Here is a 288,358-nt window from a genome sequence, read left to right on the forward strand (position 1 = left end):
ACTGGGCCAGTTATCCTACATTTAACCAGATAATACAGAGCAACAGTACAGTACGGTTGATGTCCTAGAAACAATAGGCTTTTTTTTCTCACAATGTTAGCTCTTTAGTTTGTGTATTTTTTAAATGTTTGTATATTAAAATATCTAATTGCAGTGAAGGTGATATATATAGGCTAGATGGGGAAAATTGTACATGATATTTAGATTGTAATCTAATTTGTAATGTCTTGTTTTAAGGATAAAATGATATGTGAGAGGCTAGATTTCAAAAAATACTAAATAAATAAACAATGGCTTTATACTAGATTACAGAATATCATTATTATTATATGTCTGACAATTTTGCAGTGTTTTTTTTTTTCTTGCAAATTACATGAGTCATATTTGAAAGCTTAATGGCAAAATATTGTACCCTTGAGCATGAGGAAGTTAAACACATGTACACTGTCATGTCCCACGCATATATTAAAGCCTTCTTCCCCAATGCTTCGATCTTCATTGTTTATTTTGGTCGCATTTACATACATTTTAGTCGTTATTATAATCATGAAAGGAGGAAGTACTGAGTCATAGTCTGGGGGTGGAGGAGATGGGGGGGAGATGAGGGACTACTCAGCATGGTGACGCGCAGGGGACCTGCTGCTATTGTGAGTCGGCTCTGCTCCCTCGCCCAGTTTGGACTGGTGGCAGAGATATGAATTCCCCCTTACACTTCTTTATTCACTAACTGATGATCTACAGCAGATATGTCCGCTCAAGGACTGTTAAGCAGTGTTTTCTCATGTTCGCTAAGCCCCAAAACTATTTCCAAGCGGAGGCTGAGGCAGACCAGGAGCTTGGACTCGGCGCTGATGCGACGCTATGAAGTTGAGGAGACGACGTACAAGGTCAGTGACCCGACGGCTTCATACGGGGCAAGTTAAGTTATTGTAGCTGTTGTCAGACTTGATTGCTTTAAATGTCAGACAGCATCCAGAAACCCTGTTTTAAAATATAACTGTATTATTCGCGCTGTTTCTTTCAATATGAGATATTAGATCAGATCAGATGCACTGATAATACTGATGTTGGCGTTAAATTAGTTTTATGATGAATGGCTGAATGGCAATAAGATTTTTCATTAACTGAGGGGGTCCTAAGGGGAGTGTATGTGATCCAGATCTTTTTTTCTCACTTGACTTCTGGATCCCAGTTCTGGTTTGTCATTGCACACATGGAGTATCACTTATACAAGAATAAAAAGTCCACATTGAGCTGGATTTGAGCGCACGGCACAGCGTTGCACAATTACTGTATCCAAATTCCGGAAGAGGCTGGAATTCCCTCAAGGAAGATGTGGCTATGTTCCTTTGATCTTAAATGAACATTAAATCACATTTTTCACCTCCAGTAATTATTCTCTGAAATGAGAGGGAATAAAAAGGAAATCGTTTTGTAAAACTATTGCAACATCACCAAATGTATGACTAATGGGGCTAACACCCTAATATGTCGACCTTTGATATAGTTGTGTAAGTGTTGCTGCGTCACTGGACACTAAAAAGTGATTCAAGACAACATCAACATTTTCATAAATGATGTCAGCAGGAACCTTTGCTTGTACTAACTTGCTGAGGTTTGTTGAAAGAAGTATTCCAGGTTATATGGATGAGATAGATGAGATCATAAACATGGTAAGGGTTGTGGTGTTATGATCTATGTTAAAGAAAACATTCAGTGTAAACAGACTGATTCACCCAGTGATACTCTGGAATGTGTTGGAGTTTCCATCACCCTCTCCTCTGAAATGTCCTTTAATGTAATTGTTCTGTATCAACCACCAACTGAAAAGGATGTGTTCTTTGATTATTTCTCTGATATTCTCAAAAAATGTAATGGCAAAGAAGTGCTCTTAAAAGGGGATTTCAATCTCAACTGGTTAGACAGAATACACACTCAATGGGAAAATACAATAACTGGTAAAAACTGTGAGCAGGCTTGTGATGGTTTAATATATACATTAAAGCATATCTAAATGTACTAAAACAATGCCTCAGAAGCATAATAGAAAACAGACTCAGACACTTCATGCTTAAAAATCTCTAAAATCAGGACTGGAAACTGAACATTTGATATATAAAAGCCTTAGAAATAAAGTTACAGGGCAGCTTAGGAAAGCCAAAGCTAATTTCTTTTTTGAGATAATAAGACAGGCAAAAGGGAAAAGTATTGATCAACTCACAGGAAAAGAGCACCCTGAGAGTCGACCTATAGAGCTCTGGTTAAATGGGATTATACAAGATGACAGTTTAGCTGTGGCAAATACTTTTATTGATTATTTTATTTACTCTGTTTTGGAACTGGGTGGTAATTCTACAGAAATCCAGCTTCCAATGGTTTTAAATAACACTGAACACTGAATTTTAAACATACAGATGAGGCAAAGCTAAATAAAATCCTTTCAGCATGATCTAATTCAAGAGCAAAATATATTTGGGGACTTGATACTGTTTTTCTTAAAAAATATAAAGCTGATTTAACTACCCCTATCACTCATAAACCGGTCACTGAAAGAAAGCATAGTCCCTATAGCACTCTGAAGACTGCCATTGTAACTCCTGTATACAAATCAGGTGAGACAAGAGGTAAGCAACTACAGGTCCATTGTTATACTACCTGCCATTTCAAAAGTAGTTGAAAAGGTTGTAGCTGAACAACTGGTAGGTCATCTAAATAAAGAAAATCTACTCCATCCCGTGCAACTTGGGTTTAGAGCAAACCATTCTACTGGAACTGCATGTTGCTACTTCCTTGAAGTCATTAAGGCTAGCCTCGATAAAGGAGGGGTGGTGGGTGCCATATTTCTTGACCTGCGCAAGGCTTTTGATACAGTTAATCACTCATTACTCCTCTCTAAGTTGTCTAAATTCAAACTAAATTAACTAAACTAACTAAATTAAAACATCATATCTAAGAGCCAGCGTTATGGGAGTGCCGCAAGGTTCTACCTTAAGACTATTGTTGTTCAGTGCCGTTAATGATCTTCCATCTGTGTGTGATGGTGTGGAGACCCTGATATATGCAGACAACACAGTCTTGTATGCACACAGGAAAGACACTGAACAAGTTACTGCCAAATTGTCATTAACAATGGAAAAAGAGCGACTCATTTATTCATGTCTCACTCTGAATACTGAGAAAACAGTGACCATGTATTTTTTGAATAAACAAGAACAAAAGGTTTTTCCAAATATTTATGTAGATAGACATAAAAAAGGACAGATACAAATATTGATGAGTTTAAATACTATTCTAGATTGCAATTCTACATTCAAAAGGCATATTAAAAAGAGGTGCCATGCATTGAAATATAACATAGCTAACCTTATTAGGAATTCAGTAACAGTTGAAGCCTCTAAGACATATTTGAATGCAATGATTTTTTCTTATTTTCGTTACTGCATATCATGTTGGTCTCAGGCAAACAAGATGGTCTTTATAGGTCACTTCATAAACAAGCCCTGAAAGTCCTGCACAGGAAATCACAGCAGTATCATCATTGTGATTGTTAAATATAAATATTAAGCTTTGACAAGTCAATTTTGTATTCAGATGTCTGTTTAGTGCATAAGATAATCCATAATGCTGCTCCTCCACTGTTGAGGAGCTTTGTTCAGCTCCGCTCTGAGCAAATGAACAGACCTTCAAGGTCTGCTTCAAGGAGAGAATGTAGCGTCCCTAAACGAGGGTCTGCCTTTGCTCAATTTGCTTTTTCTGTAAAGCCATTAAAGAATGGAATAAATTCCCTGTCAATCTGAAAACCTGCACAGATTTCCATATTTTCATCCGTGAAGTTAAAAAATGGATTTTAAGTAACCAGTCTGGTCAGCGGTATTTTAACATTTTGACAACCTGTTTTTTTTGATATACAGTATGCATGTATTATTTTGACATTTGTACTCTGCTTTGCATTTATTCCTTTGAAATGTGTGTGTGTGTGTGTGTGTGTGTGTGTGTTTGTGTGTGTATGTCTGTGTCTGTGTGTATATATGCCTGTGTGGATGTCAATAGGTTGTTGTTCCATTTGTAGTGGACGTGATAGGTTTTGCTCTGTGTTTTATTGTTTCTGTTCACCTGCCCAGGGACTACAGATGGAAATTAGCTTATAGCAAAATGTGGTACAAAGCATCTTTTCTCTTAGTTTGAGATTAGTGTATTTTGTACATGGTCTTCCTGATATAAACAAATTTAATAAACTAAACTAAACTAAACTGAAAAACTGTCACATTTGGCACCTATTTAGTTGGATGTAACTCAAAAAGATCATTTTTTCACTTCACAAATATTAATGTTATAAGGTCTGAAAAAAGGGGAACTAGTTGTGATGGGTGTGCACTATCAAGCTTCCAACCTGACAATAGTACAAACATGGTAAACAGTCATATGATAAAATGATTCCTTCAAATTTGTGCAATGTGAATCTGTGCATAGTCCTTAGAACAAGATCATTATTATTAAATGACTGCTAATGAGCTCTAAAACCCAAATTTTCGCAAATGTTTTCTCTCCAATTCTGTTTCCATTTAAAGTGAGACTTTTACTTTTTACTTTACTTTGCAAAAAACAAATAAAATCTTGACTTGGCAGCAACTTTAATTTGATTGTCTATGTAGGAATTTCTTTATTAAGTAGCCTTGGAGATGAATGTATGCACACATCTTATAAAGCAGCTGTAGCAGTGCAGTAAAGACAGTTAAAAGCACTGACATTTATGTTACTTAGTAACTTCTACGTAGCAATTAGTAGTTTCTACATTACCAAAGGAAACAAATCAACTAAGTTATTACTGCATATTAGGGCCTATCTCTGTCACATGAAAAAAGATCACTGTCCACGGTGTTCATCTTCATGAGGAGGTATCCTGCTATGTCATCATGAAAGAAAATATCTAAACACATACTTAATTTAAAACCAATTACAAAGACCATTTGTGTCTCTTCTTTATCTGTTTTAGATTCATAATATTTAGTAGGGTCACTTGCCCATAATTTAAGACAATCTATACTGCTGTGCTTAAGTTGGTCCTCATGGTAACACTGTTTGTTTAGTATAATGGAAATGAATTACAGATGTGATATTGTAATAGGCTTATAATGAATACTAGGTATCTGGTCTCTCTTACAGTCATCAACAAGAACTCAAATTCTGCAGCCAGAGCTCGTAGAAATGTAATCACAGTAAATCTGAATGAAACTGATTAATATTGGAGACAACTCTGTGTCGGAGAGGATTTTTAATGTGATTAAAGACTTTGGGGAGTGCTTGCTCGCTTCCTACACCATTATGCTCTTTTTTTTTTGTCAAGGATTGTAAAGTAGGAAAACATTAACCTCACTTCAGACAACAACCCCCAACATATTGCCAGGTATTTGTAGACAGGTGTACTGTCTACAAATACCTTTTGGGGTATTTGTAGACAGTACACCTGTACAATTGTATTTTTCAACAAATCCTTCAAATTGAATGACCAAATACATTGTTTGACCATGTGCACTCCAGAATGACACATAGGAGTGTTTTCTAATCTAGTGCCACTATTGACAGTAATTAGCAGGACAACATCATTTGTCTGTGCCTTCCAAAACTGTTAAAAATCACTATTAAAAAAAAAAGATGTTTTATGATGTAACAACGCTGTGGTTAAGGTCTGGTTAGGTTAGGGAAGGATCATTCTTTCGGGTTAAGATGATCACTTTGTGTTAGTTACTACTTCCTTAAAGCCAGGCGAACTTCATCATCATGGCAACAATAATAACCATGTAAGGTTAGGGGACGATCATAGTTATGGATTTTAAAAAACTTGCGGTTGGAAATATGACACTCTAATTGGAAACAGGAAACAAACAGTGGTCTCCTTTTGCAAAGTCCACTGTTTGCAAGTTTGGGTTAATACATCCACCCAACCCACCTCTGAATGTGGACATTTGTCAATTTATATAGACGTCATCTGAACTGCGCCACTTTTGCAAGTCATAATTACTACGGCCGCTAAATGGCATCTGTCACTCAAACATAACTATATGTCATTTTTGGGCGACTGCCATGACAACCTATTGTGTCGTTGTTGAGAGGACAGTCTGGTATTTTTTGAGCTCCATACTACTGAGCAGAACACAAGCCAGTTGAGCCGAGGTCTGAGTTGTGAGATCCTTCCTGGAGATTCACATGACCATGCTGTCAGCTTACACTGACAGTTAGCAAGAACCTTGCTGTAAACAAAACTCACCTCAGTCAGTAATGAAAGTCACATTTTCTGGGTGAACTAATATCCAACCAGTAGTTCATTCAGGGACAAAAGTATCTAAGAAACTGTTCCAATAACATTGGTGAAGTCAGGTTGACAGTGTTTGCCCTTTGCACCAAACATTGCTGCACCTCCACCCAATAACAGCCCTAGCTCAACAAGACTCTCTTTTATGAGATGTCTTGTAACTCAGGCTGGCCAGGCCTCTAGTAAAACTTTAAAATACCATATTCACTTTCCTGAATGCCATCCAGTGTGTATTTATTGTGCTTAGAAAACAATAAATCACATAGTTAAACATAGGTTTTGTGTAGGACATACCGTGCGCCAAGGCATGCTAATAATGTCTATAATCAATGGGAATCATCATTGCAAAGCATATGGTTTGAGTGTCTAGCCTACTGTATGCTCTGTTATATGTCTCTGATGTATATCTTTCAAATAATCAGCAAGTTATTTGTTGCAGGATTGTGGCATAAAAACACATCATTTACCTTGTTTAAAAATGATTGTCAGTGTGGTATTATTGATCTATGTTATACATGACCTTGCATTTTCCATAGGTTGAATATCACTGTGCTCTATCAAGGGTATACTCACTCAGGGTCTCAGTAGTCTGAGCTGAGATGGAAAGCAGAGACATCTGGTTTACATGAAGAAAGCCTCAACTCTTATTCTCTCACAGTAGAGCAGCATGACCTGATCCCTGGCTACAGTCCCTCAGGCACATATTTCTTCCCACAGGAGACTGTCCATTTGCATGGCATGGAACTTAACCTGTTGGCTTGTGACTGCAGCACCATAGCATCCAGTTTGTGTCTGAGAAAGAGGAAAAATACACAGTGGGTTAGATGTAAACATAACTGTAAAAACATTGTTTCACATTAATTCATTAAAACCTCACTTTCAAGTCACCTTTGTATGGTTACATAAGTGATATTATGATCTGCTTAGTGTAAGTCAAAGGGATTCCCAGCCTTAATAGCTGGAAACCTACACTGAATAACCACATTCAGATCTTTCTGTGGGAATACAGTATATGTCTAGTCAGAAAGTGGCGCCATAACATGATGTAAAAATTATTTTAGTCAGGGTTTTCAAGGTGCAATTTAACCTGATAGAAGAAAGGCATATGAATAGTCTTGGTTTCGGTTATTGTATAGACTCTTAACAGTTGCCCTCTGTGTATCACGCTCAGCAGTGCAACTCAGCAGCAAATAAGATCAATATGTTCACTGGAGAGCATTGTTTTTAGGCTCAAAATCCAATGAACACTCAGAATTGTGGGAGACGAAACATCGAGTTCTCAAAGTTTTATGGGATTAGATCATGAGGAATGTTCGAATAGAATCAGACATTACAAGTTTTAAAGTCTTTTAAGGTAGTGTTAACAATATGTACATTACACTTTTTACTTTTTCTTACATTACACATTTTAAGTATTTAACAACCAGGTAGTGTCCTTGACTTTCTCATGATCCCCTGTGTACATCTGTCCAGCATATTGCAAAACTGTGTAGCTCAAGCCTGGCCTGCACAGTCGCCTACAGAACTGATTTTGAAGTGTTTTGTACAGAATATCATGACTGAAGGCATGACTGCCCAACTGTAAGTCAGTTCCTTTTTAATATGACTATGGTGGATCATTTCTCTGATCCACATAAGTGCCTAGCATTGCAGTCATGTTTTATGTTTATTTAAACTCATTTTGCATTTTCATTTTGGGCTCTTATTGGACTAACCTCTGGGGTATTAAGACCTTGTGAGATATTGGAAAATACTGTATTTTGGTATAACTGCCTTTTTCAATAACCAAACCTAATGTCTGTCATTTGTATTTTAAAACCTGTTTAAATAGTGTCACTATGAAGTATAGTTTGTGGGACATGATGATTTTGAAAAGAGTTCAGCCCCAGGCAGTGTGTGATTTGGTCCTCATTCACTTTGTTCAATGCACAATCCTTTAGCGATGTACCTTTGTAAGTCACTATAAACAGTCAGATCAGATATGCTAGAGTAAAATAGATCTTAATTATCTCAGGTTTGTCTTTGGAAGCTTGTAAACTGCAAGAAATGATAAAGCCTTTAGAGGGAGCCATTCATCATTCTGTCATAGTAACGTTAAGGACCAAATGAGGACATTAATCACTGAGATAAAGATTAAAGGTTGACGGTAGGTAATATGAAAAGATGTGTACCTTCATCTTGTATCATGTGGGTTTAAATTGAAAGTTTTATAAAATGTACACAGTTATCCTGTTACTGCTGTTGTTATTCATACAAGTACTGCACTTTTAACATTGTACATATAGAATATTACTTCATTATTAGGTTTGTTGTATGCTAAAGCAGCACTGCCTTTTGGCCTCATATTTCAAATGCAATTTTAATCTCTCTCTCATCCCCTTTATGTCAAGCTAGATGAGGCTGAATTTAGAGTTCTGTGGTAGATGGTATGATTGTGGTGTATTTTTTACCTGTACCATGACAGCTTTTCTATGGGCATCAGAATCCCTCTGAAATAGAAATATTTGCCATGTTAAATTTAATGTTATGTGTTTTAATGTTAGACATAATTTGAGTGTTATGTCTTAACACACATCTGAATGGCCCATGACTCATTGAGTATATTTGTGGAATAATTTGATGATGCAGAAAAGGAAACGTTGGAGAGTATTGCGCCATCTGATTGTTTGGATGGAATGTCATCTGCATTCCTCTGAGCTTAATGGAGGAGAGATGGCCTGAAGGAGAAAGAGCTTGCTGGAAACTAAAAACTACTCAACTTGGGATGCACCGATCCGACTTTTTCTGTCCTGATACCGATACCTGAGTTTTGGGTACTGGCCGATACCGAGTACTGATCCGATACCAGTGTTTAATTGATAAGCTGTATGCCTCACCATGTGGAAGAGACTGGAATTGTTCTTTTATTTGCAAGGCAAAATCAGGCTTGACTCAAAATTTGCTTTCCTAACTTTGTAAAATAAAATGTACCAAATAAATACATAGATGTAAATGTACTGAATTGTTACTTATTAAAATAATGGTATCTGATACCAGATCAGCCCATCGTCACGATACCCGATCCAGCTATTGGAGTCAGTATCGGACTGATATCAGTATTGGTAACGGTGCATCTTTCTACTTAACACATGGATCTTGTGACTTTATTAAATGCAAGAAAAAAAATTCAATTAAAATTCAGTTTCTTTTCAAACAACTTTTGATTTGGGAAGCGATGTTCCCTTCTAGGGTTGCAACATTATTTTCATTATCGATTAACCTGACCGTCATTTTTTCAATTAAATGACCAATTTTTGAAATGTAAAAAGATGTAAAAAAATGTTATATTATAATGATATAATTTCCCAAAGGTGAGTTAAAGGTGACATCAAAGGTGACACCTTCAAATATCTTGGTTTTCCAAAACCCAAAGATATTAAGTTTACCATCATATCAAAGTATAGCATTAAGTCATCACATTTGAGAAGCTGAAACGATTACATGGTGTTTTTTCTTTAAAAATGACTTAAGTGCTTAAGGCAAATATTGTGCTTTTTACTCCAGCACATGTATCTCATGGCTGTGGTGACTTTAATGTTCAGGTAAAATTTGACATGCAAAACATTTGGCTAATATGATGTATAGAATAGAATAAAAGCACATCACCAAACAACCTAATAACACACATCTATTGTACACAAAGTATAATAGGCCTCTTTGACAGCGGACATTTTGACTTGTCATAGCAGGAAAAGCACAGGTGTTACCAACATTAATGATGGCTCTATTATATTCAAGTGTTCCAGTAAACCATGACAACTGACAACAACAACTTCTGGAACTGAAGCAACTAAATTGAATTCAGCCATGATTAATTGTATTATTGACACCTGTGCTTTTCCTAACTGTCACAAGTCAAAATCCTATTAGCACTTTTCAGTTTGGTGACCTCATGTATTTCCCTGCATAACCTCTATTTCATCCTGAGCAGAAGTCTAAATCAACCCTGTGTGGGTGTGCAGGGCCTGACTATTTTTAGAGCTAGTCCAATACTAGATTTGATAAGGCCAATAAAAAAATCTGATAATGATATCTCATCTGATATTTGTTTTCAACATTAACATAAACAAACATCAATTTTAAAGAATCAAAGAATTGTGACCGAGATAATTAATGAGTAAGACATACAGTTGAAACCCCCCCCCCCCCACATATCTTTGACAGCTCTGTATTGATATTTCTCGTACTTATTGGCCAATGTACTGTATATACATCTATACCGATATATCTGTGATATGCTAATATCGGCTAATATATCCACCAGGCTGATTATCGGTCTAGTTCTAATTCTTTTCAGCTGTTCTGTCTTTATAGTCTCCTAGCTGTGCTCCACTTTGTGCCAAGCCCGTAGAACCATACACAGATATTAAAAACCAAACCACTCTCTCCCAGACTGATAAATATTCATATGATGTTAATAAACAGTTATCTGAATAAAAACAACAGCTGGTTTTCTTTTAAATTATGTTTTTTTAAAGTTACCTGCGACCAATTTGTTTTCACAACAGTCTCAGTATTCAAGTAGGTAACATTAGACACCTAACCAGCTATATAAGGAAGCCACTTCACCTAGAGTAACCAAACAAACAAACAAAAACATATTTTCTCACATACCTAGTTAGTTGTATCTATATGCAGATAAGTCTGGTTTGGAGATATGTCTAAGATTTCTGCCACAGTTATTTGTGATGCTCACAGCACTAAAAAAGTATCATTCAAAACCTCTCTTCCAGAAATGATGCACCAACACTGTTGTTTTCAGAATTATTTGTTCAGTGGAAAGTAGCTCTAAATGCATTACAAAATATTTGATTCTTTGATTTAAAATAAGTCTCAAGGTACATGTCTATGTATATAAACTGCATTAATTAATCTCAAGACACATGTGAGCAAGCCATAAACAATTGCAACAGTGCAGAGCAGATTCGCCAAGATAACTGTCCTGCTCCATAGCAACAGTTGCCAAGGCTCGTGATGTCATGACCTGGCTCAAGGCCACAAGAAAAGGGAAATGCACTGTGCTAAAGCTTCAACAAAGGATATTATGTATTTAAACAAATTAAGCCAAATTAAAGCGATAACAGAATATTTACAGTATGAGGCGTTGAAGTCAGTGGGATCTATGGTGTATGTGCTGCATGGGTGGTGAGTGTGTGTGTGTGTGCGTGTTGAAAGGTGCATAAAAGCAAGGTAAAGAACTAAACCAGCCACAGCAGAGTCAGCCAGAGACAGTGAGCTGTGCTGCTGCAACGACTTTCACCCCGTGTCTAGACAGCAAGCGTATCAGACGCGTTTTTGACGCGCACGTCACACGCAACAGGCTCTCATTGTAATCCATGCAGCTGTCTGCACCGGCTCCGTACCTGAAGCGTTCATTTACGCTTCAAGTCTATTTCCCTCCGTTTTACGCGCGTCACGACAGTCATACACATTGGGTTCTGAGTGCTTCCAACATGCAGGTGACCTACGCTCAATACTGCACCTGAACGCCTCCAGTATAGACACACCGACGGAGCGCTCGCTGCAGCCCTGCTGACGTGCTCCTCACGCTGTCTAGACACGGCGTTAGAATAACCTGGGAACACACCGGGGCCCTCAGGTGTTCCAAGTTAGCTAACGAGCACCCGCAGAGAACAGACAAGACAGGTGACTCACACAGATAACGGGGTCATCACTCAAGAGCGCCCCTCTTCTTACTTACATAAGAAAAAGAAATATTTACATGACTGAACATTATGTATTATGTACCCACATACAGGTAAGAAGCTTTTCTTTGCTTCCTCAGTGGAGTTTCTTTTTTTAACTTAATAGCACTGACCCTTCCCGACACCTCCTGCCCCCTCCCCCGATCCATTTATCAGCGGTAACGTTATTACAGGGCCTGCGTCTCACCCACCGTGATGAAAATCAGTTCCTGAACACGTTGCGAGAGCTGGACTCAGGCTATAGCGAACATGTGGATGTGTTTGTCTTGTTTCGCCTGGAGTTAAATGGCTTCGGGTACCTCGACAGTAACTACCGGTCTAAAAGTTTGAGGGGTGACTTCTTGGCTGCAGCGACCAGAGTGCTTGTAGTGTAATGGGGGAGCCCCATCTGCAGCGAAGCATCACCTATCTTGTGAGTAGCTGCTGCTGTTGTTGGTTTATTTGTTGGCTTTCTGAGGGTTTTCCTGTATCCCAAATATTTTACAAAGGTGGAGGAATAAGTAGGGAGACGCTAGCCAGACTTTAAAAAGAGTTAAACTATCCTAAAAGGCATGGGAACGTGTAACCCCTTACGGTCAAGTATCCATGTGTCATCGCTTTAGTAGCTTATTTATCATTGGTCCCGATGTTTTGTTAATTATAGAGATTTTCTAATTAGTGTATGAGATTATCTTGAAAACAAAGTGAAAATTGCAGATGCATACGCTGGCAAACGTCTGTACTGCATTCCGTTGAACATATTTATTTATTTATTTATTTATTTATTTATTTATAAATAAATAACAGGATGTGAGTCATTGAATGGCTTTTTTGTTTTGGTAATGAGCTTCAAAGTGAAAGTACACTTCAGTGTTATTCTAGTTTTGTCAGCATTGTTACTCAGACATCTTTTTACATGGATATAAAAAAATAAAATGTAAGAAAAATAATGAAAAGTATACAATCTGCATGTCTAATGCAGAGTTAACTAGAAAAAAATGTGAACAGTGTAAAGGGGCCACTTGTGGAAAGCTCTCCTCATAATGCTCCATTGAATGGCTTCCTGAACACTGGGAAATATTCGTCACCTCACTGGATCTGGTTCAAGTGTGGTTGATTAGTGTAATCTGAGTTTTCAATCTCTATATTGTATGAACTACCTTCCTTGTAGGTTTCCTCTCATTGTATTCCAGGGAGCGCTAATAAAAGCTTTGCATTTCAACAAAGCTTAGGTACTGTGCAGCTCAAGAGAAGTGCACCAGTGAATATTCACTGTAATAGGAGCATAAATCATCAATTTATACATTTCATAAAGTGTACGTTATTGTTGGCTTTGTTGCAACAGTTTATAAATGAATGAACAGAAATAGATGAACAAAATAAAGCAAAAGACAAATAAATGAACCGATTAGTGATTAATAATTGTAACAAACATGAGAATAACGGTAACAATGTTATAGCCTTTTTCTTTTTTTTAGCTTGTAATTCAATTGTCCAAAGATTGTTAGGTTTCTTTCTATAAAGTCAGATGGCTCATGATTTTCTGGAGAGGCAGCCAAGACACATCTGGTTTGTAAATCTTTAAATCAATAAACTAGTGCCATCATCAGTGACTACTGTCAGTATGAGCTCAGCTGAGTGTCTTATCACCACAAAGGTGATAAAAAGTGATGAAATAACTGTGAACAGCTGTTATGGTGTAACTTCCTTGCATTGTGACAACATTTAAAAAAATGATGAAAGGTTGCTAGAAAAGCCCTAGAAAAATGATAAAGTAATTGTTTTTTATAGTTTTACTCACTCATCCATCTTTTTGTGATGTTTTCTGACTGGCTGATGCTGAAATATAATCGTGGCTAACTATCTGCCAACACTAGACAACAAAAAAAACATCTGTGATTGGTTATAATACAGGGTTGAAGTTATTAGGCGTGTCAACTAATTATCAGTTATGCAATATTTTAGTGATCTCTCAAGGGAATTTGTATTAACAATTCAGAGTGCATAATGGATACCCCAATTACACCATTAGGAGTATGCCACAGCTAAAAAGTTAAAATCTCACAGTTAAGTCAAAAATAATAAAATACTGACAGTGTGGCAAATGTTTAACAATACCATCTGGATGTGTCATTTTTCAGAATAGTGGTATGAAGAAATGGATAAAAATTGTGCACTCAAATGTCATGTCTGGACATGATACACTCATACTTATTATTATTATTATTATTATTATTATTATTATTATTATTAAAGAGCTAAAGGGGTATTAAAGTAATTGTAATTCCATGAAGTCCATGTAAGTAATTAACTTTTTGTTGAGGGCATCACTTCACTGACGTAGAGAAACCGTGGGAACCCAGCTCACCCTCTCAGATAGGGAGAAAGTTTCCACTCCAATATAGTCACACCAGAGGAATGTCTCAACAAAATGAGTAGATAACAGCAAACACAACTCACTCACTGCATTTGATACTGTGCCATACAAAGAGCACTTACATGTGGTTCTTTCATATGCTTTTGTGTCCCATTCATCTGTTGCCAGGCTTAAATGATGCAACTGAGGCAAAGAAATACATAAATGGGTAACAGAATACATGTGTGAGTGATTTATGCTGTATGTGGGTGCCCTCTCACCCAGTGCCCCATCCACCAGACCTGTGTTGGTTTCTTTCACTGTCTCAGTTTATTAAAGGACACACAAAAGATGGGTGTTCAGAAAACTTTTGTGAAATGCATAAATGTAAAGCTACGGGGACACAAGCTGCAGACCAGAATGCTTAGTGCAGCCAACTTCAATAACAGATAACTGACTAATAACTGGAGCACTATTATGTAGAAAAGTGTAGCACTCTGTCAAAACCCATAGTTTGTTTTTGGCTGGACCACGACATCGGGGCCAGCCCTATGAATGCAAATGTCCGTGACTGACTGAGTGATGAAGGTACACCATTGGTTGGCCAAAGGCCGCCGAAAGGGCAGCCAAGTATCCCAGAATGCATTTCACACCAAGCGGTAGCGATGGCAGAGATTTTGAGCCAGTCTAAAAGCTGTTGTACTTTTCACTGTAGGACTGTTAATATGTCACTGTAAGTTTTAATATTTTTTCAGGCGAGAAAGTAACCATTTAGATTCCCAATACGTGGTCAGCTTATCCACATAACACCTATTTGGAAATTTGCTCCGACCTCTTCAGAGTTGTGTCAGAGCTGCTGGCCGGGTGAGACGAGCCAGTCATCTCAGCCTCTAGCAGCCTGACTCAGCCGGTTGTTTTATTTTATTAAGCTACATAACAGTTTGGATTTTTATTATAGCTACATTACAGACTGAATAACATAATTTACTGCATCTCGCGGTCAATGAGGATATATTTTCTGAGAAAAAAGTGTTAGTGGAGCTGAGTTTAGATTATTTTGTCAAAGTACAGTCAGGTAGTTGTGTTGAAGCTGAGCTGCTGCTGTCAGCAAATACACTGCTGTCCCAATTGCAGAATGATCATACTGCGTCCTCCCATCCTCTGACGTTTGTACTCCCGAGTCGAACTTGCCAAGTCTGAACTTGGTGTACTTGGTTTTGGGAAAGGCGCTATGTCAAATTGGCTTCAGTCAAAGCCTGACGCACTTCCTCTAGCCTTTCATACGTTGTCCAACCATATATGAGGTTTTGACCTAATCTTGTTTAATCACTAGGTGGTACGTGGATATTAGTAGTTAATAATACAAATATATTCTGTATTAATATTAGAATCTGTTGGAGAGCTACATTATAATAGCAATAAAATGATTGCATTTGCTGCCTGTTTTCTACAAACAACTATTCATTAAGTTATCTTGCTTGTGCATTATGTCTTCCTCTGAATACGTTTTCTGTTGCAAATGCAAACTGGTTGGCCTCTGACCATGAGCTAGAGGAAGACTTGTGCAGTATATTTTCTGTACATATGCATGCTGTACTTTGTCATGCTGCATGTGTACTACAAAAAAAAGTACGCTACTGTAGCACAGTCCTAATTCTCATTTAATGGGAGTGAGCCACTTTAGTGTAAGCCTTATCTTGATAATGAGTTACTAAGCCTCTTTGGAACATGGCTCGTATGATTGGCTTGACTGTACTGGATCAAAGCACTGTAATCTCGAGCATGGAGATAGACAAAGGTTGAGGATTTTAGATCAGAGTATTTGACCCGTTGTTAGCGTTAAACCACCAGAATTTATCGTCTGTAGCAATTGTTTACTAGTGAATAACTCCAGTTCATCTTTTGATTTTGCTAATTGCTTTTAAAAATCCCTCACTGGAGAACAGGAGTTCTTACAGATTATTAATCATATCAACAACTCATGATTCTCTCTTCTACAGTCAGAAAAAACAAATATGTTAGATTACATAAACTGCTGCATACCCACATCAAGAGGTTGACACCTTTTTTTTTTTAAAGATTTCTCCTTCGATAAGCATACCAACAACGGAAGACAGTCTCTGTAGTGTAGCTGTCAGCTTTTGTCATGGGAAACAGCAAAAGATTAATGTTGCCATCGTTTTCAGCTGGCAAGTGAAGCAAAGTTACCTGTCAGTGCGTGCCCACTGATGGGCTTTTAGAGAGTGTGACTGGTCATGAACTTAGAAAGTGACAGCAGTGATAGATGTATCTGATGTGTAACGTGTGCGTGTGTGTGTCTGTGTCTGTGTCTGTGTGCGTGCGTGTGTGTGTGTGTGTGTGTGTGTTTGTGTCCTCAGGGTGACTTCACCTGGAACAGTGTTTCAGGACGTCGCGTTGGCCTGAAGCCCGTCCCCCTGCAAAGCCTCTCAGAGTTGGAAAGGGTTCGTCTCCAGGATGTGGCCTTCAGGCGACTGCTTCAGGATCGCGACCTTGGCTGCCACATCACCATCCCTAAATGTATTAGAACACACATTCTCTCTCTCTCTCTCTCTCTCACACACACACACACAAACATTTAGAGTCACCTTATCCCAGGCAAAAGCTTGTCACAGCACGCCTTCTAAAACACATGCAGAACATGTCTCTTTTGTTTTGTTTTACATGCAAACAGTTATTTTGCTTTGATGTAAAAGACTGTAGCGCTCTTAAACTCTTGCTGCATGATTGATTTCATGGTGTGACATTGTCTACTTTTACTGTAACATGCTTCATCGCAGCCTATTTATGAAATTTATGTGTTAGTTTTCTCAATAGACTCCTTATCCTGCTGTCTACACTCATGCTAAACTTCAAGAATCTCATTTTTGGGGGGGATGTGAACAAAGGAAAATAATGTTTGAAACTTCTGTCTTTTGAAAGAGCATTTGTACAGAGGTTATGAATTGAGATTCACACTGCACATCTTTGTTTTGACACTTTATGCAGTTTGCATGCATTTGTTAGCTCTTTGAAATCATGTACTAGTTTAGAAAACAAGACCCAGAATATCAAGTGGAGCAAGCAAGAACAAGAGCATACTAACTAGGGTTTTGTATTTAATTATGACTCCTATGCCTTTTTTTCAGATGGCCACAAGCATAAGAAGTCACTTATGCGGAAGTTGGATTCATTATCTAAAGAGAAGAGTAAAGACAAAGGTAATGAGGGGTTGGATAGCCACATAGACAGCGTATTGAGTCACAGGGCAGTGTTATTCCGATTGTCCTTTATTAACAAGCTTTCATTGCTCTTGCACAGCATGATGTAATAGCAGTATAGTGGGAATTTGAGTGCTCTACATGAAAAAAATATGTTCAGATAAGACTTTCTAACACACACTCAGTGATAATATTATTGTTAGTCCAATCCAGTGAAGATAAACACAGCTCTTTTTTTTTTCTTAGGTTTGTGGGGGCCTATCAGGTTTTCATCCCCCCTCAGTTTCTAGCCTTGTCAGACACTTGAAAAGATACTCTGATCCTTTTTGATGAAGCTCTATTGATTCATTGAAGCAGACATTCTCAGCTGTTCTTACCCACAGAGCACTGAGTGATCAGAATCTCTACCATTGCAGTAAAGAAGTCTCAAAGGGAGCTGAGAACTTCAACCACTGCACTGCCCCGCCCATTGCAACAATCTGGCAGGAAAGTGATGTTCTCTGTTAGACAGGCAGTCAAGGGAAATAACAAAAACAATCTTAAATGGTGGCTCATTCATTATAGCCTGTCCTCCGGCATGGCCAACCCTCTCTTTCCTCTTTTCCCCTTTTGTTTACAAAGGCACTTTAGAAAGTATGTGCTCCTTGACTCTAAATATTGAGTGTGTGCTGCAAAGCACTGTTTGTGGTGTCTCGCTTGTCATAATTATTCTGAGCAGTATTTTTTTTAAAAGTTCAAGAAAAGGATAAAATATATAATACACTGACATGACTGACACATCTGAAGGGTAACTCAACATCACCCAGTTAACTTGTAGACAAGGATATGAAGTTAAGGTCTCCCTGTCTTGCCCTCCCCCCCCTCACACAGAGACTACGCCCCAGGCGTTTGGCATACCTCTGTCGCAGGTCATATCCAACGACCACACACACAAGCAGAGGCATGATCCCCCGCGGGAGGAGCACAGTGACCCCACTGAATTGATGCTATCCTTCCTGCACCTCAATTCCAACTTCAAGAGGGCCAATAAAGAGCAGCTGTCCAGCAGCAACTCGTCCCTGAGCTCCACTTCTGAGACACCTAATGAATCACCTCTGCTCAGCATACCAATCGTAGCCCCACGGACACGCAGGAGGGTAGGCTTTTCTGTCAATAAACCTGGCACACTGGAAGCTGTCTGATTACACATGCACACTAGATGTCTCTGGGAGTGCATGGATATTCATTCAGTGGGTGAATGGTGCAGCCAGTAAAATACCGCAGCACATTTTATCAAAACATTTGATAAGTAGCTTATCCATTCAATGTGGTTTTCATCCATCTGCTTTAAAGGGCGGGGTGTCTGTGGATTGCATCACTGACCTTGATGATAACCAGTCTTGTCTCTTGGAGGCCCTCCAGCTGTCCCTGCCAGCAGAGGCAGCAGGCAACAGGAAGAAGCGCCACGACAAAAAGCTGAGCCTTAACCCTATTTACAGACAGGTGCCCAGGGTTGTGGATGTCTGCTGCCAGCACCTGGAAAAATACGGTATTTAAGACAGAACATAATAGTTTAGATTAGCAATGTGCAGCATATCTCTGGAAACTTGTACACTTTAATGACTTTGACTCTAATTATTATTCATTGCTCTGTTGGCAAAATACATCTTCATCTTTTCTCAGGCCTACAGACGGTTGGAATTTTTCGTGTTGGGAGTTCAAAGAAGAGAGTACGACAGGTAAGATTTCAGCTTGCTAGCTTTATAGCTTTGAAATGCATATGCTTTTGCTGTATTAATTACTGTAATATTTCATCCAGCTTCGTGAGGAGTTTGATCAGGGATGGGAGGTACATTTGGATGAGGAGCACAGTGTCCACGATGTAGCTGCTTTGCTTAAAGAATTCCTCAGAGACATGCCTGACCCACTGCTGACAAGAGAACTCTACACAGCCTTCATCAACACAATGTGTGAGGAACACACACACAAACAAAACATAACAAAAAAGCACCAATGCTTGTGGTTGTGTTATAATTGGTGGACTTCCTTTTCTGCAGTGCTGGATTATTCAGACCAAGAGTGCGCCATCCAGCTCCTGATGTTTTTGCTTCCTCCCTGTAACTGTGACACGCTGCAGCGCCTCCTCTGCCTGTTGTCCACTGTGGCTGCACATGCTGAGGACATCCTGGACAAGGAGGGACATGAGGTGAGGAAACTTTAAAAGAGCACAGGCCTCATTTTCATAGCAGTGCTAACATGGGTTTGAGTGGCATTTGTGATATGCACATGAAGCACACGATGAGGCAAAATGGGGTCTGTCACGATGCATGATGAATAAATGCAATGTCCACCAAGCACAAACAAATATGTTAAGGAAATGAGCAGCTATCACAAGATAATGCTGACTAACAAGAGTAAGGCAGAGAGTAAGTTTATTTGATTATGATAAATCCCTATGCCCAGTGAAAGGCAGTTGGACAGATGAGTGTTACATCTGAAGCCTCTAATTTGAAGAAAATGATGTGCCAACGTGCAGCACCATTATTTATGAAGATTCATTATGGGTATCTTGATTAAATGATGTACAACCAACATCAGCGTGCTGCACAATAGCCACACAAACATTGTGTTTCTGAATACATCTTATTGTTTGGTCATAATTTCTTATTGTCCCAGTTTATATGTTTTAAACAACCATGTTTTAAAACTATGAGGTGCATTGTGTAAGTATAGTTTATCTCAACATCTGCATTTTGCATTTTTTTTTTACTCCATAAAGCCAGTCTGGACTCTCTTCTCCCAATTATTTGTCATCACACTCTCCTTTTTATATTCCATTTCCCAATTCTTTTATGTATAGCACAGTATATACAGCACAGTGTGTATGTACACATACTCACACCTATACCTGAAATCATTGTGATTGTGCACATGGCATAGTGCTATGTACTAATCATCTCGATTCAGCTGTTAAACTTGAGCCCAAAGTGTTGCCCTTGTGTTGTAACAATCATCTTTTTTGTGTTACTTTTATGGCTACTATTTGTCATAATGGAGATGAATGGTTTCCCACGGATATAAACACAGTTAAGTCTTGGCCTCTGTGATAGATCATAGACATGTTAACGGTGAACAGAGGGGCTCTTGGGTCTCTTTGAACAAAGGAGGGCATAGCCAGCCTTATTAATGGCGGTAGGGCTGTGTTAGGTGCACATTCCCAACATTTCCTGGGTGCCAAAGAGGGTTTGTCGACAGCAATAGACTCACATTCTTAATACAATAATTACCCTATGCATGTAAGAGTTTTCAGTCCCTTGTGTAAGCAAGTGTTGGGTAAATGAATAGAAACTCTAAGCTAAGTTATCTCCATTGTTACCTTTTTATATAAATCAGTCTAGAAAACATTTTGTTTTTTTAAAATAGGGGTCAAATCTGGGTAATTATGGATAATAATTTGGTTGTGATCTGAAATGTTTAATAGCAAAGCTGCTGAAAAAGATACATTTTGTTTTAACCTGATGATCATTAGTTAGAAATCGAAGAAATGAGTAGAAGTGCCATGTAGAAGGGTTACTGGGATGCTTACAACATTGCAGCTGCAAGACTGCACCTACCATATGACAGTCTCCAGTGAAAGTGTCAGTGTAGACTGTCCAGACATGCTGTATAAATTCTGTCTTGATTTGTTTAGATGACAGGAAACAAGATGACATCACTAAATTTAGCCACCATCTTTGGACCCAACCTCTTACACAAGCAAAAAAACTCTGACAAAGAGTTTGCCGTTGAGAGTTTTGCCCGTGCAGAGGAGAGTGCAGCCATCATCAGCGTGGTCCAACGGATGATCAATACATATGATACGCTTTTTATGGTAAGCCATCCTTATTGCAAACCAAAAGGCATTTAAACAGTAAAGGACAGATGAGGCGTCTTATCAATCTCCAGGTCTGAGTCAAGTCTTTATTTGGAATTCCTAAGCTTAATAGAGTGGAGCCACCTAATGTAATGTAAACATTAGCTTTATAGGTTTTCACAAGGAATAGGTTTTTACAGTCACTTATAAAACAAAGTAGAAACACAGTAAAACTCAGAAATCCATGCAATATGTTTTTCCACTCCTGAACCTTGTGAAGTTAAGCTCAGTGAATGCTTCTTTCAGTACAAGGCAAATGAGAAGCTTCACTAGAGAGGTTAATAAGTGCCATTCCAGCCTCCGTTTTTTTTTTTTTAAAGTAGATAATGACTCGGCACAAGGGCAAGATCCCCATCTACATTATATTTTCTGCTGTTCTCCAGAAAATTGAGTGGTAATGCACTTAATTGGAATACCCGAAAATGATCTGTTAAGGAAGCGGAAAGGCAAAAAAGCTTGTCATTTGCTTTGCATCATCAGTAATGCTTTTCTAAACTGCTGATAATTTCTTTCTGTGTATACCATACAGTACAAACATCCTCCTGCAATTGCATATTCCATCACAGATACTGTGTAACTACTGGAAATCTACTAATTATTTGTGTAAACGAGCAATTCATTAAATGTGGTAAACTTCTTTAACAAAGATACTGATTAAGTGGTAATGCCAATATTTGCATGCGGCACAGAGACACCAACTAATAGGAACAAGTGTAGACTTAATGTCCTTGTTTAGTATGTTCAGTGAATGTGATTCATGATCACTGTCACCCCTCATTATGAGCTTCAGTGAAACTAAGTTCTTGTTCTTCTCCCAGGTTCCTGCAGACCTGCAGAATGAGGTGCTGATGAGTTTGCTAGACACTGATCCTGATGTTGTGGATTACTTACTGCGGAGGAAGGCCTCTCAGTATTCGTGAGTTTCTGCCTTTTGTCTCACTGAGTGTTTGTGCTGTCCATCTGTCCAAATGTCCAAACGATCAAAATAAGGCATGTTATGTCTCATGATTACCCCCTAGTGAGATGTTTTTTGCATAACTGTCCATATGCCTGGCACTTACATCAGCAGAAAGTTATGTAATATTTAAAGGTTAATAACCCATTTTTTTCTTTTTTGTTTCTGCAGAGATTCAGGCATTCTCAGACCAGATAAGCCCTTCTCTTTGACTGATAGACACTTATCCAATGACTCCATCAAAGCATCTAGTGGGGAGGTGTCTCCCTATGACAATAACTCCCCTGTTCTGTCAGATCGACTGCTGTCCACTGCCGACAGTAGTCCACGCTCAGACGGGATCACCGGACTTTCAGGGCAATACAAATTCAGTGGCCACTCAAAAGAAGGATCTGGCAACACCTCTCCTGTATTGTCTACATATAAAGGTAAATTAAATTTGTTGCAAAATATATTAGTCTAAGGTATTCTGTAATTTAATCTTGATTAGTAGTGTTCTCAAAGAAACAAATATATTTGAAATTACAGCTCCTCTTATGCTTGGTGCACTGGCCACTAAAACAAGTCTCATTTCAACAAAGACTAATGATTTTGTTAGATTTAAATTTATGGGATATGTTGCTGTTTTTTTTCATTTTTCATTGATATAATGATCTATTAAACCAAATTATGTCATCCTCTTGATTCTTTGGTTTCTATTAGAGGGCTCAACTGATAATTTGTGGGATGCCTGGCATGAACTGTTCAACAAGGATTTTACCGGCCATCGCATCACTGGTAATAGAATCCTCTTTATGGGTTGCTCCAGATGGTCTTGAAATATGTGTATTTTTTATTTATCGGGGACAATGCACATGAATCAACATTGACATTTTAACAACATCAGTGTAAACGTGCCAGGGTTAGCTAAACAGCTAATTTGCATCTGTGTCCTGACACAGATAAAAATTGACAAATAGATTAAAAAACTTCAAACATGAAAAATGCATCACAACCCTTTGTCCTAACAAATGTAATGAATGCTGGATGTTAATGAATGGTCTCTCTCAGGCTCCCTTGGAGACATGTCAGAATGTGAGTCGTATGGATCATCTGAGGGGCTGAGCAGTCACCAAGGTAACAACAAGCTGCTCATCAGACCAACGCAAACCTCATTGGGTGGTTTGGAATACATGCCGCACCTCCCGGTGACTCGCAGCAGCAGCGGCCCTCATGACCAGAGAGGACAGAGACAACCAGAATCATCATTACATCAGGGACTGAGCGGCCAATCAGGAGCCCTCAGCTCGGACAACTTAGCAGAAAGGACAGGACACCCAGTTGGTCCGTTCCATAAGGTCAGAAGAGATAGTTTGTCCTCTCTTCACTACTCCGGACCTCTAAGGGAGACTCATATTTCTCATTCCACACCCTCCATCTTCTCGTATCAGCACAACCCCCAAACCACACAACAATCCCAACAGAGCAACACCCCCAAAATTGAAGATACTGCAGATGCCTCTGGACAAGAAAAAGGCTCCAGTACACCGAACTTGCAGACAGAGAGATGGCATATATGGCCGATTCTGTCAAAAGACAATACAGATGCCCTGCCAGAAACCTTGGTGTGATGCACCTTTGGCTCTGTGAGCTACACTGAAGATAACTTTTAGAGAAAGAGGTAGTTCTCCCGTCATACAGTATCATCAGTTGCTGAGATGCTATCTGTTTGTAGTTCTAGTGGATGTATCTAATTGATAAACTGTGTTGATAAACTGTGTTCTGGTGATGGAACTGTTTCTTAGATGTGTTGTCATTGATATTTGGCTGTACCGTAAACTGTTACTATATATATATTATACTTATATTAGTATATATATTATACTACTATATATACATATAATTATTATATTATACTTATATTAGTATATATTATACTACTATATATACATACATGTTGTGTTTGTAAACATAATAAAAATATTATTAGTAATTATTATTAGTGACAATTTATACAATTCTTGTATAAAGTCATTTTTCACATTTGTAGATTATTTCAAAGTGTTGGAGTGTTTTACATAAAGATGTGCAACTCAACCATCAAAAACTTGTATTTACACTTGAATGTCAAAATTAGACCTGAACATTATTAATGTTCAAGTTGAAGCCATGAATGTTTGCTAAATGCTGAATGTAAATTATGAATCTTGTTTACGTTGTAATATTGCTTTAGATGTGTTGTATAATATGTACTCTAGCTAGTTTCATGTAGTTTTGTTACAGGCTCTAATTGTAATCTACTTGCAGTTTGTGTCTACGTTACCACCCATGGCTTGCTTACATTTTCCAGAAAACTAAAACTGGAAACATTACTGTATATTCTATAAAATACAGAAGATAGATTTTAATGGTAGTTTAAAAATGACATCTGTCACATTTCAGCACTTGTTTCCAGCTTGTTAACACTTCTCCTTTTTGTGTTGGACATTGAATTATTGTTATACAACATTTCAAAGAATGTTTCTGTAAATACACCGTATTTTTTTAATTTAATCAGAAAACAATTATAAATGTTTTTCTAGTTTCCATTAAATAAATGGCTGTTTATTTTAATAGAGATGTCAACCAGTTATTAAATGGTTTGATTGTCATTTTTATGCATATCATTCGTTTTAGCCTATTCTGTCTGATACATTTGAATCCACTGGAAACAACATAGCACTCAAAATATTGCTTTCTTTCATCACTGGTATCAGTCTTTGACCAGTCTTTTGGACACGGCTGTAAATGTGAGGCTGCAAGAGTTTGTACTTTCTTGTACACTGTAGACACACCCTGAGTATAATATACTACATAGACAAAGGTAGTATTGGATCAGTTCTATGGTGTGATATGAGACTTACTATATAGAAATGAAACAAAACTGGATATAAACTAAAAACAAAGTGAGTTGAGCTGTTTAAGTTGTACCTCCATGCATAGTGGTATAAGACATGCAGTTATTTGTATCTTTGTTCAGATAAAATTCAGTATCCATCTAAAATTTAGTATGCACCCTCTACTGTACCTTGCATTTAAAACGTGGACTGTGGACAATAGTTGCCCTGGGTGCCATGTCTTTGGCAGGAAGTGAGTGGCACTTGCCAAACCTTACTGAATCTGACATTGTTATAGTATAACATAAAAATACTGTATGTATGCCCATCTACATTACTGTAAAGACAGTTTATATATAAGTATAATTGTGTAGAACCAAGAAACAGAGTCTTTAGGCTTTCTATGTCTCTTTTGTATACCAGTGGATGCTTGAGGCTGGTAGGCTCTGTCTATGCTTTTACTTCTATTACATACAATTGCCATTGCATAAATTACTCTTAAGTACATCAAGATTCATCTTAACAGGGTTTTCTGTTGCTATTACATGTGATTTTTAATAATGATAGTCATAAAATATATTAGCAACAATGTTAGAAAGGACTGAGGATGAATTGAAAAGCCAACAGTGTGCATATTGAACTTCTGTGAGTGTATTCTGGTGTAATATAACAATGGAACCAGACCCTTTAGCTTGAGAATTTGTTCATTAAACAGCATGAAGTCAAAATCAGATGGTTACCTAATTGTGGCAGGCAGTACAGATTGTGCCCCCTAAAACATGTTAATTTGTCACCTGTAGAAAACAATGAAACAGTTACCTGATTCGGCCACAAGGGGGAAGCATAAGATAAGGAAACTGTTGGGCATGTTCTTGCTTCTTCAAACTGCAACCTTCCAACACTGAATAGCTGATAGAAGTCCAATTACTATTTCGTGAATTGTATGGTGGCTGTTTAATATTTTTAAAGATGTATTCTAACAGTCTATTTTGTGTAATATTACCTTGTTTTATCAACATTAATCTTGCTTCATGTAAATAAGAGATCTGAGATGAGCTGAGACAATAATCATACAATATAGTCACATTTAATGATAAATAAACTTTTAAAGTAGTGGAATTGCAAGAAGCACTCACTAAAAGTATGCAATGATGCAGAAAATGACTGCCATTGAAATCTGGTACCAATTACACATAGTTTATAAAACTCTGGGAATGTGTATTTGATGATAGTACAGTATGATTAGTTGCCTTGAAATGGTGGAAATGATTCATATGACTGAAATTGCACAATTTAATAGACTGCATTATAAAATTGAGTTATAAAGTAGCTAGTAAGTTAAATTTTGACAGTAAAATTCCCCGCCTTGAAAATAAACTATTTTCTTGTTAAGTAAAGCTATAGGGATTTTCTTAACACTGAGATTGGTGTTTAAACTTTCTAGGCCATATCTGACTCCACCTCTGTGTGAGCCAACTGACAAGACCAAAGAGACAGAACAGGATGTCTGGATGTGTTTTATAGAGAATCCAGCCTCACTGCCATTTGCTTTTTGTTTCTGCACTGCAAAACAGAGCAGTCTGCCATCACTCTGTCCCATTCAATGTTCTAACCACTAACAGGCCGGCTGTGCCTTTATTCCTTCATTTGTGACCTGTCTCCTTAAAGCAAACGTTCAACATCAAATATTTGATTTCACATCTTATCTTCACAGCACTGATGGATGTAAGTTGATCCTTTGGCAGAGAGCTGCAACTGTTCCCCATAGGGGGTCCATCCTGTCTGAGTCCGCTTACTGACATCAGGAGCAGCTGCAGGGAGGACAGAGGAAGGTCACAACCAAAATGAGGATGAATGTCCAGTAACAAGAGAGCCCCAGCCATGTTGTTTCAAGGTCAAGATTGATACACAAATCTCTGCAGAGCCAAAAGAGAGCTCAGTGGAGCTCATTAAGGTGTTGGTTATGGTACATAACACTTTCAAATCAAATGCTACTCAGCCTCAGTCCATTCAGTAGTTTCAGATACCAACTTGACTACTTAACATGCTGCTGCATACTGAGGTGCCTTTCACACATCTTAAGTGCAGGCTGGCTGATTTTGTTACAGCACCCAAGAGTAAGCCTAAATCACAAACTTACATCTGAGCTAACTGTTCAGAGATTGTACCTTTAAGTCAAATACATGCCTTGCCATCAGTCACTCTTGCATCAATATTAAGTTAATGTGCTGAATTTATTTTCAACTTAAAAAGCTGAGACAAGTAGCTGTTTTGTGCTGATTTATTATTCCATTTGTCTGAAAATGTATTTCAGAAGCCTTTGGTAGGGAGGGACAGTATATGACACTAGCAGTATATGACAATAATTAATGAACACAATGCCCATCATAGTAATACATTAATGAACACAGTGCCCATCATACTAAAAATATGCAGTACAGCAGTCAAGAGCAATGAATGCAAGAGTGACACAGGAACCAAATGTCAATAAGATTGGCTTATAGGAGTCATGGTCATGACTGGGTAATGAAGTGCATTTCAAGAAAAAAAAAGTTCAAGATTAAAGGATTAGCAGTGATTGCATTAAGCCTCTCAGTTAAGTCCAGCTCAACACTTTATGAACAAAATGTGGAGTTTTTAGATACCAAGTTTTACTGATAAAACAACTTTAAGTAATTTGGATTTGGATTCTGAGCAACACTCTCCTCTTATTTAAAGGGGAGTGTTCATAGTCAAGTTTCTTTTTTTAGTTATATTTCTTTAATTTTCAATTTGAGGGCTTTTCAAATTGATTTACTTATATCTGTTTTAAGATTATCAGGCCAGAGAAACATTTTCTCCTCTCTTCTGTTTTCTACAATCTACGTGAAGCAACAGCAGTGCTGTTGGAATGCAGCAAAACACAAAATCTCATTTCATTCACCCCATCTGCTCTGCCTCATGCTCCAAGTGGAAGAGATTTGATTAATATTAGTCTTTTTGAAACACAGACCACATTGTACCCAGAAAAATGGTGGAAAACATGTTGAATTTGTTAATGTTTGTGTTCTGTTGACATGTGAGAGTATAGAATGTGTGTGGGGCACATGCGGTTGTGCTATCCCAAATACAGTACACCATGGCTTTTAGTATGCGTATTGCCAGAAACGTTTCTCTCTCGAGTCCACAGTTGGGATGCAGGCTGTGTATCGGGAGGGACAGGGGATCAAGTTGGGTCAACCTCAATATGTCAGTTCTTTGGCAGGCTGGGCAGTGAATGATTCACTGTTTAAATTGTGTTAGCAGCACACTCCAAGACAGCCACCGGAAGGCAGTTTGCAACAGGCAGTTTTGTTCAGCCTTTAAACTTACGCAACAAACACAGAATTATGTAGCTGAATACCATGCAACATCAGAAATTACAGTATGCATTCCAGATGTTTTCCTCCAGAGCTTGTTGTTATCAAACTTGTTTTATGGGAAAGCTATGATCTCATACTGATTACATCTGATTTCTTATCATTTAGTGATTTAGTTCTGAGTGCACTGTGACATATGTGTACTATGTGTAAGGATAAGATGAGAATATGTGTAAGAGAGAGACATAATTTTTTGATTGTATGTGATTATTACCAGACAATATTCAAGTTGTTTAGGCAAGGTTAGTTAAAATTCCATGTAATTCCTCTATGTACAGTGACTGCAGGAGATACTGCTGCTTAGAGGCTGTAGGAGACACATAGCGTTAAATCAAGCTTCAAACATATAATCATGCTTTTTTATGCATCAAAGAGAATGCACGCAGTTAATAATTAAGCAGAGGATCGACCTGGGTAATTATCACAGAGCGACTTCAAAAACTAAACCATTTCAAGACTTGAAATGCAAACACACGGTAATATGGCTGTGTTACCATGAAAGAAGAAAGGCTTTAATCAGCACCTTTAAGATTTCACACTATTGTCCTGAAGAAGACAGTGAGCAGCAGCTGCAGTAGAAGTTCTCCCCGAACCTTCTCCCTACTGCATCCTCTAATTTCCTCCTGGCAGATTTGTCCTTCTAGCATTTTGGTTTCGTCTTTATTCCCTTTGGTCTAGATATGTATTAAGAACCATGCTGATTTAGCAGGTTCCAATAATATGCTGCCTCAAACTTAAAGCCCCTTTCTACTCAAAAATCAGTTTTTTTTTCTTGTTCCTACAGTTGGATGTTTGAACTCCACTGTGCAGAATGATGGAGGTGCAGAGTTTGACAGCAGAAGGCTGATGGAGGAAAATCTGTTTGTGCTCATTGGAAATCACAACTAGTTTGGAAGCCAGTCATGGTCCAATATTCAACTTACACAAGTGTGATGTGGAAACCTGAAGCCTCCAGTGCACAAACATTGAGAATGGACACAGTGCAAACACATATGATACAAACATACAGTGAACTGGTATGGAGATTACTGAAGAGAAATAGGTCATAAATTATGTAATAATTTGGTAGTTATCTATAGTATAGTGTTTGTGAAAACATTATAGCAATCACCCTGAACACCCTACTGTAGAAAGCACCTACTGTAGCAAAAAGACAAATGAGGAACCACCAATTCCAAGCAGTTTATGATTTTTTACTTTAGTCTTTCTCCCTCTCCTTTATGTTTCCTATTAAGTTTTGTAAAACACACTACCAAATCAAAATGCATACAAAAAATACATAGAATAGTGACAAGTCGCACCAGTTGTAAAAAGGGAAATGAAGAGCAAGCAACAAACAATAGTTGACATTGAAAAACTACTTGACAGAAACAAGCGTTTAAAAACATTTGTGCATAATACCATTCAATTTTAAAATCTTTTGAAGTTAATTCCACATGTAGCAAACAGGATATAAGGTTTATCAAGTGTAACCTGTTATTGAATAACAGTTAATGGGGAATGACATTCCAATGTCACAGAGAGTTCAAGTATGAAGGCAATGTATTAATGAAAAACAGATAGCTCTTCTTACAGAGAAAGCCAAACCTTGGAGCAAAATGGTGAATACTTTGAACACTACACATTATCAAGTGGTTTGTAAAAATAATCAAAAATCGCCTTTTTTGATGAATTGATTTATTGAACAAAAGCATGAAATTAGTTTAATCAGAATTGAGCACATGCTTAAGATTTATAAGTGACTGCTGAATGACACTGTGGCTTTCTGGGATCCTTGTGAAGTTTTCTTTCTGTGTTTTTGTTTCCAGAAGGCCAAAGTGCCAACAATCTCTTCAGCAGCACATTTGTTATGATCTTCTTAGCAAATTATATGAAAATGCTCCATGGTTTGATTGAACTCAGCAGTGACACCCTCAATTCTGAATAATGTCTGCATAAAATAAAATGAAGCAAAATCTCATTTATAAAGTGGAGAGAGATTCAGCCTTATAATAATACTCTTGACTACACACTTTTGGTGCTCTAGGTTTGATCTTGGACATCTATAGTAAATGTTTCAAATCTCTGTAAATCCAAACATGTTCAGTTAATGATCAGATTTCTGCTGAGGTTGATATTGGTGGTTATTGTTGCTGGAAATTTGCTGTCATCAGTCATCAAACTCCATTATGCTCAGAAGAATAATAAAAATGTAATCATCCCACCTTGACAGGATTGTGAAAAGTCCCCCTTAGCCCCATTTTTTTCCAACCTGGCTTCCTGACATGTAGCCAGAGCCCTGAAATCTCCTCTTTGGTAAACCATTTTTATCCGTCAATAATTTAGACTGCATGAATGATCATAGAGTTAGAATAATGGAAGACTTTCAGTCCAGGCGGTCTATGCTAATACACAAATTGATTGTTATTCCTGGAACCAGTAACAAATAAGGATGAAAGTACTCTACTAGTCCTTCAAACCAGATCAGATCAATTCAACGGATGGACTCAATTTAAAATATTTTGTTATTGTTATGAAGCTCCAATGACTACTCCCCAACCTTCAGATTTTCGGGAAAATTGAGCAAGACTCAAATTTGTTTGTCTCAGACTAAAAGTTTGAACTTCAAGAGTTGGACTACAGCCCAGCAACCTTGGCACCTCTCATAACTTCCACTTTCTTACAGGAAGGGTAAGTAATGAGAATCAGGGGATGGCAGCAATGAAAGAAGAGACAGATCAGATTAACAAGCTAAATTTAAATTTAGAGCAAATTTTTGAGGCTCTTGGGGAGAAAACAGTAAATATATCCACATCATTCAGCTCTGCTCATTTTTCAGCTATGTTAACAGGCTGTCTCCATCATTCAGATTAACAGTCTCCATTTTCTTAAGTTAAATAACTCCTGCATTGTGTAAACATATTGTCCATGAGTCATCTTCAACAACTTTTCTTGGCCAACTGCACCTAGTCATCTCTGCTTACTTGCCTACACAACAATCTCAAAAGCACAAAGTCAGAAAAAGATCAATACTGGTATAATCATCATCAGACAGATGATCCAATAGCGAAAACCTAGCTGTCTCACATCTTTCTTTACAGCAAGAATCCAGTGTGAGTGCTATGTCTTCTCTTCAGCCAAACAGTTGCACAGACAAGACAAACCTTTTGTTGGTATTTGAGACTGAGGTAATGTTGAATTAATATGCAGTACCATTTTAGGTTTGGTTTCCTTAATAAACAGTCTTCAGCACATGGGACTAAGCTGCCTTGTACATAGAAGTACTTGCCTCAGTTGCTACCAGGATGGTTTACTCTGCTCTTTCATTCAGTATAGCAAAGTTTAAGGTTTCTCCCATGGTAATACACTAAATCTATGACCACCATCAGATGGCCTATTTTGCTGCAGCTGGTGTGAAGGCAAGAAATACATTAATCTTTCTATGATTGGTGCACCTCATGATGAACTCAAAGGTGTTCCTTTGTATTTACCTTCAACAGCTTTTTTCCTGGCTCCTTTTCCGGACTACATTATTTAATAACTGGCAAGAATCCAGACAATCTCTCAAGTGATGTTCAGGGACACCACAAAAGGAACATGAGAGACTACACTGTGAAGAAAGCACAAGGGCAATTTAAGGTGCTTTACATAACGCATTAAAACATTAAAAAACAAATTAAAATGAATGAATGAAAATGAATAGAAAATCTTAAAAGAAACACATAAAGTAAGAACAGAAACATAAATACAGGATATGTAAAAATGTAAAGGCAAGATGGTTAATGACATACATAACACTGAGTCAAAGGCAGTGGAGAACATAAAAGTTTTTAACCCAGACAAAGTCAGAGCAAGTCCAATATCCTCTGGAAGTTTGTTCCAGCCCAGTGGTGCACAGTAACTAAATGCTGCATTCTCCATGTTTAGGTTCCCTCTATGAATAGTTAGCAGCCTGTACCTGACGACCTGAGAGGCAGAGATTGTTTGTATGGTAAAAGACAGCCAGATATGTATTTTGGTCCTAAGCCACTAAGATATTTATAGATGCACAGCAGTACACTCTCGTACAGCAGTAAACTCTATTCTCTGACACAGTGCAGAGACCTGAGAACTGGTGTGATGTGTTCAGTTTTCTTGGTCTTTGTTAGGACTCCAGCAGCATTCTGAATGAGCTGAAGTTGCCTGAGAGTTTTTTTTGGGAGACCTGAGAAAAGACCATTAGAGTAACCTAACCGGCTGGAAATGAAAGCATGGATTAGCGTGTCTAAGTCCTGTCTGGACAATAATTCTCTGATTCTTGCTATGTTTTAAGATGGTAGAATGCATACTTAATCATTGATTTTATGTGGCTGTTAAAGTTAACTCTGAGTCAAGATTACACCACGTTTTAAGACTTGTTTTTTGGTTTTCAGAAAAAGAGTTACAAGGAGTGCTAACCTTCAATCTACAAGTTTTACATCTAGCCGAAGAAAGTTCAAACTCATCCAATCATTGATTTATTCAAAGCCCTTGCAGAGAGAATCTGTCACTAAATGACTGTAGTCATGGTAAATCTGTGTGTCGTCTGCATAGTTACGATAGTTGATGTTATTTTTTTGTATATTGTGGCCTAACTGAAGCATGAATATGTTCAATAAAAGAGGACCAAGGATTGAGCCTTGGGGAATGCCACACCTCATGTTGTTACGCTTGGATGCATACTTACCAATTGAGACATAATACTTCCCTTCCTGAAGATAGGACTTAACCACAATAGATTGTCTTTGTGGTTCACTAGTTCCATGATTATCCTCTTTTTATCCTGACTATGCTTTCAAAATTAACCAGATTATAGAGGACTGGTTATACAGAGCCATTGAAAATGGCAGCAGTAGAGAGTTTTCCTAAGAGCTGTTGCATGATGCACAAGCCAACTGTACATCATTGCATTTGAGCTGCTGTGTCTCTGATCTAAAATAATCTGTATATGCATAAAGAGCCATAGTGCTCTGCTTTCATTCTAGATGCTTCTCGTTCTATCATTTTCAAATTTCCTTCTTGTTTCTAGTGTGTGGCCCAACTCTTGGCTAGCTGGACCCTGGCCATATAAGTTTTAGCAGTTGTGCCCCACTAGTTATGATTTAAGAATATCAAAGTTGTCTTTCCATTTTCATCCATTCAGCAATTTTCTTTCCAGGACTGTTTCAACATCAAAGCATCTTTTTTGACATGTAATCACTATGAATGTTCATGTGCAGTAATTAAATTTTATTAGGAGTTGAAATGGGGAAAATTCTCAAGGTAAAATTAAGTCTAGCTGAAATTCTTGGTAACCTTGACATTTTTCCACTTGAGGGATGTACACCCAATTCCTCAAATATGATCTCATTATTGCAAGTATGGGATTGTGTTTTTAGACTGACTCATCTATCTCACAGGATGAATACTCATTAGGGTGGAGAAAACCAATTCTCTCATTCTTAATAGCAAGATTTTTCTCTTTGCAGCTTTCTGCCTGCTGGCTGCCGGGGATCCTTAAGCTTGAGCCTTATTTTTCTCTGCTTGGTAACTCAATGGAGCTGCCCATGGCGATGAAGAAATGCCCTTTATCCCTATTATCTGATGGTGACTTACAACATGTCACCACCAGGACCAGCCTTAGACACACATTTTCACACTTTTTTCTCTTCCATCCAAATGTAGTCTTGCGTAAAATGTGGACACCTAGTCATTAATACCATTGCCTGTGCCAGTGATAGTGGACCCAAAAAGTGAGATCCCACAATTTTTGGCTGATTTTCCGGGTAATGTTTTTAGGGATGATGATTATTTTCCTTCAGCATTTTCATTCAGTGCCAGCTCACCAAAGGGTTAAGCATTCATCTCAGGAGCTTTCCATGCTCCTGTGTAAACCTGTAGAGCAGATGAGAGGCAATGTGTGTCAGTGAGGTATGTGTGTGTACACACCCCAATGAAGGGGAGTGTACAGGCAGACAGAAGACCTTCAACCTCCTGTCTCCTGTCTGTTTTACCTCAGGGAAAGTACCAGTCTCATTCAGTATCAGCCTAGTATTCACCGGGGAGAAACATTTACCACCGCAGCCATGGGGAAGCAGGTAAGATCTGATAAAGAAATACTTGTGGTAGTGACAGTGGGTTAAGGGAGGTACTTAGAATTAGTGCTAGGTCTTAAATTTGATCTCTATTAGGCTTTAGAGAGTGGCCAAGTCAATCATCCCAGGCTGATTAGTGGGATGATTGATGGTACAAGTACTAGAGCTTTTGTATTGAGTCAGAAAAAGTGACTGTGATGGCATAAATCCTAATGTATAAACTCAAAATGAAATTTCAATCACAGGAGAAGCCTTCTTTTAAAACACTCTCTGTTTATTACATGCAGTTATTATTATTATTACACTGCAGTGTACACAGCCTACATAAACATTTTAGATGCACATATTCCTGGATGCACAGGAGTGCACAACCAGGCTTGGACTTGCACTTTATGTGTAACACATCAATGAGTGTTTGTGTTTCTTAGTGAGAAAGTTAATTTAGAGGGAGAGCTGGCTATGTTGTCTTTAAAACAAGTTCGGTCTTGCTTGCACATATACATCATATCTGCTGACAGATGAATATGAGATATCAGCCTCCACATAAAACAACTACCTGGCAAATTGCTGAACTGGAAAAAATAAAGCATTTCCTGTGCACAGGGAACAATTTGTTGTTATACTTTCTTTGTCCAAGTTTTTCAGTTTTGTGTATTTTCACAAGATAGTTCATGATTTTCAATGAGCTGTACTGCCGTCCTCCTCATTGTTGTTTTGGTGAGATCTAAGCAAGGCCATGTTGTTCTAAGAGAGAATAGAATTCATTATTGTGCCAAATAACTGCGGAGGGGAAAACTCTGGTGAATTCATTTTGGTTTCTAGTACTTTCTTTCAGCATCTGGTTCCGCTATTGTTCTTAAACGCCCTTCTGCCTTCATTTTAAGACAGAAACTAAAAATATTCTTTCTTGGTTTCAATTTTTTGTGCCTGAATTACATTCATTCAACTATCCTTTTTCAAATTATCAACTGGCCATTGAAGACAGTTTATTTGAATATATTATTATTTCCTTGACTGCTTTAGATGTGATTTTATTACATTCATTCAACTATCCTTTTTCAAATTATCAACTGGCCATTGAAGACAGTTTATTTGAATATATTATTATTTCCTTGACTGCTTTGGATGTGATTTTATTACATTCATTCAACTATCCTTTTTCAAATTATCAACTGGCCATTGAAGACAGTTTATTTGAATATATTATTATTTCCTTGACTGCTTTGGATGTGAATTTATTAACCTATTTTTTCTCGTTCTTACTCATGACATAGCTCTTCCTCAGTCTTGGTTCCAAGTGATAAACAAAACCGTGTCCATCGGGTCAGCAGTGCCAGCTCTATCAGCAGCTGCGAGTTCTCTGGGCCTGGTTGTTGTGACAGGACAAGAGCTGTTGCTGGTTCAGTCTTACTGTCAGAACCAATAACTGTGAATAGAAGTGGGGTGCCTGCATGTGTGTCTATGTGTGTGTGTGTGTGTTTGCGTGCATGCATGTGTAGACTCACCACATTCTGCAGCTGAAGAATATCCTTTTATTAACGATCCCTCTGCGGGAGAAACAAATGTTTAATCCATTTTAAACTCCAGAGAATGTGTTGCTGGGGCCAAGATTGAGGAATGTGTCCTCAAATTTCTTGGAATTTCTTGTCTTGTCAGTGTATGTCAGGATATTTCATTGGGCTAAAGTAAGCCAAGGTTCATAGCAATAGCAGAAAACTTATCTTTTAACCTTCAGGGAATCCGTAACTAGCAGAGACAGGCCTTTTACATATATGTGATTTTTTTACACAAGTGGTTATCAGCACTAACTGCACCAGCAACAACACTGTCAAAAGTGGCTTATCCTGAGCCGATAGTGTTTTGAAAACATCCCTTGGCCCGGATGCAGCCGACCCAGATCCCAACAGCTGGGCTTCTGCCTTTGGCTCTGACAGTCTCCTTGGACACATGAACACAGCACAACACAACAGATGTTCAGACCCTCCTCCAGCAAATCTTGGTGTAGGAGGTTTGAGAGTACTGTGCAGTGCCTCAGTTTCTCTGGCTGCAAAATGGAGAAACAGTATAGGTCCTAAACCTCTGAGTAAAAAGTGAAACTTTTAAAACTTTTGTTTTTTTTCCATTACAATGCTGCTGCTGCTTGTAAAAAAGACTATGTATCTGGGACTGGGTTTTGGACAGAGCATGGAGGAGTGGTCTAGTGCTTCTCTAGCACCATCTCTGATAAGACAAGTTTATTGTTGTGGAAGGAGGATTCTTGATAAAGACGTGACACTAGTTTTCTGCAGCGGATCCTTTAGAAGCTGGAAGCAATTACAGACTTCTCCAAGCAGCAAAGAATGTAGCAGGCGCTCACCGCACCCTTTCAAAAGGATCCCTTTTTTTCAGGAAAAAATAAAAGCCAAGACTTTGAGGCTATGGGGCTGTGGTGTCGACTAAACATGAAAGATTACCTTACTTTTCCAAAACTCTGTCACATGTTTCATTTCAATGAGAAACAGTCAGACAGACACCTAAAAGTATAACTGGTTTTCTTGGTGAATGATGAATGAGTGTTTCCTTCACTTTTTTCTGTCCAGTTCATCTTTTCCTGAAAGCAGATAGCAAACCACTTCTACATCTTTATACAGTAATTTAAACATTACAATGAGTCTTTTATGGTAAATTCAATTGCAGTTAATAGGATCACAGTTTTTATTTGTTTGCTTGAGTGTGTTAGAGAGAAGAACTGGGGTTACAGTTGATTCTGTTGTTGGCAAAACCATGTATACAGCACCAATAAAGCTGCAGCATATACTCTGAGGAAAAGATCGATTCCAGGTCATTGTCCACAGCAGTCCTATATGTTCTGCCTGCTAATCATAAAGCACATTAAATGCATGTAGACACTGGCTGATGTATTGTGTTATTTGTACAATTAAGTTTCTACCCAGGACGACCGTGAAGACTAGCTTTAACAATTAAGAGCGGTCTAGGATACTACCTTAAATTGCATCAAGCAACACCTCTGTTGAAAGTTGAAGAGATAAACTGCAGCAAGTGTTAATTGGCTTGGTCGTAATATGATCATTTATTTGGTTGATGTTTGGATTGATTATGCGTTGCTTAGTTATGGACCGTATGCCTTGGGGAAGAAAGCAATTAAAATCTTGAACCTTTGCCATGATGAGGGCAGGCTAAGCTTTCATCTCATTGTTTATTGCCAAAATAAGGAGTGGCTGCTTTTGACTGTCCTAGTTAGTATTGCTGCTTAGATCAATGTTTGCACTCAAAAAGACAGTCTTGATGGCAAAGCATGTGCTAACTTAATTAGGCATGTGCACTCATACTTTAATTATTGTAGTTTCTGAGGGCTTAATGGCAAACATGTCATGATAAAGATGTTTTTGTTGTGTGTTCCCTTTGCACATGTGTGTGGCCCACAATCTGATGAGTGTTTGGTGAGCAGCAGGATAAAACATTTATTATGAGGATGTATAGAGCTGTGTATTAAATGCGACGATGCAGCAGAGCCCTGGAGACTGATCCCATCTGTTCAGGGCTTGGTTGTGCAGTTGGAAACTCATCAAAATGTGGTCCCCAAGGTTTATGCAGCCCCCCTTTGTCTCTCCATTTGCTACCTCTTTGTCTTATTGCTGAGAGGGTGGGGAGCCAGGGGCAAGAGCACAACCCCGGTAGTGAGGAATGGGCGGGGGGGGGAGAATTGGTGGGCCCGAGTATTAATGGAGACAGTATCCATGAAATGACCCAGTGGAAGTGACGCTTCCTGGGCATGTTTTACGCTTGCATGAGCATATGGCTGGGGCAGGGTGGGGAGCTCTGGAAATGAGAGAGGGAGTGTGGAAAGAGACTAGTCAGGATGCTACTGTATGTTTTGTTTAGTCTCTCATCCATGTGCTTTTGAAATAGACAGCTGAGCCTTCAGTGGGAGTTGCATCTTCTTGACGCATTTTAGAGGATCAGCCTGGACCATAGCACATACAGTAAGTCACGCTAACTGTTTATTTTTTGGCTGCTGAATCTCATGGAAAAGTTTTGATGATTTGCTTTAGTGTGCAGTTCTGGTGAGGTTATTTGATTTTCCCTCTGCTAATCACATGTGTGTGGTTGTCCAGTGAAAATATTTCCTTATACTGTTTGCTCTTCATGATGTAGACATAAATTTCAGGATTTTTTTGTTCAGTGCAAAAGGAGTTTGCACCTGCTAACAGCTAAGCACCAAGGTGAAGCATAACCATGCAACATGATGACGTAGCTTATGAACGTCTGCTAGCTTGATCCCTTTTGACAAATCCTGTTTCTGTTTTACCCACGTGGATCAGAGTTTATGTAACGTCATATTTCACAGCTTATTTTGTTCCAACTTCTCATCAGCTCCTTTAGGAGGGCTTTCCTGGCCCTTTTCAGGTTTTTTTCCAATTAATAGAGCTTGATGTGCCAACTGGTACAGAGAGAATTGCTTCAGGCAGCAAATAGCCTTGTTTAATGGGGATGAATATTAATTTGTTTTGAGTAATTATTTCGACAGTGCTGTTACTTATTGATAAGGGGATATATGTACAGTATAATGCAACGTATTTTCTGGAAGTAATTTTACTAGGATTACACCAAGAACGGCAATGTCTTGATTCCCACTTATACAAATGATTACCACATTTTTTTTATTGTTTTTGTCAACTTCCTAACCTCCAATCAATCCAACCTTCTATCAATTGACTTTAAGGAAACAGGCAATTTCTTCTTTGTCAGAGTCGATACACTTATGTTTACACAGTATATCATATTTATTTTGATTTGGAAGTTAAATTGCTACTGAGGCACAGGAATGCACAAAAATAAATGTTTTCATACATTTTTCGGACTGAGAGCCCCAGAAACTCTGTGTGTTCAAGCATGAGGTTGGGTTTCCAGTAGGTGAGATGGGGACAGTTGCTAAAAAGCGCAGCCCAGACAAGTTCTTTTGAAATGGCTAAAACAGAAACAGACATTTTTCCACTCAATATTTATTACAATTCAGAGAGGGCTGTGACTTTGGATTGACCCCGGAGTAACAAACCTACATTTTCACCTTTAAAAAAGCACTGGCTTCAAATGTTGGCATGACTACACAATCCATGTAAATGTCATGGGTTTTATGGCATTTTATTGCATTGAAATTAGAGTATGAAGTAACAAAGCCATTATTTCACAGACGGATATGGATATTTATGGATATATAGCACTGTATAAAGCCTTGGGCAGTGGCAATAACACTTTCATGTAGATTTCCTTGCTGTTGTAAATTACGGGAGAGCTGGCTTGCATCTGAGAAGTGATGTGAGAATATAGTGTTGCTGTTCTATGTGTGTTTGAGTGCCATATACAGGAAATGGATGTGTTCTTTGCTGTTTACAAATCCATGAACGTGGTGGCAAAGTGTGGAAAGAGTCAGGGAAAGGAATCACGCTGGAAGCCATGCTTAATTCATCTATTGTTTCATCTTACTTGTCGGCCTAAGAGTTTAGTCACGGTCAGTGGGAGCAGAGTGACCCCTCTCAGGTATTGTTGTCCTGCTAAATGTGTCTTTACAAATGTATTTTCCTTACAAAATGCAGCAGACTTCAGATTGGCATGGACTGCTGGAAGGGATTGGAGAGTGACAGACAGCAGTGGGCTTGACTGAGAAACAAACAAGCTGTGAAGAGAAGAGCTGAACGTTTGCCAATGAAAAGATTAGAGTGGCATTTGGTTCAAGTGCCAAGATGCATCGTTGCTCTTGCCACACCGCCATGGCAACGGGAGCTTTATGCTTTCCTTCCTAGTCTCCCCACTGAGTGTCCAGACTATACTAAAAAGTCATTTAAACATTTTGTGATTATTCACACTGACCCTAACATTTACCTATCTAGTCGTGTACACAAATGACATTTGTATAAATTCAGCTGCCTGAAATAGACATTTACCACATCAGCTCACGCATTTCCATGTTTTCATTTCTTCTAAATGACATGTAAATGAGTGAGCTGCATACAAGTCTATTGTAAATGTGCACGTAATCTCAGCTGAGCATCTCTACAGGCCCATCCATCCCAGTGCTCCCATTTGTCATGCTTGGCACCTCTGTTCCTCAGTGACCAATCAGGAGTGCCTCCTTGGCGACTAAAAGCACCCCCTCACCACCTCATCATCAGATGTGATTGACAGCCTCCCACAGGAAGGAGGGGGGTTATTTACCTCATATGTTCTCATGGGACTAAGTTAATGATCCCAGCCAACAAAATAATACAAAGAGGGAAAGGGAAAAAGCCTGAGAAGTCGGTGCCTGGTTGAACCATTTGGAGTAGTGTTGGCTTCCTTTAGAGAGGATTAGAGAAGAAGAGGCTGTGTGAGGAGAATTTCAGAGATAGCGGTGAGACAGACGAAGCAGCAGAGCCCTGGCAGAAAGTAAGAGCTAAAAGGAGGCTTCTGAGGCAAGTCAGTGTTTTCAGTAAAATCTCTTCCTGGGCTTTATTTCTGTATTCATCTGTCACACAGAATATGGACGGTCTTATTGACTGACTAACCGACTGCGAGGTAAGGGATCATTTGTATTTCCAATGGGTGGCACTTTAAAGTCTCTTTTAAGTCTCCTTTAGACTTTTAAGTTTGGCTCTGAGAAAGTTTTGGTGTGCTGAAATAAACATTTTTTGCAGTATTATGCATGCTTTTGTTTGAATTTTAGCAGTGTATTTTCCTGGATTTACAGAAAAGTGAAGATTACAGGGAGAATGAAATACCAATGATGATGTTGCAGTCAGCAGCTCTGGTCTGTTTTTTGCACTGTTCTCCACCATGGAATTAAATTATTTTTTAAGCTTGACTGCATATAGTTTAACACTTAACCTTATGTGCATACTGGAGTTACCATCGGATTAGGTGTCATGCAATTACCAACATGTTAATGTGTTTAGATTTTTTTTTTAATTAATTCTTTTTTTTTTTTTTTTACAAAATACTTACTGAAAATACCTTAGAATTTCAGTTGTTTTCATTGCTGTCATATCTATTTTCATACTTTATTGAACCCTACAGGCTAAACTGAAACACAGGAATCTCTTATGCTGCAGTTTTACCACATAACACAAACATTTATTTTACACAGAGAGACTGTATTGAAAAAACTGACTTTATGTCGCTGACAAGTTTGTCTCAGGTAATGCCTTCCAACTAAATACCCCCAAATCTAATAGTTAAACAATGAGCGTAGGTTAAAATCCACATCTGTGAAACTGATCAAACTTTATCCAATCAGCATCACCGTTTGGATGCCAGTCGTGTCAGCCAGCACATGTTTGTGTTGGGAACATTTTCCACGCAGCCAAAGACTGGTGAACAGATGCCAACAATCTGAGACGACTTTCAGTCAACTGTTTCAACCACAGTAAATTCCTGTGTGCTTCCATTTCAGTGAATGTTTTCACATGGAAAACAAAAGAGGGCTATGAGAATAAGGTTGCTGAATAAAAGCTTTCTACCCAATGAGGCTGATGCGCTCGATCGAGATCTGCACTAATGAACATGTCAACCAACATCAGAATGTGGTTGCGAGTTGTCTGTTCATCCATGTCAGCATTGGGCCATTGACATAGACTAAGCCTGATCAATGATTGCTCCTGCACTATTTTCCAACTATATTCCTACTGCAATAAACTAATAAGGATAAATATATAGCAGTTCAGATTTGGACTGAATACAGTTGATATTAGCTGCACCTGTGAATGTCATTATACCAATTAGGCAAAAAAACAAGAAAGAGTGTGTCATTAATTAATTGCTGTTTCTTGTGGTGTGGGGATGAGATGTTTGGAAGATGTTTTTTTGAGGATGACAAAAACAGCTTTGTTGAAAATCATGGCAACACTCCATGCTCTGATAGCCCAGAGTGATAGATCTACTCTGCAGAAGTCCTGCCCCTTTCATATGATTGGCTATTGCAACAATTTGCAGCCCTCTGTGTCTAAATGGGGTAGGTACAGTTCTCAGTGAGAGCAGAGGAAGGCTGGAAAGTTTCGATCCTGTTGGTTTTCAGTGTAGGCTTAGAGAACAGGCTTAGAGGGTCAGAAACTCACGTAAGACACTAGGAAAGACGAGTCACTACTCAAAGTTCAGACCACCGCAGTGGATCAGCTTTGCAGAGCCCAAATATCCACACTGACTGACCTTAAAGGTGGCTCTTCCCTCTCCTGCCTGTTTATGGATGTAATCATGTGGCGGGTAAGTCTGAGGGTCATTCTAAACTTAAAAGCCTCAATGTGCATGCAGTCTGTACTTTCGGTGACTCTGTGTTTTGCAAAAACATTGAGTCATCATATGTTTCTAAGCCTCCAGGCTCCAGGGCTCTGTTCAAGTGCTGAGGTTGTTTGGCTTTGTTGTGTTCACAGATTCCTTCATGTTTTGAGCTGAATAATACTTGAGGGGTAAGATGACCTACTGGGAAGGCTGAGGGGAATTTTGTGACTAAAAGCGTCAAAGAGAGTGGGAGTAGCCAAAGTAACTTTACAGTGTCAAAGCAGCTGTTCAGAGTTTCCTACAATACACATATACTTCTACATGGACTCTATCTAAAAGAAAATAATATAATTTGCGGTAGCACTCGTTGCAACATTATGCTATTCTTCTCCATTCCATCATAGAAGTTTTTTATTACCTTTACTCAAACTGAGACATCCACCACAGTGCTAGGAGAGATAAACCAGCCTTTCATCCTTAATCTGGTAACCTTTGACCCACAAAATACTCCACTGATAAGATAAAAGATACATACATTTCTTGTCTGCTATGTTCATATATGTAGTGTCAATACATCTGGACACAATTTTAGACAAGCTTAAGTTAAAAGCGTATACTAGTCATTTTACATGAGGCTAATGAAGGGTAAAACTGGGACGTTGCAGTTGGGTCTGAAGTTCCCCTTATTAATTAGTAACTTATCTTGTTCCTGTGAGGAGGAACGTAAGACATCTTCCCACTAGACTGCGCTGCGTTTGATCACCAGTGTGACAAATAGATATCTAGCTGTCACCATGGAAACATATGGAGGTCTTTAAAGAGTACATTGTACCATTAGTTTGTAGAAAATGGTAAGGTTTTTTGCAGATTAGTGAATAATAATGATGATGGCATTATTATTATATATTATTTTATTTATTATTATTATATTATTATGATGTTGTTATTAATTTACTTAAAATTTACTTAAAATTGATTACCAAAAAATACAAAATTATTTTATTTACAGATATTCTGGAGTTGTAAATGTATAATGTCACCAAGCAATCTTGGCCTTTTTCATTGTAGGCCAAGTTTCTTCTGTTTTGGGATAGATGTGTGCTGTATTTTATAAATCAGCCACACGGTGGTGCTCTGTGAGTGTTTCCCACAATACCAAAACATCATTCTTGTTGTTTTGTGATGTCTGCAAATTGCTGGTCTATATATAAAGTACGATGGATAAACACGTAGTGGTTTACCCATTTTGATTTTTAGAAAATGCGTAATGCTTACTTTTAGTTTCGAGCCCGGTGACATATTTCCTGTGTCTGAGTTTCGAGGCAACAGGCTGCAGCAGTCTGCCTGGAAAGTCACATTCTGTAAAAGTTCCTGTGGTTGTGGGAAGGATACAGTGTTTCCCCACTGATGCCACCTGCCAAGCCGCGGAGAGGAAATGAGAGTTTGGTGCAGCTTCTGATGCTGACCAGGGTGACCTGTACAGCACAGACAGTAAGCATGCGGAGAGAGGAAGGAAAAAATAACTTGTTTGACTGACCTTTAGACCTCCATTTCAAGCTCTTGCTCTGTAAGAAACTCATTAGCTTCAGATATTACGTAGTCTACATTATATATTTCAGTGCTATTTCTTCATCTGGAGCTTCATTATAGAACATCCTGTTCAGTCGGGAAGGAAGCTCAAGCCTCTGAGTGGAAAGTTGATCTCTTACTTTCATTACAATTTAATGTCTGTTAACATCAGTTTGCCAGATGTGTGTGCACAACAAAAACATATGAAACTGTTAAACTTCTCCATGTAATCCTGTTTTTGTTTTACTTTTTATTTTTAATAACATTTCAAGTTTAATATGCAAACATATGGGGAAGGGAACATGAGGTCTTGCTTGGTATCAACAAATATCAGAGAGAGGTAGACGGGTACACTTCATTATGCAGGGATTTCAATATGTAGCATTGCTGCTTAATGTACAAGGGACAGAAAAATCAATTAAAAAACCCTAATCAGTATCTGTTTCCTGTAAGTAACAGTCCCATTTCCTTCAGTATTTTTCCCCTGTGTTTTTCTGTAGACGAAGGGTATAAGTCATCTTTTCCATGGAGCGTATATAATTGACAATTCCTGTGAAAAGGTCCACAGCAGGAGGATTTCTCACAGCTTTTATTTCTGACAGCTTTTTTACATGCAACCAAGAAAATCTTCAGAAGGTAGGCATCATCTTTACATAAGCCTTCAGGTGTATCTACAAGATACAGAGAGAAAAATGACACATCCATGTTAAGGCCCAGGATCCTAGACATTATACGTCCCACAAAAAGGTTGAATACATGGACGCAACCAAAATATGTGGGCATGGTCCACTTGCATTGATCCACACTCCCTCCAGCAAGGGTGCTTGGTCCCAGTTAATTTGGATTTCTATTTTGGTGTTATAAAGGACCAAATCAAGCTCTTCCAACAAAAATCCCTCCAGATCAGTGAGTTACTGGTGAAACACTGAGTGTAAATGTGTCATTTCAGTCTTGCTCAGATAGGTCCCACCAAAAAGCCTCGCTTGGCCATATCCTCCACTGCTTCGAAAGCGTTGTTGTACAGTAGGTGACGGTGCTAGAGTTGAGGTGTCTTGGTTAGCAGGGTTTAGAAGCAGCTTTTGTTTTCCTTAAGCATCTGCTTGATTGAAGCGTACTCCTTTCTCTTCTGTTACACCTCCTCAGCATAGTCATGGTTGAAATACACCCTGTCCTGCACATAAATATTCTTCTTCTTCAAGGCAGCATGCAGGACTTTCTCCAAAGTTGTAAACTGCAGGAACCAAACCACAATTGAGTGCGGTGGTATATCAGCTTGTGGTTTGGGGGCCAGTGCTTGATGAGCCCTTTCATTTCTTAGTTCTTTTCCCTGATAAAAGTTCTGTCTTAATTAAGCCCTCGAACAAACATGTGCATGGACGTGTCCACAACATTTTCTGGGACACCATATATACAAATGTTGTTGCTCTGGGAGTGATCTTCCAGGTCCGACAGTTTGTCCTGGTTGTTGGTTGTTGAGTAGTTAGATTAAAGTCTCTTTAACTTCAATGTCTCACTTTTCTGTTTCTGCCATGATGGATGGCTTTCTTGATTTGGCCAGCGGCATCTTGTATTTTCTGGTCGATTTAAGTAGTCAGGTCATCGAGCTGTACTTTCATATCCTGTCAATATTTCTTTTCTCATATATGACTTCAAGTCGCTCATCCCTTTAGCCATGACTTCACTCACCACTTTACAAATCGAGCTGAGTGTAGCTGCTGTGCCCCCTTTGTCTTCAGAGTCACCATTTTCCCCTGAGCAGGCTTTGCTAATGGTCAGTGTTGCCAGATGGGAAATGTTGAAGTATTGTACCAGAGGCTTTAAATTGTTGTACTTTGAGGAAAATTATCGGACGTGAGTCATAACCAAATGTAGAACAAATAGGTGTAAATGTGTAATTTCAGAAAACATGTATTTATTAAGGCGAAGAACTTTTTGACACTGCCTACAAATCTAGCCACATTGTTTTAAAAAATAGAAATAAAAAATTGCTGGTGTAGTTATATGATATGTGGAAGGAGGTAGTCTTTCGGGACTCACTCAAATAAAAGTGTTCCAACATTGAAAACAAAAGCATAGCTGTTCAATAAACTAAGGAACAAAAACATTCCTGTATGTCTGTTGGTAATACTTACTTTTTGGCTGTTCCAACAACAACTCTACCCTCTTCTTCACCTCTCTTTTGTCCTTACAGTCCTCACCTTCTTGTTCAGCACTCATTTTCTTTACTTTTTTTTCACATGGATGCAGCAGTGAGCTATCTCTCACAGGAGAATGACAGCCAGACTTGGCTGGAAAGACATAACATGAGAAGAGATGCGAAAACACAGATGTAGGATCCATGTTTTTACTATCCCGATCGTGTTGGGAAATTAATAAAATGAGATAGCTTAGACTGATTAGTGTGTCACAAAATGATCAAATTATTGTACATTATGGGACTTTTGGCATTATTGATCATTATTGGTTGTTATTGTTATGATTGTTGTTATTCTCTTGCCTATTTTTCTATATTTGTCCCTGTTCATTTTCCTTTCAGTTTGAATCCGGTTTAGAGAACTAAAATACTTGAATTTCGGAGATTTTATTTGGCTGATACCTGAGCTGTATCTTATGATGCCATGCTGTAGCTTGTGCCACCGGAAGCCATCTTGTATATCCATGTACTCCTATTTGATAGATAGCCCAAATGTTTAGATATATAATTAACTTGTCCTCTATAATTATTTAAATAACAGTATTAATGGATATTGGTCAGGACCAGGCTTTCAGTAATGTGTGCAGCTGCAGATCAGGTACATTTGTCAGTCTAATCAGCTGGCTTGTGCTCCTATTGCTGTAAATCACTTTAGGCCAGAGTGGGCTGCTGCTGAGTTGGCTGCTTTAGGGAGCAGCAACAGGCCACATATTGGTCACAGCTATGCTGCGAAGACAGGATTACAGATAAATATGTTAGGTGTCTGCCCCAGGAAAGAAGACAAAGAGCAATCATACTCTTCTAGTCCCTGAATACATGGTTCACAGCCATCGTCAAGGGTGATAAAAGACCAGAACTGAATAGATTAAAGAAAGTGCTTGAGCAAGAAATTGTCTTCCTGTCTTTGAGATTGTTATTGTTTCATCTCCAAATGACCCATTACCTCCTAATCAAATAAAACTCCAAATGTTTAGTTTGTCTTTTGACAAAGACTCACGCAATTGCGATGAGTGCATATGTCTCACACCTGTCACATCTGCTAATACTCAGCATTAAGCACTCTGATTCATAATTCTGCTCTGCCGTAAACTACGGAGCAATTAAATTTATATGAAGTGAGCCCAGAAGAAGGACATTTACTTAGACTTTTCGTTGGTTAGCAGACACCGTACTCTTCCAGCCTTGACTGAATATTGTTGGTCAAACGTGGTTGTACAAGTAATTAGAGCCAGCCAATACATTTAATATTGATCTTGTGATATGACAGAACTTTAGTATTTTTCTTGTCTTTAAGACAGCATTACAATTCTTAGCTCATCTATCTGTTGTAAGTGAGCAACGTCAACTGTGAATCTGTTTGGTCACCACCATATACATATTACTAGACCTGCAATGATTAGTCTATTAATCAATTAGTCGATCAACAGAAAATTAAATGGCAGCTATTTTGATAATCGAATAATCATTTTAGTCTATTTTTAAGCAAAAATACTAAACATTTGCTGATTCTAGCTTCTCAATTGTGAGAATTTATTGCTTTTCTTTTGTCATACGTGATAGTAAACTGAATATATCTGATTTTTGGATGGTTGGTCGGACAAAATAAGACATTTGAAGACGTCACCTTGGGCTGTGGTAAAGTATAATACATTTTTCAGTATTTATAGGGTTTTTATAGACAAAATGATTGGCAGATTAATTGATAATGAAAATGATCTTGCTAATAATGCTTTTCAATCTTAAAAAAATCTTTTGAACCTTGTGAACATATGAGTATTCTTTGAGTAGAAGAGAGGAAGACTAAGATCATAACTGTTTTCAAAAGAACAACTCAAAATCTTTTTTTCTGGTTCTCTTCGAATACTGAGTTCGTCTCACTAATCACATGATACTAAATTCCTTCTCAGTTGGAGACTATATAGAAGAAACCCAGGGAATGCCAGTCACATTCCCATGTGCATCTCCTAAGCGATGTAGCTCACACCCACCGCTTTGTCTGAACTTTAGCACGCCTTTAATATTTACAGTGTGTATCTGTCTATCAGAGGGGATAGTCACTCTGGGGACTCCTTTGAGTGACAGGAGGATTCAAATGGAGCATAGCAGGGGTGTGTCTGGAAATAGAGGCACATGGTAAGCAGATGGTACCTCGGTGATTTCCACATGAGGGCCAACTGGGACAATCTTGGATGTAGCAGATGATGTTGCATAGTGTCTTCATTTGTTGTCTTATCTGTCAGAGAGCAGACTTCACTTTTTGCTTTCTGGAGGTTGATGGAAATGTTCTAAGCTAGTCAGTGTTTAACCTTTCAGCTATTTTGAGGTAAATTGTGTTTGAATTGTAACATTTGTGAGACATATCTAAGTATCTGGAGAAAAAGACAACAGACTGTTTGCTGATTCCACATCACCTTGTTTGTTAGATACTGAGGGAAGCGCATACCACTGTCCCACTTTACAGATGAGTCCTGCTCCCCCTCAGTTATGTTGTATCCTCTCAGCTTTTCTCTTTGAATCCCTGGTGGCAGAGCCAAGAAAAGTTCCAGTCAACAGCATTGTGCTGCTTGGGGCAGAGGGATGGTCACGCACACAAGTAAACCTGAAACTGATCCTGACGCTTTGAATTTCTGAATGGGCTGGGCTGAGAGGACACTAACCTGCCTGTGAGGACATGGGCCGGGACTCTGCACAATCCTGTGCCTCGCTTATTTGCCGATTATGACTCTCTTTCTCTTTCGCTCTCTCTCTCTCTCTCTCTCTCTCTCTCTCTCTCTCACACACACACACACACACACACACACACACACACACTCTCTCTCTCTCTCTCTCTCCCCCCCTCTCTCTCTCTCTCACACACACACACACACACACACACACATACACACACACACACACACACGCACTCTCTCTCTCTCGCTCTCGCTCTTGTCTTCTTCCAGTACTGGCCAGCTCTCCAGCTGTAGGTGGAGCTGGCTTTCCTGGAATTGTCGGGCAACTTTTCCTGTTGTGCTTGCTACCTCTTGCTCAATCTCTTGCCTAATGACAGCTCTGCTGCAAGATTACTGTGCTGTGGAGACTTGTGCCATCTGGATGCCCATCTTTACAGCACGTTGGGGGTTTATGGCTGGTGCATTTGTTGTCATGAACATATTTTCATGATTCAGGTCAGAAGTTTTCCTTCAGCAGAAATGTCTCGGCAGTGCAAAGTGGGGCGAAATCCATCGGTGGGTAAAGTAAACTGTGTATGAATGGAGGAGCTTTCAGGAGTGCGTAATGTACTTTGATGCTGTAACACAGTTTTGCCACGGTGTTCTTTTACAAGCTCTCTTGAACTTCAGGATATTTTATACCGTAGGCAATGACATCACAGGATTAGTGTCTTTTTGCATTGTGTTTGTCATACAAAGCTCTTTGTTCATGTTGTAGTTAGGATAGCCTGCTTGAATTAGGTCTTAACTAAACCTGTTTGACAAGACCTGTGAAAGTACAGTAACAACTATGTTGTAGCTGATAGTTTTGCTAAAAAATGATGTGATGTTGTCTTGAATCTCAAGAAGAACCCTGTCAAACAAATAGATAAAGTTAAGTAGTTTCATGTGCCAGAGTTTTATTTTTTTGTAGAGATGAGTTTGCTTTTATGCTATTTGCAGTATATATATATGCATGAATACGTTAAGGATTATGCAAACATTATTTAAAACTGAAACCAAAATATTGTGTGTAAAATTAACAGTATCTAAAATTTTAGAGAGAATATATTAATGGATAATAGAGGCTCTAATAACAATATAGGTGCCAAAGGCTTGATTTTGCATGTTTATGAGTAGTTTGCATAGTGGAGAGGTTGTCTTTGATCCTCAATAATAACTTGAAGACACCTGAACTTGCTCACTTTGTCTGTAAAGAACAAAATAGCATAGAGACAAAGGCCCACAGATGCATCACTGTCACAAGAGACAAGTGCAACAATTGCCTCTTGTCTGGTACAGTACAGCGGGATGGTTGAATCTGAATAGAATGGAAAGAACAAACCCAGGTCTGTAGCTCAGAGGTAATTGCTGTATCCTCACAACTTCAAAAGGCTACTTGTGCCCGAGTGTCCTAATAATGAGCTTTTGCCTTCTTCACACATAATGAGTGGAGGTAGAGAGTTCACATAGAGAGACGCTGTGAGCACAGTGTGTCCACTCGCAGCTGGGGTGTCTGACCGGCCATGAACAAAGGCTTAGTGTCTGTGATAGCGTGGAGCTCCACTCATCAGCAAGCAGGCCAATAGACTTCTGCTTGGCTGAGCTGTCAGTCCTCGCTGGCCTGCTGGCCTTCGGGCTACAGTATAGAGAGGAACACATTGGGACAGGCTAGACTGCTCCTGTGCCAAATTAAAATGAGCCACTGCCGCATTTTCTAAGTTGTAAGTCCAGCCAAACAGACCATACAGCATTCTGATACATTTCTAATGTGGAGACACATGTTTTTGTTTAAGTATTCTGCTTGTTTATTTTATTTCCCCAATTTGCTTCATTTCCATAATCAGATTTCTTTTACAAATATTTACATAGTATTTATATTCATAATTCACATCTAGTTTGCAAAGGAAATTTAATGAAACTCAAGGCGGAGATGAATCATTTTGATTTTATTATGATAAGCACTTGATAACAAAGAAGGAAAATGCATGATGTCTGTTTTATTCACTTTGTTCCCCCCAAGTAACCTTAATGTCTAAAGCTGGACATGTTGAGGGGACATTACCTCCTATTGAAGAACTTTTTATAGTTGTCCCAGTTTTTTAAATTCATGTCTGTGTCATCTTTGCAGATAGCTGATCAGCTTCCCTGGATTTCGCTGACAACCCCACTTTGTTTTGCCTGAAAATGGAAACATTGGAGTCGGAGCTGACCTGCCCAATCTGTCTGGAGCTCTTCGAGGACCCGCTGCTCTTGCCCTGCGCTCATAGCCTTTGTTTCAACTGTGCCCATCGCATCCTAGTCTCTCACTGCACCCCCAGCGAGCCAATTCAGTCTATCAGCGCCTTTCAGTGCCCAACCTGTCGCTATGTCATCACCCTCAACCAGAGGGGCCTAGAGGGACTCAAACGTAACGTAACTCTGCAGAACATCATCGACCGCTACCAGAAGGCTTCTCTAAGTGGACCTAATTCTCCTAACGAGACTCGGCGTGAGCGAACCATCCCCAACAGCAAAGCCATGACATCTCCCAGCGACAGGGTGCAGTGTCAGTTCTGTGAGCAGGACCCTCCACAGGATGCTGTGAAGACCTGTGTGACCTGTGAGGTGTCATACTGTGAAGAGTGTCTCAAAGCCACCCACCCAAACAAGAAGCCTTTCACGGGCCACCGTCTAATCGAGCCCTTGCTGGATTCCCATCTGCGTGGGCTCATGTGTCTGGAACATGAGGATGAGAAGGTCAACATGTACTGTGTGACAGATGAACAGTTGATCTGTGCCTTGTGCAAGCTGGTTGGCCGACACCGGGACCACCAGGTAGCAGCCCTCAGTGACCGATATGAGAAACTCAAGGTAAGAAATGATCTGTAGTTAGAGGAATGCGTGGAGATCTACAGTATGATGTGCTGAAAAAAAAACAGTTCCTACTCTTTATTTTATCTGCACAGAGCTGATAAAATCTGATTTCTGCATTCTTTCAAAGCCTGTTTTCAGCTTATCCTTGTATGACAGGTGCACAAACAGATATGACCTGATAATATCCATTTTATATATGAAATATGTAATCAAAAGTGACCTTTTCTACTGCTTGGTTTTAGCGATTGAGAGATAACTCGCAGTTCATCAGCATATTTTAAAAAAAGTTGCTCACAGCATAAATTCAATATTATTATTTTGGGGTATTATGTTACTATAACCCAAAATCTCTTCAATTGCTTTAAAACCGTGCAGTTTAGCTGAACCAGTTGTACTATAAGAAGAGTGAAGCTTCTGACATAATTTTGTTAAAAATTTAGTAAGTTAGTATCTTCTGTGAAAGGAAAATTATGTAAATAATGCAAATGATCTGCCACTCAATAAATAAAATGTAATCCTGCTTGCAATTATAAATAAGTAGATGCTGAATAATTTATTGGAAAGTAAGACAATCTGCAGCACAGTATAAACACAATAAACTACCTACTGTATGATGACCAATACAAAATAACAAACTCTACAAACTCTTTCAGTTACATTTGACAGTAATGCGTGTGACGGTAATGGACTCAGAAATTAAGATAAACATTTTCACTAGTAACGCCTTCCAGTTAAATGCATGTGAGGAATATTCATGAAAAAGCCTTGGAGGACTGGGTCTCTCTTGGACAGTTTAAAATGTAATGACAGCCAAAGCAAGAGACTGCTTTCACAGTTTTAGGTTAAGTGGAAATATTCGCTCTCAGCAGATGCATTAACATCAATAAGCCATGACAAGATGCTGTTACTGTAGCTGGAACGTGTAAAAAGGAGGCTCTGCGTTCCTTCCATTGTAGGTGTGAGCGAGAGTTCGATTTTTGGAAGTCATGGGATCATTTCATACTTAACCACAAGGCAAATAGAAAGTTAGCATCACGCCATTTAACACAATTCAAGCAAGGCTCAAAATCAAAATCAAAATATCCACTACTTTAAGGTCTTTCACTCAATGGATTGAGCTGGTTTGAGCTCTTCAGTCCAGCTGAAGTTTGCTATCCTAAAGTATATCCTGAGAACTGCATGGCATACACTGCATGAAACTTAAAATGAGGATCCTCCTTGTTTTCACAAACACTCACAGTGTTTCATGCATGACTCACAAAAAAAAGGGTGGGTGGGGGGGTTTACTGTATCTAAAGTTTCACTCAAAACCCTTTTGTGCCTGCTCCTCTCTTTCACAATGCTTGATCACAGTGGAACTGGGATGCAGCAATCTTTTGCAATATATTTGGCAAGATAGGTCAGAGGACCCGTCTTAACCTGTCTCCTTTGTTTGATCATGCTGTCGTTGTGCAGAAATCTCCTGGCCGCTTTCTCTGTGTGGGGCGTGATCATTCACACCAGGAGGCAGACCAGGTGATCAGCATTATTTCTTTAATTCCACATTCAGGGACAGGTTTATCTTATGAAACCTGAACGTCACTTATCAAGGGCTTCTATTGGTGTTGTTATTCTTTGAAAAACAACAGAATGAGTGAAATGAGAGTGAAACACATTCTGCGCTCATTACACCTGGTCAGCCACATAAAGTAAAGGGAATGTAGTCTCGCTGGTTATTAATGTGCAAGTAATATTCTGCTTTGTGTTTTCATTATTTGATGTAGTAGTTATTGTATTGTTCTTTCTCCTTTAATACGGACATTCTCCAAGACATTTGGATACTGGATGAATCCGAAGGCGAGTCTGCTTTATCTTCTTATAGATTTACAAGCTATGATCTTTTTTCTCTGATTTATATTTTCAATTGCTTGATGCAATTTTATAATGGAATATATTCTGCTATTTGATGTTTTTATTTGCTTTTGTATCTTGCTGACCTTATATTGACAGAAGAAACAAGCAATTCCCATCTTAGAGAAGAGAGTTTTTCTATAAACAGAAAGGAAGAGAAACATTGTTTTCTTTTCTCATGGCAAGCAGGCCAGGACCCAGGTGGCATGCAGCTGAGCCTGTTCATATTTGTTGATTTTTTCCAAACACATGTTTACAGCTACAGTGCCTCACATTTCCCAGACTTTTCCACACAAAGGGATATTGTGATATTGTAAAGGCATAAGTGTGTGCACATGTGTGCATCCAAGTGAAACGCAGTGTAATCTCTTTAGGCAGTTTTTTGCACTTTATAACATGACCCTGGTCAGGTATTCTATCAGTTATTATCTATCCACCACCTATTTTTATGTCAATTTAGTCCTATTCAGGGTCAAAGGAAGGGATCGAGTTTATTCCAACATACCATGAGTGAAAGGGTTAACTGTCACATATAAACAGGCAAAACTCTTCTATCTATGGGCAATTTGAAGTTTCAACTTCATTTGAAACATCAGGAAGAAACTGATGTATACATAGCGAGAACATGCAGAAATTTATGAATGAAACTCAAGGTTAAAGTGCTAACCACTGGTCCATAGTGCTGCCATATCTATTATTAGTAATAGTGGAAAAATGGACAGCTTGGACAAAAACATAATGTTGGTAAAAAAATAATGATATGTAGTTCAGTCTGTGCATGTTTTAAAGAATATTTAAAAGACTGTATTATACAGCATTAATTATCTTAGCAACAGCTCTAAAGACACACATTTTGGATAAACTATACTTTCATATGTCTTTGTATTATTGTATTACTTCATGATTACTGTTCATAAAAACCTTAGAGTAGTACTGGTAGGCAACTGGGCTACAGTACACCATGTTTGCAAAGCACCACTTTACAGTATCTGCTATACCACATTATGAAATTTTAACAGGCCTATGTGAAAAGCTTTTTCTGCTAACCTGTTAGCAATTAACTATAAAATACCATTGCTTTATACATTTCATAGAATATTGTGTCTTCCACTTTATTGAGACACACAGTGTGACACACACACACATGCTATGTATGTGTGCGCTACATATATGTTATTTTTATCAAAGGGTGTGGGCCCAACCATCTATGTTAAAAACAGGCCTGGAACCTGCTTAGTAGGCCTGTTTCACAACAGATATTTTGACTTGTCATAGCAGGAAAAACAGAGCTGTTAAAGTAACATTAACAAAAGTTCTATTAGCTTCAAGTGCTTCAGTGAACCATGACAGTGAGCCCACATGTACAATACCAGTATCCTGAAACTGAAACAGCTAAATGCAATTCAGCCATCATAAGGGCACAAACTGCCCATAACAAAGTAAAACTCACACATGTGTAACAGGAGCTGTAGTGCTCACAGGATAAAGCGACAAACTTTGACAATGGATACAAATCTCACATGTTGACACAGGATAAAATTCCAAGTCCTGACAGTGACCTGTCAGGACTGAGAGAGGAAGGAAGAGAGACTGGCCAAAGCAAAGGTGTGGGACCAGAAGCTTTCACACACAAAAGGAAGCCGCTATTCTTTCCTCGCATCAGGTTTAAATGATTTTAGGAAAGAGAACTCCATTAGAGAGATCTGTCCAAACACAAAAAGGGTATTAATGTTGCAGGAGAAGGAGTATTTTAGGCACATGGAGAAATCCACTACATGAAAAATGGTAGAAGAAACTGTGTCTCTCATGCTTCCTTTCATCATTTTCTTTTTCATTTGCTATCCCTCTCTCTGTATGGCTTTATTTATGTGATACCTATCACATTCAAACTACAAAAACAACTCGGGGAGTTTTAAGCTTATACATTTGGCTATATTCAACATCAATTGAATGAATATGTTATGCCTCTTACGTTCGTTTTGAACTCGGCTCACCTTTACCTAGTACTCAGCATCTGAAATGGCTTTCATCACCTCCTCTTCTATATAAATAAATCATATTTGTGAGAGTGGTAAAATAAAGCCTTGGCTATTTTAGTACACACGACGCACACAACTTATGAAATCACAATGTGAAACGTGTAACCTGAAAGCTCTGAACTTTGGATCTTTGCAGGCCTCCCTCTCTTGCTGTTTGTTCTCTTCTTTGATTATTTGCAGCATTTGTTGATGTTCAAAAATATCTTTTTGACCATCGAAATGTCCCTATAAAATTTTTGAATCAGGAAGTTGTACATTGTGTTTTCAGCATATGGAGATGAATTGAATGTTATATACATCTTGGATTACATACCATTTACAATGTGTAACCATCTCAGACATCAATTCATCAATATATATTTTTCTTAAACCTTGCGTGATGATTCACAGTGTCATTCCCAGGATAGTGCACTTTAAAGGCTTAGTCGGGCTGACCTATTCACATAGGCTATATAATTATATAGATGTAATAATAGATTAAAATAAGCTTTTTTAACTGATTAAATTTAAAACATAGTCCTGCCACCACATAAGAAAAGACTGATAATTTAGATTTAGCCGTTGTTTTGGGGTTGGTTTGTGTATTAAAACACCTGCCAATCAATTTGTGAGTGATATTTAAGTGATGTGAGTGTTTCCATGACAGTAGATTTTGGGAGGACAACTTTTTTTGTCATTTGAATCATATAAAGCACAATTTAATGTTATGTAATAACACATAAATCCTTCATTCAAGAAGAATAATGTTTGATATTGGAATACATTTTGTACAAACACAGTACAGAGTCATCATGCTACCCAATTACAGTAAGAGATTAAGTTTGAAACATAAGCCTTTGATCTGAGTCAGTGATTTACACAGCCGGGGTTTAGTTGGTCCAAATCACTGGCAGATGCTCTGCTAAGCTCCATGGCCTCAGCAGGCAGTATGATGGGATCTTTGGCACACAGGGAGGACTGGGGGCTCCGTACTGATCGGAAACGAAATGTGGCCAGTCATATTTAGTGGCAGCGTTGTCTGTCTTCTCCTGTGCTCGTGCCAGATATGAACCCTATGTTTCCATTCACTTAACTCTCCTCTGAGATTCATTCACCTGTTTATAGCTTGATCAGGGGGGCAGTGTGTAATGAAATATTCTTTTTCAATTTTGTTTTTCAGCAAGCCTTGGATTCCAACCTCAGCAGTCTACTCAAGAGGACCAGTGAGTTGGAAACTCTGATGGGCAAACTTATCCAAACCTGCCAACACGTGGAGGTGAGGTTGTTTATCTGTTCCTGTTCACATGGGGGCTCTTTGCCTCTGTGACATTTCATGGGCAATAACTTCTTAAATTATTAACATAGCGATGAATTGTTGTATCTGAAAAGTGGCTTTTCATCATGTCAACAAGATTAAGCTCCTATTAGCCTGTAAATCAATAGTTTCTATAGTTAATATGCATGTAGTTTGCAACAAGTTGAGCATTAGGTAGGTCAAAGATGAATAACAGAAGGCCAAATATTTATCAATTAACTGGTATATTGTATTTTGTTCATTATATCACCTCACTGTACATTTAGTACTGATCCTTGCTTAACATAGATTTAAAATGGCATGAACTGTACTCTAATATGGTTTTTCTGTCACACGGGGTTTGTGTAAGATTAATTATGCTGTCTGTAATGCATGCTAAAACGATTTCATCAAACGAACCTGAAGCTGTGGAGCAAAACATATTGACAAAGCAAATGACTTCCAAAACACTTCCATTATTGACTGTTACTTACGTCCTGTCTAGGTAAATGCATCAAGACAAGAAAACAAGCTGGTTGAGGAGTGTGACCTGCTGATTAATATCATACAGCAGCGAAGACAAATCATAGCTACCAAGATAAAGGAGGGAAAGGTAATGTCTGTCACCTTTTGTATCTTAATAACCTTGTTAGCTGACAGCTGACAAACAAGCTTACAAGTCTACACCTGAGCACACTGTTCTTATTAAAATGCAGCATTAACAAATCATTGTTGTTGGGTAAAAACCAAATGTCTCCAAAACATTTTTCTTCTTATAAATGAATAAAACACACTCTATTACAGCCATACTTGGTCTGACGGTGGCTAATGTTAGCTAACATTAGACAGATATTCTTGACATTACTGAACCTGTGTCGCTAACGTTATTACTCTTCTCTACTGCTACTGTAATGCTACTGTTACACTACATTTTAGCTCGTCACAGATAAACATTTTAAGAATTTGATTACAAAAGTATAACTCAACTTTATTGATATAAAGAAGAAGTAAAACACAGTGCACTTCACCATGAGACATGTTTTTTGTTTCCTGCTTGGAGTGTTTAATTCGCTCTCAGCCAGATCGCTGAATGATGATGTCTTCAAAGCACCTGAATTTAGAGAATCTAAAGCAAATTAGATTCTTCTGTAGTAATAGTCTCGCTTTAAGAAACTAAAATATCTTTTTTTTTGGATTCGCAAGTTTTTGAATTTGTCTTATTGGTTTTGAATATAAACCCCAATGGTTGTAGATTTTTTTAACGCCGAGAGGAACATGCATAGCCTAAATTTAGGGTTACAAGTTTTTAATCCAACAATGATGTATTGCTAATTGTAGACTGCATTCCGATTAGAAATGTCCTTATATGTGTTGTAGTTATTATTTGCGCAGGGAAGCCTATAGTTGCATGAAAAAACACACAAAGCATCAAACATTCAGAGGAGGCTTTTTGACATTTCTGCTTATTTAAAATCATTATTTCTTCCGCTTCTACAGCTGGCTGATGGCAACATGTCCTCAGATTTGTTTGGATAGAGTCTTTTATTTGGTTTTGTATATTTTTCAAGCTGCTTCCACTAAAATACTCATCTTGTTTTGGGGTACTTCTGGCACAGTGTCCATACATTTAATATAAATGTCCTGTGCCTTTTGTATGATTTCCCTTCATTTCCCCATGTTAGACACATGGCATGCTGTGCCATGTTCAGTGTCAGAGTAAGATGAACCCTGCTTCCTGTGATCGCCCTCTCTGGAGGAGGACTCTTTCCTTCCTCACCGCGTGCCTTCTGTCAGGTTTTGAGGTTGCTATCAGCCACTAAGCCAATGAGGCACAGAGGGGGGACATAGGAGGGTCTGGTTACTATGGCAGCGTTAGAAGAAGAATGATCTTTATTGTCATTTTGCATGACTTTTCCAGTGTAGTTAAAATAAAACAAATAGCAAACATATAACAGCTGTACCAGAAAACAGCAGTGCTAGCATAACATTTAAAAAGTAACGCTTGTGCAAGTACAACTAGGCACTAGTTAAATTAAATTTACACATTAACAAATTTACAGAGGTTGAATGCTACAAATATTAATAAATAGATGCTAAACGTTTGTGTCTATAAATTGTGTCTGTAGTAACAGTCTCTGAGGGTGGAGGTGTGTGTGTGTGTGTCACAGTCCTTGATGAATGTGTGTGTGTGTGTGTCACAGTCCTGGTGTGTCACAAGGGATGCTTCATAAATACACCTCTAATACCAGCTTATTAAACAGGTTGAATCTCACAGCCTTGTGAGTATTACACAACTGAAAAAATTATCAAAGGTGTAAATCAGATTTTTCTCCAGTAGGATTTTCAAATTGGCAGGGAAAAATCTAATCTAGCATCTGGCAGGTTGGTGTCTCCCAGGTTGCACATTGGTTGGTTATTTACCAAGCTATTAATCTATCCAGCATGTCTTTTTTTTCTGTCCAGGCTGTGCGACTGAGGAAACTAGCCCAGCAGATAGCCAGTTGCAAGCAGTGCATTGAGAGATCCTCCTCCCTCATCACTCAGGCTGACCAAACCCTCAAGGAGACAGACCACACTCGCTTCCTTCAGACGGCTAAAAGTATCTGCGAGAGGTGAGGCAACAGTGAACATCAACATTGTCAGCAAAGGATAGATACAGTGTATAAAAGTGACAACACCTCATTATGTACTTCTGTATTACAGAGTCTCTATGGCAACGGCGTCCTCTCAAATCCTGTTACCCGAAATAAACTTAAATGACACCTTTGATACTTTTGCTTTGGACTTCACAAGGGAGAAGAAAATGCTAGAAAGTTTGGATTACCTTACAGGTGAGCGGGGCCTTGCAGGTTAAATACACCATATTGTATTGTTTGGCACAAAGTACATCTGTGAATTATCATAATCTATGGCTCGCTCAATGAATGAAGAATGTGGTGCCAAATTAGTTTAGTTTCACAACTTATGGCCAGTTTTCCACACAAACACTTTATAATCCTCCAATTTATAATTTTATATAATTTGGTGGGTTCCTTTATCCAAACTTAAAATTATTTTTACCTTACCCTTGAATTATGGATTTGTACAATTTAAAGGCTTTGGGATGGGTACTGTGGAAGCAGGGAGTTTATATTTCAACTAAGTGAGAGGGTTAAGCTATAGAGAGTGACAGAAAACAAAAAAAACTTACAAATGTTTGGCTGCAGGTAAGTTTTATTTTCTGCTGAATGAAACAGGTTTGATTGTTTATGCTTAGTGCCTGTTGTGCAGTGTGAATTTAACTCTGCATGGGGGCTGTAGCTGCAATAGCTGGAGGAACTGCAACCCAGCTTAATTACACTTGTTAGAATAAAAAAAAACACAAATGGGTGGTGCGATTTGGCACCATCTGTCTCTGCAACACACTGTGATTTTTTTTCTTTGTTGTTTTTTTGTTGTGCAGAATGAAATCCACTCAGCTTTGATTATTGTCTTAGAACATCAACATATGTCTTTTGTTTTCCAATTGCAGCACCAAATCCACCGGTAATCCGTGAGGAATTGTGCACAGCTTCATATGACACAATCACAGTTCACTGGACATCTGACGATGAGTTCTCTGTTGTATCGTATGAACTTCAGTACGCCATCTTCACCAGCCAGTCTAATGTTGTCAGTAAGTCTTTTGCTGGAGTGCAGTGAAATGTTCGTGGTGGAAAACATGACAATCGTGGAGGGATTTGAAAGGGATTTCACTTGAAGGGCTTTCAATTGTTTGGTGGCTATGTTACAATACCCAAATAATATTGTATTGAAGCAGCAGGAGAGGAGACTTCTGTTCGGCAAAACTCGTTAGCAAAATACATTGCCATTTTTGCAGTGTGTAGGATGGGATATTGAGAAAAAAATTACAGCTCAGTCAGACTGGATTTACATCCAGATGCACATCATAAGCTCGATATTATCTCGGAGTTGAAATGAGCAAGAGACTGTTTGAATTGATTGCTCTAACAAGGTCACAACATGCTTGATCAGGCAATTTATTCTCATGTGCCTCAGTGCTCTAGCATCCTAGGATGAGTAGTAATGCGACTTTATTTGATGAGACAAAAATAGCAGCTATAGATTAAAGCTCTGCATACAATTACGCTGTATTGTCTCACTTCTTGATTTCAAATACTGAACAAGGCCCAAACTCAACAAGAGTTTTAATGATGAATTGGTTTGTTCTTTGTCAGTGACTTTCTGTCTGTCTGGACTGCAGGTTTGTGTAACTCTGCTGATAGCTGGATGATAGTACCAAACATCAAGCAAAACCACTACACTGTGCATGGGCTCCAGTGTGGCACCAAGTACATTTTCATAGTGAAGGCCATAAACCAGGCTGGGAACCGGAGCAGTGAACCAGGGAAACTCAAGACCAACAGTATGTCAAGTTCGGCAACTGCACAGAGTTTATTCTAGCACTAATAGACAGTGAGAACTGTGATACATTTTACAAACCAGCATTTGTAAAAAAAAGTTTCAAATGCCTGTCTTTCTTACAGGTCAGCCATTCAAATTGGACCCAAAGTCTGCTCACCGGAAACTGAGGTTGTCCCATGACAACCTGACTGTGGAGAGGGACGAGACATCGTCCAAGAAGAGCCACAGTCAGGACCGCTTCTCCAGCCACAGCAGCTACGGTGTCACAGGAAATGTCTATATTGATAGTGGCCGCCATTACTGGGAGGCTCTGATAGGAGGAAGCACATGGTAAAAACACCCAATACCTTGTTTTTTTTATGTTGTTTCAGATTTACCATGCTATAAATGTATTTATGACATTTTGTTTCCATCCTTCATGCAGGTTTGCAGTGGGCATCGCCTACAAGTCAGCACCAAAACACGAGTGGGTCGGCAAGAACTCAGCCTCCTGGGTACTGTCTCGCTGTAACAACTCGTGGGTAGTGCGTCACAACAGTAAGGAGATGCCCATCGAGCCATCGCCCCACCTGAGGCGTCTCGGAGTATTGTTGGACTATGACTCTGGATCTCTGTCTTTCTACGACGCCGTCGGCTCTCAGCACTTGCATACGTTCGACGTCACCTTTGCACAGCCAGTCTGCCCTGTGTTTAATGTGTGGAACAGATGTGTAACAATCCTCACTGGACTTCCCATCCCAGATCACTTAGAGGGGACAGACTACAGCAACTGACAAAACCTGTCCTGCTGGATTTTCTTTGTGTATCCAAAAAGAGACCAGAATGCCTGCACCTGCACCTCTTTGACTGTGCCCCCCATACTGTTGGCAAAATTTAAAAAAAACAAACAAGATGCAATTAAAGGTCAAAGGTGGACATTCCCAATCACGCCTTTGTTGAAATTAACTGATATTTTTGGACGTATTTAAGAAATGATTTTTGCATTTGTAGATGTATTAATTTGCTTTGCACATTTATGTACTGTACATTACTCTGCTGGATCATTTTAAAGGTTTGCTTACAGTTTAAAAGTTGTGGAGATGTTTTTGAATAGGTTACAGGTTCTTTTTTTAATTTCTAAATTCGTATTATATGTTTTTACATTCATGTGTTGTTAAAGGTAATGATAAACCTTCATGTGCAAGCAACAGGGGACTAAGTCTTTGATCCTAATGTTTCTGGAAAGTTGTGTGATAGGATATTTTCTAATGTTTTTGAACAATTTTTTAGCACTTTGAGAAGACGAAGCCTGCCACTATAAAAATGTATTTCTAAGCCACTTGTACCATAAAATGTTTCCCTTTCTTCTTTTTGTATTGAAAAAGCACCCGATGAAATAGATCACATTTAAATGATTAACAACAATCGCTCTTAGAAATGTCAATTTAAAATCAGTCTTAGCAAGTTTTCCAGTATTTATCTGTAAATGCTCGATAACAGTCCAGCATTATGAGATGATTTATCTCCTCATGGTAGCTTCATACTGGTTTGAATAAAAAAAAGAGTACAGTTCATCATCAACCGCTTCATCACAATTTTCACATTTAAGTTTCTCTGTGACAAGATGTAATAAAAGTGACTTCATTTGATAATCAGTGTGACTTGTTCTGCTTGTTTTAAGAGGTACCGAATGCTAAAAATGTTTCTCATTAAGATGATAATTTAGTACATTTGTTTATGCTAATTTACACATGATCTCTCATTAAAGCTTGAGCAAACCCTCACAACATCACCGTGAAAAGAAAACACCACAACCATAGAGCAAAGTGTCAGTCTTGCTCTACGGGATTCACTCTGACCCACACTGAGCCAAAATACTACTTCTGACATGATTTGCTCTGACATCCCTTTTTGTACTAGTGTAACATGGCTCGAATTCTGCAGCGTCTCCTTTCAACTAAAGTAGACAAGAGCAACAAAGAAAAAAAATATATGAACTCTGTGTGACCTCCCCATGAGACACCCTGCAGACAGGGCTGTAATACGTGAACACTACCTCCTCCGTGTACTGTCACCAAGACTTTGTTGGATTTTGAGATGTGAACATTTTTGCATATTAACAAATACTGGGAATGATTCAGGAAATTATAATAACTTGTATACATAATTCTGGTTTTGAATTTTAGTTATTTTCACAAATGATTTTGACAAAAAAAAAGAATCCTTGGAAACAGTTTCATATAGAAAAGATTGCGTGAAAAGATTTAGGTAATAAAAATGTTTTCCTCATGTAGGGATCAGTTGGTGCGCATAAGTTAGTATGCTGCATAACACAGCAGCTAAAAATGCCTCAAGACCATAAAAATGTAATGCAAAACAAAATTATATTTCTGTTTTGTTTCATTTAATCATATACAGAGCATGTTGTAAGAAATCATTTCTTTTTTAACTTTAACTTTTTCTCAAGACAACGGACCTCTGATTGAGTTGTTTGCAGTTATTTCATCACTGATAGTATATTGAAACAAAGTAAAAAAAAAAAAAAAAGTAAATATATTTGTCCAATGTCTGCTTTCCATTATGAGATAGAAAGAAAAAAAATCCGCTGTGACAAAGAACACATTTCAAGAGGACATGATTTTTGTTCTTCAGTGCTTTATCATCTATATGACTACATGACGACAGAGTTGGCAGAGATTTAAGTTGAAGTTCTTGTTTGTTGGAAGTTAAGAAAAATTGTCAAGTGAGTAAATGCAATGCTTGCAATAAGTCTGTTCAGATGATTCACTCTGAGTGTGTACCAAGAGGGAAAAAAACAAAACAAAAAACAAAAACAAAACTTATTTGCAGACATAATGAGAAACTGCAGAAAAACCTCATTTAGAGTATTAAAATATGCCTCAAGGCTCCACCTGCTGGATTTGTTTTTTTTTTTTTTTTTTGTGATTCATTGATTTCCTGGTAGAGGCAAAATCCCAATCAGGAAATGTCTCAATCACATTGTTCTAACTTGTCTTAGTAATGTTAACGTTTTAATATTTTTATGGGCTCCAGCTGCCATTCAGGTGATAAAGGTAAATCCAGTCAAAGCAAAATATAGAATAAATAGCCCTTGGTCGGGAATAATCAGAATGAGACTGATAAAGATTATAAAACGATATAAAACTATTTTGTTCCAGCAATTATGTATCTTTGTTTTACAATTTAAACCTGATAAGTGTTTTTTTTTCTGCATGATCCTTTATGAAGTAACTGATTTAATTTGCTTAGATTCTGTTGTAACCCCCCCCACCCACAAATAAATAAATAAATACACTTCAACCTGATTTTGAACTGATCAGAAGACTGCTACAGAACATGATGCATTACTTCTGCTTGGGGTCTTAGAAACCCCAGCTGTAAATAGGGTTAAATGCTGTGGATTTTCATATGCTTCATATCTGTGATTGGTGTTGACAGTATTTTCTTACGCCGCACTACCCCTTTCAAATTGCACATATTTGCATTTTTTTCTTTTTGTTCTGGGGGAGTTTTGAGAGGTCTAACAGGGTGTTTAATCTCTCTGGGGTCTAATCGACCCCAACTATAAGCAACATCACTGTGTGGGATAACATACTGTTCATTTCTTTATCTGTGATAGACTTTTTGGCAAACAAAAGAATGTGACATATGTATATGTTATATTTCCTTATTTGGTATAATAAAAAATATGATCATTTACTTATTCTGTCATCCTCATCAAATAGAAGCCCACTCTGTGGCCGAAGGAAAGAAGAGTTACCACTTCAATACATTTTCTACATATTAGGTTTTAATTGGTCAGTGGAAAAGAAAAGAAATATTCTGAGGGAAATAATTGGTTGATTTCTCAATTATTGTTCCTATTTTTTCACACATACAGAATTGTGCCAAACAATAAGGAAGTAAAGCATATGCCAACTAAAACATTTGATTAAAATTTCCTCGAGGATCGTGTATAAATGGTAACCCTAGATTTGCGAAAGATCTCGCGAGAGTGATAATTTTAACTCAAACCATGATGTTTTCCTAACCCTAACCAAGTACTTTTTTGTTTTTTTGTGCCTAACCATAACCAGACCTTAACCACAGCGTTGTCACATCATAAAACATAATTATTTTGTACAGCATACACAGCGAAGAAACAACGCGTGCAGTCTCGCGAGAGTTTCACAAATATAGGGTAACCATCGAGACCACGATCAAACCCAAACCACTTCATCAAACCCCGCCCCCGCTCCCGGAACAGGAAGTATGGAGTGCCACTGCTGCTCCTGCTGACCTGCTGACGTTGGTGCTGCTGTCTGTCCAGAGTGACGATGGCGTCCACAGATCAGTCCCTCCTGGATCTAACAGATAAAGAAACCCGGGAGAAACTGTCATTATGGGATCGCCGCACCGATGCCATGGCTCCCCTCACGGAGAAACAAACGGACTCTGTGCTGGAGATCCGAACCGCCGCTGAAACGCTCTCTGTCCCGTCAGAGGTAAGATGTGAGACAGCTAAACAGCTAAACAGCTAACAGTATTGCTAACTGACTTTATAACGCCAGCCAGGAGAACTAAACCCACAAGCCACCTGTGTCTGAACACTTCCCTGCTATGTAAACAGGATATTAAAGTTGATATATCACTGAATGCTAGTTTGTATGCTAAGTAACTTGCACTCCGCCACGTCAGGCATCCAGACAGCTTCGTACGAAGGCTAGCCTGTGTACAAACAGCCCTGACTGTTTTGTTTTTCGCAGCTACCCATCGAGGACCTGTGCAGCCTCTCTTCTCGGTCCCTGCAGTCTCCTTTCACAGCGACTGTGCCCGCCTCAACAGAAGACGTCCTGCTCAAGGGTTTCCAGATGCTTGACATGGACAGTGACAGGATAGAAACCGCACAGCAGGTGACCTTACAGGCGCTGTATCCAGTCACACATACTGCTCCACAATAATATGCATGGTTGTAATGTAATGTGATGCCAATTTGTGTTGCAGTTTTTTGCCTGGTTTGCCAAGTTACAGGCAAACATGGACCAGGACGAGAGCGCAAAATACAGGTGCATTAATGTTAAAAGTGATTCAGACTAGAGATGCACCGATACTAATATCAGTCCAATACTGACTCAAATAGCTGGATCGTGTACTGGTGACAATGGCCGATCTGATATTGATGTGGATACCATTACTTTAATATATAACAATTCAGTAAAATTATGTCCATGCATTTATTTATTACATTTTGATTAACAAAGTTGGGAAAGCAATGTTTAAGTCAAGCCTGATTTTGTCTTACACATAAAATAATGATCCCTGTCTCTCTTATTAATTGAACACTGGTATTGAGTCGGTACTTGGTATCGGCTGATACTCAGATCCCAGATATTGGTATCGGTATCAGGGCTGAAAAAGTGGGATCGGTGCATCCGTAATTCACAATAGATTGTAGTGTCATACTGTGGGCATTGGTTTAGGGCTGCAACTAATGATTGTTTTCATTATTGATTAATCTCACGATTATTTTCCCGGTTAATCGATTAGCTGTTTGGTCTAAAAAATGTGAGATTTCCTCAAAGCCCAAGGTGACGTCCTCAAATGTCTTGTTTTGTCCTGACTTACAGTCCAGAACTCAAAGATATTCAGTTTATCATCAGAGAAACCAGAAATTATTCATATTTGAGAAACTGGAACCAGAGAATTTTCTTTTTCTTCAAGAATGACTCCAAACGATTAATCGATTATCAAAATAGCTGGAGTTTAATTTAATAGTTGGCAACTAATCGATTAATCGACCAATCGTTGCAGCTCTACATTGGTTAGATGCTTGTTTAGAGGAGCTTTAGAGAAAGGTTTCTTGAGAAGGTAAATCAGTAAAAATCCACTTAGGAAAGAAAAGAGAATTTTATTTATATATCATAGCAACACATAATTACCAGTAAACTCAATATGGGTTACATTAAAATGCACTTGCAAAGACCTTCCTACTCAAATATGGAAAATAACCCTCATCAGCCCCACAGACATAAACCATAGACACACACACAGCACTCATCATAAGCCTGTGAAAATAGAAATGTGAGAATTTTGAGTTTACTTTTGTATGTGGGCACAGTTATGACAGATCATCAGACAGTTCATTCAACAGAGTAGGAGTAAAATAAAGGCTTCTGGCAGAAATTTGCTGCAGCGCTGCTCTGTTTGGGTAAAACTTTCCTTCTTATCTCCTAGCAACACCCCAATAAGTGATGTTACAGCAGGTATTTTGCCTTTGACATCTGGTGGAACACATCAGCTGTGACATTACTGTTGCGGGTTCAGCCTTCACTGCATTGTCCGTCTTTAGGTAAACAAACAGATGTCTACTTTCCCTTCAGGAAAACCAGAGATGATCTAAACTGTTACCAGGAGCAATGCGATGCTATTCTGAAAGATGTCAGTGCAGCTCTGGAGCAGTTGGACTCCCTCCAGAAACAGTACCTGTTTGTGTCCAATAAGACAGGCACATTACATGAGGCCTGTGAACAACTTCTAAAAGAACAGGTAAGTTGCACACTCTCCTATCAACTGTAAACCAAAGCTTTATTGACATGACAACCCGATTTGAATGTATTTTTCTTACAGTCCAGAACAGACTGATTAGTATTTACGAACATGAGCCTCCATCTCAAACCTTGAAACGTACGATTTTGACTTAACTGTGTAAAAACAACTGTAGAAACATCCAAAGGGGCCACTGAGGACGAAATACTTTACACTCTATCTAGATTAGAACAGCATGACATGGTTAAAACCTGAATATAAAAACACTAGCAAGCACTCTGAAGGTCAAAAAATCTGTCTGCTGCTCATTCCCTCTGTGATATATTTAATACCTTCTCGACTCTGCGGTTTTCATTCTTCTGTTGTTTCTTGTTTTTTTTTTTCCAACTCCTGCAAATAGATGTTCATGTTCGTAAATATATGTAGATTGGACCAGGAACTTGAGCTGAAATTACACTGTCACGCTGTATTGTGTCAACTGTGCTTTGTTGTTTTTCTCTCTTTGCAGGCAGAGCTTGTTGACCTGGCAGAGAGCATACAACAGAAACTGTCATATTTTAATGAGTTAGAAAACATAAACACGGTAAGCTGGGTTTCTTGTTTGTCCGTCATCTTGAAACATTTGACGACAAAATTTGCGTGCATTGGAAATTAATTGAATATTTATTATCATTAAGGATCGTCAGTTATGTTTCCAGATTGAAAATCTTATTAAAAAAAACAAAAACTTGGATGTTAATTATATTTCCTTCTCTCTAAAGAGCTTTATGAGCGTGTACTCCAACTCCAACAATGTAGTCCAACTTTATTGTCTTTTTCATCACTATCTACTGTTTCTTTCCCTGAATAAGACATGAGATTTTGTCTCACCTGATCCACAAAACTTTTAATCATATTAACTTATATAAATATAATAAGTAAAAGTTGTAAATCAGTCTGGCGTCAAATTAAAAGCAACACATTTCTAGCAGTGCAAACTTTGCCAAATGAAAAGAAAAAGAGCTGGAAGATTATAATGAATTTGTTTACATTAGCAAAAACTTCACACTTGGCTTTCTCTCTGTCTTCACAGAAACTGAACTCGCCGACCTTGTCTGTAAATAGTGAAGGTTTTATTCCGATGCTGTCTAAATTGGATGACTGCATTGAATATGTTTCTTCGCATGTAAGTAGCTTTCACTCTAATCAGTATCTCAGTTCTTTTTGTGCAGATCTCATCTTACCTTTTAAACTAATGAATGAAAAAAGTAACTAAGCACTAGATAATGTTTTAGGTAGTAAAAGTGTTTGAATACCTTCTATGTAATGAAGCTTGTTCATGACCCCCACTCACCCCCTTACATCAGTCTGGCATTAAATGAATACTGTTTGATGTTATACAGTTTTGTTTTACAATTGGTTACACATTTCTCTATAATGAGATCACTTTTTCGAAACTCTTGCCACAGCTCTCTTTACCAACATGCAGCTCATCACAAATATTCAAAATGCACTAATCCAACAAAAACAACGATACACATCTCAGAATCAACTCGTACCATAACTCTAATGACACTGACATTTGTCTCTCATGACACAAAGACCACAACCACTTGCATTACCATATGTATCAATATTGTGTTTGAAGAAGCTTTTTTAAAATTTTATTTATTTATTTATTTATTTATTTATTGAATAAATGTAGATTTCATTACAAAAAAGGTACCTCTTTACTGCATGGATTGTGTTATCTTACGGTATTACAGAAATGAATCAGAAATTCTGCTTTATACTTTACTAGGCTTTTTTTTTCTAAAGTAAAGTTATTCCAGGACTACAAAACAAAACAAACTTTCCACTTCCACAAGGAAAATAATTGTTTTTTTTGTTTGTTTTTAGATATAGCAAATTGCAGTCTTATTTACAGTGTTTTTTTGTTATGTTAGGTTTTGAACGTAATTTTAGCAGTTTTTAAAGTAGGATGTAAACATGCAAAGTGGACTGTAAATGAGTTTGAGTGAGAAAACAATTCATGAGATTTGTCATGAAGTCCACAATGACTGTTGCTGACTGTGAAAAGTTCAGAAGTGATTTCAGCATTGAGAAATGTGTGTAATCAAAAACCTGTAATTGCAGAACTGTGCTAATACCTGTAGTGTGATCTATAGATAGGATTATATATTGTATGTGACCACTATGAAAGATGTCTAACACTTTTTTTTAAATCTCTATCATTTGCAGCCCAATTTCAAAGACTATCCAGTTTATCTGGCCAAGTTTAAACAATGTCTTTCCAAAGCTATGCACTTCATGAAGATCCACATCGTAAACACTATACAAAATCTTACAAGCCAGTTAACAAAAAGGGTAAGAAAAAGACACAAATCCTCCACAACAGTCAAGAACAACAGTATGTACGGAGGCATACAATAGATAGTTGTATGCGCCTAATCCAATATAGTACTTGAGTCTATTTTTTTTTGTTTCCTCAGGATCCAATGGGTTTGACCAATGCAGACAATGCCTTTACACTTTACTACGTTAAGTTTAGAGCAGTTGCACCGAAAGTTAGAGTGAGTATAATGTGTTTTTCTTTGTTTTTTTTTGTTACCCACAGAATACGCATAGAGAATTCTCTGTAATAAAATGACAGATAAGCATAGGGTACACTGACATTTTTTTTTTTCTCTTTCAGTCACTGATTGAACAGATTGAACAGCGAGCAGAGAAGATTCCAGAGTGAGTGTTGCTATTTGTCCAGAATAAAGAAGCAACCTACTGTGTGTGTGTATATATATGTGTATATATATGTGTGTATATATATATATATATATATATATATTTATATGTATATGTATATTTATATGTATATTTATATATATATATATATATATATATATATATATATATATATATATATATATATATATATATATATATATATATATATATATATATATATATATATATATATACATGTATATATATACATGTATATATATACATGTATATATATATGTATATGTATATATGTATATGTATATATATATGTATATATATATATATATATATATATATATATATATATATGTGTGTATATATATATATATGTGTATATATATATATATGTATATATATGTATATGTATATATATATATATATATATATATATATATATATATATATATATATATATATGTGTGTGTGTGTGTGTGTATATATATGTATATATGTATATATATATATATATATATATATATATATATATATATATATATATATATATATATATATATATATATATATATATATATATATATATATATATATATGTTTTCTCTACAGTTTCTGCGCTACATTAACTAATCCCTCCTTCTATTGATATGAGCAGGTACAGTCAACTCTTAGATGAAATCCACCAGTGCTACCTTGACCAGAGAGAGCAGCTCCTCAGTCCCAGCATCACATCCACCATTACTGAGCTGACCAACCAAAACAGCAAAGACCACTGTGCTCTGGTAAGGCATGACTAGTTCAAAGCAGAGTTGCCCTTTGGATATAGTCAGATGACATTTGAGCTTGCAGAGAATGCACAGTATGGACTCTAGGATATTTTCTGGAGTATTTGTTACAGACACTAAGCCGTGCTCATGATAGATGAGTATAACCTGAGATTGTGTGCAGCAGGCATCCAAATCCCATTCCTGTTTTGTTCACCATTGAATTGCTGTGCAGAGCATTGACGTTGTTTATATACACTCAGTCATACCTCATCTATAAAGCTATTGTGTTCCTGCAGTGCAACTGTTTAAAAGTTCAACATATTAATAGTGAAGTATTTTCATTTTAATGTGAGATTTCAGCCAGAACTGATTCAATTTCAGCACCAGGACAGACTGCGTATTTTAATGTTGTTCCGGCAATTAAAAACACCACTCACTAATTGGCTTGATGGGGATTCAGTAATTAAAGGTCATTTCATGCAATGAGACGTCATAACAGCCACATCACCTGTCCAAGGTTTTTTTTTTTTTATTTTTTAATGAAAGGTTATACATCTTGTTAAGGATGGCTGTAATGGGGGGACCTGCATCATTTATTGGGAAGGATGTGTTTCCTTGTTTGAAGGTGTGCCAGAGTGTTTTATAGATACTGCAGCGGGTGATCATTATGTGTATTTATGCAGGTCCGCAGTGGCTGTGCCTTTATGGTTCACGTGTGCCAGGATGAACACCAGCTATACAATGAGTTCTTCTCGAAACCTACACCCAAACTAGAGTGAGTAGCACCCACCTCGCTGGCATCAAGAGTCACCTTTTAGCCCACACACAGGCACAATGTGTTTGTTTAAGGCGTGACTCGAGCCTGTTTCTGTCGCACTAGGTTACACTTATGTACTTAGGATATGTTTAGTGTTTGAAATACCAGTTTATGCACCATGGGTAAACGCATTGCATGACCATCTAAAAGCAAAAAAAAGTTATATGATGCAAATTAATTTTTAGCCATTACTGTGTCCCATATCACTTGAGAAAGCCACATAAATGACCTTAACTTTAACAATGTTTAATCTCTGACAGTGAGCTGTTAGAGAAGTTATGTTTGTCGCTGTACGATGTCCTCCGGCCTCTTATCATCCACATCATCCACCTGGAAACTCTGTCTGAGCTCTGCGGTATTCTCAAGAATGAGATGCTAGAAGACCACGTTCATAACAACGGTAGGTTAGAGCTTTTGTTCTCCTCAAAGTTTCTCAAATGTCACATAGGGTGTTTGAAATTGTGTTATCAAAATGCAGGTGATGCAGTACAATGAAAAGGTTTGGACACTCGTTGACTTAATGACAGTTTGTTGTTCTCCAAAATTGTCTTTCAGTTGAAATTATTTGAACTTCTTTTGGCTTGTTTTGTGTATCACTAAAGAAAAAAGAAAAATATACTTTTCAAAAATGAATGAGCTGCAAATAAATGAAAAATAAGGCACTCACAAATATCCACTTGCATCATCAGGGCTTATTTTTATCAGTGAGAAATGTTTCGTCTGATTGTAACCACAGGTCTTGAGCACTCATTTAATTTTTGGCTAACAAAAAAAACTGTAGAGGTTCACTGATTAATTTCATTGGATTCAGGTCCTCCAGATTTAACGTTGCTCATCCAGAATTACAAAGGGGTGCTAGTCCAATTTAGTGGGTTGGTATCTGAGAGTAGAAACTCCAGAGAAAGCATGTACTTTTGGAAAAACAAAAGGAATATAATATTTTTTCTTTAAAACATGAAGTCTTTTCATGCTACAGTACCCTGCTTTTTGGTTCTCATTCACCAGTTCTGATATTCACATCATGACCGTACCATATCCAACATCACTCTACATCAAGCATATACCTCAGACTCGAAAGGATTTGTGTCTGTTCACATCAAAATGGACTAGAAAGGAAAGGTTGTTGTGATTTTAGAATTGGTCGAACTGTAAACTGACCTGTGTGTGTGTGTGTGTGTGCCTTTATGTAGCTTCTCAGTTGGGGGCCTTTGATGCGGTAGTGAAGCAGATGCTGGAGGATGTTCAGGAGAGGCTGGTCTACAGGACTCACATTTACATCCAGACTGATATTACAGGCTATAACCCAGCTCCAGGGGATCTGGCTTATCCTGAAAAACTGGAGATGATGGAGGTAAATAGTTTTAATATCCTCAGAAAGAAAACATCCACCAATTGTAACCAGTTGGCTTCTACTCAGCCAGCTTTTACACAACATGTAAAATGTCAAAAATAATGAAAAATGCCCATCACATGTTCCCAGAGCCAAAGGTAATGTTTTCAAAATGCTTGTAATGTCTGACAATAGGAGCAAATCCTCACATTGGAGAAGCCAGAAACTGAATGTTTGGCTTTTTTGCTTGACAAATGACATAATAATTTATCAAAAACGTATCATCTCAGCAATAAATGCAATCACTTGAAATCGATTGTATCTAAAATTGTTGTTCGTCTTATTAATGTGGCAAAAGGAATCTCAAAAAGTGCTATGGTGTTATCCAAAGTGAAGCAAGTCTTTATGTATTAAGTTGAATAATGTAACTTCAAGGTTGCAGAAGGACTTTGGGCTTGTGAATGTCTGCACTTGTAGTTAAATATGCCTTTGAGTCTTAACTAATGTTCAAGAGCCCTTTAAATGTGTTGCTTGTACACTATTTTCTCAATGTCAAGAGCAAGTGTGTGCTCTGATATTTCTTTGTATATTATTGTCATTCTTTCTGTCTTCAGACTTGTTTTGCGAGTTGATTTTTCTTTTATGTTAATTTAACCTTCAAGAACCTGGAGACCTCCCATTAGAGCAAATATGAGAGTCTTTCCATTATGTGTCACTTTATATCTTCTAGCTCTTGACTGTTTTTGTTGTTCTTGACATCAATAGAGAATCGCTCAGAGCTTGAAGGAAGAGCAAATGAAGCAGATGTCACAAGAATCCACGTTTTCTGATGTTCAGCTTGAGGATCCTGATGGCAGAAGAAATAGTAATGCTGGTCCGTGTCTCCGGGTTTTTGATACTTGCTTTTTTTCTTTTTTACAACTTTCGGTGTTATTGTCATTTGCCTGATGGCTCTTTACCCATTTTTACGATGAATACAGGGAATGTAGAAGCATCACGCCTACAGACCTCCATCTCTCCTGCTGATCTGCACGGCATGTGGTACCCTACTGTCAGACGAACGCTGGTTTGTCTGTCCAAGCTTTACAGATGTATAGATGTGAGTCCTCAGTTCCTATTAGTTGCTAATATACTGATGTATCGTTTTCACATACTTTTGTATTTATGTTTCCTGTGTTGCTTATTGTGTCTTCTCCAGAGAGCAGTCTTCCAGGGTTTATCTCAAGAAGCCTTATCTGCCTGCATCCAGTCGCTTCTTAAAGCCTCTGATATCATCCTTAAAAACAAGGTCGGCACACATGGTTGAGAGTAGAGCATGGTTTTTGTATTTTTACTGAACTTTTCTCTTTTATTATTATAAAAATAGCTGGAAATATGCCTTTTGTTTGACATAGTAAACAAGATCACTTCCCTTTTTTAATTAAAATGTGTTCTCTTTCATTTAAATTCCTTCAGGCAACAGATTGTTTAACGAAAGCAGCTGGGATGTCATTTAAAAGTTTATTTTAATGGGTGCTTTATTATGCTCTACAAAGCGTTCAGCAGACCATCCTTTATTTATTCTCACACCTTCAAATTTGCTGTCAATATCAGCGGTAACTGGCCCGTTTCAACCTCGCGCTTCAAATTAATGCAGCAACATCAATCTCAGAGGACGTGTTTCCTCCCCGTGTTGATGATGTCTTTTTCCAATGTTTTAGTCACTAGCTGAGCGATAAATGGTTTCAGCTTCCTTTTTTTTGTCACAGTAATGTGTCCCTTTCCAGCTATGGTTAATCAGGAGTTATTAATTAGACATATTCCCTTATCGCCTCTAAGCCTGCGCTTTTTATGTTCTCTGTAGCTCGGATAGTCAGCAGATGCCCTTTTGTGTTGGCAGCCTGCAGTGTGGATTTTAACAGTGTGCTATCATTTTTTCTGTAGACGCAAATAGATGGGCAACTTTTCCTGATCAAGCACCTGCTAATAATGCGTGAACAGATTGCTCCATTTCACACCGACTTTGCCATCAAGGAAATCTCACTAGACCTGAAGAAAACTCGGGGTAAGATAATTAAAGGTGGAGGGAACATTGATGTTCAGCTCCATAAAGCCAGTCATTACATTCTCATGCTCATTAAGCAACTTGTGCCTATCGCATGCACCGGTGGCAACAATTAATGTGGAAATTACAGTGTAATCCAACACCATAATGTACATTAACCGATGGCTCACAGGGCAGATTCGCTCATCCTATCACCCTTATCTCATTCAAGGTCATGTTAAATTTGTAGCACTAGAGGGCACTCTAATTCTACAACCCAGCTCAGATTTAATCTCTTTGTATTTTTTTTTGTCAAGACGCTGCCTTCAAAATCCTGAACCCTAAGGCTGTTCCCAAATTCTTCCGACTCAACAGTCACAACGCCATACTTGAATTCCTTTTGGAGGTAGTGTTTTTATTTTTTTCCTTTTTTTATTAAAACATACCATACACTTTATACACTTTGATAGCTCCTGCCAAGGGAACTGCCACTTGATAGTACTAAACCCTTTTTCTCTGTGGCCCCTAGGGAACACCAGAGATAAAGGAGCACTACATCGACTCTAAGAAGGATGTGGACCGACACCTGAAGTTCAGCTGTGAGCAGTTTATTCAGCAGCAGACTCAGATCTTTGTTGGGAACCTTGAGGAGTTTCTGACCAAGGTAACTGCTGAAGTGAATGCCGACTTTAGCCTCAGGCAACGACAGCACATTCTGACCTTCAGTTTTTCAGCTTTTACCTTTTAAAACCTTTAAGAAAAAAATAATTTGCGTATTCACTGATCACTGAAGGTCTGACAACTGTAGATAAAATGACTATTTTTCGACTAGGATATCTAATTCTGCTGCTAGTTTTTTATGGATGTGTTGATATCCTATTGTCTTCTGAATTCTTTCAATGCAGTAATTCTGTTTCAATAGTCATCCATTTTTTATCCAAAACAACTACTTATCTAATACAAGACTGAATTGAATTGACTAGATGGCTGGGTTCTTGTGCTTGTCTGCATGACTCACAGTACCACAAATTAAGTCATTATGAATTGTCTTGTTTTGTTTTGACTGTGTCTGCACTCAGGTTGCAGCTCTTAAAACCATGGCCATCCAGGGGGGTCCCACATACAGTCTGTCTCAGCAACCTTGGGCACAACCAGGTAGGTTTTATCTCAGGAAAGGCCACTGGCATCAAACTGCAATTCATCAAAACTTGTATAGCGCATGCTCGAGGGCATGTCAATGTTTTTGTTTTTTTTTCTTAGTACTTTTTTTTTCCCTCCTTTCAGCAAAGATCAACGATATAGTGATGGCAACCTACCGGGTGATGAAGAGCAAGCTGCCAAGCACTTTACAGAGCATGTCCTTGTACTTGGCCAATAGAGACACAGAGTTCATCCTTTTCAAGCCTGTCCGGGTGGGTGGCAGAAACACTAGGGTGTAGCATGTACTGCATGAATCATTTTCTTTTTAACTCATTGTTGAAGCTCAAAGAATCTTTTTATATGGCATTAACAAAGCTGGGATTGCATAATATAATGTAATATACATGTGTATTCACATGAAGAGCTGAACTCATAGGTAGGAAAGCATTTATTGTTTTTTCTTTATTCCTCAGTCACTGTGGTAAAAGACCAATGAGTTTGGGAGACAAAAAGGATTTAAATCCTATGTTTTGAATATTGGTCTTGAGGTGACCCTTTTTGTTTAAAGCAGCCATATTATACCCCTTTTACACAAGTTGACACAGTTCCCTGGGGTCTTTAATAAAATGTGTCTGACATGCATTGGTCAAAATACCACAAGGATCAAGCACCACAGTAGCCTTCTCATCCTGTCTAAACAGCCCTGTTTAGAACAGCTGGTTTGAGTGCCTGTCAGGCCCACCTCACCCCTCTCTTCCGTAGGGTGTGTTGGCTACTATGGCAACTGTTGAGCATGAACCCTGGAGCAACATGGCTGCCAGAGAAAACATAGCAGTGCAGCAGACACACAAAATACCTTGTGTTATTTGCGTGAGTTTGACAGCAGAATAATTTGTGTTTATTCGCCCCAAACAGCCAGCAAGCAACAGCAGACAGCTAGTCCTCAACCAGCGCCGAGATGTTACTGAAGCTCAGCCTGAATGAACCCAAAATTAACTTAGATTTTGCCGTGATTTAATTGCAAAAAACAGATTAAATAGATGCTGAAATAACTACATCATGATGCCGATTAGTAAAAAGTCTGAATTCATGCTGTCAGGTCTGTCTGCAAGATGACAAGCAAATAACTTTTAAAATGCTTGTTTTCTGAATGGAGTTCAGATTGATCAGAGCTATGCTAACATTGTAGCTGCTCCATCCACACTCAAAACCAACATTACAAGGTGCTTCACATAAAGCAAACAAAAACAACAAGGCAAAATCACAGACATCAGAGAGAAAAGTAATAAACATAAAAATTATTGTTAGGCCAGTTGATAAAAATGAGTTTTAAGAGGAGATTTATAGAAGATGGTGAATTGGTATTGGTCATTCCAGAGCCATAGTCCCCTCTAGTCTTAATCTGGTTTTGGTACCAACCAGCAGGTTCTTATCTGAGGACCTCAGGCTGCATGTAGGTCAGTAAGGGTAGAGAAACTCTAAAATGCAATATGAAGCCTAGTCATGAAGAGCTTTTAAAATAATTAATAAAATCTTAAAATCAATTCAAAAACAAATGTAGTGACCAGTAACAAGAGTGGAGTGACATGATCTCTCTTCCTCGTTCTAGTTGAAAGCATAGCAGCTGCGTTCTATAGTAGTTGGAGCTTGTTAAGTGTTTTTAGGTTTACTGTTCATGAAGGTGACAAGTGAAGCTGAATGAGAGACAAACCAAATTCTGCAGTTGAAATGGAAAGAAGTTAGTTAGGAAAGGTAGGCCGGACTAATTTCCCCTCCAGCATTCAGTAACATGATGTCTTTTCCACAGAATAACATTCAGCAGGTATTCCAACGACTGCACACTTTGCTTCAGGAGGAATACAGTGGAGAAGACCTTCAAATCATTGCATGTCCATCTATGGAGCAGGTACAGTATTGTGACATCAGCAAAAAAAACATCAGCCAAAAGGCACTAGACATAGTTTCAATAATAGCAGTACTGTTGAGAGCAACTTCAGCAGAGAAATGTTAAATAAGCAGCTAAGTCATGGTGAGTACTCATTATTTTTTCTGTCTCTTTCAGATTAACCTGCTGCTGTCTGTGAATAAGTAATGCCCAAGTTCGACGTGGCGATGCTGGTGAACACCCCCCACCATAGCAATGTAATGTTGCAACTCCAGCTGTGACCAGGAGCTGTGAGATGGAGTAGGCAGGATGACCAGAGAGCGGCACCTGAGCTGCAATCTGAACTGAATGGTAACGGTAAAAAAAAGTCCTGCACAAGGCCAAAGATTTTGACTCAAACAGCTATGAGTTTGTCGAGCAATTCATAACAAACTGCGAAGTGGAGGTTATTTCTTTGGGTACTGGGTTTAATATTTTATTTGACTAAGACTGAAGATGGTGTTGTGATTAGGGTCATGTAGGAGTAATCCATCTGTACATGAGTGGATTTGTGATCACAGTTGCATCTCTCCTAACACCAATTTATTTTGAATAAAAAGAATTAGCACACTGTGTGAGGGTGGATGGTGGGGGGTTGAGGGTTAGCAGGGTGAATTATGCCTGAGTGTTCAGACAAGGACACTTTGGGTGTGCAAATAGAGGAACTAAAGGGTTGTTCATCAGCCAGGTAGCTAATGGCCAGTAAGGGGGCTTGCATCCAGATGCCCAGATTCCCTTGATGGTTTTGGAAGGATACGAGGAGAAAAATGCTGCAAGATATTTTATTCGCCTATTTTTAAAATGTAACAGTCTTTGTAAGGTTCATTAAAACTCTACGGTTGCCTGTGCTACGTGATGCTCAGGTCCAACATGTTTCCTTCTGTGATCATAGAAAAATCTATACAGCTGTTCTTTACATGTCAGATGTTTTCTTAAAGATTCTTCCATAGTCTTCTTGTGGATTTTGTTAACTAATTGCAAATATGTAAAAAAAAAAAAAAAGAAGAAATCTTATGTTTTATACTTTTTTCTTTTATACTTAGGTTGACAAAAACTAATATACTTTAACTCTGACATGATAATGGACCTTTGACATAGCAGTTTTGCACTGTATGAGAGAAACAACGTATGTTCCTAATGGTCCTCACAGAGTAACAAAGGTAACAGGAAACTGTAATTGTAACATTTGCTTTGGTGTTTCCCATGTAAAATGATGTGTACAGTTATATTATTTATGAACATTCTGATTAAAAAAAAAAAAAAAGTTAATGATCTTCTCTGGTTTTATTTCTTGTCATTTCGTTCAAAGTTAGTGAATACAATGAGTCGCTTCACACAAATGAGACACTCCTATTCAAGGACTTCAGTGGCTTTAGGGGGTCTTTTTGGCAGACCGTTGCTGCTTCATTGGCAGCCGCCGTCTTTCCATCTGTGAGATGAGGCTTTGCTGGGGCTTGACCTTCTGTTGACCTACAGTCTTTTGATAGGTGATGAGGGACTGGATGTTCTGGAGCAGGACATTGATCTCTGCACTCTTCTGCTGCAGATACCTCTGAAGCATGTCAGACCCTGGCAGTGTTAGACCTTTACCTTGATGCAGCTTCGAATGAAAGGATATAGAAAAGTAAAATCAATTATTTCATCTGCTCTTTGCATCTATTGTATTTCTGCTATTGCTACAAATGAATACTAACACTGCAAGCTACGTACTTTTAATTTTGCCCCTATATTAAACCGTACACTGCATCTGTCTGAAGTGAAAGTGAGGTAGATGTGCTCCTGGGACTGGATGCGGATGTTGAGATTAGGGCTCAGTGTCAGGCAGAGGGGCTGGCAGGGCGGAGCATGAACATGATGAGTATTGTCCAGCCAGCTCCAATTCTTCTTCAGAGCACCTGTGTCAGTGCAGTAGGTGCCTCCCCGTGGAGTCAGGTTCAACCTAATGAAGAGAAGCAGCTTGAGAACAGAGAGCCGCTCAGTGGTTTTATTGTCTCACCCAGACAGATTGTCATTCCTGTCTGTTGTCAATTAAACTTAAAATGTTTCTACAGACAACAGGCGATAATAAAATAGATTTTAATCACAGAAAAATATGCCAATATTATGTCAATCAATCATACCAAATACAGCCATTTTTATGATAACAGGTACCCTGACCCCCTGTCATGAAAACTGCCTGAATGCGAGGGTGAAGGTGTTTGTCTTCCAGGACCACATAGTACCAGTCAGCTGATTGTGCAGCAGACACAAGAATAGCAAGCCTTCCTGATGGGTAGCTTTTAAATATGATTAAGGTGAACATTGAAAAATGAAATATGTGATATCGTGTCAATAAAAGTACAGTTCAATTCACCTCAAAGGATACCATACCTGCCCAGTTCCATCAGGAAAAATCATGATAAATGTTTGACCACTGTTGTAGTGTTTGACAAGTGGTGTGTTCCTCTGTTGAGCCAAACACATTTCTTAATGAATGTAGGCTTCTATACTCTCATCTATAGTGAGCCTTGAATTTCAACACATGATAATACCTTTAGTGCAGCATGTTCTCCATTGAGAGAAACTGTGTTTTCAGAATCCATGATTTCTATTTCAGGGAATGAAATTTCGTCCTTAGCAGTCCCACCATCATCAGACAGTCGATAGTGTAGGGTGGCAGATTCCTCTTGTTTATGTCCAGCAATGTAATTAAAGGTGTCGTGACACCGATGAACAAAGGGGAAAGATAAGTCAGTTTAACCTGCAGGAGATCTGTGATAGATGCATAGGTTAATATAAACTGTGATGTCTCAGTGTGTAACCTGCTTTAGGGGTCTGATGGTATGAGCTCCTTTGAAATTCCAAACATTTCAGCCTGCAGTGTATTGTGGAAAATGTAGCATCAGAGGTTCAATGGCATATAATTGAATTTGAAAACCATCTAATGGTGGAAGTTAATAATGGACAAGAGCGATTCTGACCTTTGATCTCTCTCCATCACTGGATCCCAATCAGTCACGGTTTCTTTAGTGCTAACTGCCGCACCCTTCAGCCAAATGTCTGAGAACTCCCAAGCATCCTCACAGCAGAAAAACTGACACAAAGAAGAGAAAAAGACGAGTATGAATGTAAAAATGCTACAAAATCCAGAATCAATGTCCATTGATATAATTATCATACAATTGTTCAATTATTATTCATTCATATTAATGAATAGAACCATAATGTATGTTTTGGATTCACTGTCAGTTTTCTATTTTATGAGATGCAGAAAATTTAAAATATAAAATTTAAATATTGTACATTAAAGGACTCAGTTTCTCATACAAAGGGTGACATACTTTGAAAATAATGACAAAACATGAATTTCTTGCCAATCAGTTGAAGCATAACAAAGAAAACTCATTAATCACAACGATTAAAGACTGAGAAGGAAATTTATTGTACAACTCAGAAGACATAAACAGAACCCTCCATGATGTTTACCAAACACTATCATTCGGATAATGCATCACATACCTTGGACATCCACTCATTCCTTGACAGTGTTTGACTATCAAAACTAGCCATAGAATAAGCCAACCCATTAGACCACTTACAGCACTCTTCTCTATGCCAAATAACAAAGTTTAGACAGATGCTGTGTGGAATCTTTCAAACAATTTTGGCAACTAATTTCATTTCCTCCCTTATTTACCGGAATGGTCAGTGAAATACAATCATCAAGAAATTGTTCACACACACTCATTTCGGTTTTGCTCAACCCAATAATGACCCCACTCTCACTTCCAGACCCATAAGCTTAATTGATTGTGATCTAAAAATAATCAGCAAAGCATTAGCCAGAAGAATTTACTCGGTTATAAGCCTACTAATCCACTCAGACCACTCAGACCAAACAGGCTTCATAAAAGGCAGACAATCATCAAGTAAAATGCTCCAGTTATTCAGTCTAAGCAACATATCTCGAAGAAAGAGCCTAAAGAGCATCACTGCATCACACTGAAAAAACCTTGAAATTTGGTTTTGGAGAGTTTTTCATTTTCATTCAATGGACCAAAACTCGCTCCTGTTATAACAAATTGGTCATACTTAACAATGTTTCTCACTTAAACAAGGATGACAAGGATGTCCACTTTCCACATTATATTTTGCAATTTTAATTGCTGCTATTTGTTCAAGCAACAATTACAGGAATGCAAAAAACACTTTTATATGCAGATGACACAAAATCTTTTAATATGCAGATGACATTGTATTCTGACTATTCAATAAACTGCTGCTGGAGAAGCTAATGACCCCTCCCATAATATTATGGGACACTACCTAGCTCCCTTTGCTCCCTAGACTGTCTCACACTATTGATGGATCTTCATAATCTCCATTTCCTCTACTTGATTAATATACATGCAGATGTACTAATAATTAAGTCAAAAATGATACAGATTGTTGTTGTTACCACCACTATTACTACTACACATTTGTATGAATTTTTGTAATTTTTGTCTGGTATGTGTATATTATTATTATCATTTACTGGTTGTTATCTATCTATCTCCATCTATCTCAGCACTTAATTGTGTATTCTTGCATTTTTATTTATTGTTTCATTAATTGTTTCCTTTATCTCCTTATTTATTAATTCTTATTTAGTTTTTCCTTTTCATTTTTGTGATGGTGCACAATCACTCACACACACATCTGTGCATGTGCACAAAACAACATACTGAACTTACAATTTCTGGTAGTTGTTGTATGTCTTTCATCTGTCTTGTAATTTATTTATTTATCATGTCTGTTGTGTACCTTGGGTCTTTCTATGTGCTATATAAATAAATTTGACTTGACTTGACTTTGTTAACTTGTCTAATCGTTCTTTAAAAAAGGACAAAAAAGAGCCGACTACCGACTATATTAACTGCAAGGATTCATGTGAGCTCCCTCTCTCACCTCTTTTGGGTCAACACTGTTGGCTAACTGATCACTGGTCACAGGGGGTTCCTTCAGCTGCCGGCAGTACTCACAGCAAGTGTTCAACACAGTCTGCAACGACTCCTCTGATGAGTCTGATCCACTTGAGGCCGGGATCTGAAAACATAGTCGGAATAGACACTTACTGATTTTATTTTAATCATATTTTCTCTCTCAAGAAGGCCCTCTGTCACAAATATATCCAAATATTCCAGTTAATGAGGTTTTCAAAAACCATGTTGACAGTCTGGCATAATTTAAAACAAGCAGCAGAAGTGACAGGCAAGTTTTGATACAAGACAAACAGACTAATTGCATCTTTCATAAATTAATTCATATTTATGCTAGAAGAGAGGGAAAGGAGCAGTTTAAAAGTACCCCTCCCCCACCCCCCTACACCCCCTCATACCTTGTCCAGATTAGTTAAAGACTCCTCAGTTTCTCCTTGGCAGGCTAGGGGAGTTTCCATGATGAGTGAATCCAACACTTCATTATCTGGGGATATCTCCAACTCAGACTTCATGCTTTTAGGAATGCTCTAAGGAGAAAAAACAAAGACACTTCATAATTTAATAAATTCTTTGAGGTCTTTAACTTGTGCTTCATGAATAAATCAAAATCACAAAAAAAAAAAAAAAAAAAATTCAGTGTCTCTGGATATCATGTTATACTGTCTTTCACAAGATGAAACTTACACTGTGACAAGGAGAGACTGCAAAAGCTTATATTCAGTATTAATTTGGCCATAGTAAAATTATCTGTAAAACACAAAAAGACCTCATGTGGTAATTTCATATTCACCACTCACCAAAGTGCATTTAAATGGTAATTTGATTACATAAAAATTATACAGTCAAGTTCAATCCTAGTAAAAGATTTTACTTTATCAAGGATATCACAGCTGCAGTTGAGAGAGACAGGGGGGGTTCTACAAGAATACAGTACCTCATTCTGAGTTTGTTGTTGTAAACCATCTTGATGGTATTCACCCACACTTAACACACTCATCTGCTCAGATGTCAACACCAAATTCTTCTGAGGAGCTTTTGATGTTTCTTGGTTTGGGTATTTATAATCTGCAAATGCAAAAAGAATTATTGATGATAATAATAATAATATTAATAATACCAGCCAATGTTAGAGTTTCATACTTAGCATGAACAATTGAGAAACTGTACCCTGACTGCACTCTTCCTTATGTCTCCAGTCGGTCTGGGTACCAACGCTGACTCTGGTGACGACTCTCCCGTCATATGCATGGATCGTCAGATATTCACGTGAGCTTACGCTGAAATTAGTTCTTTATTATGAACTTAATGAGCCCAAACAAGTACAGGGAGTGGATGCAATAACTCAAGCTCCTAGTTTACAATGTACAATGAAATCCAATAAACCCACCCTTCAAAAACTACCATCTATTGGAAACATAAGGTCCATTTTTTGAGACTGTATCAGAGAGGTTCTGATTCAAATTTCAAGTTTGTGTTAAAACTGAAACAAAAAAATATTTCTTACATGGTTATCAAAAGAAGGCCAACTATGGATACATGAACAACTTTTCTTTTTTGATCCTGTGAGGTTAGACAATATCCCTTGCAAGCCAGGTACCGAAATGGTTAAAACTGGATCTCCATTAGCTGCGTGGATAAGTATCTATTCTTCATGATGCTGTGACTAAAGTCACTTTGTAGTATTGATTGCTAACCTCTGTATGGTTTCAAGGCCAAGACTTGCTGATGAATCCATCTCTACTGATTTGCCTGCCGTGTCAAGTGTTTGCATCTTCAATTCTATGAAACCCTTAACTTGTTGTAAAATAGAGAAACCACAATAAAGGCAAACATTTTGAATCAGATTCAGAATGGCCAAATAAAAACAGCATGTGTACCATGGCAACCATGCAACTGTTTCCATGGTAGACACAAAATGGGAGAGAAAGGATAAAAAATTGCACTGAGGTCTTTCAAAAAACCTGCCTCCATCTCTCTTCCCCTATAGTTCTTACCATTACCATTACATTTGGATATCCAATTCACTGGAATACATTGTTAAACTACATCTCATCTTATTATATATTTTCTTTTAAATAAATCTGTTTCCAATTTTTATTTTATCATATACAAGGTAGAAATGTGAAAGCCATTGGCTTTTCTGAAAAGATTCAGACTTATTATACTTAAATTGCAAAGCTTGCACTACCTGTACTTAATCGTGCTCATGCCAGTAAAGCAAGTGACTTGACTTGACTTTGAGAGAAAGTGAGAGAAAGATAAGGAGAGAAAATATTTATCTCTCTGTGGCTTGTTTTCACCATCTGCAATTGCTATAAAAATCTTAAGTGTAAATCACACATGTACCAACATTCAGTGGCCATAGCAACGCAATAATTTGGTGATCTGGGAATAACACCAATTAACCGTCTTCCACTAGGCCATATAGTAATAACATAATGTAAATAAAACAAACAAATGTTGCATGCTACAAGTAAATTGGAAATGCATTGAAACCATGATCAGACTGATTTGCCGCAGCATGTTTATGGTGGCTGAAAAGCCTTCATAATGTACTGTATGATGTCATTGTCTTTTATTGATAAGGTATGCCACAAATAGAGTTTATTTCAAGAGCATTCATGGGTTTTATTGTGCTGTGGATTACCTGTGCTTTTGTCATGTTAAAAAAGCCCCAAACGCTTGAGACTCTTGGAAAAAAAAAGGTTATCAGGCCTTACAGAAACTGATTGAATGGTAATTATTTTTAATAAAATGTATGCCTGCAAAATTTGGGGAGTGCAAAAGAAGTTGCAATAGACTGGAGGCGCACTGCAGCCATTAAAATTTCCTTTAAACTCTACTAAGTCCATATAATGGTAAGCTTTACTGTACAAAAACTATAGATTAGTCTCCAACTCATGCAATTCAGCATTTGCAAATGTTTACTCAGTGGACCCAAAGGAACCTGTGTTGCAATGCAAGGACAGTATCAGGTTTGATATGGGGACATAAGGGGACACAAGTCTGGATGAACAGTTGGTTACAGTGATAGGTGCAGAGAAGGGATTTTAGTGGCAGCTGAGCATTTATAACTGTTTGGTGTTTGTCAGTAGCAGAATTTCAATGCGAAATAGCCCTGAATTAGTTAGAATGCGTGAAATGGTGTTTCAATTGTGATAACACAGGCATGTGATGTTTCTAGTAGATAAAAGGTGGAATGGAATGCAAAGAAATGTGTGAGAGGGTTTTCTGTTCAAATCTGGGTATTCATCATTTAGTGTTTATTAGCTGTTGTCGCTTGACTTTTTAGTTTTCCAGTTAAGTAGAGGACATGTATTTTATAGCTTGTGTTTTTCTTGTGTTGGGAAAACCAAGACCAGCTGCAATTAAAAGTCAGGTGTTGGAACAATTACTTTGGTCTCCTTAAATGTTAAATAAGACTTTTGAAGGAAGAGAGACCACATTCTTGCTGTCACAAATGATTAGCTGGAATTCATAAACAATATAAGTTTGCTCAGCACAATGCTGTAGGGGTTTTATTGCTGTCTTACTAGGTCTGATATGACTAAGAGCTCATGGTGACTAATGTTAGCTAATGTTCGCAAGTACAGTATTATTAGATAGATATTGATGTGGAACTGGCCTTACTGAGTCAGTTCAGTGACATTAATTATGTCATTAACTGTGCCATTACAAAAGGCTAAATATTTAGCTGGATTTCACATTTTTTACTCATCATGCAAGTTGTCGCTTTTCTCTTTTGTGAAAACGTTCCAATTAGCCTCAAATACATGCTAAAAGATCCCACTGGTATGACAGGAAGATTCATTTGTTCCTGATGATCTTCTTAAATACGACCAATATGCAATCGATCTTGGATTTTTCCCTAAGATTTTTTACTTTGTCCTGCCAGATAACTCCTCAAATCCGACCTTGGCAGGATATTTTAACTGTGAACTGATTTCTAATGTTTACAAAACTGTTTGCATCTCACACTAATTGACCCAATCTTTTACAAATCTTTTTCTATAAAGCTCAGCCCTTTGTAGTCTGAATGTAATTGGATCGACTGTAAGCATCACATACTCAAGCTGTTTAAAACAATACAAGGCAGTCAACTGTAACACCACCATAAATTATATTAGTTTTGCCAGTTCTGTTTTTCTCTCACTTTACTTAGTCCTTTATCTTTTTGGGTGACATCTCTTTTTCCATTTGTCTGCTTAGCCGCTGCATTTAGGCAATGAAACTAATGTGGCTTAACATTGTGCAGATTTGCAGAGTGGTGGGTCATGCAGGTCTGCATCTGGCCGAGCAGAGAGTAAATCTCTGAGCTCTTCGTTCGGATATATCTCTCCACAACGTCTTGCTCCGGCTTCTTTTCATGGCTCTCTGGACAAATGAGCTGCATTACAAGAAAAATAACATGATCGTTTTCTTATTCATTATATATTTCTGTGTATACATTGCAGATCATTAATAAATGTTGTCATGTGCTGCATACAAATTAACATGTATGCTGGTTTCCCTATATATTTCATGTATTAAACAAAAATAAACAAAAATGCACAATTCTTAGTGTATTCATACTACATACATACTATACCTTAAGCTTTGACCCGACATTGAAGCGCACGCTGTTTTGATGATGTGCAAACGTGATGTACACATGTTCTTGTGAATGTATGCGCACACTGATGTATGGACCCAGGGCAAAGGTGAGAGGCTTGAAAGGAAGCTTACGGACATGCGGGTAGAAATCAAGCCAACTCCAACGCCTCCTCAAAGCTCCTGCCTCACTGAAGCACAGACCTCCAATAGGGGTCAGATTCACCCTTAGGACACACCACAGAGATTAGCAATACACACATTGTGACCTGTAGCCTGAGAGCCAGAAGGTTAATCAAAAATCTCTATCTGGTCAAAACATCATTTCATCATCATTTAGGAAACCAAAGGGATCCTAACTGTTTGGTTTCTATGATAAAATATACTGTTTGGATCAAGGTTTGACATGTAATGACGTTTATATTTAATTTCTAATTCACTAATTACCTTAAGCCCCTATTTAGCTAAGCAATTGGTTTAAATTATTAGAAATAATAAGCTGCCATGGAGTAATAAGTACCATATTATTCCATTGGGATGGTAGCATGTGGCATGGCCTTTATTTGTGAAAATGCCTTTGATGCTGGGCGCCACGTCCTTGTCCTCCAGGATTATATAAGTGAAGTCAGCGGCTTCGGCAGAGGATATTATAATGGCTATTTTCCCAGAAGGATAACTTTGTGTATTAAGGATCATTAACACTGTGCAAACCTTTCATCAAAGGGAACAAATGTGTATCCTCTCATTAAGTATTTGATCTTCTGCTTTGTGCGCTGCTTCAAAGGATACAAAACATTACCCGTTCTATCTGGACACAAGGTGAGAAAACAAGTCCTGTTTTCATAGAACTTCTTAGTAACTTCCTTCAGCTGTGACACAGGATAGTCAAGTTATTGATTACATTTTTGGTAAATACACTAATAATAAAATGCTTATTCTAGATTAGAGTCATTAAGAATGCATGAACACACCTTTGGCTCACTATCTGTCTCTTCTTGAAGTGTAAACATGCTGGTAGTATTTTTGAGATTGATTGGAGGGATGTGAGCCTCATCACTGATGTAGGGAATCTCTTTTGACAGCCTGTAGGTGAATGTATGCTTGATCTCAATTCGGCCTGAGCAGACAAAGGAGAATATCCTTTTATTGATATTTTGTCAATGAGAAGCAGGAAAGACTACATGCTTAATATCTTCATTGTTGGTCCAAATTTGTCAAGACTAGGAACCCAGGTTGCACACTTACTTAAGTCTTTATTCAAGTTGTCATTGTTGGTTGTCATTGGTTTTCTCTGGCTCAGCCTACATTAGAAGATGACCAAGTTATTTTCTGCAGCAGTAGGAAAATGAACAATACAAAGACAACACTTGAAGGGCATGTTGAGGCACAAATTTGGATGCCACCTCATACTTCTAGCTGCAGTAAGAGAAATGGAGCTCTTTTATAGCATACAATATAGTACAATCAGTATCAATATACGGTATAAGCAATAAAGTACAGTCATTATTTATATGTTTTCAGCAGCCTCTCCACCAATGTATACATTTAAATGCAGGTACATTTTTAAAAGCTGTTCTTAGAGAGGACAGGGCATGCATATTACTCACCTCTCCCTTGCCTTCTCTTTAGCAGCTTCCCTCTCCTCCTCACTTATGATGTGTGCATGAGGCTCCACATCAATCTTTCTTTTTGACTCATTCTGTGCCAATTTTCCCCCTTCTTCCAAAATAAGCTCTCTCATTTGTCTAGCTTGCTCACAACAAAAGAGCTGAATAAAAGAAAATTTCAACATTACACATTTCTTTTTTTTACTTACAGCACTCTTCTCCTACAATTTTTGTCCCACTCTGTTACCACAAATAGGGATGATTCTGTCATTAGGGTAAGGTGAACACTCGTTATTTCTAATGAATTTATTTTCAATGTTTTGTTGAAGGTAAGTGAGCGACACTCACCCTCTCAAAGTTGGGTTCATTTTCCCATAGTTCACTGTGCACGAAGGGCTGACAGAGTTGCTGGCAATAGTCACACTGAGCAAGATGCACATTGTGTTTCAATTCAACCTCTGGAACCTACAGTGCAGCAAAAACAGATTCACAATCACCTTTCCACCTCTGATATTATATCCCCCACACACTGCTATTACTGTGGGGAAATGAAAAAGGCCATCACTGTCATTTCCAGGCACTATGTGCAATATAGAGAGACTGGACTAAGTCAAAGGTACCTTCTCAACTTGAAGAGCTTGTTTTGGTTCTGGCTTGTATGCTATGAGACGTGGCAGACCCACATGAGGTGTATCATGTTCCTCCTTTGGAATGTTTTCATCCTCGGTCTCCTCATGTTAATAAAAAAACAACAACACTAGTGTAGACTTTTTGATGTAAGCTGCATATGCATAAACTATAGGTGAAACCTATATAAAGCCTATAACATTATCTACGCCAGTTTGTGCCAGAGAGCTTTACAATTCATAGTGTAAAGCCACCTGAGACAAATGAGTAATTTTGGCCTGTCTTGACTTGACTGTATCTAACACACACTTTTGCCACAAGCAGACTACCTCTGAAGAATGCTCACCACTTCTGCCTGCAACAACTGGGGATCTTCAATTTCCTTTTGAACTGCACAAGAGAGAAATAATTAAGAATTTGACAGATGTCTAAGTCATGCGAAGCATGAGGGGGCAGGAACAGGTGACCCCTCCGTACCCAAACTGATGACATAGCTTACCTTGACAGCTGAAAGAGAGGCTCTGCTCCACCCACTCCCAATCTGTCTGGGTCTGAGCGCTCACCAAAGTAATGAATCTCCCATCCAGCGCATGCACCTCCATGAACTCTGGAGAGACCAGACTGTTCAGGACACAAACAGAGAGACAGGATTACATCAGTGTTTTACCACAACAACTTTGTGTGCATTAATTGATTTTTTGGGGCCTCTCTGGGGAAGAACTCCACAGCAAGCTAGAAAGCACATACACATATCTCACCTTATAAAACTGTTTTGTCTAACTCGTTAGCAAACAGCAGGCACAGACTGAGAGTAACTTTAGCAAATAATTTGGAGTCTTCTTGTGGTCACCTGATGGATGTAAACCAATATTCACTCTCGTTCTAGCTCTGCTTTAGGTCTAATTGACTACTTAAAAGAAATATCTTGGTCTTTAGCCATTAGATGTTTGACTAGATGTTTGGTGGAGCTGCCTGCTGAGCTAAAAGTGGCTAACAAGCTAAGAGGCTAAGGTTGAGGCACGCAGAGTTGGGTGATAATTGCCTGTGTTTCACTACAAGACACCCATTTCATATTAGAGGTGTTCAGTCAATGTACAAACAAAACTTTAACATAGACTCTTTAAAGTGAACTCACTATAACCTACTGAATCCCCACTGTCACAGACTGAAATGGTAGCTTTTAGCGGTAGAGCTCTCCTCACTGGAGACTGTGAGCGCCGTTAGCTCAGCTGGGATTCACAGTACTTTACTTCCTCATTAAAAGCTTAAAAAACACAAACAAAGCCACAGAAACATCATGATGTGATAAACTGTTTTAAATGGCTGCTGAGCTATAAACCTTATAAGCAGTGCTGTATACGCTTAGTTTTGTACTCAACTGAACTGAAAAGCTAACAGCTTGAACGATGATGCAATCGCTTATCCTACTAAAAAGTCAGCGAACTTCAGTGACTACAAATCTTTGAACTAAACTGAAATATTCAAATCAGCACAAAAAAGTGATTCATAATGTTTCTATTTCACATGGTAATCAGTTTCATTGGTTATATAAAAATGTTCATTAGTGGAGCTTTAACACCTCCTTGTAGCCCTAATATGAGCTGATGGCCTCTCCAGGGTTTAGAAATGATAGATTGCAAGATTGTTGATTGATAAACATAAGCAAACAAATTAAGTGAAAAAGAAATGCTGATTAGGGCAGGTTAGTTCAGTTAACAGATAGAATTTTAACATCTATCCTGTTGAGGTTGAACAAAAGTGGGAACATTAAAGGGGACATATTTTGCACATTTACAGGTCTATATCTTTAATATGGGACTCTGCTGGAAAATTTTTGCATGATTTACAGTTAAAAAAACTCCTTATTTAACTTATACTGGCCCTTTATACAGGCCCTCAGTTCAGCCTCTGTCTGAAACAGGCTGTTTTAGCTCCTGTCTCTTTAAGAGTCCCCTCCAGATGAGCCTACTCAGTTCTGATTGGCCAGCTCTTTGGGAGACTTCCACCGGCTCTGGAGGAGACGTTCAACAAACCATGAAACAAACTATAATAGGAGGATTTCATGACTTTTTCTCATTCTGTACTCGAAATGTCAACTTCTCAAATACATCCATACAAGCCGAAATACAATCCAAAATATTAGAATGGACAACGCAAATAACACATGGAAGAACCTTAGCAACATAGCAACAAAGGCTACAGAATGGACGGACGTTTATGGACGTGTGCAACGAGCTGACATCAGCTTGTCGGCAAGGTGGAAAAAAACATTGCAAAGGAAGCATTCGGAGCAGGTTAAAGCCTGGGTTTTTGACTTGCAGGGAGCATCTCTACATACATTAACCTCAAGTTTTGGAGTACTGACCATGTTTAACATAAATATCCAACATCATAACAGTATACATAAATCACAAAAAGCATAATATGTCCCCCTTAACATTTTTTTTTCTCCCAGTGTTATAACTCAAGTGTTTTGAGAATGAATAACACTCACAGATCACCTTTATTTAGGGGTGATTGCCAATAAACCCAACCATATATTTTCAAATGAAACTGTTCACTTCGCCTGTGTGAAGTAATAGTAGCTTTAGTGAATATAAATTGGATGGAGCACTATCACTGGTTGAATAACTTATTGTACATTCCTGACAGTTTTTTTTTTCGCTAGCAAGCTTTTAAACTACTTCTTTAACCAACTTGACAAGCAAGATGTCAGTGTGTGACCATCAGAACAGCCTACACCAAGGACCCAATGTCATCAACTGGTGTCAGACATAAATCAAAATATGGTTTAAACATAGTAACAACTACTGCAGGAGAATAAAATGTAACAATGCACGTCAGTGATAATCACTGTGAATTCCTTATATTATGAATATTACTGTTATGTTTATAGATCTGTCAGTCAGGCTACTGTTAATTAAAAATGTTCCTTACAGCTTCTTTTTTTACAGGCGTTGTACTGAAGCACCTTGGTTCTCTCCAATGACCTATATGGAGAAGAAAAAAACAGTTGCAATAATGTTGAGCTTGACAGCCTAGCTGTAAACAGTTGTCATAATTTCTCATATCCAACTCAGCCAACTCACTTTTCTTAATCGGCTGTTCTTGTGGAAGCATGCCAGCACATGGTTCCCAAGGTCATTTGTAGCCAGCGGAACACAAATTTGAATGTTCAAAAGAGAGCTGGAGTAGTTGTCGGGTATGATATTAACAATGGGATCTTTCTGGTCCTCACATGTCTCATGCTCCTCCAGGCTCTGCAGGTTGTCATAAACTGTTGAGAGAAGAACAAGTCACCTTGTGTAGGACTCTCAGGAGATGCACAGGCAGTATCTCTCTGGTAGGATAGAGACTGACTCATATTTTAAAAACGTGATATGTCAAATGAAGCAAATCCTCTAGAGGACACTCACTAGATGTTGCACGGTTCCATTTGTATCTTTTTATGTTATTGTTCAAGTGCAGTTGCCCGGCAGTAAGCTAGTTCTGTATTAGGCTCATGTACATCCAAAATGTCATACAGTCACAGAAGACAGTTTCCCTTTTTCCATTGCATTCACTAATGATAACTCTGTGGCTTTAAGAAAAGAAAAGAAAAGAAAAAAAAAAAACATCGCTCCTTCACTCAAATAGACATTTTGCTACATTTAGATTTTGTGTTTTTTTATTTCAGACAGGAACTTTTTCAGACAGTAAACGACTGCAACATTATATCTCGACTGAAGCCCATAAAATGATCTCACTCCTTGATAACAGACAGTACACCTCAATGCCATCCTTTCATTCAGGGTGATGCATCAAGGGAAGTAATTACAGTCACTACTGACATATCAATGAGTAATGCTGACAACAATACTGTAGTCTATAAAACCCTGATTTCCCTCTGCTGGGTTGCAAGATTTATATCAGGCGCAGCAGCAAAGAGTAGGCCTTTGTGTTAAACATAAAGCCTATTTTGTGGGTATTACACAGACTGAATTCATGCAGAGTTTGCATATGTACATCTAAAGGTAAGCTGTCATAATTCTGTTTTTCATGCTGTATCAATGCTGTTAGCCCTATTATTATTGCCTTTTGATCAGTAAATTAAATAAACCTTTTACCTGACCTAAATGTTTTGCTGTAAATCTCAAGGCTAAGATGTTGTGATAATTATTTTCACTCTCATTTTCAGTCCAGTGCCGGCAAAAACAATTTTAGCGCCTTTGAAGAAATCATCAACAATGTGGACTGCGGCTCTTGTTCTTTGTTTGGGAAATATTCTCATCAGCGGAGAGGCCAGTGATCAGCATTCAGAACCTTCCTCTGTAATTGAACTCTCTGAAACAGCGTCCCCTGGTCTTTTAGTACTGGGAAAACAGAAATCCAACAGCTCAATTCATCCACCTCAAGTAGCAGGACCAAAAACACCAAACCCTCCTATGTGCTTAGAGTCAGCTGGAATCAGAGACATCTTCAAATATATCAATACTATAGTCTCTTTTGTTGTTTTTGTTGTTGGAATAGTGGGGAACTCAGCCTTACTGAAAATCATATATGTAAACAAAAGCATGAGAAGCGGGCCGAACATTCTCATTGCTAGTCTTGCTCTGGGGGATCTAATCCACATTGTGATAGACATTCCAATCAACACATACAGGGTGAGTTATTCACTTCGTGGTGTGCAATTACAATGAGAAAGTAATGTCGCACCTTATCCTGTTGCTCTGCTCTTTCTGTCCATTTCAGAACTTCAATCTTACCTTAAATCGATTGTGTTTGTTATTACAGAAAATGTGCTTCTGTTTTCTTTGCAGCTCATGGCAGAAGATTGGCCATTCGGTTTGGTATTGTGCAAGCTTGTCCCCTTCATACAGAAAACCTCTGTTGGAATTACTGTGTTGAGTTTATGTGCTCTGAGTGTTGACAGGTAAGGAGATAAGCAGCACTGTCCCGTGCACTACAAGAAAATATAGTTTGCTGGCTAATGCATTTCATCAAGCAGATAGATTTGTTTAGCATGAGCCTTTGAAATGTTCTTTAACTGGAAAAATGTATCATCAGATAAAAGTCCCCCAAGTCATAACATTTTTCCATTGATTTTGCAGGTACCGAGCTGTAGTATCCTGGAAACGAATCAAAGGCATTGGGATTTCAGTGTGGACAGCAATCGAAATAACTTTGATATGGGTTATTTCTATCATGCTGGCTGTGCCTGAAGTTGTTGGCTTTGATATGATAACAATGGACTATAAAGACAAGCATCTGAGAGTATGCCTGCTTCATCCTATGCAAACAACGCGGTTTATGCAGGTATTTCCCAACCAGTGCAACAAAAAAAAGTAAACAGATCAACATGTGATTGACATTATGATCGTCTTTTTATACCCAGTGTAATGTAAGAAACTGCTGACAGGAAATGTAACACATAATAGCTCTAATTTCATTTGTCCTAATCTCATCCAACAGACAACCCAACACTTTATTATACAATGTCATCTTGTGAATGATGTCTGTGTGTCTCAAATATTGTTTTATGCATAGAATGCTGATAGGAACCACTGAACACAAAGTCATCTGCAGCACTGACTGACTGTGGGCTTCTGTCATGTTTAATCAACAGTTTTATAAATCCTTAAAGGACTGGTGGCTCTTTGGCTTCTACTTTTGCATGCCGCTGGCTTGGACTGCCGTCTTCTACACACTGATGACCAGGAAAATGCTGAGGAACACCGAGAAAACATTAAGTGACTACACCAAGCAGGTTAACCCTCTACTTTTAGACACATATTTCCAAATCGCATATTTCCCATTTTTAGGTCTTTAATATGTGTTCTATATTTTCTTTTTAAGAGGCGAGAAGTTGCAAAAACTGTCTTCTGCCTGGTGATTGTGTTTGCGCTCTGTTGGTTGCCACTATACCTCAGCAGAATCTTGAAATTAACCGTATATGATCAGAAAGATCCTAATAGGTGTCAGCTACTGAGGTGAGCTTGAAGAATCCAGTATTTTTGTTGTATATTGCCAGGTTTGTGCTCTTTTGTGTGACATACTTAACGGTTATCCTCCTTTTTTAGTGTCTTTCTTGTCCTGGACTATTTTGGCATGAATATGGCATCACTCAACTCGTGCATCAACCCTATTGCATTGTACATAGTCAGCAAAAGATTTAAGAGATGTTTCAAGGTGAGATATACTGTTTTATTGTCTTCCCCCAGCTGTTCCTATATATGCCACTATTCATTTCTAGACAGATGTGGTAGGGGTGAAAACCTTGCTGGATGAGCTATCGCATGTGTCATCGTGGACATATGGAGTCATGTCTACGAAATGGACTGCAGACTGGAGTAAGCAAGGACCCGAGGGTATAATAAGTGAAAATGGTCTGGAAAAACATCATCAGAGAAAAACCAACACTTGGCAATCTTACGAGAAGGAGGGCTTCAAGGCAATTTTCAAGGAAAGAAAATGTAAAAGCCTTTATTGTATTGCTTGCTCATGTCTTAACATGCTTTTGATTTCTTTTGATTTCAAAGAGGTATTTGTACTCCACAGAAAATGAAGAACTTGTTTTCAGTTTTCTATTTGATAATGTTTTTTTTTTACAACAGATATATTTTTATGAAATCAAGATAGCCCTGGAATTCCTTCCCCAATTCAAACACAATCCACAACTTTGTTTTTAAGGAGATGTCTTTCTACATGGAAACTGAACAGGGCTGCGTTCCATTTTCCCTATTTTAATTAACGAGTCTGTATTGAAGCAATACAGCTTTTCCTGTAGGTCACTAAGACATACAACATAGACAAGGCTACATTCCACTGAGATTACACCATTATTACTCTATAAACATAAACCTTCAAGAGTGAAATTTTCTCCATGTGAAGTGGATTGGAAATTTGTTTTGTCCTCTAACCAAACGTCTTTGTTTGTGTGGTCCTTCAGGCATGTCTGTGCAGTTGGTGTCTACCTCATCAAGTTGTTACCCATGATGAGGCGCAGTCTGTTTTGAAGTCCAGAACGCAGGATCACGCCTCAGAGCAGAGCAGCAACATCAAAGCTCACAAGCAGACTTCTACATCTCTTCCCGTTAAAGAGAACACCTCACTGTGTTAACAAAACTCGTGTGAAACTGTGAAAGTACATTGTGAGTGCTCTATATTTCTTTACTAAATGTAGCTATCAAAGCATTTAACCAAAGTTGCTCTCTCTGTAGCTCCTAATTATGTAAAATACCTTGTGAATAACATGCTGCGCTGTCTTTTGTACTGCTGTCGTCAGTTGAACATCTGCTTTGGCATGAGCAACCTGGAGTCAGACTGTTCAGACTATTTGCCCCTGGGGCCTGACTCACTCTCAACCATTACATCAGATTTTACCTACTACCTATCCTGTATCATGCATCACAGTTCTCAAATCACTGTTTTGGGCACAATGTTAACCTGGCACCCATCAACAGAAATCTTGTCACAGCTTACTGACTGCAAATATATCATTTTGATTCTTTTTCTGGATTCTGGAAAGACACTGTGCCACAGGAAATCAAGCAAATGGGAATTCAAAATGATTATGGTGGTTTTATGGGGTACAGTGTATTATTAGCACATAAATGTGTGTTTTCATCTCTGTTAAGTTTCCAACACAGAGCAGCTGAAGAGTTTACGGCATTCCTTTCATTCTTGAACCTTGAGAAACATATCAAATTGGTGCCACAAGTAGATTCTGTCTCCGCTGCTGAATGACTGATTGATGGTGGCCTATTTTTAATGCATTGTTAAATGTGTAATGCATGGAGACACTTTATAAAAGACCTGAGAGTGGGGAAGAAGGAAAACGAAGATGACAGAATGAGGTCAGGAGGAGAGAGGGATGGGAGGGGGAGAGAGATGAGCACCTGATAGGTCTTCCTGTCACAGGACAAGGCAAGCACAAATAGAGCGCTGTTCTTCCAACTAATGCTGTCTCAGTCGGCAAAACTGTTTTGATGCTGTGCGCTGGGATGCCTATTAAAAGTTTATCTTGTGTCAGTAAAGAGCTCAACTCTCAACTGTTTGTAAAGATTGTTTGTTTAATAAATAGCTGCGTGTGATGTTTGTGATGCTTATATAAAAGAAAAGTGTAATAAGGACACAAATTTATGATATTTTCTACAACTAATTCAACCTTCCACTAAAGCACTGAAATTAAACTTTCATCTTATAGTAATTTCTGTTATTCAAGCATGTATGGTATAAATTCTTATGCATGGAAAATGATATATTTAGAACTTAGTTAATTGCCCCACACTTTTGACTTTTCTTCATTTTTAAATAAAGGTATCAGCTACCTTTTCATTTGAAATGACACCACGTGAATAAAAATAGCAAACTCGCTTTATATCATGACTTTTTTCATATCAGTGCCATTATACAAAGTGTTTGGTGCTCTAATAGCTCTTGGCACATCCAATAGAGAACACAAATAAATGCTGGTTTCACATCACATCACTTTATGTGCCTGATTGCTTTCCTCAACATATAAATACCAAATTGACCAAATTACATTTAGAATGAGCTTTAGGTATGTTATTACGACAGACTAAGAAGGAAGAGTCGATTTAATCCTTTCACTAATTATTGTAGTTGTCCAAATTGTAAGTCTAGTCATAACTCATGTACTGCTGAAATGTCATCTTGTTTGTAAGTTGTCCTGTAAAGGCAAATTTGAGAATCTGACTCAAAATGTGTTTGTTTGTGATTAGAGATGCCAGAAATATGTTTCAAGAGAACAGAGAACGTAACATGTGTGCTTTCCAGCCCACACAGTCATATTTCCTGCTGTGCCACATACTCCTGCACCTCTCTCTGTTCTGACATAAGAGAGATGGTGTCTCTGTGTCTCTGAGGCTTTGACTGTATTCAACAATGTTGGACAGTATATGGCAGTTCAATATGCTCATTTACACTGAAGCCAATTTGTGCTTTTTTTGGTCTAGCTAAACATGGTCCATGTTTTGTGTGTTTATGTGTATTTGTACATTTTAGAATCACTCTTGGTTACATCTCAACCTCTTATTTTGTGTTTTTTTTTAGACTTTCTTTTTATAGTTTTATAAATCAAATAGCATTTTCATGGCACATGGCTTATTTTCATTGATACAGTTATGTTAATCCAAAATTTACATACAACAGCAACACACTTTGTCAGACACTAGTGTCAAATACTAATTTGTGTCAAAATGCTGTCAAATACTTCAGTCTCCTTTGTTAATGCAAATGCCAGCAAATAATCAACAAATGGTGCAGTGCTATCATGTCCCCAGCAGTAAAAGCTCACAACTGCCAGATGATATTGACACAATCATGCTCTGGTATCCGGAGAGGGTGACGTCAGTGTCAACAGCAGTCAGAGAGCGGGTGTCTGAGACCTTCTTTAGTAATCTCTGTACACACACGGCTCAGATAGGGCTCCCCACGGTGCTGCCCAGACTCCCCAGACTGTGGATTTAATTAAACAGTGTGAAATTAATTAATCAGTGGGGTGGCAGGTAAAAGGACTTCTCACTGGAACTGCTCACGCAACCAAGACAAGCATTTCATATGCGCTGACAGTTATTAATTTGCTGTATGTTTTATTATAGTGTTTCTATATAGAGATGCTGAAATTCTGGGAGATTAAAAAGCTTGGCATGGGAAAAAAGTCATGCAAATTATCAAAATAACAGCTCCCGAAAATCAAAGTGTAAACCTATGTTTGATCTGTTCTATCAATTAATTAAAAATTTCAGTTCTGTATAATAATGTGGTGCAAATTAGATGGAAATGAGATAAAATATTCATTTAGTTATCTGGGGAATCTGCCTGGAGGGCTTTTTAGTCTTCAGTCTGGCTCAAAATGCTGTCCATATGGCAATTATGTACAGTAGTGTTGCAGGAGGATTGGTCTGATGCCTACTGGCAGAGAGGAGCCTGCCTGTGACAAACTGCTGCTAGGATCTGATGTGAGTTGAGGGAGATAATGAGGCTGTTGTAAGCCTTAAGTATAGAGCCTGCCCCCGGGGTGGCATATCTAAGCGCTCAGGCTCCCTCATTGTTGCACGTGCTGCTGAGGATTAAAAACACATTTACTTTTTTTTTCTTCATAAACTTTGTCAGTACTTCTCGCAACTCTTTGGACAACTTTTGCTTTCATGTGGCAAGCCTCTTGACATTGCTTTGTGGAGGAGCTGTTTTTTATTTTTTTATTTTTATTTTTTTTTTTTACAGTTTGTAGATGTGTAGTCTGGATTTGATTCTGCTTTGAGCTATCTATAGCTCTTTTTAAGCACCCCACCAGAGGATGTGTGTGTTCTGGGGTACATCCTATAGTGACTGAAGTTTTAACAAATGCCATATTTTGATGGAGAACCTTTTATTGAGCCCATTGGCATGGCTTTTCAAATTAAATTTCACTGACAGTGTAAAAAAATTACAGCGGGATTATGATTTATGTTTGTGATTAAGCAGCATCCTTGCGGAGAAACAATGCCTGCTGTGTTATAAAGATAACTGCCCTCCTCTTGTGAGGCAATCTTGACATCTTGACTCTTGACGTTGGATGCCTTCACCACACTGTCTCAAGTGTGGTCTGTTTCCACGAAAACAATGGTGTAAATTCCAGTACTGTGTCCAATTTAGACCTACAGCACACTACAGGTTTTCTATTTGAGTGAAAACAAGGAGACCATGCAACCAAGTGCAATACACAGAAAAAAAATCCCTGCAGTGTGTGCAGAGTAATTGAGTCACCCAGGAGAATTGCTATAATGTTTCATTACATAGAAAGTGTAATTCACTGAATGCTGTCTATAGACAATATTTACAGTTTTAGTTTAGTGAAATAATCAAGACTAATTTATATAATACTAGCAGGCATTTAATTAATAGCCATTTGAGGCTTGCATACTTAATAAGAGGATGTTTGTGTGTGAGAGAGGGAGAAGTGGACACTCCAGCCAATGGCAAGGAAACTTCAGAGAGACCTGCAAATTGCAGGCAGAGTCAGACTGGTGGGCAGAGCTGCAAGTGGTCACTCAACCATGGGATTAAAAAGCATTTAAGCCGTGTACCAAGCCCCCCTTCGTCCAGCCATGTTATTTCTGACCATTCAGGAGAAAAGAAAAGACAAATGTTAGATGCCAAGGTTGTTATTGCCGGTGCAAAACTGTGGGTTACAGGTTTTTTTTGTTTTTTTTTTCACAACGCCAGCATCTATAAACGTATTGCAGTGCTTTCTTGCAGAAAAACATAATGAGCTAGCCTAAAAGGGTTTCTGTGTTCTGGTTAAGGTGCAAAATGGACTGTCACTACTGTTTATTTCATTCATGTCTGGATGTAATGGAAAACATGCAATCAAATGTAGGACACGTTTACTAGAGTGGTTCACTTCACACGTCTATTCACACTTCTAATGCCTCCTGGGCAACAACAGGCAAATTTATGGCAGGCTATTGACGTAGCCTATTTATAGGGAGCTCTAGTGAGTGCGCGGGCTTGATTAGCACAAATCCATGCCACAAAATAAATCACCAACTAATGTATCCCAAATGTACTGTGTTGAGTGTGAGTGCCAAGAGGATGTTAGTGAAAAAGCTTTTGATTCGGTGGTCACCAGAGCACCCTGCCTGCCTGTGCTTGTTTTGATGGGCAATGATGAAAGCACAGGTGGATGCGAGAAAGCTCCCCTCCCCTGGCTGCTGCGGACTCCTTGTCTGCGGTTTCCTATTAGCACAGGAGTGGAGGTTTGCAGTCTGGCTGCTGGGCACAGTGGGTCAGTGCTCACAAAGCTCTGTTTGTTCCCTGGCCTGCAGGGCTCCCAGGGTAAGCCTGGCTCCAGAGGGGAGACAAACAAAAAGGCACCACTGTCTCACACACTGAAGCCGCTCTCCAACACATTCGTCTTTTCTACTCAACGGGGTACATTTCTCTTCTTAGGAGAGCAATGGCAAAAGGAAACAAGTTTTTTAGAAACAGAGCCTCGGGATAACAAAACTGCTGTTGTTCTGAGCTATGTGTTTTTTCTCTGTTTAAATGCCATTTTGAGTTGTTGCTTGTGGTGATGTGTTTTTTTCCCTTTTGCTTTGTGTATTTCATCTCCTTTTGTTGAGCTTAGACTCAGAGCTCTTTGTCTTGTGCTGCTGTATCAACATATTCTGAGAGAAACCCAAGGAAACCGCCGACAGCAACAGGCACATAACACGTCATATTTAAATTTCAGCTGCTGTTACTGACTTTAGTGATTATATATAGCCCTGCCAAACCGAAGCTGGCTCAACTAAGGTACAAAATGTCTGTCAATTAATTAATAATTTCACAGTATCTCTTATGTTCATATAGAGTGTCTGTCTGTGATTTCTAAAGAAGAAATAATGTGCAGAATACTGTCACAGCTGCTGTCAGGTCAGACATTCACTGTTGTGCTGCAATCTGCAGTCCAAGTATAACTCCATTATTGAAGGGACTTTAAAATGGGAGCTGTGTGACACACAGCAGGATGATTTAGTTTAATGACCATGGCAGTGACAGCGCTGTGATGGAAATTGGACTCCCCCTGCAAATTTACATCACTTGAGGGTACTTTGGGCTCTTTTAGTGGCTGCACTCCAGAGCATGAGCCATCAGGAGGTCCTGGATATGTCATGCTTGTCACCTTCCTTTAAGTGCATCTGCAGACGTGGGAGAGGGATTAATATTATATAGCCTACGGAAGCACAGAGGCCGTCTTATCAGCACTGCAGATGTGATAAGCATCTCTACCCCCATGAAAACCAGGAAAGATCTCCAAGCAAAGAGACAAGCATCTCTTTGTGTTGTTTCCTCACACTGCTTCAATGCAGCTTTGGTGGCAGATATGGTGCAATTTCACATCTGTTGTAATTTGATATGCCTGGATCACCCTCTGTGAAATCGTCTTGATCGCAACATGGCTCCTCTCAATTATTTAGAAAGTTGGCATATGGCTTTAGAGATAGTAATCTGATTTCTTTTGATTTTGAGGTATTCAGAATAGCCTTGGTAACAGCGGTGAAAAAAAAAGAGAAATCCTGTCTCTGTGATCATGTTATTTGGTAGCTTAGCATTCACACTTTTCATAGGAAAAAAATTTATTTATTTAATAAAAATGTCATGTTTATAGAAATGTTTTCCATCATTGCCATGACACTCATCTCGCATTAGTTCACGTCGATGCAGATGTCAGTGTGCACAAATTGCATTGCCCTCAAACCGATTCTGAGCTGTGAATGGAAGTTGTGGCAACCATTGCTGTCACTTCAGCTTTATCAGAAAAGCACCCAGTGGAACCATGAAAACAACATGTGACACCAAAAAACATCTACATCAAAGCCAGCATATACTGTAATTAGAATTTATTGAAGCCTATTCAGTCAGAAAAAGGTACATGATCTGCTGAGCCTTTGGATTCAGTCCCATACCTTCCATTAAGCACAGTACAGTGCATTAAGCCTTGGTATTACACGATGCAAAAATGAATGTGCTCATTTGTGTAACCCATTTATGAGTGTGTAGCTGCAAACAGGAAAATGGCATTTACGTTTTCTAGTTTTACTGTATGTAAGGAAGTAGTATATGCCTGCAAACAGAAAACACCAATTTACCTCTTACCTATGAAAATAATTAAATCATATATAGGTTTTCTTAGTAAAGCATACATCATTATCTGCATATCATGCTAAAAAGTATAGTTTTATGGTAGTATTTACAGTCAAACTCAGAAAACAAATATCTGCAATCATATCTGCACAGAAACTGAAAGTTTAGAGACCTTTGGGGTCTTTTTTGGGGAGACAAAAAAAGTTATCTGACAAATGTAGCGTGCATTTCTACACAACACCTAAAATGCGTGCCACCCACCAGCGACAAGGCATAATGACTCGGCAAGCTACCTGGCACCCTCTGTAGTTGTAAGGCCAGGGCCAGTAGCCACGCAGAGGCTCGCATATCCTCTGACAGTGAGTGTAGCTGCGTTGGCATTCTGAGCAGCAGATCCCCTGGTGGTCTAGCATGGTGTCAAAGGTCATGGCACCTTCCTCTCCGGACCCTCTGCTGCGCTGCAGTTTTGAAGCAATGTTAATTTTGAAGAGCAGCCTTTTCTTAAAAAAAAAAACCCATTATACTCATTTGCAATTCAAATATTTTCAAAACTTAAACCTCTCATCCTTTCAAACATGTGACTCCAGTTCTCTTAGGCGGTATGAATTTTTATAACCAATGGGAATTTTCACTTCAGTTCATAAGTTCATCAACTTGGAAATGGCAGCTGTTACCCAAGTGACCTGTAATTAGCTACTAATGTGACGCCTACTCAACAGCAACAGCAGCACATACCCACAGCTGACAGAGACACTAAATCCAGGTTAACACATTTCCACATCACGCACTTCTATTTCTGTGAATATACATTTTTAACAAGCCTGGCATCTTAAGGATGGTGCTCTGAAGTCATCTGTAAAAGTGTTGACAAAACAGAGAAGTTTCAATTCATAATGTTACTTTAAGGGTTGCTTCAGGGCTCAGTAGATGTCTCTTGATAGTTGATAAAAAATTCACCAGCTCTGAAGCCTTGTTTATCATAAGCAATATTGTTGAAAAAGTCAGTACTCACATGATAAGGATTTTCAGGATTGTATGCTGACCCTGCAGAAGACTGCGACCCCTCCTCCTCTTCCTCAACTCTGGAGGTGTCATTCTCTGCGTGACTCACTGGGTTCCTCTCCTCAGCAGCTGCGTCAAACTCCTCCATGTTAAACTGCCGTTTGGCGCGCTGTGTGTCTCTCTTTCTCCTCTCCCCATCTGTTACAGCAGCCACAAGAGGCAAGAGTATTGGGTCAACATCCACAAGACACCATACATGTCCTCAGAGCTCAATCCTACATAGCTGCAGCTGTCTCAGATGTCCTGAATAATTAAATTAGCAGCAGTGATATCAAGCAGTCCTGCATATTTCAAGATCATTCTTTTTTAATACAAGACCGGAGCCATTTTTGGTGTACGTCTCTAAATGTAGTGTATGTTCAAGATGTTCATGTGTTTCACTAACTTCTCAGACAAGACTGCTGATTGTACAAGTGTGTCAGCAGATAAGCAGGGCAATAACAACCAGGATCTGAATAAACTATGAAGAAATGTACAGTACTTCAAATGAAATAGACCATGCTCTATGATATCAGGCCAGTTTTCCTAGGCTCTGTGGGATGGTATAAATCAATATGTAATAAAAGATATAAAGGCAACCTTTAGGAAAGACAGGTTGGAGCCAGTAAATGGGAAGCTCCCCACAAAGATTCAGAATTTTCTTGCTCAGGAAACTGGTGTCCTTCAGTGGCCGCTCAGCAGCAGCCCAGGTGAGGAATTCCTCATCAAACCTCACTGGCATGATTTCATCTGTCTGGCAGGAAAAGAAGAATATTTTCCTTGAATTACTCAGGTGGTGAGAGAAATTGCAGTGCTAAAAGAAAGCAGAGGATAAAAATCAAGTAGTGTGCATATACCAGGTCAAACATCAGCGACTCTTTGTTCTGAACTCCCATGTGTGGAAGGTTGGCTTTGATTTGGGATTTTATATAGCACTTGTCTCCTCCGAAGAAGCGGATTCCAGTTATTCCCTGCACCAAATCACAGAGATGCCATGTTTACACTCACAGCTTTGCTACTTTGCTAAGCACACAGACAATCTCTGCTGAACTACCTCAGGAAGAAAGAACAAGGACAAATTCACTCACAATTTGAAAGTCATGAATCTCCACAGCTTCCTCAGCTCCACTCCCAGTTGTAAATCTCTCCAGGTTGTTGTCAGAATCAATTTCCATGGAGCCTTCCCTCGCCTCCCCATTGATGTTCATACTGTAACGAACATTATAAACCTGGCAGCATTCAAAGTGGAACATTAAATGACTGATTAGTCAAGTTATGTAAATCGCACTGTAGCAAACACAGTAGAAGAGAGATGCAGAAAAACAAGCTGCGTATTGCTTATGCCATTCCCCTGCACAGTAATTGTTGTTGTTGCTTCTCTCTTAAAGAAATCCTGTGTAGTTTTAGCACGCTGAGAATTGAGCAAAGCACCACAGGAGATGCTGCTGCAGACCTTGATGGGGATGCTTGCCCTACAGGTGAGCTCATTAGGACACAGATAAACACAATATTTCTTATAAGATGGGGTAGAGTTACGGGAATATGTTATGTAGTTTGAAATATGTATTGTAGACAGAATTAAATATGCAATTTCACACTCTGAATTGTGTTAGGGCATCTTAATCATTAACATAAATATCTGTTGTGACAGTTTCAAGAAAATACATCTATGCCTGTAATAAAATTTTCATTATGAGAGGATTCTGTAGTCTATTTTGGGTCCGTTTGACATCAAAAGCATACTGCCTGCAAATCTGTTACTGAAGTAGCACTGTAATACCTCTAACAGCATAATCCTTGGTTGACACTTACATTTTTATCACTGACTTTCCACAGGTAGACAGCAGCCATGGAGGTACACAACATGAACACGGCACCAACAATAAGAGCCACAGCTCCAAATCTCAGGAGGCGACTGACCGTAGTAGAGGTCGGTGTGTTTTGTACCTTCCCAAAGTTCAGAAGAAGAAGCAAAGTAAGAAATGGCACACACTGATCAATGAGCAGGACAAATTCCTCAAGATTTCATGGAGTCTACTCACTAATTCACACGTCATGGATGTCAATTATATTTCGAAATCAAAAAACATATTAAGCCTGTCTTACCGAAGTCGTGCAGTGTTCAAAACAACCAGATCCATGTGTGGTATTTTGGACTTTTTCCATCGTCTCCCTGATGATGTCCTCTATAATTCCTCCTCTAATACTGTAATACTTCTCTTTGGAGAATCAGGTTATCCCAGGGGAAGGCTATTTCACGCTTGAGTGTGAATGACGTACAGATGATGTAAATTCTTTGAGCCAAATTTTTCATCTGAATGTTACCTGGAGGTCCAGGTTGCTTAAAGCAAGGTGGCCATCCTGTGGCACCAAACTAAAACAATACTTTTGAAGCAGTTCTGAGTTAATCAGAGATTGGCTGGTGTCATATGTGACAAGCAGTGATAAAAGTTACTATCTGACCTTTCAGTTAGGAGGAAAATATGTAAGTTATATATAAGTTATATATAAGGCAGCTATGATTTTAAAGAATATTTTTATGTTCAGAAAGTTTGATGCCAATGATGATGACTTATATAAATCTCTATGAGTATTGTGGACTTCTTCCAGGATTTTTCTAGTTACAGGTGTCAGTGTGAAGGAACAGACTACCTGTAGTCAAACCTGTAAGTAGAAGCGAGTCTTCTGATGTTTTTATACTCTTACGATATGCAGCAACACAGCACTGACTTGTTATACCATACAAAATCACAGAGAGATTCAAATGTGCAGTGCTGCTGTTGCTTGGTAACAGATTGAACCACATTTTTTGGGTAATTGCTGAGCTGGGAGGCAATCAGAAAGGTGACGGGATTTTTTGACCTTCGAAAAATATGTAATTGTAAGAGCATTTGATCAACAATGCAGTATTTGCATGCAAATTGAAGGCAGCACATTACATTGTGTACCATGAAAAGAGTATGACATTGGCTTATGCTTGTTATCATTTTGGCTGTGATCGTCCAAGAACCACATTTTAGTTATTGCGGCTTATAAGTCTTGAAGGCAAATTAAATGTATTCAGTGCACTCATTTGGCTTGTTTGAGGTTATTTTTTGAGCTTTATAAATATTTCCTCAGGACAATAGGTTGCACTCTGCCTATGAGATTACATACCTGTAAGCCAAGATAACTAAATTTGTTTTTGAACAGCAAAACAATTTTCTTTTAACTGTTTTATTTGTGCAACAATGTGACAAAATCTACCACAGACATGGTCATTTTTCATATTGATTGTTTTCCACAGCAGAAAGGCCCCTTTCAGCCTAAATGTCCATAGGTCATGCCCCTTAAATAGTAACACATGCTCTTGAAAATCCATAATAAAATTCTTCTTTACATTGATTCATTATGAAAAATATATTATTAATGTACAAAATCTTGCATATTATACATGGTACAATGAACAGTCTTATATGAGTCAAAAGACAAATGACATACTACAAAACACTGCAACAATCCAACATAGAGTCAATCAAGATAAAAGTACTGTACAGTATAAAGACAAAGCCCCTTTTGATGATCTTTGATTTAAGCTCTCTTATGAGTTTGTATACTCTGGAATGGATATCTCATCCGTTTCCTGTATTCTGGCCGGTGTCGGTGGACCCACAAGAATATAATCAAATTCCTGGTGTTGAACTTTTTCGTACACACTTTGCAGACCGTTGGTTTTAGGTAGGTGAGCTGGATAGTAGTTTTCCCTTCTGGTGTCACGGGGAAGTGAAGCTGTCTTGGAGAATGTCGACAGATGCGGTCCACAGGCCAGGCTCATGTTGGGCCTTGTAGCTGAGGGGCTCCAGCATCGGTCTGAGTGTCCCAGCACTTTGCACTCGCTTGTACATGCCCAGAGACCTGTGGAAACAGCAGTGCTGTCAGAATGTAATACATTTGCTGGCTCACCTGGATGATGGCGTTTGATGTTAAAAGACCCCAGTGAGCCCAAGTTAGATCCATCATAATGTGTCCAGTGTGTCAGAAAATATATTGTTGTAACTGGGTATAATCTTTTTGGTATATGTGGTTTAGATTAAGATATAAATCATACTTTAGGAAACGCATTATTGTATGGAGTTCAACTTGAAATTTAATCCTGCGCTCACTTATCTGACTTTTTTTTTCTCAATCTCTATTTTATTATGTTTTTGTGACACTCACTGTTTGTTGGTGGCGAGTCTTTTTTGTGCACATCCCCACTTATGTCAGAATCACTGTCATTGAAGTCACTGTCACCTTTCCCACTGTCTTTGCCACTGATATGAGGATCTCTTGCTGAGATTGTTGTGAAGGAGTTACCCTTCCATATTGTTATCGGCCGGACAGTTTCTTTCCCATATCCTGGTAAAGTAGAATAGCCCTGCGAAGACAGAAACACATTGACACAAATTTTGAGTCACAACAAAATCAGTATGTGACAAACTTTAATTATCTCTTAAAATAGAATTACTTACCTTTAATTTACCCTCCATCACTCTGCTGTTTGACTCAAAGATGCCTGCTGTCTGCCTGCCATCCTCACAGGCTCCCTCTGTTGCATTGCTGCTGGCCACTGAAGATTTCTCTGGAAATGGGTGGGCATCAAACACTTTGCCTTTGTGGTTGGCAATCAATGAATCAATATGACCACTTTCCACTTTTTCCACATTTGGTATGTCTTCTTTTTCATCATACCCCCCCTCCTTTGTCTCTTTTTTCTGGCGGCTGCAAATGGTTGTGATGAGAATGATAGCCAGCAGGAGGAGAGAGCAGCTCCCTGCCAGGACAATGATTATGGCTATGGACATATCCCATTCAAAGAGATCCTCGCTGCCATTTTCAGCCAAGGAAGGCATACTGGGTAGAGTTCCTTCTACAAAACTGAAGTGTATAATGGCTGTGGAGGAAAGCGCGGGGGACCCATTGTCACTGACTGATACTATGACTTTGACATTGTCTGCGAGATCATAAGTCAGCTGTCGGCTCACATGCACTTTCCCTGTGTCTTTGTTGATAGAGAAACCCAGGTGTCCCCCTTCTGTAATTTTATAGGACAACTGTGCATTTATGCCTTCATCAGCATCTGTGGCCTTTATCTGGGTTACCACATAACCTGCAGGTGCATCTTTGGGCAGGAAAACCTCAGCAGATCCCTTGTAAAGGGGTGGCTCAATAATAGAAGGTTGGTTGTCATTCTGATCAACTATTTTTAGTCTGATGACAGCAGTGCTCTGCAGCTGTGGTGACCCCCCATCACTTGCTTGTATGTGTACATCTAGCTGTTTCATGACTTCATAGTTAAAACTTCTTAGGGCATATATGGAGCCAGACACTGAGTTAAGCGACACAAATGTGTTCACTGGGGACCCCATGATGACACTGTCCACGAGTCTGTAAGTAATTTTGCCATTGTTGCCCAAATCCGCGTCGCTGGCCTCGACCGTGGTGACATACGCGCCCGGGGGGTTGTTTTCCACCACTGAAACTTCATACACAGCTTTAGTAAAGTGAGGGGCGTTGTCATTCTCGTCGCTGAGTCTAATGGTGTACTGAGTGATCTTTCTCAGCGGAGGTGACCCAAAATCCTCAGCCATGACCGTCAAGTTATACTCACTAATCCTCTCCCTGTCTAAGGTTGCAGCTGTAACTATCATGTAGCTGTCCTCGTAAGCCTGTCGGAGCTTGAAATGGTCGTGGCCGTATAATGTGCAGTGAACTTGGCTGTTAACACCCGAGTCTCTGTCCAAGGTGCTGATCAGCGCCACCAGACTGTCCTTGTCTGCCGCCTCACTGATATATGCAATGCCAGTCGAGATGGAGGTCATCGGGGTGATACTGATTTCTGGGGCATTGTCATTAACGTCTGTGACGTGAATTATGATTTTGCACACGGAGGGGGTCGGGTTGGGTCCCAGATCATTCGCCTGCACGTCAAGCTCATAGGTGCTTTTGTCCTCAAAATCCACCGGACTCTTGAGAGTCAGGCGACCTGATTTATTATCCACGTGGAAAAGTTCTCGGATCTCATGAGAAACCTGTTTTCCGAACCCGTAGACGACCTCCCCGTTTAAACCCTCATCAGCATCAACTGCGTTCAAGTCCAGTATAACAGTGCCAACCGGTGCGTCCTCTGGCAAACTGACTGAGAAACTACTCTGGTCAAAAACAGGACTATTATCATTAAAGTCAGTCACTCTTATAGTTATCTTTGTTGACCCTGATCTGTATGGGTTGCCTCCGTCTGTGGCGACCAGCTCCACAGTGTATGATGACTGAGTCTCCCTGTCTAGCCCTTTCATTAGTACCAATTCCGCATATTTAACCCCATCCGCTCGCAGGAGCACATCAATGGTGAAATGACTGTTGACAGAAATTTGATAGCTTTGGATGTAGTTTGACCCGACATCAGCGTCCACAGCGGGGTCTAAAGGAAGACGGGACCCCAGTGCTGCATTCTCTGAGATCTCCACTATAGATTCCTTGTTTGGAAACTCCGGGGAGTTGTCATTGATGTCCTTTATTTCCACCTCAACGTGAATCAATTTGTAGCGATCTTTGGAGAAATTTACCACGTCAAAAGTAATGAGACACTGTGGAGTGTGTCTGCAGATTCTCTCCCTGTCAATCCGTTCCGCGACAGTGAGTTCCCCGTCGCTTTCTCTTACCCTGATGAATGAATCATTGAATTGTTTCATCATCCTGAAATTGGTCTTGGAGGAGTGAGACAGACTCAAGGACATGTCCTTGGCAAGGTTTCCGATGACTGTACCCGGTGCGTCCTCCTCATTGGTCTGGTATCTTATAGTATTTCCCTCGGACTTGGCCAGTGAGGCAGATAAAAAATGATGGATTGAGAATATAAAAATCCACCGGCGCCAATAAGTTATAAATTTGCCTCGTATCATCTTGGTAGTAACCTTTCCCTCAGTAAGCATCCTCATTGCTGCTGAACAGATGAGACAGGGCGTGAGAGCTCTCCATACAGCTCCCGCTTTTATGAACTGAACTGTGCTGAAAGTGAAAGTTACTTGCTCCTTGCGCGCAGCCAGTCAGAGATACGCTTGTTGCCTCGCCTTCAACACAGCTCACAATTCTGCAGTGGCGGGGTTTATACAGCTCCTCATGCTAATGAGACCAAGTGTGACCAATCCCTCGCTTTAGAATTAAAATACCCTCTTGTGAAAAAAATAAAATAAAATAAATAAATAAATATAAGCCTGTTTTGAGAGTGCACACTGAAGGAAGTTGCAAAATAGAAAAAGGGCAGACAGATATGCCTTTGCTTGAAGATAGTTCCTGTGCTGTTTATCGTCTTATTACAGCCATTACCGAGTGATGGTTTTATATAGAAAAAAGCCCATTTCTTCTTCTTTTGATGTTTAGTTATTGTCTATTGAGCGCGTTCGTGAGCGTGCGCATGCGTGTACTTTAGTGTGCGCGTGCGGTGCACTTGCAAAATTGTTTTTGATGAGCTGAGCAAGGTTTTGCTCGGGTCGCAGCTCATTTAAGAACAGCTTAATTATCTGCAGACACATTCGCATGAAAGCTTCTGCAGCCGATCCCTTGATAAAGCAAGCTGAATGTTTTCTGGTTACATGTAGTGTATTACAAAGAAAAACCGTATGAACAGTATAACACTATCCCAATTTTATAGGTAAAAGCAGCAAATAGATAAAGGCTTACATTGAATAGTTTCCCTGATATATTATATATTTCCAGTGTGCTTTATCTTCCCAAATCACAGTCTAGATCTCACATGTCTCTTGGGTTTATGGTAAACACGTTTTTATATGTTTGTTTTGACTGTATAACCTCCATCCTGAAATTTAAAATTACATTACATTCAGCTTATATTCACACACTAAGTTAAGGGTGAGCCGATACATCTGTCTGTACAAATTAACAGGAAGGAACTACACCATATCACCAAAAGGATGTGGACACCCCTCCACCCACAGCACCTTTGTGCAGTTTTGGTTTGAGGCTGTTTTTCGTAAGCTTTTTGGTACCCGTTGAGGAATATATTAATGCTACAGCACACAATTATATTTTAGACAATCAATGGCCAGGTGCACAAAGCGAGGTCCGTAAAGGAATGGTTTTCTACAAGTTTTGTGTGGGAGAACTACAATTGCCTGCACAGATCCCTCACCTAAACCCCATCCAGCACATTTGGGATGAATTTGGACATTGCGAGCCGGGCCTTATCACCCAACATCAGTGGCCGACATCATTAATGCTGAATGGGAGCAAATATCTGCAGCCAGATTTCAAAATCATATGATAAGCCTTCCCTGAACAGTGAAGGGCGCTACAAAGGCATATTAATACCCATGGTTTTGAATCGAGATGATCAACGATCGTGTAATGTTCAGGTGTCCACATACTTGTGGCTATATTCTGTACATTGGACATAATACCACAAGAACACAATTCATGGTCTCAAAAATCAACCACACTGTTGTGTTGACAAATCTTTGTCACAGTCTCAAAAAAATGTAACACTGCACACTTCACAAAGGTTGTTTTATTGTATTTGTGAAGTGTGTGGTACAGCAGGAAAATGTCAAGCCTTGTTAAATTCATATCCCAAATCTCGTAATCACTAGAATTGGCAGTGTAAACTGAATTTAAATAGCATTGCAAAGAAATGTGTTAATCTTGACTATGAAATAATTTAGTTTTAACCAAATATGTGCGCAAAAAGCCTATTGCCTAGATTTACAATCAAACATCTAGTGGAGCTTATGAGATTTAATAGAGTGAATTTTTTTCCTCCAGTATAATTATGTTTTTTGTACTTCTTTGTTCTGCTCCCGTGGAGACTACATGGTGGAGGATGAGAAACAAAGAGTATAACTGTTGTATCACCGAGCATCTGGATACAGGTTGCTTATTTGGAGCCTTTGCTCACACTGTATCTCTGACTATTTATTTCTAAGTTCTCCATCCACTGTATCTCAATGGGACGTGAAGGTGAGTTGTTGAAGATGACATCTCTTGTGTGTTTCATTAGAATAATAATAGATTAAAACACCTCAATTAGCCACACCGCTGCACTGGGTGACATGTTCCTCTGCCTCTTGACTTTGTACTGAAGTTCTTTGAGAAATTTACAGTGTAGTACAAAGTCAAGAGGTTGTGATATGTAGCACAACAAGCCAGCGAAGCTCTGTAAACAGAACAGCAATCCTGCACATGCACACTAGCGTCTGTCTTACATGGAACTACTCCCCAGAGATTGAAAACGTGATCACTATTATTAGTCTTTGGAGCCATTTCTAAACAAACTACTATGACTGTAAACTTTGTGGTGAAGGCACATGTCACGCAGTGTAGTAATGTGGCTCACTGATGTGTGTTAATACATGTGTGTTAATAGTTTTTGCATAACAGTGGAGGTCTATGGCACAGAGGAATAAAACATATCAGGCTTTGGATGCACACAAAATATTTGTGAGTAGGATCAGTTCATTGTTGGTTTGGCTCTTTATATGAGATTTATTGACAATAAGAAAAATATAGAAAATGGCCAGCCAAATCCTTTAACAGTGGATCAAATGATAAATGTGTAATGTGAAAGGAATTGCTTGTAGTGACGAATTAACATCCAGCTTTGCAGTTACCCTCAGCTCTACGGAGCGTTTTAGTGTCTTTCAGCTCATTGTTTTAATTTTATGGTAACAGTTGTTTTGGTTTACTCTCAAAGCTATCATCAGCTTTATTTCCAGACGCAGCAGGCAGCTGTTTTCAGCAATAAAGTTCTGATAAACGAAAGGAAGACAGTCATGCATTGCTCTAGTAATATTCCATAAGGTCTTGTCATGCCCAAACAAATTTGTACAAGTGAGTGTGTCATAGTTTCTGGTAGCAAAACAACACTATAATGTACTTTTAATGCAGCAAAAGAAAGAGTGGAGACCACTACAGATGATTCATTGATTGTTAAACAGTTGTTTCTTCTTTCAGCTCAATTTAAAGTGACATGTTGTGTAGGCTGATTTTTATTTTAATGAGAACAAAGGTTATCATAGATTCAGTGTGGGCGATTCTCTTGGATTACATGAAATCAGGTCAAAAGACTATGGTGATAGATGGATTATTATACTATAATACAGCATTGGTTTTAACTGGGACACGGAGGAGTTTGTGTGTGAATTTATGATAACTAAATGATTGTTTATGGATGAGAAGGTTATTTAGCAGATGGTTGTTTTCATTGTGGTGAGCTAAATCCATTGTTTGTTGGAGCTTTGTTTATATATTACATTTAATTGTATTGTATTGTCAAAATGAATATTGAATCTTTTCTGCTCATTAAGACTTGTCAGAGGTTCAAGATGAGTTTCAGATAAGCAGTACTCTACAGTTAGAGATGATAATAACTCTGAGAGCAGAATTTCATATTAAAAAAACAACAACTCTAATACATGAGCTCAAGGTCACTTCAGCTGGAAGACTCTCTTCTGCATCGCAGGCTCTGAAGTCAAGCTACATTGTATATTAATATTTGATTTTATCTTTGTAGGAATTTATTTAAATGTAAAAGCAACCTACTGTCGTAATCATCAGTCACAAAAAATGTCTGCATGATGCTTATGGAAAGTTATGATAGCATTTTTGTGATTAATGTTATATAATTGCGTCGAGTGTAGCTATTTCAGTGACAATTACAGGCAAATTATTCAAAGCCTCAAAAAGATTCACCAAGAGAGTGAAGGAAGCAGGCAGCAAACAGAAAATGTATGAGAAAAAAAAAGTGTTGCAGGAAAGATATTTCAAATTTACTGTTGGCCCACAGACACAATTCCATATTTAATGGGATTGTAAATGCATTCAGTTTCAAGGGATGCCTTTGCATTTTAAGTTCTCTAATCACTGTGGTCCATAATATGCCTGAAGAAATGCCATGATAGTCTGCATTTGTGGAAGGCACTTAGCTTCACATTCTTTTACAAAGATTAGAAATCAGAGGCAAATTACACTGTGGTGGAGCTCAGCTCAACTGAATATTGCTCTACTGGGAGAGTGCTTGCCTCGTGTCTTTGAGAAGCCAGACTCCTTTCTCCTTGCATGTCTGTCTCTCTCCTCTCTCCCTGACTCTTTGTGTTTCCTGTCAGTTCTGCCCATGCTCAACCTGACATTAAAATATGACATTTGAGTTGCATTCCAGTAAAAATGGGCTGTCTGACATATCACCAAAGGCTGTTAGCACATACATAGAGTTGTGTGAATTGTGCCATTTCTGTGCCTTTTTGTGACCATGTCTACACTACGCCGTGTAATTTTTTGCCTTGCGTCCACCCTAGTTTTTCGTGGTTGTTTTAATAGAGCTACATCTTCATGTGAAACATCTGAGCAACATAAAATTACTAAATTTCTTCTACACCCTCTTTTCATATGGCAAACAACAAAAATGCACATCACAGGCTTGACCAACATCTGGCAAGGAGTAGGACAGATAGCCTGGCTGACCAAATCACTATTTTATAAGCGTAACGTTAATCGATAAAATTATCATAAATATAGGTTAATGACAATAGCTGTGTGATCAGCAATATCGATATTTAAAATAAGTGATAATGGAGTTATGCACTTATAATCCAGCCAAATTCACAACATAGTTGGTCTCATTTACATATTTTGTCTGTTTCTGTTGTCAGACAACGGAACAAGTATGAAATAAACTGTGGCCCATAAATTCTACCTGTTAAGCAGCAGTCACTCCCTCCTATACTAAACTGTCTCACAAAATCAAAATGGATACAGGTTAATGACAGCAGTTCTGCTGTGTATTCGGCTAATTGACATTTAAAATGAGTGACCACAGAGAAGATTCGGGGACATAAAGTAAAGCTGATGCCACTGTTTTGCAAAAGCTCAGTTTTTCTCATACACACTGAAATGTTTCAGTTTCAGTTTTTCCTCTATTGCATCAGCGTCTCTGAGACAGATATCTCAAAATTTGGAAAAATAAAACCAAAACTGTCTGAATGGATAGATATCACTAGAGGGAAGAGAGGGTACATGGTTTTGTAATTTGGGTGAACCGACCCTTCAGAAATACAAAACATATATATAAAAAAAATAATAGTAAGAATAATTAAATTATTAATTTCTAATTTTTTGTAGGCTTTACTGTCTTGTTTTGTGTGTGTGTGTCTGTGTGTGTGTGTTTGTGTGTGCAAGTATCTGTTTGTTTAATTCTATTTGCCATTAACTGGGTGTGTGATTAATTTTTCTCTCATATATGCTGTTATGCAGATACACCCTGGCACCACCCAAGGACAAACTGGGGCTGCATTGAATTGCAAGATGAAGAAGCCAAAAAATATGAAGAAGTGTAGGGAACAGATAATTGTGCTTTGAAATAAAAATGTTAACCTTTACTCGTCTTTTGTGCATTTATTGGATTTGATGATTTTATCTTCAATATACTATATAACTGATGCAGTATTTTGATACCACATACATACATGACATACAAGAACAAGCTATATTTTGAGAAACATGTTTAACTAATATAAGCAAACATATATTCATATCCAACATATGAGCATGTATACCATGGAAATACATGTATTAAATATGTCTATATCTGTATAAATATATTTGACATACAGTATATGAAAATGCCAATTTTTGCTATATTTCGATAGGTATGTGATATATATGTATATATGTTTTGGATATTGGTGACAGACATACATTGTCATATATACTACAGTCAGTTTTTGGGTGGATTAACCAAACAAGATATGTAGCAGTTATAAAGAGGTGCTGGTAGGCTGATTTTGTTACCTTTGGACAGAACCAGGCTGTCCTCAGTCTTTGTGCTAAGCTAAGCTAACTGGCTGCCTGCTATAGCTTCACATTGAACACACAGATATAGGAGTGGTATTGGTCTTCTCATCTTACTCTTGGCAAGAAAGCAAACAAGCAAATTTCCCAAAGTGTCGTACAATTCCTTTAACATAAAGTAATCAAAACATTTTGCAGTAAAAGAAACTATACTTGCTGTTAATGTACATGTGAACAAAGCCAGAGACCTGTTGGCTTCTTCCTTTTTTAAACTGTTATTTGTAGAGTTATCAGTGAAAGGATTATTTTTACCTCTGAGATAATGTGGCAATGGGGTCACAGTACCCTCCTATTTATCTGTGTCCTTTGTCTTTCAGTGGAATCTACATATGTTGATCTGGTCCGCATAATTGCCCTATTGTATTGCCAGAAGTGACACACTTACAGGGGTTTGATATTCACGTGAAAGTTGTGTTTAAACATGCAATGCAGTGAGGTTATTTGAGTCAACACGTATTTTCAACAGTCTTTGAAGTCCATTTTACTCACCAAGGGGATAGATCAGGACATTAAAAATGTGTGGTATATGAGGAAAAAAAAAGAGAGATTGGCTGAGTTTTGTAGACCAGATATGAGATGCACCATAGATCGTCTTAGCTTATTATGAGCTGTTGAAATACATTCTTCAAAACGTGCTTTTAAATACAGACTGGAATCTCAGATGGCTGAGGATCCCACAGGCACCATCAGATCTTTTTGTTCTGAAGATGCTCTCCGCTGATTAATTCAAACATCAAAATGAAACTCTGGTGTTTTCATATGCGAGAGTAAAGCCTCCAACGTCACATGGGGAATTCAAACCCCACTGGAAGTCTTAAACTCAGAAAGAAGCCAACGTTATGTTTTATTGATTCTTCTCCTGGAGTTCGGAGACAATAAGCGGGTGAATATTTCATTTCTTTCTTTATGTTTGGACTGAGAGCTGTATCCCACTGTTCAACAGACATGTCCCATAGCAGACATAAACAATGTTATTAGATGAGCAAGACAAGATTCAGAGGGAAATTCAACGCTGGGATCTTTGGAGGAGCCCTCTGACAGTATGTTCTAGCAATTCAGACTGTCATGCTTCATTGTTCACTGAGAAGATGGTTGTTGTTTGACTTTGAATGTTACCATAGAGCTTATACACTCACAGATGGTGAGTCTCATTTTGCAATATTGTGCATGTAAATGAGAATTTATGTTTTGGAATGAGGTGGAACACTATGGGTTTTGCATACTGAAGACGGATCAACTTAAATATGTACAGTAAGTGCAAAGCATTGTAGAAATTTAGGTCATCTTTCTCAGGCAGTGAGATTTTCTCTCTTTGTGTGTGTGTTTTCAGAGGAAGCAGTGATATGTATGTGTGTGTTGTGTGTGTGTGTGTGGGTACACATATGGGGGGTTGGGGGTCATATCTGTAATGCAGAGAGACCATCATGTCTCATACAATGCAGATGGAGGAAAACGGCTTCAACATTTAATGTTATTTGCCACAAGCGTTAATATGGCTTTTTTCTCCTCATGCTGTTTTGCTGCGAGCATCATGGTGTTTGAGGCATTTGCTTCACAGGACTGGATGAGGTATAATTATGTAAATTGTATTCAAAGAAATCAGCAATAGCTCATGTGGAATGGATGTGTCAACAAGGTGTCCACATTCACTGCGAGAATTTGCTAATTAAACATGACACCGTTTCTCTCTCAACACATGGGCACAGTGAGACATTGTGGGATCAAAAAAAGAATAAATACTGTGGTGAAAATTGTGTTGCCGAAAAATAATCTTCTTGGGAAAATAGACTTTCATTTTGCCAGTGGAAGTGTGAAAAAAAAATGCCCCCAAGTTCACTACAGGACATTTTGTACATGTTGTTGACATGTGTGTAATGAAAGTGCCTTAACTTCAAACAGCCTGTCTGGACAGCAGCCTCTCTGATGCCCCTCTACACAAAAAAGGATGATTTATTACACTGGTTATTTGTCTGGCTCACTAAATGCTTGAATTCTATTTGACAGCAAGCGTAGATAAACTACTTTGCCTGAATGTCTGAAAAGCACTGTACCTGAAAAGCAAAGATTAATCCAGCCCATCAGGAAACAGAAACACTTTTTCCTTACCCTTTTTTGTGTGATATCTTTCCCCAATGAAACAGCCTGCGCAGACTGTTCCTTATCTATTGTGAACTTATCAACATGGAGAACAAGACAGGAGGGGATATCCGATCTCCTTTGCTGTGGTTGTAGTCAAGGCACGTGATGTGGGTGAAGAACTGAGACAATTAATGGAGGAGAGACAAAGTGTTCGGAGAGCTTGTGAATGACACTTGAGCGCCGGCGAGGAGTGAAAAAATGAGTTTTGAAGTTTTTTTTTTCTTTTACACCCTCCTCCTCTTGTGTTTGCCCAAGATGAATTGGCTTTTCAGATTTAAGAAAGTGCATGGCTGAAATACAAAGAGAGGCTCATCTATCAGCCCCTGAATAGTGAGAGAAAATCCTATGGCTGTGTGAAGGAGGGAGGGGTGCTGAGGAGGGGTGCGTTGTTGGTCTCTGATTAGACCCTGGGCCAGTTTTACTCAGGGGCTCGGAGCGCAAACATCAATCCTCTCTTCTTCCACTTCAAATCCTTTGAACCACTTGAGACAATTTCTTCACTGTAAGCCTCCTTTTAAATATTTTCCTTATCAAATGTGCCAGCATATGTGTCAATGAACACTTATTGCAGCTGGGTTGTTTATTATGTAAAATTTTAACTTGACAAAGGCAAACTCTTGGCTTCAGTAATGGGGGTTAAAACAACATCTAGGCCGCACTTCCATCATTTAGATGCAAGCTGTCTGTAGTCCAATGAGTGAGTGACTGCAGCTTTAGATGAGGCTGCAGGAAGAAAGAGCTGCATTAGAAATGGCGCCATGTGGGGGTATGTCAGTCTAAACACAGAATAGAGAAAATACTGATAAATTTTAAAACGCCTGCCATCCTCTTTACACACACACAAAAAGAGCATAACCAATTACACAACAGAGTGGCATTATAGAAAGCTTTTATAATGTTTCCGGGGCGTCAAGATCTTAATTTTTGATGTGCTTTATGTGCATCCAGAGTATAAATTGGCCTCCCCAGTTTTCTGAAGTGATAAGATGGTAAACACCAAAAACCAATAACTGTCAGCTGAACATTAAATCAAACTGACATGTCTCTTAAAAGGTAAGGCCATGAAAAATTAACTTGGGGGATTTGGAGGAGACTTTAAATGTGAAGTTTTTTTCTTTTTTTTTCTCATCTATCTCAGCTGGTGTGATCTACATTTTTTCACATAAGGACTCACAATTTATTCTCAGCTTGAATACAAACAATTTGGATGACAAAGCTTCATGCAATAGCAACTGAAACAATGTGTAAATGCTTTATTTCAGAGATGGTATCGTCATATTGCTTCTTTTTTATTAGCTGTGTGGCAATTTGCCATGTTGTAATCGAATAATACCTCATCTTATTCCCATATCCCACAAAAGCAAGTCGAAAAAGAGGTTAACTTGACATGGATACGCTGACTCAGGTCGAAATAGTCACCTTGATTACTCTTATACAGCCTCTGAACATCCTGTCTCCGCGTGGCTGATTCTGTGACCCATGAGTGGAGAGACTTTAAAGATTTTATGGGCTCATCTGTGTCCTGGCTTCATGAAAACTGAGAGAGACTGAAGTCAAACCCCGACAGTTAAATCCTTAATAGTTATTGGTAAGATATTAAGGGATTACAGCACTATGGGTATATCCTGTCTCAGATTACCATGTTACATGCTGATGTGTCTAACATCCTTTCCGTATATACCATAATTCTCATCAAAATGTGCGTACATGGCAGTTCTGGAAATGCAGACTAAAATTAGAGAACGGGAGCTTCATTGCCCTGACACATGTAGGTCTTGAGTCACTTGGCTTTGCATGGTCCCCAGAGTGGAATCGCACAAAGATTGAGCAAAGGTACGGCAAACTTAAAACATGTCAGCCAATTTCAGACGTGTGAAGCAACAGAGTGCTTCAGCAGCGCTAGCGGCTCATGGCCCTGGGCCTCGGGCTGTCTGAATCTGAAATTCACAGTTCAGAGCACACCCGGAGATGGAGCCGTAGAAATCCTTGATGCCCTGCACAATGAGGCCATTTCATAGTAGATCACGGTAGTCTCTTGCTGGTGTTGAAGGGAGAGGAAAAGCACTTTGACAGGCCAATGAAGAATTTATTTGAGATGTCTTGTGGTGCTGAGAAGATTTGCGTGCTCTTCAAAAAGCTACGTGTGAAAACATCGGAGGGCACACAGATATGACTTTATGCAACTCTTCACCCAGCCTGTTGAGAGCGCTTTAACAACACTTATAGAGGATCAGTCCTGTATCAACAAAATCTTTGAGTATTTTATGTATGTCTGAAATGTTGGTTTGATTGAACACATAACTTTTGACAGTGTGTCCACATATGCAAGCTAAACAAATCCCATAATATCTAGCTATGCACAGCAGTTTGTGTGGAAACATGCAACCAAGAGAGAGACGTTGAACATCAGGGAGCATCTGAGAAAGTGATTTAGGCTGACAAGAGAGTTCTCTTCCTGATTTTTGAGGATACAAGCTGTGACAGTATTCAGAGTGTACAGGTAGGAAACAGCAGAGGGGGAATTTGCTTTGACTGTTATTTGTCACCAAACATAAACTGAAAGGATTGTGTGGCACTTTTAGTTTAACCTCTAGTGGTAGCAAGCCATGCACATAGTAGCTTCATTTGCCAAGGTTTTGAAACATCTGTCCCTGAGATTTGTCCCTCCACACTACTAAAATAGAGATAAGTTCATTTTAATTTGTGGTGCTAATAGCAGAGAAAAATAACATTACAACTCAACAGTGGTGTTGTCTTTCCAGAGACAGTGCCTCTGTTATTCTGGATAATCCATACTACTGTCCAAAATAACCCAAAGCTGTCTGCATGGCAATTGAAAAAAAGTATTATTTCTTAAATAAAGATAAACCAACGGTCAAGTGGGTCCAGGAGGTTAGTAAGTTGTAAAGCTTTTCATGCAATCCGTGAAGGACACTTGCTTTGTAAAGGGAATTGCTATGCAGGATGTTCCATAAATTTGAAATGCAAAGTTTGAATAGTGAATTCAAACCTTTGTGTTTCTTATATAAAAAGGTGGTTTTACACAATGTACCAAGTACAGAGTGATGGAAAGCTCAGTCATTCTTTAGCAAGGATCTTTGTTTAGTAAAAACATGAGTGACAATGAACATGAGTCACGTATTTTGTGGAGGCGTACCTTTGAATGTGTGATTATTAAGACCAGAGCCTTGAGGACACACAGACCTGTGGCTGCCTGGACTGGGTGAATATCTGTGAAACAGACAGTATGTACAAGCCAGAGGGCATGTGAAATAATTTACTTTTATGCTGTACTACTGTCTGTCACTGTCTTTTATTTCCAACCCAGTGCAGATTATTATCTACTAGATTGTTTTTTAACACTGTGGGTTTTTAATATTTTAAGACTGGTTCTTCTGTTGGGTTTCATGGTGACAGACTGTGGGTGCAATGGGGACAGTTTCCATTTAGGTGTGGCTCATGGTGTTTACTGAGAGGAGGTGTGTGGCGGTAAATTTCAGTCACACTGAATGAGTGTTGTGAGTTAAACTCCTGTCAGTGTCTGTTTTCTTCTTCTTTAGCCCCATTTCTTGCAGAACAAGATGTATCCTATTCATCAATAAAACTGCTTGTAATGGCACTTCAACTGTCCATTTGATTGTTGTATTCAATACTGTATTAGATTACGCCCCCAGGCTACATAATGGCTACAGGCTGATGATGTCTAAATCACTGCTCCTCTATAATGTTCCCCTTGTGGAGCTAAATCTAACGTTTCCTTGGTTCGTTCTTGAGCCATCTCTCAACACCGACTCACACGTACAGACACACAAAGGTTAATTTGGCACAGGTGTACTTCAGTGACCTGCCGGATTGCTTGTGGCTCTGTCCAGAGTTCAGTTTGTGTCCTGCTGGTTGTACAGCTTTAACCAGAGACACCAGCTCCCAGCAAAGATTGAGACAGCCAGTGAAATCATTCACTGCAAACATCAGATATTCTCTAGAAATACAAAGCAAGTCTTCCACCACGGCACCAGAGGATTAATAGTACTCTAAAATATATGCTTTCACGCATGCTGCTGTAGAGCCATCTCTCAAGCTATATAGCTGGGATCACTGGAGTTATCCTTTGCAGCAAAACTAGAGTAAACCAATATTTTCAAGTCTATTATACATGCACCCCGTTTTCATCTAAAACACTGGATAATTGAAACAGAATATTGAATGTATTATGCATGGAAGTCGATAGCCCTTCTCATCCACGCTTTATACGTCTTTTTGCAATTGATTGTCATGTCATGGCCATTCAACCTACTGGGCACCATTACTCTGTTAACATGAGGAGTACAAGAAGGAATTTACATGTCACACTGAGTAGTTTACTTAGAGGCTGTAAAAAGACATTTTAAATATTAAATAAAAATTCTGCCTGCACTCAGAAACATAAAACAGATCTCCCTCTGTTCACTGTCTCTGCGTGTTGTTGAATATATTCATATGGGCTGGCTGATAGCAGGTGCATAAAAAAAATCTAAAGTTTATAAATGATAGATTGATGAGCAGGGAACTGTTTGAATTTCCCTTCTATCAGGTTAACAGAATCAACTTGTGCTGGTTATTGTGGTCTCCCTTGAACTACTGTAATACCTTCAGGGCTCTGCTTATATGGACAAAACATTCTGTGATAGTCTGTTCTTCTGCTTGAATTAAATATTTATTCTCATGTGTGAGGAGGGTCATTTCAATTTTGCTTGTGCGGGCTCCTTTAGTCGTTCTATTGTGTAACTCACAATGGAAAAGCTAACAATAGTTCATTTCCAGCTCCTGACACACCAGAATATACTCCGCTGTTACCTGGGTTTCAACATGAAAGTTGATCTCATTCTTGCAGACTGACTGACCCCTAGCTGCTCCTCTCCATACTATAGTAACTCCTGTAACTCATATCCCAAAAGAGCATGGGGATGTTGCATTACACATTCAACTTGGGTATGGGAAAGAAATTAATTGTGTGGAGGTGAAATGCATAACACATTTCTGTTTCTCTCATGCAGTGGTGGTTTGCATATCAAATGTAAACATGTTCAATGTTAAAAATACATTTAAGGAAACAAATCATGAATATACCTACATTTCCAGATTTGTTAAACAGTGTGTTTTGGCTCAAGATTCAACATACTAATTAGCCCCTAGGAGATCCATCCAACAGTTTGTGATTTTTTCCTGATTTTTAATCAGTCTAATTTCTCTCTCCAACACACAGGCACGTTCAGCGCCATACACACAAAGCCTCTGTTTGCATAATGTGCTCACTGTCTGCTCCTCCGAGACTAAGCAGTGTTTGTGCATCCCTGCATCTATCTACTGCTGTGTGTGTGTGTGTGTGTGTGTGTGTGTGTGTGTGTGTGTGTGTGTGTGTGTGTGTGCAAGAATGACATTGTTCAAGTTCATTTGTATGTGTTTTGGGAAAGAGGGCTCAACCCCCCCACCCCCTCCCAACCTTACTCCTTTTAGTCTGCTGCCCTGGCTGTGGCTCGACTATGATTGCTCTGACAATTCAACAGAAAAAAAACACCTTCTGCCAGACTGTTTTCCCTGTTCTGTTATGGAAATGAGATTTTCCATCTCACTTCATCTTCAGTACTTAAATACCTCTTTGCTGAGAATAGGACTGTCTAGCCTGTTAACACATTTCCTCCATTATAGGTGCCCTGTTGTTTTGCAAAGCTTAGTTGAATTTTAGCTTTTCTGCCTTCACAGAGAAATTAGATTTTCCACAAATTGTGTGAAATGTGAACTGTCCTATTAGGCGTGCGTTTATTGCTCTCTAAATCACAGTTAGTGTATGTTGTCTTGATGGCTGACTGCTGAATCTCCTGTTTGTGTTATTACAAATGTCAGTTCTTATTGCCGTCTTCATTCACTTTTCTACTCAGACATGCGACATTGGGAGTTGGATTGTGATTCATGGTAAATATTTTCAATCCCAAATGCACATTAGGCAATTGTAGTTATGATAATGACCTTTTATTTATTCAGATTGTGTTTTAAAGTGCTTCATCTAAAAAATGACAAAAGACAAAGAGACAGGAGTGAACCAGAAAAAAGGTAAAAACAAATTAATGAAGAGGTAAGAGCAATAAAACATTTACTAATAGAACATCTGTCTATGTTGATCATCTGCACAGAACCTTGAATGGGTTTGAACCCTCAAATGGTTAGCATACAGGACATCAGGTACGCTGTCATAAATCTACAAGCAGCAGCATTCGCCAGCCTCCTAATCTAAAAGATTTACAGCTCAGTGTGTGAGTGGGGGCATGTCAGTGGTGTTATCAAGTAGCTGCCTCCCTGCAGTGATGTTTTGTTGAGTTTGGCTCACAATACTCTGAGAAAACCAAACTTTGCATTCCAGCATCCTGGAAGGAAACATACCCATATTCACTGACACTGTTATGTTTGTAGGAAGGGAACATCAGTCCCTGTTTGTGTTTATCCTGAAGTCCTGCAACCAACTTACAAACAGACTCAGAAAATTGTTACATGAGCAACTACAAAACATAAAAAAGGCATATACACAAATTAATTAACATGAAATTTTAAAATATAGACTTTCACTAAAACAAAAGAAAGCCTTTGGTGTTTTGTCCTGGTTTAATGAGGAGAGGCTGATAACATATTAACCAATTTGTACAAGCAGACGTCATTGACTCATAATATGAAATTAATTTAATATGTTTTAAAAAATCAATTAAGCTAATCTGCCCTTACAGCAAACAAACCAGACATGGGGAACATAGCTGCAGAGCTGGAAACAGAATTTCTTAATCTCAGATAATTAATCACTAGACCTCCATAAAACACTCATTTGGTTTTAGCTCTGGAGAATATGGAATCTCTTCAAATGTACATCAACACTATCCTTTATCAGGCCTTGTTCTGTAAAAGCACTGAGCTGAGATTCATTTTTACGAGAGCTTACAGTATTCTATTCATAGAGCCCCTTTAGAAATAGCAAGCATTCATAATGGAGCTGGGATCTGATTAACCTCCTCGCTTGCCGGCACAATGGCAGGCTACCCTGAGACTCAGCCCCGTAATGGAGTCCGCTATCGCCAAGCACACTCCAAACATTCTTCGCGCCGCAGGACGCGACGACCAGATTGGAATCCCTTAACTCCCCTCTGCACTCGGCACACAGTGGGGAAACAAAACATCCTCTAAGCTGATGCCCCTCAACATTAATCTATCTCTCTGCTCCACTCATTGTGCACATACGCACACACACTACACACCCTAGGCATCCTCTTTAGTGCCTTTGTTGCAATTTTATATTCCTAATTGTATACTCATGCCTGTAAAGGCAGAAAAATAAGGGAGTGTTGTCTCTAAACAGCATCTGCAACCATTTCCATTCAAACCAGCATTTTATCTATATACCTTTAATACACAGTAGACACATTGGGTGTGTCTGTCCTGTAAAATATAATGCAATTAAATGTATAGCACTGGAATATAGTATACTATATTTGTGAAGTGTCACATTTACTTTTGGGTCATATTTTTTGATGTTGTTGTATCCCATTCTATATTATATTGTGTTAGCTGTGATTTTGTCCTCCATGTGGAGAGCTAATGAATTTGTCCACAAGGTGAACAAAATAACACCTAATACAATACGACAGAGGACCATTAATCCATTGTGTTGGAATGTATTGGATTATTTCATAAGGTTTTTTTTTTTCATAAATTGTCATGACTCTTTAATCCTTGCTTGCTTTCTTTAGCCTCTTATATGATATGAACCATTACAAGGTTGAAGTGTTTCAAATGAATATCTCCCGCCTCAATGTTGCCATCTCCTGGCCTAACAGGATTAAGCAAGACGCTCACACAGGCCTTGCTGTCGTTGAGCAAATGGATAGCTCGTGCCAAATATGTCAGAGGGAGTGATTACACCCCTCAGTGGCCAGTTGGCCCAACAGTCCGCCCCCAGTGGCCAGCCCTGTGGGGACTGTCAGGACCAGGCAGACTGGAGCTTGGTAAGGAGCCAGTCCTACGTTTAACAGCCAGCTCCTGCCCAGCCCAAGTGTCATCTGCACCTGCCAATGGGAAACAGTTCTCAGCCATCAGATAATGGCTGAGAAGGAAATTGCTTCAAGGAGCCGACATTCTAGGATGGCAATATGGAGATGTGAAATATATTCAAAGAGGAGGAGGAGAGGGACCTGGTCCTTGAAAAGGCACAAATTAGCATTGACACACACATACACACACGCACAGAGGCAAGGAGGCTATACTTAATCTTCCCTGCTTTGAATAATATAACCGTCCAAGAGAAAATAAAATTATTCACAGCCTGGGCTACCAAGCAAATTCGTATTTACCTCACCTGATATAGTAACTGCCAACAAGCCACGGCAATATGCATTTCAAGCATGTACAGTACTGTACATACTTGCTGCAAGATGCACTGAAACAAGGAGATTTTTAGCACTGTAGTATCTACAATGACCAGCTCAACCATGACATGGAAAATGAAAATCAAAGTGAAAGTTGGTTAGGGATATGTCAAGTCAAATATGTGCCTGCAATCATCACACACACAGAATATCACCAGAGGTTAACGTGCAGGCCTGCTGATCTTTTGGGGCCCTCATCCATGTAGCTTAAGGCGGTGAAATTCAATATGAAGCATGAAATGTGAAGTAGTCATCATAATTTGATTGAAACCCATAGTGGATCCTTTTACCAACAGAAAGTACAAAGCACACACCAAGGCCACACTTTACACTAATAGGATGGAGCAGATTTCAAGTAGAATCCAGTTGTTTGGTGCAGTACTTTGAGGTTGTTAGTCTCTGCTCTAATTAGCTTGTTAACATCCTCTTCCAGGACTGCATATTCCCTCAGTCAGGTGCTTCAAATATTGATTCATCATTCATAAGTGGGAGAGTTAACGATTTGTGTTTTTCTGAAATGTATTTGGTGGAAAAAGTGGTCTCAGGACTTGGTATTGCTCGCAAGTCATCTGATGTTAACATGACAAAGTTTCAACCTGTAGATGGCACTCTCATCCTTGGTTTTAATCCAAACCTTAAGGGTCGACTCCCTATTTTGAAAAAACTGGCCTCAGTTCCAAAAACCTGTTTGCTTTGTTTGTCATTATAATTCCTAAACAGGTGCATTAAGTTTGTGAGATGGCTTTTTATTTTATTTTTTTCTCTCTTTCGGTGCTTGAATTACAATGACAAGTATTCCTGTGTGGAGCGGTAGCATACCTTTTTGTGCATATGGTCAAAGCTTATTCAAAAATGTTTATGCATAATGAAGTGCAGCTAGCAACCGTTGTTCCAATCGTTCTCAGGCAGTGAGCATTAGTTACACAGTGGGGAATGGTTGGAGTTGAGTGGGGGAAGAGGAACCTCAGCCAAATATGATTTGTCTCTGAATACTAATGCCTCTTTTGATCTGCCTCGGCTTTTAGGAGATTTAAACAACAAAATCTGTCTTTCCAAATGTCTTAATAGACTCAGCCTTTTGTGGCCAACATGAAGAAATCCTAGAAACATGTTTACACGGCATCCATATTAATGTTCTGGATTTGTTTAAAACATGTAGAGTCCACTGAGATCTAATTACAGGAAAACCCTGTATTATTCATGCTTGGCCCTAATAGACTAATTAATTTATCATAAAATAGTAAGGCGATTTTATGATTTTCTTATGTTATGCATTTATTTCCATAATTGATCTTTGTTTTACAAATATATCTTTTTAAGTTGCCTCTCACATGTCCTAAATTCAGTAGCTGTGCAAAAGAGATTTCATCCCTCCTGAAATGATCTGAATGCATTAGTTTCAGAGGAAAGAAGAAACAGGAGGAAAAAAAAACAATTAGACCTAATAACATCAAAGCCACAAGTACTATGTGATTTATTTGGCCCTAAAAGCTATTTAGGAGCATATTGTGACAGAATGTTAAGTGTGATTAGGGACAGTATGTTAAACATTTGGCCAGTTGTAATCAGTTGGAGAGCTGTGAGGATGAGCTGCGGTTGGGGGGGTTATCTGTGTCTGTAACGCCGCAGGAGGTGCCAAAAGCAACAGAGACCACCAGCCAGTCTGAGCATTTTGCACCTCCACAGCTGCCGCTCACATGCTTCCACCCTCTCGTCTCACCAAGGGCCAATACCAAGCACAGGATAATCTTGTTTTATCTGCCTTTCAGACAGTCCAAATGGCCGAGATTAAACCCTCCACATGACCCTCACGGGCAGAGCAGTGACATATATACCCCCAGTTTATTAGAGCACCTAAGGTTAAAGTGAGATGAGGAAACTGATAAGGGGCTGGCCTGAAAATGGTTGGATGAGTTTCCAGCCCTTGCAAAAAGTCTGTGCCTATCTAAATTGAATAAATGCATACTGTGTGTCATGAATACAAGTCAATCTCTCCTCAAGGTTGCCTTGTTATCAAGAGAACCCATTTACGTATTTAGAAGCAGGGCATGCATATAAATGTTTAAATGGTAAGGTACCAGAATATTTACAGGTGTTTAAACATGCCGGAGACCAGCATAAGTGTGGTACTACAGTCAATTTTCAACTGAAATGCTCAGGTATTGTTATTTTGGATCAAGATCATTGAAATATAAATGGAAGTAAGGTTTTGAACAGTTACTCAAATGATGTTATGATGATTTTCAGATAAGTCAGAACAGAAACAACAGATTTCTGCTTTTCCTTTACTATGCAGATTGTTTATGGGCAATGTTTGCATTTCCAGATTCTATAAGTTAGTCTTTGAAAGTAATTGTGAAAACATTTTATGAATGGAAATGGAATAGTATCTGTGACAGCATGCCGTATTTGTGCTAACTTTGCATGTTACAAGTGTCATTTAATTTGATGGTGTAACATACAACAAAAGAGTCTCTTGTCATGATCTCTGGTAAGAACAGTTATCATGTCTGTGTAAATTCCTGTACATATATATATATATTTATATATATTTGTGTGTGTGTGTGTGTGTGTGTGTGGCTCTATACTGTAATATTTTTGTATTGTGTATACTTTTCCAGACACGTGATGTTTGAAATTTTATGATAGAATGAAAAAAATATTAAATATAACTCTAGTGTTCCTTGTTCACCTGTTGAATACTACTGTATATTTTGACAGCGTTAAAAATACCAACAGAGCAACCTCAGTAACATCGACAAAATCTAGTAAAACATACAAATTATAAAACAATAAACATATTAAAAATATCACTCTTAATAACATTTTTAAATATGTTCTGTATCTCCAAGAATTTCCTGAGAACTGAGGACTCACATGAAGAAAAAAACTGGCTCACAGTTTTCTAGCAGCGGGTGACACAGTGTCTGTTATCCAAAAGGTGGGTCTTTGACACATTTGTTCCCTGTGGCATATGCCAGGATTACTGCACCCGGTGTCACCAAATGCTTTCCCTGCCTTCCTACCTGGTGGCATGTGAGGTGAAGAAGACACAATCTTCAAACGGCCTTCAAATGATGTCAAAGGCTGACTGACATCCGGCTGATTTCTGACCATCATTGCAATTACTGTGATGTTGACCGCCAAGGCGAGATTAACAATATTCTTACCATTAATTAAAATCACCTCAGTGAGAGACCAGATGGCCAAACCCATTCATCTGCTGTAATGCTCTTACTGTCACCACACACGTCTTAATCAAGCTGTGATCCGCATTAATCACCTGATTTAAGTGACAAACAAGTATCACTCCAGTGTTAGCCAGGCTTTGTTCGTGGTGGGACCTCTGGTGACCTTGTAGTAATGTGTTGATTAGAAAAACACTTTGGACATGCGTAGGTGATTTTTTTTGACATTGATGCAGTTAGCTCAAACACAGTGCAAGTTCCAGAAAGAAAATCACAAATGAACAAATCAACTGCCTACCTGTACAGCTACTCTTTTAATCATCATGTTCTGTGCTTTAATTTTAGACTGAAACATTTTCATCTACAGCTGCTCAGTTGTTACCTTTGCAACATGGTAAGTGCGTGAGGCATTTGATAAGATTAAAGCGTAATCCTCTTAGTGGCAAACAACTAATTTGGCCAATAATTCTGTATTACCTACTGACTCCTTGTAGCCATAAAATCCTGGATTTCAACACCCAGCCAGCATGGGACCATTGTGCTGAAGGCTTTGTATGTCTGTTAATGGCAGAAAAGTATCTTATGTTTGATCCGCCTCTGGCTCAGTATTTATATGTTCAGCGTGATCTTGTTTTTAAAAAAAGGTGAAAATAGAGACAGAGAGCGAATAAAAATAACCAAGAAAGAAGGTAACATCTTTTTTTTTTTTGGTGCTCTCGGCATCATTCATTCAGTGCTAGTGCCATGCTTCTGCACTTCTAAGATTATTGATTTAAACTCATTGTACAAAATGCCACTTGATTTAATGATTTGTGGCATAATACAGCCTTCAGCATACAGATAAAAAGAGTTGTCGATTTGAGGACAAACTCTAAAGATCCACTTCTGCTATAGGTTCCAAGTTAAATATGTAAATAGTGCAGCTTTCAATAGCATATATTATAAATAGTCCTACTCTGTCAACACTGTCTGTTATTCTTGGCAAGAATAGCAAACACCATTATCTGAAAAACAAAACCAATTTTCATATGTAGTATGTTTTAAAACTGGGTTTGTAAAACACTTTAAATACGGCAGCACAGAGCTCCTTATCACCTCTCTCTGACACTGTATCACAAGTATCTCTTGTCTCTGAGGCTCTTGAGTTGTGTGCTTTTTAACACCTTCCTGTATGGGCCCTCTTGGGGGGGCTCAGACAGATTTAACTCAAACTTTTGTGAAGTGTCAAGAGCCCTTTGAAGGGCCATAGACGCCTTTTAATCAGCAAAAGCTAATCACCCATATGGTTGACAAAGCTCTGGTTGACTCATGTTCTTTTGTTATCACTGTGGGAGCTGTGTGTGCTGGTACGTGTGTTTATGTGTGTGTGAGGTGAGAAATGAGGATCATTCAGCGTAGTTTATTCTCCTGACTTCTATATTTTTCTTCTAAAGAGCTATTGTTGAAAAGGGTAAATTAGGTGCAATTGAGTATTTGTTATAATACAGAAGGTTTTGATTGTACAAGCAGGTTTTTCTTCTAACACAGAGCTAAAATGTTATTCTATGTGTAATTAACATTGTGGGTGTCACAAACACAGCACTAATCAAATGACACTTGTCTGGCTTTGTGGGGTTTCTTAACGGCATTACACTGAAATTCCTCCTCCGCTATTTGATCTGATAAGACAGCACAGAAACAGAGAGTTCTTCTTTTCTTTTATGATGCAGATGATTTATGGGCAATGTTTGCAGGGATAGATATGGTTGAGAGAGAGAGAAAGAAGGGTAAAATGAGGATTTTGATGAGACCGTGTGACTATAATACATAGGTGTATATGAATAATAATAACTTTTCTGCAGTTTCATAGTTTGCATTTCCCACTGCTTTTACCCTGTGGTGGAAAGTAAGTATGGTTTTTATGTACTTATCCCTTACTTGAGTATTTCCATTTTATGCCATTTTATACTTCTACTCCACTACATTTCAGAAAGAAAGAATGTACCTTTTACTCCACTACATTTATCTGACAGATATCATTACAAGTAACTAAGATTTTACATGCAAAACATGTGATAAGCTTTTAAAATATAATGCATTATTATAGATTAAACTATTCAGCAATATATAAAAAAAGTTACAATTCGCTCCAGCTTGACCAGCTACAACATTAAAATGCTACTTACATGTTAACTCATCGATAATAAGTCCAATAAAATAATAAAACCCCGAAAGCTGCCATTTTCCACTGTTAGATAGTTGATAGTACATTTTAATGATAATGCATCTTTACTTTTATTTAAACGATAGGCTCACAATTTTTCAAGTCTGTCTTAAAACAATAGTCAGGTGCCCAGGTGAACACTGAAACGGGTTTTATAAAAGGTAATCATTCCTAGGAGATCTCTTCCTAATGCATTAACAATGTAAGTGATGAATCACAGTCCTTGTTCTGCACAAAAATGTATTCCAAAGTTTATCTGAAGCTAATATGAGGGTTCAGCAGTATGATTGAAAATTTGGTGTTTCCTTACTGAGCTGCGGTGGAGGGACAGTAACACATATAAAGGGACTTTTGTGCAGAAAACACTGTAACCTTGGATGATATCTGCTTGCCTTGATAAAAAGTTCCTGTTGGAAAGGCATCATTTATGAACAGGAAGAATTATTACAGCAATCTTAACCTCTTTCAGTGTTCATATGGGCACCTGATTATTGTTTTAAACCAGACATGACTTCCATTTATGCTTTTACCCATTTACATTACATGTTAATACAAGAGGAAATACAGCAAAGTAAAAACAATTGGTCCACCAACAGTGCTCTTGGTTATTTTTGGTGTTGTGAGCCCCTGTTTATTTTTGATCAGCAATAATAAGCTTATTGACATCTGTTTTTATGCCTTTTAATCTCTTCCCACATCAGCTGTTGCATAGCTTCTTATAACTGACAGTCTAACCCGCCCAATTAATTCTTCAAGCTTTCAACAGGTCTCCTCAGACTTCAGCTTCCTCTGATGGAATGTAGTCCTATTAAGTGCAGTTCACTAAGTGATTTATTTGTTGATTAATTACCATGTGCAGATTTATTCAGTTGCACTGTTATCAGCCTGATTAAAACTCCATAATCAGTTAAACTAATAAACCATTTGCACACAAAACAGTGAACAGCAGTTTGCTGCAGAGACAAACGTTTCCCTTTTGGTGAAGCACTGACAGGCCATTGGTCGACGGGGCAGGCTATTTGCATATGCCGGGGCTTATAGTCAGTCAGCAAAGTCAACTCAGTTGTGATTCGACTTGACATAGCACAGGTCGTGGATTGCTTTCACCATTTATGACTTCTCTGGGCTATATTTTATAGCCCCTCAACTCAAAATGGGATTTTGCAAGATTTCAATTGGACTGTGCATTGTGCTTGCTTTATTTTTATACTCTGTTCAGTGTACAACTACAAGGTATTTCACCTATGAGGAGGATGCGCCAGGCACAGAGATTGGAAATTTGTCACAAGATTTAAAGATTGATCCAGCCGATGACCCCGACACATCGTTTCGCTTCATGCAAGAAAACAACTCTTCTGTGATTCAAATGAGGGAGACTGATGGGCTTCTGAGCGTTGCAGAAGTAATTGACCGAGAGCAGCTCTGCCCCAGGTCCCCGCGTTGCTTCATCACCTTCGACATCGTGGCCTTCTCCAATGAAAAGTTTCAACTCATCCACGTGGAAATCGAGGTGAAAGACATCAACGACCACGCACCTGTGTTCGTGCGTAATGAGACAAACCTGGAGATTGTGGAGAATGTGCCGCTAGACTCAAGATTCCCTCTGCAGATTGCTCTCGACCAGGATGTGGGTGAAAACTACATTCAGAGCTATAATATTTCTCCCTCCAGTCATTTCGACATTGAAGTGCGCGATCGAGAGGACGGGGTGAAGTTTGCTGAACTGGTGCTGGTGAAACAGCTCGACAGGGAGGTGGAGGACTCCTACACCATCGAAGTCACTGCAGTTGACGGAGGAGAGCCTGCAAAGTCTGGCTCAGTGACTGTAAATATCAAAGTGTTGGACTTTAATGATAACAGCCCGACGTTTGAGCACAGCTCGCTGAAAGTTGAGCTGAATGAAGACTCTCCGGTGGGTCACCGAGTTCTCAAAGTGCACGCCTTTGACCCCGATGACGGCATTAACGGCGAGGTGATGTACGCATTTAACAGGCTGTCATCAGAAGCTGCACGCCTTTTCCACATCGACCCGTACTCCGGAGACGTGACTTTGAAGGCGCTGGTTGATTTTGAGAAGAGGAGGTCATACGAGCTCAACATCAAAGCCTCCGATTTAGGCGCGAACTCTGTCCCTTCCAGCTGCAAAGTTGTGATAGACATCGTGGACGTTAATGACAACGCACCTGAAATCAGCATCAAACCGATGACCTCCAGCAGTGACGGAATTGCCTACATCACAGAAGCTGCGGCTGCGGAGAGTTTCGTGGCTCTGATCAGCACCTCGGACAGAGACTCAGGTTCCAACGGGTATGTGCGCATCAACCTGCTCGGGCACGAGCATTTCACCCTCCAGCAGGCATATGGGGACACTTTTATGATTATTACCACCACTACTTTAGACAGAGAGAGGATCCCAGAGTATAACCTGACTGTGGTTGCAGAAGATTTAGGAAGTCCACCTTTCAAAACTGTCACACAGTACACCATCCGTGTAACAGATGAGAACGACAACCCCCCTCTCTTCAGCAAGTCACTTTATGAAGTTTCAGTCATGGAAAATAATATTCCAGGTTCATATGTGACCACTGTCGTTGCCCGTGATCCTGATGTGGGAAAGAATGCCAAAGTTTCTTACAAACTCATAGATTCAAAGATGCCAGGAGGATCCCCAATGTCCACTTATGTTTCTGTAGATTCACTCTCTGGGTCTTTGTATACTTTAAGGTCTTTTGACTATGAGACTCTTCAGCAGATTGAATTGGTCATCCAAGCAGAGGACAGAGGTTCCCCTTCTCTCTCAAGCACATCAACAATCAGGATTAGAGTTGTGGATCAGAATGACAACTATCCACACTTCACCTTCCCCATCCTTCTGAATGACTCTGCTGATATTTCTCTGCCCTTTAATGCACCTCCTGGCTATCTCGCCCTCCGCGTCTCAGCTGAAGATGAGGACGAAGCGGTGAACGGTGAGCTCTCCTATCAAATTGTACAAGGTGACCCAAAGCTTTTCACAATGAACAAAGCTACTGGAGAAATTGCTTTAAAACAATGGCTGACAGCTGAAATTGGAGACGTGCTCGAAATGAAAATCGCAGTGAGTGACAATGGCAGGTCCCCGCTCTCTGCAAGTGCCACTATTAGGTTTGTCATCACAGACACTGAGCCCTCTGAAGACCAAGTCGTCATTGTGTTGCGGTCAAGTGATGAAGAAGGCTCCAGCTTGGATGGCTCACTAATTGTCATTATTATGCTCAGCGGGGGTTGTGCATTGTTGCTGATTGCAATAGTGGCTGTGGTTGTCACATGCAAACTCAGCCGTGGGGGGAGAAACCGTGGCTCCAAGAGGGAAGTGTGTCACAGCCTGTTCGACAGCAGGCCCATGCCCATGCTCGGCTCAACAGAACCAAACATATACACCGGTCAACGAGGTTTCTTCCATGAGAGAACATCTTCTTCTCTGGATGATTCCTGCCTGTATGAAGACAGGAGTGGGGAGTCAGAGACAAAGGTGAGTTAACTACAGGAGGCTTTTTTCCCCCTCCTTTTTATTTTTATATTCATATGATGTTCCCACATGCTGCTGCCTTGATCTTTGTGCCAGAAATGGTAACTAAGCTCTCTGCTGTGATTTTGTTTGTTCTCTCTTAGATGTTCCTGCCCTCCAAGCATTTCCAACCACCATCTGTGTGGCAAGGTGACAAATACTGCTTGCAAGTGAGGTAAGACAACTAAATGTAATATCTTTTCTCAGATATGATATGCTTTATTCACAGTCAAATCTGTCTGAACTGAGGGAACTTAATTAACATGCACTGTGCATATGTTTGATCGCTTTTGGCATTCTTGTGGAATGAGGTTAGATGGGCAGGATACAGACAGGTCTTGTTTGTAAAAAAAAAAAAAAAGACATCAATGATCAAGCTAATGTGGTGCAGTGGTGGCTCATACTCTATTTGTTGATTATATTCGCAGTGGCATTGGCAACACCGACCAGTTGAGCGTGAAGGACAGTGGCAAAGGGGACAGTGACTTCAACGACAGCGACTCTGATATCAGCGGTGATGGAGGCAAGAAGAACTTCAGTACTTTCCAGCCGAGGCTAAAAAGTGAGTTTTCTCCTTTGAGTTTTGAAGTTTTGACATCACACACCATTTAATAAAGAATAAATATTCACCAGAATGACACAAATGATAAATGGTGGTACTGTAACATCTGCATCAACAATTTCCCATCCTTATTTATTTCACTTTTATTTCAGGTTCATCCAGTACCACTAACAGCTTATCTGGGGATTGCCAAGGCACCTACTGTGCAATACCGGCACAAAGCTTCAGAACCCCCAGAGATAACGCATACACAATAGGTTTCTCTCCAGTACCGGTTTTCAACAATCCTCATGGCTATCCCCTGTCTTGGAAGGATTCTAGTTATGGCACAAATCGCCCCAAATCAAAGAGCAGCATACAAACCTTCTCCAGGACTGGGACCCTCCCGACTTACTTCCCTCAGCAACAGCGTGACGCCGGTGCTGGAGGCACTGAAATCCACAAGCAGAGTCCAAATATTGTAACAGTAGCTACTGCTTTAGAGGTTGCAACTATCTTTTAGATACTGTGTTATATGAGAGATGTACAAAGAACATGTAAATATTTGTAAACTGGTTATAATATGACAAACAGGTGTACATATATTTTTTTGCTTAACAGGATTTTCATAAAATATAGTATGTTTATTTATGTCTCATTATTTGAGTTTCAATGTACTGTATCCTATGACGCAAGCTGGTATTTCTTTTTCTAATAAATGTGTGATTGAAATTATGAAGGACGTCATTTATTCAGCAATTTTTTTCATATATGAGAAATTCCAATCGTAGTTTGTAAACATGCAGAAATCTTTTACCGGTTTTGAATCTACAGTACGTGATCAAGACTCCAGTCAGTGATGATCAGATGTAAAATCTCAAGCTGCTCCATTACCTGGGAGACTGGCTTTGAAGACTCCGAGGTTGCTTGGTTGAGTTTCTTGCATGTCAATGAGAGACTATAGTGCTCGTACTCAAGTGGAAAATAAAGTATGAACTGTTATTCTGGCAAAATCATGCTGGGTGCTGTCACACCTGCTTTCTGCACTTCTAAATAATTTAGATCACTATACAGCGTACAACACAGAACAACAAATATTAGGCTGTTTGACAAATTCTTGACTGTCATTTGTTGCCATGAGGGGCAAATGTTCAGCTTTTGTATATAAAGTAAACAGTCTTTGCCAAGAAAATGGTGCAAAATATAAAAATACTGTTTTGTCATATAACTCTTCCTCCGAATACTCTGCAGTTGATATGGCACTTGCTTGCCTGGCTTTACTGGCATATTTGCAGAACCATTATTAAATTTAATCCATGAATATGTAGGGCAAGTGCAAACTGTCTCTGGTCCCGAATGATTTATTGATGAGACAATGATGAGTTTTAAATCCATAGCCAACACTAGCAAACATCAGCCTGAATACTGGTTATTAGTTGTCAAGATTTATATATATATATATATATATATATATACTGTACATGTAGAACCAGGGCATGCAAATTCCACATTTTCATCATTTTCAATCTTGAAGTAAGTGCTTTTACTAACAACTTCCAAAATAGAGCAGCAACAGGATTGTGTGAAAGTAAATCAGGACACACAGTTGCAAGAAACTAGGAAGTCGGTAACTAAATTATGCAAAATAAAATCAATTAAATACATCTCTCAATCAAGCGATCATATCCGTAGGGGAAGTGCATGAGTTATCATCAACAACTTCAAATGTATAGTCCTACTTTAATATTGCTTTTCATCAACATTTTAACATTCGCTCTCGAGTTGAGTGACTGAAAGGCAAACTCCAAATATGCATTTTAAACAATATTCAATACCTGCTGGTTTTCATCTGCTCAATGAGGTCACTTTAAATGAGCCTATGAGGTAATTGAGACAAGAGTAAAGGATTATTACAAATGACTTTATAGCTATCTAAGGGCCAGCCTTGAAGAGATAATAAATAGTTTCCAAAAACTGCTGCCAAGGAGTAGCTATCAGTGAAAACTGAAGGCAGATTGAGTCATCATTTCTTTCTGTTTACTGTTCATCTGCAGAAAAAAAGGTGCTAAGAGCAGTGCTCATTTGCATAAGCATAAATACCTGCTTTTGTGTTTTTTGATGGCAGTGATAAAAGCTGAGATAGAGTGGATTAGATGCTTTTTTACATAACCATAAAGAAATAAACAGAACTCTGACACATTACCACAATATGCCTCTCGAATAAAGGACAATATTTGAGTTGTTCTGGTCACCTTTTTTAATCTAATACTTCTAGACTGCAAAGCGACCACAGTTTGGAAATTGCAAGGTTATTAACTTTATTTTAGGCATGAAGTCCCCCAAGGATTCATGGCCATGCATATACAAAAGGCAAGCAATAAGAAAGAAGGTCATATTTGTGCCCCAAGTGATGTGCACTGGTCTGACAGATAGCCAATTGTGCACAGAGGGAAAATGCATTTATCAATCAATACAATATGGTCCTCTTCATCAGTGCTTTATATGCTCCTTGTAGGTCAAACAGTTGTGCATTGACCTGACAATTTGTGCCACAAGGTATATTCATCCACACAGTTTGGCATAAAATGTGTTTTGCTCTGCTGGCAGACACTGTGTTCATTCATATCCAAATGGATTTCACATTAATTTCCTACAGCAGCACTCACAGCCCTACATTTGAAATCTCCCCAGGTAATAGAAAATGAGCCGGTTTTTAGCTCGTCAGTAGTCCACTGACAAATGAGTCTGCACACGTCACTTCTAGCCTCCGCACCTGTTGATGTTGGATTTATTTTTGACAAATAGCTGGCTGTATGGCTGTGATTATGTTGTTCTGGCCTCTTATCATCTCAGCTTTAAGAAATAATCCCCTGTGTGTACCCAGCGTGTGTAAAGATGGAGCCTTTCTGAATCAATGTCATTCAGTGCTTCAGGTCCGTCCCACAATGCAATGTTTTTTTACAACTCGCATCTCATCTTCATCTTTGTCTGAACTGCCAAGTGTGGATATTGACTTTTGGATCTTTTGAATTGTGGGGGCTGGTGTGAAAAAAACACTATTTGTTTTACACTTGACAGTTTTCCTAGAAGGAGAAGTTGTGTCTCTAAGTTCATTTACCATTAAAATCTAACCTGTTTCATATCAAACCAAGTTCACGCCCACATCAATGTACTTCAGGGTAGCTAAAACTAAGCTAAATTATGCCAAACCACAGTTATCACTGGGGCTTTATCATCCCTTGAGTGCAATATCAGTCTTCTCAAAGTTTCGGCAAGAAAGCAAACAAGGGTACTTCCACAAATGTCACATTATTCCTTTAATACTAAAATTCACCTACTGAATCAAGAACATTCTTTCTTCTGCTTTCTTGCTTATTCAAATCATTCAGGAAAAATGTGAATCTTCATATTCTAATCTGAGCTAAGAACATTGTTTTCTCTCTATGCCAAATGATGCCATATGCTTGCGCTTGTGATAGTACAAAGCTGTTCAAGTGGGAGCATGGGTCCAGGGTTTGGATCGCAACCACAAAGCGGCTCGCATGTCAGACAGTTACTCTGCTGATCTCGCAGCATTCTTGTATTTAAATTCATCTTCGGTAGTGTTATTGTCTCTAATTTGTATGGTTTCTACCTTGTCTTTTGGCAAGACTTGTCATGTTTGTAAGAGCTTTACAAACAAGCTTAAGTTTCTTAATTTGTTTTATTTACTGCTTTTTTTATGTATATTTACATCTCTTTCACACTTCTACTGTCTACAGATACAGATCACAACAAAGACAAAGAAAGGGAAATAGCAAGACACTAACGTCAGAGACGGTAAAAAGAACCCATTTCAAAGGAAATGTTGCCCAAATTATAGGATGCAAAGGTCTTGTAGCCATTTCAGCCTCCCCATCAGTCATTACTAGTTTTTCATCATTACTGTAAGGATTTCCTGGATTTATACACTGTTCAAACTTAAATTGTTTGAAATGTTTTTCCAGGTGATTTAAAGGAAGGCTGGTCATGTTTGTAGTAACAGCATGCAAGTTGTACACTTATGTCCTTTAAAAATGAATCTTCATTTATTTTATGTTATGTTTCTGTGCAAAATAGCAAAGATAGATTCATCCAGGTGAAGGAACCCCATATAGACTTGTCATCTAAATAAACATTACTGCCGGATTATTCTATATAGACTATGGCTGCATTAAACAACATCAATGTCTGTCTGGACTATTTTAGGTCTTTATACCACTAGGGGGAAACATCATGCTGTGCAACTTCAAAAAAATTACAGGCTTCACAAACATAATTTACACTTGTGAGCTACAGCTTTATATACAGCATAATGTAGCTAAAATATGATTTGAACAATGCTATTCAGTAAACTAAATAGCATTTACTTGTTTTCATTATGGTTCACTATCTTTCTCTGCTATACTGCAGCACAAAAGAGCTTTCACTGTGCTATCAGCAGCTCAACTTTGAATGGAGTTCTCCTGAGTGTCACAAGAAGCTTGTGTTGCCATGTGCTGCTATTTCAGATGAGTTCATTATTGCTTGTACTTTCAGTGACAACTTCCCTATTATGCAGTTGTCTTGCTTTATATAGCTAATTTCATTAGTGGCTACTAGTTATTTAAATATCCAGGGTGGCATCATCTGGTTGGTTAAACATGTGGTGCATTCAAGTCCGGCGAAAAAGCAAAGGACAAGTACTTTCAGGGGCAATCAGACCGTCGAGTGCTCCTTTTCATTTGTAGCCATTCAGTGTCATGAATCCTTTATGCTATGCATCCTGCTTTTATGTTTATCTCAAACAGAACCAAGAACCTCAACCACACACATTATGGATAAAAAATCATATTTTTGTCATTACTGTAAATCATATTCATGATACATGAGACACCGGGGATTACTTATTCACATTCTTATTGAACATATTTATAATATTGTACAACAAAAGCTCAAATCCCGACCGGGCTTGTATTCAGGATGAGCTGTTAATAACAAATATCCTTGCATGCATGACTGAACACAATATTCTGAATATTACATCAGTGACAGCAGAGGCAACAAAAAAATAACAATAAACATAAACGATCTCCCTTTAAGCCTCTTTGTTGAACGGCATCTATATACACCAATTCAAGAACAGAACAGCTCATCTCACCAGGCTCATATTCATTTAGTTTATCACTGTATTCATGTTCACTAAGAGTTACTGCTGCTTACCACTTCACTAACATGTTGACCTCTGTCTTAAACAGTAACGGCTGTGCCTGCAGTTCTCTATCTGCAGAGTGTGTCAGCTCACACATAGAGCTTTGGTCGTGAGCTGATGATGATAAATCTGTGCCAGTTGTTCACCAGTTGATTGTGGTTTACTGCTGAGCAGAGAGAGTGTCTCATTGTGTCAGTGTGGGCCGTCATGGAGACAGCTGCCAAAAGGAAACACAGCCTTTATGCTGTTCTCTCTCCTATACGGAAGGGAAAATTAGGGAGCGAGAGAGAGAAATAGAGAGAGAGACAGTGGAGGGAGAGGAAGGGAGCACAGGATAATATGTTGCATCAATCAGTCTAAATGACTTGCTTATGTAATTAGCTAACAATGTTTTGTTTCTCCGGTTCCCTGAAGTTATTAGTGGTTCACAGTTAACCTTGAAGTAATTGGAAAGGCTCTGTTGATATTTCCCTATCTGTATGGGACTGACAGTTTATTTTTCTTCTGCGGATGGCTTCCCTCCTCTTTCATGTTGCTACAGTATTTATGAATTAGTTTCCTGTCACTTTACAGTACAGCCTAATACTAATTGGTGGTGAGATATATGGGTTATTCACATCCCACTAGGTGGCATGCTGTCTTCCCTCCTTCCCAACATTAACATGACTGAGAATTGTCGAACCTAATAACATGGTGTTGCCTCTGCACAAATTACACCTTCCCTGAAAATGGCATAATCTCTAAGAAAAATTTAAATACTAGAACTCTGCAGCCGCTGCTTTTCCAAGCGGTCCCTGACATTTTAATTTGATGCTTCATCCGCAATTAGACATGCAGTGCATGGCCATTGGCTTATTTTTATTTAGCGAGAATCAAACATTCACTTTGGACTCCTCTTAATTTAGAGACTGAGCTGGGCTCAGTGCAGGAGTTTTACCCTCTGTTCTCATTAAGTATTAATAAGTTGCACAGTGTTTCAGCGAAAAATGAATTTAGCCGTCACGGTTTTGACGACTACCGTATCAGTGGCCTGCTGCAGGACGCAGTCACCACAGTGCTAGTCTGGTTGTCAGTGGAAGGACTGCATGTGTTGTCAAAGTGAGAGTGATGAGCGAGTCCTGTATGTGAGAAAAGTCTGCTCCTCATTGTTTGAATTTGTGAAAAGAAAAACATCCACAGACTAAAAAGAACAATCTGTCAGGGAACATCTTGGAATGTTTGTGTAACCAATGCTTTGCTCAATTTTGTTCCATTTCAATTTCACACAGAAAAATGTTAGGTCCTTTTTAATTTTCTGATAGTCTCTTGCCTCTGTTGGCCACTTTGCTGGATAGATATCATCCCAAGAAGTTAATTTAAATGACTTTTGAGGATGGTGATTGATCCATTGCATACTAAATAACTTTCCCGGCCTGAGATAAAGTGCCACTGCAGAAAGAATAAGGAAATGTCATGAGCTCTCCTAAATCACACTGCTATTGTTACCATCTATTATCACTGTTTCCATCTAATTAGGCTATGTAAGCGCTGTTCGTTTCATGGCCCTCACCTTCCAGTAATCCAACACAGAATACATAAATGTAGTCATTATCAGCATCAAGTCTTATAATGAATGCTTGCTCCTGTTGTATACTCATTTGGATCTTTAATAGCCTGAAATTGACTTTTTTTGACTCGTGTATAATATTTGAAATATATAAAAAAAACAAATAGTGCTTTGTTTATTGTTTTCTTTGGGATTGTCAAGGATCGCAGAGGCTGAGGCAGGTTTTCTTTTGTTTACTTGGGAAGATCACAGACTGGGTCATATTAGAAATGTTTACTCCTCCTGTCAAAGGATAAGTTGTAAATTTTAGCTCACAGGAAATGAAAGATGTAGTGGCGTGCTGAGTGCAGACACCAAAGTAATGTCACCTTGAGTGAGCATTTCTCTTGTCTGGACTGGCAGCTGATATCAGAGGATAAACTCCATTTTGACCTTGTGTTCACTCATCACAACAAAAACACAAGAGAAGAACAGCACAAAAAAAGAACCCACCTGTCACATTTTAAATATTACTGCTTCAGTCAGCTGATATCAGCCGGCACAGCTGCAGATAACTGCACTTCATTCTGTCTGGAGCAATGGATGACTAGGTTTGATGTTAACACTGTTATTAAAAATGCACAAAAAAAAAAGCTAAACATATCTTCATTAACATTCAGTGCCACAGAAGTGTGATTGATTCCATCATCAACAAAGTTATTTTCGTGGCCAGCATAGGAACATCAAACACCATGACCTCCATTATTTCCCCTTTGAAATTGCATTCACTTTATTCGCCTCTCTGGCTCTCCAATACCTTGAATCATTTCTCCTGGGAGGTGTTTTTTTTTCTAACCTGCTGCTTCTCTGCCAGTCTTAAGAGCGGTGTAACCAGCAATTCTCTCACACTGTATGTGGGACACTTGAGCTAAGAGTGAGACGAGGCATCTGGCACAACCTTCATGAGACTATGCACTAGATTCGGCTCAGTGAAATTTAGACACAGGCCCAAAAATAAAGTGGCACACATGTTATATTTATCTTGATGATATATAGATCTTTTTTCAGCACAAATCAGACTTGCTCTTCAATATTGCGTACGGGGTTTGAGGAAAAAAAAGAAAGAAAGAATCATTGAAACATTTATATCTTAGGAGTTTTATTTGTGTTCTCCCAAAGTTACATTGAATAAATACTCAGTTATACTCAGCATTTTTGGAAATGCCTTTCTTTCTGAGAGTTAGATGAGAAAAATCAATACCATTATCATGTCTATGCTTTAAGTATGGAGATTAGGCCAGGAGGAAATTAGCTTAGCATAAAGACTGGTTGCAGGGGGAAACAGCTTGCCTACCTCTCTCCAACGTTCAAAATTATGCCTACCAGCATCAATAAAGCTCATTAATTAACACAATATATCATGTTTGTTTAATGTGTACACAAACAGAAATGTGAAAATGACAAACTGCTCCTTTAAATCTTGCACACTGAAAAAGCATGATTCTTAAAATGCCCATGTAGGGAACCAAAGCTAAAAGAGGCCCATCACTTGTTGCGTACAAAGTGTGTTCAAAGTGTCTCACATGGTAATACTTATTATTAGCTTCATTTTCAGGTAGATGGGAACAAAATAATCTTCTAGTTCCACTTACTAGCTCTTTCCAGAGCTTCCAACTGCAGGTGTCTTCATCAGGAAATTGAGTTTCTCATTTGTCATCATGTACCCGAAGTATGAAGTATTTTTTTTTTTTTTTAACCCATGTCGCTCAAAGAATATTCTTTGGGGGCAGATGTGAATTACCTCCTTCATCTTTCTCCTAGTCTCCTCGTCGATAACTTTGACAACTTACAAGATGATGCTGTGATGTCACACACCACTACAGCCTTACTCTCTGGTGGCAGTGGTTGTGGCGGTGGGGGGGGGGGGGGGGGGGGGGGGGGGGGGGGGGGGGAGGTCTTCCTGTCTCTTTGAATGCTGTGTGGTGAGTAAGTGCTGATTCACTGTGACTCAAAGACCCAAGCTAGATATTCAAACCTTATACAATAGGCTTGGAAGAAAAAAAATGTCTTCCACTTGAATGCCAACCCTTATTTAAAGCCTGAATTAAAAATATAGACCTAATCAAATTTCAATGTGATATATCCTATGATCATCAAAGACTCTATGATTATTTGTGAACATGTGTTGTAAGCTTGTTCTCAAATTTCTCTGGAGCCTCTGAAGTGAGGTGGTGGGCTGTAGAGTGCTGAAGTCTAACAAGTTTGGACATGAGGTCATTACTGAGGTGAATAATCAATGTTATTTCAAGAGGTTGATTCTTCCTTACGGTGGCAATACTGTAGTCTTTCCAGCTCAGGCCATTTACAATTACATGAATCATTAGTAATACAAATCAGATTCCATAATAAAACCTACTCAATTAAATGATAAGTAGTATGGAGGAGCTGAAATATTTATAATTCATGTGTCTTTTATCACTATTACAATATTGTGAGTGCCTCTCATTCACAACTTATCCAGAGGTTGACACTAATAGTTGAATTGATTGTATTTCAGTACTGTGTTAACTTAAAGATCCACGTAATACATAGGTTGTTATTTGAGTTGTGAACACACACAAAACCAGCGACCAGCAGTCCAACAATGAATTCACATATTTTCATCCCATTTAAATACAGTTATGACCACATTAGAAATACCTTCCTGAAACCATGAACTCTTTCATTCATCATCAGTGCAGAAACTCAAGGGATTGTCCGTTAACGCATCGCAGGTTATGGTGTTTGTCTCCTTGTGTCTCATAATTATATTCATGATTCCAGTCTCATGTTTGATGTGGATAGAATGTGAATTATGTTCCAGAAAGTACCCGTTCATTTTACAAATCATAATGTGTTTTGTGCTTGGATCAGAGCAGTGTATTACACGCTTGTTTTCCAGACTGATTGATCAGCAGGTAATTTGAGAGTTTTTAGGTGCATATTTGCATAAACACTTTAAAAGGCACATTCTCAACAGTCACACTATTAGCTCCCCCTCTCCCCCGCAAAAAAAAAATGCAGATTAGGTCCAGAATTTATTAAAACCATCTTCCCGACCACCAACCGAAACTCCGTTGGATGCTATCAAGAATTCAAAATGCTTTCAAGTTTTGTGAATGTGGCGGAAGGTTGTCTTAGCTCTCGGAGCCCCAGAGAGTTCCTCTAAAAATCGAATTCAGAAACATCCATTGTTTAACCCATATGCTCCAGAGAATGAGGCATGACTCCTGAGTTTTGATTCAGACCTGAAATGTTTGAGAAATAGCATATTGACCCTTGAGGAATTGAATTTACATGCAAACCCCAGCTGCTCTGCAACAAAAATTATTTCTTCTGTATGTATCATGATAACAAGGCTTGTGAGATGTGTGAGGGCTCTTTTGCTGTGTCCACAGTTAGGCCAGCAGCTCTGCCTGCAAAGGTGGATGTGGAAGACCCACATGACAAGTATCCACTGACAAAAATGCAGGAGTAATGGTCACTAGTGGAAGGTCAAGGTCTGGTTTTACTGTGTGAAGAAATACCGATGACAAAAACAAATCAAACAAACATTCGTATATCTTCATCCTACATACAAGACAACGAGGGTTCAGTTATACATGTTATATATACCAATAAAGGTATACTGAAAACAACGGCAGGACAGATAAGACAAATAAAATAAACTTAATTCAAGAACTGAATACTGGAAACTCAATGTCAAATACAGTGTACTTTTTGATGCTGAGTCCTGTAAGTTTTATCTGCTGAGATTTTCAAGGTTTTCAATTTTTTTTTTTTTATTTTTTTTAAAGTTTGAGGCGTACAAGTTGTTTGAAAAAATGCATTTGAAAAATTAAACAGCCACCTGTGTTTCCCAAAATAGTTGAGGTCATTCTGGATGATTCAGACCTCTGTGGAGAATTTTCAAATGAACCATTTTCTACTAAAGAATTATTGCCCATGAAAAAGGTGGACAATATGTTCTGTGGATGATCTGGAGTAACAGGGAAATTAATTGTCTCTGAAAAAGACATTTTGGTTCAGTTCTCTGAGCAACAAAAATTAAATTACATTTACCTCCACTATATTTGGCTAGCAACAGAAGTTTCAGTGGCATATTTTTTAAGACATCAGCATATGAAACCATAACTATCTGCACTGCAAGATACCAGTATAAGTGAAAATACTGTATGTTTTGTGAATGAGGGAATTGACCCTTTAAGAGAATTATGGATCATTGTCACAAGATAGAAGACACATACAGTAACAGTGGTCTATGAGGAAGGAGTAGCACTAATATTACTAGTATTTAACTGATTTCTTCTTGTGTACTTTAACAATGCAGGAAAGTTTTTTGTTATGTATGGCACATTTAACCATTTTAATGTTTCCGCTGCAACTGATTAAAATAACATTCTTAAAATCTTGCTGGACTGTTAAAGAAACTTTCTGCACATTTTTGTTTTATGTGTGCCATTACCATGTTTGCACAATGTCTCGTGGAGAAAGTTGTTTCAAACAGAACTTGTTCTCTTCTGCATTTATTTACTCTGCGGCAAAATTCTGTGACTTGTGTTGATCATCATCCCCACCATTCACCACCATCAGTATTCTAGTGTGCTGCTTGAGGTGTGGTGCAACCGGCAACGGGCGCAAAAACAGAATGATAAACAACTTAATCTCACCTCCAATCATGCTTGTTGCGGAGTGGTAAGTGAATCACATGAAAGAGATGCCAAGATATTGCGCTTGTGCTTAAATAAGCATAGCTACTGTTTGTCATTTCAACTTCTGAGGAATTACAACAGGTAGGCTATAATTTTACACCAACAGAATAATGCGCTTTCAAGTAAAAATCAATTTGTCATGAAACAACAGATGCATCTGTGTGTTGTTTTTTTTTTACTGCCAACAAAGCAGAGATTGTGGTTCATTCCAGGGCGGGTGCAGTGGTCTCATTAGAGAAAGTTATCCATGACAAAGTCGTCAGCCTTTACAAAAGCACAACAGTCAAAGCTACACATTGGGATGTGGCCTATTTATTATGGATATGAACCATCCTCTCATTCAGAGTTCAGATCATATTAAATAGTATGACTGTGACAATACAGACACAATTGTCAATAGCAGTCCTTTCCTGAGGTTTTAACATACACTGAATGATAATTAGTTTCCCTTTGTTGTCCTTATCTCTTACCTGCAGAAATGGCCAATTTATGCAGGCTGCACCCTAGCCAGGCAAAGTTGATGCTCCCCAGAGGAGGAAAGCAGCCATGTTTCAGACAATGGAAATGAACTCAGGGACAACTCAAGGTTGATTTAAATCCTGGGCAACATGGAATTAAATGAAGAGCCAGGCCACACTGATCTTGGCCTGTAATGTTGACACAGCTTCCTCTCAGAAGTATGCTCATACGGTACCTGCATCATCACGGAGCACCATGCGTCACTGAGATCTGGTCAAGTGAGAATAAAAATGCAAATGTCATATTGTTGAAATGCTGAGTGAACTAAATGTCAGTCCATCTTTTCAATATGAGATATGAGATTGATGTGGATAGGCTATGAAGGCAAGTGTGATAGCTGCAGAAGGCAGGTTATACCAACAGAAGTGATATTTGAGCTGTGAAATGTTTTTTTTGTTTGTTTTTTTTTTTTTCAGGAGCATTAGCAATTTCCTTGTCCTTTACAGAGATTATCCTGAAAACACCCACAGTCTGTCAATACTAATCTGGTACAATACAGGTGCAAGGTGGTACTGTTCTCAATAATTGATAAGAACCCTAAATTTAGTCCTGATTATCAAAAGAGTCCTACTGAGAACATAGCACTCTGAGGGGAAGAAAACCAAGTGTTCTTGTCAGCTTTAATTTTACATTCTTTTAAAATCCACATTGTCCATTTTGATCCAGTTCTTCTCTGGAATGACCACTTGTCAAGTCCTTACTGCTTCTACTACATCCCAGCCAAACACATTTCATCGATCTATTCATAATCCCCAGTTCACATCCACATGTATTAGGAGCAACATCCACAAGCACGTTCCTCCTCTGATGCTGCTGCTCTGTGCGCGCACATCAGTAAATGAATCACGTAGCACTAGAACAGCCCTTCTTCATGCGATCTTGCCAGACCTATTGGAGAGACCCCCCCAAGGCAAGATCTGTCACTGTTCACTCATTTGCTGGAATACGATCAGAAACTATGTTAAATGCACCAAGAAATACACTGGAGTCTGCTTTAAAGGCGTCGAGAGGATTCCAGTCAGATCTCACTGCGAAGGGAGCAGGTTTCAACAGTTGACGCGGAGAGAACTGAGCGCAGGAAAAGCGATTAATTTTGATTATCTGAAATCTTCCAGCACCTTTTTTTGCGTTTTTCGGGCAACGTTCACGGGGACAGTGCAGATGAGAATTGTCCGAATGAAGGATACGAGAGCACTGGGTCCAATTGGACTGGATTATGGGATTACTGGACTGATTATAGGACAATCATCGGGCAAAAGTCGCAGCCGTGCTATAGATGCTCTTGAATGACGGGAACACAAAAGGTTGTACAGGAGTAACAGCTCTATATCCCGCTTTTATCCCACTTTGTGGCATGGACAGGCTGTGTATGCTACGCGAGCAGAACCCATATGCAACAGTGTGCCGCACAGGAAGAAAAGTAAATGCATTGTGAATGGTAACATCGGGCAATGCTGCATTTTGAACGGGCATGTCAGTATTTGCTGTAGCCTAGGTGTAGATGTCGCATGAGGGCAATGCGCTTTTGTAAGCTACGGTCTAACCTTCACCACAGAGATTCAAACGCTTTAACCTTGGATGCAGTGGGGAATATTAATACTTTATACTCATCGATTATTCATTAAGTCCCCCCATGAGGGAAAACAAAGCATTTCTGGTACACTATGTTGAATTTGATCTTTAATTCATGCATTAGGTGTCGTCGGGCGGTCATCTTTGTTTACAGAAAGAGTTCATCATAGCCGAACGGCAATGTGAAAGAGATTAAAATCCTACCGATTTAAAGGAGATAACGATTCACAAATCGATTTGATACCCAATTAGTGTGAGATCGGCGTCAACCACATGCCTGGTTTGGATTTAGTCCTCTAGGTTTGCCGTAATCAACAGGTTGAAAGTCAAGGAGGATTTTTTTTTTCTGTCTGCCACTACCGCATATTCAGTTGAAGGGATGCGTCTCTCTGTACCCATTTTCTTTCTGCTGTGGGTTAAAGCCCTGACATTGAAAAATCTCAATTATTCTGTCCCAGAGGAGCAAGGACCTGGCACCGTTATAGGTAATATAGCAAAAGATGCCGGGTATGGGACCATGGAGAGAGGGAAAAAATCTAACTTCAGAGTACTGGAGAATTCTGCACCACATCTGGTGGATGTTGACCCGGAGAGTGGACTAATCTTCACCAAACAAAGGATTGACAGGGAAACGTTGTGCAGGCGCAACCCAAAGTGCCAGCTCTCCATGGAGGTGTTTGCCAACGATAAGGAAATATGCATGATTAAGATTGACATACAGGACATAAATGACAACTCGCCAATTTTTCCTTCAGATCACGTTAATATTGATATTTCAGAGAACGCAGCTGCTGGGACACGCTTCCCCCTGACTATTGCACATGACTCAGATTCTGGGGAAAATGGGATAAAAACCTACCAGGTCACGAGAGATGATTACAATACCTTTTCTTTGGATTTAAAAGTGAGGGGTGATGGGACTATATATCCAGAGCTGGTGGTTCAGAGACCCTTGGATAGGGAGGATCAGAGTCATCACACCCTTCTCCTCACAGCAATTGACGGTGGGGAGTATCCAAGATCAGGCTCCATGCAAATCAATGTCAGAGTGACTGATTCGAATGACAATAGCCCGGTTTTTGAAAAATCCTCTTATGTGATAGAGATTCCAGAAAATTCCCCTTCTGGAAAAGTACTCATAGATTTAAATGCCACTGACCAAGATGAGGGCAGCAATGGGCAGGTGGTCTATTCCTTTACTGGATATGCATCTGAGCGAATACAAGATTTGTTCTCCATTGACCCCAATACGGGCGTCGTAAAAGTCCAGGGAGAAATTGACTATGAAGAGAATCCAATCATAGAGTTTGATGTGCAGGCTAAGGATCTTGGACCAAACCCCATACCAGGCCACTGTAAAATTACTGTCAAAGTACTTGACAAAAATGACAACTCACCAATAATAAGTTTTGTTTCTGTCCGGCAGGGAGCCATCAGCGAAGCAGCACCTCCAGAATCTGTCATTGCACTGGTCAGAGTGACAGATAAAGATTCTGGCCGAAATGGTCAGCTTCAGTGCCGGGTGCTGGGAAATGTACCTTTTAGACTGCAGGAAAACAATGATAATTTTTACACGCTGCTCACAGACAGACCTTTGGACAGGGAAATGAAAGATGAATACAATGTTACAATTGTGGCAAGAGACAATGGGATCCCTTCTTTGAATTACACCAAGTCGTTCACTGTGAAAATCTTGGATGAAAACGACAATGCGCCGCGCTTCACAAAGGCAATGTACGTGTTACAGGTGCCTGAGAACAACATCCCAGGGGAGTATCTGGGCTCCGTTCTGGCCCACGACCCAGATGTAGGTCGAAATGGAACAGTGTCATACTCCATTCTGCCATCACATATAGGAGATGTTTCAGTGTACACCTATGTATCTGTTAATCCCACCAATGGAGCCATATATGCCTCACGGTCTTTCAATTATGAGCAAACTAAATCCTTTGAGTTCAAAGTTCAAGCTAAAGATGGAGGGTCTCCTCACATGGAGAGCACATCTACAGTCAGAGTCAATGTGCTTGACGTCAACGACAATCTCCCAGTTATTATTTTGCCCCTCCTGCAAAATGATACAGCTGAAATCCCGGTGCCTAGAAATGTAGGTATTGGATACATTGTGGCTACAGTGAAAGCAGTGGACCATGACCACGGAGAAAGTGGCCATTTGACCTACGAGATCACAGAGGGAAATGACGACCACCTGTTTGAGATGGATCCAGTGGGAGGAGAGGTCAGAACTACCCATGCTCTATGGGAGGAGGTCACCCCAGTGGTTGAGCTGGTGGTGAAGGTAACTGACCATGGCAAGCCTCCCTTATCTGCCGTGGCTAAGCTGATCATTAAGGCGAACACAGAAACAGCAGCAGGAGGGGGTTCCAGCGCGAGTGGGGAGCAGCAGCACTGGGACGTATCCCTGCCCCTCATAGTTACCCTCTGCATTATCTCTGTCATGCTCTTAGCAGTCATGACCGCCATCGCTGTCAAGTCCAAGCATCAAGATAAGGAGACTGGGAATTATAACTGCCGCATGGCTGAGTACTCCAATCCTCCAGTGGGGAAAGGCAAAAAGAAAAGGATCAACAAGAGTGACATCATGCTGGTGCAGAGTGAGATGGAGGAGAGAGATTCTGCGAGCCGGATGAATGTGGTGAGCAGCCCCTCGCTCATCACTTCACCAATATGTTTTGACTACCAGAGCCCTCTGCCACTCACGCTGCCCAGGTCAGAGGTCATGTACCTGAAAACCACCACAAACAGCCTGACAGTCCCCAGGGCAGGTTGCCACTCCAGCTTTGCCGGGCTTAGCAAAGACACTCCAGCGAATAGGATGTCAGTCATACAGGTAAGGAGGATGCTACACTGTATTCTTTATCTGCCCTTTATTCTCGCTTATCTGCACCCGCTGCTTTGCTGTACAAATCTGACAAAAGAAAAGTAATCGACTGAAAAAGAAAAACTGTCATTGTGAACCGACATCATTATTATCACTTTTACCTCCTCTGCCATGACACTACAAAACATTGTCTGCATATAAAGCATGATATGGCAACTTCGTGTTGGAATTTACTATATGTGTTGTAAGTGGTATTTTCCCCAAAAGTGTTTTTTTTTCTATCTGAATTTGTAAAGTCACTCCAAAAATTGCTGCATTGTACGTCTTCTCTTTCAAAAAGGTACAGGTGGTCTGCATAATCAGAAAGTCCTCTCAGTTAGACATGCAAACAGTGTGAGTATTGAACAAGGCTGCTGTGACCCCGCCAGATCCACTGCTTTAGAGTGAAAACAAAACTCTGCCTGAAATGTGGGATTGGACAGGTGTTTGAGCAGCTTGTCCGATCACATTACTGAACCGATGTGCACCAGACAGCTAGATGCACACAGCATAACCTTACAATCGCATTTTTCGCTCTCCACAAATATGGGCCAGGTCCACCCATCCACATCCAAAGTTGGCACGTTAAGGCCATTAATAGGTTCCAGCATTGCCTTGTAGAGATGGCAGGGTTGAATACACGAGCCAGCTACCATGCTAATTTGACAGCATGGGCTTGTACTGTTGTGTAGCACAGCAGAATTATCCGTTGTAAACGATGTAAATATCTAGGACAGTCTCACAGACAGTCTCATTTGGAGATGATAACACAGATGACAAGGCCTGGCACTGTCACCAGTCACTAGGGTATGTGGGTGTGATCAACACAAACACATTATTCTCAAGATAGGGGAAAAAGGATGCTGATGACAGTGACTAATGCTTTACTCCTTTGCCTTGCCAAAGAGGCACATATGGTCACAATGGAGATATGTTCTTATCATGCTGCCATCGCTGTCAGGTGCTCTGAGGCTGAAATCACATTTTATTGACATGTTTCAGGTGCTACAATAAAGATATACACATCTGAAAAGCAGCCAAGAGCATTTCATTCATGTCACTCACACTATTGTTGGAAATAGCTTTAAAATGCTAACATTGCCAATACAAAATATTATTTTCCTTTCGTTTCTAGACTGAAAATTTCCCCTCCGAGCCCAATTATGCTGGCAGCAGGCAGCCATTTGTTCAAAGGTAAGAGCTCTATCCAAAAGCTTCCTGACCACTACATTTAGCTTCCTCATCTTTGTATCAAGCCAGCTGACTATGGCTATCAAATAGGAGCACTCACACAGAGGTAATGGCAAGTTATGTTTTTTTTCCCTCCTTCTGTTCTGCTGCAGCTCAACATTTAAGGATGCAGAACGAGCAAGCCTCCGAGACAGTGGCCATGGTGATAGTGACCAGGCTGATAGTGACCAGGATACTAATAAAGGCTCACACTGCGACACGTCTGCCAGGGAGGCCCTCAAGATGAAAGCAACAGCAGTTAATGGCCAGCCTTTTGAGCAGGGTGAGTGGACACACTCTCTTCCTGACATCTTGAAGATACCTAACCGACTCTTGTACCAGACATTGTTTCTACTTTATGCACTGAGGAAATGCAAACAGCTCACTGGTGTTTAAGTGGAAGTCCAACAGCTTTTTGGAAAAGCCAACACAGACAAATACTTAACGTGGAGCAGGTAAACCCAGCCTCATTACAGTAGATGCTGTTGCAGCAGCAGGTAGCGTTATTTTGTGCTACTTTACATTGCAGACAGCCAGAGCTGTGTTGCAAAGATGACACGAAGGTAGCAGAGTGGAAGGTAGATGATAGTTTAAAAGGATAAAAGAGTCCATTGGCTGTGGGTATGATGTTCAAACATCTTCTGTCTGATTTAGCCATCAAACAAACTCATATGCATGGCAAAGTGTACCTCTGTCTGTGTCTCTTTTGATCACGTCATTATTTGAACACAAATTCGCCGCGTGCATGTCTCGAATAACACGACACAGACGAGAAAGCATGATAGACACTTGCAGTGCAAAATGACAGGTATTTCTGGTGCAAGTGTTTCCTCCTTTTGCTTGGAAAGATTTTCTCAGTTATTAGCGTATTTTTCCGTGGTTACAGTGTTTTGAGAGACGTTATGCTTCACGACTAAAAATAGAAAAGTTAAAATTTTATTTCACAAATATGAAACGATCCGCACTGCCAGGAGTACAATCATAGATGATTGTCAGTCTGTTGCAACCTGGCCGACCTGGTAGGGACTGATATATTTAGCTGTTGTGGATATAAACCGAAAATATGAAAGCACCTCTCACAGGTAAGATAAAAGATAATGGGGAACTTGAGTGAAGTGTTGATGTCTCTCATTTTCTTGCGTGAGCCTTGGAAGAGAATGGCTCTGGTCATCAGGTCCCTATGCAGTACTTTCCACACCATTTACATTGCTATGAACTGTTTGTCTGTGGCATGCTCAGGAGGGCAGAAATGGAAACACTCTTGTGGCTGCCAGAGAGATGTGTGAATCTCTCTCTCTCTCTCTCTCTCTCACTTTTGAATGTGTGTGTGCGTGTGTGTGTGTGTGTGTGCTATGAGGAATTATGGCAGTCCACACTTGACTCTGTGGGAGGTGTAAATTCAATCACAATTTTTTTGCAGCACATATCTGAATCTGATTCAGCCCAAGTTCTAAGGCCAATCACATGGAGAGATATTGAAAGAGATGTTTCATACATGCGAGACTGAATATTTACATGTGCAGCGCAGACGTCTGCTTGACAGGAATGTCAGTTAATTCATAGTCCTGCATTTGTAAGATAAGAGAAATGCAAAGAAAGTGGGGCATTGCATTTAATATTAATAGGTTGTGCTAATGCCTTTCCTGTGAGAAACGTAGTTAAAAAGCAAAACCAATGGTTAGAGTAAATAGTGTTCTCTCAAGGTTGGTCAGTTGAACATTAAATGGTGTCACTGTCTACTGACTACAAGATGTTAGATCTACATTATGCATTATACTTTAGACCTGATCACACAGAAACATCACCCTCCAGCACACACACTCCCTCTGTCTCTGACTCCCACACACGCACATACACACACACACACACACACACACACACATACAGGTACATTTATTGAACAACAAAGCCACTGTTTTGCAGATTTTGACAAGATAGCGCTATTATCCAAAATGGAGACACCACAGAATTTTAGTTCCAAATGCACCAACACAAAAGCTTGTGGGTTAAGTAGTATTGCTTTTATGTCTTCACCTTTACCATCTCTCTAGTCTCCTGGCTGGTTTGATACAGGTAATATATGCACCTGTGCAGCTTCCACTATCATGCACTCTGAATATTTATTCACTCTCACAGACACCAGATGCACAGTGGGTATGTTGCTAGGGTTTCTCTGATTCTATTTATAATGGGCAGGCAGATTCTTTGTTTTTTGAGAGCATGTTATTGTTCCATTCAGAGTTGCCCATAAGATCACAGCTATTTTGACATTTTGTCATGATTCTGTTATGTGACTATGTAAATGCAGCAGACTATATAAAGCCATTGTATAACTCTGTCACTTTAGAGCTATTATTTAACATTTTTTATTCAGTGATGAAATGGAAAATGGAAATGTGAAGCCAGACAGGCACAATAGATGAAAGCATCCTCTCTCTCTCATCCCCTTCCTTCCCCATTTTTGTTTCTAATAATATTATATAGTTACTAACAGTGCTGTGATATATTTCTTTCTTCCAGATAAGTATATTTGGTTAATACCTTATTTATACATTGTGTGTTATAGAAAAAGTGTAGTGTGTGATCATGCAGGTGTGAGTATTTAAACCTCTATGACAGAAAAAAGAATACACACCTTTAGAATTACATTTTATGTAAACATGCAGTCACGATCCTTCAATTACTTCTGGATACATAATGAGGCACAATAGCACAATGACAAAAATACCTTACTGTGTTTTTGCTGAACCTTCTAAGCTCATACATCTCTTTGCATCAGCATCATCTGTTAGCTCCTCTGCAGCAGGGATAGGTACCATGGAAATGAATTCAGCATCTCGCTGCTTCTCCTTGCTTTTGCTCATTGTTCCAGCCTCACGTATCTGTGCCTAAGAAATACTTTTCTCTATGGCGCTAGAAGAAAGATGGAAAAACACAAATGACAAATGTACGGGGCACAGAACTGTAATCTGGGGTGTAGATGCTTCAAAGCGTAGCACTCATAATATGCAGGATCTGTGTTGCGGTTTTGCCAAATCAAAGCCATCATTTAGTCCTCCCTTTTGATGTAGAATGCATTTTGAACTCAAATGCGTATTTTCTCTTGATCTTAGTCCTGACAAAGATAGCACTGGAATGGTTTATGCTAAGAATGTAACAATATAAGTTCACATAATGTGACAGGGTGAAAAAATCATGTGTGTCATAGTGTGAGTTCTAGTTCTAATCCAAAAGTAAAAATGGTTTGTAGAAACTTGTAGTTTACTGTAAATAGTAACAGTAACGCTATTTAGGAAACAGACTTTAAAGTCCAACTGTAATCACATTTAATCAGCTCTCTTTGCAGTCAAAGGTAATGTCAACATGTTTTTTTTTAAATATATGGGTAATAATTTTGTATTATTAAAAGGAAGAGAAAGGGTATTAGGTATTAATTAATTAGGAATAAATGTTAGAAATGCTCCCTCTTGTCTCAGCCCGATGCGTGGGCGTGTCGGGGGTTTGTTTGACTGACATGAGCTGGCAGACTACCAATTTTACACCTAATGGAACAGAGACAAAGTAAACAAACTGCTGTAGCTACAAGTCATGAACAGTGTGTTGCTAACAGGGATTTTGTAGAGCAATGACCAAAAAAGCATCAAACAAAGGGACATTTCAGGTATGTTAACATGCTGTTTAATGTGCTGCTGCTGAGCAGCTCTATCTCGCCTGCTAACTAACACTTTTCCCCAGTGAATGTTTCTTTTGTGGCTCGTTCAACAAGCTAAGGTGCAGGACAAGATGTGTGTTTATGTTTGTAAGTTAGACAAGAAGCAAACTTTAGCAGGAAAGCTAATGTGTGTTATTGTTCAGAGTCTTAGGCTCTTGTGTTGTGTAGCACGATGCTATCAGGCTCAGTGTGACCGTCTGCTCTGCCTATAATAGAACACCATGATATTGCTTTATGCAAGATTTTCTGTATCAAAATAAGGACCCCAGCTCTGTAAGCGCATAATGGAGCACTATTCCATCGAATTAATGCAAAACATCATGAATCAAATCATTTAAAATATAAATTTCTCCCTTTTGGTTCCTGATTTTCTCAAAGGAGAACACGAGTTCAAGTGATTTACAGAGCAATTATGTATGTTGTAGTGTACAAAAAATGCAATTTAATTTCAGTTGGACTTTAATAATAATTATAATGCCCATTTTTCTCAATCAGTTTGCTAGCTTGCACCTGACATATGTGAGTATATTAGGTAAAAAATTATTTGTTCTACACGTTTATACCAAATATGTAGGCATATGCATTGAGAAATAAAACACTGTTTTATTTCATATGAACATTTTAAATGTAGAGCAAAGAAGGTGGATAGTGTTCACATCGAACAGTTGGGTACAGGTGCAGGACAAAACAACAGTAGACAAAGAAAAAGGAGTGTCTGTCCGCTCACTGAAATAAATGTGCAAGCTCCAAAAAAATGTATTGATGCAAGTTTTCTATTTACAAACATCTCACATGAAGAGAAGAAGATAAAGAAGTTCATGTGATACAAAAAGACACCCATTATCCCAAAAACATTTACAATGCACATAAAAACACAATGTCCTAAAGAGAGGACTGTAACCTCTATATGACATACCGTATGTAATACACATTTAACTTGTCAAATGTCTGTCTAGTCATAGAATAATTAACAGTGTGTGTGTTAAAAAGTGTTTGTGTGTGTGTGGGAGGGGTGGGGGGTGGGGGGCATGGACTGGAGAAGTAGCATGTGATAGTGGTACTGCATTGCATTCGTGGCACATGGTGCTGCTTCCACATCTCTTGGGGGTTGTGGCACAGAGACGGTATCTTTTTTTTGTTTGAACTTCTTCTCTGGGTTTCTGCATCCCCCCAGCAAACTGGCCGAGGCTGGCATGTGAGGAAAGTTCTGTTGCCTTTGAACAAAGAGTTCTCCCTACCTCTTCTAGGAAGAGCCTTTGTCTTGTGGAGCTTCCCCCTGGTTCTGAGCTCATATCTCATCCTCATCAGGGCCACATTTCAGTTAGATACCTGAGTTAGGTGGATAGGGGGAGATGTACAAACCTGAATAAATGACCGAATTCTGATCAATTCAGTCATCATTATTTGTATTTATTTGCATAACTAGCGTGAAAGAAGTCATTAAAACCGTAAAATCGTGGCAAAGAAAACACAATTAGAGCAGTCAACAGAAGCATTTCTACTTTTACAAATTAAATTGCTGTTTCATTTTCATGTATAACGAATGAAGGAAGACTATTATTTACTGCCAATTTAGAAAGACATTTGTGACATTTTGCTACATATAAAATACCTCAGTGCGTCATTGTCAAATTAATTTCAATATCATAGTGCAATAGCTACAGAAAAAAAAGACACCCACATCTACATCTTAACACAATGGAAACTGGTTCACTCTATGTGTCACTCTCTTTGTGCTTATTTTATGTGAGATGCGGTGTGAAATGTAAAAGACTGAGTTACGGCACAAAGATAGAGCCTTACCCATTGCTCCACTTTTTCACTACAGAAGCTAACATACAGTCACGCCACATGTTGTACAGCCCTGTGGTGTCTGGCATGGTGTGCAGCATTAACTAACGTTGCTTAGGCTAATGTAGTCATGGAATAATCAGGGAACCACATCAATCATCGATGTCTCGTCAGTAAGAATAGGTCATGTGATTTCTTTTCATCAAGTTACATAGACGACAACCGCTCAGTTTGAAATTCTACTTCTAGTAGTGTTGGTCTAATGGCATTCAGTTACTTACAGTGTGAACAACATTTGAAGCTCATTGTTTTTCATTTTTGCCAATTTCTAACAAGACATATCAAGATTATTATAAAAGAAGCAGATCAGTTTCCAAACTTATGAAATAACTTGTGATTCTCTGCTACAAGAAGAAACTGTTCACCACACTTTACAGTAAACAAGGTCTTTTTTGTGGCAAGGACAAGTCATTAAATGCTTCAACTATTAAGAAGTGAAATGATAAATGCAGGAAATGCAAATGAGCGGCTGATTATGCACTTGAGTCCCTCAAAGTAATTAAAAAAATTACTAAAGGTTAAACTAATGAGTGTTTGTGCTACAAATGGAATTTCCCCAAATCCAATTTCACCTTGATTTTCAATTTTAGAGAAGAATCTGATTTTCATCCAATTTGTGAAAATGAACACCCTTAGGTTTCCACCTATAAATTCTCTTGGGAAAAAAATATACAAAAAGTAGAACAATGAGACCTAACAGTACTCTAATTAACGACATTCTACCTTTCTCACCACTTTCTCATGCAAACCACAAAGTTGATTTTCTGTTGGGTTTTTTTTTTCTCACACAAACTGCTGCTACTGCTGCTGTAAATGTAAATGAAAAACACATCACTTCCTCTGCACCAGATGATATTTTCTAGGAAACACCTACACATGCTGTTAGGAATAGCAGAGGGAAAAGGATTCATGAATAGTTTGAATCATTCATGTGTAACACTGACCAACAGATGGAAAATAGCCAAATTAACGTTTTCTTTTTTTTGTATGATATTGTTGTGTATTATTATTATTTTAAGGTTGCATTGTGAAGGTTTTCTGGAGTGCAAAAAGCCCATACTTTAGTAAATCTAGACAACACTACTGAATTTGAATTCTTTCATAGTTGTTACCACAGGCTGCTGGTTCTCATTTTATTCAGAAAACTTCAAGTGATGCATAATAAATAACATATATTGAGAAAGGTGCTATATTTAGAAGTAGGAGTATGAGAGTAGTACTGGTTTGTGTTTGTTTGGAGTGTTTTATTATCGTTGCTCATCCCTCAAAATGTCATCTCTATTTGCTACAGGGTTGTTTATTCCTATCCTAGCAGGGTCCAATAACAAATGTTTAACTGTTTTTGCAGAGCAAGACAAATCAGTCCACTGCACCGATGAGTGTCGTGCACTGGGACATTCTGACAGATGCTGGATGCCAAAGTTACGGGTAGGAAGCCAAGCAGACAGCGCCGATAATCGCACCAATCTTTTCATCCCTGTGGGAATGGATGCCATGGTAGAGACAGAGATTTATGGCACCATCAGCTGCAGCAGCAGAAAAACCCTCAGCACGTTTGGAAAGGAACAGCGGGACAGTACAATCCTAGTGGCTAATGTCAAACCTTACTTAAAATCGCAGCGTGCACTAAGCCCACCGCTACAGGAGAGTCCATCTGCGTCCAGTAGTCCCTCCAAGAGTAATATGCCCCTGGACTTCGCCAACCAAGAGTCCAAAGAAGAGAGGGAGGGGGGTTCAGACAGCAGTGCCTATGGCCCTCCAGATGGCCAGTGCTCCCCACTGCACACTGAATTGGAGGAGCCCTCCTACCTGACCTGTGAGCTCAGGCCCAAGTCCCTGTCAAGCAGTCTCATTCACAGCTCGGTCATCAGCCAGGAGTGCGGGGGGTCAGAGTGTGCTCTCGACCCACGGGACTCTGGTAACTGACAGGTCAGATGATCCCACTCGTTTCACTTGCCAGAGGTGTGATGATTATATCACAGATTAATGACCAAGAGGTGATTTATTTTGACCCACAGAGGTGTCCAGACACGCATTGTATAACCAAAAACCATCTGCTTTGTATGTGTTTTTTTTGAGTTTGTGACTTGTTGTGTTTCGGTGAAATATGTGTCCTTGACTGCTGTGGAGGTTTGCAGGGGAATCAGTGCTTACCTGACTTCAAGTGTTTCCATGGTGTACTGTACCTGTCAATTTAGATGTCTGTATTTTACACATTTCAAGCTCCAATTTTGTGAGGCTGTTGAACAAATTGCTACTGTTAAGCTATTGAGTCCTGTCTGCTTTTGTACAGTGAAGCTTTCTGTCTCCATTTAGTGTATAAGGAACATCTCTTTGAATATCACAGGCAACGGAAATACATATCAGTGACGTTAAATACAAAAGTGAAGTGTCTTATGAACTGTTAACGGTGGTGCAACAGGGAATGTCCCTTTTCATAAAACCATTCAAGGTTCCTATAAAAACAGTTTTTTAAGAATGTATTTGTAATTTTATTGTCGTCCTCTCTGCAGTTTATGTGAAAATAAGCTGAGCTTACACGTGAATGTGGGCTACTGTATTTGTTGTGTATTTTATTAAATTTGTATACACTGTGTGCATGGAAGGCAATTATTTTTGACTGGTGACAACTTCTGAAGCTGTCGTGTTTTTATGTCAGAGAATTGCTTTTTATGTCTACAAGGTGCTTAATACATGTTAATATCAAAAAGCACTAGCGACTCTGCAAACGTGCCAACTTTAGCTACATAGATACTGTATACCAGCACGCTATCTAGCAGTAGTCTAGATCAGTGGTTCACAAAGTGGGGTCGTGCAAAAAGAGGAATCATTTATTTTCACTATAATTCCATCCATAAGTAACACAATGACAGAATGTGTGACTAGTTCGGCCATGGGTTTCATACACTTTCTGTAATAAAATATCTAAAAGCAAAAATCTCATCAGATGGGGGATCCTGGGACAAAATCTTATCAAATGGGAGTCTGTGGTCTGATTTGTGTCATTTTAGGGGTCCTTGACTTTGAGAAAGTTTGAGAACCACTGGTCTAGATCCTCATGAGAGGAACTTCAAAAGAAAATCACAATCATTTTACACAGCTATTTATATTTTAAAAAACAAATAAAAACATGCACTGTGTATTAGTGCACCCAGCAGAAGATGAGTTGACTTCCTCTGTGCTTTATAGTATATATCAAAAGGTGGAGATAGAAACCCTGCTTATACTTTACACCAATACTCTCATCAGAGAGTTATCAGATCTGCTGTCCGTTAATGTCTACTTGTGATTATAGCTTTATTTAAAAAATCTGACAAATAAGCATGAATCTAACAAAAAAAGAAAAAGTCAACAGTCAGCTGCATCTAGTCACGAGCAAAGACTTTTTTGCAAAGAATTCTTTGATAAGATAAAATGAAATTTTAATGATCCCCGTGGGGGAAAGTGGGTCATTGCAGCAGCAGGATTGAACAAATACAGCGTTAAAGGTTATAAATACAAAAAAAGAGAGAGAGAGCGAGAGAGAGAAATACACAGCATCTCCAATGACAAGATTTCAAGGTTAGGAGACATTGACATCAAATATCTGAAATTTCACTGAGTGTGCAGAGTGTCCATCATTTGCTCTGTACCTTAAAAAGGAGCACATGTGCAAATGTGCAGATGCATTGCACTCTCCATTATTCAATCAAATGCAGCATAGGTGCAGTGACAAAAGGCCGTAGTCCACAGATACACAACATCCTAGCCTGCTGCAATCCATTCAATGGTTAATTTCTTTCCAACCTGCTTTCCGAGTGTGCCTGCTGATTATTCACTCCAGAAGAAGACAAGGACATAAATGTTGCTGCAACCAGAGTAACACCATTAAGAAATCCTGCACCTTATCCATTACATCTGCTTGACATAGTGTATATAGAGCGATTAAGTATAAACACTGCTGTACTGTATGTTTACCAATATAGATCACTAAACTCTTGAATCTAGGAAATGTAGAAATGATTTCTATTTTTTTTCGTGTGTAAAACAATCACACAAAAGCCTCCTGTTTCTTTATACTTAGTTTAGTTTAGTTTCTCCATCTGGAGACACTGACTTTTGTAACCCAGCTCGGTGAGCGGTTTGAGAATGCCTTGTTTTTCATGAGCTCTGGATAACAGAATCCTGTCATCTACTGAGAGCTGACTATAAGTACGACTCAGTTTCTCCTCGGGGAAAACACATTAATTTGGATTTTGATTTGCATTTGTTTTGGTGCTGGTATTGACACAATTCCAGACCTAGATGTCTCATCTCAGCAGGCAGCTCTGATGAGCTCATCTGCATAAGTTGAAATACTCTTTGAGAGGCAGATTGCGTGGGTCACAGCAACTCATCCCATTGAAATACAGACTGAAACATCACATCATTTTATCTGTATCAGTCCCTGGGTTTCAGAACACGGGGGGATGAAGACAGGTGAGAAGAATGTCAAGTAGAAAAGGGTTGAACCATTTGCTGTGACACTTACTCCTCAATTTTTTTTTTTTTTTTTTAGCGCCATATCACTTAAGGATGTGAAACAGGTTAAACTTCCACTTCTGCCATAATTATGCAGAATTTGCTTTGAAGCAAACCTTTTCTTAATTAACACTGTGCTACTGTACAGCTGCTTGACAAAAAAAAGTGCTATGTTGTTGAGGGGAGCTGAATGCAGATTAAGGACTAGCATGCAGTGTTGGATGAATATGACTTGTCTCTGAGAATGATTACAGTTGCAGTGAAAAGGAATTACAGACAATGAAACAGATCTGTGTAATACCTCCATTCTTCTACATTTTACATAGACAAATGATCTATTGAGATGAAAATGGAATGAGCAGTGTACCATTCAGTTGTGAAACATTTACGTGCTCACCCTGAGTACTTAAGCTTTTAATTCAATAATTCAATAACACAGCCGATTAAAGAGCTTGTCTTCCACCTCCACCAAATGCTATGGGAGATGGTTCCACTTGGCTGAGAACTGTTGGTGGGGAAACAGTGAACACAACACATAAACAATATTGAGAGTGTAGTTTTCATTTTAACCGAGAGACGTCACTGAACACAGCATGCATGCCTTTGGGGCAAGAATATTAAAATGCTGCTGTGTTTATTTGCATATTTGTTTTAAACGCAGGAAACAAGCGAAAACTGCATCCAATTAGTTTAGGTAAATATGATGTTTCTGAGTGTATTTTTAAAGAAGTGTTGGAATGTGAAGCATTTTGCATAATGCACACTATCAATTAATTCATTCAATAATTCATCGATGCATGCATTCATTTTTAATGAAAGACAAATTGTCATACTCCTATCGCACCAAAATTCACACACCAAGTGACAAAACGCCTTTGATATGACAGAGCATGTTGAATCAGAAGATGATGCTAGGTATTTTATAAAAAAGGAATTAGCTGTCATTTTATTACTTTAGCCTAAATGAATAATTTGACATTTTGGGACATATTTGCTTTCTTGCTGAGAGTTAGATGAGACAATTGATAATATGCTCATGTCTGTATGATATGAAGCAACAGCCAGCAGCCAGTTAGCGAAGTTTAGCACATGAACTTGAAATAGTGGGAAACAGCCAGCCTCCACCAGAACCTTTAAAGCTAACATATACCTGTATTATTTAATTCATACAATAACTGAAATGTAGGCTATAGTTTTACAGAGAGTTACTGAGACTGGTATCTATCTCATCCTCTGACTCCTGCAAGAGAAATTAAGCTTATTTCCCAAAATGCTGAACAATTCCTTTAAATATTAGTAAACTTAAAAAACAAAAAAAAAATCTTTAAAAATGCTATCTGCCTGTTTCACAGTAGTGGATTTATTTCTTTAAGGGAGGTGAGGTGATTTTAACAATACCTGTGACTCAGTGATTCAGTGATTTTAATCCCATCCGGAGCGCCTACATTTATGGGTCATTTTTCACCCCAGTAATAATTACAGCTGCAATTACCTACTGTTTTTCCGTGAACTCAGTGGTCCTCTTGTAATTTAAGTCCCGTCTGGAGCGACATCCTTGTATTTTAAATTGTATCTCTGAGTTTTATCCACAGGAGAGCTGCTTGTCCTTCCACTGCATTTTATCAGCTCAGTGTGAAATGTGACTTTTGTGTGAAAATGAAGGAAGTAGAAAATGTTTTTTGCTAATCTGATAGATGGGAACATTTTTACACCGACATATAGGCATATATGCAACATATAAGGAATAAATACAAGAGCAAAAAAAAAAAAAAAAAAGAAAGAGAGCAAGACCCAGTAAGATCATCAAATAAGCCGTTGTAATGTGAACTACAGGTTGATAGGTACCAGTATTCTCTTTTGGTTAATCCTGCTGAATGTCCATGTCTATTAACCATGCTTCTGCAATGGTTAAAATGCTGTCTGAAACGATTAGTTAAATAGGAGCATAGTGAATATTTTATTTTCTACATCCCCCTGTAATGTTAATCCCATCCGAATGGGCTGCATTAAGTCGGAATCTTTTTTTCCGACTTTATGCAGCCCATTCGGTTTCTGGAGTTACTTGGATGGGAATGAAATTCTCCATGCAAGTACATGGCTACTGACACAGCTCATACCTTGGTTTATTTGCTGATTTTGTAAATCTATTGTAAGTTTATGAGATAATATTATCCACATTTTAACCATGCAAGATCTTAACCTTATTCAGGTTACCATAAAAATTCTATAGAAATATTGGGCATCAAGTTCCTAAGGAATGACACAGGGAATTATAGTTGTTCACAGGAATCTTAGTTGTAGCATCGTATCCTTTTGCATGGGTGGAAGAAAAGCAGCAGTATTCTTTAGAAATAAAATAGAGCTGTTATACTGTTCAAAAAAGATGATTGTGAAACCCACCTGAAAACCCGGTGACAAAAAACCAAATGGTTAACCAAATTGATTAATGTGTTGTTAAATTTCTGGCGAGCACAGTGACATGGAAATAAATGTAAATGCCAACTTTCACTATTCAATAGTGATTTCCTTAATTTGGATTCAAAGTAGTGCTGTAATGAAATGCATGTGGCGAAGCAATTTCACTTTCACAGTTTCTTCCCTTTGTAACTGTAGACAGACCTGACAGGGCAGACTGGGAGGGTTTTGCCAAACGCTGTCCTTTAAATATTGTTCTGCTGCTCGTTCTTAAAGGGGTATGACACTGTTGACTGCATTTAGTTCTCATACAGGCCTACAGGAATGAACATCGATTTGACCCCGTCTGACAGAAAACTCCCGACTACATGAGCATTTCGTTTTGAGTTCTTTTTAAAAAGGTGTTACTTATGGCATTCTCCTCTGGGAGGAGTTCAAATGGATGCCAATCTGTCAGTCATGATTAATGTTTAATGCCAAGAAAGGATATCGCATGAGGGAGTGATCCGGCAGGACTTCACACAGGTTTCGCTATGTGTTACTGGGTCATGACACACTTTCCTCACTTTGAATTGGGCAAAAATAGTCCCCTACATGCCTTTTTAGTGACAAAGTGGGCCAATATCTGCATAAAGCGGAAAAGCTAATGCGCTCTGTCATGTGTTCAAAAGTCCTGAGTCTCAAAAGCGTCACCCTTTTACGTGCTTTGTCTGCCATCACAAATAAGATGGAGAATTTAAAGGTGAGAAAGAGGGAGAAAGGGAACGCTAGACAGAGAGAGACGGAGTATAGAAACATGCCCAGGCTTTTAGAATCGATAGACAGTTTATTGAATCAATACACAGTTTGGTGTAGTGCAAAACCTGTCTGTCTCTCGAAAATAGTAGATGCTGAATAGGATGACCCTTGAGTGTCACACTGGCATAAGTGCACCATCTTTGAGCTTTTCAGACACAGCAGGCCTCCACACTATTCAACAGTGTCTGTGAAGGCGACGGTAAAGGTAAGAATGTGACAAAACTTCTATATCGAGCACATTTAAAATGATATTTCCCGTAGCTTTTATAGCTGTCGTTAGCATTTACTGTGATTTAGCCCTTCAGTTAATAATGCAGCCACCTTGGTTGCAGATGGTTTCAATGTGAGTTACTTGTACTGGTTTAAAGTTTGCATAGGTTTCCATACATTAGCATATTAACTACATACGTATTTTGATTCCTACTTTCTATAGGAAGCCGTTTGTTCATTATTATTTGTTATCCAAATCATTAAAGAGAGCTGACACATCTTAGAGGTAGGTGATCTACATTGTCAGAGTACACAATATATTTTTTGTCACAGCTACTTGTTGTGTGGCACTTCAGTCATGACTGTACAAAACCTCTCCTTGGTCTATTAAAAAAAATCACACTTTTGTGAAAAGAATAATGATAAGTTTTTCATTTCTCTTACATTTTAAAATTCACCGTCACTGATGCAGTTCCACCAACGTTAAAGCCCTTATACACCCATAGTCCACCCACACCGGTGTTTTTCACTTATTTTGGCTCATTTAACCTCTCCTAAAGGACTGTGTGGGTGTGTACAGACGAGTGCTTAACTGACATCTCCCTCACTCTCCTCTTAGTTTGATTGCACCTATTAGGGTCAGTCAATTTACACCCTTATGATTATTAGTATATGGGGTTTGGGGACCCCATGTACTGTAATTTCCCGCAAAGCTCCACCCAACAGAGGTCTAATCAGCCGTTAAGTCCAGGATGTCAGAGCATATATGCACGAAAATACGGTGATAAAATATTACTTGAATGCATTACTTGTTTCTGAGTAATCCCATAATTGTACACTGCATGTGTGTTTGTACTGGTATGGGAAAATGACAATCTATCTGTTTTTTGTTCCCAAATTAGCAGTTGAACTCTTGCACTCTCCTGAATATTCTACTCTATATCAAACAGCTCTCTGCTGTGTTTACCTTAATTGGCTATTTTGGTTTGATTAAACTGTGTTTAGTCTGTTTAAACGTACTAAATATTGATTTTTCCATCCTGCTGATGTGCAACAGTTTTTGGTGCATTATGATGCTTGAAGAAGAAGAATGTTTATATTGAAACCCAGGGATGAGTACACCACAATTTCATCACTACACTACGCAATTCAGTCAATAAAACATTAAACATGTCTCACTGTGACTAAAATGAAGTTTTCTGGGTCATCTGTTGGTTACAAATCAGCAAAAATAATCCAACAGCAATACAATCTTGCAAGGTTCACTGGTTGCAACAACTGGTTGACTGGGAAATTGCAAGTATAACTATGGAGGTTGTCTCTCACACATCAACTGCTTTTTATACACATATAATCTGGCTAATAGCCAGACTCTGGTTCGGTACATGGGTTAAGCTGTTTTCATGCAACTTTGATACCCCTCAAATGAGAAGCAGTGTCATCATAAATAAAGCATTTAAGAGAATATCCTTATCCACCTATGGTGCTTCACCCACAGACAGAACAGTCAGTTGGCATAAAAGTATGAGAAGCTGCTGCCAGCTACCCCCTCCCTCTTAGAATGAGCAAAAGTAGGTTAACCATAACGCAGTGCAAGTCGGGTAAATATCACAGCACGCCAAGCCTCTTAACCTCATAATGAGTTTGTCTATATCTTTTTATTATAAGTCTCTTATAACTGCTTCACACGTTGACCCAAAAGTCAGGTTACTTGAGTAACTGGGTTAGGAATAAGATTCTCCACTTATACATGTAGCCACTGACACAATTCATTCATCGGTTCATCAGCAAAGGTAGTTGACACACGGTAAGTGTCTGTGTTATTACAGTGGATCACAATATTGCAGTGTACATGATTATGTGTAACCTATTTAGTCATGACACACACTCGAATTTATGCGCAAGTATTGATGAATGTTGGCGGTCTTTTCATTTTCACCAGCAGCTGCTTGATAATGGAGTCTTGCAAAATACATTCATCAACCACAATGCAATTCTGAGACCCGCAGACTTGACATGGATGCCCTATGGTGCTGTCGTTTCACAAGCACAGTGCATTTATAGATGTGTAGTGTAATGTGTAATGGATTTTCTGTGAATGCCCAGTTAAGGTAAATTGCTACCCAGAACAATCTGCAATGTTTTAAGAAGTAATGCCAGCTCTAATAATTTTGGCAGCAGCAGAAACGCATGTAAAAATTGTGACCTTACACCAGGATAAAAATATCATTTGTTTAAAGAAGTGCATGACAAGGTGCCATGGTGCTTGAGTGGATTAGTACAACCCCCTGGGAAATCACCCATTTTCAGCTCTTGCATGGGTTTGAATCTAATTGCATGCAATGCTATTATATCTCTCTTCTCAATCCTGTTCATTGTCACTGTACCTTCTGAAAACCAAACCAGAATGATAAAGATAGACAATTTTCCTGTAAACGCCTGCATGCCCTTGGCAGTAGTTAAATGCCCTCTTATGAACAGTTTCTGCTCATCTCAATCTTTTTCTTACAACTTTAAATCATACATATACTGTTGTTCAATGTATGCAGATACAGTAATGAAAGATGTAATTAAGTGATGTATTGCTCTGGGCTTCAGCGCTTTATTCTCCTTCCTCTTTTATATATGCCACTGAAAAATCAGAAAGAACATTAGTTTAAGCTGAGAGCAAAAGAAAAGCACTGTAAGGGTCAATTTGTAAAGATTCGGTGACCTCTGTGTTCATCCCACAATGATAATAGTCCATAATTAAAGTCAGAAACCTCAGTGCATGCATAGTGCTACATCTAGCTGATTAGAGGTTTCAAAAGGTCTCAATGTTGACCTGAATCTTAAATTCGTGTCAGTAAGGGCACTGTATGAATGCGATAAAAAAATAATCAAAGGAACTAAAGACATCCGTATCAAAGTCCAAGTCATCAATCATTAGTCAGCATCCAAACTCTGTTGGGCAAAGACCTTCTTTGTCTTTTCAGGCAATAATCGGAAGTAAATTTGGATAAGTAAATGTTTGGATCAGTGGGAGCACGAGGATCAAAATTGTTTGTGTTGGAGTCGAAACACTGTTTGCAATATTGACCCCAGAGCTATGAGTACAGTGAGATCTAGCTCTCTTCTTGTCCTCCTGGCTGCTCTTCCCTTGGAATTTATCACAGTAACACTTTAAAAATGAAGTGTCACAGCCCGAACAAAGCCAAACACATCAGCTCAACAATAATGAACTGCATCCCCAAGCTCAAACCTGCATGTTTTAACTGGCAATGACTGTAGACTTCACGTTAGTCTGTGATGCAACCCTTCCTGTCCATTCCACTGTCATTTCAACACTCATTGTCTGCAACAAGGACGCATCATCTAACCGACAAAAATCACTACAACTATAATCATTCAGAATATTATAACCCTGATACTGTAATTACACAACTACCTCTTCAATGCCACTTATTATATTGTCAATAAAGAATGTTTAAATGGAATCTGAAGTGTGTCTCTTCAAGCCCTAAACCCTCATCAGCAAATCCTGGGCTGGATTTAATGCAATTTGTGAGGGCGAATGTGTTTTTTTCACTACTCCCTTTCCCCTGCACAAGTTGGACACGTGTGGATGGAATTGGCAGTCAGAGTGGAGTTTCATTCTGGCTTAGATGAAGTGGGGGAGCATATACATTCCCTTGATCCCTTATTTTTTCTCCCTTCAGTGAGAGATGTGAAATGTAACCATTCAGCATGATGTTTAAATCCCACAATCTAACAGCTCTATGAAGCATCCTGCTCATCTAAACAAAACTAATCATGTCACTGATTAAAGTCAACTCACTTTAAATTAATATACAAATAATTTATTGTGTAATTTAGCTAAATTAAATTAAGCTGGATGGCCTATCAGAGGCATGGAAATGATGACAGCCACTGCAGAAGCAGCAAACCTGTTTCCAAGTTACTAAAGTTGCACAAAATACGACCACAGCGTTCTACCGGATATGTACCAAAGGTACAATACATGAGAAACTGAACACATTTCGAGCAGCCTTGAACAAATTGAATGTTTATGAGGAGTTTCCTTTGGGGATTTAGTTCTTGCACCAGAGGGTGGAGTGATTGCGTGGGTTCTCGTCATCTTTTTTTTCTTTTTCTCCAATCCATTATAAAGACTTTTCCGTCATATGTGATCCTTCTCCTCCGTCATCTTGAGAAAGGAGATTAGAGTTGGATTTGAATACTCTAAAGTGCTATGTTGTTTTTTCTTCTTTTCTTTTCATAACCACTTCTCTTTGACCTTGATGGAAAAATGTCACGTATGGCAGAGACATTGAGACAACCACAGTGCTGAAATAATCGAGCTAAATAAAAACTAGGCGCATAATGTTGTGACAATTGTTGGAACTGACACATGAACTGAGTGTCATTTCTTTTTTTTTTTTAAATTGCTGGAGAAAGGACATGTGGGGACACGGGCAATATTGTCTTCCTTTCTAGACAGGCCTGTTTTCTAAGGCTGACGGAAATAAAAAAGGAGCACTGAAGAACCTCATATGGGAGTTTTACTGTTGACTTCAGTGCGGCATCAGGCAGTCACTTTAAGAACTTTATCTTAAGGCGGTTTTGCATAGAGCGGAAGTCTTCCCACTTTCCCAAGCAAGCCTTTGTTCTACTGGCCTCAGCTCCACAATACATCCTTACCTACAGGGTTTCTTTTATAGCCTTTCTGAAAAGCCGTTATATGATACTGGTGTTTTTCTGTCCAGTATCCTATGCTAAATTTACTGCTGCATGCACTGCTAAGATTTGATCGTGTCACCTTTTTATCACTAGAATTAAACAGCTGTTATGTTGTCAGCACAAAATAATTACTACTGTATTCCCCTGAGGCTTTGATAACACACCAATCACTAAGACTTGTGGGTGCCCTCCCCAGGCCAGAGCTGAGAGGTAGAAGCAACACAGTGCAGATTGTGATTGTCCATTTCAGGGCCATTTAAAGTAGAGTAGATATATCGGTCAGCTGATATTATTGGCCAATATTGACCTATCACAGATATATTGGTATTGGCATATATGTTGTCCGATATGTGCTGATATTTTTTAAAATTCCTCTAAATTATATAGGCAGCATTTTATGTATAGTTGATCCTTTCACTTAATTCAACTTTAATATATATGTGCATATGTTGTTGTTTTTTTATCTGTGTTTTTTTTATTCATAGTTATAATTATTAAATTCCCACTTGATTTAAAAAAGGGCTGATTTGTAGCTGTAAGCTATGAATAATTTCTCTGTTGTGACCATCTTTTTATTAGCTTTTCATTCCATTCACACAGAGTAGCAAAAACAAATGTTTCTATACATGCTGTATACAAGCAAGAGTCTATAATTCACATACAATCTGCATTAATGATATACAGAACATCCATCAGATATTCTTCTGTTTTGTTTTGTGATGAATTAGCTCACATTTCATGCTGGATGTTTGCATTTCCTACCCCTTGTGGAGAAGAAGAAAGGAAACAAAGAAGAATAAATTATCTGTTGTTTGAGACAAGTTCTAACTGAATTCCATTTAGTTTATCAGTCATGCTTCATGTGGGAATCCTGCAGTTCCCCAGTCGATTCAAAGGAGGACAACTTCCAGTGGAAAGCGTTTTACATGAATGAAACACAGCATTGCTGGCAGAGGCAGAGCAAGCAACTTATCATCAAGAAATACATGTGTCCATAAAAATAATGACATCTGGACTAGAGAGGAAGTATATCATGTTTTGAATTGAGTGTTTCAGGGCAGCAAGTATATATGTCAAATTTATTTTGTTTGACAGTGTTTAATGGACTGATGTAAAGTATCAGTGAGGTTTTGGTTTCGTGGACAACTTTATGTGCTCTGGAAATTATTATGTATGGTCAAAATAATTCAAGGTCAACATGTGTGCAACCGCTGTCTATCTATCATCTGATGCCTTTGCCCAAAAATATGTTTCATCATATACAGTATTCTACTCACAACAGTCAAAAAGTCAACAAGCAAGATCAAGACCACATTACCAGTGTGTGACCTTGGCCTGTCAGAACAATCTTTCCTGACAAACCTGATATGACATTTTGAGTGTCTTGGGTTATTCTGTGAATGAGAGTTTAATCATCACATCATTAATGGGTTTGGAGTGGGGCCAGTCATTCATGACACTGTGCTTTATAGCTTTGCCAGAAATCTCCGTGCTGAAATGAATAAGGTTGTAGATATTTTCTATGGAGCTATTTCCTGACCAGAGGGTGCCTTTGATTAATGGCTCTTTCCCTGCAAAGCCATTTAGGTAATCCAAAAGAATAATCTTCTCATGTCTTTGAAACCTTAAACTGTTGACCAGGGCTGACCGTCCCTTCCTAGTCAATTACTGGGCTAATTAGTATTTATGTTTTTTGTCAACCGAGACGTTTTAAGTCAATTGATTTCTGTTTTTGTTCCTCATTTGTCTCTGCGCGTGAGTTATGTGAGTCTATCTCTGTTGCTGCAATTCTAGCCACATGTATAAATAGGTCCTAGATAACCAATAGAACTGGAGAGGCTATTTTGCATGATTATATTTATTCAGTTCTGTTGGTGTGTTATCCAACAAAAGCAATTTACAGGCATATTGATCATAGGCTCTGTTTTATTAGTCAACAAAATTGGTTTTTATCAGCTAAGGATTTCTTTTGCTTAGGCGAGCCCCGGTGTTGACTGATCCTGATTTGTGTGTAGCCAAGTTATTGTTTTCTGTTTTTATTTCTTTTGAACTACATGCCTCCCATCAGTCTGGAGAGACTGTAGTAAGGCTTTATAAAAATCCCCCCCAAAATCCATCTCAGTAAGTAAATATAACTGCTTTCCTTCAAAGCCTCTTGACTCTCATTGACTGGGCATTGCCTAGGAGACTCAGTCTGCGCTCTACACCACAAGTGTTAACGCCAATTAAACCCCTGGCACCACCCTGTCATTCTCCACATTCTGTGACATATGAGTGATAACACAGACCCTTACCTTCAGCTCTCATCTGACGCACATTAAATGGCAGTAGACCCTTGCGTTTCCTGACATTTTGCAGAAATCGATTGCAATTTAATCAGTGTGAGCATGCTGCTATCGGCCTCGCTTGCACCAGCTGTTTGTGTTACCTGGGCTGAGCACTCCATACTGGAAAGGAAAAAAAAGATGTATAGCAATTTTAGACTCTAATAAAATGAAATTCTCATTAAATAAACCAAAAAATGACAAGATCACAGCATCAGAGTTGATAATAATAATCCCCGATTTGACGTTCCTGTAAAAGAATATTTCCATTCAATTTGCACGCTATTAGATTTATTGTCTATTTTGAACACTCATTACACCCTGTCTCCCTCTCTCTCTTCCTCTCTCTCTCTGTCTGTCTGTCTCAGTGTGTATCTCCCTCTCTCTTCCCCTCTGGTGGTAAGTGCAATAATTATCCCATTACTCTTTGAAGTCTTGGTAAAATCCAAGGCCCCAAAACAATCCCTCAACATGTGAATACGTGGTCCTTTTAAGTGTTTGGGGTCCTACGAGGTAGCCCACAGCTGGAACAGTCTGTCTTTGAAATTCCAACAGGTCAAAATAAAACCCAAAAGAACGTGGTTTTTAAGCAAGAAAAAACGAAACGACTGGGAATGTGTCATTTCCAGGAGCTTAATGATACACAAACATTTTCATTGAACAAAGGTGTATTGAGGCCAAAATTATAGTTCTTAAGATTATCTGTTACTTCATAGCAATGTGTTGCCTTTACTGAATTCTCATGACGCCAACATTGCTTACTGAAAGACGCTTTTAAGAGAACGAAAGGATGCCTCAAGGTAACCATAAATAAAGTCTGTAGAGCTCAGTACTCCAACTAACAAACTGAGCATCCAAGAGAGCTCGCGATAACAATTTCCAAATGACTTAATAGGATGATAATGTGTTAAAATGGAAATTTGTGTCCATTTTAACCTTTAGTTGTATTGCTGGCCGCATATTCTCATACATTCACACATGCAAGAACACACATACACGGGTTATTATACCCTCCTCCTTTGAATTCGCAATTAGATATGCAATGCAGAGTGTCATGTTATAGAGAGAATTCAGATATAATTAATATACTGGCATATGCTCCTATTTCTATGCATATCCAGATGAAATATTGATTATGAATGGCAGCAAGAAACCTGGGCTATTCGGTTGAATAATATTTCACAAACATGCACTCTCACCTTAATTGAGTAGAGACATTAATACGTCAGTGATGTACAACTATCTGAGTCCTGCCTGCCACTAGGTATTACTCCGGGTTACTGCCTAAGGCTATACAAATATGAGCTGAAAATGAAAGCAACTCTATAACTGTTTCGATGGTGGATGGTTTGATGAACGTGAATGAAATACTCATGCTGTTTATGTCGTCTCAGCCGCTGCTCTTCCCTGCTTTATAACTAAATCCACATGGGAGCAGGGAGAGAGGTGATGGTCAGCTGAATGATCATCACTGGTGCGGAACAGGGGCATAACACCAGGCAGCAGCAACAACATGTTGATACATGCTTGCAAACATGCACAAACTCTTAAACATACAGCGACATATTGTTAGACATCGTGACACAACACGCATGCAAACGCACACACTGTGAGCTAATTATAAATGTGTAAACAAATGAATGACACAGTATGTTTCGCATGACAAAATGCATACCAAATGAGTCAAACATATGCAACCTCATTATTTGACACAGTGAATCAGGGCAGTGTAAGTTGGATGCTATCATGGCTGCAAATGATCACCCAAAAGATGTGAGCAGAGTCTGTCATTAAAGGCACAATGTGTGTTACCGTGGCAACATCACAGAGGCCTCCATTTTTTTTTAATGCCGTGGTTGTGAACAATCAACATTGCACCCAATCCCCCTGTGAATTAAAGGCACATAGCTAAATAAAGCTCAAGTACCCTGCTGCCACACTTTTACAATCCACTGTTTGTCTCCTCTCTGTAGGGAGTTGTGTAACAACTTGTTTCTGTAGGGGAAAGTAGTGACACTTGACAATCAAAGTAGCTCTGTGTTAGCCAGAATTTAATATTAAAACAATTACTCCAAAGACAAAATGACCAAAATGTGCAATTTTGATTGTCACACATGGAGGTCACAGTAATTGTACAACACAATGCTGCTGCTTCTGCGGTCACTCCCTTACTGACTGATTTAACATGAAAGCTGACATTCTGATTTCTTCACTTGCAATTTCACTCAGTGTCCTTGCCCGAGCTTGGTTAAATGTAACTAAGTTCAACTCCCTACACAGTTACTTTTCCATTATGTTCCACAACGACCTCTCTGACCAAGGTAATTACCTCAGCTCTTGAGTCATTGAAGTCAAAGATAAAGCCCGCAGAGATCTCTCTGCATCAGATTAGTAGTGTGGTTTTTGCAGTCCTCTGAGAAATGCAGCACAGTTGTTCATTCAAGACTTGCATGGTGATTTTTGCTTGTTTGTTTATTCATTAGCATTTGATCTGTCAGCCAAAGAACTGATGTCTTTAGTTTGCCGGAGTCTTGTCAGCATGAGGAACTGAGATAAGGTGAATGTAGTATTTAATTAAGAGGGTAGGGAAGCTCTTCTGGTATCTGGGTACATACAGACACCACACAGCAATTGACCTTAGTGAACATGTCGTGACTTTATCTTGCTCTCATCAGCCCCAAGCAGGAGTTGTGAAGACAGCAAATAGCTGTGCTCTCAGTAAGCCTTTTGATTTTCACAACCACAGCTTGTACTGTTTTCAGCCCGTGGCTTACAGTTTTTTTGGTGTATTTTTTTTTTTTTTGCCAAGTGAGATGACATTATTTTGTGCTTTGTGTAATAATGTCTTGAAAACACATAATAAATGCATGTCATGTTTTTTTTCTGCACAACCAAATTACGTTTTACCTTGATTTACTGCAAAATATGTGTGACAGAATGAAATGAAATGCAAGGAATTATTATTATATTACAGTAAGAGAGGATATTTCCCCAAGCTGTGACAGAATTAAAGGGGAAATCCACCCTAAAACACAATCTACACTGTGCTCCTTTAACACAGTAGGGCCATTAACATCAAACAAAAATTGCATCCACACTGCATTTTTGCATTTGTGAGTATATGTTTGATATAATCAGTCCAAATTAGTTTTATATTAACTCTAGCTGTGAATCATTAAATGTCTCCATATCCTGGTGACAGAGAGAACAAACAAAGGAATGAATACTGAAGGTAAACCACGAGATTCTTTCATGAGTCAGCAGTGACACCTTAAGGTCTGAGGTAAAATTACATGTCATTTTCCAAATCACTCGGTTTGCTTCAGGTTAACTAAAAGATGATTACAGAATTGATTAAATTAAAATAACAACAACAACAGCAAGACTCATAGTAAGAATAGGTAAAAGGACAGGAATCAGAGCAAAAAATAAAAACCAGCACAATCACTTAGGTGTGTTCAGACAACTTTTGAGTGTAATTAAAATTGCGTTGTGAATCGTTATTTATAAACTTTCAGTTATTGGAGTGAATCACTCTCTTCTCTTGGTTCTGGTCAAAGGTCAATCTGAAGCAGTTGGAAGTAAGTGCTTGTAATTTCACTCCAGTTACACTTACTATATGTCATTGAAATGAAACAGTCATACTCAGAGATACCAATAGCTTTTCCATTTCAACCATGACTCCTGGTAATAACTGTTTTCTAGGTCTTGTTGACCCTAACATGACCTCAGAGCTAGTCACCCCTTCAACAGACAGGCAGCTCTCTTGTATTTTTCAGGTCTCTCCTTGACTGTTTACAAGGTTAAGCAAATTAAAAGAAATCTAGTTTTTTCTTTAACAACTTTTAATCTTCCAAACATATGAAGTGCAATTTCATTTGACCTGACATGAGATAGAAAAATAAGGATTTCAGATGTTTTTTTCTTGTTCTTCTGCAGAGACACAACACAAAAAATAGACTGACTGTTACTTTATTACAAATGTCCTTGTCAACTATATGTATTAAAACTAATATAAAATGATTTGATGTGTCTCCCCCAGGGTGAAAAACGTTTTTTTTTTTCTTTAAAGGCAGGGCAAAGGCAGGGTAATGTTTTTTGTTGTGCTCATACTGTACAATACATACAGTACATATATTCTCAGTCCTTTTATCTCTTTTATCTCCTCTTGTTTTATTGTAGCTCTCCTTCTCCTTTTGTATTTCTTATATTTGACCAACAGGTGGTGCCATAGCAGCTAGCAAAACAAAACAAAAAAACCCACAGGCTCTGATTATGTTTCTTTTTATGATCAGTGGTTTTCACAATGAGGTTCATGGACCACCAGGTGTCCTTGAAACATTTCCAAAAGGTCCCAGACAAATTGTGGTAGAGCTGTGGTAGTTATTTTAAATTCACTGTCTGGGATTAGTGGAGGATTTAACAGCAAAAATAGTCCCATTCGAATTATAAATATAGTACATACACTCAGTATAGCACATACTGTGACATGAAACATATGTTAAGGGGACAGCCCTTAAATTTGAGCTGGTTGGTTGGTTGTGTGTGTATTGATGGGACCTTGATAGAAAAAAAGCTCTGATCTTGAGTGTATGAGAGTGGAGTTTGTGAAATAAGAAAAGAAATGTTATAGATACCACAAAGGAAAAGCAGCAAAAAAAAAAGCTGAGAAATATAATAGGAACAGCTGTGCAATCTGATGCAATCCAATACAAAAGTTCTGCCATGAAATCTACTTTTACGACTTAGACATTCAGTTTTTGAAAAGGTGATAATTCTACTTTATGTTTATTGTTGAGATTGTAGTGCGTGGTGGTGGTTTACTGGAGTGCATTATATTGAAAAGTGTTCCTAATACTTTGTCCACCCCATTAACGTACATGATATGGCAGAGCTGTTGTACTGGATTGCATTAGATTGCACAGGTGCTCCCAATAAAGTGCTTGGTGAGTGTATATGCACAGTATACAATAAGAATGTGGTAGAAAGCACTGTTTACAATATATCAATATAGAATAATTGTAAAAATTGTACGAAACAGTAATATTAGAAATAAAACAAACATGAATTAAGTAGCACTTGTCCATTATAGTCAAACTTAATTGTGTTCACAACAGCAAAAGTTCAGCTCTCTAAGAAGCTAAGGAATAAGAAAATTGTAGGAGCTGTACTTTCAACCTCAGATGTGTAAAAAAATGGTGAAAAAAATAATTTTAAAAAGGCAAAAAGAAGTATGCTGAAAGTTAAATGAACTATACTGATATAAAAATCAAATATCAGTTCTTCTCACATCATTCCAAGTTCAGGGTGTGATGTAGGCGGTGTTGGGGGATCTGTCAGAGGACAGGGAAGCGTGGAGGATGTGTGAATATTATTTGAATGAAAATATACATTTGAATAAGGATCTATAAAGTGAACAGCAGCATATACGTTGGCGAGATGGAGCTGAATGATAATGATAGTTGATACTCATAATTAGTTCAAAAACAGCTATTATGTGAAATTATGTGTTATTGTTTGGGTGTTATTATGGTCTGCAGGGAACAGTGGAGACTCGTGGCAGCAGAGATGAAAAACGTGGCGGTGTGGGTTTATTCATGCAGCTGCCTGCCATAGAAGGAGCTGCCCTGGGCACTAAAGGATCCATGTGGAGTGATGGCTGAAAATGTTGCCATCTTCTTTTTCTCCCCCCACCTCCTCATAGAGACCAGCAAGACCCCAAGAGGCGTGTTCTCAGACTGTCTGCAGTTGGATTTCTTGTATCCAGAGGTGTTTTTCATGCCCCTAACTGCACATTGTTCTGCTGCAATCTATCCTCAGTCTTCTTCCTGTAGCTGTTGCCCTCAATGATCTTTCTCTTCTGCTTCCTGCGTATACCCACCACAGTTCCTCTCTGTCCCTGACATAAAAGATCTCTTTTTTTCATGCAGTATAGCCTTTACTTCAAGAGAACCCAGGACTTGTTGGGGAAAAAAACACTGCACTCCCCTGATGGACACTGTGTTTTCGAAGATCACCGTATGTAGTCCATGATGCAGTGTGTCAGGCTGCCTGCGATGTCCCCCCACCCCCATGCAGCCCACACATCACAGTCATCTCCTTTGAAGTTAAAGTCTCATCTGCATCTGTCGTTGTGGTCATGGGTTGTCTCAGTGCCAGATGCTTCTACGCAGGCCTGCAAATACAGTTTTAATTGTCCAGCAAGTTACAAATACAGGACCGCCTGTGCAAGTATTCATGGGGCCAAAAGCTTTAAAGTCAGATAATACTATTACAGCACCCAAAAAATGCTTGCATAATGCACTGACATACAGTAATATTCTTAAAAACTCTGTGTTGTCTGTTTGTTTTCTGCGTAACATCACTTCTGATGTAACAAAGACTTTTGAGAGCCATGATAGTAATGTCCCTGCCAGACAATGGCATAACAGTTCACTGGGATACAGAGTGTTTCTTGTATACTCCAGCTGGACACAGATGACAAAGTGCGACGCACCATCTGTAAGGAACATATATCAGAAGCACTACCCATCATCCACTGTGGCACAGCTCCAACTCCATTTGTGTATTTCTGACCTTGGAGCACATAATTGTTAGTCATCATCAGATTCTTCCAGTCATTTGTTATACTGATTCCTTTTGTGTGCATATGTGTGAGTGTGTGTGTGCGTGTGAAGAGTGCCGTCTTCATCTCCCAGTTGGTGAAGATTATAGTATGTTCAGTGTAATGGAAGACTTGGAGAGATATTAAATGAGGCTCATATCATGCATCGTCCGTGTGAGTGTGTGGCTCATGTTCCTTCAACACATTGTGACCATAGATGAACATCTTACTGTAGCGAGATGTAAACATATGTGTGAACATTAACAAAATACACACAACTTGATATAAAAGAACATTTCATTAATATAAAAAACACATTTCCTCCTTCAGATGTTTGTGAAGATAGCTATTTTAGTACAGTAAGATATAATCCAGCTCTACCACTTACTTATAATCTTGCAACAAACATAAATGCTAATTTATGCAGAGTTAGTGGTGTAATGATGGTTAACGCTTAGGGTCTAGCCCAATGTGCGGCATAAATCTCTGAAGGCAGAGTTAACAGATGCACAAATGAATTGCATGCAGGCTGAATACAGCCTTCATACTCTTTAATATGAGCCACAGGCAGTGTCCCTGATGTGCCTGCTCTCCTCCCATGTGAGCAAGAGCCAAGTGGAGAGGATGATGGATATAGCTCCACGAGGACATAGCGATATACAACAATACTTGACATGTTTCCACATGAGTGCCATCAGGTTGAGAAGGGCATGACAGGTCTTTTTCTTTACCTTTTGCTGTCTCTCAACTATAGCACGACATTTTGTATGCAACATGTGCCATGAGTTCAAATGTTACATCCAGTAAATAAAAATGAGTGAACCGAATAATTCACACTAATTATACTTCTGCGAGAATTCATGCCAGAACTGTTTGGTTTTCATTAAGATCAGGTGAAAACACACTCAATGAGGGCAATGAGTCATACTTTGTGTGACTCATAGTTTACTGTTTAATTTTAATAAACCAACAGGCAAATATTGTACCATTGCGAAATATTATTTTTAATTTTCAGGCTCTCTGCTGGCACAGGCAAGGATGATCAATACACACACTAGCAAGTCACAGTGTGTTCATGCATTATGCAGCGGATCACATGATTATCAAGGCTGTTCTGCACAGGCCATACAAGCACTTTAGTGCTGCTTTTGATGAGTTGAAATGAGCTCAGTGTGACAGTTCATTCAAGGGTTCCCTATATTTTGACAAAATATGCTGACCGAACTATTACATTACACCCCAACAACCTCTGACCTCTGACTGGCAGGACATGAATATGGAGATAAATAAACTGAGCTGCCATTGTGATGAAAAATGTAGTCAGCTCTTGTCAAGTGAAAGTAAAGACTCACTGTCATCAGTGTTTTAGGTTTTATCACTTGCATCCCAGCTATCTAACATTACAGAATTGACAGATTATGAAAAGCTGGTGTATTCTGGTGTAGGTTATGTTTTCAGGATGAATAACATGATAAGCGGTTTAACAAACCGTTTGAGCGCAAGAGCGCACAAAGTCCTGGTAAATTATTGATATTTTTTGGGACATCTTTTTTGTAGGTAGGTCAACATCTTTTGGGGGGGGGGGGATGATGTATCTCGGCATGATGCTCCAGTGAGCTGATTCTTTGTGCATGAAATGACTTGACATCCTCCCGACCACCGAGTGAGAGTGCGTGAGTGCGAGCGAGCGTCCACTGGGGGCGAGAGGGAGAGAGAGAGAGAGAGAGAGAGAGAGAGAGAGAGAGAGAGAGAGAGAGAGAGAGAGAGAGAGAGAATAAGCAACTTTGTTACCAGGCACAGCAGTGTCTCCTCCTGCACAGCGTGGCAAAAGAGAAGCATTTGGCAGTTATGGTTGATCAGCGTTTCTTTCATCCTCTCCGGCGCTTTAGTGACGACGAACGTGCTTGCATTGAATAGATCCGATATTTCCTATTTCGCTTTTTCTTTTTTAACGGATTAAAAATTTAAAAAAAAAAAGATGCGCTGAAATACCTAAACGAGCCATCTCCATCAATGTGCGTGAGGTATGTATTTCTAGCAGGAGTTAGACAGAGATCACGCAGGCTGTCTTGTGTCTGACAAGGCGTGCACTGTGATACAGAATTCCAGCTAACCTTAATTATCATGTTATTAAACTATCAAATTGCCTTTTCAACGTCTTTACAAGCAAACGCGATATGGCTTCCCCCTCGCAGTGGATTCAGTCCATTGTGCTTATGTCTTGCTTTGACCTTGCTTTTTGTTATTTACATAGCTTGAAGGAGTTGCTTTCTATCCCGCTATGTTTGAGCCATTTTAAACCAGCAGCCACACAGCCAGAAGTTACCTCTGGGTGATAGCAAATTAAGCTTTGACTCATGCAGGCTACAGCTTGTTGTGTGGAAGTTGCTTTCCTTGCAGCCTGCCTGTTTTCTACATCATCATCATCATCATCATCATCATGTGTGTCTTTTATTTCTAGATGACATTGAGGATACCTTAGCAGGACTGTGAGCATCGGCCATCATTTGCAGGAAAATGCATCTTTGGATTTCATATGTTTTGCTAAGTGCAACCTCAGTGTGCACTGTTGAGATGTTTGGCGGTTATGGAGAAATATGTCAAAGACTGTGTGCCTGTGAGGAGAGAGAGGGGATACTTACAGTGAGCTGTGAAAACAGAGGAATTGTAAGTCTCTCAGACATAAGCCCGGTGTACTTCTCCCAGTATCATCTGCTGCTTACGGGGAATCTTTTGAAAAAGCTTTCTGCCAATGATTTTGTTGAGTATAAAGGACTTACAATATTACATCTAGGAAATAATGACATATCTGAGGTTGAAGCAGGAGCTTTTAATGGACTTCAGGGATTAAAACGATTACATCTCAACAATAACAAAATTGATGCCTTGAAGGAAGAGTTTTTCCTTGGCCTTGACAGTCTGGAATATCTACAGATTGATTATAATTATATCACTCATGTGGCACCGAATGCCTTCAGCAGACTTCGACATCTGGAGGTCCTGATTCTAAATGACAACTTAATATCTACTCTGCCTGTGAACATTTTCCAGTATGTGCCATTGACTCATTTGGACTTAAGGGGGAATCAGCTGAAAGTGCTTCCCTATTCAGGTCTGCTGGAGCACATGAACAGCGTGGTGGAGTTACAGCTGGAGGAGAACCCGTGGAACTGCTCCTGCGAGTTGATTGCGCTCAAAACCTGGCTCGAGAGCATATCGTACACAGCTTTAGTCGGCGATGTTGTTTGTGAATTCCCTTTCCGGCTTCATGGGAGAGATCTTGATGAGGTTTCAAAACAGGAATTGTGCCCGAGGAGAGCCATTGCTGAATATGAGATGCCACCCCTGCCACATCTGAGCACTGATGCATACTATAGGACCACACCAGCTCTTGTCACAGCCTCCTTCACCTCATCTGGGATAGCACGGTCCTCATCAAGACCCACTAGGGGACCTCGCCAGTCAGGAAAATTAAAATCAAGACCCACTGCTCGCATCCCATCTAATAAACCACAAAATTATGGCCAAATTATTTCCTATCAAACCAAATCTCCCGTGCCTTTAGATTGCCCAACTGCCTGCACCTGCAATCTTCAAATTTCAGACCTTGGCCTGAATGTGAATTGCCAGGAGCGCAAGATCGAGCAGATCTCTGACTTAAATCCCAAACCTTACAATCCCAAAAAGATGTATCTCACAGGGAATTATATCACTGTGGTGCGTAGATCTGATTTTATTGAGGCAACTGGATTAGATTTGCTTCATCTTGGTAACAATCGAATATCTCGCATACATGACAGAGCTTTTGCCGATTTGACACATCTAAGAAGACTATACCTTAATGGGAATTTGATTGACCGTCTTACATCTGATATGTTTTATGGACTGGAAAGCCTACAATTCTTATATTTAGAATACAATGTCATTAAAGAGGTTGCCTCTGACACCTTTCAGCATGTACCCAAACTCCAGCTTCTTTTTTTAAACAATAACCTCTTGAAGACTTTACCAGTGGGCACCTTTAACGGCCTAACATTAGCCAGATTAAATCTCCGCAACAACCATTTGCGATATGTGCCAGTCAGTGGAGTGCTAGATCAGCTTACAGCACTGGTGCAAGTCGATTTGTTCGAGAATCCCTGGGATTGCTCTTGCAGCATACTGGAGTTGAAGACATGGCTAGAGCAGCTTAGCACAGGCACAGTTGTAAACAATGTCATCTGTGGTTCGCCCAAGAGGCTAGCTGGGGAGGACATGAGATACATTAAGACAGCTAATTTCTGCCCTAATAACTCTGATATACTTGCCTCCATTATCCCACCCTCTGAAGAATCATTTCCAGGCAGCACTATCACCATAGAAACATCCTTGGACTCTGACACACACTACAGTGCCATTCCTTTATCTGTGATGATTCTGGCGCTCCTTCTCATGTTCATTGTGTCTGTGTTTGTCGCCGCGGGATTGTTTGTGGCAATGAAAAAGAGACATCAGAAGAGTCAAAATGAGCAGAACAACTCCATGAATGCTTGTATTAGCTCTCTCAACATGGAATATGGCCTTTACAAAAAAGGATCCATTCCAAAAGTCAGAACATCTGCTGGACATGTATACGAGTATATTCCACCTTCCACAGAACCAACATGCAGAACTACTGCCCAAACGCCAACTGACAGAAAATCAGTGGATGGATTTAGAGACTTTGATGAGTTGAGTGGCGCTTTTCTGGGTAACTCGGATGAAGAGGCAGCCAGTAATGTACTAAGCTCGGAATACAGTGCCACTACTCCAGAGCCTCTTAACAAGCCCTCCACCCCACGCCAAGATGATCCATATTACTACAGAGATGTGCTTGAGCCTGACAAGACCACACGCTACAGCAATACGTTACCATGCAGACATACAGCACATTCATCCAGTCAGTATACCTCAGACTTTGATGCAAGGCATCAATACACACACCCAGAGAGAATACAACAGACAATACTCTATTGTGCAGCACCAAGTACTGTTTATGTGGAGCCTAACAGGAGTGAATACTGGGAACTGAAAGCAAAGCTTCATATCGATCCAGATTACCTTGAGGTTCTTGAGAAACGAACAACATTTACACAGTTTTAAAGGGACTCGGCCCCCGGACATGAGAGTGGACACATTGGTGCAATGTATCCATTTTAATCAGGAATTAGACCATGTTTAAAACAAAACAGACATAACTATTTTAACACCTTTATTAGTACAGTGCATTGTAAGCTACAAAAGGCATTTATGGGAATCATGCTTTACAGGATTGAGTAATAAAAGGGAACACTGCTCATTTTTAAGTATCACTTAACACTTTATCCCTGTGGTGTTTAACAGTTTAGATTCAATTTGTAAATATGAACAAGCAGCCAGAGATTCGGGGCTCTTATGACTCATCCTATCGTGAAATACACCCTGAATTGACAATAACATGAGCTTTAACTGTTAAATTAGCTGCATTTCACAAGTGTTAATGAACCATGCAGATGATGTTCTCATCCCAGAATAAACCAGTTTTTTGTTACAGACTTATTCATGGTGACCAGTTCTGTCTTTTCAAATTTATTCAAAATGAACATGAGGCTTGATCAAATATATTCTACAAGTAAATGCATCTGTAACCATGAATTTGACCTGTGCGTAGGTGTAGACAACAGTCACCTAGCCCACACATCTGTTAGGAAATTGTGCTCCGATGAAAAATGGGGTCAGACACATTAAGCGAGGTACTTTGTCCTCCGTGATGCACAGCTCTGGGATGAAATGCAGAAATGATTAAAACAAATTCTGATATACAGCAGTATCACAAATCACTGATTATGAGGTCAGTAAATCTGTGCTCTATCGTTTGCAGATTGGGAGAGAATAACTCATGTTTCCTAAAAATATACTGAACTGACCGAGTGCATATGGGGTAATCTGTGAAAATCAGTGGTGTTCCCTCAAAGCTTCCCTCATCAAACCGATCAACTTTTGGATTATGGACACATGTTGCACTTGTATTGAGTTCAATATTAAATGTATTGTAACTATAATTGTGGATTATAAGCGCAATGTATTGTAACTGAAAGAAAATTTGCTTTAATTGTAGATCTACATCATATGTCACAAACATATGTGTAGGAATACCTTTTCGGGCATATTACATAAAAAAAACAACTTGAAAACACACTTGTTGATAATGGACAAATTGTAATAAGTAGCTTTATTTATCTGTGCCACTACCAAAGTACTTCACAGGAAATCAGCTCATAATATATGCAAACTTTGACACTCACAAGGGTTCATCAAAGCACAATCCTGTGTGACATTGCACCCTTATAACCCTTTTTCTTTATTATAAGCCTGACTACACCTACAAAATTTGTCTTCCGGTTACAATACATTTGAGTAGATTTGCAATACATTAAGAGTCAATATCATTCATATACTTCTGTCTGAAATTTAGCTGAAATTTTGTTGGCTTCAGACCCATATAAAACATTTTAAATGACTGCATATTTTTATATCAACAAGCAAATATGGAAATTAAGCATTTTTAGTATTTCTTTATTTCTTTCTTATTTTCCTTTTACAAAAAAATGCACTATTGACCTCCAGAGGTCAACAATGATGTCACTTTCTGAAATGCACAGTATGGTAACACATGTGCATATAGCCATAGTAGTAGGTTTGATAACTGCATACACAAAAGAAACACATATTAGAAAATCTTGCACTATGCATAGATATAGAGTATACTTAGACAATCTGTACAAAATGCCCAATACTCATCCCATCAATCTCCAACCAACACTCATAAACATAATATTTAATAATATTATCACATCCCATAAATGCTCATTTGAAATTTAATGCACATGAATATTCAGAGGTACTTTTGTACCACATTTTGGATAATTTGTTTTTTTCTAAAACTTAATGTATTTTTAATTCCATGTGTTTTCAGGGGAATACTGAGTGTATTAGTGTGTATTGCATTACAATGACAACTCTGTCTCATTACTTGGCATTGTTTGTCTCATCTGTATGGTGCAGTGTCCTGTAAAATCTAGCAATTTGACTGCAGTTAGCCATTTCGTTTTCTCTCTTTTTAAGAAGGGATTGATGGGTAGTGTAACAAACGTGTAAAGGCCTGCAAGAGCTTTAGCTATTAGATTGAAAAGCACAACAAATGAATGCAGCAGCTGAATGGAAAGAGTCGTCTTTATGCATAAAAATGTTCTATGCTCTGAAGCAAACTAAGCACATCATAATGCAGTCTAACCAATTTCTGGGTCAATAGTGTAAGCCAAGAAATGTGACTTTCCCTGAGAGTTTAATAGACAGTAAATTCACATCATATGCAGTATTATGCACTGAACCTGTCATCTTAACTCAGCTAATTAGAGGACATGGTGTATCTGGACCCTGTCTGCATGTCACCACATATTACACTACAGCATTAGTCATGCTGTTTATCAAGAATACAGTCTTGGTTTGTTGCCTTTCACATGTTCAGAGTCATTTTGTGATTATATTGTCACTTGACTTGTCTCTGCTCTTTGGAAATTCATCTGATCAAATGAAATTAAATCTACACAGCGAAGCATGATGTAAACCTGCACAGGTTTGTACATTAAAATGTGTTACATGTGGAATTTTTTAAATCAGTATATTGCTGTGAACTTTGTGGTGAAAACACTGTAAACCTGTAAAACATACAGGTACACACACAATTATTTTTTATTTTTTATTTTTTTATTGTGAACAGTGGCTGACATTTAGTTAACTGTTTCAGTTCTCAAATTGATAATTCTTTTTAAATGTGTGGTAAATTTTGTACAACCAAACTACATGCAAGTAGATGAGTGAATAGCACATCACAAAAGGGCAAATAAGGTAGCTTGCCATTGCATTTAGAGAAAATCCTACTAAGATCACTTTTAACATTGTATTTGTTATGATGTTTCTTTACATTTGTAACAATCTTGCAAAGGCAACTGTGTAATGGAAACGCAGTATTTACTGTATATAACAGATATATATGTTTTTTTCCAGCTTTTTGTAAGTAATAACCAAAAGCAGATTTTGTTTTTCTCACGTAAGACTGATAATCCAAAAATATGTTCAATTGAAATGTGACTTTTCTGTGTATATGTGCAAATGTTTAATTTGCAAAGAAGAAGAGATCAAGTCAGTGTCTTAATCTTATTCAGATTCTTGCTATTGTTTGGTTTTCATATGAAACAGTGATTTTCTATGTCAACCTCGGATTGTAAATAGAACACTTCATCAGCATATCCATGCAAACTTGCAGAGGCTCTGAAAAGCAAAAACCTGGTCTCTTATTGCAAAAACACAGTGCAACTAGGAATTTGTGAGGTAAATATATCTACAATGTGCTGTTTCTTTAGTTGTTAGCTGATGAATAAAAGATATGCATTCATTTGGTATACGCTTGTTTTCTGTGTCCCCCTCATCCTCTAAACCATGGTGTAGGCAGTAAATGTCATAGTGCACAGGGAGGACAGATTTTTAAATGTTGCACAAAAGCCCATTGGCATTTTTCAGAGCATTACTTAAGTTACAATATCCCATTTGAATGTTCAGATCAAGCAATTGTCACAGTTTCAATTAGGCAAATGGGAAATAACGAGTATGAATGTGTTACATAATCAACATTGGGATAGCATAGTTAGTAATTTATGACGCCTTCGTTTTACTCAGTATCACCCAAAGACATTTTGACTAAGAACTTAAATGATCAATTCTCTTATGTATAAATGAAATGATTATCTGATGCCCCAAGTGTTCAAGCAGCTGCACAAATAGCAGTAACAGAACAGGCCTACGGCCGGATTACAAAATGTGCTTATACCAAATTTTAGCTTCTTGTACACGTTTGAATTAAAAATGTTTGATTTCTCTATGGGCTCAAAATAGGGTCAAATGTATTTTAGCTGTTTATCAGCATATCTGAATGTGTGAAAACATTTCATATGAATACATTTTCATGTGTGAATATGTAAAAATGTTATGATCAAATGAATTCAAATGTTTACAGCTACGAATCAAATCTACAAATACAAATCAAACCTACAAGTACAAGTACTTTTGTCCCACATTTGAAACTTCCTCCCGAATAGCCAGTGGGGATGCTCTGAAACACTGCTGACGCTGAAATCACGCTCCAACTGAACAGCCTCTTAGCCTCTGAACTTAACAATGCTCATGCCGAATTCCCTTATGAAAATGCACAGTTCAAAATAGGCCTTGTTTGTAGACGTAAGACAAGCAACATGGATGACATTTTTAAAACTAAAGTAATATTACTACGGCACCTATTTTGATGGTAAATGTGAACTTATTTTAGTAAAAATGTAACTTAAATGACTGGTAAACAAGCGATCCATCACCAATCATCATTATGTTAAGTTGTCATTTCTTTCAATAGAATTCAGTGTTAATGTTACCATCAGCCTTGAAGCAAAAGCCTCTTACGCTGTGCTTTTTGGTGAAGTGCTGACCAGCAAATGCTCTCCCTCTGCCCGGGGACCTGCCAGCCGAACAGCTGGTGCTGAAGCTGAAGTTGGAGGCAGCAGCCAGCGCCGCTTTAACACTGACTCTAACTTACCCATCAACAGACAGTTAAACTGAGTTTGAAATAACTCCTTGAGTGCTACTGTTGACTTAAAATGGCCCCATTCACCAGTAACAGCAGATTATCTGTGAATCCAAGTTGTCTCTGATGAAAGTTTGAAAACTACCCAAGTTACAAGCCAAGTTATTTGAAACCCAACTTAAGCATCCATTGACAGGTAGAATCTGCATTAAAGCAGTGCCAGCTGCCACCTCCAGCTTCAGCTTCAACACTGGCTGTACGGATGGGAGGAACCTGGGCAGGAAGAGTATTTGCAGGGCAGCATTTCACCAAAAAGCATTAGAGGCTTTTGCTCCAGGGGTGATGGCGAAAATGCAGCAGAGAAACATTAACTCTGAACTCCACTGAAAAAAACAACAATTGATTGGTGATGGATAGCTTGTTACATTTTTACTGAAATAAGTCCAGTTTACAAACAAAACAGGTGCAGAATTAGATACTGGCTCCTAACATTACTTTATTTTTAAAATAGCATCCATGTTGCTTGTCCAACACCTACAAACAAGGCCTATCTTAAATTGTGTAATTTTATAAGGGATTTTGGCATGACTGTTATTAAGTTCAGTGGCTGTTCAGTTGGGGCGCACTGTCATTGCCTTCAGCGGACACGCCCCCAGTGTTTTAGAGCATTCTCATTGGCTATTCAGGATGAAGCATCAAACATGGGACAAAAGTACTTGTCCTCGTAGGTTTGATTTGTACTCGAAGATTTGATTCATAAAAAAAAAAACTTGATTCTGTGTGAACTTTTTTCACTCACAAACTCGTACATGTAAATGTGCAAACCTTTTTTTGTGACTGCAAACCTTTGTGCAAATCTTCTTTATGCACTCACATAACACACTCAATTTCAAGCTGTACATATGCAGCCTGGCAGCAGCAGCAGTAGTGGAGTCGTTGAGGTGGAGACTCTGAAGCGGTTAGTATTTATAGTTTAAATGTTCCAAATGTCTCAGAATTGAAAATGACTTCACTGGACAAAATTAAGATCATTTGATATTATATTTTATTTCAGGCGGTAAGCGTTGTTAGCTAATTTGTGACTGCTGCTCAGACATGCTGTCTAATTAAACAACTTTATTACTGTTGATGAAAATTCCTCCCAAAAGCAAATTAAGACATCTGGTCCTTTTTTAGAGAAGAACCAAAGTGTCAGTAACAGTTGAGCTTAATTAATAAGAATGTTCTGTAATCAATCTAAACATTAATCTTTGAAATTAAAGAGGAATAATTAGTATTTAATGCCATCTCTCCCCTTTTCCATGAGTGGATCAAGAGCAGAATACAGAATCTCAGGTGAGTTTTGAAAACTTTACAGCAGCTGGTTACAGAGCAGCACATTACCTACAGGCTTCTATAGATTTATTTTATTGTAGCATTTATTGTGACAGTGTATGATATGTTATTTTTTAATATTAATTTTGGTCTCAGATTTATAGTTAAGTATCAATAAAATAAAATGCAAAAATCTGAGAAAAAATCGTGATCCAAGTCTGGTTTCAGGCAAGTCAGCAAATGTATATTAAGTAAAGTAAACATTATGCAGAGTCAGGCTCTTTATGTGTGTATGTGTGTGCGCACATGCGCCTATAAAATAGAAAAGAGTGATAGAGAGCAAGTACATACACACAATTATTTTGGCCATCCGACAAAAAAACACCCCAACCAAAGTTAAAACCAAACCTACGCCTTTAATTTGTTGTGTCAACTCTGATGTGCATAAAGCTGAAATGAGGTGATGTGACCTTACTGTAACTGTGTGAGCAAGAAAAACACATCTGCATGCATATGCTAGCAGACGCTTGCAGAGAAAGTATATTCTTAGCAGACATGGCTTTCTGGAAGCCTGGTATCCATGGAAACATCCAATTACCTGACATGGAAAAACAATTCCAGATCAAGAGGTACTACGTTGACACATTGTAAACTAATTTGTAACTCAGCCTTTTGACACATATGTCATTGCACTGAAATGTAAACATTGTATGCAAAAGGACTTGAGATTTATTTTTTTTTATAAGACTTGCATAACATTCATTCCCCTGCTTCCCCTGTACCTTTCAGACACTAGATCTGTGTCCATTTTAATAAGATAACTAACCACTGTGGATTGACTCATCTCGTTGTCAGATTGGTGGTGTTGTGTTGCTGAGCTGCTTGAAGACCCCAGTTTTGCTAGGGAGAAGGAAATTAGGGCAGATCTACATTATGTACGCTTGAAGAGATGTGTCAGGCAGTATGAAGACAGCATATGACTGTAAGCATTCACCAAAGGAAAAACCTTACTATCTGCTTACATCGGGCAAGCAAACACAGTAGAAGTACTACTGACTCGAGCCCACTTAATATGTCTCTGTTTCTTTCACGGTGGAGAGTAGAAAAGAATCTCACATCTGGCGACATATGTATGGCTTCCAGTCGTTACTCTCAGACTATGTTTCTGTCCCTGAAGCCTTTCCGGTCTTCTGTTTCCCTGTTTCTGTTCCTAGCAATGCTCTGTTTCTTTCTTACTCTCACTTTGTATATACATATATGCGTATGTGCTTGTGTGTGAATGAGTGTGTCTGGGTGCATAAATTATTGACTCAGAGTGTGTTCATGCTTGCCTCAAGGACTCTAGCCAAGCAACATGGCAATACCTTCATCCTCTCTTTTCGTCTTTCAATATTTTTGTTTCAAAAACATTCACAGAACTCACTATTTAGTAATAATTGATGCATTACATCTTGTGTTAAAGTGCTGTTTCCAGAGTCAGTGTTGAAGTCCACTGTGCTTGTCTGGAGTGCGTGTGTCAGAGTGATGTCCATTGTTTTAGATTGATTTGAAGAGAAATGACATGCTGCAGGAGTGGAGTAGTATATACAAACCCAGAGAGGAGGATTTGGGTTGGGGATGTGCTAAATATTGTCAGTTTATTTGCAACAACAGTATTTGTGAAACACACTAATATTTATGAGGGCTTATCCAGGCTTACGACTGCCAACCTGAGAAAAGTGACAAAATCCTCCTTCATCCTCCCATTTATAGTACTCACACTAGAAATGAGGATGATATTTTACATCAAGAAAAAATAAAAGCTTGGGCAAAAGGCAGAATAAAATATGTTGTATTTCTCTGAGATTTCCTGCCAGCATTCAGACAAATTAATAACATTCCCCAATTCAAAATGATCCAATTTGAATATCATGTTTCCCTCCTTCAGACACCAGCATCCTGTGCAGCTCTTGTGCTGCCCTGCAGAGTTGCTCATCATGCGTTAACCTCTGTTCATGCCCGATATCCACCCCTTTTATATCAGTCCCTTTCCCTCATGGCTCTTCAGCACATCAAGGGCATGTCCTTCTCTGTATCTTGGCCTGAAGTGTCACTAACTGCTATCATAGACTGACATGCTTGTTGGCCTGTCACTTATAGTGACAACAAACATGCCTAGATGGACAACATACCTTATATTTGAATGTGTTAACAAAATATGTTCAAAATCAGGGTTTTTGTTTTGTTTTTTTTTTAGCTCATGGGGGATTTATTCATAAATGCAGCACACCAGCCTGATCCACTAGAGTAGTGTTTCCTCCTGATTTGAAAAAGATGTGACCTGAAAGGGCCCTGTTTGTGTTTTCTCATTCAGTTGAGAGGGAGGAGAGACACAAATCTCACAATGAAAAAAGCAGCACTGCCTGAACAATAATGGTCGACTCAAGAAAGGAGGCAGCTGCAAAGGGCGTGATTTTCTGCAGAAGCAATGGCTACTGACCATTTAAACAAAACTGTATGGCAAGATTAGCAAATTAAATTTGAAGTCTAGAATAACATTAAATTGAAGATATATTTTTATACATAATTTATTATTTTGTACTATTTCATACATCTTTTTTTTTTGAGGTGTCTTAATTTCACACATCAAGATAAACCTGATTTCAGCAGTGAAGTTGTTGAATGAAATGCTATGACGTGTGAGTGCATTATTACAGACTGTCCATGTACTGAATTTTAAATGCAGCTATTGCGGTACATTTCCTCCTTGCTGACCATCTCAGACAACCAAACTGACATCCGGAGGACAGCAGCTAACCACTCGCCCACAAATGAAATGTTCAAATGTTCTGTCTGTTCTGACAAGTAGCAGTTAATGACCAAACTTTTCTGTAGTGGGAAAGACACATTATAAGATTTATACCCCCAATATATTTCCTATAAAGCATTTTGCGTCTGCTCTAAAGTGACATTACAAATTGTATTAAATCAGTTCATTTAACATTCCTTCATTTAACAGTCCTGCGTTTCCTGTAAAGAAGTAACATTTAACTCATGATTACATGTCTGAATCAAACTGTAATGTGTTGCAATTTCACTTCAGATTGATGGTCAGTGTAAGCGATGATGGCTAAGCATAGAAAAAGGTGTATAGTGTAACAAGTGTACTCCAGGTTTTAAGAGATTTAAAAGTTTTTTTGTTTTTTTCATGATTGGCAAGATTCTAATTGAATTTTAATTTAAATGTGTGGTGTATATTGGGCATTATTGAAGTTCCTTTGGACAGATATGCAGTGCTGCACATTCAAGGCGTATCTCAGAACTTAAATCATAACGCTCTAAATGGAGTTCACTGCAGCAAATACATGCAGTCACAAAGGCCTCTCATCTCACTGCTGTGCCCAGAGGTACAATACATGTAACTGTAGGTAAATGGATTATGAATGTGGTGCTCCTGCAAGATACTGAATTCACTCTGTTGTCTTTCTTTCTTTCTTTGCTGTCTACATTACCTTTTAGTTTTAATTCAGCAACACTATATATATATATATATATATATATATGTTTTTAGGGAAAATGTATAATTTCTTTTATATATTATATAATAACTAAACTACAATATTTTTGCCTTAGTGCAGTGTCAGATTTATGCGGCGACACCTACTGGATTCGGACAGTATCTTGCTGAAGGACACTGCAGCAGAATAGACACTTGAGGTGACAGGGGAACCTACTGTGACCTTCATAATCATGCAAGCTTTTGGCATCTGGTTCACTAACTTGACAGCTTCACTTTTCTTATCTCTTTTCTTATTCTTGTGTTGCCTTTTATGATGTCTTGGCACAAGTAATTGTCTATAAGCACTGTAGCAGCACTGTAGTGTGACTATTGGTCATTCTATAAAAATCATGTGTCAGTGCATCTCAGATATTTATGTACACAGCATTGCCCACAAACACTTCTTTCTGTTTAGTTGGTGGTGAGTCAGACAAGATTATATTTCAAACTTGAAGGTAACTTTTTAAGCGGTGTACAGTTCAAGGCATAGCAAGACTTTCATGTCATATTCAACTCTTGTGACAGTCTGAGGGTGTGCTGTGGTTCCTAAAAGCACTTTCCCGTGTTTCTGTCTCTCTTCACTGCGAATCTCCTTGTGGGATTTACAGCAAGCTACAATGGATCCAGACAGATGGCAAGGTGGGAGTGTGTGGTAACCATCTTCTGAACCCCAGAGAGCACTGCCATATACAAGCTGTCAAACAAATGTCTTCACCCAGAATTCTATTGGTTATAATATAATACGATCTTGACTTTGATGTTCATTTCCACAATTGTTCAGACATCCCAAAGAACTATGAGAACACTTCTACGCCAAAATACTTGTTAAGAAGTTTATGCATACAAATCCCATGTTAATTATATTGTTGTTGTGTCAGTAGAATCTTCATATCCTCCATGAATGCATCAGGGCAACAGGGCCATCAGGAATTTCCATAAAGTGAAGAAGCAAATAGGTCATGAATATCATTAATATTCAAAAAGCAGAACTTCAAAGAGTGGTAGTCCAATGCCTCAGCATTAACTACATTTGACCATTCATATCTTTCCTCATTAACCACACTCCGAAGCATTATTTGCTGAAGGCTGTGTACTGTGGGCTGGTGGCAAGTGCATCAAAACAGTTCTTTCAAGTTCCTCCTTCTGTTAAGTATCGTGCAGCTACACAATTCCTAACAGGCCAAAAGACTGAGAGGACCCTCTGCCAGAGCTCTGTATGCGTTCGGCTCTGGTAATGCTGATGAAGCTCATAGCAATTTATGTAACACATTGCTTCAGTTGTTCACTGTAATTGACAGGCTATTGTTGGTTGGCTGCCAAGATTTCCCCACATTTCCCAAAAGATATGTCAAATTTGTCCAATCAACCACTAAAAGACTTCAACAATTTTGACAAGGATTGTTTGATGTTTCTAAAAAAAAAAAGAAAGAAAGAAAGAAAGAAATGATGTATTCCTTCAGAATAATTTGACATGATAACATACAGAAAGGTAAAAATGCAACAAATAATGGCTTAGAAACTTCTTATGTACGTAACCTGAACATTTTGCAAGACTACTTGAAAATTAACTCACAAACAGCTGACATAAATACCATAATGTTGTTGTTAACCATTTGATGATAGTGAAAATATCCAGCAGAGAATCTCAGACAGTCAGCTAATACATTTCAATATCTACAAATACCATATTGAAAGAGGGCATTACACATTCAAATTAAAGTCATTCACAATAATTTTACTTGATGAGCCATATTCCCTATTTTATTCAAGGCTGAAGTGAAAATATAGTATTTCTAAATTATGATGAATTTCATTTCAAGACTTGTGTTCAATTTAAGATTGTTAACCAACTCATATCTGTCTATAATGCTTTATGTGATGAAAAAGAAGCCTTGTCATTTTCATGCTAGAGTGCAGCACAACAAATGTCATCACCATCAATCATGCCAAGGTGGATGGTAAACTTTCAAACCCATATTTTAATGGTTTATCTAAAAATAAAAACATATTAAATGGTATGAAATACTGTATAGAGGCATAAATCTAAGTTCACACAAACAAAGCAAACAAAAAAGGGAAAAAGTATTGCGCTTTTACCAAACATAAAACTAATGTAATATAGTTGAGGTTAGCATCAAAATGTTTCAAAACACATCAGGCCAATCAATGATGAATCTTGGTGATTGCCAGCCTTACACACTCTACACAGATCACTTAACACACCTCACTATTCACCTGTGGCACATTAGGAATATAGTAGTTAAAGCAATAGTTAAAACACTGCATTTTAACCAAAACACATGACAAGCTAGTGGCTTAACAGTGTGTAAGTAATGTAGAGGAAAACAAGATTGACTTGTAATGACCGAAAGGCAATCTGGTTGCAGGTCTGTATTTTTTTTTTTTTATTGTCACAGGAAAATGTGAGTTTACCACCACAGGCGCAGACATACTGCTCCACAAGGACCCTTGAAAATACAGAACACTCTTGTGGCAACACAGTCAGGTGTAAAGTAAGTGATTGCCCTTCTGGAAAGCATGAAAAAAAGATTTTTGCATCTACTTTATAGAGCCACCGGCTGCAGCTGGGCTCACCGAGTGTGTGAGTAACCTCCTCAGAGCTGTTTTAAAGTTAAATGCAACTCTCTGTATAGCAAATTAATACAGTCGGTAGATTTAGTGATTAATGCAAAATCTTTAACGTGTGATGACAAATCAATCTCCACTCTGGTTTACAATATGAAACTCATAAGAATGTAGGATGAATTATTCAACAACACTATTTTAGATTTCACAATGTCTGTTAATAATTCATTACATATCCTGCATATTTGAAAATACCTGAGTTTGTGAAGAGGTTTACATGCATATTTATAGAATCTTTTAATTCAGAAAAAAAGAATTTAACTCAGCAATCCTGCAAAAAAACAACCAAAAAAGCATGTTTTAAAAACCATCAGGTGGAAAACTGTTCTTTTTAAATGTTGCTCAATAAAATGCTTCAGACCTTTAAAGATGGCATTCGAATCCTAGAAGATGATAAACTTATGCAATCAAATGATAACATACAGCATTTCCTCCCCTTTAATCAGAGTGTTGATTGCAATCTTGATGGGATGGCTTCTTTTTTGTCCACAGGGAGAATTCTTCCGCTGGTTATAACACTGTTAAACTCCTCACCTAGCCACTGGCTACCAGATCAAAGCAACATCCACTCATAGGAAAACAGTCAAGCAGAGAAAAAGGTTGGTTGCTATAGCAACTTATACCACTTCTTCTATGGTCTCACACTACAATTTTATCATTAGGACAGAAGCATATTAACTACATTAATCAAAGTAAGCTCTTGCTCATAAAGCAACAACACCTGCTGTGATGATTTCAGATGGCAGCAGGAGGTTTTGTTTATGGACTCTTATTTACAGATATTACAGGCAGTTTATTAAATTTAAAGATGATGCACTTTAGCTATGAAATTTTTATTAAGTATGACGCTAAAAATATTTCTTATTAGGCTGGTATGGTTCAGTTCAGATTATCAATCTTTGAACATTAGATTTTTTTCACGCATGTATGGATAAATCACATTTAGTCATATACATATACTGTATGTCCTTGTGCCCCTCCCAGGAGACCGAATTTCTATGGCACAGGATGATGGCAACATCAAATATTCACACTTGGATTTACCACTCTTGAAATAAGAGCGTCCTTGGAAGTCTGACATCTCCTGTATAATTAAGTTGTCCGGATTAAAGCAGGAATGGGACCTAATCAGCAGCAGGATACGTTGATAAGCATTAAGCCACAAAGACAGAAAACGGTGAAAAACCCCTTCTGATCAGAGGGTCCCATAATGCATCAATCCTGAAGAATGAGGTCAACCACTGTGGTTTTCCATACAGTCAAATCCATTAAATATGTGGGTTTGACAGCTGTGGAAACCTGCACTGGCTTAGAATGGTACAAATGCAGTAAAATGAGACAACAAAACAATGAAAAATGTCCTTCATTCTCGTAGTGTCATTGATTTTAGTTTGTTATTTCTGGGAATGTAAAAGAATATGAAATACAAGACAGCTTTGGAACTCTTCTGAATGTGAAATGTCCTTTTGCTGATCTTTTGATAAGTGAGCAACCCATTTTAAATGTTCCTTTCAGTTTGGTAGCAGCACTATGGCACCTACTGCACAAAAAAAATGTCCTGCTTGCACACACTCCTATCAAAATGGCCATATGTCATTATTTGTCATAAGGTGACTCAGAAAGGCCTGTTTGATTTAACGGTGTCTACTTTGTAAATGAATACCGCAGACATTACAATACTCCAACGCTCCATCAGTATTTGAATCTTCTTTTTTTTGTTCATTGCCACTGTCATAAAATGGGAATGTTCTACAATAATGTGTAGCTGAGCACAATGTTTTGCTATGTCAAGGCAATGTGAATGTACTGTAAAATTCATCAATTATTTATGAATGGAAGTCGGAACATTGGAAAGATTTTAAATTTCTCCAGCTCTTTCATTAAACGTCTTCCCCAGCATGCCTTTTGATGATATAATGTAGTAAGGACAGAATTCATTTACAAACAGTACTGGGCGTAGTGTTCCCAAATGTGTGTTTGTTAGTGTGGTGTGTATTTGTGTCTATAATTACTCCCCTTTGCACATCTCAATACCTGATCCCTGAGTGTTCTAGATAACATAATTAACCATTACGCAACCGTTAACACATCACTTTACATTAGTCTACTAGGGTTACTAGGGTCTAATTACAGACTAAAATATGAATTCCCATTAAGAAGATTTCTGCGCCCTTAAAAGCAGGGGAAGTCGTCTGGTTTAATTTATGTTCGGAGGTCGGCAGTGCATTACTGTCTTCATTTTATGAGACAAATTCTGATTATGCTACTGCAGTATTTTGTAATTCTTTCTTACAATAAATACAACTTTTAGACCAAAAAGCTTACCCACTGAAGCTCATTACATAGAATGAAGAAACTGGTTTTTACATCAAAGGCATGTAGGATTACACTTTCATGGTTTGATGTTTGTTCCAGTTCTTGATGTTGCAATTGCTGCATCACCTCTTTGTGGCATTTTCTGTTTCTCACACAAAACGTAGAAACAACATTTTATATTCTGTTTGTTTCTTAAATTTGTCTTCCTTTGTCAAAGAGGAGCACCACTTGTATTATACTCTAATTGGAACTGCAAACTTTAAATATAGTCACTGTTAGATTGACATTGATTAGGGAATTAAATGTCTGTTTGTTTTCAGTATTCAACTTTTTGTTTTAGTTTATTAGTATTTCAACATTATGCTATAAAGCATATGTATAAATACAGCATATATCTATTGGGATGAAACCAGAATGTTTATGACCATTGGATATGAAATTTGTTTCACAAATGTGCCTTTATAAATTTTCTACATTACATTTGATCTTGTTGATATTTTTATATTTAGACATATTTATTTTAGATATCTCACATTTTGTTTTCCCTTCACATCACTTTACCAAGCTGGAAAACAGATCCTTGTCAGTACATACAACATTATCAATGTATTTTCCTATTAGGTTCTCAAGAAGTTTCAAGGATCATCATGCCATTGGTATCTTTTTGGTGATAACATGCTCTTTAATATAAGTATACTAAAGAGTATATTTTGCTCTTAATTATATACTTGAACATTTATTTATCCTGAAAGTGCTCTGTATCTGGTGCACTAGGTTTTTGTTAAAGGATGTCACAGATCCATGCTAAAAATCCAACTCCTGTTTATTGCAACTGTTTCTCCTCTCATCCTGCACAGTAAACATCCTGAATCTTGACATGTCAGACTGAGAGTTTCAATGCAGTAATTTAGTCCTTGTTGAACTGTTTTAGGTCAATTGAAAGATGATATTCGTGACCCCACATAATATCCAGGAGGAAAACACTCTGAAGCTCTCAAAAGAAGCTTGACAGACCTTGTAGGCATCCTTGTGCATCCCTTAGGAGTGGCTAGTAGTGTTTTCTATGTTCAAAGCTGCACACAAGTTTCTCAGTGGTGTATGTTGCTTATGTGTCCATTTATTATAATAAAGCTGCACTAATAAATAGTTTATAACAACAAAGGAAAAAATGAAACCTGTTATGTGATAAGTTTACCTTGTAGTGATAAATACATCATTACCATCCAACTCTGCAGTCCCCCTCCGCTATATGGAGTGTTTAAGCATCCTTCTGCTCATTGTTTTGGTTTTACAGCCTGTTTCCAGCAGCAGCAGGCAGCTGTGCATAACCTGTACATATGCCAAATATAGACAGGTAAGTAAGTAGCTGGTGAACATAATGAAGCATTTAGAGGCTGAAGAGTTGGATATTTCCCTCAGGAACTGGTAGAGACCAAAACAGAGTGAAAAAGAGAGTCAATATTGGATTTACATTCACCAGGTGGCCAGAAACATGACCTGAAATGCTAGTGCTGCTCTGTTGTTGCTGGATAAGCAGGTAATTGTTTGCTAACACATTTGCTTGATCAACTGTATATATTGAATTAGGTCAATTTTGTGTTTACAGCTTGTTGTGCTGCCTCCAACTGGCCAAAAACTGATAAATGCAGGTTTAAAGTTATAATCCTTAAGATTTCAGTCCTGGTTGATTTTGTGTATCATGCATCAACCACTGATGCATGATACACAGCAGTGATTTTTGACGCCAGCCTTTGTCTTTGGCCTTATGTCCATCCATCATGTACATCCATAATTTCCTGTGAATGTGTGTAGTCAATATGAATCCCACAGAAAGGATAAGCAATTACAGTGTGCCAATACACAGAATGGCTTTTGCACAAATGCAATCAAAAATGGGATTTGATCTAGCCTAATGAAAAACTTAAATATTATGACTGTTGTTAAGCATGTTATAGACAAGCAGTCAAACCCAAACTGACCTTGAAACGCATCCTGATATGCCAGCCAGAATTTACACGATTATGGAGTTTTATAATAGCATGACCCCTTTGCAATAGTGGAACTGTATAACAGTGACTCTGCTATACAGTAGTTTCACTTTGTTTAGTGAGCTTGCATCAATCCTGCTTTGAGCCGTAATGATCTGTGTGACCAAATAATGAGAGGGACAGCAAAATGTGGTTATGCAACACATTGCTGCTTGCACAAGTGTCATCTTGAACTTATCTCACACAGCAAGGGGAATATACATAATGCTAATTAGCATGAAAACAAAGAACTCTCCCCCTCAACATACCTTCATCTTTTACAAGCTTTCTAAAAATAGTCCCTACAATATGGTCTGGGGTATTTTTTAATTACAGCAGCATGTGCTTTAAATACTAGAATTTCTCCTTTGCAAATGTTTATTTCTGGTGAACTTTTGTTTAGGCAGCTGCATATTATCATTATTATTGTTGTTTGTGTTCAATGTTCTCTCTTCATTATGCCTTCTGGTCATGATGGATTTCTTTCATGGGCCAGTTGTTAATGTTTCTATGGATAGTATGAATTAGCTAAAACTATCATATATCAGAGGCAAGATTTTTAGACAAAAGGAAATCTCTAGCATTTTGCTTTTATGTTAAATCATGTGAAAGTATGTCAGCGCCCTGGTTCTATTAGTCATATTATATACTTCTCTATCTCTGCCATTCTTTATATTTCTGTTTGTTTGTTTTTGTCAATGAGAACAGTAATAAGCCAAATCCAGCCAAATCCACTGTCTTCTTAAGGTGAAAAGGTTTATCCCCTAATATAAGAGGAACTAAAAGGCAATCTTTAACTCGGTTAAGTTAATAAAGGCTTGTCAATAGCAGCTAAGACAAGTGCTGAATGCAAACACTCCCTATCAGTCGTGTCCCACAGCAGTTGGTTTAGCAGAGTGTGTGTGTTTGGAATGTTAAAGGCAAGGATCCAGGCGTATTACTGAATGCCACCGAGGAGGTCAGAAAGCAAGTGTGGCACCGAGAGGGAGTACAGAAACATTCAAGACACTCATACTGGGAAATTGTGATGGGGATCATTTGTCGTCACTCTCCAGGCGAACGTATTTGCATATATCAGGTTAATATCAGGTTAATCTGTGACAAGTAGTAAGGGAATTGCATCTGTGTTTAATGTGACACTTGGATATGTCTGTCTCATACAATAAAGTAAATTAAAGAATTATAGCAGGCAGACAGTAGTATCTCTCTGTTGTGATAACTTAATGTTGATGCAAGCTTAGGCCACATTCAGACTGTGCTGGATTATCTTCCAGGCTGTGAAAAGCAAAAGAATTGAAATGCAAATAAGACAAGGATTACTGAGAGAGCATTCACTCTAGCAGCGCCTCTTCCATTAACTGGTGAAATACTGGCCACATTTGAAAATTGTGTCTAAACCTGATGATTATTCTCTATTTACTTACTTTGGTTTATAGCAAGTTAATTACTCATACAATAGCAAGTTCATTTCTTGTTGTGGGTGAGACATGAATAGAAGAATGATTAGCACCTTGCCTGGCAGATTACACACAATACAATATAACAACATCATAATGATCCAATCTCAGCCGATAACCATTCCCATTACTCTACACACCCCTTAATAAACTACTGTGCTGTGGCAGGCAGTCCCTATTCCCCAAACATGTTTGCCCTTGTTAGCTCCTACCTGAGAACATAATAGAACTGACACATCAGTGATAAAGGTAACCTTTTCTCTCCACATGAATATGGGATTTGCTTGGATCCCCAATGAGTTGCATTTGGATCCAAATGAGAATCTGAATCATCTCAACTTCAAAAGCATGCTTCCTGCTCATCCAGAAGTGTGAAATTTGTAGCTGCAGGGTTGGCACTGACTTGAAAGTGCCCAAATGTGAATTCTCTTTTATAGTTTTTCAGATCTCTGAAGAATAGAAAAGGTATTCATTGACTCTATACCATCTTATTGAAATGCACTCTTCTACCCTTGTGTGCTTCTCTCTTGCTTTGAGTCTCAAAATTGACTATATTATTGAAAACATAATGTAATATTGCCAAAATATGAAATTAATTTTCAGTATTGTTTACTACGTTATTTATTGTTTTTATAACCTTGTTGTAGAAACTGTTGTTCTACTGTTTATCTGAACATAGGGATGCTACTTGTAATGCAGGATTCATATTAATGTCAGCGAAATAAATTTTACAAAAATATCAAGGAGTCATGCTGGAATAATTTCATCCTTGTCAGTGAGACATACTGTGTAGTTTCCTTGGTGGAGAGTGCCGTCTGCTGGCAACCATTAAGTATAGTACATCACTCCATCTATTCATCTCCTCTCATTCTTCTTGATTAGGGAGCAATGTCAGCAGAGTAACTGAAACAACTCTTTTCCCAGCAGCTTTCTCTAGCTCCACCTGGGGGACCATCAAGTACTCCCACGCATGATGACAAATAAAGCATTCATTCACTTTTTCTTTCCTTCTTTTCATTTCTTTTTCTCACTTACTACCACTTGTCTTCCACCAGGAAGTGACTTAAAAGGAGCGAGGAAAGGAAAGTGAAGGAGATAAGGAGACAGACATGAAAAGAATTGGGACAATTGTTTGCGGACATTGGCATCAAAGCTTCTATTCATTAAAGATGAAGTGCTCCTTACTCGACAATACAGTCCAGTAACCATTTTTTAAGTATTTAATTCTGTACTGTTGTCTAGTAATATCCCTAACTTTAAATTCCATTACACAGTAATTAGACCTGTGCAATGTCAGAACTGAGCCAAGGGAGAGTCCAGTGGCCTTGCGGTCACTATTAAAAGAGCCAAAGGCGAACAATTGATAAAAAGTCTTCTCTGCAGGATTTTCGTTGCCTTTCTTCCAGACAATGCCTCTTGGTAGGAGACCTTGGAGCTTTTTCTTTTCTACAGTATCGGGACAGCTGGAAGTTCTAACATCAGGGTCTGGGTCACAAAAGAAAGAGGGAGGTAAGGAGGGGGAAGAAGAAACGTTTTGAGGGGAACAGAACACACCTGTAGGCTCTCCAGTATGTCCTTACCCTAAGGCTGCATCCTAGCTTCCACTGACAAAGATATCTTGTTTAAACTATTATTTTTTTCAATACCAGTTTTTTCAAAATTGGTTCATTGTTGTGCATCTGAAAGCCTCTGAATAAAAGAGTCTGTCCACTGAACATAAATGTTATCTTGCTTTTCTTAAATGACCAAACTTGTGCTTTGCATGTTTTAATTGTTTAAATTAATTGTTTTTCCAAGGCATATAATAGTATTGTACTTTGTGCTACATTTTCCTACATTCCAGGCAGCCATTGATTTCCTTTACAATGTCTTTGAAACATGCTTTAGGTGGTTAATTCATCAAAGTGAATACTATTATATCTAGTTTTAAATATTAATTTATAAGTTACTTAACTCTTAAGTTGTAATACAATTGAAACTGCTGACTACAACTGATTTATATTTTGGTGGGAGGCATCTGATATGTGACCGTGGGCTTTGGAACTGCTTTGCATTCACAAATTATGTTGTCAAAAAAACCCAAAACCCCATATCTTGCTGCAGTGGCAGAATGAGAGGACACAGAACCTCCGGAGCAAAGTAATTTTATAACGTCTTGGAGAAGTCAAACATGGCTGAGTCTGGGAACATAAATTCTACCCCAGTGTGAAGGGATTCATTTCCCAGAGTCAGTGGGGCAGTGACCAGCCTCTACTTGGTATGCTCAGACTGTTTCAGAAGTAGGGTTTACAGTGTTGCGTCATTTGCTATATAGCAGGTTTTGCAGTAACTGCCACAAAAAACTGACAGTGGAACGCACTCAGTGGCAAAAATTCTATTATAAAATCCTACTTTATGCACTGAAAACATTCAGCAAATCTTTTAAACGTATTATAATTTCCAACCAAGCCAGTAAGAACACAGGGATAAAGCAGATGATTCCGTCTAAGCTTTGTGATAAACAAGTTCTGCATTAGATGTTTCATTTAAATTGTGATCATCCAAGCTACTGTGGATTATATTTGCTCCCCTTTGGTATTAAGTTGTGACAGAGGATTTAAATCCTTTCTTTATCAAATTACGTAACATATTTTACTGTTCAGGAGCAGCCAAGACACCAAAACATCACAGAAATCTGTTTCACATCAGTCGGAATGTTTAAGTTTAGTGACCTTTGACATGCAAAGTGGGAAACACTTGACACAGATGCACTGACTTTTGACAAGACCATCATGCAAAAGTGAATGTGATTAAGCATTTCTCTTTACTCTTCTACATATGCTTGAAATCATCAGCAAAGTCTGGCAGGAAGATTAAAATTTGAGCAATCTAGAAAAGAAAATATATCCCCAATGTCTTATGTAAGTTAGGATAGCATAGATACTTTGACCAGGACAGTAAGGGTGAATATTCTTTAATTACCATAATTCTCACAAAAATATCTTGACATTTCACACATTTTGATGGAAAGGGTTTTTTGCAGATTTTATCAAAATTAAATGTATTTACAAAGTCAAAAGAGGATGGTAATAGAAAACATCTGTCCACCTCCTTAACCTTCTGTGCTTTGCACATACTCATAGCAAACTAAACATTGCCCTGAAGCAAAGGTGCCAACAAAGTTTGCAGTGCATTCAGAGTTTGTTGTGATTGCTCTCACAGGCTCCTCAAGGTCAGACAACCATTACAGATTGTTGTAGACCTTGCAGTGCAGGTATGCTAGTTTCTCAGCCCTGCTTTTCCTCAGCAGGGGAAACCACTCCTGATGGCTAAGCTCTACAACTTTATAGCCTGCCAACTTCAACTGCCTCCTCTTCAAGGCATGAAGGCCCAACAACTGTCGTGACTGGTAGCAGTAGTGGTTCCTGTTAGGGACCTGGATAGCAAGTTTGACTGTGCCCTTTGAGTCCTGAGGGCCTAAACTTAGGCTACTAGGTTTGATAAGCATTTCTGTAATGGCACTGGTCAGGTTTATCCCTGTGTCAAACAGTCTCCCATCATCATCAGGCTCCACTCTGTGAGGAGATGCAGTAACTGCGGGGGCTGGGATTAAAGGATGTGTGGTGTTTTTAGCATTTGTTAGCTGTGCTAAAAGTTCCTCAGTTATAGTTACTCCAGTATTTATTCTCCCCCAACCACGGTTTGAAGGAAATTTGGATGAACTGTTCTCAGGAGATATTGTGGCTGCGTGGGATGCTGGGTTCACAGGTATTGGCTGTCCAGTGGAGTCAAGATGTACTTCAAGGTCAATGGAGCGAGTGTGTGGCAGAATCATTCGGGTACATACAAATTCCTCTCCTCCAAGCAGTTCTTGCAGAGCAGATTCTGCCTCCTGAACCTCTGGTTTCTGGCATACATCTGATTGAGCAAACTTCCACAACATTTCTACCGTCTCCTCTCTCAGTTCACAGCTTAGCCGTGGGCCAGTCCACTGAGGCAACTCCAGAGCCACAGTTCCATCTAAAGTGAACATGTCTTTTTTCAGTTCCAGCTCTTTTGATTTCAGTGCTAAGTTGACAAAGTCAGGGCTCAAGGCTAATGCAATTAGGTCCTCTGGGAACTGAGAGACAAAGGCCAGGCCAAGAAGACCAGTAAGCAGGTGCTCTGGGTATCGTTGGAATTCAGCTTTTCTCTGTCTTATGGACTCTGTAAGGCTCGGATAAAAGTTTGGGCTCTGAGCTGGGAGAAACCCTAATGTCCCAAAGCTCCACAACAGTTTGCAGGAGTCTTTACTCCTGCAGTGTGTCACCAGTGATGGAACTCTCTCGGCAATAGCCATGAGGATGTAATCATTGCGGTAATGTAACGCTGAACACGCCAGTGTCACATGCATCAACCCTTTGACACCCATCCTGTGAGCCCGTCGAGGCACTTCCTGTGTCATGGCCTCCATCCATGCCCTGTGATACAGGTAACTGAAACGCAGATATTTCAGCACATTTACCATGCCAAAGTCACTCATCTCCTCCACAAAAGAGTGTGCCTTATCGACAATAGCATTCACTGCACCCTCAGAAATTGAAGCCTGGGATTTAAAGAGCCCCAGGCATACAGTGCCAACCTCCTCAGGGTGTAGTTGCTGTAAGTGGCGCATGAGTAGCTGCTCTACAGGATGGATCAAGTCTTTTGGGCACTGTCTACCTTCTCCCATTATATATAGCAGTTGGACTAGCTCAGGGACTCCCATCTGTCCCAGATACAAATGGACCAATTCATAGAGGTGCTTTAAAAATTGAGGGACCTGCCTCCCAATACAGCGCCATAAGTCAGCAGCTAACAATAACTGGTGTAAACTCATCTTGTTGGCTCGGCGAATCAGCTCAGCCTCATACAATCCAAGAACAGTGTGAGCAGAGGGCATATCCAGCCACACAAATGACCGCAGCACCTCCAGCAGCTGAGGTTGAGTAAAGAGGCGCAGGTTTTCCACAGAATATCGGAGGAGCATGATGAAGCGTTGGTCACTCCTCACTAGTGGCATCCTGTCTGGGTGCAAGCGGCTGAGCTCCGCAAGAAAATGAGACACATCAGATGGTTTCATGCTGCTTTTTAAAACGGCCACTTTTTGGAGGAGCGGCAAGGCCCGTTCCCATTCGATTGGGCGAGGACGCTTGTTGAGGTCATGGGTCATTGCAGCATACTCTGACCGGCACTTGAGAAAGGCACGTGTATCTACTTTAACATCAGGTGATAAAGGTTTTCTGTGGTGCGGTGGCGGTAATGATATTTTGGGTTCAGGGCCTTTGTTGAACGCCAAGTCAAGAAGTGTGTTTTTGGAGCTGGAAAGGTGCCGCGAGCAGCTCACACTGTAGCGATTGCTCTGTTGCCAGAAGGAAGGTGCGAGAGTGGAGAGACACTGTTCATCCACATCATTATCTGTTTGGCTCTGGGTGCTTGCAGAGTTCCCCACAGAGCGGTGATATGAGGACGGGTTGTAGTGCAGCCTGTAGCCTCCTTGGAGAGAGGATTCCTTGTCTTGCAAAGCTCCTCTCTTTCCCTCCTGCTCACCGATCTCATCCTCTGCTTTGCCATTCACATGTTGAGCCTGGGCAAAATCCTTTCTCAAGCTTCTAAGGTAGCGTAGCCTGGGCACCCGCCGACACAGAACAGAGGCAGCCATCAATCTGCCAGACTAAAAAGAAAACAGCATGATTTTAAATGACAGCAATTAAATACCATATAAAAGGTATTAAGTCAACCAAACACACAATTCCTTTTGTGGCAGGCAGTAATTTACAACACAAAGTCTATATATTGATTTTTTGCAGGGGGGGGTTGTTTTATCTGTAAATCAATTTCACTTTGAATTTGGTCTGAGATGCCAGAGGTCAAGATAATTAACGCTAAAAATATGGTAGACATTAAAAACTAATGTTCCATTTTTGAGACATTCAAATATGATTTTCAATTCAATACACAAAAATGTATTTCTTTATTAGGGATGCACCAATCCAACTTTTTCAGTCCTGATGCCAATACCTGGGTTTTGGGTAACAGCTGATACCGAGTACCAATCCAATATTAGTGCTGAATTAATAAGCTGTATGTCTCACTGTGTGGAGGAGACTGGGATCATTCATTTATGAGTAAGACAACATCAGGCTTGACTTAAACTTTGCTTTCCTACCTTTGTTAAACAAAATGTAACAAATAAATACATAAATATACATTTACTGAATTGTTATTTATTAAAATAACGGTATCCAATACCAGATCGGCCCATTGTCTCTGATACCCGATCAAGCTATTTGAGTCAGTATCGGATCAATATCTGATATCAGTACATCTCTATTCTTTAGCTAATATTTATGGAGCAGTATTGTCTAAAACTGTTTTTAACCAAATATGATAAATGCTGCAAATATATATTTGATTACAAATGTCTAATGAAATCAATGACCTGTCAAACAGTATAAAATGAGTGATTATAGTTTAATTTCCACACTTTAAACAAAAAACAATAATTCATTTCAGCTTGCTACTATATTCATTTCTGTGTATAACACTATGAACTATGTTCATATGAACTATGAACAACTGTCATGAACATTTCCTGCTTGAGTGCCAGTCGTTTAAGTGAGCACGTGGATGAATGGAAATATTTGCAATAAGCTTACAGAATGAATATAAACTTCTGATTGCAAACATGATATGGTGACGGCAGGGAGGACAGCTTAACGGTTACCACTTTGCTGCTTCAGTCTAGACCATGATGATACATAATTTCTGCTATTACTGGAACATCACACAGTAAACACTCAGCAATTTGAAATATTTTCTCTGTAATATAGACTATTTATTGATTGTTGTGATTATAGTTTCAATTCTTTGCCCAAAGTCTGGCCAACGCAACTTGACATGCTCCTCCTTAAAGTCCCCCTCGAGTCAAAAATTAGTTTTACATCTTGTTCCTTCAGTTGGATGTTTGAGCTTCACTGTGCAGAACGATGTATGTGCAGGGTTTGACACTAGGAGACTGTTTTCAAATTCATCTGCTGAAAGCAGAAAGTTTCTCTGTGCTCAAAGACAATCAAATTTTAAGAGGCAGGTCTATGAGAATGATTTCTGACATCAACACTAGTTTGGAAGCTAATTATAGCCTAATATTCAACATACACAAGTGTGATATGGAAACTTGAAGCCTCCAGTGTACACACAATGAGAATGGACTTTACAGTTAAGTTGGAGACATCTTGTGTCCAACAGTTCAACTTGTAATGGAAAAAAAACTGCACGTTAAAAGATTCTGGCATTTTAATGAGAGAGAAGGAGTAGATACCATATTAAGGATTTTAATGTGGTAATTATACTTAATAATATCATCTACTTTCTGGAATAACCATGTCAGACACACATTATTGTTCCAAGCAGAGTATTTTTGTATGTCACATGTGTGGAGGGGATCTTTTAAAATGTGTTTCCCTGCAATAAGGCCACTGCCACATTATCTTATCACCTAGAAGATACCTTTCTATGTGTAAACATACTGATGTTGTGTTCAAACAGATAAATAACAGCACGTTACCATTCACTACGGAAACACTGAATGCTACTCAATGAATAATTAGCCACATTTCAGACTATAAATGTGGTGTCACACAGCAGGTAAATTAAGCTAATGTTTCTCCTGCACGATATATTCCACAGTAAACCACATTACGCACATTTTAATGTCCTTTAACTAAGCCGTTCAACTCACCTCTAGCTTTCCAGCTCCAACACGGGCCTGTTATTAGAGCTGAACATGTAAAAACCTCATGAAGTTTTGAGTGAAGGAGGCGTTAAACCAACCGGCGCTGACTCCATGCCACAAGCATACCGGAACTCAAGAACTCCTTTGACCTTCCAAATAAAAACCTTGACATTGCAATTTGGACGATGTGACCATCGACGAACTAACAACCAGTGTCAGAGAGGTTCTGCTGTAATGTACAGAATTGTAATACTATGAAATTATATTCACTGTCACCACTGCCTTTACGATGGTTGATTTTAAGGTATCGATTGTATTATTCTGGCAGGCGAATACAGCTTCCGTGAAGGGCAGCCATGACTGAACGCTATTTTTTTCCTAGGATGGCGAAGTCATGAGCTACCCTACTCTGCCTCTGATTGGCTTATCCTGATATTCTTACCCTAACTCTAACCAATCTCACTCCTCATGCCTAAACCTAACCAACCCAACCAACGACTACATTGAGTACTAGCCAATCAGAGGCAGAGTAGGGCGGGCCATGACTTCGCCATCGTCCTAGGATAAAAAAAAAATTGCTAACTGAACACTGTGACCTACGGTAAATGGGTTAGTCCAAACATAAAGACGAAGAAACGCGAATTTAAAAAATCTAAAAAACGAAGTTTAAAAAGATAACCAGAGGATCACCAATGACAACATAGTTTAATATTGATTCACAGATTAAATCATGAGCGCGATGATACAGGGATGAGAAAGAAAAGGACAGAAAGAAAGCCTGACAACTGCATTGACAGTTAAGCAAATATTTTACCAAATTTTAATACAAACTTTTTGTTGAAACTTAAATACCCCACAAAGAAAGATATTTTCACAGAAATTCATTAAATTCATCACAACTTTAATTGTTTGTGTACCTTTATATAGTACCAAAAAATACTTTTAAAAAGTACTTTACCAGTAATTATACATCTGTTTTAATTAATTGAATTACACTCTGTATCTGGAGATTGATTTTTTTTTGTAAAAAATAAATAACTAAATAAAATGCCTGTAAGAAGAAAAGAGTAGAACCAACAACAACTAAATGGGCATGTTTGTTACTGGCGTTGTTGTATTTTGATTATTCTTTCTTATTTGTTCTGTTTCTTTCTTAAGCTGAATAATATTTGAAGATTTCAACTGAAAAAATCCCTTTCAGTTCACCCAACTGTGATGCACATTTGAATTGTCTCGGAAAATGCATATACATTTTGGAATTATGTCCCCTTACACCTGCTAAGTAAATTATCCTTTTTTTTCCCTTAAAATTTTAAATTAGGTTTTAGATTAACTGTTCTATTCTTTCTGGACAAAAATGATTAGCAATTTTAGTTGAGTTACTAATCTGAAATCACTTAAGACATATTCTTTAACTTAATGTATAAATGCATGTCTTAACAATCAAAAACAATTAATTAGGTTAACAATAGCCTGAAATTCGTTCCCACCCTTACCTCAATACCTTTTTTCACAGAAGACATTTTGACATGTCACTGTAGGAAAAGAACATATATAAATGTTAAAATTAATGATGGCTGAGCATAACATAACATAGATCAAGATCTATGCTATAGGCCATTAAAAGTTGTTTTGTTACTTGATGTGAATTCTTGTTTTAGCATACAGATCTATCAATACTGATGTTTTCACCACTAATCAAAAGTATGATCAACCCCTAAACCTGAGACAAGAATTTATCAGTAGTGATCCACTACATTTGTGTTATTGATTGAACATTAGTTGTAATTTGGTACGATAATTGCCACTGATGTAAGTTGTTTGCACTTCAGGGAATGTCTACCAGGAAATGCCTATCTTTTCAGCAACGAACATAAATCAGTGAGCATTTATAGACACGTGAATGTTTTTATCCTCTCCACAAAAGTCATAATCAATCTTCTCTTTTCTCTATGTATGCTGATGAAATGTCAGTAAATTGCTCCCAAAGCACTGGCTGAGGTTGGCCTATGATCACTGTTTTAAACCTGTCTGCAGCTGCTTATCAAAGGTCATGCCATTAAGTTAATGATTGTCTGTCAGAAATATTTACTTTTTAAAATGGAGCTGTGCTTTGGTTTGTCTTGAAACATGGGGATCGGAAGAGAAAGTACATCGCTAAATAATCTCTTTTTTGCATCTTATTTGATATTTCAAAGCTGATACTATATTGAATTGTGTATCTATAATTTTAGACTGAATAATATGTTGATCTAATTGACAAGTCAGACATTAAAGCATTGTTCACTTTGTTGAAAAGATGTCAACACTCTTGCAAGAAATTAGTTTCCAGCCACTGTTTTCTACCCTGTGGAACATCAATGTCCCCCAGTCCTCTAGTGTTTATGTGATAGGTAATGTTGACCATGTAAATTGAGGTGTATTCTTCACATACATAATTAATGTATTTTAATTATAGATGGGCAACATTCTGTGCATTTCTAAACCGATTTACAAAATATGCCTTTCAATGTGTTTACAAAAAATAATCAGGTATAAACAACCATTTAACAGCGTCATTAATTATTAATTGCAAATATGTCGTGGGTGATGTTGAGGTAGAGCAGGTAAAAACCCTTGCAAACAGTTCACAGTCACAGAAATGCATCACAATTGATAATTTCACCTCTGTGATAATAATGACAAAAATTATCTGTATCTATCTACTGTGTCTCTTAATTGTTTAGTCATCTGTACACAATGTTAATTTACAAAATACTGTCAATAGAGTAGCGCAACTGTATCTTTGATGATTGCATGTTAAATAGATCTTGATAAAACAATAAACAAATAAACCTGCACTGGCTTTGTAATTTTATTTGACCTCATTATTGTAGAATAAGTTTTGTTGTGAACTGTTAATGCAAATTTTAACGAATATACAAATAAAGAGGATTTAAGTTTTGCATGTGTGCGTGTGAACTGTAATCTTATAAATACGATGTTTAATATTGTATTCAATGATATGCTATAATGACCCATGTATACAACAATTAATCAGTAGTCAAATAATTTGAAATATTCTAATGAAAGCTTGTATTAATCATTTCACCTGGCTTTGTGAGTCCGTACCCACAAACATCCCAAACGTTTTGTAACATATAGCAATATATTAGGGTAAGGTAACTTTTTCATTTATTCATGTTTTAATGCATACACTTAACATTTTGACCCTCTTACATTATTGGCAATGTTGAGAATTCTGGTTGTATCTTATTGTTTGTTATAGGTAACATTTTCTCTCATCAGGTCAAAACAACTAATATGACAAAATAACCTAACATTGTCCACAATATCAAATGAGAAAAAAAATCTCCAAAGACATTCATTTTATATTTATATTGTTTCCATAGAGTAATATAATGCTGTGATATATTGCTCTTAATGTTTAATTGAGGTACATCAAGCCTTTAATGGTGCCTCATTTGTCAGGCATCTGTGTAAATTAAAGGATTAAATGTACTTTGCTATTCCAAATACAAAAACCTTTCAAATATTGTGCAGCTATCTGAAAAAGACATGACAAGAAATCCTATTTGATAAGTTTGTTATGGTAAACAGACCAGAAACACATCATAAATTAATGTTATAGAATATAATTTAACAAATGCATTAGAGTAGATAGTCAAGTGGATATCTATAGGCTATTTCTCAAATATTTTTGTTTTAAAATTATGCAGGAAAACATAAGCAAAATCAGGTTGTAAAACTTTATGGGCGTCTGTTCGTCTAACTAACAGTATATTTGTTTCCTTTTTTTAATCCAAATGAGGAATAATTATGTGGTTCATGTATCTCACTGCCTCTACATGCTTATCAACAGTCCAAATCAAGGGGTGAAACTTGAGAGCCGTACTTGGAGAGGAAGTAGTTGATTTATGCTAATGAAGGAGTTGGGGTTTAGCTACGCTGGCTGGGAGCCGCCCTTCATTCACCACATGGTTAACCTAGACTCTACTCGCGCCACTTTCGCAATCTTACTACGATTCACAAACTCCTAGCAAATCATAATAGTGGCACATGGTTGTGTTTTTGGATTATACGTCCCAGCTGTTATTCAATTTGTGAAGTCTTTTTTTCAAAATATTTTCTCAGTTTTGCAGATATCCCTGAAACAGTGAGCAAACGGTAAGTCTGTACAAGTGAGTGAAGATGGTGGATTTTTATAAGCTAGTGTCTTTTTTTTACGCGCATGTTATTGGGAAGAAACCTGTTGTTAGCCTTGTCGGGAGATGCGGTTAAACGTCAGGAAAGTGAAATGCTCGGGACTGAATGCGACACCGGAGACACACTTTCACGTTTACATTGGAGAGAGAGAGAGAAAAAAACGTTTTAATCGGCAGTTTCCGCATTTGAAAACAATGTTGCAAGGGGCGCATGGCAACCTCTCCTCCATCGTTGGGAGAATGAGGGAGATTTGAAAAGCATGTGTTGCTGCTGCACCTCACGTCGGTGTAGCTCGGGGAAGAGATCCTAGCTCGTGAAAATGACGCGTTACATACTTTGCTAGTAGCTGCAAGTTACAGACTCACGTACTCCCTGTTGTCGGCCACATGTTGATAAGTTTTGAGTGAATTTGTGCGCTCTGGTGAACACTTAAAAGCGCCTCCAGAACAAAGCAGCAGCACATGGGGCTGCAGCAGGCCGCGCGCTGCTGCTGAGTTAGCTGCTAACGCTAAAACACTGACGAGTAGCCAAGTTAACACTGCTGCCATTGACTTGACTGAGCTTTTTATGTGCTTACGTGAAACTGTCGCTGTTTACAAGCACTCGAGCACACACACTGATATTTAGTCTTGCGTTAGCGTTTGTAAGTTTGGAGTCCTGAAGCGGCTAACATGAGAGTATGCATTGCTCCGAAGTGGATGGAGGTAACGTTAGCCAGCTAATTTAGTGCGTGTTTGCAGCTATTTGCCTCACGCGCCGTGTTTTAACACATTTGATCTGTGGCGTTAAATGTCTCTATCGGTTGACAATCGGTTGAAGCAGTCGACAAGACGTGCAGGTTACACGCACATGCTTGCATCGGACTGTTTTGATCGAGCCCACGGACACGACTAGCTTGTTGTGTGTTGGATTGTGAGTTTTAAGTTTGCAGTAGCTCGTATCGTGCGCTTGGTGCGCCGAGTCACAACGAGGGCAACACACACACACACACACTTCACATGCACCTGATTCCGGTGGGAAAGTGCACGAGCGACGAGCGTTTCAGCGTCGCCAATTTAGTTATGCACATGTTATGTTATCCTGTCTGTGGATGAAGATTAATTTTTTAATATATATATTATATACATATATATTGTATATATAAAACGGTCAAAATGCGGACTTCTGGGCGCCATGTTAGCGCGTGGGGGAGGGGTGCAGCAATGTGACTGGAGCGCAAGCGTTGCCATCCTCAAGCAGTCCTGCTTCAGGGTCAGGTTTCCTATTGAACTTTGTTATGAAGACATTTCGACATGTAGTCACATCTGTTGTTTTTTTTGATAAAACTACAACAGAATAGGCTTTCTGGATTTGTATAAAGACCCCGAACTGCGTCAAAATACACTTTGATAGGCAATTAGGCGGGTTATTGACGAATACGTAAGTCCTCGGAATATTGGGGCATTGTCGTAATAATAATAATTAAACTTTATTCCTATAGCACCTTTCAAAACAAAGATACGAAGTGCTGCACAAGACGAATTCAAAAAGTCGATTTCATTTATATAACACCAAATAACAAAAGTCTTCTCAGGGCACTTTTCACGTAGAACAGGCCTAGACCATATTCTTTAAAATGGTAGAAACAATTTAAAACAGTTAAAAAGTTATACAACATTGGGAAGGAAATATAGAAGCAAAAGGAGCTACATATGAGGAAGAGCAAAATAAAACGTAAAATAATTTAAGTAATCAATAAAATAAGAATTAAGAGAATGACTTTAAAGCACCTGGTAGGCTATTTCCAGACGGTTTCCCGTCCAAGTACCAACCAGATCCGACCCCTGAGCATCCAAGAGTGCTCAGGGTGGTATGGCTATTAGCCTTGTACGAGGGTGACTGTGTATATTTCATGTATTTCATAATACTATACAGCCACTTTGAAGAGAGATTCTAATAAATGTTGCAGTGTCATCGGAATGTTGTTGCACCTTTGCATTTCAATTGTAGCAATTTGTTTTATGCAACACAATAATTGGTTATAGCCAAAGTGTGTGGAATATCTCTCTTTCAAGTGGTCCTCCAAAATATTATATAGCCTACCAAATTTAGTAAAGAAATAAAACATTGGTTTGCAATTGATTAGAAATGGCACACAGGTATAGATGAATAAGACAAGGTAGTTCATAAAATATATGTATGTTTCTACTTAAAGTTCACAAGTTATGGTGTGAAAGAGTTTCTTGTGTACATTGTTGCTCCTAAGTTAATCAGTTCTCCCATGGGTTTAACTTCCTTTCAGATTACATTGAAATGTGTAGGACTGCAACTATCAGTTATTTTCATTGTTGATTAATCTGGTGATTATTTTCTCTATAAAATGTCACAAACTGGTGACAATCACCATTTCCCAAGGCCCAAGATGCAACCTAAATGTCTTGTTTTGTTCCATCCAACAGTCCACAACCCAAAGATATTGAGTTTATTATAAAAAAGGACAAAGTAAACCAGAAAATATTCACATTTAAGAAGCTGGAATCAGAGAATAATGGCGTTTTTTTTAAAAAATGACTCCAAATGATTAATCGTGTATCAGAATAGTTGGCAATTGATTTTCTGTTGATCGACTAATCGTGGCAGCTCTAGAAATGTGTGAATTAGTTTGAGAGATCCTGCCAACTATGAACAGGATGAAAACAATCTCCTTGGCAGAGGTAACAAAACAAGTTTATCATAACAATGCTCATTCTGGTTGGAGAAAACGATCTTAATTGACTGACCAGTTCATTGCTAAGCAACTGGAAATTTTGAAGTCGTACTAAAGTAATTAATCAATTTCATTAAGACAGATTAATCTGAAATAATTTTCATAATTGATCATTTATCAAACAAGAATGCCTGACATACTCTGTTCCAGTTTGTCAAATGTGAGGATACCCTCCTTTTCCCAGTTTTGCATCATTATAAATTAATATTTGGACTGTTAGTCTGAGAAAACAAGCACCGTCAATACATCATCTTGGCATTTGCAAATGTATCAGCATTTTTTTTTCCAGTCTCTTGACATTTTGTAGACTGTAGGATAAACAATGAATCAAACAAATGTATATTAGTCGATTTAATAAAAATCATTGCAGCCCTGGGTTGAAGTTTCTGACATACTCTTGATGTTGTGTCTTGTTTATGATTGCAGGCCCCTGTGTACAGCCGTATCACCTCCGGAAAACTCCTCATTGTGGATTTAAAGGCATCCCAATTCATTCTGTGAATGAGAACTCCCCTATGAACAGTTTAAAGTCACTGTAGTGTCAAAGTGCTTACAGTGCAGGTAGTCATATAAAATCTACTGCAGTGAAGGCACTTTCAGCACTATTCTGATATGTGTAACTAAAGGCACCTGTTCATTCACAGACAGGGCTGGTATATGCCAGTCCAGGATGGGCTGAATTTGAATAAACATCTGGCAGGACCTCATCTTCATCCTACTCTGAGGTTCACCGCCCCCACTGTTTCCTAGCAATCTAAGAGCCAGTCTCCTCCTATCAAACATGGCTGATATTTCATGCGTCCTGTCATTGTGGGAAATGAGATTTCAGCCTTCAACAATACATGAAATCAGTGTGACCACTGAGTGTTGCTGAGAGTTTTGTTTTCTCTTAATTTAGCAAGTAACCACAGTTAAATATGGACCAAAGAATGTTAAGTTGAACTTTGTTTAGTTTCATTTTTGATTGACTGTTATGTCAAATCATTGTAATATGGGTATTTGGCATAACTGTGCGCTTGCGTGCCTTTTGCTAGTGCTTATGCTAAGGTGCATCTAGTGCAGATAGTGAAGTAGACTAGCACCTACTGCCCTAAGTGCTCCTTCTGGCATAAGGGGCTGGGACTCTCATCTGCTCTGTATTTGTGTGTGTATGTGTGTGTGTGCATATATATGTACACTTTTCTTTGTGGCAGGTCTCTGTTAGTTTTGCATAGTTGCGCTGCAAGAAGAAATAAGTTGTGCAAATCTATGCAAAGCTGATGGTGGCCTGTGTTTCCATCTGAATGCTTGTTAATATCATTTTGTCCTCCATTGTGGTCAATCAGGTTTCAATTACAGCTCGGTTAATAAGATACATGCAGGTTTCAGTAGTATTAAAGTGCTTATAGTGCAGGTAGTTTTATGAAATTCTACTGCAGTGTGAGCACTTAAAGTACTTCTAGATGCGTTTCCCTTCTTGGAGAACAGCAGAGGTAGCTTGTGCACATGGGTCTCTGGTTAGTTTTGCTGGTTTGCTTTCAGCTTTTCACTGTAGTGCTGTGCAAATCCATGCAAAACTGATCATAGAACTGAAATTAATCTATCGGAAGTGATCCCTTTCTGTGCAGGTTGGGAGAGGTGGCAATGCTCTGTATTAGTTAGGTATTGCACTTGTCCCGGCCTGTTGAGGACATGGGGAATTGCTCATCCTGACATCACCCTTGATCTTTTCCGATGTGCAATTATCTGGAACAATCAAATTGGCGATTGTAGGTTACTTCATTTTCTTTAGAGTTAAACCACATCATATCTGACATTTGAACATGGTGTTGATGTCTCAGGAAATGCATTTTTTAATGTCCCTTTTGAACAGTGTGGGTAAATAGTCGTGTCAACCATGGTTAATGTTTGATGACTCTTCCATTTTTATAATAAACTTCCATTGGCTCACTGAGATATTTGTTGCTTTTTCACCAGATGTATAACCCATTGATCACATGGTTGAATCTCTGAACAGAAGAACAAAAGGTGCTTTAGGGATACCATATAGGACATTCTTTTAAAATATTTCATATACTCTCTTATACTACTTTTTTTATCCCACCAATTTATGCAAGGCAATTCTTTTGTTTCATGGTAAATAAGCTTAACAGTAAGGTGTTTGTCATGAAGATGTAGAGTCACAGTGTGATCTCATATTTCAGTTGTTACCAGTTTTGTTTTGCAGTTTCAAGATTCTCTGAAGTATCTTGGCAGCCTAAGATTGTCATTATCTGTTCAAGCTGCTTCAAGGTTTTGTAGAGTCCATAGTTGGTTGAGCTATGTTTGGAAAAAATGATAGAAACACATGCCAGTATCTGTACAGTAAGTGCAATCTTCCACCCTATCATTTTTGCAGTTCAGAGAATTTTTTTAATCAATATTTTAGTAAACAATACATTGACATGTTTGTTTTTGTATACTCCCCCCATCCACCCACATATTGTGTGATTAGTAGCCAGAAAAACAGTGTGATACCCAAGAAGAGAGAATATATAAATGAACTGAATTTAAAATAATAATAAAAGTAAGTAAATATATAAAAATAATAAACAGGTAAATAAATAATAGAAAAAAATATATATATACATACACACACACATATATATACATACATACACATACCTACATACACACATACTTACATACACATGAAAATGATAAAAATAGTATTATAATAAAAAAAATTGAGCAGATAAGTACATCCAGTTAGTTAAATAACATTTTACACAGTTTTAAAGGAAAACTTGGGAATCAAGGAAGCAGTTTTGCTTCTCAGTATGATCAAGCTTGATATGTGGGAAATTTGGTGTTACTGTCTGTAGGTTAAGATCAGTCCCATATTTATCAGTTTATGTAGAAAGGCATTGATACGATTAATCACGGTAATCATTTTAAACAGATTTGTAAAATATGTTCTTGCATGATTTAAGATAGATGTAAAATATCAACTATTGATGATGAACAGATAACTATCAGTGATAAATAATAGCTTTTTCATCATCATGAAGCTTTGGAATTTTTACATGTGCACTGCAGCAGGTATTTTATGAAGTATATGTTAAAAACTTAAATAGCAACAGAAAACAATAACTCTGATGCAATCATGAAACTTTTGCTGGTGTTAGTCCCTGTCAATATGGGAGTGATGATAAGCCTCAATCCTCTGTTTGGAATTTTGGTAGTGGGACTAGTGTGATGTTTTAATTTGGATTGTCCCTTTAAATTAAATGTACAATATGAGGAGTGCAGTTATGCCTTTTTCCAGCAGAGGGAAGCACGTGTACACTTAATAAATTGATCATCCCAGGACATGTGGCCAATGATTGTGACTGAAATGGCACAAATTAAATAAAGTAACATTAAATTAAATTGACACAAACATTTCAACTTAAGACAACAGTTTGTATTGTGCCAAAGATGATGACAGCTTGAGTTGTATGTTTTGAGCAAATATTTGAGTTAAATAAGGGCAACAACATATAAACAGTCATCAAATTGTATGAGCAATGTTGACCTTAGTTTTTACAAAATTATTTTACTATTGTTGGTGGTGGTTTTAATTTAATTTTAAATATCATAGCCCCTGTGTTTTTATATTGTACCACTGTATGAATTGGAGAGATGTTTTCTGTTGCTTTTTACCTAAATTCTATCATCATAAGCAGGGATGTGTTACAGATATTAACGCTCCACATATCCTACACACACACACACATACATACACATACATTTACAAACCCCAACACCCAGTCAACCTCTGGCCAATGAGCAGAGTTTTCATTATTCGGCATTGTATGGTACACTGCCAGAGAGAGCCATTCACTGGAGTGTTCACCTTTCATTATCATGTCCTCTTTACTTGACAGTCAAGATAAATGGGAAGCATCCAGAAAGGACATGAACTCAAAGATGCATTTCTGCTTGTCAGCCTGTGCCGATTGCTCTAGCAACCTCCATTTACTTGGATGTCTAGAAAATCTTATGCCTTTATTAGACATAGAATGCTGCTTGATTGCGGGATGTCAGGTAGATGCCACCTGGTGTGTTTAAGTTGTGCTAATGTGGCCAAACTGTGTCAGAGATCAAGTACCTACTGCATTCCTCCGTGTTTCAATTACAGAGTATTTAAATAAAATACTGTGAGGAATGCTCATGATAGACAAACCTAACACTTTCTGGACGTGCACATTGAAACCCCTCACAAGTTTTCACATAGGACTGGGTCTAAGTTGCTCTCATCAAACATGATACAAATGTTACAATCTCTCAAGTGGGAGCCAGCCACCTCTGTGCCTAATAATTCTGTGTCTCACTCCCCCTCTGATTGATATCAATTAAGTCCAAGCCTCCCAGTTTGTCAGGTTTTGGTACCCGCTAAGGCCTTCACCCTCCAGTCCAGGCTTGGGCTGTCACATGTATCTGATTTTAAACCTCTAATCATCCCCAAGGTTGAACAATATATTACTCCTTCAATCATTCCTATTCAAATTACTGTTAGATACCCTATTCATTATTCAAATTGTACTGTTCCTGCCTCTAATTTAATTACAATCCCCCTCCAGCCTTCTATTGCTACTTCTGATCCCACTCCAAACACTCTATTTAACCTTATTACCTTTAGGAACAGAAACGGCCCAGGGATAATTCATTTAAATATTTGAAGTTTACTTCAGAAGTTAGATCATGTAAATATAATAGGTCTCATAGTGATCCTGATATCTTGGTGCTAAGTGAAACTAAAGAGTGTCAGTGACTTGGATGTAGCTCTAAAGGATTACAACTTATATAGAATAGACAGAATTGGAAGGGGAGGTGGAGTGGTTTTATATGTTAAATCAGGTTTCTCTGTAACATTTCTAAATGCTGTCACCATACCAATATATTTTGAATTTCTTGCACTGACAGTTCAGTTAGAGCCTAATTCAGTATGTTGTAGACCCCCATCTGCTGATACAAGTTCCACTGACAAAATAGTAGATCTACTCTCTCAGTATTCTGATGCTGAATTAATTGTTGTTGGTGACTTTGATCTGAATTGGCTGAATAATACATCTGATTATCTCAAGGAGATTAGTAGTAACCTCAATGTATCCCAGGTGATTACAGAACCCACTAGGCCAAATTTGGAAGATTACTCAAGGTCTACCCTAATTGATTTAATCTTTTCCAATAGGATTGACAAACTGATTGCCTGTGGTGTCTTTGAGCTAGGAATTAGTGATCATTGCCCTATAGTATAGTCTTAACTCAGTGCCATGTTGCCCACACTCTGTCCAACTTTGCTCTTATCCAGTGTAGTGAACTACAAGAAGTGGTGCAGCAGTTAATTTCTACAACCTGTGCTCTTGACCCAGTGCCTACTAAATTGTCATCTGTTTGGTAGATGATGTGCTTGAGATTGTTAATGCCTCCCTTATCTCTGGAATCTTCCCCACCAATCTCAAACATGCTATTATAACACCATTGTTGAAAAAGAGTAATCTTGATCCATGTGTTTTTGAGAACTACAGACCAATTTCAAACCCGCCATTCCTGGGAAAAAATCTTGAAAAGGATGTATACCAACAATTTCATATGTATCAGTCATATAACAATTTGTTTATCGTTTACCAGTCTGGTTTTAGAGTTAACCACAGTACAGAAACGGCCCTGGTCAGAGTTGTTAATGATCTTACAATGAGCTCAGACAACCATAAAGTTTCTATTCTTGTACTTCTTGACCTCAGCGCAGCCTTCAACACAGTTGACCGTATAATTCTTCCTCATCGCCTAAAACACTGTTTAGGCCTTAGTGGCAAAATTCTTAATTGGCTTTCTTCTTATCTTACTGGAAAATCTTTTTCCATTTCTATTGGTAAGTTTGAATCAATTGAAGTTGGCAGTCCATATGTAGTCCCTCAAGGATCAATTCTTGGTCCATTAATGTTTAATTTGTATATGTTCCCACTTGGGTCCATAATTCAGCAATACAATATTTCATATCACTCCTATGCTGATGACACACAGTTATACATATCTGTTTCTACTGACAACCGTAGCCCAATGAATGACCTCATCCAATGCATTGCAAATATCAAATATTGGACGGCCACATTTTTTTTTACAGCTAAATAAGGACCAAACAGAGATTCTTTTAGTAAGTCCCAAGGCTTTGAGGCGCCAGATTCACTCTTTGTTATCTCCCCCTCAGTAAAACCTTGTGAGCACACCAAAAATTTCCTGACACACATATCTTATATCTCCAAGACTACCTTTTATCATCTCAGAAATATATCTTAAGTAAGATGCTTCCTGTCACAGTCAGACTCTGAAAAGCTGTTCCGTGCATTTATTTCTAATAGACTAGATTACTGTCATGCACTTTTTGCTAGAGTGACAAAGCAGGTGTTAAATAAAGTCCAGCTCATTCAGAATGCTGCAGGCAGAGTATTAACTAAAACCAAAAGGTTTGAACACAAATTTAACTTCTTTTTGCTGGCTCCTAGTAAAACAAAGAATTGATTTTAAAATACTTCTTTCTTTTTTTAATCTATGGACGGCTTAGTTCTTTCCTATGCTTTTCTTCAATTAAACAAAGACAAATCTGAATTAATTGTTTTTGGAGCCAAAGAAGAACAATTAAAAGTCACTCAGCTGCAACCAGTGATGTTAAAAACCACAATCAAAGCGAGAAATCTTGGTGTTGTTATGGACTCACCTGAATTTCAACAGCCACATGAAGATAATTACAAAGTCATCCCACTATCACTGTAAGAATATACCAAGGATTAAAGGACTTATGTCTCAGCAGGATTTGGAAAAAATTGTCCATGCCTTTATCTTCAGTAGACTCGACTACTATAGCAGTGTCTTCACAGGTCTCCCTAAAAAGTTGATCAGACAGCTGCTTCTGGATTCAGAACACTGCTGCTCAAGTCCTCACTAAGACCAAGAAAGTGGATCATATCACTCCAGTTCTCAGATCATTACATTGGCTTCCTGTCTGTCAAAGAATTGATAAAATACTGCTGTTGGTTAACAAACCACCGAATGGTTTATTTCTGATCTTCTGCTACTTTATGAACCAACCAGACCTCTCAGGGTGTCTGGGACAAACTCCCAGAAAAATGCAGGTCTGCTGTATCTCTGAGTTCTTTTAAATCAAGGCTGAAGACTTTTCTGTCTGCTGCCTTTTATTAAATCAAATAATTATTCATTTCTTACACTGCAGTGTAACTTTTATTCTTGTATTTTCTCTGTCTTATTCTATTTTATCTTGTTTTATCTATTTTATCTATGTTTTTAATCGATTCCCACAACTATTTAATGACTGATTTTAAATGTATTTAAATGTCCTTTTATGGTGTGTTCCTTTTGCACTTTATCTCAATGCTTTTAGCATTTCATGTAAAGCACACTGAATTGCCTTGCTGCTGAAATGTTCTATATAAATAAACTTGCCTTGCCTTATGTTGTTGACATGCTCACTGAGGACATACTGGATAGATTCCTTATATCATCAAGCAAAGGTCTCCTCACTATACTGGGAATAAATTCTAAAGCAGTTTAAAGTGCCTTCAGTCATTATGGTCCTACTCTCTGGAATTCTCTACCACATAAAGTCTGCTACAATAGTGTCTTCTTTTAAAAGCAGATTAAAAACATATCTGTTTTCACAAGATTTTAGTTAGGTTTAAAGTATGTAGTTAATGGGTAAAACTTTTCTTTTAGAATCAGTATCATTATTATTATTTGCTTTTTAAAAATAATAATGATACCTTCTTATCTTATTCACCTTTTTATTCTATATGTTTTATATATGTAATACTTTCTTATCTTATTTTTTTTGTCATGGATGATGCTCATCTATTTTTTAAAAATCTTTAAGCACATTGAGTCTACATCTGTCATATGAATTACACTCTTCTCAACCCTAAAGGAAGCTAAAAGACATTTCATTAACGTCCATAAAAGAAATTGTTAAAAAGTCTAATTGCGGTAAAGAATAGTCTCACTTGATTGCTCTTGTCAGCCATATTAGAGTAGAAATCATAAGGGATGAAGAGTAATAGAGTCATACTGAACAAATCAAAACATCTGATGGCATTCTCAGGTTACTAAATATTTCAATATGTTTGGGACATGTCATCATATTACATTTGCTATGAGATGGTGATAAGAGAATATCTGTTCATGAGCTGTTAGTCATAACCACAAGAGATGAATGCTTGTCTCTTTGCAGATGCCATTTGTCTCAAGTCACTCAAAGGCAGAGTTTAATTGAGACACAATCCTCCTAGCACAAAAGTGCTCTTTGGTGGATGTGTTGGGCTTTCTGCTTGATTGTATTGTCCTATTTCAGCCTACTCTGTATTCAGAGTTCAGCCTCTCTCTCTCTCTTGCTCTCACTCTCTCTCTTTCTCTCTCCCTCTCTCTCTCTCTCTATCTTTCTCTCTTCATCCAGGGATAAAAATTTTACTTGCCCCTTAACACATGACTGGTATTTTTCAGCCCAGGCTTATGCAGAACTGACCTTTTATTGTGAGCAGTTACTGCCCTCACTGTCCTCTGCATTAGTGGAGATGACATAGGACACCACAGCCAAATTAACCACTGACTGTCCCTTCGTTGTTTGGATGAAATGTGCCCTCCTTTCCTCTTAGTAACAACCAAGATTAAACAAGAAACAAAAGAATCAATATGTTATGATTCCTTGAGGATTGGACTTATGGTTGTCCATTGGTGCATGATTAAATTTGTTCCCAGGTACAATTTTTGTTACAAATTTTTCAAGGATTATAGACAAAGAGCTATGCTTAAGTTTAATAATGAGTCTTTCTTCATGAAGGTTTGGCTGTTGTTGGTTTCATCAGCATTTAATAACCACCAGTGCAGACAGGGTCAAACCCTTAATCAACACATTGTAAGTCCAGAGTCTCATCCTGATAGTAATTACATAACCCCCACTGTGTCCACTCATAACTACCAATAACATTTGCCACTCATGATGGCCACAATTGAGCAGATTAATTTGTTTTTTATTCTGAAGAGTCTTAAACCCAGAGACCTCTGTACAAGTTCTACTTTCATGGTTATCAGTATGTGACTGCTTTTAGAGAAACCTGGTTAGCTCCTCTAAGTACTTGTAAAACTAATTGAATATTCAGAGGGGACCTTGTGTGTGTGGATGTTATGTCTCAAGGGATTGTTTAATTCTGCTAACAGACACAAAAAAGCCTATGTCAGCCATGCTGCTGAGGTTGCAATTCACCGCTGGCATTCTCTCTGACAGGGGTCTGTACCTTCAGCTGACCTCTGTGAGTTAACCATGGCTCTATCTCCGGGATCGTGCCCGACCGGAGAATGAACTCCAATTTTACGCATGCATATGGCACACCGCAGCTGTCAATTTATGCTAATGCACTTTTGAATTAGCCATGAAAAACAATTAATTTTCTGAGCAGGTTGATGAGGAGTTTTCACAAGGAGCTTAATCACAATCTTTTGTGCCAGAACACTTGCTGACTACAGTATGTGGCTTGTGAAGCGAGACATGGATAGAATTCAAAGAATGTCCATCCGAGAATACTGTAGGAAACAATCTCTTGCCTGCTTAATATACTGTACACACATTTGATCTGTTACGATGTCAAGATCTACCCTTGTGATTTATTTCCAGTATTAATAACACTATTAGTAATGCTGAGTTGCTAATACAAACATAATCGAAAATAAATGATCTCTTAAAAAGTTACAATAGAAAAGTTTGAAAACCCTTGATAGCAGTACTATATCGAACTTATGTCACTTTCATAGCATAAGCTTTCTGGAAAACAAGAAATCAGGCAGATGTTGGCACTTGATTTCACCAGTATTCTGTTTTATGCACTCTGTAGTGTCATGCTGTCGCTCTGTACTTATATTAAAACTGCTTCCGCAATGGTATTACAGTTTAATTACACCTATGTTGTGTAATAATAGAGTGGAAACAGGAACTGGGAAGAGAACAATGGTTTCAAGCTAAATATGGACATTGTTACATACATCTCCAAAAAATGTCCTTGTAAAATATAGGCCAGTTTGGGGATGATTGTGTGAAGCTTCACTCTCAAATAGGGCCCCAAAGGCAATGTGCACAAGAAAGAACACTGCTGTGGTTATATACTGGGCAGCTAAATCACGTAAAATGTCTTTAACCACACTACTTCACAGCTACCAATCTGTGTCCTATTTTCACTCACCCCTACTGTCACCTGTCTCTCATTCCCTGTCCTTGGGGAGTCAAAGTTCCCTTTGGCTTAAAAAACCTCTCCAATCTTTTTTCATCTGCTAAACTAATTCCCAGTAGGCAGGCCAGTAAGATCGTACTGGCAGAGGTTTCAGCGCTGCAGATGTTGAAGCACCAAATCCTCTACAGTTTTCTGGCCCTGCAGTCTGAGAGACAATTTCAGGGCTCCCTGCAGTCTGAGAGACAATTTCAGGGCAATTACAGAATAGATAGTGGTATCTAGTCTGTACTATTACAGTGTTTTACTGTATTTGTGATTGTGTACTTCCTAAGCAGTCTTTTGTCAACCACATCAAATGGTGTTTTTTCAGGATATACCTGTAGTGTTGCATCTGTCACTTTTGAGGGTTCTCTGTACAAACTGCAGTATAGAGGAACATAATGCCTTTTTATGGATTTAGAAAGGCTGGATAGTTATGAAATTGGCCACAATCTCTTGGGTTTTGGTTGTAGAAAGGCCGCACAGGGCAAATGCTGGTGAAACATCTGTGTGTATTCCATCAGTATTATATGGTGTGAACAATCCAAAATGTACCATCTGGGGCTTATGGTCCCATTCATGGACAGTGGCACCACAAAACTATCTTGTGCTGTTCCCACATTTGTGTTTTTCTGATGTGCAATAATCTTAATCAGTAAAATACTTCAAATTCTTATAAGAACTGACCCACTAAAGCCTATATATGTTATCTTTATGGAATTATATGAAATGCCAACTTCAACTTATATTAGCATTTTTCTAAACAGTGAGCTGAAAACCACTACCTGCTGCTGCTGGAAAAAAAGTTGATAAGAGCAGTGAGACTGAACCTTAACAGTAAAGTTGTCAGCTGTAAAACTAAAACAATCAAATGAAAGACACCAAAATGCTTAGGGGGGAACTGCAGAGTCAGGTGATAAATCTCTGTGCACATAACCAACCCAAAGCATGATCTTTTCCTAACTTTATTAAAAAGTATGTTTTTAGCTAACTCTAGCCAAACCAGAACAATAGTGGTGGTAGATCAGACAACAACAGTCATTTGTAGCAGTTTTGAAAGGTACTGACAAACAATCAGTCCTGCCAATAGGGGTGCCAGACCAGACAGCAGTTATATGTGTCATTTTGGAAGGCAACAACAAACACTGTCGCTAATTTTGTCATTTAGTTTGGGAGACTTGCTGAATATATCTACTTAATGTTGATTGAAGTTCCTAATAGTGAGTTTTGTAAGGAATCCCATGAGTAGCGTGAGGGAAATATTTGTGTTTCCTGGGTCATTCCATGGTCATTTTCTATCCTGGGAGCAGTAGGTCATGATCTGTCTCTGTCAAAGTGGTTCATCTATCTGTCTACTGAGGTTAGCTTGGGTAAGCAGCTGTCTTGATAAAGCTGGCTGGGTCCTATGGAAACCAAGGTCGGGTGGAGATATGCTGTTCTTTGTGCAGACAGACTGGTCTCCTTGTCGAATGGATAGCATGTGATGTATGTACAGACTACTTGACTTCAGTTAACTGTAATCAGCATAGTGTCTTGTTTATAGTTCAATACCCAATATAAGCATAGATTAGTAAAGAATAACCTTTTTTGGAGGTAGTAAGGGTTTAGGGATTTGGTGAGGGGTTTAAATACTCCTGTCCGGAAGTAGAAAGCAGAATTAATCAGCATTGCACAGTGTTTTCACTTGTACTATAACTCTGTTCCCCTTAATTGAGCTTCAATTATTGTTCCTGTGTAAGACATCCCAGTGTCCTGAAAAGTTCTTTCCTTTGGGTTAACCAAGTCTCCACCAGTTCCTTCACAAGTAGATTTTTCACTCAGATCAAGAGAGCAACAGTCACAGATAACAGCCTGTGAATTGCAGTTATATGTCACTGTATAGTAAAAAGGCCTTGCTTGACCGCCAGAAAATGGCCTTCACACACAGCATGTTTATAGTATTCTGCCACCAGACATGGATTACTGTATAACACAAAACAGGAAGCTGTTTCCAGAACAAATACTGCAAATGTTTTCAGAGATTTTCTGAATGACAGATGGCGGATCAAGCAAAAGCCAATACAGAAATCCCCTCAATGTATTTTTTCTTTAGAATAATGAATTAATAGCCTACTTTGAAGTGAAATTACAAATTAAAACCAATAGTAAATTGATTTGTGGTAAATTTGGTCTTACATTTGATAAACTATTGCCTTCATGAAATGGACGTAATCAATTACCTCAAACACTGTCTGTTATGGTAACATCAGCTTTATTAATGCATGATTACCACAGTCACATCACATTTTCTGTCCTGTCTCTATTTATTTGACTAGTTGGAAGCATAGTTTAAACTGTATAAATTGAAATGTTAGATAAATGACAGAACATTATGTGCCACTGTGGCAGAGTGTCTACAAGACATGAAGGACGTTTTTTAAAAATTACATGTTTTTATGTTCCAACAGACAAAGAAGAGAAGACTGCAGCTAAGTCATTCCAAGCCATTCTTGTGTTTTATAATGGAAACATGAAACATTGGCTTAGTCTTATCTCACTCAAGGCATTTCAAGAGAAGCAAAGCTTTCTCTTCAGTTCTGAGCATAAATCATTCCTCCCTCAAAGGACAACCTCTCTCCAAACACGTACTGTATGACGTCTGCTTGAAGAAATATTCCTTTTGGTAAGTTTTGCATTCAAGGACAATAACCTATTTATCTGTGTTGTTCTGAAAGTGTAAGTTGCACATAGTAGTTATAGCTACAGTACTTCAAAGTTGCTCTCTTGCTCTCCAAAGCTGAGCACTGCCTTATGACAGTTTGGAGGAGAGTTGTGAAGCTCGGTCACCTGAGGTAACATAACCCATTCAGATCTATGCAGGTTTGACCCACCTTACTGTATTGGTCTGACAGTGTATGTGGTATACCTACATTGTAAATCTGGGGGCTAATGTTTGTCTGCCATACTGAGTGTTGACAGACTTTATACCATCAACCATGATCATTACTTTTACCATTAAATGAAAACAGTGTAATATATAAGAAGTGGTTGAAAGTTCTTTCTGTCATGTGTCCTGATCTAAGTTTATCTGTGTTTTCATGTATGTGGTGTAGCAGCAGTCTTATCTCTTTATTTTCTTTTGTCTTTTCGCACTCTATATGAAAGGTTTGACACAGGGGTCTGTGTTTGTGAAATAAAACCTTGTGGTATTGAAAGCTGAAATGACACATTGATTTTCTCTGAGGAAACCAACTGTGAGGTGAAAGACATGAGCCTCTTAGCAGCATCTCATTAACAAATAAATTGTCTCGAAGGGGAAAAGAAGTGCTCTTGTAACACTGCACCTCATCTACTGTTGCGGCCACTGTGGGCAAGAAACAGAAGACATTAATGAGTTACTAAACTACTGTCAACTATAATTAAAAGGGACATCTTATGCTTTTTGTGGTTTTCTGTTATTTATATACTGTTATGATGTCAGATATCTATGTTAAATGTGGTTGAATTTCCAAAACTTGAGGTTAATGTATGTAGAGATGTTCCCTGCAAGTGAAAAGCAAGTGGGTAGCTTTGGGTCTGAAAAGTGAAGCCAATGTGGAAGTGCCTTAAACCTGTATTCTCTCTAATGGCCAGCAGGTGGTGACTCCACTGGCTCCAAAAAGAAGTCTGTTAGTATTCTATGAGAAAATTATCCTACTTCTCACTTGATTTATTACCCAAGTAAACACTTTCCTAATGAGTTTATAGTCTCAATCGCTAGTTTCAAGTCTTCTTCAATACAGCATGATGTTCATTTTGTAAATTATGGTCCCATTTAGAGTAAAATAGACAATAAAGCAGGGTGTACTTTAGAGCGTGGCTACCTTGTGATTGACAACTCGCTATCGGCATGAGGTGCATAAGGTGCTGTAGTTGGATCATGGGGTGCTCCTCTCCAGCTCCATGCTCTTGTCCATATATGGTCACTTCTTATCACTTCTGTCTCCTAAAAACCAAGATGGCAATGGTCAAAATGCCAAACTCGAGGCTTCAGAACGGGGGTGCACAAATCAATGGGTGACATCATGATGGCTATGTCCATTATTTTTGTACAGTCTATGGTCAAAAGCTAGGGCTTCAACATGCTCTGAAAACTTTGTTTGTGAGGTTTTTACTACCTTGCCAACATCTTGTTTCACATGCCCATAAAAATCCTTTCCGTAGCCTTTGTTGCTAAGATTGTTGCTAAATTTTTCCTTGTGTTGTTTGTGTTGTCCACTCGCATATTTCTGATCGGATTTTGACTCGAACATGTACAGGTGTATTTGAGAAGTTGATATTTCAAGTAAAGCGTGAGAAAAAAAAGAAAATCCCACTACTATTGTTCGTTTATGTAGCTGCTGGAAGTCAGCAGATTCTGGAAATTAACCAATCAGAACAGAGTGGGCTCATTGAGAGGGGGCCTTAAGGAGACAAATGGCCTGTTTCAGACAGAGGTTGAACTGAAGGGCTGCATAAAGAACTAGGAAGTTTAATAAGGAGTTTTCTTAACTGTAAACCATGCAAAGATATTCCAGTAGAGCCCCAGATTAAAAATAGAGACCTGTAAATGTGCATAATATGTCCACTTTAAGCAAAATTTTAATAATAGGATGATGCTCAGGTCATTTTTAGCCTTCAGTTTAGTGATCTGATTTAATTAGATTAACATATGGTTGGCTTCTAAATGTAAACTGGTTCATCCCATGCCATGTCCCAACTGTCACTGTTGTTGTACAGTGTACATGTAAATGCATATTGCTGATGACAGGTGTGTGCTCTGGTAATCCTCCTCCTTCCTCGCTCACAGTGAAAAGATACATTTACAGCTCTGCCGTGGCAAATGAATCATATAATTTGTCATCACAGAGTGATTCCCCTTTGAGCTACCATTAGATTACTATGTCTCCTAATTACTCAGTCTGAATTAGCATAATAATTCAGCTCCATCCTCTGAAAGTTTACAAAGTAAAGCTGCAAGCAATTATCTGTCACCATCTTCATACAGGAGAATTGATGGTTTGACCCCACTTGTCTGAAAATCTCACTTGACACTCGTACTCCTGCAGGCAATGTCAAATGAGACAGCTGGGGCTAGCTCTGGATGACACACATCACTGACTACTGCTAAAGATGTACCATTTGTCAGAAATAAACTAATATTTCCTTTTAGCAACAGCTCTCTGTTCCACTACATTTCCTAATTGCTGCAAGGCAGTTCAGAATGTACGCTAGATGGGTAAGATCTCCTGTGGTACTCACAAAACTATGATACTGGCATGCACTTTGTCCTAGATGTAAGAACCAGTCTTCCTGCTGATGCGAGTGCTTATAGAGTCTGGTTGAGATTTACTGTTCGAAGACAGTTTTGACACGGAACTTGGCGATGCTGCCAGACTGAATTCTGAAAGGACTTAAGCGACTTACCCACCAGAGAGACAGCCATCGCAGTACATTGGGCCAGATACTATGAATGTGAAGGGTGCAGTAAAGTTTATCATAGCCTCCCTGACTGGTACAATAACAAACTCTTTTCACAACATACCGGAAAATATACTTTATGCAGTTGACTCCACCATATCATAGCATGTTAACATAGAGATCTGCATTGCTTTATTCATGAATTTCATTGTAAAGGATCAAAGGAAATCAATGAAGAATTCCAACTATAGAAATACGTGGGATTACATGAAAACAGTAAGCTTGAGGAGCTTTATTGATGGATTAGTGGGTGGATTGTATTCCAGGCATATCTACATCTACCTAAACTCATATAGCATGTTTTATTTCAATGCTTTTCATTAGAAAACAAATTGACTTTATAACAGAAAGGACATTTCTGTAGATAGGTTAATTCACTAATAGCAGCTCATTAAGCAGATGAGCAGTAGTGTACATATACACAAAGGTGGAATCTACCTTAAGGGTATTAGGACCTCTTAGGGGGCTTTTTTATTCTTCTGAATAGGAAGAGCCTCTGTCTTAACCCTCATCATCCCAGTACAAGTAATAAATGCTTTGAACTCTGTAGCAGCGTCATCTTGGTAATGGAGCATGGACCCAGCAAGTCTAATTGTAACTGAGCAAAAGGCCCAGAGAAACCAGATAAGTTTGCAAATGCAAATTGCAAATTTAGGCCAGAGTGTTTGTAGGTGAGGTACCAACACCACAGAGTGGGAGGAAGAGGAGGAGGCAGGGCTGAGCACGAGATCTGTCAGGCCTCCCACCTAACTGGGTTTTATGCCGCTAAATAACCTCATCTCTATGCCATCATTTAGAGATGACTGTGTTTTATCACTCTGCCAAAATTCAACCACAGCTTCAAGTCATCATTAAGGTTGATGATTTGATAGGTAAGATTACTCCTGCTTCACAGCACATTACCTTAATAGGTGCTGATTGTTATGGCTTCAAACCTCACTTTCAGAAAATGGCCAAGCATGAGGTTGTGAGAAATTTTCATTAAGATGTACATGGCTTCTTCATTAGATCTCTGCTCTGATCCATTGATTCTCTTCTTTAATTAGCTGGCTTACTGACTGGCTTATTTATTTCAATTACAGGCCACTGTAAACTGCCAGAAATCTGTCTATTGCTGATGCAATTTCTTGGCCATAGATGGAGGTCGATTAATGTACCATTTACTTTTTAATTCTATTATCTTCTTGCCCTTGAGTTACATCATTTCTTATTTTTGACTGCACCAGCATTGATTTCAACTACCGTATTAAAGAATTCAACTCTAATTTGCAATAACAGTGGTTGTATATGAATATATATGTATATTCACCTTTGACTTTTTTATATTTAACTATGATACCTTAACCAAGTGGTTTAGTTGCCTCACCTTAACTACTCATTAATCATACTACTTGCCATGGCAAAGATGTTTCACTAACCACAACAAGTACTTATTTGCCTAAACATAACCATAAATGGAGCAAATACTGAGAGTTAACTAACTTGAGTTACTGCAGGGTTAAGCTTAATGTATGGCTGTGGGGAGCAATGAGCTCTATAATGTGCTCTCCTGAAAAAGCAGGGAAAGTTAAGAAACTCTTAAATGTAAATGTCATGCTTGACAACATACGTTGTATATTCATTATACTGAATCTTGCACTTTGATGTACATGTAACAGGGTTTAGCCAAAGGCAGATATGTCAGTTGAAAGAGTACCACAGCACATGATTACAGCAATACTTTTCGCCTTACACTATACTATATACCAGAAATCTAATTACTAATATTTTGCATTCTGTCCAAGCCTTCATAAGTTTTATGACCTCCAAATGAAACATTATTCTATAAAACAAAATTTCCATGAACACAAATAAATATAGCCTGAATTGTCCATCTAATTAATAATTTGGATTATACATAAGATCAAGACACTGAAGCTGATAGTGTTTCAAAGTTGTCAAGAGTGATTCCTTAAGGGTTTCTCCCCACATCCAACTTCCCATTCATTCAAAGGAGTATTTTTTTTTTTCATTTTTGTTGCAAGCAGTTTGATGTTTGAAATTGAATATATTCTTGATGAGGGAAGCTGGGAATTGGCTGGCTGTCAGATCAGCACTATTATCTGCCTTTTAGGTTTGAAGGAAATTAGACTTGGGGTCCCCAAGGTGCCTGGACCCTTGCATACTGGTGGTGAATTCTCAGAGCGTGTCACTTCCTTGATGAAAATGCACTTTAATCAGAAGAAGATTCACAGCCCTTCTGGACTTGTTCACAGCTTTTTGATTTGTTTTTGGGGTGTGCTAGATGGCATATTTTTTTCACCTGAAACTAGGAAATGTTCAAGTGTATCTTTGAAATATCCTGTGACATTCTTGACTAATTATTAATCTGATGCATGTAAAATTCTTTCTTGGGCCATCACACCCAATGAGGCACACACACAACCTCAACCTATAACAGGCCCACAAGTGAAGTAGAAATACTTTGACGTTGCAACATGCATCAATATTATGACATTATGACAGAAAAGTGAAACTCGTCTGCATTTGCTCTGAAAATAAATGAGTGTAAGTCATACAGAAGTGGAAACTTTTCTTTCTTTTCATCAAAGTTAGTGTGTAGTCAGTGTATGTCAAAACAGCTTGATGCAGTGCCATGGGTTACAACAACGTACACAAAATTCTCTTGCTGGTGCGTCTTTGAAATATGCAATCAAGTTTTCAATGGTGGCCTTTGTTGAGGCACAGAAAGGTAGACAATTATATTTTTTATGACGACTCTTGCAAAGGAAAGAAAGATGCTGTCGCCCTCTGACAATAGAGTGAAGTTGTCCCCAGTGAAAATGTAGATATATCTTTGGATCTGAATTTTAATCTTAAACTTCAAGCACATATGCAGTTTGACTTCAAAAATGAAAGAAAATAATATTGTTGATAGATGGAACCACTTTTTTTGTTTTCTAATACGACATTCAGTTTCAATTACAGGAGACCTTTTCATTGACCATCATAAATGTTACTCAAAAAGAAACAATAAATTCAAGTGTTCAGCTTCAGTTAAAATAGTGCCGTTAACAGAGGTAAGTAAATGCTTGTGATGGGCCGGTCTTGATTGTTGGGGTATAAAATACATGTTTGGACAAAAATGAACCCCAACCCCTCTAGACGCACACAAACACACAATCACTCATACAACAATGTACACATGCTCTCTAAAAAGACATCATCATCAGTCTGCTTTAAAGTTTTGATAACATCAGAGCTGGTGAAAGATTTAAAACAGTTTATTATCAGTTTGTTTATTACATCCTAATACTCTAATGAGAAAAAGATCCTTGCAATGCATCATTAGTGGACGATGATGTACAAATGAAAATATGCACAAAAAGTGAATTTAAATTGAATTAAAGAATCATTTTCGAAGAAATTCCTTGATGGCTTTATTTTCTGATTTTTGTTATGGAAACTACCTCGCTGACCTTGGTGACAAAAATGAAACCCCACCCCATGAACACACAAACACAAATACATGCACACATGCTGTTTTCCACTTTTTTTTCTATCCAGTCTCTGCTTTTTCAAAAACATGCCTGTGCTCTCTCCAACAAAGAAACACAACGCTATCAGTGTGTTAACTTGGACGTTTCAGTAATAGCATAGTTTGGATCTCAGCGCTCCATCTCTGTTCCCATCCATCTTGCCTTATCTGTGTTTATAAGCCATCAGGTGTGTTGTGTCTTACTGATTCCCACAGGTAATTTGACTTGCAATATATTTTCAGAACATCTTCCAGGCGCAGAGAATAGTCCAAATCATTATGGTTTCTGGCAGATGCAGAACTAGCGAAGGATTAAACCAGAGAGGAGCCAAGGAGTGTCAGGATTTGGTTTGTTTGTCCCAGCTGTGTTGTTTACAACCCCCAGTGCTATAGTCTGCTCAGCCCAGCACAACACGCCTCAGACAGCAAAGAGGTGTCGGACTCCAGGAGCTTTGTCAAGCCTATCTCACACTCATTTGCAGGCTCTGTGTGTCCAACACTGGAGAGTGATTGACCACCATTCTTAGATTGAAATTGATTGCATAAGGGCTATAACAATGAAATGCCGTTGGTATTCTGGGAGTGGCAGCGGAGGACTGTCAAAGGATGGGATACTGCTGTCACTAGAACAACTGGGTTCTTTATTAACGTGTTGTCTAGTAGTCAGATTCCTAAGAACAGAGTAGGCCTTTGATCCGAGAGATACTGTGTTTCTAACTGGGTTGTATTGATCCATCCTGCTCCTGTTCATGACGGCACAGTCATGATGAATGTCAGTCTACTGTGCTGAAAGAAAAACTGGAGTAACCAGCCGAATGTTGCCTCCAGTACAGCTGGGTTGTCTGGGTGATGTGTGGTGCCAGATCCCAGACATTTAGAAAAGAATGAAGCTTAAGCTTCAGAGAGTCTGCTTTAAAGTTTTTGATCACAGTTGTTGGAAGATGTGTTTATTGTAATAACTCAAAATATTACATCCTAATGCCCTTATGAGAAAAAGTTGATCCCTGATCAACTTCTCACATCTATTGTATTGATCTGCCACTTTAAATGAATAAATAAAACAAAGAGTCTTATCACATCAATCAATATTTTGTAATAATATGAGGTATTTAAACAAAAAGGTGGCTTGGTTTGTTGGAAATATTTGTTGTTTTAAGGTTTGACAGCAGTAATAGGTTAGTTTTTCTATTTAAATAAAATTTAAATAGGCCATAATGCCTGAAAACCAAAACTGATTTTTCAGTCTAGTTTGAGTGTTTGTTTCCCTAAACAAACACAAAGTGCTTTATATTCTGTATTTCAGAACATTGAGTACTTATTGTATAATATAAGGCAATTATGACCAGATGAAGATGTGAATGAGAAAAGAAGGAAACCTCATCTTGCCCTCAAGCCTATTGATTATATGCATTTATTATATTGACATTTGTGTGCGAGTGTGGAGCTACACAATCATTTTTATGTTATGTGGCATTTATTGTAGTTTCTCTGAGCAAATGACATTAAGTAATTAGTCAGCTCAGTGCATAACATTGAAAATTCACCTGACATTTAGAACAAGGATCGCATCGGTATACAAATGCACAGCATGTTTAGGATCATTTATGAAAATTTTATACAGTATATCCATTGCATTGACGTTGACACAGGCTTCATCTAAGAGTATCTGCCACTGATTCATTATGCTGCATTAGATGCCCTGGGAGGAGGGAAGGGGCAAAGCTTGAAGGATTGCACTGCATATTAAATCTGTATTGCTGAACATCAGTAGCATGAAGAAATCCCATGAAGATCCAGATTCAGATATGAAATAACAAGTCGCTGGTTTGAAAACTTTTTTAACTCATATGCCAATCCCAGGAAATGGAGGGTAGCATAAATTGCAGGCGTTGATATTAAAGCTGAAAAGCAGGTTAATGGGTAATGGATGATTTAATTCATGTATATTTGTTGCCTGCTGTATTTTAAAATAACCTGTGCATGTTCTTCTGCAGACTTATGCATGATACTGAGTCACTATCCTGCATGTAGAAATAATTAGAGAGATGTATTTCTCATTGTTAAATTTAAATTAGTTAAATACAACAGATGTTTTAGAAATCAATCTTCTGATATAATCTGCAGCAACATAATGGGAAGTTCTTAATTATGACCAACCAAGTGTTTGTACTTGAAACAAACTGTGGTCTTTAAACGCCACTACCCATAAAAGACTCCAGACTAGACTGGGGCAGCCAAGGCCATCAGACAAGAGATAAAATCATTGAAATGGTCAGGTCTAATGACAGCACACTTATCTTTATGTGCTAATCTACCCAGCTTTATTGCTTTACCCTGGCTGTTTGCTAGTGTTTGCAAGCTCTGTCAGGTGGAATTCCTTTCAGATTGGTCTGCAACCCAATGTTACAAGAATGCTAATTAATTTTCTAAGTCAGCAAGCCCCAGGGAGGAAGGAATTTGATATTAGCATCGCACAAGACTGGAAAAGATAATGATTTAAAGCTGAACATTTTGTAAATGTCTGAATTTCAAATGTTTGTGAAACTGGAGAACATTTTCGTTTTGGTACTGCATGAACTGGGCTGAGCTACAGTCGATTAGAGCAAATGCGGGATTTATCACAGGGACAATTTGTTTTGTTGTTTGCTGTATTTGCATACTGTAACTGTTGATTGTTTTTTTTTATTATATAATAGATTCATTTCTCATAGTCAGCCTGTGACATGCCCCAAAGTCATGTTTGTTTCTAATGCAATGAACAGTTGGTGAGGTGATGAAGAATGAGCAGTGAAAATATATTCAGCATCTTCTCTTGCCTCAGGCTTGTGGAGAATGTGTGGGACCTCTATGGCCATGCTTTACACAAAAGCTTCATTGGTGAAGCTTGTGTAAAGAGCAAGACACACCAGAGAGAGGAGTGATGATACTATAAGAGATTTTATCGCACATGCCTTGATTTTCAGACGTTCATATCTGCCTGTAAGGTGTTGCCAGGTATAAATGTAATATTTTATTTGCATCATTACGAGTCAGAAGAATTGACTCTTGGAGAATTAATAAACCACCTTAGAGTGCACAAGTATTATTCTTGTACCGGATTGTGTTGGTCTTTCTATAATGACTAGTGTATTTCAGCAGCATTAACATATATACAATACAGACAATGCTACTATACAGCAGTTTCATCACAGCCATGTAATGAAAGATTTAAAAAAAGATGTATTCATCTGCATTACTATAGAGCTTAATTGAAATAGATGTCTTTCCTACTGTATCAGTTATAACTGCTTCAGGTGTCTCTTTCATTTTTCAGTCTTCTTCATATGAATGAAGATAAGGTAACCCCTGACACCTTTCATTCATGATAGCATGTTATTTTGCATTTCATATCAATAAGCAGCGTACAGTATGTGCTCGCTGAAGAGAAGCAGCCTCATATCATGCTTTACAGTAGTTACCGCGCTCTTTGTTTGCTGGGCTGTACTGGTTTTATGCCTTTAGGAGAGTGTCTTCTTACATAATTATGACAGGAATAAAGGTTCACCACAAAGCCCAGAAAAGAAGATACACATGGACTGGCTTGACTTTCTTCCAATCAATAGTGTATTTTAGGTTTGTAGGTATTTTTAAAGTTGTTATTTGGTCCTTGATGATAAGTTTCATCTTTGCACAGCCATCCATCATATGAGGAACAGCCTAATATTATCACAGGTCTTGTGCCCTCCACATATTTCCTCCACTTCATTATGGTTTTTATAATCAAGGTCTGTAAAATATCTTAATTTCTTTGTCCCAACCTGTACTTTTTGGAAATCAAATCATAAAAATCAGACAATAATAGATTATTACTCTTATGCAATAAGGAATCCCTCAGTGAAAGTTTAGACAGATTTAATTAGAATCACTTGACTTCAGGTGACAGCAATTAACTTTGCATCTGTTATTCAATGTGATCATTTTGTTAAGTAATTAAAATAAATGTGTATTAGTTTTCAGTTTTTTATGAATCTTGTTATCCCTCCAGGAATACTGTTAATACTGATAATAATAATAATAATAATAATAATAATAATAATAATAATAATAATATAATATTATATTATATTATATTATATTATATTATATTATATTATATTATATTATATTATATTATATTATATTATATTATATTATATTATATTATATTATATTATATTATATTATATCATATTATATATTATGTATGTGTGAGATACCTTATTAAAATAAACAAATGGATGGATGGAGGGATGGAGAGAAGATGATTCTGCTTAGTACAGTATTTTTCTAAAACAACATAATTTGCAAATTGTGCGTTATGAAAACTCATTGATGACATCTTGTAATTTGTGTGTTTTAGACACATTGGTGAGTCAGAATAAGACTAAATTAGTGTGTTTACACCGTTATTTTGTGTATGGTGTACTGTTGAGCCTCATGCTCCCAGGATGCTGAGAATGAAGTGGTCTCAGATGGAGCTTCGGGGAACAACAATTCAAGAAGAGCTCTACAAGTGGTTTAATGAAACCTAAGTGAATCTCACTTGAAGTAAAGACACTGGTGCTCACTCCAGGTGAGGCTTGGGAGTGATTCACACAGTCAGGGGTTTGGTGACTGGGTAACCCCTTTATCTCAAGAACTGCCAATTTATTTGGATTACTAATTCAGCATTGGTGAAGCCTGTGTTTGTTTATTTCTGTCTCTGTGGGTCTGCCTCCCTGCTCTGCTGAAACACAGCAGCGTGTTTCACTGGGAGTGGATTAACAGTCCCTGTCCTCTGAGCATCTGTTCAGTGCAGCAGGAGATGTTATGTCCCCCCACAGCTCCAGACTACTCATGCGAAAGCCTGTTTTCACATCTCAGAGAGATCTGAATGGAGACACAGTCGCAAAAAGATATAGACTGATACAGACTATCTCTCCAAGGAAACATTTCAAATGTTCAATGCCAGAAAATGCAAGAAAAAAATAGACATCAAACAAGATTTTTTTTAGGAGACTGATAGAAAAAAACAAAACAAAACAAATGCAAACACTAAAACTTTTTCATATTCACTTATTTCCCAGTTCATAAATGTTCAGCGTCCCCCAGTGAGGGATGTAGCGGTTTGGCAGGTTGAAGAGTTCACTGCATAAAATATCTGAAGGAATATATATATTATATTAGAATTTACAACTGACTGTTCAGTGGCTCCCAGTTCAGAGTGGGTTGGTTTGTTGTGTTGTTCTGTCATTTTCACTACTTCAGAGTGAGATTGAAAAATATATTTTAATCTTTAAAAAGTATTTTTGGATTGGGCGTTTAGTAGGAGGTTCACAGAGTTTGTTTTCAATTGAAAACAGGTTTTATATTACTTACATATATAATTTTTTATGGCTACAGTTGTTTATTGCTTAGCTCTCTGCCCCATAGTCTTATCTTTTATGAATGATCTCCAGGGCCAGAAATCTAAAGGTAGCTCAGGATATAATACTTCAACAATATTTTGCCCATAACGATGAAGATATTATGAAAAAGGAAGCACATATTATTGTCTATAAAACAGTTATCTAATTCTATTCAATTCTACCCTGAAATAGTGAAAAAAATAAAGAAACCAATGTCTGCATTGTGAAGTTCCAAGTGTTATATATATATATATACATATGTATCTTTTAACTTATTCTATCTTTATTTAACCTGGACACCTCTTGAGATGCATTATCTCTTTATCTCAAGCCTATTTTAAACAAATAAATTTCACTGCCTGATGAAATGACAGTGTTTTCAAAGTATTTGTCTACATGGCTTTAAGCTTTTTCCTTGATAAATGACCTCTTACTTGTGTGAATAACAGCAACAGTCATTTTGTTCAAATAGCTGAACTCACTGTTCATAATCTGACACAAGATTCTGAAAATAATGACCATCTTCAGGTTCTAGGAATTGCCATGTCTCTTTGTATTGGTGTTGAATAGATTTCGGAACAATACCTTTAGACTAGCAGAAAAAAGGGTGAACCACGAATGACTGAAAAATTATACTTACAATTACACAGCCTCCTTTGCACACAGCTCTCTAGGAGATTCAGGCTGTTGAACCTTGGATTCAGGACTAATGTAAGATGGGAGAACAATACAGCAGGTTTTCACTCCATAACCATAAGCTGACTTTTTACAGCCTTTTAGTACAATTGTTTTGTACAAATTTCAGCCCTTTTAGGACAAATGTCCCTATTTTTTAATACTTCCACTGCTGCTCAACAGGGAAACACAAAGGTGGACTTTTCTACGTAAAGACTTCAACTTTGGAAGATATCTACTTGATTAGACTAATTATTTCAATGTTCATATGGATGCCTGTTGTTTTAAAACAGACTTGAAAATTGTGAATCTATACTTTAAGGGTTGGGTGAAGACACTGAGTTCTTCTGAGTCATTTTGTCCCCATACATTCAGAGAACTGTGTTCTATCATTCTTTAAGTCAAGTATGTTCAGTGCTGTATATGCCATTAGAATCAGATGAGTATGTCACATGTCCTCTTTTTTTGTCTGTGAATATATTCCAGGATATCAAACAGCAATAGAAGTTTGGAGTCTCACTGATGTGGCATTTTCTGCTGAAACGTGATGTTCTGGTTTCATTAGATGATGATATCATCCACAACTCCAACTCTAACACCTTTTTGTCTTGAATAAACATGGCTTTTTCTCATCCACAGGAGGAGTGAGCAGATGTTGTAGGTGGAGACATTCAGTTGGTGTAGGGGTGAAATCTAAGCCCATTAGGATGCCAGTCAGGTATAGAATATTTATACTTGCATTCAAATGTTCAGTAATTTACATGTTTCTGTTGTCTTGGCTCCAAGGAGGGGTTGAGATCAGGTGATCTCGGTGTGACAGTTTATATAAATTTTCAATTTATCAATCCATTCAATTTTTTGATCCATCAAAAAATGTAAATCCCTCTGAGCTTTTCTGAAAAAAAGAACATTGGTTTATTTCTCCACTCCCACTCTAACATATAAGCTGTACTTCCAGCCAGCATCATTACAAGATCACCATCATTAACCACCAATTGAAGACTGATCATCAGCTGACAGTTAGGGATCTTAACTGCGGTGATACTTGCCGGACCATGATGGAGAATCAAAGCGCCTCTGGAAGGAGCCAGATGAGGTGGTTTACCTGGTAAGGATGTGCTGCTCTCCAAGGTGCTGATCAGCTGTCAGTTGTGAAGGAACTGTCCTAGGTACTCGCTCTGATTCATGCAGCTACTGCCAGCGGGAAGTTCCCACACAATGACTGTTTAATCATTGGATGTGTTATTTCTCAGTCTTGAGTCTTGACTAGCTGTTTGTGTCACAGCTCAAAGAATGTTTCCGTGTGTTTAGTCACCTTGATGGCAGCCGTGTTTACTGTTTTGTCAAGTAGCATAGTGTTGTGCTTTTGCCAAGACAATGAAACTCAATTTTAATGACTCTTCAGCTCCCCGCCTTTTAACTCCACATGAGTCTGTGTCTGACTATTGTTTACATCCTGTTGTGGAGGTGTACTGGTACAACCAGCTGGAAAGAGACACCAAGATAAACTCAGAACATACAAAAGGGACTACATCTCTAGCTGGTGTTGTAGTGCCTGGAAACCCCAAAAGAGCTGTTCTGCAGAAAAAAACAACATGTCTTTGCAATTCACTGTATCTGAAAATGGCAAATACGTACATTATGACACACACAGGCAGCAGTGAACACACACATGCATACAGAAACCTTTAAAGTGCACTGTGCACATGAAAAAACACATCAACCAAGAGACAGAGATATGTGGGGGAGTAAGTTTGGTTCATATACGTGTTTACTGATTCATGCATGTAGTGTCCTTTTGAAGTGTTTATCTTAATGCCAGAGCAGTGGCCAACAAGGATTCTGAATATGCGATGCCTATGACAGCAATGGTACATTTGAGTGATCAAGCGAAGACACTATTTATATATGTTTTAAGTCAGAATCATTGGCATCTTTTCATGTGTCTGTGAGGCAAATACAGAGCTGCTCATTTGACCTGTCAAAGGACCTTGAAACATCATGAACATACACAAGTAATTTAAAAATAACCCTACAACAATGACTGTCTTTCCAAAAATCAATACAATATTACCCTCATAAAAGCAGAATAAAGGTTCCCCTGTAGTCACAAAAAGGAAAACCTGTCACACTATTTTCCTCCTAAACCTGCACCTGCACCTGTGGATTTGGATATGTGATCCACAATCTTGCAGTGCAGTCAATGTCACGTTAACTCACCTGCACAAAATGTGGTATCCCATACCAATAGGATTCCTTTGCACGGTGATGGCAGCCATGTTAATCCACTGTTGAGCTACCCAAGGATCAAGCTGTTCCAAAATCAATAATGCCATGAAAGCTTGCCTTCTGTTCTTTATCACATCCTTTACATCCTCGACTTAATACAGTTTGATACTGTGTTGATGATATTTCCTTTTGGTGTCAAATGAATGTGGAAAAAAAAAATTAAATGCACATTTTCTGGTTCAACAAAATCAGCAGTTTCATCACGATATAGGTGTAAAAAAAATGGTTAATTGTTTTAAATCATATACACACAGAAGGTAAATCAAGAATAATATTAATCTTACGTCAATGTATAACACTTAATAATAAATATCCCCTGATAAAAGTAATATAGCATAGCGAATAGATGTAATAGGGATAGTTATATTATATTACTAATACTCCCAAATATTCCCACGGGGCCGTACCACATGATGTTTTTATCGTATTTCATTTTATACTCCACAGTTCACCTGCCCACATATAATTCATTTATTTCCACTGGTAGGTGTTTGGCCTGCAGGCAGCACTCACTAACTGGATGAGACTGTATTCCAGTCCATGTTTTGTATCCTTCTCTGCCTTTGCCAATGCATCTGATCTGAACACAACGCGCTCCCCTCCACACACGGCATTTCCACTTCAACACAGCGACCAGGGGCTCCGTCTGCTGAACGAAGTTGAGTCAACACGCCGGGAAACGCGCTGCCTGGATTCATGTGGCACCTCAACACTCGCAGTCCTCTTTACTGCGGCGCCGGGGGACTTTTAATCATTCTCGGTTGCGATATAAACCCGTTTTCCTTCAGGAAATGTGTTGGTAGACACTAACACGCCGTAATAATTGAGTTGCAACCATTAAACGCCCAGTCATTAAGTACTACCTGCGGATCTATTGCAGGGGAGTTTTTTTTTTTTTTTTTTTTTTTTTTTTTTAAACCAAGCGGGATACTGCAGAGAACATTTAACAATAAGGATCTTCAAACAAGTGAACAATGCTCAGACTAGAGACCATCATTTGCACTTTTTCCGTGCTGTCTGTTGCAGCGAGAGCAGATTTTAAAGCACGGAACTGCAGCGAGGTGAGAGAGGCTTGCATCGGGAAAGGCTTCAGCTTCGCACATGTTCCTGTTCAGGAGATCCCAGGTAAGGCTGGACTCAGTCAGTGCGACCCGTCAATATGGGCTCACGACCTGCGAAATACAGCGTCATAGCCTCGGGAATAAACACGAACTGTGGTGAAATAAACACATCTGTATTAGCTGTGGGTGAAGAAGTTAGACATTATAGCCTAATATCCCATTGCAACTCAATTATGATGCAAATTTATCCCTATTATCATTGTAGGTGTTAAATGCCGCAGGGGTAGCCTGACTGCAGATGCAACACATCACTAATATGTCACACAGCTCCTCAGCCACCTGTCACTCAAGTGAAGTTGCTGCGAGTCTAACTAACCAAAGTTTTAAACCTCACACGAAGGGATGCCAAATGCTCCTAATTGACTTGACTAAGGAGCGAGCAACATCTGGAGCAGTCTCCTGCAGAGCCTGCACCAATGAAGTGACAGGCCTGCTGTAATCAGGAAACCTGATTTAAAACGCCTGAACCCATGTGAGCTGGTTTACTGAATATATAGCCCATCCATGCCGCGATAACAATTTGGTATCAGAAAGCATCAATACTGAATGTAAAAAAGAGTCCCCCAAGGCAGCTGTGGTAAAATCTATTTGCATGTTGCCAGAAGTGGTCTCCGACTGTGCTAACCAAGCAGAGATAATGAATGGTCAACTCTGCAGATTAACTCCTGTCCTGCGAAAATCAAGTGATAGGGTGAAGTGGAACTGCTGGTCTCTCTTAAGTAAATCCTGTAGCAGTGAAAGGTAGGGTCATACATGCAAATTATGCTGCTTTAATAATGCTGGATTGCATAGTGGTTGTCAAGGCTTGGAAACTGAAATAAGGTCTTTTAAATACCACTTTTAAAACACTTAGATGTACTTTAAATATATAGTTAATCATATGATACCAATAAAATGAATCCTGTAAAGTGTGTTTTACAGCAATAATACGCCTATTTAACTGACAGTTAATCAATTATTAAGTGGTACAGAATTAGTGTTAGTTCAGTTTTGTAATTTCACTGGATTTTTTTCTGGTCACATATTAGCATAGCGCTATATTATTAATGTATATATGTCTACATCTGAAGAAAAGTAATTATAGGCGATGTATGCATATATTGTATATACACATATATTTTCTCCATATTATCTGAGCTGAGTTTTCACTCCAGGAAATCATTATTATGCTTCAGGGCCAGGTATTCTTTCTATAAAGCAGGAAATCTGGCACATGCAAAAGGCTGCATATTTGATAACAGGCACACCTGTTCAGAGATGGGTTGAATAACGAACTGATTAAATCCTTTGAATCCATGTCCCTGACATCACAACTAATCTACCAAATGAGTGAGAAATTCAGTCTCTCTCATCTCTGAATGATGTCACCCTGAATAAATGGCTTTTGATCTGGTCTTTGAATGAGTCATACATGTCTGCTGGAGAGACAAGGCATTATCAACACCTCAGCAGATTCACATGTGCCCATTCACATGGACTTGCCCTCCAGGCTTGCGATTTACGTGCCTCTCACTCTTGCAAATATCATTAAGAGCGGAGCCAATTCGTGGCTAAAGTGGAAGTGGAAACATCTTTATTTAAAAGTTAATTTAAAAGTATAAGAAGTGGAAATACAGCATATATTCTCTATAGAGATCTTCCATCTTTAATTTGTTAATCTTTGGAGATTCACATTATGTTGGCCTGACTGAGCTGACGTGATTTTGATTTTTATACTATTTTTTTTGAAAATTGTTGCTTTTGTTTAATATTTTGTTATTTTACACACTATATTACTCTATCTTAATACAATTACTGATTATAGCTGCAGTATCTGTCAAGGAAAAAAAGATGATAATGCCTTATGATGTACTTTTTTCAGGGGTTTTTCTAACACGGCATAAAGACTGCACACAATGATTTGCATGGACTATATATTTGCACATAGCAGGTTTTTAGTATAAGCTGTTTAGCAGGTTTCAATGAAGGGGTTAAGAGTGTATGCGTGGCAGCTAGGGAGCATCTTCACTGACGACATTACCTTGGAGTTAATATTCCAGTACTTGTAGATTAGTTAGTCCTTGTGGGACTCTGTGAAGAGCAGCTCTTAAAGCTGCCTGTATAGCTTATTGTTTCTGTCAGGCTTACAGCTGCCATCACACTCTATTAACTCACTGATGATTTGGGCAAATGGCAGCCTTCACTGGTTACTGGTCCCCGTCTACAAATGATGCTTTTCACTCCTTCAATGTAACGATTCGCGTTTAATGACTGCGCTTTGTGATTTGATTCCTTGAAATCTTAGTCATCATCTGACAGCCTTCAACATTAAATTGTAGTGACAGACGATTGTGTGTGCTCTTGCTGCTTTTGATGTAAGATGCCTTAGAGATCATGTTAGACAGCAAATAAGACAGAAAATGCAAGGTTTCTCTTACATATATGGCACATTTTATGACTTTATGATTCCAATGATCTTATCCAAAGTTTTAATCATAACTATGTTAATGAATACTATTTATTTCCATTATATCCTATTTGCCTTTTCAGATTTTACTGTTTTTTTAAATTACTTGATACCTTTCCCATTATGATCAAGTGGTTTTTTTTGGCCATTATAAGGTATTCATTATGACCATTACAAACATAATGGAGAAATAACAGCTGTATATTATTGCAAGAGTAATGTTCTCATCACCATTTACAATGATCAATCACAGCTTCAGCATGTTTTTACAGAGCAAAATCTGAAGATCTTGGAATCCCAGAGTTTTGCTGTTGTGTTTGGTCAAACAGAAGGAATCAGGTCAGGTGGAATGACAGCAGTGGAGTCAGTGTTATTGACAGAAATGTTGTTATGATCCAAAGCTTAAAGGCTCCACTGGTACAGTAATTCTGCAAGACTTTGGCAGTGACTCTGCCCGCTGACCTTCAGGCTGGAGGCTGTCAGCGGCTACGTGGTGAAAGTATTCTAAACCATGGGGGCACGAACTTGTGGATTGCTCTAATAGTCTCGGAGTGTCGGCACATCTGAAAATGCCCCGAGTTTCTCCCTCTCTGCACAGCAGACTTTCATAGTATGTATTTAGTAAGACTGTAAGCTAAATCCAATTCTTCATTGCTCTAGTTAAAGACCAGACCTGCCCTCAGTCTTGCTCCTGCTGTCTCAGTTTCCACTCAGTGGAGTCTGAGACTAGATGGGGAGATATGGAAAGTGACTCATATAGCAGACTGCTAGATTCAATGGAACTTCATAGCATGTCATATGCTATGGTATCATTTGACGTCCATCTCTGTTGACTCCCAGCCACGAGGTGGACACGGAACAGAAATAATGGTGCTGATATTTTATGTGGTCCTTGGCTGCTTGCATAACGAGGCAAATGAGCTGAAGCGTGTAATGTGCACAGTTTCTCCACTGTCATGTAATGGGATGGAGAGGATTAAAAAGGGCTAAACGGGAGAGCCTGCAGAGGGAATGGCCAGGTGACTTTGTTTTCCCCCCTGCAGCATACGCCAGTTTTGCTGTGACATATTGTCAGATCATTGTGACCTTCCTGTCAGTCACACATGTGGAGATAGATCCGGGAGTGAAGTCCGTAGAAATTTGATGTTTATGTTTATGGTGTCTTTATGCTTTTACATTTACAGTAATTCTGATAAAATTGCAGATAATTGGACTTTTTGGGAATGGCAGTTATTGTCTGAATTTGTATATGGTAGCACCAGTATTTGTGGCTGCCTTCTGCTATATAATGTAATGTGAATGTGTCCCACTGCGAAGCAGAGGGGGGCACTATCAGGGAAGAAGAATCCAAACAAATCATCGTTTTTCCTGCGGCAGAGGGGATTTCTCAAACGCTGCCTCCATCTCTGTGTCATCAATCATGCTCATGAATGCCAAAATGGCCTCATGATGGGCTCTCTCTGCGGGTGTTCCCTCTGAGAGCTGTAAGAAACATTGTGTCCTGCAAGTGTTTTTAGGGTTGCAGCATAGGGAGCAGAACAAAACAATGGCATTCACTCAGAGCACATCAAAAAGCCGAAGCCGCTTGATTATTATTTCTCTCTGTTTTCACTTTAAATTGATGAGATATAATTACCTTTGAATAAAGTTTTATGTGACATTGTATGAATTGGAAAGGTGTTTTAGGTACACTGCACAATCTAATGCTATCCAACACAGTAGTCCTACATTAAAGGCCTTGAAAACCTATTTTCTTAGTCACTCTCTTACTAGCAGGGATGTGGGCTGACATGATCACACAATTTTCTGCCAAAGTTTGAAGAGTTGTTATTTTTTTCCCCGAGAGATTTCTGTACTCATGGTTTTGTCCTTGCTTTTCTCACTGGTTTGAAGTGGGCTTGGCTGAGTTGGAAAAAGGTGATGTCGCATATTTCTGCGCACCAATGAGTAACATTTCAATCAAAATCTCAATGACAGTTGTGGGGTTATTTGCTTATGTTGCCAGGACTGGAAAAATCTGATCAGGCAGGCTGTGTTTTTGAGTGTCAAGCTCCTAATAAATAATTAACTATAATGGAATATTTTGCCTAACTTTAACTTTTATTGTTGCTTATTTAGTCATAAATATTTAATGTCATAGAGACATCTGAAACTAAGTTTTCAGGCTTTAAACTCTATCATTGTGAAGCTTATAATATGCAGTTTTCATTGACACGTGTCAGAGAGGTGTCATTTTGAGGCTGCAATGTATAGGGCTCCATTATAATGAAAGATCTTTATATGACAGGGACGGGTGAACCTACAGTGTATGTTTCATTTGATTTATTATCAGCAGATGTTCACAGTAGTCCTGTTAGTTAATGTATATTCCCAATACAGTCCATTTAATTTGTTAAAATGCAATATAGAACTGGAATTGCCCATGATCGTCTCAATAGAGCAATGCAAATTAGCATTATTGAGTTATTTTACTCTACAAGTCTGGAAATGCAATGTTCCAGCTGCCAAAGGGGAGATATATTCAGATGTGAATATTGATGTGTTTGGGTATCTTTAGGAAGGAGGGAAACTCATGTCTTCAGGGTTACTTTTTTTTTTTTTTAACAGCAAAAGTACTTTCTGGATGATATTTCTAAACCTTAATCCTGTCTGTGGCCAAAGCTTTCTGTTTATTTTGTTTGTGGCCTTCAGCAAGATTTACATCCAACTTTCTGTTGCCCAAAACCATAGTTACTGAAATCTGAATACAGTCTACACATTCAACACAGACAGGATTTTAGCTGGCAGTTCGGCAGCTATTAACAATGTTTGTTTTGTTACATTACAGTGCATGTTATGTGTATTAGGCAATCATTATTTAGATATTTTTAGTTGACTTGCAATGTTTTAATGTGGTAACAAAGCTTGTTTCTTTACTTGCAAAGTGTAATTTGTGAATACATTAAGAAGGAAAACACAAATACTTGAAAGACAGACGGTGGGTTATTGAAGCTTAGCCAAATACAGTAAGCTTGATGTGCTTTGTTTATACCACTGATAAGCAGCTGTTGTCATATAGGATACTAAAGGAATGGTGCTGCTAACACAGCCATGAAGAATTAATGTTTGTCAAACTCATTTGAGATAAATCTAGTGTGAAAAATAAGGAAATGGATTGAAGTGATTCTCCTGAGACAGCATGGCACTAGCCGTTTAATGGTTTAGGAATCATTTGAAATGTGAAAGAATGAGTGCTCCTATTGTCGACAAGAGATTGAATAGATGTTATTTTGATCTAATAGTTCTTGTCAACAACTGTCCAATTAAATTCTAACCTGGAGCCACTGAGAACAAGCTTTTTCATTCCTCATTTTAGAAGCTGGCATAAACACACTTCCACTAGTTACTGATCCTGTTTTTTTTCTTTCTTCCTTTCTTTTTTGACCAGTAGTGGGACTATACAGAGTGCATATGCTGCATACTACATGCCTGATTTGTTACAAAAATAGAAACCTTCACCTCCTGTTGGTAGGTTACGTCTATGGTGCATCAGTAATGATGAAATAATCTCTTTCAACAAAATTGTATTGATACAGTGAAAATCATTCTGTTCCCATACTACCACTTTAAAGTAGCTCAAAATGGGATTATTCATTTCCTCAAATAGGAGTCTAAATAAATTGAGAGGTGTTATTTTGTCATATGTTTTTCTTGCCTGAAAATTCCACATAATGCCAACAGAGTTATGTTCTTCTGGATGTGTGAGATTATAAGATGTGTTGTTGTTCAGACATGTTTGGCACATATCTCTTACTTGATACCAAATACCATCTTGTCTGTTATGAAATATTTATATTTTCGGAATTGTTTACACAGTTTCCAGAAAGTGACAAATCTCCTTGTCTCTTTTCAAGCTGTCCACAAATGATCACTGACTTTCAGAAAACAATCTTCAGGATCTATGTGCTTTTGTTCATTGACACCAGGATCAGACTTTGGCTTTTGGCTGTGACGTAAAGCTGGTACTTTTTCCCCCCCTGACGCCTCATCTGCTTGTCAAAACCTAGCCATCGTGAAACAAAGCCCCCCTCGAATGCCTTGTTGCTGTCGTTGGATCTATCTTTAGCCACACGTCTGCCACTCCTGTCTTGTCGACAACGTCTGACTAGACATGATGTGCAACTGGAGAGGATGTTTGCACTTTACACTGCTCCTGAGGAAAGTTCAGTGTGGTGTGTCTCAGGAAGCCGCCGTGGGGAGCTTTGTGTTGTGTTGTGCAGCTCAGTTGTCTCCTCTCCTTCTCAGTAAAGTAGTTTGCTGACTAGAGGACACTTGCACTGTAACAAGCTATCAGGGCTAATAATGGCCAGTGTCTGTAAGCTAAGCTGTAAGTGCTTAAGTGAAAGGTAATGATCAGTGCAGGTCTCAGGGCCCTCCAGGTCTCCAAACAGCCACCAGCTTCTACCTGTAGTGCAGTCCCCTGCCACGCTCCACTTAGCAAGTTGACGCAGAAGAGAGTGGCTTGTCTGCTCACTTCTCATTCTCAGGGGCTTCTAAGCGTGCTGCCCACGTGGATCGAATATCCGCACTGGTCTTCTCATGCCTCCACAAGGATTTTTATTACATACTCCTCAATAAATATCAAAGCCAGACATAGTGCTACATATGCTGATTATGCGGTGCTTGTCATTCCTAAATGGGCTGCACATGGTGTTAGAGAAATCCATACATTAATCTTAGCCGTAATGATATTGGTGCACCTTGCAGCAGGATATAGCACATGAATATTCCATAGCTATTAATCTCTAGGTCAAACATATCATACTTTTTGTTGTATATTTTTCTTCTTGGCAAAGACTTATACAGGGATAAATTTAGTCTTAGCCTCAATGTACAGTATAATGTAGGATTAAAACTACAGATTATTTTGATTGTAGATTATTCTTCTCTACTAAAACATTTGGGCCATGAAATGTCAGATATTGGGGGAAAATGCCTATCAAAATTTTCCAGAGCTTAAGGTGACATACTCAAATTGCTCCAAAACCAACAAATAAGTCTGTTTATTATATGACAAAGAAAGGAGATAAATCTCCACATTTGATAAGCTGAAACCATAAAATATTTGTGCTGGAAAATAGACCAAAACAATTAATCAATTATCAAAATGGTTGCTTATTAATTCTCTGTAGATTGAGTAAATGATTAATCTAAAAATATGTTCAGCTCGAGTTGAATGCAATCACTTTTAATTTATGGTTATCTCCCCTGCACTAGAACACCCAGAAGTGTGTCTTTGAATCGAAAGGTATCAGCTGCAGCCTCAGACATTGTTTTATGTCAGATTTCAGTCAGTGAAGCCCAGTCTTGGGAAAGATCAATTTGAAAACGAAATATATTGTCTAAAAAACCTATTTCTCCACAACAGTTTCTTCAAAGCATCTTTAAAATAAATGTTCAGGAGTTGACAAAGGGCAGTTATGCATTTATATTTCTCCCCTGAAAGAGGTTTTTTAAAAGTACATTTAAAAAACATTTCCATATGAAACACTAAACCGTCGAGTCAACACTTGGCTGTTTTATCATGCACACAGCCTTACACTTGGCATGTAGCAGTGGACTATCTTGACACATTAAAAAAAAAAAAAAATACTGACATATTTGCTAGCAGTATGAAACTGTTCCAACATCTTTATTCCTGTCCTTTTTTTCCTTCACGCTGACTCTCCTGAGGATGAAGAATACCATCATACCATGTACTCTGCTGCTTTTATTGTAGACTGTTTTATGTCAGCGAGAATTCATTTCCTCTTGAACCTGTCCTCATTCAGCCAAGGACATAGACTCTTCTGTATTAGCATCCTACAGTTATTTAAAAAGCGAGCATGTCTTTCATTATGACTTCTGACATGACCCAAAATGCGATAGGAATAATGTCATTCAATTTTAATTGATGCAAGTTCTAACTTCAGGAAGAAACTTGGCTATTCTGTACACAAAACCCTCTAGAGACATTATTAAAAGTGTGAAGGAAAGACTTTGAGGAATACACAGATTTATGGAACCATACTGATGTTCATATCCATTGGAATGCATTCTCATGTACCTGAGGATATGACCTCATGTATACATATTAAAAAATGCAGTTTTCATGAAAAGGTTATCAGTCAGAGGACATGTTGTAGTGAAGCATAAGGGGTAAAAGAGAAAAAGTGAAAGCCTGCTACATTCAAACTACATACTGTACATTAAGTGCCTTGGTTGTCTGAAAGCTTATGACATATGAGTGAATATGATGGGTTTTAGATAGAAGTGTGATGTACAGCAACTGCCTGCTAACCTCTTGATTTATTTTTAACAATTATATGAAAAGAGTGAACTAACCTCGTCTGTTTAGGATCAGATGTAATGAGATCCTAACAGTCTATTATTTCTAGATGTGATGCTCATGGATCCAGAAAATAATTAAATATTAATTTATTCATACAGTCTATCCACCCACTTACTTACTTGCTGTTAGACTAATACATTTATTCATTTGCAACAAATGCATTTGTTCATTTACTCATAGTTAGCCTTTCACTGCATATGTCTTGACATCACTATCAACCAGCATCATTAATCCATATCTTTGTAGCAAGATATTTGTCACTGAAAATATCCACTGAGAATCACTTGAGCCCAGCAGCTGGAGGCACTACAGATGTTTTATAAAAAATGTTTATATGATAACAGAAATGAGCAGCATTGTATTTTGGATGTGAATCGAGTGCAGTGTTTTGGGTGCAGGTCGGATTGGTTGATCCAACTTTCCATCTGGCAAGGGAAGGGGAATTGGATCAGGCTCGGATAGGCTTGGACAGCCTTTAGTTTGGGTTAGGCTAACTGAAACAAACCCAAGCAAATGTCAGCTGAGGCATTTCAGACCACAGCAAGCAAAGCAAAATTTAAAATATAAAATGGCTTTATCCCAATTATCTCCATGCAGTTTTACCTGTTTTGAGACTTTGGATAATGGACTTTTGATAAAGTGACAATGCGCCTTGTGCAAGAACCACTCATACGGACAGATTTTTTGTGAAACTTATGAGTGATTGAAAATTGATTGATTTATGATTGAGAATATTCACCAATTTTCTCATACTTTTCTAGAAGGTAAGTGGTGACACAGAGGGATCTTCCTGATGAACTTTAGAGATAAACAGACAAAGCAAGAGTAATGCTTGAGGAGGATTTTCTACAACCTGGCAACCCAAAAGTTATTCTTATCAAAGGCTTATTTATGTGCAATAAAGCATTAGCAGATGATTTAACCATTAATAAATCCATCAATTAATGCTTATCAACCTTTGTAAAAGGGTGACTTATTAGAAAGTGAATCCATATTGTCGAATTGTCTCTGGTCCTCTAATATGATATTGACTCTGCTAAATTTCTCTTGATTTTGTCTGCTGATACACGACAGCAGGACTTGGAGCTCTGCAGAGTGAAACTCTTTTTTTTTACTCAATTGGTAACATTTTTGTGAATCAAACTTGCCCACAAAAGGAACGGAACAGGTGGCAATTTTAGGGGCGTTGATTATGCTAATGATTAAATTTCACATGCACGTACCTCCTTATGAACAGGTGGCTTACAACAGCCTGAAACGAGTGATTTACAACAACTTTGTGTGTTTAAAAGATGCTTGTTGAACTCTCGTATGAGGAAACCTCACAGAGGAAAGTAAGAGAAATTTAGCAGAAGAAAATGTTCCTGCATGAGGAACATTGTCTTTGTCGAAACATCTGCCAAAATAAAGACTATTTTGCGGTTGCCTTTTAGACATGAAATGACATGACATAGAAGAAGAAACTGCATTGACGCTAGGAATGTTGATCTCATTAGTACTGAGTATGGCTTCAAGTGTGAATCCATAAAAAGTTTGTCAGGGAGAAGCATGGGACACAGCAGATGGCAGAGCACATATGCTGCGGGTCTCTTTGGCCAGGTACACTGATGAATACCTCTGAAAGTAGGTCTACCTTGCTGGTATGCACAGGAACTCGGACACTTTATTCTCCAAGCTGCTCCAAGGTTGAGTAGTGTCATATTAATTTGTGAAAGATGTACTGGTTATAATGTCTTCATATAGACTGGAAAAACAGACAGAGAATATTACAGATCTAAGTATTTCTTAAGTCATGTAGGCAGCAGGCAAGTATAAAAATTTGCTAAGAGGCTTTTTTTCCATGAGCTTTTAGCACAGGCACACTTGAGCCAAAACAGTTACCAAGATGTCTTGTGCAGTCAAGCACACCTTCCTACAGTTTTGAGTGTGTTAGCTACACAATGGACTTTTTGTAAAGTCGGGATGAGCTGATGTGTAAGCACTGAAAGTTGTTAAAATGGCAGTTCAAGTGTTAAGTACTGAAATAAGCTGGAGTGTGCTGGCAGGAAGTGAAGTATAAGTGAAATTGTGATTAGAGGAAAAAATGACTGTTGAATGTAAACAATGAAAGCAGCTGGGTTAAATATAACCACTGAAGTGAGCTGCAGTGCATGAAAAGGAGTTTGTGTCCATTGGATGGTATTAGCTGAGAGGAGATGATGAAGTATCAAAGCACTGAGAGTGAGTTAAAATTTAAGGGACAGTATAAAAATTACAGGAGTGGGGAATCTTGGGGCGTTTTCAACCAAACATAAAAACAAGATGAAAATACAGCCACCCTTTTTTCTTTTTTTTTTTTTTTTACCACCAAATAGCCTAAAAATAAATATGAATTAGATCAGAGCAGGGGTGTTATTCAATCATGTGTTGTTTAATGTTAATGTTCGCACCAAACCAAGTTGGTGAACTACGTAGAACTATAGTTGAGTGAGACGTATTAACATTATATTGCATTTAATAGCAATATTGAACAAGAAAATGTTAGTGACAAGACTTGGAACTCAGAGTTAATGTTAACTAGTTAGCTAGACAGCACCACTGATTATTTAATATCGAAAAAGAAACCTCACAAACATGTAAAAAAAACTGTCATGTGATGATTTTACTTCAAAGAACATGAACATGATAAGTATTTGGCAATTGCATCATAGCTATTATTGCCCTCCCTCTTTAATTTGTCACGTTTCAGTTGCTTTACCTGTGTGCTTCTGCAAGACTGATCATGACAACCATATGGCACTGATGCTCTATATTGTTGTAAACTTTTTATTCAGCATCAAAAAAGTGGGAATATTTACATACAAAATGTTGTTGTGTTGGTAATTTGGGCTGGCTGAGGTGCAGGGCTGCGTCACCTGAGAGAAGACAGTTAAATATGTTTTGATTTGAATTCAACTTTGATCTGGTATTTAGAGTGGATAATCACAACATGATATGTTTGGTAGCTGTAAAATTAGTTTTTAAATCGTAATTTGCTACATTTGTTATTGTGGAATAGAAAGGGGGAACAGGGAAACTTGCAGTTTCGATATTAACACAGAATCAGACAACTCTTTCTTAGTGACACGGAACTAACATTAGTGCCTGACATTTAAAAAAATGAACATGAAACATATAAACATCAGTAAGTATATCTAAGACAGAAACAGAAATACAAATTCTGCTCTGTTTGTATCATTGCACAAACAAATCCCCTCAGATTGCTGCCAGCAGGCCAACATGGAGAAGCATTACATTTGAAAACTACTTAACCCTGGTGAACGATGGGGAAAGGGTCACCATTGTTTAGAACATAAGAAATCCTGAACTTAGGGTGTTTGTAGTCCATGGGGAAAAGAAAAAAAAATATTGCTAAAATACCACTATTAAATGGCAGGTCTACATAGTAAAATGTGAGCACATCTCAGCAGAAAGAAGGTAGAATTTAAATATCTTTAGAGCTTCACTAGCAGTGACAATAAGCCAGCTGATTTGACTGACAGTACATTTGATTACAGACATGAGAGTTACATGAAGTAATTGCAACCTATGATGGCAGCTTGTATAAGTGATAGTAAATGACTGAGTGCATGCATAAACCTCTGTCATTAAAACTCTTTACATTTTTCATAGTGCTGGTGCATAGTAAACATTGGTGAAATCTGAAATCTGTTACTTGTTTTGCTGTCATTAAAATGTTAATGTGAGAGGGACCGCCTGCTCTATATGCATGTTAAACATGTGCTGTGCTGTGGCTAGATGGAAACTTAAGTTATGCATCTTCCCATTAGCCCTGGACAAATAGACGACAGGGAGTGGGTTAATACAGCAAGGTTAGACTGGGACAAGTCTCTTTGTTTCACCCTCACGGTCCTCTTAATACTAAATGACTTGCCAAAGGCCAGTTTTTATACAAGGCTAATAGTAAGAAATAATTCTCCCTTAGCTGCTAAAGTGTGGCTTGTTCAGGATCATAGACAGCTTCAGGTGGAAATCATACTTGCCACCATAGCAGCCAAAAGAAAGCAAAACCCCCATCTGCATAAGACTTGGCTCAGTCAGCACAGATTCATGGCGTAAATAAACAAGGAAGGCTCTCCCAAAGCTGTGCTGAGACATTTTACTTGAAGAACTATTTTTGTTTTCACAAGTGTTTCCAAAAACCCATTGCAGCTCCCATGGACCACACTCATATCGTTCTATTTTTCAGTGGAAAATATGGGACATGGGGTGAAAACCTGTTAAAGGCTTAAAGCTAAAAACTTCATCATAGGAAATATTTTTAAACCTACATGCCGTTATACCACCCTCAAAAAGCTCACCATTTTATGATGTGTCTCTACATGTCTACATGTCTGTGTGTGTGTGTGTGTGAGTGTGAGAGAGTGAAAGACAGGAGAGAAGGACAGACAGAGAGAGAGAGAGAGCATTATTCTGACAATTTGTCATGCCAACAAGCTGTTTAATGCCTTACCTCTTCCCGAAGCTACAGCTACAGCAACACAACAGTAGATTATGTGTCTGTGTTGTACTTGTATACTTGAATGGTAGGAAATACAGAACTATGTCACTGCCAATTAACAGTTTATTAGGAGAAACTTGCTGAGTTCCATAGAAATGGCAGCAACGGAACTATATTCAGCTGATAATGAGGACACCACTGACTCAAATCTCCAACCGTAGGAAAAAAGGATGTGTTATATGTGAAAGGGAGTGTTATGAAGGCAGAAATGAAAGCGAGCTGATGTGTAAGCACTGGAAGTTGTTAAAATGGCAGTTCAAGTGCTGAAATAAGCTGCTGTGCTGACAGGAAATGAAGTGTAAGTGAAATTGTGATTAGAGAAAAAAAAATTGACTGTTGAATGTAAATAATGAAAGCAGCTAGGATAAATATAACCACTAAAGTGAGCTGCAGTGCACAAAAAGGAGTTTGTGTCCATTGGATTGTGTTAGCTGAGAGGAGATGAAGTACTAGTCTAAGCCATAGACTGTAAAAAAATAATGGATGCAGCCACCATGATGTCACCCATTGGATTGTGGACTATTGTTTTGAAGCCTCAGCATCTTGTTTTTTTGGAGCCAGAAGTGATGAGAAGTGACCATATTTGGATGAGAGCGTGGAGCTTGGGAGGAGATCCCCAGGGTCCAACCACAGCACCTCATGCACCGCTGTGGTAGCAACTTGTCAATCACAAGGTAGCCGCGCCTTAAAGCAGACTGTGCTTTATCGTCTATTTTACTCTAAATGGGACCGTAAAATACTAAATGAACATCATGCTGTAGTGAAGAAGACTTGAAACTAGCGATTGAGACCATAAACTCATTAGGAAAGTGTTTACTGAGGTAAGGGAAGGCAAGTTTATTTGTATAGCACATTTCACCAACAAGGCAATTCAAAGTGCTTTACATAGAGCATAAAAGGCATCAAGACAGAATATAAAAGCAACATGAGGCAATGTGAAAAGACATTTAAATACAATTAAAAAGTGTTAAATTTGAACATAAAAAGAGGTAATAAATCAAGTGAGAAGTAGGGTCATTTTGTCATAGACTTCCATATAATCGGACCTATTTTTACAACCAGTGAAGTCGCTCCCGCTGGCCATTAGAGAGAATGCAAGTTTAAGGCACATCCGCATTGGCTTCACTTTTCAGACCTGGAACTACCTGCTTGGTAGGCATTGAGATATACGCACTTACACACTGAGAGTGAGTTAAACCTTAACAGAATGTATGAAAATTACTGGAGTGGGCAATCTTAGGGCCTTTTCTCCAGAATTTGTTTGCTCTGATGTTAATATCGATGTTAATATTAATACCAAGTGGTTACCAATAATTATCTACTTTGACTTCTATGTTTATGATCAAATCAAACACTGTGTAAACTAAAAACTAATGACACTTATTCACACTAATTTAATAGCAATATTGAACAAGAAAATGTTAGCAAAAAGGCTTTGAACACAGGAGTAATGTTACCTGGTTAGTTAACCAGCACTGTTGATTATTTAATATTAGGTAAACAAAAGCTCACAAACATGTAGCCACTGTTTTTACTTACTCTATAACTCTCGACTCCTTATGTACTTCTCCTGTTTTGTAGGTAGCATTTAAGTGCGGCAAATTTGTTTTGACAAAAACAATAATTTAGTTACCAATAAGGTATCATATACACACGTAGATACCTCATTGTGTCAATGTTAATATTGATATATTATATATATGATTGGAACGGGGTCACCTCTCAGAATGTGTACTTACAGCTATCATAACAGAGACTCAATATGTTCTTTTTAATTGTATATTTGACAATATTCACAATGCTGTTTTTATATCTATACTTCCACACACACTCTACTGACATTTCTCACACTACTTACAAAAATTATGCTGCATGTTTGTGTATGAGAGAGATGAAGAGCTTAGTCAATGTAAAAATACTGTTTATTCATTGAGTCTTTGAGGGGCATCAGCAGATAGGTGCTTGGGCACTGGTGGTTGCTCCTATGTGTGCATGTGGCTGTATCCAGGTTTGTCGTCAATATGGAAACTACAAGTTCTCACTCAAAAATTCACAATATCAAAGTTCTGCTACAATAATAACCTTGGAACAACACTACTTAGCATAGCTGTTTTCTTAAAATGCCACTCTGTAGTTGCAGAGTATGGACTTGGCTGCTCGCAATCAAAGGTATGAGGCTAAAGTGATGGTTGTCACTGCCATCCTGAGTTTCCACAATATGTTCACCAAGATCAAACACATCTTCCAAGGTGACAACCGCATATTAAATTCATCATGTCTGTGACAGTAAAATGTTATAAAATAACCAATCCGCCTCTGAAATGTTCCTCGTTCCTTTCTTTTGGTATTTCTCTCAGTAGCACATCCAAACGCAGCATTAAAATCTGGCAATCAGGCAGATCCATGCTGCAATATGGTGACGGTTGAGGCCCGTCCCACAGACCAGATGTGTATCTATCTATGGTAAGGTATAAAGACAACAAGTTCACACTAATGTTAATTACTTGTGGGTTATAGTTATCTAAAGTCACTTTAAATAGGGAAAATCTGAAGCTTTAAGTGATTTACAAATTCATTCAAGTCTCCTGTTTTATGATGCCTCTGGATCAGAGATTGTTAGCCTGATGTGTATGAGATCAGATGTCTGACTGTCCATCATAATCAAAGCAATAACATGATGCTAAGTCCCGCGGCCATGCATATTGAAGACATTTCCTCCAGACAGCTGTTAACACCCGTTAACACCATCTGTAAATTAAAATAAAAGCTGCAGCATGCGCTCTCACTCAGTAGATCAGCAAACTCTTTTATGCACAGCCGAGTTGGCTTTTTATGTCTGGTGACATAAAGAGTTGTTATCACTGTAGCTGAATGAGGGAAAGAGGCAAACACACCCTCACAATATTGTGTCCCTAGAAAATAGAAAATAAATTATATCAGATTATATTGTAGCATGTATGAGTTCAGATATTTAAATAAACCAATTACAGGATGCCTGAATTGCATAACTAGGCGTGTTGGAGACAACCTTGATAAAAAATTAATGAAATTTAAACAGAACATTAAAAAAAGATTAAATAGGGAGCAGTATATTAAGGGGCAATATGAATATGATTTTCTCCCTTTGTCATAACACATACTATTCCAGTGTCTCTTATAGTGCAATTGACAGTCAAATTTGAATCAGTACAAGCTGGCAACTGACCCACAGCCTCATATCAGATAAAAAAGAAAAACAGCACAATACCCAAGGAATCTACCGTGAAGCTTCCTAAAATAACATTGATCTCAGGCTGAAACAACATTTTTTTTTTTTAACTGATCAAGACTCTGATCTATGAGAATCCTACTGATTAGCATTCATTTACACAGCCCACACAAGTGCTGTTGTTGATGGCTGGGATGTTCCAGATGTGTCCCAAACGATACATGGATACAGCAAGTTCACGCAGCTGGAGATGTTGTTTTGAAGACTTAAAAAATAGTTAATTGATTCATTTCAAGCTCCATGAATTGAGCAATGGATTGACTCCAAATAAGTGCATGTTCATCATATAGATAGAACATATCACCAGTGCAACATTATGGCTCACTGATGTGTTTTTAATAGTTTAATAGTTTTTGGACAACAATGGAGGTCTACGGCTGAAAGGAATATGCAAAATCTGGCTATTGCTCCTCAGGCACTACTTGTTAGTAGAATTAATTTATTGTTGATTTCAGTCTTTTCATGCCACAGACAATAAAAACTATAAATAAAATAAGTTATTTTGCTATTAACCTTTATATTACACTACAGCCATCTAATGTGGCTGATGCAAAAGTCTGTTTTTCTTTGCTGTGAAAGAACTGTCTCCGTGCTGTCTGTTGCTGTTGTGTGGTCTGTGCTCTAGCAGATAGATTATCTGTGAGGCCACAGTGCTGTTTTAACTTTGGCTAGGAAGGTCATGGCACTTTGCTGAGTGGTGAAGTCCCTTGAAAGCTCCTTCCCATATGTTGATGTACGACAGGCTTATTTTTAAGTGATGTTTTGCTCTGTTGAGACTGCTGGAGCACACAGTAGGGTTGTTGTGTCAAGATGGATTTTTTCTCTCTCTCTCCTTGACATATCTGATGAAAAAAGGCTGCACTCAAAACTTGTAGCCCGAGAGACTTGCCACTAACATCCATCCTACCAGGTCTTGTTTAGAGACATAATGTAATAACAAGGAAATTCCTAAATCAATTATTTTTATAACTTTATTTTTAAATAAAGTAAGTGGTGATTTGAAATATTTCAGCTGCTTTCCAGTCAGAGCAGGTCTTATTGGTGGAGGAAGAGTGCAAAGAGAGTGGGGTTTATTGTGAGCTTATTGGGGGTCCTTATTCAACAAATGTCCATTCTCTGATGATGACTGTGAGATGTGTTTGAAAGCTCCAAAAAGGCTGATAAGGGGACTATGAGTTAAGATTATTTTGTCACACACTGTAGTTGCCATTCTGTATGTATTTTCTGATCTATTCTCTGACCAGGTAGCACACGCTTGTCCATTGTCTGAGGTCAGTCTGCATTTGCAAATGCTGACCCTCTTTGGTGCTGATATTCACTATAAGGTGAACAAAAGCAGCTGCAGCGTTCTTTGACAGCCATAGTAGTAGCAACTGGATGAAGTTATTATAAATAGTGCTATTTTCTGTCGTGCTTTGTCCAGACAAAGCTGGCGTCACCTGTATGCTTTCTATATTTTCCTCTTTGGTCATTTTTGGGACAAAGCTGCTGACTGGGATGTTAACATGGGTGTCCTGGGTGCAGTTTGGTCACAACATATCACATGAAATCTGAGCGGTGAAGTCTACATTTTTAAAATGTTACCTCATGTCACCATTTGTAGACACCAATATGCAAGACTATTTTCTGCTCATACCGTAATGTTGCTCCCTCAGTGTGATGATGACTCGGTGAAACCTATTTCTTTTTCCGATGCTGTGCAATCTATCTGTTGCATGCGGTGAGAATTTTACAGCTGCCATCTGCTCACAGCTGCTTGCCTGATTGGAGGCTCATACTCATTGTAGACAATGTACAGCACTGAGGAGAAGGAGAAAAGAGGGGAGCTGAAATCTGGTTTTAGTGTGCCTTGTAAGGGGACGAGAAATCAGAGTGTTATGTGTGTGCAGGAGACACAGTTGAACAATAGGGAAATGTAATCCAATTACAGTTGCGGATTTTAATTCCACTTGTAAAGAGAACTTCGGGGTCTTGTTGAAATGCACCAAAACTATCAGCAACACACATGCACGTTGCACACTACATGACATCCTCTCTAGAAATGATTTCTCTAAGTCTTACGGGTTTGTTTTGAGAAGTCGTGTCAGTTTCTGTTCACGGTTAGGCTGAATTTCAGTAGCTGATCTCTTTCATCATGTTTATCAGCGGTTGATCATTTTATCATATGATTGTATTTCCATTTGATTTCCTGTTGTGTTCACCCTCCCACAGTGATATTGGCTTTTAGACTGTGAAATGAAGAAATTAATGCTGTTATAGACTGAGTCTGCATTATCTGTGGCTCTTTTTAAAATGGCTGCTTGGGAAAATGGAATGATGTAGATCATTAACTTTTGATTCACTCCAGTATTTCCCCAATGTCATCAATTATGTAATGAGTGAGAATATTTTAAAGGAATGTATTATCTGTTCTCCCCACTGATTCAGCTTTGATAACCCCTAGTCAATGAGACTCCTTATTGTCAGACCAAATGGAAAAACACCACTATTGTTCCTCTTCTGCACGAAATCATGTTTTCTTAAAAAAAAAAAAAGCTCATTGTCTGTACAGTGGAATTACAGTGAAGATTCAGATCTCATTCCATGTGGGGATAAATGGTCCCTGACTGGAGCTCCATGTTGGACAGCTGACACTTTGAATGTCAGTTGCTTAATGAGCTGCAGTTAGAAGAAATCAAAGTTATGTAGAATAGGACTAAATAATCAGTAGCTTTAAAAAAATTGATAGTTTACTGATTTTAACCATTTTAAACACAGACTGTGTTTTAAGGTGTTCAAATCAGTTTATTTTTCAAGCATATTGAAATCATGTTATCAGTTTTGTGTAGTATTGTCATGACAACTTACTACATAATTTTTAATGATACTACTGTATGTGCACAGTTCATCTCAAAATGGTTGTTAAAAGATACAATATTTGTTTGCTATTTCATTACCAGCTGTTAATATTTGCACTATGTTTTTGATTTCACTGTATATTTAAGCAGTTTGAATATGTATATGGTAATAGTTACAGCTGTTTTAAATGCTGTGCTGTTCATTTAGACCTGAGGCTGAGATTTTGGAAGTGCAGTCCCACACACCTTTCCTGCAACATAGAAGGCTATATGGGAGAACATAGCTAATGTAATCAGCTCAAATGATTATGGGACTAAAACACAACCTTCCTTTAAGCACCCTTCTTACTGGAGTGAGAGCTTGATTGGGATTTTTGTGTAACTGCATTTCCTGTGAACTTCCATAACAGTCAGAGCTTTGAGGTGAATGCTAACATCAACATACTACAATGCTCACAATGACCATGCTAACATGTTGATGTTTAGCAGTTTAGCATGTTCACCATTTTAGTTTTGCACCTTAGCATGCTATATTTTGCTAATTGGTACAACCATGGATGTATAAAGAGAACTGGAAACAGCGTCGGAGGCAGGGCCTCATTCCTAAGTTGCCACTTCCCGTTGTAAAGAAATGATCCAGATGAAAACATACTGCTCATGCTCTATGAGCCGCATGCACCCATAGAGCATGCTCAGTAGAGACTTCTGCCGGCTGAGACGTCTAACTTCCAGTTTAGCTCTCCAGCTAACTTGTATTGGGATAAAACAATTCAATCTTGCATCTTTTCAAGACTTTCTAAATGTGATCGGACCGAATGGATCAAATTCTAATAGTGAAAGAGTCATTTCGTGGGGGTTGTCACGCTCACAAAAAATTTACAGACATCTCATTCACAATGTAAGTCTATGGGACTTACATTGGGCCAGTGTGCATCACGTGACATTGTAACACACAGTTTGGTCGCAATGTAAAATTTGCTTCAAAGCCCAGCACTATTCCTGTATCTAGTTATCTTTATACATCCATGTAGTGGTGACCATGAATGTCTGAACAAAATTTCATGGCCACTAGTTGCAAGATATTTGGTGTGAGAATGGTGGACCATGGTCAGTGTCATTTTTTATTTATGAATACTGTACAAAAACTTTTTTTTTTTTTTTGGTCTGTTTTACAGGTGAACATCTTCGTGTATGTCCTCAGGGAACCACATGTTGCACCCAAGAAATGGAAGACGGATTTGGCCAACAGAGTAAACAGGACTTTGGGAATCTGGTTGATGAAATGAGTCATGAATTAAGAAGCACCTTTGTTTCCAGACATCAGAGGTTTGATGGTAAGTCTTTGTTGCTGAATGCACAATGCTGATTTAACCCATAAGAACCCATGGTGACACAGGTGTCACCAACCCTTTCAATGATCTGGAAAATTCCTTATACAGCTTTATCCTTGATTTTAACTCATGAAGTCCCTAAGTGACATCTACTGAACATCCTGGTACAGTCATGTGACAATGTGTGAATCTGTGTACCCATGACATCACTTAAAAAATGGTGGTGTGGCTGGTCAGCAATTGTGACAGAATTAGCTAATTTTAAAAAGCTTGTTTTTTGTTACTAAAGGTAGGTTTCAACGCATTTAACAATTCTGATGCTTTAATAAGATGTCCTGTATTACATTTAATCTGTTCTGACCACATTTCTTGAACAAATTGATATAAAACAAGTTAGGGAAATATCGTTATGACATATATGTTACATTACAGATCTTTGACACTGAAGGTAGAATTTCAAAAAAAAATTCAGAAATGTGTTCCTTGTGGTCCATTTGGTCTGTTTTATATTCCCCATAATTTTCCTTTAAGGAGAAATGGGTTAATTTCTCTGTTTTGTCTTTTTAAAAACTTTTTATAATGGTCAGTCAGTGTAGAACAAAATGCTGCACAAACGAAAATCAAAGAATTGAAACTGTATGTGTTAATTTGAAAGGGTTCACTGTTTGTAGCTCTGTAGCTATCCTCCCTCAAGAGGAGACGAGATGTGAAAATCTCATTAATATGCTTTCGAGTTGAGAACCCTCTTGTTGGATTAGACAAACATGGCTTCTTGCACAGCAGATTGACAGCTTGAACAGCAGCACAGAGCCAAACTCTGCATTATTAAGGTTGTTTGGTGGTCTTGTGCTGTGTGTGATCTTGTCTTAGCCCGATAGTGACTGTCTTGACCACCACACATCCACTGAGACTCTGCTAAGGGAGGGGAGGCACTCATTACTGAACCCAGTCTCACTCTGCCTCTCTACCTCACCCACTTATGGAGTCAGCTCCTTCTAGTTAGCATTTAATGAGATATAATAATCCCTCCAGCTCCCTATGGGATGACTATCATGTCATATTTCGAAACTGAAAAAAAAAAAGCTTCGAAAGGTTGAAACTCAGTGTTTGAAAGCTTGAAATCTAATAAAAAGGTTTTGTAAGATTGAAACCAAATTTTGAAGGCTTGCATAATGTTTTGATACGCTGAAAAAAATGATCAAATCTCTGCAAGCATTATTTTGTATTTTACTTTTCCTTCTTCACAACTGCAGCACTCTTTACAGTGTTTCTCCCACACATTTTCAGAATTTCAGATTTGTCTTTTCTCCCGGTGTATTAGTTTGTTTTCCAGGTTTGAAACCTTGTAAACAGTGATCTGAAAACTGGTGCATATGTCGGGAAAAAAAGCTTTGAAACGTTTAATCTTGAGTTTCGAAAGTGTGAATCTTTATTTTGAAGCTTTTGTGGAAGTATATTTGCACTCCTATTGTATACTGTTCTTTCAGACCTGAGTTTATAACACCTACTTTCCAGAAATCTGCCCACAAAGTTGCGAGTCATGTGATTTGTGGCAGCGTCAAAAAAACCCAAAAACGCTGGGATCCTGGAGTCAGGGGCATTTGCTCACTGTTTGCTCCCTGCTGAAGTACAGTCCAATCACATGTCACATTTACCTGCTTAGGTGGGATTGACAGATTGTTCTGCCAATGACTGACACAAACAAGATCCGCAAACAGGATGCACGGTTCTCTGTGCCATCTGGCTGTCCTCAAGCAGTGCCTTTTTTATTAGAGTTCAAGTTTTCAAACACGGAGTTCCAACCTTTCGAAGCTTCTCTTTTCAATTTCAAAATATGACATGATATAGCTCTCAACATTAGATGTGTTGCACAGTGGTGAAGGGTGGTGGAGCTGAAAATTCTCAAACATAGCGAACTGTCTTTAAATGAGTTATCACTCAAAAACCTTTTAGATTATCTGAATCATATTTCTCTCAGTGAATGGCAGGACAAAAACTTCACTCTTCTGTAAAAGAAATAATAATATTTTTATGCCCACCATGTTGTCATCTGCAAGTACTGTAGCAGCGCTGGTGATTGAAGTTTACAAATGATATTATTAAACCCATTAAGGAATCATATTTAGTATGATTAATACATAATCTTGTTCTCTTGCGGCATGTTATATATGTACAGATGCATAAAAACGAGCATGCTTTAATGTAGGATTACATGCACATAAACATAAATCTGTTTATGTTGTGTGTGATTTGCAAATAATATAGCTGCCAACATTTTTCTGCTCTTTATTATAAATTACATGTATAGAGCATTTTGCACATGCACACTAAGGTGGCTTAGCCTGAGTCTGATTTGACAGCCCCTCACCTCACAAGATACATTCTTACTTTTCTTGATTTTTTTTCTTTTTTATTCATGCCTAACACCAACACAGTGCAAAATCATAAAACATGCATAAGACAGACAACATTAAACAACCACGTGTGAACAATACAACAACATTAACATTGAAACCAGAAGAATATAGCATCAAAGAGAAAACAAGAGATAAGTTCTGTAGGCAGATGATAGGATATGATAACAAGGTGGGTCCAGGGGTATGACGCACAGCATGTAAGAACTGTTTTTTTTTCCCTTTTCTTCCCCATTCCCCTTCTTCTCCCCTTCCTTTTTCCTTTGTTCTCCCTTTCTTTCTTCCCTTTTTAACCAATAGCAAATCACATAATGAGGGTGCAGGTAGAGGTAATGATGACAATGACAATAGTGCTAAGAAATAGAGATAGTGATAAATATTACCATCACTGCCTATAGTTGTTCTATGGCTAACAATAACAATAACTACTACTACTGTACAATGATAGAAGGCCACCTAACACCTTCTCACCATTGAGAGCTTGTTGTATAATCTGTTAACATACTTTAAATTTAAAGTCAGATATATTAAATTAGCATGAACATAACCTATTCTTAGGTCTCAGGATTGAGTAGCAACATTCCCAATGATTCTGTCAATGAAAGTATTTGATTAACTGAACCAAGATTAGAAATACCCATTTGGATTAGATTTAACCCAAAAGTAGCTCTAATCTTGGTTCAAAAGTAGGAGGTTGAATCTTAGATTTTCACTGGGCTACCGAATACTCCATGTCAACAACTGAATAATGTTTAGCGCAATGTAATACTCAGCAGTCAATGTCTTGTCTTTCTGTGCCCATTCTTTTCAAACTATTCAACATATTGTATGAAACAAATATCATTGAGTTACAGCATTGCCCAGAAACTCAATGCCACAATGCCTGGGTAATGCCTGTCTATCTGTTTTTTTTTCCAGGAATATAGTACACTTCTTTAGCCGCCCACATGTGATTCCTGGAAGTGTCCATAAATAAATAAGTGTTATTTTGATCAGCTGCTGTCAGGATAGTGAATGTCATAAGGAGGACTCCAGTAAGGGTGGAAGTGGGGCTTGTCCAGCAGCACTTAGATGCATGACTCCAGGCTCTCCTCTTGGGATTTGCTGCCACTCTCCATTATTTCATCAGCGACGAACCAGATGCCATATGCAGGTTTCAACTCTGCAGCCTTTTGCTGTACAGAGACTTTGTGGCTGTTGAGGGTCTCTATTGACCACCCGTTCGGGAAATATTGATTGCTAGATTTGAATTTCCCCCTTATCTTTATATGTCAATTATTGAACCAGAGCGTTAAAAATTGTCATTATTAGTTTTGAGCAGACATCAACCAACCAGTGTCAGAAAATATGACATATATGAAGTATTTTCATGCATTTTTTCTGACTCCATGTTCCAGTATTAAATGGTGTTTTCTCTTCATGAAGCAGTATTACCAAATTAATTTTCTTGGCCTTGATACTTAAGGAGCACTCTTCATGCAATGGTGAAAGATACCAGTCTGGAGTTTACTACTGACAATATGCCATCTGTTAAAAAATTAAAAACAGATTTGAAAAAAGGATGCTGTAAGTGGATCAAGGGGGCTGGTGGAGGATTTAAGTTCTCTGCAGTTGATCTCATGCTCTTCAAAGCTTGTCTAACAAATAAATACAAAGTATCAAACGATGCTGCGGCCTGTTCAAAGATCTGTAGATAATTTTTAAAAGTCACGCTTTTTAAAAGTTTTTATAACTTTATTTTATATCATGTGGTATTTCAGACAAACTACTCTTGAAGTAAATGATAATAAATAATATATAAAGTTGCAAGAAATCTATGAGGCTGTGTTCTCATCTATTTTTATTTGACTATATTTGAGTAATGGCAGCACAGCAGAAACTTGGCTGAGCTTCAAATAACATGATTAAATACTAACATAATATTGACAGCTTAGTAATTAATTACTGTTTTCCATAAATCTGTTTATATGTTGCAAGCATATCTTTACTGGTGTCACTGAGTACCATAGATCAAGGAATCTGTTCAGCTGGACGTCTTCTACTAGTTGATCAGATGACATCAGACAAACACCGTGGCTCCTTGTAGTTCACTCTGAATACAACACAGAAAAGGCTTTAGTGATCAGTTCACTGAAGGTTTTAGGTCCTAAATACATACAGCTATAGGCAAATCTAAAGTATCCCACTGCAGTAGGTATAAAGTGGTGAAGGTTGTATACATTAACCTAAAAAGTAAAATTCATGTAACCATCTATTTTTTCCAGTATCAGACAGCTGATGTGCTTATTGCCTGTAAAGTTAAACTGCCATAGCATGCAGTCAGTAAGGATTAGTCTGGTGCAGCTTACTAAAATATAGTTAAACATGCAAGCTGTAGTTTATCTTGGCATCTCTGTCACTAACGTAAGCCATTTTCTCATATGAACTCAGGAAAATGTCCAGAGAATCAGGTCCGGACATTGTTTCCCTTTCAGACATCTAGCACACAGCAGGAGATTGTCCATGTAAGACGTGTTCACACCTACTGGAAATACTCCGTTTAGGTGAGGGGTGGTGCCTGGGTAGAGCGAGCAGGATGCAGGACATGATACAAAAAGTAACTGGGCTTACGTAGCCGGTTCATAATTTCCTCTTAACCAAGTCTCTTGCCGTTCCTTGAATTTGTCTGACGATTTTGGGTGTTGGCCCTTACCAACAGAAGATCCCAAATCTTGTTGTCTCTCCAGTTAGACCTTTTCGTTTGCATCTTCATGTAAATGACCCTTCTTCTTCACTCTCAGATATTTGTATTCTTCCTGTTTCACGCCAGTCGCATGATAGAAATGTAATCAACACACCCACTTGCTCGTTGTGAATTCTCCAGAGAATGACAGGGTAAAGTCCATTTAATGTCCAGGTTCAACTGATTCGTACATTTGCGTTCTCACATACAGCTCCTCTGCATAATGTTCGGATAACTTCAAGGTTGCAGTGCATGTGTGAAATGTACAGCCTATTTGTTTCCTGCAGGCTCTAATGTTACAGTAACTCACATACACGTTTGTTTACAGAGATATTCTCTAAATGCTAGTGCTAGCTAACTCCTAACAGTAAAATACAAATGAGGATCACCCACAGGCATTGTAATAATATTAGCAACAAACAGAATATTTCATTTATGATATCAGCGTTCTGATCCTGCTGCAGTAACATTGGTCTCTAACTCTAAGGGGTAAAAAAGACATCACAGGGCGGGACACTTAGCTACCATCAGTGTAGGAAATTAAAAAAAATTTGAGGGGCAACTTTTTCCCCCCTGTCTAAAAAATTGGGGCATTTACTACATTTTGGGGGCAAAAATAGTAATTAGTGCATAAAGTTGCTGTTTTTAATGTGAAATGAGTGCAGATTAAAATAAATACAGTAATCATCACCTTGTGTAACCAAAACCTCCTCAGTAAACACCGTCTCATTTGTAATAATTGTGTACATGTTCTAACTACAATAATAAGCACATGAAAAGCAAATTAATGCATCAATTTCCTTTCAACAACTTTTCAACAAGATTTTATTTGGGAAGAACCTTCAGTATAAAAAACTAGATGACAGTATAACATAATGATCTTGAGATCATGACGATATTTAATTGGTTTGATCTAATTAAATTGACCAAAAGTTCTTGTTGGGGGGGATAATGTCATATTCAGACCTCCTACAAGTCAAAGCCAGTCTACCGTTGTCATTGTGGGTCTGATGCGTTGTATGCCACAGTTTTACAATATTACAGACTAGTAGCTACAAGTGCTGTCAAGAGAGCCTAAACGAGTGTAATATTCCTTCTTTATTGATGCAGTTCTTGAAATGCCTTCAGCTGAATTTTTTTTTAGCATTCTTTATTTCATCTCCAAATTTATCCCTGGTGAGGTTTTGACCAGGATGACATGATGAAAACAACATAATAGACTCGATTATCCAGCACTGCCTCATTGGTTAGTAAAAATTAGGTTCTAGATTTGGGAGTAAAAGCTCATTTCACTCGATGCACTGAGCCCATTAATGTTAGTTGCTGCCCTTTTTACACAGCCTGTTCAAGGCGGGAATGCTGCGCCTTTACTCCGCCTCGCTGTTCTGTATAAAAGGTATGGACACGCAGTGGGGGGCAGAGTTGCTCCTCCAATAAGCCGGCTACGGAGGTAGTCATAGCTGGATGGACGTCTGTGTGAAGCTTCGGGATAACTGGCATGGCTGGACAGGGAGCTGACACTATTGTGTTACACATCATGCTGGGATGCTATAGTGAAAAAAATAAAAATAAAAGCGAAGGTGGCATAGTGACGGATTTCCTTTACAGCTATAATGTGATATATCTGTAAAAAAAGTGAGAATATATTAGATGAGAGTATGAAACAGCCTCTGTAAAACTGCAATGATCACCCCACCAGTCAGCAAGACCCACGTATATATATTAACATTAACGTTAGTTAGCCAAATTACTAACACTGTATTGGCTAACGTGCCAGACAAAAGACACTAGCGTTAGCGTTAATATTACTTATCATAAGAAAATCGATTATGTTTGCTGGCTTGGTGCCAATGAGCCAAACACTTTTTTGACTTGTTCGCTTCCTTTGATAAAGGCGTGATTACTTTTTCGCGGTTCCAGGCTATTTTTGGGTGGGTGAGCCCTGCATGCCTTGCAGTAGAGGAGAGCTGTCTTATTCATTTATTCAACACCAAGCCAGTCTATTTTCCATTTTTCAATAGTTGAAGCCGCAACTTTCTTTGGCGTCTTATTCGTCTTTATTTTGCTTGCTGGTGGTGGTGTTGGTGACGGCCCGGGACTTAGGTTGCTTTCATCGGGTGGAGCAGTTAGAGTTTTTGTAAGGAGGGAGCGGTCCATCCTGGCAGCGAACTTCACTGCAGGTGCAGCAGGAGTGCAACACCACTGTCAGGTATCGTAGTGTGTAGTGTGAACAACAGCGCTGTTTGTGTTTGTGTGTTGAAATTGAAATTAAATGAATTTGATGAAAATAAAATGATGGCATCATGTAGAATTAGGATATTGACCTAAACTGGTAAAGATAAAATTATTTTTTTTCAAATTTTTGGGGGCAATTTCTGCCCCTCGATCTCGGTTTTTAGAGGCATTCTGAGATTTCCTGGGGCATTTTTGCCCTTGCCCCCCGCTAATTTCTGACGCTGGCAACCATTAACTAGCTAGCTAACACGACCTCTGCCAAAACCACCATACCGTTATTAAACTGGTTAAAACTTTAACCCAGCTCAGTTCTGTGTGAAAACAAATACAGAGAGAAACAGACTTAGCTACTTGCCGTCTGGGAGTCCCGTCCAAACTCATGAAGGTCAAGCTGAAAGTCATGCAGGCATGCAGAGTCTCTGTAGTATGCAGATTATATGCAAATCATGTTCTCATTAGCCCCTCCCCTTAACCCCTCCCCACCACCCCCATGCCAAAACAGTTAGAGAAAGCTGAAACTGAAAACCACTGTCAACATAAAAAGAGTGACATTGAAGAAAAAATCTAAAAATTGTCATTGCAAAACACATCAGAATTCAAAAAATATCAAAATGAAATAAGATGATAAAATTGCAAGTATGTTACATTTTTTATTTTATTAAAAGCTTAATTGTTTTTTTTAATGACTATGTTTTATTTTTCACTGCAACAGTTTTCAGTGCCAATACAACTTTTGAGTGTTTCAATGCCAGTGTTTCTTTTTTCAGCTCAGGTTTTGCTTTCAATGCCAAAACTTATATTCACTGTTCTGGCTCCATAGATACTGAGCCAGAACACAAGATCCAAACAATACAGTGCTGTTAGTTCATGTAGATGCTCTTTACCATCTACTTAGCACCTGGCTTTGGAGTTTCACCTACACAGAGTCTGCATCTGTGTATTTTCTTCTCTTTATGTAGAGTTTATGATAAGTGTTACTGCAGCTGACAGTAGCTGGCCAGCCCACACACACCTGACACCACAGCCTATGTGTCACGGTGAGAGGGCACAGTTTCGACTATGCCAAGATCATCAGAGCAGAGATACAGAAATATCCACAATGCCCCAGTTATACAGTACAGCTGTATGAATCTAACAGAGAAACAGCAAAATCTGAAAAATCAATGCCACAAAGATGCAGCAGTTACTGCCATTTGTTAATACATGTATCAAATAGCAGGTCTGTATATTATCAATCTTAATATGTATCCTATGAAACAACTGTTCAGAGAAATTAGACAAATGGCTGGCACAGAGACTTATTTTCCACCTCACTCATTAAAGACTAAGTCAAGGGTCTTAATTACTAATCAATTGTTGGCCTTTCTCTGACCACGAACAGTATGCTGCTTAGTAGTCAAACAGAATAGTAATGTGGTCCACCCTCCACAATTGATCTTTGTTGGAGTCACTGACTCACACACTTTCTTTTTTTATATCGCTGCTCAAAATTCTGCTGGCAATCTACTAAGAAAATATTTTGCAACTGGCACCAAATGGCATCAGTTGCATTGTTGGAAGGTTGTAAAATTATTGTTGAATTATGTATCCTTATAAAAGCTGTATCCTTATCCAAGAGTATAAAAAGAGAGAGAGGAATTTCTTCTCCCTCTGCAGCCATTGTTGAGGTGCCCTTGAGCAAAGCACTTAACCTAAAATTACTCCACAAAAGCTGCCAACTATGGAAGACCATACAGTTCTGGCTAGCTACCAGGTGTGGATGTGTGTGACGAGATGAATGTTAAGCTGGGCAGTGCTGAAAATGGCATGCTTGCTCCTATTGGACTATCTGGTTGGAGACTGTAAGAGTATGTAGTAGGACTCAGGGAGAAATGCCACAGTGCTGCATCTCCGTACACTGTGGGGTACACTGTGGAAATATCTGGAACTTTAGCTAATGGACAAGCTTTTATGTTTTTGGAAATACAGAAAATTCAAAACTATATACCGCTTTAATTTTTTCAAATTATATATATTCTAAAATTTTCACAGGTGCTAAAAGCAGTAATGACATCCCACAACCATTTATAAACCAGCACCCTATCAAAAGTATCCCTCTTTTCCCAATTCTTCAAGTCTGTCTTAAAACAACAGTCAGGTGCCCATATAAACACTGAGAGAGGTTTTCCTCACTGTAATCTATCCTCCTGTTCACACTGGCCATTAATAGATCCCCTTCAAAGGTGCTTTCAATGTAAGTGATGGGGGCCAAAATCCACAGTGTGTCCACACAGTCATTTTGCGCAAAAATGCATTTGAAAGTTTATCTGAAGCTTATATGAGTCTTCAGCCGTCTGAGTTAGTCATATCAAGTGGATATCTGCCACATTTACAGTCTTTTTTATCATCAAATTCCCTGTTGAGCTGCGGTGGAAGTATAGTAACAAGAAGAGGGACTTTGGCACTAAAAAACGGTACTTGATTTGACTAATACGGACATCTGAGGCTTTGTATTAGCACAGAAGGAGGATTGTGGATTTTGGCCCCCATCACTTACATTGTAAGTGCATTATGAAGGGATCTTCTAATGGCCAGTATGAACAGAAGGAATGATTAAAGCAAGAAAAACCTATTTCAGTGTTAATTTGGGCACCTGACTGTTGTTTTAAGACAGACTCAAAAAATTATGAACCTGTCCTTTAAATAATTGAATATGGTTTGAGAACCTTCAAAACTGAGATTAGATTAGGTTAGATTAGACCTTTATGTCAGATATCTTTGTCTTGACTCACCAGCACACCATTTCCCTTTTTATTTAGCAGCTGTGATTTTATGTTTTGTGCCTCTGCTTTTATTGCTACTGTGACTCACAATAAGAAGGCCGCAGGAATTAACAGAAGGAAATGGAGACATAAAAGGTCAGCCTGTCATGTTCTCTACAGCAGCATAGCACTCAGAGCAGCCCTCTGTAGACTAGCACTTCCTGTCAGACCAATTAATGACATCTTACGATTGACATGTGGAATTCAAAGTGCTCTCCTTGGCAACAAAATTGCTAGTTTCATGTGCAGATATGAGCGCTCAAGGAGGTTGCAAATCAGACTCTGTGCATTATATTATGCAGTTTCAATGATCACAAAGTGGGAGATGGCTTCTTTCTTTGATTGGCTGTAGTCCTTTAGGAGAAGACCCAGAGTGTCTCTGCTGGAGATAACAGGCTGTTTACTCTGTTTGCATGAGTGCCAACAAACCATGTCATTTTCGTAGTTTCTCTGGATACCTTCACTGATGAATTACAAATAGTTTTGACACTGTGTTGCTTGCAGGAATGTGTTTTACCTGGAAGACATCTGACAAATTACCAGGAAAATCTTCTTTTATTGAATTTGTTACATTTTTATTGATGTGTGGCCTTGAAATCAAATGCTGCACTCAAAGTAATATGTTATGAAATTGTCACCACACATAAATATCTTTGCATAGGAACTGCCAAATACAGGGTTATTCTTATTTTATTTTATTATATTTTATTTTTTGGCTGGCGGGAGGGTGGCATTTTAGTAAGATTTAATGCAAATTTAACCATTTCCTTGCAACTGTGCGTAGTTATTCTTATTTTTGCAAGAAAGTAGTCAAACTGGGAGAATGCTTACACATTTTTCCAATCGGTTGTGAATTTTCCACATAAAATAAACCAATTTAGAACCAATCTTACAAACCACGAAAACAAACAAATCAAATCAAATCACACAAAGTCAACCCTGGACCTCATCAACCTACTATCTTGCAAATATGATTTTATTTCTAACATCTCCTCCATTTATCAAAAATAGATAAAAAAAAATTGCATTGCATTTGTATCAAAAAAGATACTGCATTTATATTTGAAATGATCACAAAGCCCAATCTTTGACAACTGAAGGTTAAATTATCTACTGTTTTTTTGCAGTAATAACATGGCCTCAGTGAGATTCTCAAGTTGCATTCTAATCTGAGGCCCTTGAATGTGGTCCATGAATCTAATGTCGCATTGTTCTGAATTAACAGTGATTTGTTGATTACAAACAAACCCTTTTTATCCACTTAAGTTATGGCTGGTCACAGTTCAGGAGACTCTGCAGTAATTAATTCTGCAGACCATCTTCCCACGCGGGTCATCAAGGTCGATGTCATTCTATCCACTGCTACCTCAGTTGGCTATGTGTTTAAAGGACAGTTTGAGAGCTGTGGATTATGGCCCCCATCTTTTACAGTGTAGTTGCGTTCCCAGAGAATAGCTTCAGGGTCAGTATGGAGAGTAGGAATTTCTGCGTACATCTTGTCATGTCAGTATTGTCAGTATAAGACAGAAAAAACCTGAACCTATCCTTCAAGATCAAATCAGTTTGACTCTATAGTCTTCATTGTGTCCAAAAATCTATGGTCTGATAAATGAAAAGCCCCCAACTCAAAGATTTAAAACGTGAGCACTCAGTTTCAAGATTGCTGAAATAGAGACTACTGACATTTCTGACATGTAGGAGAGCATCCATCAGTGGGTTTCTGTGACAGCAAGCACAGAAACACCGGCTTTCTCCTTATCACAGAGGGAAAGGCTCTGTATAACCTCTGTGCACAGTGAAGAATTGGAGCCAAACTGAGCTTTATCAGTGAAATGTAATGAACTCTCTATAAGTTGAGTGTATTATAATCACCACTGTCCAGCATTTCAGCATCGTTATCCTCCGTTTGCAGCTCTTGCAGACCTCTTAATTACTGAGATGTGTTAAGGATTTATGTGAGCTTTACTGATAATGTTCTTAATGTCTCTGACATTTCACTAAATTTGCTGTTGTAAAATATGATGCCACTCATGAGTTTTCACTAATTAAATTGAGTTGTCTTTTTAAAGTGAATGTTGTGAAAATGTTTCACTGAAGTATACTGAGATCATCAATAATATAATTAATCTCTCAGCAACGCTTGGAATTATGTCAAATACTAACAATAAATCCTTCCTTAATTACAGTGGTTATATTCAATTAATATCTCAGTTGACGCATTGGGGAAAGAACTTGACTACATTCTTAAAATGCATATTTTTTAAATGAAATTTGTTTTGAGACTGTCATTAATCAGTGTGCATATCGCTCAGCACCACTGACGAGTCGCTGAAGCACAACTCATGCTTGAAGCTGTACATATTTAAATTACTGCTCACTGTAGTCTTTGATTACTGTACTGTATTCTCAAGAATACTGAAGAATAAATATACTTGGAACATCAGAAGTCCTGCATGCTGTATGTACTAATAAAAGAAAAACTCATATCCTCTTAAAATAGAAAAACAAATGTAAAACTTAGATCCCCAGAGGAAGTTGTATACTTAACACTGTCACTGGTGGGTGATAAGAAGTGTTAATAAGCAATAATTAATTCTGATAATATAATAGAGAAATGAAATATTAAGCAAGCCTGCAGTGTGTGATAAAACACAAACAGTTTTGGACTAAATAGATTTAGAGTCTTGTACTACCTTGCAGATAAGGCATATTTGTTCTGTTGGTGTGCAATAAGGCCAGCTATGATTTAGTGTGGTATCATGCCATTTTGTTTCTCATGCTGTAGTCTGTAATTTCATCAGCATTACTGAGCACTATTGACCTCTTCAAATCCATTACAGTTTTATCGGGGCAATACTGACAAGTGACTGTAATGTGCATTGCTCAGAGGAGCAGGACGGATCTCTTAGTGGTTATGTGGTCTTGAATATGTCATTTGACCTACCTACCATGAATTACTTCAGATGCTAATTCAGGACATACTTTATATAAGCTGTACAAGGGTGATAGTTACTGTAAAATGCACTTACTCATCTACAAAGTCTCGGTAGTCTTAATAGTCTACAAAGCTGTCATGCTGGTACCGGGACAATCCATGCAGCTTTATGGCTTTGTCCATACTGTACTAAAACTAGAAACTTTATAGCTGCACTAATAAATATTTTTGTGTAACAGTGGATCAAATTACTAACAATGTAAAAGGGGAAACCTGTAGTGACTATGCAATATCCCTTAGCTCTACAGAGTGTTTTAGAGTCTTTAAGCTCATTGTTTTGTTTTTACAACCTGCAACTTTCAGTCTTCAGTGAAAAAGCTCTGATAAACCCGATGTAAGCTACCTGCCCAGCACCAAATGGCACACATGCCAAAGTTACCAGAAACTACTGACTAGCTTGTTTCCAGTGCCTCCAAGTTGCCAGGAAACCCAATTAATGCTGCTTTAAAGTTTCAAATTGAACATGTTGCCCTGTAAAAGGCAATAACCAAAGAATATAAATGGAATGTGTGTAATCTCCAGCACCATTTATTATAGGACTGAAGTCCCCTCTGCCTAGTCTTGAACTATTACACTTTGCACTTTGCTGTTAAATGTGCAGAGTTTTGAATCCTGTTTACATTTTAGTCTTGGTCCTTGAAAGCCAGAACCGTCATTATGAATAGCAGATGGTCAGAATCATTATCATCTCATCCCAATTTCTGATGAGTCATAGAGGTAATGAAGCAAACAACAAGTGGTGTCTAAAAGTGAGAATGCAGAGTGTCTGGAAACCCTACAGACAGAATATATAGTGGACTCATATTTATGTTGAAGGATAATTTGCTGCACTTCCTCTGACAGCCCTGTGCTACCAGCATCTGCATATAGGAAATTGTTCAGCTATATATACCCTTTCTACCAAGGTACAGGAATGTATTTTGAGTTTACAGGCAAGATATGGACAATACAAACCTCATACACTGCAAACACAGAACTTATTGCTTTCCAGAAATATATGTGGAGGGCTCCCTTTGCAATGTCAAAAGTAGTTCATCAGAGATAAAAAAAAAAAAAAAAAATCAACAAAGCTGTGAAGTCTCTTTAAAATGAAATCAACATCAGACGCCCTAATTGATCTGATATTTTGGAATTTTTTGGTTGTTGGCATATTTGCTGTTGATAGCATTGCAATCAAGCAGGTGTCCTTTTTAGAGAGCAGCTGTGGCTCAGGAGGTAAATAGGTAGATATCCACTAATCAGAAGGTTAGTGGTTCAATCCCCGACTCCTCCTGTCTGCATGTCGAAGTGTCCTTGGGCAAGTTACTGAACCTCAAATTGCTCTTTATGGTTGTGCCAGCACCCTGTGTGGTAGCTTGCCACCATCAGTGTGTGAGTGTGTGTGTGTGAATGGGTGTGTGAGCAGCAGAAATATTGTTAAGCCCTTTAAAGGATAAAAGCACTATATAAATGCAGCCATTTAAGCAGCATTCTATCTCGCAATCAGAGACATAGTTTTGCTGCATTTCTATTTTAATCATAACTGTAGTCTCTGTACTTGTATCAAGGCATTATTTGTACCAACACACTGCTTATAAAAGAAAATCAGACAATAAGTGTTACTTTTTCTTTTCTTCTTTACCCAGAATTCTTCCTTGAGCTGCTCGAGAACACCGAGAGGTCCCTGAATGAGATGTTTGTGAGGACGTACGGCAAGCCTTACATGCAGAACTCGGAGGTCTTTGAGAACCTGTTTGCCGAGCTGAAGCGCTATTACACGGGAGGAAATGTTAACCTGGAGGAAATGCTTAATGACTTTTGGTCACGGCTGCTGGAGCGTATGTTCACACTGCTCAACTCCCAGTACGTCATCACCGAGGACTATCTGGAGTGTATTAGTAAGTACACTGACCAGCTCAAGCCCTTCGGAGATGTGCCCAGGAAGCTCAAGGCTCAGGTTACCCGGGCATTCATCGCAGCACGCACATTTGTCCAAGGGCTCTCTGTTGGCCGGGAGGTGGCTCAGAGAGTGTCTAAGGTAAACACGCTCCCCATTTAAGTAAAATTCAGATTTAAACTGGGTCATTATACACCCAATCAACTGCTTGTTTCTGCCAAAACGATACAGTACAATTTCATTTTATTCCACACACTGATTCCGTTGGAAAATATTCAGCATTTGATCTCAGGTGAAATTAAGATTTGCTGCAAATTTCAACAAGGCCAAGGTCTTGTTTGGTGTTTCTGCCACAAGCACACTTTTCCCCCCTGGTTTTTCATCGCAAACAAGTTGATGATACTTTTCTGTGTGCTCTCTTGGTGCATGTCTTCAGATAGCTGGGCCTCAGGCAGCTTGTTCAGGTGCTGCCTAGAACACAGCGTGCAAATTGCTCAGGAGAAATGCCCAGACATTGAAAGAGGAGAGAAAAGAAATTGTTTAATAAATTGTCAGTGTTTATTGCTTTATTGGCTAATATTTGTTCACGCGGTATACAGAAGCCATTAATCATACTGTAGCCTTAGTATTCTGTTTGATGCAATCGTAATGCTGCTTCTGCAGTATATCATACTGCCCTGGGAGTGTGTGTAGTTTTGATCATGTACAAAGTAAGATTAAAGGAAAAGAAAGAGGCTAAGGCTTTCAATTTAGTCACACTCAACAACAACAGGGCTGTTTCTACATGCCTTCTCATGTGTTGAGAGAAGAACTGATAAGCACTATGCTGCAAATCCCTAGCCACCCTGGCATTACATTCACTACTGTTGTGATATCAGTTAGATAGGATTATCAACACTATTATAAATATTTATAGACCTACTATACAGAATACAAACAGAAGGCAATGAAAATATAGTAACCCTTGATCATCAGAGACAGGGAAAATCACTAAAGAGAACTGCTGTCCTGTATATAATATTCATTATCCACTTTCTGTTTGACCCACCATAGTGCACTCGATGAACTTTGAACATGTTCCCACTATCAGTTTCCCTCCCTCCAGTAGTAGTGGTGAGGCTCGTTTATAAGCAGCCACAGAGGATGTGTTGTTAGCATGCGTTTACTGAGTTACACTCTGCGTTTCTTGTAAGTGAGCATGTCCCAGCTTCACCTCTTGACATTTCATTGGGACCTGAGATCCAGGTCATGTGTCTGAGACTGTAGCCCTTTGATCCCCAGGGTATAAACTCATCATGAGGGATTGGGTGTAAGCATAATGAAATAAGACACTTTGCTTGAGGTGTCTGTTGCAAAGCGCCTTTAAGATGTGACATCCATGCTTATTGCAGCTGGGATATATGTTGAATTAAAGTAGATAATTTAGTATTTTTATATCTTTCACAGCTAAAGAGCCAAAAAAAAGCAGGAGAGCTTTGAGGAAGCAAAGACTCATGTTTGGAGTCTGCATCTCACAAACAAAGCTCACACTTATCCCTGATGATTAAACAAACAGAGTATTTGCTTCTGTTTATTTGAAGTGATTAAAATCTTCTATCTGCTTATTAATTCTTAGCGTGTTTAAATTCTCATGTGGGTAACTGACTGGAACAGTTTTATTAAATGAATGCAGTGCACTTACTGAAGCTAGACAGCAATGCACTGTAGAGATGCAAAGGCGTAGAAAATATGACAACATTATGCTGTATTTCCGTTAGAGCCATGGTGGTCATTAATGGGCTACATTAACTTTATAAAATGAATAGGTGATGATATTACACAGGATGTTGCCAATGCATATCACCACAGAGTGACTCATTCATACAATCAGTCGCTTAATTGCATTTCTAGTTTTATACAATAGAATAAAAATAATGAGTCATCTGGTGCATTCACTTCTTTTGTTTCTATATTGTTGGTTATTATTTGTAAGATTTTTGTAACTGTGTAAACTGTGAGAAAATGTGAAGGGACTATGCTGTATTTGTGTAGAGTTATTAAAGAGAGGAGCGGAAAGAAATACATTTTAATGAAAAAATCATCATTGTTACCTTATTGGTGAAAGTACCACAATATTACTAATTAATATGATAATTGATGTCACAGAGAAAAAAAGTTATGTTTTTAAAGTCACATAATTCTAATTTAGAGGTTAGAGATTTAACAATATTTTTACAAAATGAATGAATTAACTATTATTATTATCACTATTATTAGTAGTGGTATTAACAATCATAATTAGTAAAAAAAATATTCATTATAACCTTTAAATCTACTGTAACAGATTCCGGTCTATTTTTTGTAATGCTGCCCTACTCATGTGTCAGGTGTGATAGATGTGGACAGGAACATTTCTAGAATATTCAGTTTCAACTTAGTATGTGACAAGTCGCGGCAGTAGTCTGCCACTTGATGTGTGAGGTTGTCAGGGCAGGTCTGCCCTTCCTAGGAGCCCGACTCTGCGGGGCTACAAAATAGCCCTTCTCCTCTCTTTATGATACTTACCACTGGGTTTAGAAAGAGGTAGGGGTCCAGGCGCGTCAAACATTAACACATTAACACATATCACTAGGATCAGGTCATTTCTCTCATTTGCAAACCTGGAGAAGGACACTTGTATTTTTATCTCCTCCAGGCTTGACTACTGTCAAGGCTGTTATTTCTATGTACAACCCCTACACCAGCGATGCGCCACACTTCCCACCACTGTCCTATTTCCAGTGTTGCTGCCCCTGAAAAGACGCATTTTTTTCC

The 288,358-nt window shown here is 38.5% G+C and overlaps 12 protein-coding genes and 1 long non-coding RNA gene across 26 annotated transcripts in view; 9 read left to right on the forward strand and 4 right to left on the reverse strand.

Moving 5' to 3' along the window:
* The first annotated feature begins 685 nt into the window (after positions 1-685).
* LOC122992297 (rho GTPase-activating protein 6-like) lies at positions 686-24,303 on the forward strand. 3 transcript variants are annotated; one of them, XM_044366060.1, is made up of 13 exons: positions 686-887; positions 16,768-16,927; positions 17,536-17,607; positions 18,478-18,743; positions 18,940-19,135; positions 19,270-19,325; positions 19,406-19,556; positions 19,644-19,792; positions 21,278-21,457; positions 22,318-22,415; positions 22,626-22,882; positions 23,157-23,231; positions 23,505-24,303. In XM_044366060.1, the coding sequence occupies exons 1-13, from the start codon at positions 747-749 to the stop codon at positions 24,062-24,064; spliced, it is 2,361 nt and encodes a 786-aa protein (XP_044221995.1). In that variant the 5' UTR covers positions 686-746; the 3' UTR covers positions 24,065-24,303. The 3 variants fall into 3 exon arrangements, with proteins under 3 accessions (XP_044221995.1, XP_044221997.1, XP_044221996.1); XM_044366062.1 differs by lacking the exon at positions 686-887 and adding an exon at positions 11,687-12,107 and having other exon boundaries at positions 23,505-24,302; XM_044366061.1 differs by lacking the exon at positions 686-887 and adding an exon at positions 12,153-12,466 and having other exon boundaries at positions 23,505-24,302.
* A 10,397-nt stretch (positions 24,304-34,700) lies between these two features.
* On the forward strand, positions 34,701-63,571 carry mid1 (midline 1). Of its 6 annotated transcripts, none has more exons than XM_044366430.1 (11): positions 34,701-34,781; positions 51,607-52,328; positions 53,787-53,846; positions 57,420-57,515; positions 58,039-58,146; positions 59,997-60,145; positions 60,237-60,364; positions 61,045-61,188; positions 61,777-61,938; positions 62,060-62,267; positions 62,362-63,571. In XM_044366430.1, exons 2-11 carry the CDS (start codon positions 51,663-51,665, stop codon positions 62,708-62,710), a joined length of 2,070 nt encoding a protein of 689 aa, XP_044222365.1. In that variant the 5' UTR covers positions 34,701-34,781; positions 51,607-51,662; the 3' UTR covers positions 62,711-63,571. The 6 variants fall into 6 exon arrangements, with proteins under 6 accessions (XP_044222365.1, XP_044222363.1, XP_044222366.1 ...); XM_044366428.1 differs by lacking the exon at positions 34,701-34,781 and adding an exon at positions 38,575-38,761; XM_044366431.1 differs by lacking the exon at positions 34,701-34,781 and adding an exon at positions 41,220-41,330.
* A 2,585-nt stretch (positions 63,572-66,156) lies between these two features.
* cog3 (component of oligomeric golgi complex 3) lies at positions 66,157-80,325 on the forward strand. The gene is made up of 23 exons (XM_044366019.1): positions 66,157-66,421; positions 66,683-66,829; positions 66,921-66,982; positions 68,297-68,462; positions 68,971-69,045; positions 69,535-69,627; positions 70,683-70,808; positions 70,934-71,014; positions 71,137-71,180; positions 71,833-71,959; positions 72,628-72,719; positions 73,022-73,161; positions 73,952-74,112; positions 74,857-74,965; positions 75,072-75,190; positions 75,290-75,379; positions 76,015-76,135; positions 76,432-76,520; positions 76,644-76,778; positions 77,194-77,269; positions 77,399-77,526; positions 79,062-79,160; positions 79,317-80,325. Exons 1-23 carry the CDS (start codon positions 66,254-66,256, stop codon positions 79,344-79,346), a joined length of 2,478 nt encoding a protein of 825 aa, XP_044221954.1. The 5' UTR covers positions 66,157-66,253; the 3' UTR covers positions 79,347-80,325.
* LOC122992266 (glutamate-rich protein 6-like) lies at positions 80,210-94,420 on the reverse strand. 7 transcript variants are annotated; one of them, XR_006406005.1, is made up of 15 exons: positions 94,380-94,420; positions 94,053-94,240; positions 93,901-93,953; positions 91,463-91,584; positions 91,310-91,353; positions 90,957-91,067; positions 90,685-90,801; positions 90,337-90,497; positions 89,975-90,030; positions 89,701-89,846; positions 89,519-89,598; positions 89,250-89,405; positions 88,728-88,956; positions 85,834-88,526; positions 85,330-85,416 (listed from the first exon to the last, which is right to left on the reverse strand). XR_006406005.1 is itself a non-coding variant. In XM_044366020.1 (12 exons), the coding sequence occupies exons 1-12, from the start codon at positions 86,040-86,042 to the stop codon at positions 80,551-80,553; spliced, it is 1,710 nt and encodes a 569-aa protein (XP_044221955.1). In that variant the 5' UTR covers positions 86,043-88,365; the 3' UTR covers positions 80,210-80,550. The 7 variants fall into 7 exon arrangements, 2 of the variants coding, with proteins under 2 accessions (XP_044221955.1, XP_044221957.1); XR_006406008.1 differs by lacking the exon at positions 94,380-94,420 and having other exon boundaries at positions 90,957-91,064; positions 94,053-94,373; XR_006406004.1 differs by lacking the exon at positions 94,380-94,420 and having other exon boundaries at positions 94,053-94,373.
* Positions 94,421-95,189: 769 nt separating this feature from the next.
* On the forward strand, positions 95,190-98,062 carry LOC122992534 (endothelin receptor type B-like). The gene is made up of 7 exons (XM_044366366.1): positions 95,190-95,606; positions 95,763-95,875; positions 96,054-96,258; positions 96,569-96,709; positions 96,799-96,932; positions 97,023-97,131; positions 97,892-98,062. Exons 1-7 carry the CDS (start codon positions 95,190-95,192, stop codon positions 98,060-98,062), a joined length of 1,290 nt encoding a protein of 429 aa, XP_044222301.1.
* Positions 98,063-104,371: 6,309 nt separating this feature from the next.
* Positions 104,372-106,799, reverse strand: LOC122992625 (leukocyte cell-derived chemotaxin 1-like). The gene is made up of 5 exons (XM_044366480.1): positions 106,704-106,799; positions 106,473-106,586; positions 106,216-106,369; positions 105,587-105,774; positions 104,372-105,032 (listed from the first exon to the last, which is right to left on the reverse strand). The coding sequence occupies exons 1-5, from the start codon at positions 106,788-106,790 to the stop codon at positions 104,805-104,807; spliced, it is 771 nt and encodes a 256-aa protein (XP_044222415.1). The 5' UTR covers positions 106,791-106,799; the 3' UTR covers positions 104,372-104,804.
* Positions 106,800-108,815: 2,016 nt separating this feature from the next.
* si:ch211-199f5.1 (protocadherin-8) lies at positions 108,816-112,755 on the reverse strand. Its single transcript, XM_044366072.1, has 3 exons — positions 110,106-112,755; positions 109,813-110,011; positions 108,816-109,509 (listed from the first exon to the last, which is right to left on the reverse strand). The coding sequence occupies exons 1-3, from the start codon at positions 112,569-112,571 to the stop codon at positions 109,196-109,198; spliced, it is 2,979 nt and encodes a 992-aa protein (XP_044222007.1). The 5' UTR covers positions 112,572-112,755; the 3' UTR covers positions 108,816-109,195.
* Positions 112,756-135,028: 22,273 nt separating this feature from the next.
* Positions 135,029-139,285, forward strand: pcdh8 (protocadherin 8). The gene is made up of 4 exons (XM_044365880.1): positions 135,029-137,973; positions 138,114-138,184; positions 138,438-138,571; positions 138,724-139,285. Exons 1-4 carry the CDS (start codon positions 135,616-135,618, stop codon positions 139,071-139,073), a joined length of 2,913 nt encoding a protein of 970 aa, XP_044221815.1. The 5' UTR covers positions 135,029-135,615; the 3' UTR covers positions 139,074-139,285.
* A 12,128-nt stretch (positions 139,286-151,413) lies between these two features.
* LOC122991677 (protocadherin-17-like) lies at positions 151,414-164,660 on the forward strand. Its single transcript, XM_044364873.1, has 4 exons — positions 151,414-154,974; positions 156,140-156,198; positions 156,348-156,517; positions 163,146-164,660. The coding sequence occupies exons 1-4, from the start codon at positions 152,506-152,508 to the stop codon at positions 163,721-163,723; spliced, it is 3,276 nt and encodes a 1,091-aa protein (XP_044220808.1). The 5' UTR covers positions 151,414-152,505; the 3' UTR covers positions 163,724-164,660.
* A 20,467-nt stretch (positions 164,661-185,127) lies between these two features.
* Positions 185,128-191,819, forward strand: slitrk5b (SLIT and NTRK-like family, member 5b). The gene is made up of 2 exons (XM_044364813.1): positions 185,128-185,391; positions 185,829-191,819. The coding sequence occupies exon 2, from the start codon at positions 185,885-185,887 to the stop codon at positions 188,486-188,488; it is 2,604 nt and encodes an 867-aa protein (XP_044220748.1). The 5' UTR covers positions 185,128-185,391; positions 185,829-185,884; the 3' UTR covers positions 188,489-191,819.
* A 17,411-nt stretch (positions 191,820-209,230) lies between these two features.
* Positions 209,231-214,373, reverse strand: LOC122992749 (FAST kinase domain-containing protein 5, mitochondrial). Its single transcript, XM_044366654.1, has 2 exons — positions 214,032-214,373; positions 209,231-211,964 (listed from the first exon to the last, which is right to left on the reverse strand). The coding sequence occupies exon 2, from the start codon at positions 211,950-211,952 to the stop codon at positions 209,517-209,519; it is 2,436 nt and encodes an 811-aa protein (XP_044222589.1). The 5' UTR covers positions 211,953-211,964; positions 214,032-214,373; the 3' UTR covers positions 209,231-209,516.
* Positions 214,374-215,040: 667 nt separating this feature from the next.
* On the forward strand, positions 215,041-222,910 carry LOC122992289. Its single transcript, XR_006406010.1, has 2 exons — positions 215,041-218,192; positions 221,404-222,910. It is a non-coding gene; the product is annotated as an uncharacterized LOC122992289 (long non-coding RNA).
* Positions 222,911-249,226: 26,316 nt separating this feature from the next.
* Positions 249,227-288,358, forward strand: part of LOC122992631 (glypican-6-like) — a 92,059-nt gene continuing 52,927 nt past the window's right edge. Inside the window, exons 1-3 of the mRNA XM_044366487.1 lie at positions 249,227-249,734; positions 270,367-270,525; positions 285,315-285,706. Coding sequence (XP_044222422.1) covers positions 249,584-249,734; positions 270,367-270,525; positions 285,315-285,706 — 702 coding nt within the window. The 5' untranslated portion in view covers positions 249,227-249,583. The remainder of the gene's footprint in view (positions 249,735-270,366; positions 270,526-285,314; positions 285,707-288,358) is intronic.

The sequence above is a fragment of the Thunnus albacares genome, chromosome 11 (genome assembly GCF_914725855.1).
Source record: "Thunnus albacares chromosome 11, fThuAlb1.1, whole genome shotgun sequence".
NCBI classification, from domain to species: Eukaryota; Metazoa; Chordata; class Actinopteri; order Scombriformes; family Scombridae; genus Thunnus; species Thunnus albacares.

Coding starts and splice junctions, on each gene's coding strand:
- LOC122992297 (XM_044366060.1), top strand. CDS start 747: ATGTCCGCTCAAGGACTGTTAAGCAGTGTTTTCTCATGTTCGCTAAGC. Junction 18,744..18,939: donor CCCCACGGACACGCAGGAGG/GTAGGCTTTTCT, acceptor TCTGCTTTAAAG/GGCGGGGTGTCTGTGGATTG. Junction 19,326..19,405: donor CAAAGAAGAGAGTACGACAG/GTAAGATTTCAG, acceptor TATTTCATCCAG/CTTCGTGAGGAGTTTGATCA.
- mid1 (XM_044366430.1), top strand. CDS start 51,663: ATGGAAACATTGGAGTCGGAGCTGACCTGCCCAATCTGTCTGGAGCTC. Junction 60,146..60,236: donor GCTAAAAGTATCTGCGAGAG/GTGAGGCAACAG, acceptor TCTGTATTACAG/AGTCTCTATGGCAACGGCGT. Junction 61,939..62,059: donor AGGGAAACTCAAGACCAACA/GTATGTCAAGTT, acceptor TCTTTCTTACAG/GTCAGCCATTCAAATTGGAC.
- cog3 (XM_044366019.1), top strand. CDS start 66,254: ATGGCGTCCACAGATCAGTCCCTCCTGGATCTAACAGATAAAGAAACC. Junction 71,181..71,832: donor CGAGCAGAGAAGATTCCAGA/GTGAGTGTTGCT, acceptor TGATATGAGCAG/GTACAGTCAACTCTTAGATG. Junction 76,136..76,431: donor AGACCTGAAGAAAACTCGGG/GTAAGATAATTA, acceptor TTTTTTGTCAAG/ACGCTGCCTTCAAAATCCTG.
- LOC122992266 (XM_044366020.1), bottom strand. CDS start 86,042: ATGGAAACAGTTGCATGGTTGCCATGGTACACATGCTGTTTTTATTTG. Junction 85,205..85,306: donor TAAGGAAGAGTGCAGTCAGG/GTACAGTTTCTC, acceptor TTGCATTTGCAG/ATTATAAATACCCAAACCAA. Junction 84,246..84,537: donor CTTTAACTAATCTGGACAAG/GTATGAGGGGGT, acceptor CTATGTTTTCAG/ATCCCGGCCTCAAGTGGATC.
- LOC122992534 (XM_044366366.1), top strand. CDS start 95,190: ATGTGGACTGCGGCTCTTGTTCTTTGTTTGGGAAATATTCTCATCAGC. Junction 96,710..96,798: donor TAAGTGACTACACCAAGCAG/GTTAACCCTCTA, acceptor TTTCTTTTTAAG/AGGCGAGAAGTTGCAAAAAC. Junction 96,933..97,022: donor AATAGGTGTCAGCTACTGAG/GTGAGCTTGAAG, acceptor CTCCTTTTTTAG/TGTCTTTCTTGTCCTGGACT.
- LOC122992625 (XM_044366480.1), bottom strand. CDS start 106,790: ATGGAAATTGATTCTGACAACAACCTGGAGAGATTTACAACTGGGAGT. Junction 106,370..106,472: donor AGTCGCTGATGTTTGACCTG/GTATATGCACAC, acceptor TTTTCCTGCCAG/ACAGATGAAATCATGCCAGT. Junction 105,775..106,215: donor CCAACCTGTCTTTCCTAAAG/GTTGCCTTTATA, acceptor CTGCTGTAACAG/ATGGGGAGAGGAGAAAGAGA.
- si:ch211-199f5.1 (XM_044366072.1), bottom strand. CDS start 112,571: ATGAGGATGCTTACTGAGGGAAAGGTTACTACCAAGATGATACGAGGC. Junction 110,012..110,105: donor TGATGGAGGGTAAATTAAAG/GTAAGTAATTCT, acceptor CTGTCTTCGCAG/GGCTATTCTACTTTACCAGG. Junction 109,510..109,812: donor AGACTCGCCACCAACAAACA/GTGAGTGTCACA, acceptor CTGTTTCCACAG/GTCTCTGGGCATGTACAAGC.
- pcdh8 (XM_044365880.1), top strand. CDS start 135,616: ATGGGATTTTGCAAGATTTCAATTGGACTGTGCATTGTGCTTGCTTTA. Junction 137,974..138,113: donor GTGGGGAGTCAGAGACAAAG/GTGAGTTAACTA, acceptor GTTCTCTCTTAG/ATGTTCCTGCCCTCCAAGCA. Junction 138,185..138,437: donor AAATACTGCTTGCAAGTGAG/GTAAGACAACTA, acceptor TTATATTCGCAG/TGGCATTGGCAACACCGACC.
- LOC122991677 (XM_044364873.1), top strand. CDS start 152,506: ATGCGTCTCTCTGTACCCATTTTCTTTCTGCTGTGGGTTAAAGCCCTG. Junction 156,199..156,347: donor AGGCAGCCATTTGTTCAAAG/GTAAGAGCTCTA, acceptor GTTCTGCTGCAG/CTCAACATTTAAGGATGCAG. Junction 156,518..163,145: donor TGGCCAGCCTTTTGAGCAGG/GTGAGTGGACAC, acceptor CTGTTTTTGCAG/AGCAAGACAAATCAGTCCAC.
- slitrk5b (XM_044364813.1), top strand. CDS start 185,885: ATGCATCTTTGGATTTCATATGTTTTGCTAAGTGCAACCTCAGTGTGC.
- LOC122992749 (XM_044366654.1), bottom strand. CDS start 211,952: ATGGCTGCCTCTGTTCTGTGTCGGCGGGTGCCCAGGCTACGCTACCTT.